This window comes from Clytia hemisphaerica, unplaced genomic scaffold, assembly GCF_902728285.1.
Source record: "Clytia hemisphaerica strain Z4C2 unplaced genomic scaffold, Clytia hemisphaerica genome assembly, whole genome shotgun sequence".
Lineage (NCBI taxonomy): Eukaryota > Metazoa > Cnidaria > Hydrozoa > Leptothecata > Clytiidae > Clytia > Clytia hemisphaerica.
In genome coordinates, this window is record NW_027103855.1 from 1,489,810 (window position 1) to 1,778,167 (window position 288,358).

Below are 288,358 nucleotides of genomic sequence, written 5' to 3' on the forward strand. Positions count from 1 at the left end.
TTTGTTTATACCGCACTAAAGGCCTTTCTAGATTACAGCGCAAAAAACCCCGGGGGTCAGCATGAACTTTAAAGCCTGCTGCGGGAAAGGGAAATGGTTTTGAAGAACCAAATATATGCAAAAAGGTTTTAATATCATCCAAATAACGACCCTGGACACCGCCGTACATTGCGCGGTGGAGTCCAGTGGGCCACCGTACACCCACCGGACGCTCACCGGACTCCACCGCGCAATGTACGGCGGTGTCCAGGGTCGTTCCAAATATTACCAGACGATCTCAATCGAACGGAATCGACGATCGAACCAGTCGAACCAAATCGAACGCAATCGACCAATTGAAATTCGATTGTCGAACGCAATCGAATCTCAATCGAACGTCAAAATTCTGGGTAATATTCGATTGGTTCGATTGTTGTTCGACTGGTTCGATTGTTGTTCGACTGGTTTGGAATCTAAAGTCTGAAGTCGAAACTCCTTGCCACTGACCCCGCAGAGAAATTTTTTGGGTTGTCTAAAAAGCAGGGTAGCCAATTGGGGTAGCCAATTGGGCTAGGTTATGGGGTACCTAAATATTTTACAGACCAGAATAGAAATACCGAAATGAATGCATAGAACCACATTTTACTGACCAGGGAGCATGAATCTGATTGATACTTAGATTGATCATGTATGATTCCAAAGATAAACAAAGATATAAATTACCAGTGTAATGCACGAGGAGTAAGAATAGAGCTCATTATAATAGAGCTATTTCAAAGACTTTCTGTACCTATATAAAGCTGCCCATATTAAATTTTAAAAGGAAATATTGTTTAAACATCTAAACATGATTTAAACAAACAATAGATTCAATACAAAGGATTGTTAAGATATGACAAGATTAGAGATCATATGGCCAAAGGCGATTCCAAAGCTATTATCATCAAATTATAGCTTCACAGAAATAACAATTAAAAATAATAAAATCTAAATGTAAATATTAAAAACTGTTTTGTATATATTTCTTATTCGGGTCTGTAAATTTTCAAACAAAGCCAAGAAGGAAGACAAAATGGCGCCAGGTCTCTTGAGAAGTAACAAAGTTCAGTACCTTCGGAAAAAAGGCTATTGTGGCTGAAGTTCGAAAGGAATCTTAAATTTTATTACATGGAATCATTAACAAGATGTTGTAATGGTAGTTCCACATGAAAACAGGTTTCAGATTTCAAAAGTTTAGGCAAAAAGAGGTACCCCATAACCTAGCCCAATTGGCTACCCCATTGGCTACCCTGCTTTTTAGACCAACCCGAAATTTTTAGTTGGCAGACACTGACTTTAGGTTGGTTTGGAAATGGTTTTATTTTGAAAAGTATTCTTCACTTTAGATGAATACTTTTATTTTATTGGATTCATGAAAGGTTCAAGGTTTGTTTACTTTTTATTTCAAATTATTTCATTGCTTTATTGAGCTGCAATAGCTGATTGAAAAACAAATATTTTTATAGTTATCAGCGTGGGCTTGGCAGCCATTTTGAATTTCGATTTTTTTTCTCCTGTACTCGGCAATTTAGAGGTTGTTCGTAATACACAATTTGGCTTACGCGTAACACTTGTGAAAAGAGTCTGATTTTTCTATTTTGATGTTTTTGCAGCCCAATGTTGGACTGGTACTGGAACTGATTTGTTGTAAAAAAAGTTGACCCCCGTGTTGGTTTTATAGCCTATCTTTTTGGATTTGTGAGAAGACAAATGTTATTGTAAAGAAAATTCATTTGGAAGTGTAATCATACCCTTTCCAGGGAACTGGACCAACATTTTTTAAGTCAGAATTCATTGCCAGTAATAATGCCGCAGCGTGGTTTGAAACCTTGCTGGTGGTTGTTGTAGGTCTGGTGGAAAATGGATATATTTCTGAATATAAACATTACTGCAGCTAGAATATTTTCTTTATTTTGAAAAACAGAAGGTTCAAGGTTTGTTTACTTTTTATTTTACTGCATTTCTCTGTCTTATTCTGCTGTATTTTGATTTTTTGGTTTTGTCAGTGCACACTCGGCAGCCATTTTGAATTTTTTTTTTCGATGTCTGTACTTGGCAATTTCGTGACCTCTACAGAATCAATAGGCTACGTCATATCTTCCTTCGTTTCGAGCGTAAAACTCCTACTCTTCGGGCTATGAGCACTCCTCTTGTTTTGAATATTGAAATTCTCCAGATAAATTGCATGCTCACTGAGGTTTTAATGAAATAATAGAGAGTTTCGAAACCTAAGCCAATCAGCTGTGTTTTAAACATTCTTTTATTTAAAATCTCAATTGATAAACATCTTTTGTGAATGTTGTCTATTATGTTTAAACCTATTAATAAGCAATTCCTGGTGGGGGTCACTAGTGGCCGCCTATAGCAGTGCCTATAGACCAAGAGTAAGGCCTAAAAGCCTGGAATTGTCTATTGTGTAGACTACAGAATCGACGATTTTGCCTGAGGGGAACAGCAGTGCGGCGCACCGGACTGTCCGGTGGCAAAAAGTATCCTTTCGCTACACCGGACGCAATAAGTCCGGTGTTGCATACAGGGAATTTTGGACACTAGACATTTATGAAACAAAAAATTAAGAAACACAGGACACACCGGACTGGTCATATCCAGTGTTTTGATTGTCCCACAAGTGTTACGCGTAAGCCAAATTGCGTATTACGAACAACCTCTAATAAATTGTTGAGTACAGGAGAAAAAAATCGAAATTCAAAATGGCGGCCAAGCCCATGCTGATAACTATAAAAAATCTTTGTTTTTCAATAATTTGCAGCTCAATAAATCAATGAAATAATTTGAAATAAAAAGAAAACAAACCTGGAACCTTTCATGAATCCAAATAAATAAAAGTATTCATCTAAAGTGAAGATTCCATTTCGAAATAAAACGATTTCCAAACCAACCTAAAGTCAGTGTCTGCCAACTAAAAATTTCTCTCCGGGTCACTGGCAAGGAGTAACGACTTCAGACTTTAGATTCCAATTCTTGTATAGGCTGCAACTACACTGCCAAATGATCTGTATTATACAAAGACATCAAAATGGGTCCATAAGTTAAGAAAATGAGATTATCATCTAGCACGTGGGTTTTGTTTTTAAAAACAAACTTAAATATAAAATTGTTAATGAACTTCTTACTTAAAATATCACTTACTTACATAATTTATTTATGATATAACACCCCTTTCTTAAATAAATGGCCTCTTAAGGCGGCAATCACAAATATCTTTGTTTCGCGTCACCCGACCGACTCTCGAAAATTGAGTAGAATTGAGTCGTTGAGTCGGTTAATTTGTCGGACTTTTTCTTTCCTTCGTTCAAAAATGTTATTATTGCCAATTTTTTGCAAGTGATTTCTAGCGCATTCACAGCATTTTGACTTTGTTTATCATTACATGCGCTATTTTGGTTGGAGGTCACAGTGTTCAAAGGTCATAATTTGAGACCACCCATAACACACGCGGTTGTTTTGGCTGCTGGCTGGCTGGTAGTTTCCTTCAAGAATACACTCCAAAAATGGATGATGGAGGTAAGAAAACCCGAAATTTTTTACAACCGACCGACCGACTCACTTTTTAGACCCATTGAGGACGTGAAATGAAGATATTTGTGATTGCCGCCTAAAGTCTTTTATGTTTGCCGCAAGAAGGGAGAACAATTTAATTTGACCCCCGGTTTTTTCTCTCTTTTTCTAGCCATTTCCCGCGTGTTTGTGTAGACACAACTTTAATCCGGGGAAATGAAGCGTTTTCATTGGTCTAAAATCACGGATGGTCCGACACCGGACATCCGACTTCCTTAAGTCCGGTGTAGAGATTGTCCGGTGGTAAAAAAAATTCTCAATTTACACCGGACTTTTGTGTGTCCCGTGTTCGTTAAGTTCGGTGCGAGGACCCTGCCGACGCACCGGACTGTCAGGTGGCAAAAAGTATCCTTTTGCTACACCGGACACAATAAGTCCGGTGTTGCATACAGGGAATTTTGGACGCCGGACATTTATTAAACAAAAAATTAAGAAACACCGGACTGGTCATGTCCGGTGTTTTGATTGTCCGGTGGGAAAAAATATCCTTCTTCGACACCGGACATCCATATTCCTTAAGTCCGGTGTAGAGATTGTCCGGTGGTAAAAAAAATTCTTAATTTACACCGGACTTTTGTGTGTCCGGTGTTCGTTAAGTCCGGTGCGAGGACCCTGCCGACGCACCGGACTGTCAGGTGGCAAAAAGTATCCTTTTGCTACACCGGACGCAATAAGTCCGGTTTTGCATACAGGGAATTTTGGACGCCGGACATTTATTAAACAAAAAATTAAGAAACACCGGACTGGTCATGTCCGGTGTTTTGATTGTCCGGTGGGAAAAAATATCCTTCTTCGACGCCGGACATCCATATTCCTTAAGTCCGGTGTAGAGATTGTCCGGCGGTAAAAAAAATTCTTAATTTACACCGGACTTTTGTGTGTCCGGTGTTCGTTAAGTCGGGTGCGAGGACCCTGCCGACGCACCGGACTGTCAGGTGGCAAAAAGTATCCTTTACACCGGACGCAATAAGTCCGGTTTTGCATACAGGGAATTTTGGACGCTGGACATTTATTAAACAAAAAATTAAGAAACACCGGACTGGTCATGTCCGGTGTTTTGATTGTACGGTGGAAAAAAATATCCTTCTTCGACACCGGACATTCAACTTCCTTAAGTCCGGTGTAGAGATTGTCCGGTGGTAAAAAAAATTCTCATTTTACACCAGACTTTTGCGTGTCCGGTGTTCGTTAAGTCTGGTGCGTCGGCAGGGTCCTCCGGTGCGTTGGCAGGGTCCTTTGTCTCTTTAAACTACTTTTTGCTGTGAAAACAACTAGCCGTATTGTATACCGTGATGCCGGGGTAATTTGCATCAGTACAGTGAAGGGAAACTTGCATAGCTGTCTAAGTTTAAGCTTAAACTCATATATCAGGATTAGAAACTAGGCTAGTCTTACCTCTTTTATATTTCCCTTTAAAACAATACAATGCTCACAAGTTGACACAACACATGCAGTATACGGGAAACGCATGTTTGGACTTTGTACCCCATGCTGCACTCAAGCACTTAAGCCAAAGCCCCGCAAAGGCGGGACAAAAATCAGTTTTTTGAAGTTTTGAAGAACTACGCAGCTCCGCTCGCAGCTCTTCTCTACCATTTTTGTTTTGATTTAACTTTATATTTGCCGCCAGGTCATTGTCAAAATGTTCAAACGTTCAACGAATATCGTTCGATTTTTTAAGGCACCATTTACATTTGAAGAACTAGAAGGAAAGAAAGAGCGTTGCGATGATGCGCGGGACGGCAGGTGTTGCACCGCCGTGGTTTGGGTGGTGTGTTTGGGGTATTAAAAGGCTTACAACCCTGTCTCTTTATTTTGCTAGCAACTTCGAATTGAGGTGGAGTCTGGATCGCTTTGCAACACTTAACGTGAGATCGGGTAACTTGCATCAGTGGAGGCTAATATCCATACCGTAACTTTGTCTAATGTCAACATCCCTCCTCTAATTTCGAAACCCTTTTTATCAGCTGAAAGGTCAAAAGCAAAACTGTTTTTCTTTGCTTAGTGGTCAGAGAGGAACGATCCTTTTTCAGTATCAGTATTGAAAAATATTTCTTTAAATAAAAATTTTCATGTTATTTTATTCCTGTGTCTAAAGAAGGGTGTCGGAATTAGACGAAGGATGTCAATATTAGACGAACTTACAGTTGAAACGTTGTCTTTTTACTTAGTCTTTTAGCAGGCTAGAAAGTGCCATGAAAGTTACATTTTATTAAAGTTCTGAAAGTTTGAAGTTTTACAGGTTTTCTATTTTGTCAAGAATTTTTTGCTCCCGAACATAAACTTTCGCGGATAGCCCTTCTTAGAATTTTTAAAGAAATTTACTTTCGTGAAACAGGCAAAAATTTGGGAAAATTGCGAAAGTTTCTGCTCGCAAAAGTTTGTACGCCAAAAGTATTGTTAATCACTGAAAAAAGGAACTTATGTACCGTGAGTGGTCCTAAATCAGACAGCCCTGCTTAAATCCGGCGGGGTCTTTCAAAGATACAAACTAAAATAAAAACAAACCTTTCGCTGTGACGCAATGAAGATACCAAAGTGTCAACTAAACTGAGAGATTTGATATACTGAACCAATTGAACCAAATAACAATAATTGCTTCTTATACAAAATATAATTTTTTATTACAAAATTGTTAACGTTTTATAACAAAATTGTTAACGTTTTAAACACAAGCAACGGATTCAGAATAATAGAGGTAATTTTTTTACAACTCAAACGTTTTTGATTACATTAATTGACATCTTGACATTTTAGTCATCTTGTTAGATGTTTTGTTTCGAGTGTTCTTGCAATAGTTTATTGTTCAACTTGGAGAGGGATTGTTTGTAAACATAGAATTTTTTTTAATAGCAGTTATTTGGGGGTCGGATTTAGGCAGGGCTGTCAGATTTAGGACCACTCGCGGTATCATGCAATCAAAAAACAATTTCTGAAAGAAAGTAACATTTTCAATTATTAACCCTTTCCGGATGCATGATTTCACGGCTATATGACGCATGATTTCACGGCTATATGACGCAAACAAAATTGCAATAGAAAGTGATTGATAAAAGAATTCACGATAAGTAATACCTCATTTTTTTAGGGGTTTTGAAATACCAAAAAAAATTTTGAAATATGGCTGACACCTGGTCACGTGACCGAAAAATCGGCATATTTTTTTCGGGACAGCAAAATCTGAGTAAAGTGATTTTTTTTGTCCAAATTTTTAAGCAATTTTTCCCTTACAGATTAAGCCTGAGTAAATTTACAACAAACATTGAAAATTTATAATTCAAGTTGTAAACAAGATATCGAAAAGCGGTTTTTCGCAGGTTACGGGAAATTTATCTCAAAATCATTATTCAAAACCATGTTATTGTATTTTGGTGCGAAAACGGTTAAAATCTTTTACAAAGCTATGGGCCACCCGGTTGCCCGTCCGTCATATAGGAACACAATTCATGGGCCACCCGGTGGCCCGTGCGTCCGGAAAGGGTTAAAAGCAAAACTTTTGATCCAATGAACCAATTTTATTAAATGGGAAACTTTTTTTGGTGCACCTGTTATAATTTTCATAGTTTCAATACTTTGAATATTTTAACTTTAACTTTAAAAACTGTGAATTTGGTGAGCTTCAATTATTTTTAAGAGCCTTTTGTTTGAAATAAAGTTATCTTTGAATTGTACAGCAAACTGCTCAATAAGGATAACTTTTTATTGTAAATATAGTCACTTTTCCTCACTTCAGAAATATTTTACAAACCTTTATGAATCATTTTTTCTAGATGAACTGAAAAATGAACGTGTTAGCTGATACTGAAATAGCGATTCAAACATTTTATCATTCACAAGTCGAAGAACAACGCAATGAAGCACACAGATGGCTGCTTGAGCTTCAAAAGTCACCACAGGCATGGCAAGTCTCATTATTATTGTTAGATGCAACAAAACCAACAGAATGTCAATATTATGGTGCAGTTATATTACACTACAAGATTTGTCATATGATGACAGAAGTTGGTGAAAAAGAAGTACAAGATTTAAAAAACAAGCTGGTTTTATTGATATCTTCAGCTTGCTCAGGTGCAAAGTTTGTTAGGACTAAATTATGCTCAATATTTGCAGTCTTGGTTTTACAAACCATGCAAGAGTCTGAGACATTGCTGACTTGTATCACCCATGTCAGCTCTCATTTTCAGAATGTTAGTCCTCAACAATCAAAAGAAGTTATTTTACAAATATTGATTGAATTCCCATCACAATTTAAAAACCTGAACATGGATTCAAGTAAAAGATTGAAAGCAAGAGATTTTATGGTTCAATTTGCAGAACCACTGTTATCAATGTGGAATGAAATTTTAGCTGGTAAAGATGTTGAAATGAAAAATGAAGCCTTGTCTTGTATGTTAGGTTGGATAGGTTTTGGTATATCTGCACTTGATATTGTGCCTTTAATACCAATTTTATTGAATCATATTGAAACTGAAGAACTCACTTCAAAAGTGTGTGAAGTCATAAGTGATGCTTTGACCGACCCTAGTAGTTACTCTCTAGTCTCAAGTGTATTTGAATCTATAGAGAAATTATTATTGTTGGAACCTCTCATAGAAAAAGCATTACAGGATGAAAATGATGATTTTGCATATAATGTTTGTATGATGATGGCCAATATTGGCGAGACGCATTCCAACATCTTAGTCGCTACCAATAACCCAAACCAACAAATGCTTGCCCTTCGATTGACCAAATTAATATTAAAATTTTCATCCATGCCAGGACATTACCCATCTGACGAAACATGTAGTAGATTGACGTTAACTTTTTGGTATCATCTACAAGATGATTTAGTGGATGTCACAGTGACTGATTTTCAAAAACAGTTCCAAGATGCTTTTCTAATGTTGGTTGATGTGTATTTTGTTAAAGGACAGTACCCACCTGATGAGGTATACAATAGATACACTAGCGAAGAGAAAGAACTTTTTCGTTGTTATCGTATTGACATTCAAGACACTATCATGTATTTACATCACACGTTGAGAGATCGCTGTTTATCTTATTTCATTGAAAAATTATCCAGCCTGTTATCATGTAAGTGACCTTTCTTTTTTGCCAAATTTTTTTTATTCTTTAAAATAAAAAAGCAAGACCAAAGCAAAAGGGATTTTCGAATCTTGCTACTAGCCTTTGGAAGGGTTCATTTTTTCTGCAAACCCCTGGTTGGCGGGTCCTCAAAATAAACAGTAATATCTGGTAACATCATTATATCTAAGCAGATAAAAACTGGCCAGTTTTTTGAAGAGTTTGGTAATTATGATTACTACCGGGTATTTCAAAAAAAAAAGCGTACAAGTTTGAATTGAGGTTGTGAGAAAGCTAAAAATGTTATAAATCTTAACTTTTTGCCATTAAATGGAGGAATGACTAACTTAAAATTTGAGCTTTTGAGCTATCATACTTAATATTTGTTTTGCGCATTCAAAAGGTATTAAGAAAATTCGAAAAAGTTCTCTTTCGAAAAAGTCTCATTTAATTGAGAAAATATGGGATCAAATTCAAGCTTACAAAACACTGAAAACAGCTTTTTTTGCTACTTTTTTTAACACCGAAAGTTTTGAGGGCCTTTTGAATGTTTGATGATTATCAAAAGAAATAAAAAATATTAATTACAGCCATCAAAACTTTAAACTGACTGTGTTTTCTTGCACAAAAGGGAAAGAGAAAAAAAAATTGATCCACTCTTTTTTCTCAAAAATGACGCTTTTTCAAAAGAGAATTTTTTCGAATTATCTTCATAACTTTTGAACACGTGAAGCAAATTTAAAGTATGATAGCTCAAAATTTAAGTTATTTTACCTCTTTTTAATGGTGAAAAGTTTAGATTTATAGCATTGTTAGTTTTCTCACAATAATAATTCAAAGTTGTACACTTTTGAAACACCAGGTATATTCGTCTGGACACAGAAAAAATGCCCCTTTTTCCAGTTCTTTTGTCAGTGAAGGAGAAAGATTCTCAACCAAAAGCTTGGGAAAAGTATTTAGAAAACTTCTGGGAACCTTTCAAGAGTTTGACCAAAAGCTAAAGATACCTCAAGTTGATCTTTTCATAGTTCAGATCCTTTTTATTTTTCAGCTGGGCAATCAACGTGGCAACAATATGAATCGGTGCTCTATCTTCTATCTGGTACAACGGGCACTATAGACAGCGAGGATAAAGTCTACATGCCGAACATCATACAACTTCTTAAAAAAGTACCAAACCATCCGAAGATTCATGATACCCTGTACACTTTCCTGGGCGGTCTTGGAGAATGGTTAATTTACAATCAAAACCACATCGAAGATTTGCTACCGTTTCTGTTGTCTGGTATGAACGAATCTAACAACCAAATCATGAGCTCTTGCAGTTTGTCTTTGCAAGATATTTGTCAAGAATGTGCTCAATTACTTAGCCGACAATCTGTTATGAAAGTATTACAAGTCTGCCGTGATACATTACAACGTCCGAATTGCCCAGCTAAAGTTTGTGTACGTTTATTTCAAGTGGCCGGATATGTGATATCAGTTCTACCAGCCTCTGAAATACGAAACGAACTTGAGATCATGGTTGCACCCTTGCTACATAATTTTAAAAGCTTGTTGGGAAGTAAAGCTCAAGGACCTGAGGTCGTAGAGCAGATCTGCCATTGCTTAAACTGTTTGACAGCTATGTTTAGGTCTTTGGATCCTTTCGAAGAACAAGCTGTCCATCCCATCTCTATTGTTTATGAGCAATTATTACAAATTCTACCTTTAATTAAAGGATACTGTACTGAAGAAATCATCATGCTTGCTGCTACGGGCTGCGTCTCAAAAGCTGTTGAAATTGTACGAGAAAAGTTGGCACCTTTTGTCAATGCGACTTGCCAACTACTTTTTGATTGTTTCAGTGCATGCCCAATGTGGTGTATAATGAATACAGCTTCCCTAGTTATTGGTATGTTTGGTTCGGAAGAAATCACTTCGCAAGCTATCAAAGAGTTCTTCGTTGCTATTACTACCTCATGTTTGAATTTGAACAGTGCTGACAACACCGACTCTATGCAAGGTTTGATGGAGATGATGACCAAAGTTATCAGAACTGTACCTGAATTTTTCTTTGAGGGAACTGAATTTCAAGAAGTGTTGGTTAAACGTGCTTTAGAGTTAATGACTTTACAAGAGACTCCTACTATTAAGAGTACATGTCACTTTGTTGTTACGTACCTGGGTGTGGTTTCCGTATATGATACTGGCAAAGAAGTGTTTTTGCGGTGTGGAAAAGATATTATTGGTCGGGTGTTACTTTGCATTGGTGTTACTGCTCCTAGATCACTATTAGATAACTACTCAGATGTCTTGTTAGCTATTAATAAAAACTTTTCAACCGAAAGCTCTGTATGGTTAAATGAGTTGTTACTCACAGAGAATTTCCCCACTTCTGTACCTACTCAACAACAAAAAGAGTTGTTCCGTAAAATGGTGATTAAAGAACGGTCAAGTAAGAACCGACTTCGAGAAACTGTTAGAAATTTTGCTTTATTATGTCGTGGTTTGATGGGACTGACCTATGTTCAATGAAATATTATAGGAACGTTTAACAAGAAGAAATCCCTCTTTGAAGGGAAATTGAATAAAATTGCGATGGTTTCTATGCAGTCAGCAGATCTTTTTGGAAAAGTTCAATTTTTTGCATCGCATTCTTCGTTTGAAATGCCGAAAATGTCATATTTCTTGGTACTAATTTTTGCTTAACTGCATAGGCATTTTATCAAGAACTGAAGCCTGTATTTTTCTATGGCTCCTCTGCAAGATAATTTCATTTCTCTCCAATTTTATGAATTTTAACCCGATTACTCTCCACCTCTATAATTAAGCAAAAAATAGTATTTAGATTTTTGATAAATTTTGAGCCTAACTTTTCATTGTTTATACATACCATGCATTGGTAAGTTTTTTCTTTGGATTTTGGTATTTATCTTCATGTTTTAGCTAGAATTAGGGTTTATTTTTTTTCAATTTTTTTTTCTATTGAATATTTTTATATTTTTTGTTGTTTTTAATAATCTATTTTAATCAAAAAGATTTTAGAACTTAGAACAATCTATATTATAATACGCTAAAATCGGAACTCTCCAATTCTCGCATGACGCTTTTTCGCTAGCGATTTTTAAGCAGACGGCAATTCTTTTTCGCGCCTTTTCTGTGTTGGTTTTTACATTAGTAAAATTTCAGCTTTAAAATGAAAGCCGTGAAAAACATTTAATCTTTTCTCTCTTTTTCTTATCTTCTTTTTTGAATATTTTCAGGAGCACTTTGAAAATGAGGACTCTTCTTTTTCTTTTTCATTTTGAAATATTTAAGTTTCAAATTTTCAAAGCTTCCATCTGGGGGGTCGAACCACTGATCGCTTGCATGTTAACCAAACGCCTTAACCAACTGAGTTAACTCGACGATGCAATTACTGTGCATTCAAGCTATAAATTGAATTCAATGCTCTTTAGAACTTTCACTTTTGTCTTCTCATTTCTTCAACCTCTATATCTATATTATAATACGCTAAAATCGGAACTCTCCAATTCTCGCATGACGCTTTTTCGCTAGCGATTTTTAAGCAGACGGCAATTCTTTTTCGCGCCTTTTCTGTGTTGGTTTTTACATTAGTAAAATTTCAGCTTTAAAATGAAAGCCGTGAAAAACATTTAATCTTTTCTCTCTTTTTCTTATCTTCTTTTTTGAATATTTTCAGGAGCACTTTGAAAATGAGGACTCTTCTTTTTCTTTTTCATTTTGAAATATTTAAGTTTCAAATTTTCAAAGCTTCCATCTGGGGGGTCGAACCACTGATCGCTTGCATGTTAACCAAACGCCTTAACCAACTGAGTTAACTCGACGATGCAATTACTGTGCATTCAAGCTATAAATTGAATTCAATGCTCTTTAGAACTTTCACTTTTGTCTCTCATTTCTTCAACCTCTATATCTATATTATAATACGCTAAAATCGGAACTCTCCAATTCTCGCATGACGCTTTTTCGCTAGCGATTTTTAAGCAGACGGCAATTCTTTTTCGCGCCTTTTCTGTGTTGGTTTTTACATTAGTAAAATTTCAGCTTAAAATGAAAGCCGTGAAAACATTTAATCTTTTCTCTCTTTTTCTTATCTTCTTTTTTGAATATTTTCAGGAGCACTTTGAAAATGAGGACTCTTCTTTTTCTTTTTCATTTTGAAATATTTAAGTTTCAAATTTTCAAAGCTTCCATCTGGGGGGTCGAACCACTGATCGCTTGCATGTTAACCAAACGCCTTAACCAACTGAGTTAACTCGACGATGCAATTACTGTGCATTCAAGCTATAAATTGAATTCAATGCTCTTTAGAACTTTCACTTTTGTCTTCTCATTTCTTCAACCTCTATATCTATATTATAATACGCTAAAATCGGAACTCTCCAATTCTCGCATGACGCTTTTTCGCTAGCGATTTTTAAGCAGACGGCAATTCTTTTTCGCGCCTTTTCTGTGTTGGTTTTTACATTAGTAAAATTTCAGCTTAAAATGAAAGCCGTGAAAAACATTTAATCTTTTTCTCTTTTTCTTATCTTCTTTTTTGAATATTTTCAGGAGCACTTTGAAATTGAAGACTCTTCTTTTTCTTTTTCATTTTGAAATATTTAAGTTTCAAATTTTCAAAGCTATTCAAAGTCTTTCAAAGTCACCCTCGAATGTCTACCCACGATGGCTAGCCACGATGGCTAAAGGACTTAAACGAAAGAATATATTTACAAGATATTTTTCATTGTGGTAATTTCTAGCAATGCAAGATCTTCATTTCTTCCCAGGCAGTTTTCATTTAATTTGCATTCAATTTACTCTATCATTTTAAAGTTTTCTTTTCAAAAACCAACTTGATGAAAGTAGTATCAAAATAGTTTTAATTTTCTTTGAACATAAAAAAAAATGTCTGATGTAATTCTCCTCCGAAAATACAAGAAATTATATTAAGTGATTTGACAAAAGATGTTTTCCTTTTCCTTGCAAAGTACAAGAAATTACTTCAATTAGTTTTCCTTGGAAAATTCAACATATTTTTTTAGGTAATTTTCCTTGAAAAATACAAGAAACTGTACATAAGATGATTTTCCTTGGGAAATACAAGAAATCGTAACAGGGTATTTTCCTTGGGAAATACAAAAAACTGTATATAAGATGTATTTTCCTTGGAAAATACAATAAATCGTACTCGGTGATTTTCCTTGGAAAATACAAGAAATATGTCTTAACTATGTTTCCTTGGAAAACATAACTAACTGTTCGTAGAAATTTTCCTTTTACATTACTAAAACATATTTCGCATAAGTAAACAAAATATGTGTAATTTCTAAAGTGAAAGCGAGCGAAGCGAGCGTAATAATCATGTTAAAGAGTCGTCTCGGACGACGCCGGGACGGCTAGTATAATCAAAAACGGTTCTGATCTATTTTAAGAGTATTCTTGATGTTTTTTATCAAAAACCTATTTTTGAATCAAAGTTATAAGTTACTTTTTTATAACTTTCGATGTCTTTTTTATGAAAATCAATGTGGGAGAGATTTCTCTTATAATTAACTGGTCTCTTTGATCAGAAGTTTTTAAATAGGCTGTAAATGGCTAAAAATGGGCAAGATGGACCACTTTCCCCACTTTGCAGGGCTTTAACTTTTGATCCAGGAAAGAAATAAGAAATCTGAAAACATATTTGAAATCAGTGAAGTTCAAATTTTAGACATATTGAAAATTCAAAATTTTCGATCGAGTAAAAAAACAAATCTTTATTTTTCAACTTCATTTCTAATCTTTATTTTCGAAATATTTGAAAAAGCCTTAAAATCATCCACTTAGGAATATCTTTTCAACGCGATATAACTTTTGATTATATCTTTTCTCTTTCAAGAGCTATGTATCAAAACGTATGGACTGACAATTTCTTGAAATAAACTTTATGGTATGTCCTTTTGGAATTTTGGAATTTTTTTCGTTTCATATTGTCTGGTTTTGTTTTCCTAGCAAAAAAATGTGCTAGCTAGTGCTAGCTAACTAAGCCAACAAAACAACAAACAAGAGATAGATCAATCAATCAATCAATCAATCAATCAATCAATCAATCAATCAATCAATCAATCAATCAATCAATCAATCAATTAATCAATTAATCAATCAATCAATCAATCAATCAATCAATCAATTAATCAATCAATCAATTAATCATCTAATCTATCAATCAAATAACCAAGGTATGAAATTTTACTCGAGCATTTTCTTGTCTTTTATTACGTTCATTTCACCAGTAAAAATCTACGTGATAATTGCATATGGCTATGTTAGAGAGCAGAACGCAATGGCTGGCAGAACCCGTGATATGTTTTGATTTCAGACAAAAACAGTTGGCTAATAGGGGTGTAGATAATATTTATCAACCAATACTTTTTAACAGGTTTTAGAACATGCTTAAAGAACTTTGGAAGCTTGCTTTAACGGATGGTATTTCACATGAAATTAAGGTATGAACTAAGTTATGTTACAATTTAACGTATATTTTTATAGATCCAATCCAAGAGCATCTAATCTTAAGCTTAATCAAAAGTGACTACTAATTCAAACTTACAAAAAGATTCCCTAGTTGACAGGGGGTTCGGTACTAAAATCTCAGACATAAAAAAATCCTCTTAGTATCATAGGGTACTAAAATACCAAAAAAGTGATATCCAGACAAAAAAAAATCAGAATTTTTTGTCATTTTTAAGAACTTTTTAGAATTTCTCAATTTTTTGCATTTTAAGAATACTTCCCAAGTTCAATTATTTTGCATTCAGTCAAATGTCTTTAATGATTGTTTGATGTTCGATTTTATAAAGCAGCATTGCTTAAAAGTATCAAGTTTTTGCAAAAAGGAGCACTTTTGAGGAAAATGATCCCGGGAATACCAAAACTGGGTGGTCTCTGTGTCTCTGTATAGGTACTAAAATATACCACTTCCGAAAAATTTTCCATAGCCCTTTTAGTACTCATTTAAGTGTGAGATTTTAGTACCGGCGACCTCCTCTCCCTACAGTGGGTTGTGTTTTATTTTTGAGTCTGAGATTTGAAACGTCACAGAAGTTCTAACGAGGGAGTATTTCACGAAGAAAGAATTATTATATATATATAAGCAGTCTACAAGCGAGATAATTAGAAAATAACTCCTAAATATTTAAAGAGTTAATTCGCCTCTCTTGTTCTGAAAAATGATAAAGAGCAAAATCTGAGATTACGGAAGGGTAAACGTTTCTCTTTTTAAGAATTGAGCTCAATTCTAATGTTTTCTTGCAGGTTTCGAACAATATAACTTGAAGCAGGGAACGTTTCTGAATGCTCGGTGGTCGTAAGGTATTTCATTGGAACACTATTAACAGGTAAGCTACCAACTGCATTCACGCTTCGTCCGAAAAAGCGTGTTTTCTGTTTCAAAGTGTTCCTTATTCTTTCTTTATTTGATCGATTATGTCTTTCTTTGCGTGCCACTACAAGTGCGTATACTGTTCTCGGGTTTGAAAACATATGTAAAAAAGCTTTCCGGAATGTTTTACTAACGGTTACGAAAAGGAAAAATTTAGTTGAAGAGTATATAATAACGCCAAGTTTAGCAAAGGCGAATACTGAGTCCACGCGTTCCCATTGGTCAGATGTTTGATGCGTTCTTAAAAAGAAACACTGCACCAAACATTGACAAAAGATGATAGTTATAAAATAAATCGACATGGCGCGTAATAATTGGCCCATTTCGACAGCTTTTTGTTTTGACTTTGGAATGTAGTCTGGGACGGTAGATTGGTATATATTCATCGAAATGTTGACTAGAAGTATTACAAACCATGGTACTACAGTTAAGAAAACACACTGGAATCCGAAAATATAATTCTTGAAAGATTCTGTGAGAGAAAGAGCGGTAAGCCATCGGCACGGTATACCATTCGCCGTGTATGAGGCGCCGTATGCGAAGAAATTCGGTATATTAACGGCAAACATGACGGTTATGATGAGCGATATTGCGATATTGGTGATTCTAGTTTCGGATTGTCGAAGTTTGATCGGATACAAGACCATAGTTAAGCGACAAGCATCAACGCCAGCTATTAACCAGAAATTGAGAAACATGAAGAAAGTGTATGACGGGTAGCCAATGATGGCGTAGTACTGGTTATAAGTGTGATTCTGAAGGATGTTTGGGTTAGCATACACGAGGATGTCACATGTTAGAAATCCGAGTAGTGTCCCGATATCTATGATAGCAATGGTGTTTAGATAGATTCCGCATGTGATATTTCTATTCCGTGCACGGTTCATTAACCGCTTCCACAACGTGGTACATACAATGTCGGTGATGATACCAATGATGAATAAAGGAATACCAATGAAAATGCTTGAGATGCGGTGTAGGTTGTATGAAGGCCGGTGATGTGTATCATCTGTCCATTGTATTGGTGTGAAACATTGCCCTGTGTATCTTGCATGTGCAGAATGACTGTTTTGGAAAAGAAAATGTAGAACATTGTAGAATGGAATTTGTTCTGGGTAGGGATCAGATTTTGGCCTGGTGTGTGGCACAAGACACGAAACTACTGTTGACACAATCTAGTTCAATTTTCAAGGAGACTTGGATTTTCATCAAATGTGGTGGAAGTGTATAGACGATATGTTATCGTCCGTTGAAGTGATAGTAAAGGCGGGAAAATATACATGCGGAGTTTACAGCCGTTATGGCGTTATGGCGTTATACGGGAAAAAAATTGGCGGATAATGATGATAATAGAGCGTCTTTTATAGTTTCTTGCTGACGGTGACTTTCAATGTTCTCGATTACCTCATCGGCCCTTTTTACGCCGGCCCTTATTGGCGTTATTTTTAGGCTCTTGGCGTAATAGGGGTCCGCGTTAAAAGGGCCGGTGTAAAAAGGGCCAAGATTTTGCAAATTTTACTTAAAAGTGGCGTTAACTTTTGATCATTTTTCTCTATTTAAAGGATTTTAGGTAATGACTCGAAGATAAAAAATTATCCATTGTTTTACTCCATACTTAAAACTTTGCAAAGATCAGTGGTTTTCAATGGAATTTTCAACAGTTTACTACTGAAAAATTATATTTTAATGTAAATTGAAGCATAAATAGCAACTCTAACATTTTGGGGCTATTTACGGCCCTAATTGGCGTAAGCCCAAAATCGGGCTGTGGCGTAATAAGGGCCGGCGTAAAAGTGACCGGCGTTAAATTATGGCGGGTGTAAAAAGGGCCGATAAGGTAGTAGAACATCGAATTAGAGAGTGTCAACTGTATTCACCGGTCCCTAGGACATCAATAAACTAAATTTGCAATGATTTGACCGGAGTTAATTTTACAATCATCGGCACAACATAAGCATAGAAAAAACATAAACTGTGAAAGGGCTTAGAGTTTTTTATTTACCTGATGTTTTGATAGATGTTATAGGTATCCGTACTTTTTGAGTTTTCATCCATCGTTTGCTTCTACTGTTCTTTCTACAGTAGTTCAAATGCTTCTCGTTCGCGTGTCCTGTCTAAAAACAGCTTTCAATTTTATTCTTTTTTTATCCTCCCTCTCTTCAATCCTTTCTTATATTCCTTGACTAAAATGGAAGAAAATTGCTTTTGATGTTTCACACAAAAAAGATACTCATAACTTTTGATGTGGTTTTTATTGTGAATCTTCTTTCCTTTTAATATGTAACCTAGCAGAAAAGTTCAGTATTTTTACTCCTTTATGCCACATCTATTGTGGCATAAAGGAGTAAGATATCACGTTTCCTTTGAAGTTAGCCTAGATAGAGTGCTTTTTATTTTAAACTCCCCCGGAAAACTGTGTAGGTGAAAAACCTTTTTTGCAGTTTTGGATTGATTTCTAAATCAGGCTCTCTTGATAAAAACCGTTTTGCCTTTTTTGATAAAAATATTGATTGGCAAAGTTTCAACCTTTCCATTAGCATGTGAATTCAGGCCTTCCTAAAGGTCCTAAAGCAACTTGTATTGCAAAATTAAAAAGGCAACGCACATGTCATTTTATCCATCAATGATTGCACACAACTAATATTTTTTAAACGCTAGCTTTGTAAACAAATAGGTATACCAGGCGCTTAACAGCAGAAACATCAAAGTCAAAAAAAAATTACAGCTTAGATATTCAGACTATCTTTTCTAGTGCAAAGAGTTAGAAATTCTCTTTTCCCGACACTCAATCAAAAAAGGCGTCACATAAGTAAATTCGATTCTGTAATTATCCCGGAGAGGGGACGTGGAATGAGCCGCAGCCATGTGCGAGCCACAAGGGTCCCATTTTTGAAATTCAGTCTCTCATCGAGGGTCGATTTCAAACTTTAACTTGAACATACCCGTCAACTCGCAAACCTGGTACTCCAACCCCCTACCTGTTTTAAATCATTATTTTATAAAAACACATTAGATATACCTAGATACAACTTTAGACAATCCTTTTCTTTGTGTGATACGAGTTAAAAACACTTAACATTGTCAATTTTTTAATGTGTTACCATATAAAAATGTATTGACGTAAGGACTTATTTTTAATCCAATATCACAGCACCACTTCCATTTCATTTATAAGAACCAGTAAATATTCAGGGCTTGGCTGTTCTTATTTTTTTGGCACTTGAACCCTCCAATTGTTCTTATCCTGTTCTTATTTCTAGGACAAAACTAATGTATTTTTTCACTAAAAGAAAATTCAGTCATTCCAGGCTCAGCATTGTTCTTAAATCATTCTTGCTTTTGGCCATTTGTGAGTCTCATTGTTCTTATAGAATCGTTCATATGAAAAACGAGTGTAATTAGATGTCGGTTTTCTGTAATCACCAACATGATGAAAATTGACTTGGCATTTATTTATTTTTTAAGGATATTTATTGATGCTTCAATTTCAAAGTTGCATAACTAAATTATAATTTTAGAATTTACTCAATACAAAAAATGATTTTCAACTCCAAAGTTTATACAAAGAGGGTTAAAGATAAATGAAAGGAAGAATATCCCAGATGTCGCGATTTGACGAGAGATAAAATCGTGATTTGACACATTCTCATGGCGAAGCAGTCCTCATTAATGCTAAAAGATTGAATTGTACAAATTGTCCAAGAAAAATTCTCACAAACGTTCTCAGTCAACTCTCATAATAATATATTTGTCACTGGCTATCACAGTCGGGATTCTCATCATCTATACATGATTTTTTATAAGAAAATGGTTTTTTTTTTATTTCATCGTCAGTAGCGTAGACAGGGGTGAAGGAACATTTGCTAGGAGAGCAGATTGAAACACACACAGTAATTATGTTTTTAAACTAAGTGCTTTGTCGTAAAAATCTGCTCTCCTACCAGATCGTCTACGTTACTGATGATGAAATAAAAAAACAACATTTTCTTATAAAAAATTTTTTTATTTTTATTTTATTTTATTAATTGTCTTTCAGGCTCTTCCATATTTTACAATGGCTATTCGTCCTATGTAAAAATAATCATATTTAAATAAAAAGATAATTATATTCTATGAAAAAAATATGCTGTAGAAACAAAACACACAAAAAAACAACTCAAGAATACTGACAGAGCTCACAAAATTGCAGATTGTAAAACCGTAAAACTGTAGAAACAAAACACAAAACAAAACTCAAGGATACTGACAGAGCTCGCAAAATTGCAGAAAAAAAAAACAGAAAGTATAACTTGTTGGTGTTGTAGTGGTTAATCAGTGTTGATCAGACCACCAGACTAAAATATCAAGTAAATATTGTAAGGTAAATATTAATAATATAACCACTAGACCTCATGATCATAGAATCTACAATATAATGGCTTGAAATAGGAAAAATTTTGAAAGTGAGTGAGGTGCCAAGATTTAAAAAAAAAAAAAAAAAAAACTGGCACGACCCGAAAAACGTTGTTGAGACTTGAACATGATGAGAAATTGTAGAGATGATGAGAATCCCGACTGTCATAGCCAGTGACACATATATTATTATGAGAGGTGGAGGGGGACCCCCTTTAGGATATTCTTAACCTTTTGGGGAAGACCATCCTAAAATACTTCTTAAGGTATTCTTAGGTTAGGATCCAAATTCAACCTAAATTTTGCGTATAATACATACCTGGAGCATAAATGGCATTTTTGTGAAAGTTTTGATCTTTACGGAGAATAATTGGCAATTTACAGTTAAAGATGCTCTAAAAATGGCATTCTTAGGTTCTGTAGCCCAAATTCCATGATTTTGATATTCTTATAGCATTGTTCTTAATTCTTTGGGCAATTTCATCATGAATATCTTATAAAGTATATTCTTGTAAAAAAGCGACCCCTGGAGAGACAAATCGGTGAAAAGTGAAACATGTCCGAGAGATTTTTTCGTGTTCTTAGGCCCTTAGGCACCAAAGCGCAAGTTCCCTCCACCGATCTTATTTATTCTCTATGAATTCAGTTTGATCCAGACGCACTGTAGCAAATCCAAACAAATATATCCATCTTCATTCATTTTACCAGATTTACTTTTTTTTACGTGTGTGATCAAAACTGAATCGTGTGTTTTGGAAGTGAAGGTATTTCAGTAAACGACGAACGAACAATAGATCTACTACCGTAAATAATCAATTATTTTAATGACTTTTCTAATTTAGTTTCCTACTAATGATTGTTGGTAATTGCTCCAATACTATCGGAGGAGGAAAATAGGAATACTTCGCCGATATTTTTTGGCAGGGTTAATCAATTCATACATCACCGTTAGGAATGTAATGTTTTTTCTACAAAGCCGTTAATAGATATTGAATTTGCGGGAGCGTCAAAGCATCCAAAAATTAAAGAATACTTATTTTGAAAACTCAGAGGTAAAGCTAAAGGAGCGACAAGGTGTTTAAACAAATCCAGGACAATAGAATACCAAATATACCTGTTTTGAATTTACCACCCTTTTTATGCATTATGAGTAAAATAAGGATGATGAAATAAAACGTTGTGGTGGTACGCAGCGTCAAAAAATTTATTAGTTCCATTTATACTGAGACGGAAAAATCGTCCGAGACGAGAAGTTTGTAAAATGTGATCTGTGGAGGAAATCCTATTTATTGAAACATGAATGAAAAGTACACTCCTCCATAATGCTCATTTTATAAATTGCTCGTCTCAGACAAATTAATCGTCTCAGTATAAATACAACTATTTTCTTTGTTTTTATTTGAGGTCTTAAAGGAATAGTGTATTGCTACGCAAATCAAAATATTATGGTCACGTGTCTGGAATTTGATTGGTCGAGCGCGATAAAAGTTTACAATTTGATTGGTCGAACGGGATTTTCACTTTCGTTTTCGTAATCTAAACAAACCGAAAAATACTTTGCGACATAATAAAGTTGGGAGGGGAATGAAAAATCTTTCGTGTAATTTCTTCTGTCTTGTATCATACTTATATGAAGGAAATTTTCTGTTTTGCTATGCCAAAATTGATTCACAAATGTAAATACTACACAAGAGTTTTTCTATACACAAAGAGATTGTGAGATGAGAAGAATATTCAGTTCTTTTTTGTTTTCCTGTGTTCTTTGTGTTTCATCAAGAGCAGATGAACAAAATAACAAATAGTAAATAAAGCATAAAACATTTTTTGAAAAAATAACATCACATTACAAAATTCCTGTATATACATTTGGATTTTGAAAACTATATAAAGTATTTACAAATTCTTTATGGCTTCACTTTTATCAAGAGTGATGCAAAAGTATTTGAATAATAATAGGACCTCCTCTTTGAAATTGCCTTCCAAAATATTTCTTTCCATTCAAAAAAAAGCACCCTCAGAATTTTTCACACAGTAGCACTTCATAGGGAAAACTGTTGGTGAAAAAATACTTCCTTTTTTTAGCAGAAAATGTTTTTAATATCTTAAAATTTTATCATTGAGTATATGTATTTATCGTCACTTCATACAACATCAGTCACAATATTCCACATTCACTCAAGTTAACAACGTAAATAAAATGTAAACAGTTCTTCTTACAGCAGCATATCCATACCACTGTAAAAAATGCAGCTATGTCCATCCATCACGAAACAAACTGGTACATGAAAAATACGTTCAACTGTTCCCAAATCATAGCATGTACGAGGACTTTCAAAAAGAGTGCAGAGATATGTAGCTTCAGAGTCAAACCATGCCAGAAGCACAAGAAGACAAAGTCCCTTGATCGATGGTTTGATCTTAATTTTCAATGATAGTCACAGGATTTTAAATTTAATGAAATCAATGTGTCCTACTGCTACTTCCTCAACATTATTTCATAAAATTCCAAATCAGTACAATATGATATGCTCAGAACCAGAGTCTTTCGTTCATCGTAGAGTTACTTTTCACTTCATTTTATTTGGTTCGTGCAAAATCTAATGATACAGTGCTTTTATCGAGAAAATAATATCCACGTTCCATGATTATATCGAAGTATTCTGAAGTTATGTAGACTACAGTCTCGAGAGTTGATTTTTCAAGTCATTGGATGAACAAAAATGTCCCATATTTTGAAGTACGAACCATGAAAATCTTCTTTGAACAAGGCTTTCTTGTCTTGATGAGTTTCATTCACTTCTCAGATCCATATATGCACACTTTCGAGAGATGAACAAGTCTTTCTTGTCTTGTTGATGAGTTTCATTTCACTTCTCAGATCCATATGCACACTTTCGAGAGAAAATAGAAATCTCTTTCTCCTCTTGAGTGTTCAAAATTGACTACATTGTTATTTAACTGAAAGAAGCAAGAGAAGAGATAGTTCTGTATAAATTGGTTAGCAAAAGAATTCAACCTTGATATTAAATATCTTCTTGTATCTTCAGCATCATAGAAAAATAAACATTGAAACTTTCCATAATGATAGTTCAATAATAATATGACCTATTTCAGTTAATATTAACACTGCTCAGCCACAAAATGATCAATGAAGATCTCGTAAAGATTGCAGTTTTTCTCAATAAAAATTTTCCAGTCGCCATTTTCTTCTAGCTCGTTTTTTGAGCAAGACTAGAATCTCGTTCGGTTTTCTCGCGCCCTTGACGGGAAATACTCACTCGGGTAGTTTTACTTTTTGCGGGAAAAACATGAGCGAGTTTCTTTGCTGTCGAGTTCAACTGTAGCAATACACTATTCCTTTAAGGCCGCTACCCACTCAACATTTTATGGTCGGCGAACAAGGCGCGTCTTAATTATTGCATAAATTACATAAATCAAGCCTTCAAAGGCTGTCGCCTTGAGCACAACAAGAGTTGAAACTTTTTTTTCGCTAGGCTGTGCGGCTTCCCTATTGTTCTTTTTTAAATGGCCAATCAGAAGAGACATATAACTCTCTTGTACCGTGTGCAAAAAGATATCAACAATAGAAAAAAGAGAAAATGTGCAGCATATCTCCCCTTTATTTTGGATCAGTGGAATGGGAAAAGCGTTCAGCGACCAAAGCGCCCGAGCTGTGCACCTTGTTCGACGACCATAAAATGCTGAGTGGGTAGTGACCTTTACATGTTGGAATCACAGATATCTTATATGGTCATGTTTTCCGGGCGAGGGGTCTGGGTTCTACATGTTGGAATATCAATGACAAAACACACAACAGCTAATAAAAGAGATAATAAACCAGCTGCGCTGGAAGGTCAGCCTAAATTGCTTAATATGATTAGAAGGATATGTTGTTAAAAATTGATATGATTTACTAAAACGAGAGTAAAAAATTCATCAAATTTACGTTTGTATACAATATGGATTAACGAAAATATAACATGTTACAATCTGTATGACAGAATAATTATTCGTCTCTTAATTAGGATAGATATTTAGATAATAAAAATTAGATATACAGATGAACAGCAACAAAAGGCTACATCAACAACAGATTCAAGAAAATAAAAATCCTTGCAAGGAAGTTAAATGCAAGGCATACTGTACTTATCAAAAATCACAAAAAATTTACTACACTTTTCATTTTTTATCAAGCTTAGACTTATAATTATATTCAAGCTTAAGCTGGACAAAAAATCAAAAAAGTTTCAAAAACAAAGATGCTGTAAATCAGTAAAAGTTAAAATGATGTCATTCTTATTCATCTTAACTCCAGTTTATTATTTATCATTATTAGTCCAGAATGTATAAGTGTCCGCCATCAAATCACAGTGAAAAAATGCAAGTCTAGAAAAACATAATTTTTGTCAATAATTTGATGAAGAATACTTCAACCTTTCTGAAATTTACATAGGAGCTGCACTTTAAATATATATACTTGATTAATTTCCATTTACGCTTGATCATAATTATCTCCAAGTAAAAAAGAACAAATGCAAGTGTCTGCTTTCAAATCGCAGTGAAAACTTAAGTCTAGAAAAAAATCATTTTTGCGTCAATAATTTGATGAAGAACTTCGGCCTTTCTCAAATCCACATAGGAGCAATACTTTAATATATATACTTGATCAATTTCCATTTACGCTTTATCAAAATTATCTCCAAGTCGGTCCAAAAAAACAAATGTATATAACTGCCAGTGAAAAACGCAAGTCTAGAAAAAAATCATTTTTGCGTCAACAATTTGATGAAGAACTTCGTTCTTTCTCAAATTTACATAGGAGCTGTACTTTAATATACTTGATCAATTTCCATTTACGCTTTATCATAATTATCTCCAGTCGGTCCAAAAAACAAACGTAACTGCCAGTGAAAAACGCACAAGTCTAGAAAAAAATCATTTTTGCGTCAATAATTTGATGAAGAACTTCGGTCTTTCTCAAATTCACATAGGAGCGGTACTTTAATATACTTGATCAATTTCCATTTACGCTTTATCAATATTATCTCCAAGTCCAGAAGAACAAGCATATAAAATGTCTATCAAATCAAAAGAAAATACCAAGTTCGAGAAAACATTATTTTTGTGAATAATCAGATAATTAAGCTGTGAACTGTAATATATATATACTCCATCAAATTCCAGTAATTGTTGATGGTTATTCTACATTCAAGTCCAAAATGAAAAAATATGTTTTCATGCTACAAAATAATGAGGTGGTAAAAAAAAAACTCACAATTCAGGAAAAAACTTGAGCAAATAAGTTAAAATCTTCATACTTTAAAGAAAAGAACATCCTTATAATCTAATTCCAGTGTTGTATCTTCCTTAGTTATAAGTTTAAAAGCCACTTCAACAAGATATAATGATTGTATAAATAAAAGCTGGCAAGAGATAAACACCAAACGAACGAAAAAGCACCGCCTTGGCAGCCATATTGAATTGTTTTTTGACACATATCGGGAAACCAAACTTAGCCCGATTGGATGAATTGAAAGCGTATCCCAACCGGAACGCTGCCCTAAAAAAGCTGGAGAGCAAATACACAGATCGGGAAGCCAAACATAACCCGATCGGATAAAAACTTTAGAAATCGGGGAAACACGTTTTTTTTTTCTGACCCTGCTTCTGCTGCGGAATAATAGCGAAATGAATGCTCAGCTGGGGCTGACCAATTATACCTCCCATTCGTTATAAAACATTGACTTCTTTATATTGATTGCATAGGCAGTGCAGTGAGACAGGGGTGTGTGCGGTTTTTCAATGGCAATTTTGTGCTTCGTTTTATGGGTCGGACTTTCAGATATTTTGATATTTTGAATGTTGATTCTGTCCTAATAAGTTGAATCGGTGTTGAATTTTTTTCAATAATTCATGCAGGGATTCATGGTATGTTTCAGTTGAATAAAGTTTAGGTTTTCAAATAGAAATTCTTCAAATATTTATTAGAAAAAGATTTTAGATTTACTTTTACTTGAAAGAGAGTACAGTCTACAGAGTCAGTTTTAAAAATGGCGACTTTGTTTTCTAAACTTCTTCTTTTGCAATTTTTATTAGTCGCAAGGTAAGAACGTAATTCGATAATAAGTTTTATACGCTATAAGCAGTACGAGGATTCAAACCTTCCAAAGGGCTAAGCTGCAGCAAGAAATTTCCCTTAAAGTTCACAGACACCTCTACTCTGCATTTACGGTCTAACAGTAGTATGACTTGTCGTAATTTGAAAGAAATAATTGTTTGGTTAAAAGTTAAAAGTTCGGTCATTCGGGTAATCATATCATTTGCTATAGTTTACAAAGGACTACGTTTTTTGGTTGATGGGTATATAATGGACGAACTCTTTAAATTTGTTGTTAGAGACTAGATGATGATAAGTAAGATATGAAAGACCGCTGGTTTCTATATTCAAGATGTCGAAAATTTATTTGTACGCGTGTAATAAAATACCACTTCTCAAATTGTGTGGGGGTTGGTCTTTTAATCTTTTTAGTACTATCCCCTGGAAAGGTCAAGAACCTCTTTCGAAAACCTTTAAAACTCACTTAAAGAGACATTGTTAAAAATTTCAACCGAAAGTCGAAATATTTTCCTGAGAAGATTTGAAAAGTCGTAAAAACTTTCGTTTGGACCTAAGAAATGTTGACATTTGAGAGTAACTGTCTAGTTAGAGGAAACATCATGCTTCATTGTTGTATGCAGTTATTACTAGTTCGGTTTATGTGAAGGTGGAGTAGAGGCTGATAATAAAGTTAGAGAAGGTTAAAGATTGTCATCAACTTATCTTAATTTTATATCCATAAATCCTAGAATAATTAAATTGTAAAATAATGATTCTAAACGATAAAGAAATACAAGTGTAGAGCATTATAGTGATAAGAAACAACACGCCTCTAGAAATCTTGCTGTATATATAAAATGATTTTTTACCCTTCCAAAATCTCTATTTCAATATGTATTTGGATAAAAAGGATGAATCATAATTCTCGTAAAAGTAAAAATTAAGAAATTCAAAAGAACATGAGGCTAGAATTCGGCGAAAATCTAAAAACAAAAACATGTTCCTTGTGTCTCCCAGACTTTATTTACGTTACTGATCGACGTCCACTGAACTTTATATAATCCTTACAGGCAGTTTCTTAATCCCTGCCAATCAAAATCTTTTTCCCAGAATTTTTTGAAAATTATACCCTAATGATACCACTACTCGATGTAGGCGTAATTGCAACTTAAAAGCTTACTCCATGCAAACCCTGGAGGCTGAAAAGTCATGTTACCATATTTTAACAAGAAGTAACTACCTATACATTCAAAATACTAAAAAAGAAGCCTAAAATATATTATATATAATCATAAAGAAAAATTCAATCTTATTTGCTCCTAAGTAAGAAAAATAAAGTCTAAAGAACTCGTTAAATGTTATACTGAAAACTACATATAATTAATAAAGTGCAACAGAGCCTGATCTAAAAGTTACTGGTTCTTATAAAAAAGAGTTTATTTTGAATCAAACTGATCTGTTTGAACATCGATGGTTTGAAATTTAGGATTTTGCCTCCGAATATATGTCAATAAAATTTTAGCCTTTTCCTTTTAAGATGCTACATAAGAAGCCTAAAATAAACCTAACAAAATATACAATTACTATAAAAGTCAATCTGTAACAACGTGAGGCTGCTAAGACTTAGTGAAAACCAAGAACAAATTGAGGAGAAGCTTGCCGAGTACTATAATTTAAATATTTTTCAGGAAACTTCAGTTATGCATTAAAATACCTTAAAGGAAGAAATTTTGGCGGGAATTTAATTTTGCGGATGGCCAAAAAGGTTTTTTCAGAGGGAATTAAATTTTGCGGATGGCTAGAAAAATTAAATTTGAAGGGAATTTAATTTGGCGGTTGCAGGATAGTTTTGGCCAAAATCGTTATCAAGTAAGCAAAAAAACCTGTTTTAAGGCCTGCAATGGCACCAATTTGGGAAATGCGTTAAATAAAATAAATTTGGCGGGAATTTAATTTGGCGGATGGAGGAAAAAATAAATTTTGGCGGGAACTTAATCTGGTGGATTTTGGCTAAATCCGCCAAATCATCCGCCAAAATTTCTTCCTTTAAGGTAGCAACTTTTAGAACATTTGAGCCCGAAAATTTCAAATAATTAAGAGCTGTCTTAGCAAAAATTTACAAGTTCTTATAACAAATGTGTATTTTAAGCATAACTTAGGTAAAACTAAAATTATGTTACGAAAATATCCCTTTACATTCAAAATACTAATATAAGAAAAACTACGCAGTTTGTTGTAAGAAAAAATTTGTTAAATCGTAAGACTGAGATTTGGTGAAGTCTTATGAACAAAACACAACGAAAATTATGAATCCAATCCATTTTATACTCCTTAAAGTAGGAGTTAGATTAGATCCCGAAAATTTCGATTAATTAAGATCAGCCGGACCTCGGCAAAAAATTCTAGTTTTTGTAATATTTTAAACTTAACCATGATAAAATTTCAGGGTTTTACTCCAAAGGAATACTAGCTTTTAAGCAAGACAATCAATTCATTTAATATACTAAATAAGAAGCCTAAAATAAAATAAACCTAAAAAAATATTATTAAAGAAACTTACTATCACGACTCCAGTCTATTTATGTGAGAAAGCCGAAAACGCTATTGTGGGCTGGATGAGATCGAACGATAGGTGAAGACATGAAGTTATAAAAAGACTAGATATATATTTGGCAATGAAGACATACACGTTTTTTTTTTTATTAGAACACCTAAAATTTGGCTCAGCCTGGATGTGCTTATTTTTTTTAGCAATTTTCAGCCTAAAATGTTCTTAAATGCGTTCTTAATTTTTCAGACTACTATAAATCGACAATATGATACAAAATAAAGAGCACTTAAATTTGGCAAAATTTGGACAATATTTGACTCTCGACTTTTGAAGATCCATCCCTAAATTCGGTTAAAACTGCTTAAAAAGAGGAAAAAATTGTAGTTTCTTGTCATTTTTTTCCAAAGTGAGGCTGGGCATGTTCTTAAGATGTTCTTAATTTTTCGATGAATTTCAGCCTATATGTTCTTATAAACTAGGTTCTAATAAAAAAAAAAACGTGTACTGAAATAATCCCAAACTTTATCTTAGCTGATGTGGATTATCATGCCAATATACTAGTTAAATGAATATGAAGATTTATTGTTGTCTTGTCGATGGTCAGGCTTCAACTGTCCTTGCTGGAGAGAATGGACTCTCAAAACCACATGGCACAAGGAGGAGGCCCAATCTCCCAGCAAGGAACTCAAAGGAGAAGTGCACTGGGGGTCAGAAGAGATCTAGACTAGTCACATGCTCAAACAATGATCTCTACTGTCAGGGAAAGATGGTAGACCTACTATATTATATATTATACAAACATATTATCCATGTAACATATAATATATATTATCCTATGACATATAACAATCATAATATCGCCTTAGCTCTGCTTCCTTACATTTATCTCGGACAAAACCTTTCAATTTTTAATCTATTAAAAAGTACTTTTCGAGTTTACTTGATTCCAAGTTTTTCTTTCTGTTTTAGCAGCAAATGTGAAAACATCCCGAAAGACAAAATCTTGGAGAATTTGATGAAGAAGTATGACAATTTCCTGCTTCCACAAAAAGATAGTAAGCAAAATCATTGATAAATCTAAAATCTAAAACCTCTTCTAGTTAACTCAGCTTAATAATCAAGTGCTAAAAGATTTATGGTTCGCGTAAATCAATCAACAGTGGGCCATATTTTCATTTCAGCCAATCGCAAATTAAACCTACGGCAAATTTAAAAATACACTTAGGGTTGTTACCGATTTGAATTCTTTCTGACTTGATCATTCAGTTCGTTCGGCTCACTATCCAGTATCTTTCTTAATTTTCATTGCAGCCATCTTTACACTTAGATTTTATTTTGCGTTTGTGCTGTCAGTCTCAGGAGTCTTAGGAGTAGAAGACTTTTTCTTTGGAGTAGTAGACCTTTTCTTCGGAGTAGTAGAAGTCCTTTTCTTTGGAGTAGCAACGAGCTTTTTGGTCTTCCCCACTTCAAGAATGCGTAATTTAATGGGGTCCTGGCTGCCATGAACATGACAAATTTTGGTGAAATGGCTGTATAATTCAACAAACTCGTTCTTCGTTACGAACGACCCCGTTGACAGAAGAGAACCTTTTATATTCAACTTTCTCTTTATTGTATCGCGCACATCACCAAGACTTTTGTTTAATTGGTCTTTCTCTTCGGTGCTAAGATTCTTTTTGACTCGAGCGGTAAAGTCTTGAGGGTTAGTGATGTTGAACAACTGAGGCATGACGCGTCCGTTATCGTTTAGTATTCCAGCCTTGATTATATATTTAAACGGGTTTTCCCTGCTGCTTTTGAAATCATCCTTTGTAAAGCGATAACTCAGATTACATTCCCTCATGGCTTCAAAACTGCAATCAGATCCTATACTTGGAGACAAACAAACATAATGCTTTGTATTATTCCCCAGTAGAGTCTGCAAAAAATGCTCTTTTGATGAACCGATGTATTTGAGTTCCAAGGAAGATAATTTTTTATGTTCAGAATTTTTTGAATGATCCTCTGAATCCAAATTTACGCCTGAAACAGCATCGTAAAATTTCTCGACCATATTTTCCTTTGATATGCCTACTAACGAATCCCACAAGATTTTGACGCTGGCACGTACTTGACTGCACAGAGCCCTCGCTGCATTTCCATCAAACTTGTGTTTAACATGAAGGTAATAGAATGTGTTTCCCTTGCTAGCAAGGACATCACAAAACTCTATTCCATGGATTGAGGGAGGGGTAATTCGATCTCCCACAAGATATTTCCAACCTTCTGTGCGACAAGAACAATTAGAGAGGTGGTAAAGTTCATTATAGTCTCCCTCTTCTAAGATGCTATTCATTCTCAAGAACTGGACAAGACGAACTGGACATATTTCTGGATAAATGGTGGAGATCTTGCGCCAAATATCTTTGGTCAAATGTGGTGTTTCCACCGTATACATACTATCATCCCCTTCTGCTTTCTGTATGATTTTTCTCGGTTTGGTTAGCTCTTCTGGTATCGTTGTAACCTCAGTGCAAGAATGCAGCCAAAGTTTTGTGTCATGTTTAGAAGAATTTGTCTCCGTTGAAAGGTTCCCTTTACTGTCGCCATCCCCTTCGACAGGTTTCGATTTAATTTCTTTTTCGTTTTCTTTGGCAGTTTCGGCTTTCTTTTCCGATTTTGGTTTCGTCTCTTTTAGGTCTGCATCAAGGTCGCCATCCCCTTCGACAGGTTTCGATTTAGTTTCTTTTTCGGCTTTCTTTTCCGATTTTGGTTTCGTCTTTTTTAGGTTTGCATCAAGTTCAGATTTATCAATCAGTGACCTGTTTAAAACGAGCAGCTCGAACGAGTGGGGATTTACTGTTGTTACACTGTCAGGTTTGATTGCAGACTGATCACTGCCTTCAATTTTTATTCCAGTGTGCATACTCTGATTAGTAGAGGCTAGATTCTCTTCAGTTTTGATTTTAGTGGAGTTTTCATCGCTGTCTCCTCGTCCATCAAGTGTGTTATTAATTCCATTCGCATCAAACAGTACAGTGTCCGTACACAGAAATTCACTCAACTTGGTCAAATCTGGTTTAGTATCATGTACTCGACAGAAGTCATAAAGTTCTCGAATGGTAAAGCAAGGTGTTTTCTCTTTATTGTTGTTCCAGGGTAAGATTTCAGGTTTGTCCTCGTCCTCATTCGGTAAGCTTCGCTGGACAGCATGGATAAACCGATAAAAAACCTCGTAAAAAGATTCAACATTGAGTCGAAATGTTCGGTTTCCGATCTTTATGATGGTAAATTTTTCATCGCCGTATAAAACACGATCAACACACCTCATCATGTTTATGATAGGGTTCCGTACTTCCTTCTCGTCTATCGGGTCATAAAAAGTCAACGAAATTTTGTCAACATCAGCTGCATTTGATATCTTCACGTCAGCTCCCTTTAGTGCCTCGCGTAAACCTCCGACCGTAATAGCTTCGCCTTGCCTTTTACCTTCGACAGGTCCCCATTTGATGACTTTTTCATCGTAGGATAAACCAACGTTAGCGGAATTAAAAAATTCCTGGAATTTATAATAAAGTCTAGAGGAAGGGTCGATTAAAGAATGAACTTTCGCTGAATCTTCATAAAATTCGAAAAAAGCCTGTTTAAGTTTTTTGTCAGTTTGTTTTTTGACACTTTGAACTTGTTGACAAACGTCCATAAATCGCCATTTCACGTCATCTTTGATTGTTGGTAAATTCTTCTTGATAGAGTCCTCGATGAACTTAAGCATTTCACAATAGGGTGATGGGTCAAATGATTTATTTTGATGCTTTAGTTGGAGTTTGATCTGCCCTCGTTGCATAGTAGCTATTTTTTCTTTTGCATTGATAAATTTGATGAGTTTGGTCAATGTGTTAGAATGTTCAGTGTCTGCAAAATATGACTTTAGCATTTCTACCTCCGCGCAGCGCTCAATTACGAGTGACGGTTGGAAAATATCCTCTTCGTCTTTAGTAAAGATTTTGGTTTGACTGCCAGTATCAGCTCCAATAAAACTGAACAATTTAATAGTAGACACTCTTGAAGGGTCTAAAAAGTGTTTCGTAAATAATGACGGAAATGAGTAGTCTTTTTCTTTCAGCATAGTCCACGCCCCGGTCAAAGCTGATCGAACAAAACAAAAAATTGTTATGTCTTTCGAATTCGTTCCCCAGTAAACAAAAATGATTTCACCATTGGTTTCGTCTTCGTGATTCGAAACCAAGAATTTACGCTTCTTTATATCGCATTTGACGTGATAAAATTTTGTAGATTCTTTTGTTGTTGTTTGTACTTTGTCAAATACCGCCCAAGTTTGGACATCATCGTCTTCTTTCGGTTCTCTCCCATATCTCTTTCTTAAGTAATTATAAATGATTATTTCAACATTATCAGGTGAATTATTTGAATCTTTAAATATATCGTCGAGTATTGTTTGATGTATTTTCAGCTTAGTGATAGCAATGTCTTTCTCCTTGACTTTATCCATACAGTCGATGTTTGCCGATTCTCGGCTTGGTCGTAAAATTAGCGTTGCTTTTTCTCCTAAAAAGTAAAAAAAGTGTAATTAAAATATAGTAAATGCGAATTTATGAGAAGAAAGAGTAAATTAGCGTGCCATAGTTTATTTTAATTATACGTCTACTAGTTTAGAATTATGAAAATCAAACTTTATTATATTTGCATTACAGTAAGTAGTGGTCTGGCTGAGTTTTACTGGTACCAAACAAAATTTGGTACCCCCATCATTCGCCTACTGCTTATACCCCCTCCCCCTTATAGGTTAGCATAATGAGAGATCTTGATTTCGATATTATATCAATTTTCTTTACGCGTGTCAAGGTTTTGCAAAGCTTTGACCAAATTTTTGTGTTTTTTTATTAAACAATAGACTCGATTTTTCGCCACCTGATATCGTGTATACATACCGGTACAAGATTGCCTTGCCTAAGCTAGCCACAGTCGCCCCTAAAGGTCCCGAAATTTCAAACTCAATTTACACGTTTTTTTATAAGAACAAACTATATAAGAACATAAGTCTTCGATGGGCAGAATATTAAGAACAAATTAAGCACATTTTTATATGCTTAAAACTCAAAAATTTAAGAATATCAGGATGCTCCAAAGATTTTGAATTTTCCAATAAAAAAGTCGTGTAGAGCTAAACCAGCTACACCACCAGAAAGCGGTCGAAAAATCTATATATAACACTTAGGATAAACGGTTGTTCTTGTTTTTATTATCGCCATTTTTTGAGTATTTTTTGTCCATTTTCCTACGAAATTCGGTGTTTTAAAACACCCCTGTCTCACAGCCCCGGTGAAAATTTTCTCCACAGCGGATGAAAGGTTCTTTCGAAACCTCAAGGGGATAGAAATTCTATTGTTCCAAGCTTTAAAAAACCATTGGGGATGGTTTTGGAGTACAATTTTTAAACATTGAATTTCGAATGGGGATAAAATCAAAGTCGATTTCTAACTTGGGCTGCAATTGTAGGGTAGTTTTCCCACCGGGGACAAAATTTTGAACACATTTTCCAGTGGGGCTGGGGTCCCAGCGGGTGTTTTAGAGTCCGCAAAGCTTTAAAACCTTAACTCGTGTAATATTTTGGCCATCGAAGCCTTATGTTCTTACCACCAAAAAAAATTATACAGGTTTGTCGAGATATTGTGAGCTTCAGGATTTAAATTTTTTGTTCATTCTTTTTTTATCGTATAGAGAATGCTCTAACTTGAATCATGGAATTATTATAGACACTGGAAAAACAACGAGCTGATTTTTGCCAATTTCTCATGTACAAGCCTTGTCTGCAGTAATGACATTATTGTTCACCCTCCTTCCACCATTAAATGATTTTTCGTAGCATTTTAATTGCATTTCTCATCAAAATACATTTATCCAATTCTCAAATGAGACTTTAAGTTCTCCTCCGAGATTCAAACTCATCTAATTACACTAATTATACGTCGCGTTATGACGTTTTAAATTTCGAGAAAGATGCAAAAACATGCTACAGTATATGGCCCCCAAAACGGAGACGGCCCCCAAAACGGAGGTTTTCATTAAAATGAAGATTCTGACTTGTAGATTTATCAGAATTAAACGATTTTTGTTTATTTTGAAAAAATGATGGTTATACTTAAAAATGAGCATGTTTTTGCTGGTTTGAGACAAATTCAAAATAACATATTTGCGTCTAAAGGAAATATTTTAACACCAAAATTAGATAAAAATTGCATATAACTCACTCTAGCTCTTTGGATATTGAAAATAAGTTATGAAAACGGGGTATAGGAAACTTTCTACACCTAATGCCGTTCAGAAAATGCAAATACATCTGTGACTGTGGCTGGGTAAAAGATATAGCATCTTGAAGGTCAACCAGTATTTTGGAGCCCTAGAATCAGCATTGACAAAACCGAAAATTCTAAATATGAGAAAATACAAAAAATCTTGGAATTCTATTCCTATCACCTTGAAGTGATAGTTTATAACAAAAAATTAACATTATATATAAATTTTTCGCTGAATCAGCAAAAACAGCAAATTCTGTCATTTTTTTGCAAAATATTTGAGAAAAATATCTTTAAAGCTTAATATTTTCAGTTTCAGTTAAGCTTTTTTTCTAAAATTTTCACAGCTTATTCCATAAATGAATGGAACTATTTTCAAAAGAGATTAGTTTTCAAAAACTTGATTAAGACGTTGTTAAATCAAAATTGTCATTTTGAAAATTTCTAAATTTTAAGTTTGGACTTTGCAATATCGAAAATCTTGAAATATTTCATAAAAATCATAAATTTTACATCCATCGGCTCGTAAATTTAAGGGAAAACACAAATATGTTCATAGTTTTTCCTTCTATTACCACTGGGCTTAATAATTTGATTTTAACTGCACCTCCGTTTTGGGGGCCCAAAACCTGCATTTTGACAACCAGGGGTATACTGTAAAAATTTTATCAAATAAATCTATGCCCAAAACCCTCTAAATCATATTTCAAAACTATGGTCAAAATTTTGTATTCATATCTTAAAGATATCTCGAGAAATCGCTAAAATTTCAAACCTCCGTTTTGGGGGCCACTAGAAAAAAGCTACCTATCTTTAAGCGATTGAAAAATATTGTTGAAATTGAAAATTTTGAAAAAGAACTTCCAGGAAATAAAGAAGAGATGTTAAAGGTTTTCATGCAGTAAAAATTTTTGTAAAATCTCTTTTCCTCTAGATTTGAGAGAAATTTCAAATTTGATCGCCTTTTTGGGGGCCACATACTGTATGTATAAGAAATTGATTATTGACACCAGAAATACTTAAACTTCAACCTCAAAAAATCCACCGTGCCACCACGTGCCACCAAAAAAATTTTCATACCAAAGTGGAGCTATGAGACTCACGTTTAATATATGTCAATCTCAGCTCTTCTCGGATAAATATTGGAAAGATATCCCCAATTCAAAATTTCGTGTCATTATAAGCATTTTGTTTGATTTTACTCGTATGATGATGTTTTTCTCACACCAGATTTCATATATGTATTCGCTTGGTATTCTAGCATTTATTTTCAAACTTTTAGCCAGTAAAAGTACGATCAGATAAAAGTTAGAGAACTTTTTAGAAATAAGAGTATTAATCATTTTTCAAAATCAGAGTCTTTCGAGCCGCCATGACAGTTGTCCTCTGCGGACAAAGCCTGTACATTGATTGTTTTTTGAAACAATAGAAAGACAATACTTCGCTCTTCACCGTTTCATTCGATGTTTATCCAGAGTCTCTATAATAAATCCATGCTTGAATTTTGAGCTATCATATATTAGGTTCGAAAAAGTAGTTCGAAAGTTATTTATTTTTCCATGTCGAAATTTCAAAAAAAAAACAGCAATCAAGCTATAAATAGGAAAACCTTTATTGGTAGAAAGAAGAATGTGGTGTAGACACGAGAAAAATCAGCGTGTCTTTTGGGTAGTTCCCTCACTTTTTGTCCCATGAAACAAACAAAAAAAGAAACCATGGCATGAGACACGCATTGGTGGGATGGAGCATGTTGAATCGCACCAACACACAACGCGAAAAAAACTTCTCGTGTCCCAACCCTTAAAAGAGGGATTTACAAATTTTATTTCGATTTTTCAGATTCTAGAGTTGGTCGGACCTGTAAAAAAACTAATTAGATTGGTCTCACCTTATCAGAAAATGAAAACGACGATAAAACCACAGCCAACAACTGACACGTCAAAAAGAAATGATAACTAGAAAATGGTCTTTGATACGGTAGAAAATCAAAATAGATTTATCTTGTTTATAGACGTTGTCATGCAACCAAGCAGCTTATGTAAATAACAGGTCAATGAAACATTATTGTTTGGTTTTAATAAAAAAGTTTGTTACGAAATCGTCTCTTTCTGGGAAAAAAGAGGAAAATATTGCGTACCTCGACTATTTTTTATAAGGACAATTAAAAATCAAAGCTTTTTTGTTGGAGCAGTGACCAGGTTGCATTCCAGGCACCTAAATTTTCCTTTTAAAGGGGGCGGTTTGAAAGAGAAAGACTACTAAAAGATTACTCAGCTTTGAAATACTTTAATAACCTGTGATCGTTAAAGCAATGAGTTTTTGACACCGACTATCAACTTGTCTTACAAAGTCCAACTGCAATTAGGACATCTCGGGTAAATTATTCAGAAGGAAATGTAGATTCCACAAAAAATAGATATGTAATGTAAAATTTTGCACTTATTTCAGCGTCGGAATCGGTACCTGTCGGTGTATCATTGTACGTTCTCGATATGAATCCTTTGAAAAACGATAAACTTTATGATGTAAGTATAATTACAGAATATTAACTCTGTTGGCTTGTTTTTTTCGGTCTTCCACGATATGCTGATATACGTTTTTTCTATAAGAACGTAAGGCTTCAAAAACAGAAATTTGAGAACATTTTGAGAAAATATTTCAAGATATTTTGGGCTCTAGAAAAATTACTGTACTCAAAAATTTATAAAAATAAGAACTTTAAAAAAACCCAAAACATCAAGGCATCGAAAAACCCAGACGTTCTTATAAAAGAATGTATGCTCCTTTATTACAAAATCGGAGAAGCTCTTATAATTTATGAGGTCGCACGTCATTATTATGGAGAAATACAAAACCGATATTGTGAAATGAGGCAAAAAAATGTCTACGATACCTGATATTACTATGAATATTGATAAATCAGAACCTAATTTTTTACATTTTCTAGCATTATTTTGCGGATATCATTATCCAGCAAATATGGTACGATTTTCGATTGCAATACCAAGAATTCTCCAATGAAACCATCACAGTTGATGGAGCTTTTGAAAACAATATCTGGCAACCTGATACTCGTATATTGACTGAGAAACGTTCATACCCTGTCGAAATCACCAAGAAAAATGTACAATTAACATTGCACCCGAACGGAACAGTTTTCACTTCGAGAAGGTATGTCAATTGAGTTACCTCATGTCAATACCAGCAAAAAAGTGGATACCCCTTAAAACCACATACATAGCTTTTACAACATGCTACATTTGTAGTGAATCCTTGGGGGGATACTTGGACAAAAAGGGATATGGGGATGTGCTACTGGTCAGAGTACCTTTTTCACCTTCATGAGTCCCAGTAAGGGTCTCAAAAAACACCAAAATAGAAAATTCAGTCCCTCGTAGGGTACCTTTTTGGGAGAATTTGGAAAAAAGATGGCAAATTTTGAGAAATACTTGGAATTTCAGTCCCATTCAGGGTCACCTTTTTCAACAAAAAAAACCGAGTCCCACGTAGGGTCCATTTTTCGAGCTTCAGCGGCACACCCCCGTGTTGGTCGGCAAGGGTAGTACCCCTCCCCCAGGTAGTGAATCTTGTACTTTGTGAAAATTCTTGATACAATTTTTCAGCAAAATTATGATTACTGTCCCACATTCAATCATTTTACAGCCAGAATCCTCATTGCTTGGTACTACAATCATGGTCGAAATATATTGAGATTTTAGTGTATTTTAACGTTTTTCAGAATTTAAAGTTTCGGCAAGAATTGCTATTTTAGCACTTCCACTTTCTTTCATTGAATATTTCGATTTTGGAGGGGTTCGGTGGCTTCTAGGCTATATTCCAAGCCTTATTTGAGCAAATTTGAGCTTTTAAATCCTGAAATCCTAAGGTCCTTAAGTCTTAAGTCTCATGTTAAAACTCAGAGTTAAAACTCTACTTTCCAACTGTAGTTTAAGGCGCTTAAAAATCATTTGTGGTGTTCAAAATTTCGCCGGGAAATCCCCTTTGTCTCAAATATTTTGTCCATGATTGTAGCATAAAAATATTATCTTCCACCAATTCCTTGATATTTTATTCCTATAGTCGTTTTAATTTTCATGCCGCGAGTATGTCAGATTTGTAGGATTATTCTGCCTTATAGAACTCGCTCCATGAATTTTTGTTCGATGAACTACTCAACATTTCCATTCGATTCTCAAATATGTGAATTTCGTCTGGAAGCATGTAAGATGTGTATTTTATTTTATTTTTCGTATGTGAGCTGAGCTACCAAACTTGCCCATCTAGGTATTTGGTTTATGCAAAGCTCAGGGATCTGACTGCTTTGATACCACACTCTCCTAAACATTTCCTGTTAGTACCTAGTAGTAGCCACATAACCGTACCCAGAGCCTCTTGCACCACTCTTTGGTTTTACTTATGGACGTAAGTTAGTACAATCGTGAACGCTATCAAAATCATATAAAAAGCGAACTAAGGGACTGGTTTGGACATTATTTTGTTCTTTTTCTTGTTTAGTTTCATATTCGAACGATTACGTGGATTTGCATTGGTTGAACCGTGATGAACCGGAGAAGAATTTAGTGTTCGCACGGGACCTTCAAATCGAACAGTTACAACTGGAACATTTTCAAGTATACGGGGAAAGTTTTCATTATGCTGGCAATGGTTCAGGTAAAAAAAAAAAACTTTTATCCATTTCAAAATGTTTTTCGTGCTACTGAGTTGATCGAAATGGTTAGTGTACAGGGGACTTTTGAGTATGGACTTTTAGATTTTGATAGATAGACGAGAATCAAGGGAAAAGGAAAAACACGATTTTTTTATAATAATATCAGGGTTATCGATTAAATGATAAGAATATCTTAAGAATTCATTTTCCGTGAGATTTTTCAAATTGACAAGAAAATAGGGAGGGAATCTTGCCGTTTTACCCAGACTCATTCAAGTTCAATCTTTCAAAAAAGATTTTTTTGTTAAAGAAACCATGCGTCTTGTGAAGACTAAGAAAAGGTTGATCTTTTCAGGAACCCATGAGCAACTGGTTGTGAATTTCCATTTCAAACGGCCCATCTCGTTCTACTTGATTCGTCTTTATCTACCCAATTTGATCACAGTGGTGTTATCTTGGACCGCATTTTGGGTTGATTATCGTTCTCTTTCCGCACGTGTTACTATCGGTAAGCTGGAAATATACAAATTGGTCTGTTAATTAATCATGTCCTAGGGCGGGAATCAAAGAGTGGTTTGGTGAGTGGGCGTTAGTTTGTAAAAAGGAGCTGCATGAGTAGAGCAAGAAAATATTGGTGACAGACTGCTGATTAACTAGGAGTTTTTAAGATTGAGCTAGAAATATAAGACTCTTCGGTGGGAATGAACCCTGGGGGCACTCAAGGGTACGGTGTTAAGACTTCGTAAACTGCACTGTAAAGCGTTGAAATGCGAGAAGATGCAAGAAAGTGTATTGTAAGAGTGTAAAAGGCGAGAAAAATGAAGCTATAATTCGGGCAAAATTTTGGAAAATCTAACATTTTCGCCCAAATTTACTACACCGGATTGAACATAAAATCCATCGCTAGATAATACTCTAAACTGTTTTGCAGTGGGAGTCTGTAGTAAGAAAAATGCGATTACTAGGTCAAAGTTCAAATATTCTGCAGTCCACCTTAATGTTAATGACCTTAATAGCCTTAATGGCAAGATTCGTTTGTTGTGAGTAATCACAAAACTTCTCAATATTTATTCGATAGGAATTACAACGGTGTTGACGATCAATGAACTCCGCTTGAACATTTACAAAGATGATGCATCGGCTGGTCGTTATTTGAATTTGTATGACACCTATTCTTTCGTTTGTTTTCTTTTCGTTTTCGCTGCTCTCATTGAATACTCTATTGCTCAATCGATCGATATCAAATACCGACTCCGAGATTTCTACAAAGCTCAGCAGGTACGTTGCAAAATTTTCACCATGAATTTGTTTTCAACCAGCTGAAATATTTCTATTCCTGCTCTATTATATCTTTATGGGTTTTTCTCCATCTTGTAATTTCCAGGCAAAACAGCTTCTGAACTCATATACATTACTTTCATATAGGAAAAACTGCAATCATCGAATTTCATTGAGAAATCGATTGATGGATTGACAGACATTCGCCTTTTTATTAAATGTTCTTAACATGCTTACTGTATTCACTTAATGACTTAAAAAAGCTTAAAATCAACCGGTTCTTAGCTATTTCTCAAATCCTAGTCTGGGATTGTTTTTAATTTGTTCTTAGATTTTTGGCAGTTGAGCCTCGTGAAATTATTCTTATCAAAGTAGTTATCGCCCTTTTGTCCTTTTATTTTTAATCCCTGTCTATTTTCGACTTACAGAGTATGAATCCTGGGCAGGATGGACTAGACTATGAAGACACTGTTGAGCAGAACATCACTGGTGCTTCTTCAAACGACCAAGAACAAGTCCCAAAACGCCATTTCAAAAGATTGGAGAAATTCTCCTTTGATTATATCGATTATCAACATTCAATCGTGCGAGATAAATACCATGCTTTGGATAAGATCAGTCAATATGTTTTCCCATTAACTTTCTTGATCATTAATGTGGTTTATGCTGGAGTAGTTGTGTACACGAGGAGGCTTGATTCAGAACGCGTGGCTGGGTTCGTCAAAGTTGTAATGTGAGGTAGATCATACCGACAAAGAGATGGATGTATTCATGATAGTCATGAAGTAATGTTTTCTACGGAAATACCCCGGTTTTAGCCAGTAGTGGCAAATTTAAACTAGACAAAAGTTGTATAAAGTTTGCCGCTACTGGCAAAAACCGGCTTTCCGTGGAAAACATTACGTCATGAATATCATGAATTCCCACATTGCCAAGTGTCAGGGTCGGATGACAGGGCGGTTTGTTTCCATATATTCTTTAAATTAGATAGGTTGTTCAAGTTCGAAATCAGTCCCGTAGTCTCTTAATTCTTAATTAGCGCTCACGATTTATCACGTTCATTCGATTTTTTTTTTGTGTTGAGTGACTTTTATTCTTGATATTTCTTTCCACTTTTGGTTAAGATAGACTATTTTCAAACGACGAATTCTTGTGAAAGGTTGATGGTTTTCTCAGCTGTACAAATGAAATAAATATATACAAAACAATAATTCCAAATCAAGTATTGAAAAATATAACGGCATATGATGAATATCGCCGCCTACCCAACAGTGGAGTGAAACCCGGGAATTCTATTTGTGAAGGCTTACTGCTGAGAATTCTAATGTCACATTTTTTTACTCATACATTTTTCATGAAAACATGGATTTTCTAAATACTGTTTACGGATTTTTTCACGTTTTTCTTTCAAGTTATAATTCACCGAATTTGTAAATATGTATTTTGTAGATTTTGCTTTTTCACTTTCCCTTGATTATTTAAAAAAGCAAAAATTGTAAAAAAATGATAGTGCTAAAAATACAAGCATGACTTTGTTTAGATAGATTTCATTTTTGTGTGTTCTAACGTATAATACGGCTGGCAATATTGGATCTTTTTACTCTTTCAAAATGGATCAGATTTTATTTCTATTGGGTGACAGTGAAATGAAATCTTTGTTATCAACGCGTAGAAACAGTCCAACGCCTTCACGTAAAGTTTCAACGCCAGGGCGTGGGTATCAATCACCTACTACCTCCAATCATAAACGACATAAAAGCGTTCCCAACACTGCTGGCGTGACGACTGTGTGGTATGCGTCAGTTGTTGACGAGTTAAAAAGAAGGGAAGAAGAAAATAAGATACATACGATAGATGAACAAAAAGCGGGTTGTGAGAAGGTACTTGTTGTAGTTTCACTTTATTTTCTTATAAGAATTCTTTTTAAAAGAATCACAAAGGTTCAAATTTGCAACATGCTAAGAATCGTTCAAGAACAACGCTGAGCCTTATTTTTATCCACAATCTTCTTCAGATTACAGTTTTTCTGCTTTTTTATCCACAGTCCAAATCAGGCGAATAGCCTAACGCTTCAGTAGTCATAGCTGCCATAAGTGCTCTTTTTATGCGCTCTTTTTTTCATTGTGATGCGCTCTTTTTCTTTTCTCGGTTCACTCTTTTCGTTCGCTCTTTCTTTCGGTTCAATCATTTGCTCTTTCGGTTCACTCGTTCGCTCTTTCGATTCGCTCTTTTCGTTCGCTAATTTGCTCTTTTAATTTGCTCTTTTCCTTCGCTGAACGCATTAAGTTCGCTCTTTTATTCGCTCTTTTTGTTTGCTCTTTCAGTTCGCTCTTTTTGTTCGCTCTCTATATTCGCTCTTTCAGTTCGCTCTTTGTTTGTCAAATTATCAGTTTGGGATTTTATTCATCCTGCAATATCACTCCCGCAAAGTAAAGTTCTGCAAAGTAACCTTTTCCATCTTACAAGTTTATGGTTTGTATCCAAATGCCACAAATGATTTGGTCCCTGTACATTGTAAACTCTGAAGTGTAAACTCTTTTTTTCCTCGCTTTTAGACTACCATTTTCGACAACCCGTTTCAAGCTCAGAAGCTGTCTCGCAAGTTTGTCTGGTAATTTTGATGCTTCTTTCCTTTAATTTAACAATTCTCTCAGCATTACCTCTCCACAGTGAGGGAATTCTTCAACAAGCCTTATCAACAAGACACCTAAATCCTCCTCAGAATAGCATGCAACTTTTGGTTAGCCTGATAATTTGCCGAACAGAGAGCGCAAGAGGGAATAAAAGAACGAATGAAAAGAACGAATGAGCGAATAAAAGAAAAGCGAATTAAAAGACCACACCTAAAGAGCTCATAAAAAAGCACATAAGCGAACGAAAAGAAAATGAGCGAACGAAAAGAGCGAAAGAGCGAAACGAAAGAAAGTCCGCCTAGTTCTTATGCATAGGTATGCTTGGATGGGGCAATTTATAATACTTTCTTGGTATGACAAGCCTTTGGTTTCTACGCGAATAGAGAATACAAATGCAATTTTCGACGCATGATTTAGGCATACGATATTTTTGTGCGATATTGCGACGAGAGCAAAAGATTAGGTTGATGAGCGAGGGGTTCCGCTTATTAATAGAAGGTAACTCATCAGAGAAGAGGGTGACCAAATCCAAGTTTTAAGCGAAGTTTTAAGTTAATTTATTAAGGATAAAACCATTGTAAATTGAATGGGGGAAGGACTGGAAGGAAGGAGACACAATGAAGTGGTTATCTTACCATTTGTAACTCATACAGTTAAACTGTGATGTGAACGAAAAAGTTGAAAAGAAACTTCTACAGGTGTTGGTAGTTCGACGTTTTATTATTTGACACGCTCCTATTCGTATTCGATAATATTGAATCTCACCGTCAACGAGAAACTCTCATAAATGACACTCTATATTATAGCTACCCCCAAGCAAACCTTATTTATTTGATTATATGCACCAATACAATGTCTTTTCCGGCATTACTACGGACGGGCTACGGACCCAATAGCTGATTGGTTGTAAGTAACGTATTGACTGATTTACGTCACACACTTTCAACCAATCAGCTGTTGGGTCCGTGGAAGACATAATTGCAATGGTGCATATGGGGGCGCATAGTGCATATCATGAATTGAGATCTGGGAATCCTGGATGATCAGACTACAATGTTACGATGGCCCAGAAGGCTCAAAACACGCACTTCTAGTTTTCACGCACTTCCAGTTCTTATAAAATTAATGAACTAGAACTGTCTAGGGTCAATGGCCCAGAAGGCTCAAGTGACACTGCGCACTTCTGACTTTTTGTCACGGCGGAAAATTTCCAAGCGAGCGGCCCGCGCAATGAATTTTTTTTTGAAAAAATTTCTTGCTGGGCCAGATAAATTTGATAAAAAAAGTGAAAACTAAAAATTTAATTTTATTCATTGTTTGACGTTTCGGTGTCTTCTTTGCACCATGATCACAAGTATAGTAAAAAAAAAAAAAAAATGAATTTCAATTTACAACATTCAAAAAAATCACAAAATTAAAAAATTACTACCAGGTAATTACAAGTTGTTAAATTTCACAAAGGAACGCATACATCCTAAAAGAGCTCAAGGGGGAATGAAGAGACATGCTCATTCAAGTCCGGTTTGAGGTCCCTTATGATCAGCGTTTCTTTTATATAAAGCTCTTCATCGATCCGATAATTACTATTATGTAAAACTTTCATATTATCTATGGAAAAATCATGATTTTCAGTCATTATGTGAGTTGTAACCACAGGAAAAAATTTTCGATTTCCAAGGTTGGAAATTTCAAGTTTTCTTAGTTGGAAAAAAGATAAAATCCAATGTAAAATCCAACCTGAAAATGTGGGACATTGTCCAAGGTTGGAAATGTTGCATTTTCCATGTCTTGGAATTTTTGAAAATTCAGTTGGAAAAAAGCCAAAATCCAAGCTTAAACAAGGTTGGAATTTTTAAAAAATTCAGTTGGAAAAAAGCCAAAATCCAAGCTTAAACAAGGTTGGAACTTTCCAAAATCGAGGTTGAAAAAAGCCAAAATTCAAACTTAAACAAGGTTGGAATTTTCGAAAATCGCGGTTGAAAAAAGCGAAAATCCAAACTTTAACAAGGTTGGAATTTTTTAAAATTCAGTTGGAAAACAAGGTTGGAATTTTCGAAAATCTAGGTTGAAAAAAGCCAAAATCCAAATTTAACAAGGTTGGAATTTTTTAAAATTCAGTTGGAAAAAAGCCAAAATCCAAATTTAACAAGGTTGGAATTTTCGAAAATCTAGGTTGAAAAATACGGTGGCCCACAACTGTCACTCTAAATTTTTTATTCTCACGCTATTTTGAATTTCGTCGCTCCATTTTGAATTTCGTCACTCCATTTTGAATTTCGTCGCTCCATTTTGAATTTCGTCGCTCCATTTTGAATTTCGTCACTCGATTTTAAAATTTTTATCCCGCCAATTTCAAAATCGTAAACAAAATGAAACCATGGAGATTGTAAGGTAAAGCATGGTATGGGGAATATGGTTGTGTTGTATGCAGATTGAATATTGAAAGGTGAAAAGTCACCAAAGTCGTTGATGTTGTACTGTGTTGCTGTTTTCTAGAAAGGTTCGATACGAAGCTGCTAATCAGAGCGATATGCATGAGGGGTATTTTTTTGCCAATCACTGACAACCGACAACTGTAACTGACTCTGTCTGCTTTTCAAATTTCCAGTCAGTCAGTCTCAGTCTTTCAGCTTCTCAAATCAGCTATTCAGATTTCTATTTATTCCAGATAGCCTTAAATCAGGCATCAGACCAGAGGTAATTAGAAATTAGGGTTGTGTCATCCCTAGCCAAACGCACTTAGTAAACTTTTGAGCCATATATGCAGTAGAGGGGTGGCGGGTGTACTGCTGCTATTTTGCGGTTTGTCATCATCATCATGATGTCTGATATGATACCAACTGCATGTTTTCTCCAACTTTTGACAAAGGAAGAACACGTATAAACCATTTTTCACTTGTTTTTGGTTTGCTTTTGTGAGCTCACTTTCTCACTTTTGAAAGATTTTCAGCTTGAAATCAAAGGTAAAAGCCAGACGGGCCAGACGATCTCAATCAACGAATCAACGATCGAACCAGTCAAACCAAATCGAACGCAATCGACCGATTGAAATTCGATTGTCGAACGCAATCGAATATCACCGCAATTTTCAGATTCGATTGATATTCAATTGCATTCGATTGATGTTCAATTGCATTCGATTGCGTTCGATCGTCGATTCATTAACCCCCGGATTGTTCATCGCATAATTTCTACGGGATGGAAATCGAAAGTAATTTCATTCGGCTTGTGATGTTTCAGAGCTTGGATGTTGGGAAGCTGCAAGAATAAAGCCAGACGACCTCAATCGAACGGAATCAACGATCATACCAGTCAAACAACAATCGAACCAATGGAATATTACCCAGAATTTTGACGTTCGATTGAGATTCGATTGCGTTTGACAATCGAATTTCAATTGGTCGATTGCGTTCGATTTGGTTTGACTGGTTCGATCGTCGATTCCGTTCGATTGAGATCGTCTGGTAAAAGACACAAAAATTAAGGGGCATTTGTCTCCGTATTTATTTAAATGCAGTTTGCTAGATTCAACACCTGAACATAGTCATGCCCTGGCAATTCAAATTCCCATTTGCTGTTTGTGCCTCAGAAGAATCATCCCCGCACCAATAAATGACTCTTACACAGCAATACAGCAGTACGTCTAAAGTAATTCTTGCAGTGATTGAATTTCGCAGTTGAGAAAATCTGCTAAATTTTAAGGTCACTCATGGGACTTACCGTAACGTGTAAGTTGGTCTAATATCGACATCGGTCTCCTAATTTCGACACCCTTCTACACACAGACAGATAGGGATAATAAAAAGGTCGGAATCGTTGATAGACTAAGATTCTTTCCTCTCTGGTGGATTAGTTTTAATCAGCGATTCCAAACTTGACTTGCTGTTGTTCATTCTCTAAAGAAGGGTGTTGAAATTAGAAAAGGGATGTCGACATGAGACCAACTTTCGGTAATTTTCTGGATGATTTTTTTTGTGAGAGAATTTTTTACCAAGTCATTTTGCTGTTTTACTGCCGACAGCATGTTAGTTGTGAGATATGCATTATTACTACTACAGTAGCACTTCTGGGTGATTTGCATGAAATTGATTCAAAAATTTTAAACTTCTTTTGGCGTTTTTGACCTCTAGGGGTCAGGTTTCAAGAAAAGAATAGTTTCATCACACTTTACTAGCTATTTTCCTGTTTTTAATTTTTTCCACAGGTTTTACAGCTAAAAATTTGTCCTATATGCGACAAAATTGTAGCAATGTTAACAGCCAATGTGAAGGGAAAATTTTAATTCAGAACCAAACAACTTTTGGGAAATCTTCACTAACCTTTTGACTTTCAAGCAGTTTAAAAAAATAATAATACAATGGTTTTTTGCTTCAACTGTGGCATTGATTGTGGCGAGAAGGCAAATTTTTGTGGTGGATGTGGAACAAGTAAGTAGTTTGATTTGTAGAGTCCCCACCAGGTCTGTCTTTTTGACAACAGATTGAATCTAGCAATTCCTTTGTTTGCGATTGATATTTTTTTCAAAATTTAGCGGTAAATTTTAGTTTCAATCTGTCATTTGTGTAAAAAACAGTCGAGCCGCTCAAGGCCGTGCAACTTTGGTAGGATTTGTTGGCTTCAAATCCTACCAAAGAGATTGACTTCTAGCCCTTCGGGCTTATACTTCATTGGTCAGGAGTCCCTGCATTGAATTTCTAAAAGCAACTCGTCAGTCCTGAAAACCAAATTTGTATTACAATCTGGTTTTCCAAAATCATTTTCAAATGCTTTTTGTTCGAAAAGTTTTAAAATTTAAAAAGACAAAAGAATACAGAAGCAACGGGGCAATGAAAACAAAACAAAAAATGGATAGAACTAAAAATATTTTTTTGGGTTGACAAGAAATAAGTCATCAAATGAAAAAGACATGCGATAACTAGGATATACTGGGTGTGCTTTAAAAGACGCCCCTATTTTTCCAAGTTTAAGGTACAAATTTAGTTAACAATAATATTACAATAATAGTTAACGGGCCTTTTTCAAATTTAGTACAGGCTCAGAAGAGGCTGTTTCCAATCATTTCTCAAAATTTCAGGTAGATTGACCAAATACAATTTCAATGATAGATTTTTTTGTAGATGATGTTCATTTTTCTCTTGTTCACAGACCAAAAAACTGATGTCAAAAAAGTCAGATTTTTTCTTTCCTATTTGACAATCATAAACAAACTAGAAATGAAATCAAAACGTCGAAAAAGCAATAAAATATTTGAAGATTAGCTAAAATGTTTTTTAATGAAGATCCATTGCACTGCTGGACAGTTTGAAGGCAGCTCGTGAACTGTTTCATAGCCTTGCGAATCAGAGTAAGATCAGACGCACACTTATTCCATACTGACTTTACTTTCCGAATCATCTCTTCTTCTGATATGAATGGGTTGTTTAAACGACCTTTGTAGACTTCTGCCTTAACTCGATCCCAAAAGAAATAGTCCAGTGAGTTTGAATCAGGAGACTTGGGTGGCCATTCGTTTTTATTTACAAAGCACCTGGGGATGGTTTCTTTTAAGAATCCTTGGATTAGATTGCTAGTTTGGGAGGATGCGCCATCCTGAATGAAGATCCAATTTTGCCGTGGATACACTATGGAAAAAGCCTCATTTTGAGATGGTCTCGATAATTCTTTGCATTCACCTTCAACCCTTTCTTATTGACATAGTTTGAAAGGGGGTCACTACCCCTACCCTAGGTTCTCCCCTATTTTAAAATTTGATGCTACCCCTTTCAAATTTTTCAAATCCTACCATGATTATACCGGTGAAAAAGCAAGAAAAAATAAAACTTTAAAATAAAAAATCATTTTGAATCGAATGTTTCGAACATACTAAACAATAAAGAAAGAAGACATTGGATTGCATTTTAAATCAAAAATCAAACTTCTATTTTTGGGAAAACACAAAAAATCATAATTGACATCCCAACCCCCCCTTTCTAGATGAACCTTCCCCTTTCTGAAAATTTCCCCCTTTCTACAAAAAATTCTCTTACCCCCCCCCCTTTCAGAGATTTGTAAGAACATTGTTACCCCCCTTATAAAGGGGGGTGCGAACTATGATCAGTATGATTGACAAAAATCGGTTTCGTAACCATGTCATTGCAGCCGAAATCATGACTGATGTTTTATGAACCCTAACTTTCGATTTTACAATCATATAAAATAATTCAAAAAATAGGGAATGCCTTAAAATCATACACACAAAGACCAAAAAATATGGACTGAAGTTTTTACTTCACTGATTGGTTATCTGAGGTAATAGAGATGGCGCGTTCTTTAGAAAAAGTAACAAAATTGTTTTTACTGCATCTTTATGACCCACCGAATCAAATAAGAGCTTGTAAAAACTGCAGCTTACCCAAAATATACAACCCACAAAACTGGCATAGTGACTTTCCATTTGTTTTCACATGTTTTACTAAATAAGCTTTGAGAATTCTTTGCATACCACCAACCCATTTCAGAAAAGTGCTCAGGAGTGGTATTTTCAGGACATTTTGACACCCTACCATATTTTGATCTTCTTAGATCCATTTTTTTCAAAAGTACTTATCTTTGCAACATAAAATCCATCTTCAAGGGACCCTTGATTGTGTATGTTGAACTATTATCAGTCTTTGTCCTGCATAGCTTATGCTGATTTTTTCTTTTCGTAGGTCTAAAGTTGGAAGATGACAGTTCAGAAGTTCAAGACAGAAGAAGTTCAGAAGTTCAAAACAAAAAAGGTGAATTTAAAAAATGCCAGAAATATACCGGTTTGTTTAGTTCATTTTGGAAAACTTATGTCCATGGCAAAATAATTTTTCAAATTTTTTTTTATTTAAGATCTTTGAGCTAATTTTTTTGTTAATTAAATGTTTCTGAGTGAAATCGGTATCGAATGGGGGTTTTTTACCCGTGCGTGAGTTACATAAATATTTTTTGGATTTAAATACTATTGTTTATTTTGTAATCACTCTATTAAATTGTTGTCTGATTTTTTGATTTCCATAGGACCTACAACATATCCAAGGGTGCAGGAGAAAGAGCATGCCAAAGTTCATGATAAAAAAGGTATCGAGTTTTTAAAAGTGTAGAAACATAAACATAATCTTAAAATTCAAGATAACATAGGATAACATGTTCCTGCCAGCCGACTGACCTTGATTGCTACTAAAAGCTGGAAAGCATTTTCCTAATTTGATAATTTTGTGCTTTGACAAAAAATGCTTCTGTCATTAAGAATAGAAATTTAAAGTAAGCTTAACCCTCTCCCCCGCCTAAAACCCAAAATTAGGTTCTCTTTGATGTTTTCCTGAAATATTAGTCTGGCTGAAATTAGACAGGAACCCGTCTGCTTATTTCTTTTAAATCTGATGAATACTTGACGGGTCAGAGCTGTGAGTCCGATTTTGGCCTAAAAAAAATTACAGTGGGAAATTCGAATTTAACGCTGTCCTCACTTACTAAAATAAAAACCAAATTTCGGAAGTTGCGCTTTCTTTAAAAAAGTGTGACCAGTGAAACAATAACAGGATTTGATTGGCTGTGTTTTCAACCGTTATTAGGATATGGGAAATTCAAACTGTCAGCCCGTACCATGCTATTATTTCGCCATCAGTATATAGAATAAGAAATCATAGCATGGATCTCCAGGCTAGGCTGAAATGTGATAAAACATGGGTGAACCTTGAAAAAATTCCGCACTATCTTTCTTGGTACCGTTAGAAGCAGAATTTTATGCATATTAAACATACTCAGAGCCTCACAGTGAGGCCCTTGGGAAAAGCTTTTGGTAAAATCAAGCCTTAAGTGTACTTTTTTGCCCTAAAATTGATAACTTTCTGAGCACTCTACTGGTTATCAGCAACGCTACAAACCTATCAAAGCTATTCAAAGTATTTCAAAGTCAGCGCAATCTCCACGTGCTTTCGCCCAAGGGCTTTCGATGGCACTGTTTAATCATTGTGGTTTTTAGAAATAAAATTGGGAAATCCCCTCCCCACATTTTAGAGACAGGGGCGTTTATTGATTGTTTTAAAAAAAGGCAACTACCATTGCTAGCGAAGCGCTTTTAAAGGGTTTTATAGCGAAAATGGGCCTTAAAAGTTGTTTTTCACCAAATATTTTCCCCATGGGCCTCACTGTGAGGCTCTAAGTATGTTAAAGTTAGTGCGGAAATTTTTTCAAGGTCGAATCTTAATTCTGCCAGACTATATAGTAAGTTTTAAGTAACTTAAATCTTATTTATTCGTACAATAGGTTATTTAGTGCAAAAAGCTGGGGAAAACAAGGGAAGGCAGAAACACATAAAAATTAAAATTTGCTTAAAACACTACGCCTGACCCTGACAATTTTTTTGTTGTAAAGGGGACTCCTTCCAATATTTTACTAAAAATAAAGGCAGGCAAAATACAAAATCATATACACACCATATTCAATTCTGCATACAATCATATGGACAAAAGGTTTGTAGACTTCTGCAATATTTGCAAAATACTTCAATATCGATCAAAAACATGTTCCCAAGAGGTTCTGTGTGCTTTCCAAACCCATCCAAAGCTATTCAAAGTCTTTGAAAGTCACCCACCGCAGTCTAACCACAAGGGCTTGATTAACTGGCTTACACCAGTATCGAAACGCTGATTTTTGCTCAAAAGCAATTCAAAAGCAATGCAACGACTTCCAAAGTGTTTTTCTTAACTTCCCTCCTTTTTCTTAACTTCCCTCCTTTTTCTTAACTTCCCTCCTTTTTCAGACACATTGAAGAGTCATTCTGCTCTATTTCTCATCATTTTCACTGAAATTTCATTTGTCCACAACCTTTTGTCCATGATTGTAATATTGGTAGTGAAAACTGATGTAAACCCTTGGAGAGGGTAAACCCTTGGAGAGGGTCTATGTTTCAGAAACTATTTCTTACTCTTTATTTAATTTTTGCCATTTTTGACTTTCTAATGTTAAAAAACCCTCCCCTTTGGAGACTGTTTTTGATTTTGACTTTTTGTTGTCTTGATAATTTCTAGAGACTTCTAGGCTAAGAAAAATCACAAAAGTAAAAGCAACCAAAAGACGAACCATGAGCACGAAGCCTAGGAAGGAACCACCCCGTGTGGTTCAACAGGAATGTGCCGTTGAGATTAGAAAAACGGGTCCTAAGGATGACTCAGTTTTGATTGTTTTTTTGCTAAAATTTGAAAAAAGTTCCAAATTAAGACATTTACTATGGTATTTGAGTGAAATTGTGTGTGAAGGGCTTTACGGACGCAGTTCGACTCACAATCCTGTCCAGATGTGACGTGAAGATAAAAAAAAGTGATGCAGATTTTTCATAATGGGGATTCTGTATATTATTTAAATTGTCGCACTCTTGCGCTGGAGAAAATATCTTTTGGCGCAGGGGGGGGGGGGCACGCAGTTACTACAAGACATGATGTGTAGTAAGTGCTTTTTCAACACTTTTTTTCAGGACCACCACCCTTTGCAGTTACTACACCTTGGTAGTAACTGTTTTCTGAAAAGATTTCCAGGTACCACCCCTGTTTTTGAGTGATATCATCAAAAACATGCTCGAAATTACCCTAAATTGCGATTATTTTTCAACCTAAAGCCATTTTGTGCTAGATTTTCTTTTGATTTACTTGGTTAACAGCTGTTGAGAACATTTTAATGATAATTACGGAAAGCATAATTTCAAAGTTGGGTCTGAGAAAAATTTCAAATTTTTTTTCGTCCATTTATAACAAAAATATTTTTTTTAACAAAGAATTGAAAGTTCTTTAAAAAGAATTAAAATATAAGCACTTACTACACCAAAAGTGCTAGTTTTAGTGTTTGGCACCACCCCTAAACAGCAGTTACTACACTGTGTAGTAACTGTTTTCATAACTTCTAAATACAGTACCACCACGGTAGTAAGTGTCATACTGTCTTGTAGTAACTGCGTGCCCCCCCCCCCTGTTTGGCGGCAAACCTATTCTTTAAGGAAGATAGAGTGAATCAACTTTTGTCCTGGAGGGAAGTGAATATTTTCACCTTGAAAAAATGGGGGATTTCAGAAAACTTTATGGAAAGTGGGGGTAGAAAGAGCAAAAATTAGGTATAATAAATAGATGATTGAAAATGTGTCTATTTTTCTAGCATTCGTGTGGTCATTGCAGGAAATTGTTATTTTTGTTAGGTTATTATGGTCCTAATGGGGAACCCCGGGAAATGGGTAGGTGGGGGAGAAGACCAAATAGGTAGTTTTAGTCCTCAGATGGGGGAACCTGAAAACCTGAGGGACACCATGATCCAAAATACTCTGCGTTGAAGGTTTTATCAAATGCAGATGAATGACTGTGTTTTTTATTTTACTTTATTGTTTTCTTTTTCTTTTAGGAAACGTGCTCACTTATAAGGAATTCGCCAAATCGAAATCTTCAGCTTGGTTTCAGCGAGTTACAAAATCAGGGAAAGGAAAGAAAAAAACGGATGATGTTGGAATCTTTGTTGGTGTCTTAGCATGGCATAAAGGTGGTATTTTGAAAAAAATACACAAAAAAAGAATTAGTCTTAAGCTATCTCCAGAATCGACTTATGATCAAACATTGAAACTTGCGAAAAAGAGAATAGAGGATTATTTTCCTGGAACCTTGGACTCCGAGGAACTGTATCACCTAGCTTACGAAACCGGAGTCATTGCCTATTTTATACCAGGAACGACTACAGATTTTATATTGTCAAAGTACAGGGAGGACAGTGGAATAGAATACAAAGATATGAATCTTTGCCTTTTATCTGATACAGATAAATTAACACTCGAACACATTGAAAAAAGTTTGATGTCAAAGAACCATGAAAAAGACGAAACGAATGACGAAGACAAAAATGACCAGTGTCCGCCAAGTAAGAGAACAAAATCTGACTTTCCTTACTATGATGAAGAACCAGATTTTTCAAATCTAGATGGTTATCTGTTTACACCCATACAGACTGTCCATCCGTTTTCTAATGATGCCGTCGACCAACAAGCTGGGTCATCCTCATTTCAATCCTCTTTGCACTCAACAGACTCACAACATACCTCTTTGCCATCGACAGATTCACACCCAGACAGTACTTCTGTACAACAAGCGAGAACACCCTCAGACCATACCGCTTTGCCATTGCCAGATTCACACCCAGACAGTACTTCTGCACAACAATCCAGATCAACCTCAGGCCATACTTCGTTGCAATCGGCAAGTTCACACCCAGACAGTACCCCTGTGCCGCAAGGAGAACCAATCTTAAATGTCCCCCCTGTCCAAGTAGAAGAGGACAATCAAGCCAATATTTTGAACAATTTATCCAAAAATGTTAATTATGATGAGCAATTTTTTTTGACCTTGCAGAGAAATTTTTCTCTGAATCGCGCGATTTCAGTGTGGTCACGACAAAAAAAGCAGAGCCCTACAAACCGTTTGATGGTGACATATATTGGGGAAAATGGTATTGATGCAGGGGCTGTCACAAGAGAATTCTTAACTACGTTGATGGCCAAAATTGGTACAGATTTCTTTCCTGATGGAGCACCGAAAGAAAGTATGTTGGACGTTCAAAATTGTAATTTTCTTTTTATTGGTCAAATGATTGCTGTTTCTTTGTTGGAAGGTGGCCCCCCTCCTACATTTTTTCATGAGAGTGTTTATGATTTGCTTGTTGATGATACGATAAACATAAACAAATTGAATTCAAATCACTTCACTGAAGGTGACAAATTAATTTTTCAAACAATCAGAAATGATCCTACAGTTGCTTCCGACATAATTATAGAAAATGGATACACAGGATTGATTAATATGGAGAACATTGATGCTATTTTACAAACGATCATGATAAGTATAATTTCACGCCGAAAAACCTACTTGTCAGAAATCTCAAAAGGTCTTGAATTGTTTGGCCTTATGAATGAACTCAAACTTCATAAATCCTGTATGAAATCACTATTCGTGCCGTCAGAACACCAAGAAATGGACTTCAACTATTTATTGTCAATTATTCGTCCCCAATTTGATTCTATTGGTACCAACAGAAGGAAGTTTCAACAGGATGTCTTAGATTTCTTTCAAGATTTCTTTTGTGAAATAGAAGACCAAAAAATTTCTTTACCAGATAATCTTGAGGTAGCAGCTTCAGCTGAGCTCGACGACGAAACACCAATGAATCATCAAACCATAATGTTATTGTACCTGATCTATCAATCAAAGGAATCTTAGGGTGGTTAACGGGCCAAAAACATAGGCCACTCTTCGGTGAACCGTTATCAATACCCTTAAAATTCGACTATGACTGCTACTCAAGATATCCAGAACATACAATTTGCTACCCCTACGTACACGCATGTTCAAGAGAATTTTCATTGCCAGTTAGTCACATTGAAACATATGCAGATTTTAAGAACATCTTTTTGACCGCCCTCTGTAAGGGACAGTCCTTTGGAAGGCCTTAAAGCTTGATTTTATATTTTTCATTTTATGATTAAACGTTTTTTATTTTTTTTATTTTTTTGTTTTACTAATTAGTAATGTGACTAATTAGTACAATAACAAGAGTCTTTTTTTTTGTATTGGCTGTGAATTTTTACCCCATTCGTACGAAGTTGAAACTTAAAGTATTTAAATAAATGACTGTTTCGGCCGCCCCCGATAATCTTTTCTGAAAAATTTAAATGCTATGATTTGTGCCAATGTTATCTAAGGTTTTTATTTTCAAGATACAGCCAGAATTTGAACATCATAATTTTTAAATAATTTAAAGAAAAAATCAAGATTTTTTGAAAATGTTTATCTGCAAACTGTTATTATTTTATTTTTAGATTGTTTTTATTTTGGTACGATTTGTGTGCACGCGTTTCGTAATCAGACTTGAAGGGACTGGAAGGGAGATTAATTAGATAGTTTTTTTTATATTTGCCCTACAGTTACCTATAATGGTTCCGAGGACTTCTCCAAATTTTTGGATCCCATTATTTTCCTAGGCAGAGTTATTCGTAAACCAAAATCAAAAGCTATCAGATTATGTACTTTTTATTTGCGTCATTTTCTCAATTGGCATGAAAAAATGCTTTCTGACGACATTTGAAGCGACATACAGGGTGGACAAATTATTGTCCATATTGTCAACAATATTGTCAATCAAAGAATTTGTTCCTTCTTGAGCAATTAATACTATAAGAATTGTATTTATTTTTTCTGAATTTCGCCGAGACACTTCTCTTATACCAAGTCCCTGAACCTTGAAAAAAAAGTATGTGATTGAAATTCGGAACAGAGGTTCAAGCATCAGTATGCCAATGTTTACCAAATTCTTCTGGTACTTGATTTGATAAGAAACATTTCTTAAGTTCAATCCCCTCCATAGATTATTATAGAAACAATAGCTTCTAAAGATGTCACATTTTTAGAATTCCTAGGGCAGCGATTGCTCTGCAAATAGCAAATCTTTAGATTGACCACATTTTTCTTCTCTACCCTGTACTTTGGAGACATAAACATTTTCATTTTTTTTGACTGGATGCCAGCTGTGCAATTTTTAAATCAATTAAGCAGATTTAAGTCATGTTTTACCTCCCAACTATCATTGTATAAAGTTTAAATGTATGCAACGTATTTGTGCAGAATTGTTATATTTATTCAGCTTTCTTTATAAAAGCGGGTTTGCTTGGTACTTTTAATCGAATACCAAATGAGAAGATTTAGCTTTGATCAACTTTTTATATTCTTTCCCCAATTTTGATACCCGAATCGTTAGATATTCATTAGTTTTGTCAGGTTTCTGTCATGATATTTACCAAATATAATTATTCATACATAATATCTCTTACAATTCACATACCTATATTTTAAAGATATTAATGTTATGTTAAAAATTATTTGGTATTTTTTATCATTTTTTCGTTAGAAATTCATTAGATACCTATATCTTTTAAAGATGTTTATTTTTTCATTAGAAATTCATACCTATTTTTTATCATTTTCCGTTAGAAATTCAATACCGTCATTCTTTTAATTTAATCCTCGTCCTGAAAAATAATTATTTTGAAGGGGTCGTACTAATAATAAGTGGAAATAAAATACCTTTCAAATTGAAGTTGATTGTCGTACTAATACTTAGAGTAAAAGAGGTATCGAATCGTATTAAATTAGGGGTTGAAAAATTGAAAACACCATTTTTGGTACTTTTTATGTATTTTTTTCTTTCTTTTTCAAATTTTATTCAAAATATACCTCCTTTTACTATAATACTATAATTAGAGGAAAATTTGACCTTTATCGTACTAAATTGGAGGAAAATCCGAAATTTATAATTATGGACTCTCACTAATAATTAGAGCTATAAATTATTTCATTTTGCCAATATAATTAATAATTCGCACTAATTAGAGGACGGATTAAATTAGAAGAATGACGGTACCTATATCTTTTAAAGATGTTAATTTATATATAGATATAATATACATACATTATAGTCTATTTTTGACATAACTTTTTCGTTAGAAATTCATATACCTTATAATCCAGTCCATTCGGCCAATTTTTTTGTGCGATTCGGCAGAATTTGTTTTGGCGATTTTATAAAATAAATTTTTTATAAATAAAATTTTGGCGAGAATTAATTTTTACGACCCATTTTTTATTAAATATTTAAGCTTAAGAAGGACGGAAAAGGGGGCTTTTAGGCGAAATAGAGACTACTGTGAAAGAAATTTAAATTTGGCGAGAATTGATTTTGGCGAATGGCCTAGAAATCTTAATTTAGCTGGAAAAAGTTTTGGCGAACTTGGCGAATTTTTTTCCGCCAAATTTTTTTCTCTTTTAAGCTATTGTTTTTGTCACCTGTTTTTTGTAAGCTATTATTTTTGTCACTTTTTCGTTAGACAGTTACGGATCCTTCTTTTTGATTTTCTACAACATTACATGATTTTGTACGATGAGCATCACTTGCTATTAGCCTTGATATCCAGCCAGTAAACTTGTTTTTTGACGAAAAAATTTGACCCAAGTAAATTCTCTACAAGTGGAGTTTATAGGCTTCCAGGCTACATTTTCAGCCTTTCGGACTATTTTTTAATTTTTAAATCCTCCTTCAGTCTAGAGTTTGTACTCAGAGTTACAAATCTACCCTTCTAACCAACTGTACTTAGAGTTTACTGGGTAAAGCAATTACAATTCATTTGTGGTTATAAAACATCCTGGGGAATTTCCGTTTTGTCTCAAATAAAAATTCTCAAATTCTGATGATGAACATAAAAAAATTAAAAACTAAAAATAGATTTCCGGAAAATTTTTGTAAAAGCTTCTATTTCTAAAAATCTTGAAAGCAGTGGTGTTTTACCAAATTTTCATTTCAATTTTTCGTTGAAAACAGTCATGCGTTAAGAGTTTAATTCTTTGCGGACAATTGTATTTTTTGTAAAAGAGGGTAATGGTAACGTCATTTTTATAATCACCAAACAATTTGTGAAACCAAAGTTTTATCTTCAAATTCCTTAACAAATTTTCTGATTATGGTCAGAGGCCTAGAGAACATTTAGAACTTAGAGACATTTTAATTTCATTATAAATTGATACGTAATATATTTTTATCCGTTTTATAGATCATTTTTAGACCTTTGTCGTTGCGTTTACAAACATATGAGGATTGAAAATCAAATTCAGTGTGCTTATGCCTTTTCCTACCCCGGCTTATAATATATTTTTTGAGTGTTTTTGACAATTTTCCTAAGAAATTGGGTGTTTTAGGGCCCTACGAAGCCTAAAATGTTCTTAACTTGTTCTTAGCATTTTGGCCATCGAACCTTTATGTTCTTACATAGTTTGTTCTTATAAAAGAATTTGTATACCGTTTTTCTTCCAGTAAGCACCGCCCTGTAATAAGCGCGGCATCTTCTATGTACTAGAAAATCAGGAGAAAATGAGATTTCAGTACAGAAAACATTACGATACAGTTCTCGTATACGTTACTTATCTACGATAGAACATCAAATTTTATAGCAAGAACTCCTCTCTAAGGATTTCACCCAACTAACCGATCGAATTTGAAGATAAGGCAAAAAACTCAGAAACTTGAAATCTGAAATTTCAAAATAAGTGCTGCCTTCTAATAAGCTAAAATCACGAAAATTAAATTAGCGCCGCGTCACTTATCAGAGGAAATACGGTAAACGAACGTGGGCAACACACTGGCTCAACCTTCCCTTTTGTGCAAAGATCCTGGATTTTCTGGGTCGTTTTGCTCGTGACGTCATAATTTCAGTTTTGTGACGTTTTAGTAACTTCGAGTTATTTGATAAATTTTTCCCGTTTTTTGCGCCTTTATATTCAATAAATTGTATCAATTTTGCTCCATTGTCCCAAGAAAAATCTCTAACCCATCTCCCTTGTGTTATCCATATATCACCTTATTGTAATCTTTAAAGTTTTTTTAATTTTGATCTTGTCTGGAAAAAATTATACCATTGAAATTAGAAATCAAGACTGAACTATCGTCATTTAATTTCTGTTACAGTTTTAAATATTTTTCCTACGGGATGGGGGTTGGTAATCGGAAAAGCATACGTACGCGGAAGGGGGATACTGCCAAAGCGTAGGTGAGCCTTCAAAGGGGAGGGGGTTGGATGAGGTCTAAGAAATTCCTATCAGTTCGCAAGGGAATTTTTAAAAAGTCTCTAAGATCTGTTCTTGTCCTTCTGAATGTGTTTGCCTGAATAGCAGCTGAAAATTTTCCATCTGTTCTACAAAACATTTCCAGTAGTGTCTTTATAGTAATTTAAGACTTTTGAACCCTCCGGGGCCATCCATATAGTACGTACGCAGTGAAGGGGGTTTAGCAAAAGCGTACATCTATTGTTTAAATGACATCATTTCTATTGTTCTCTGCGTACAAGGGGGGAGGGGGTATCAAATTTTTGGAAAATCTTTGCGTACGTACTATATGGACGGCCCCTCCCCTTACTGTCTGAAGCCGTTTAAAAAGTCGTGACCTGGAAATTGTCGATCGGTTTGCATAGATATTTAAACTGTCTGACTCGGTTTTTTTGCTCAATCAAGGGCCCCCCTTTACTACTAGTCGATTTTTCAAAGTGCTCAAATAAACAAACTAATCTGATAGAGCTCGAAGAGCTGAGTAAGAAAATGCTAGAGAAAAAATGGAGTCATGTGCTTAGTTTTGAACATCTGTTGCGGAGCTAGGGCCCGTCGAAGTCTTCAAAATGGCCTCAATTTAGCGCACTCCAAACGATCAAAACTGTATTCTCCCAAGCTAAACTACCTTAATTAACGGGCCACTGGGGGCCCATGAATTGTTCCTATTGACGCACGGGCCACCGGGTGGCCATAGCTTTGTAAAAGATTTTAACAGTTTTCGCGCCAAAATACAATAACATGGTTTTGAATAATGATTTTGCAAAATTTCCCGTAACCTGCAAAAAATTTTCGATAACTTGTTTACAACTAGAATTATAAAATTCAATGTTTGTTGTAAATTTACTCAGGCTAAATCTGAAGGAAAAATTGCTCAAAAATTTGAAAAAATTTACTCAATTTTGGAAAGCTTTTGACATGAAAATTTTTTTACTTGGTCAGTAATTCAATTCTCTAAATCATATTCAATTCAAAGTTCAATGCGCAAAGCAAATGCCTTTTAATTTTTTTAAAAATCAAAGATTTGCCTTTCCGAAAAAAAATTGCCAATGTTTCGGTCACGTGACCAGTTCAGCCAATTTGAATTTTATTTTTGTTTCAAAACCCTTGTGAAAAAAATGAGGTAACTTATCGAATCTTTTATCAAATCACTTCTATTGTAATTTTAGTGAAGCCATTCAAAAATCAAATTTTTGTTTGCGTCAATAGCCGTGAAATCATGCGTCCGGAAAGGGTTAATTAATTTTTTTGATGTCTTGCTTAAAATCCAACAATATTGCTCAAAATAAGGCAAAATAGAACATATTTTTCGATCATTCGCCAAAATTAGTTCCCAATCATCAAAGTTCGTCAATTTTCGTTCTCGCCAAAAAAGTTCCCTTAACACCCAAAAAATATATCCACCACCTAAACTTTCTTTCGAAGACTTATCATCCTTTAGAAAAATTTTTACTGTGCGATTTTTTATTTTATTTATGGTTTTCGAATTCTTTCATGACATAAATGTTTTACATAACATCTAAGAAAAAATTATATAAATCTAATGCAGCACGCCAATCTTCTGGCTTTTCTAATCGATTTGTCTCCATAACATGATCAAAATATTCCGAGTATTCGTTTCGATAGTCTCTCACTACCACGTTCTCTGAAACATCCTGAATTTTTTCGAAAGGAACTGCTTGTTTCCGATCTTCTGACCCGGCCAATTCAGGCAAGTAGTAAAGCGAATCAGGACGCCCAGCAGTCATTCCGAATGCACTTTTTCGAATATAATGAGTGTTCCAGTGGAACCTAACTTCATCCAAATCACGTTGAAGCACGTCTGAAAAAGCGTACCATAAAGCTTCCATCATTAATTCAGATGATGTATCGATTTCACCCCGCCCTTCTAGATCTTTGAAAAAGTTTCGCCACCAACAAGCTCTCAACTTACAATATTGTGACCACCAGCTTTCGATTCTTTGATTTCGGGGCGATGATACGTAGCGATGTGCTCCTAAATCTTCTCGAAAATAAGATTGAACCGCAGCAATAATACTATTTTCTGTTCCCAGGTCTGTTACGAGACGCTCAGGGCAACCTTGATTTTCGGCAATGGCAGATAAATAAAAGCATGCTACGTTATCAGGAGAATTGTTAGAACGGGTCACTCTCAACCATAATACACGACGACTATAGCCATCAATGGCACCATGGATAGACCTTTTTTTAAAGAGGCCACTCTGTTGAATAATTATGTACTCCAGCAGAAAAACAATGATACAGCCATGCATAATTACTGTACATGCATATTGTAATAATTAATGCATATCTGCTGGAGTACATAATTATTCAACAGGGTAGCCTCTTTAAAAAAAGGTCTATTGGAAACCCCCATGGCTTTAATTTATCATACCCATCGGTATGCCATGCATGATTCGGGCCAGGGTTGATATACCTTCTCCTTTTAAGACGGTGTCGTCGGCGATCATTTGTGCCTTCAGGGTCCAGCTCTTTTAAAATTTCACTTACAAGTTTACGTGGTACTCTAATTCCACTAATTTGAAGGGAGTGCCATACCGTTCTGTAACCACCAGCCGATCCTGGACCATTTATCAGACGACGAATTCGATCTCTGATTTGGTCAAGAGTTAGATTGTTATGCCTCACTGTATTTCTCCTCTTCAAACCATAGCCATTTAATTTCCTCAAAAGTGTGCTATAGCTTATTGTGATTCCATGGTACTTAGATAAGAACCCAAGAATTTCTTTATATTCAAAGCCTTGGTTGAAATAAGATCTCAATATCTCTTCCTCATCCATGGGATTCCTGGCTTTCCTCCTCGTTGTGCAGCAGTATCCTATTCTTGCTATTTTGCTACTTTGGTTACTTTACTTCAAAATGGAGTGACAAAATTCAAAATGGAGCGACGAAATTCAAAATGGAGCGGCGAAATTCAAAATGGAGTGACGAAATTCAAAATGGAGCGACGAAATTCAAAATGGAGCGGCGAAATTCAAAATGGAGCGGCGAAATTCAAAATGGAGTGACGAAATTCAAAATGGAGCGACGAAATTCAAAATGGAGTGACGAAATTCAAAATAGCGTGAGAATAAAAAATTTAGAGTGACAGTTGTGGGCCACCGTAGAAAAAAGCCAAAATCCAAAAAGTGATGGCAGAGATGTGGAAAAGAGATCTTAAGCAAGGTTATTGTTTTTGTGAACAGTCACTCGCTAGCCTAGGCTCGATGGCTCCCGGTCAATCTCTCGTTATTGTTCGCACAGATATGTGGTTGATCTTAGATCACTCACACAGCTCAGCAGGGCGCTATTTGAAACTATGACACAAGTACCCTATGTGCTTCACTGTGCGAACTCACTGCGATTGACCGAGGCCGCTCCGAAGCGACGCCTCACCTGACGGAAACTTACAGCTTGACTGCTCACATTATAGTCTAATATCCAGGTTTGCTATACATCAAAACAGTTTTGAGCGAAAAATCGCTTGTGGTTTTCTCAAAGGAGCATGCGCAGAAAATGGTTAGAAAAACGTAATTTCCACATGGATTTTTAACGTTTTCCAAACTGTTTGGAGAAACACAAATTTCCGACCCAAAAAGTCTAGTTTTTCATTTCAACCTGAGGTATCAAATTTACAAAAATATGTATTTTCACATCGATTTTTGACCTTTTTTTTCAATTTCCAAACTGTTTGGAAAATAAAAATTTCCCACCCAAAAAGTCATGTTTTCCAACCAGCCTTGGAAAATTGTCATTTCTACATTGTTTTTTTTCACTTGATTTTTCAAGCGCATTGGTTTATTCTACAAAACCTATGGGTAATTTACGTTTTCCAAATCACTTTAAAGTAATCGCTCAAATTTCCAACCTTCAATTATAAAACCAAAATTTCCAACCCAAAAATATCGAATTTCCAACCTTGGAAATCGAACATTTTTTCCTGTGAACCGCGGAGGGTTTCTCGGGGTTACAATGTTCTTTGTATCTGGTGGCAACATGTCTTTTGGTCTTACCCACGTAGAAAGAATTGCAATTTGTGCAGTGCATTCCATACACAATCCAAGCTCGAAACCTTAAAGGTATTTTATCTTTGAAATTAAACAAATGTGCAATCCGAAGAGTGGTGCAAAATTTGACCTTTAGGTCAATTTGCGGGTATGTAACCCTAAACAGTGCCAATAGACGTTTCTTTAAAACCTCAGACGAGTTCCCAAGAAATGGTAAAGTCAAAGAAACTTCCTTCTTTGGAACAGTCATGACAACGGTCTCATCTTGTACAGAGTTCATCTTCTTAACAAAACTATCTGCTAACGACTTCAAAAGTTTTTCAGGAAACTTGTTCTTTAAAAGGTTCCCTTTTATCACATCCCAATCTTTCTTGAAAAGTTCTTCATTAGAGCAGATTTTCCAGGCTCTATTAAGAAGATTCTTGACTAAATTGAGTTTGTACTTTCTAGGGGTGAAACTGTACCAATGCTAACGACTTCAAAAGTTTTTCAGGAAACTTGTTCTTTAAAAATTTTTTTTTGGTCTTTAAAATGAATGTCGAGTTGCGCAAAACGAGTTAATATTTCCGAGTTGTTCATATCAAGAGTTACAGGTTAAAATTTCCGAGTTAAGTGCTAGTCAGCAAAATTTTCCCTCAGTGGCAAAAATCGGGGAAGAAAAAAGTGACCAAATATCAATTTTGTGAAAACTAGAAGTGCGTGTTTTCGAGCCTTCTGCTGGGAACGCCAAAATAACTCAAGTCGAGAATCTACAGGAAGGAAAATAACTCGAAAATTTAAAAGAACGAACATTGAAGTTATAACCCGAAAATTCAAAGGGAGGAAAAATACTCGAGTTAAAATACTAGAAATAACTCGAAATTTCAAAGTCAAGGAAAAAAACCGAGTTACGAAATTGAGAATGACTTCATAAGGTAGATATAAAATGACGTCAATATTTATTTCCGAAAATAACGTCATAACTCGTTTTTTTCGTAACTCGGTTCTTTAACTCGGGATTTCCGATCCTCTTCGTTATATTATCATCAACTCATTTATTAAAGCTCGGTATCTATTTTGCTGACCATTACGGATATCTTTCGAGAGGGACTTTTGCGTCTCTAAAATATTTTAAAAGTGCGCAGTATCGTCACAAAAAAAGTCGGAAGTGCGCAGTGTCTCGTGAGCCTTCTGGGCCATGACCCTAGACAGTTCTAGTTCACAAATTTTATAAGAACTGGAAGTGCGTGGTGAGCCTTAGGGCGGGCCATCGTACAATGTAACGAACAGATCATTCCGCCCGCCGCATGCGCCCTTAAATTGCATGCTCGGAATGTGTGAAGAAACCAAGACCTGCTTGGACTGGCTTGGAAGTTAAACTCGCTGTTCATGACAGTCGGGTTTTTCTGAAATATATGGTTAGTCTTCCTGGTCGGTAATTATTTCAGATAGGCCCAGCTGTCGACTAAGAGAAAGTGAAGGAAGGACTGCTGACCGAAGGAAGACAGTCAGACAAGAAGATTGATTACGTTACCACATTTTATTTGTATTGTACCTATCTTGTTCCTCTACAGCAGTTTTAAAGCCAAATCTATACATTTATGAAGCTGTGAGCTGATCTTGCCAAAAGCAACAGCAGCACAAAATGTTTCTTTTTTCATCATCCCCCCCCCCCCCACAGCACAGAAGAGGAGTCAGAAGTAACCAGGAGGGTGGATCATTTAGGAGGTGTCAAAGGCCTATTCCAAAAATATTCATACAGGGGTATTGGCAAATTTTTTTCTTTACTCCTCGAAATTTTCAATGAAAATGGTGGGGGGGGGGACATTTCGCTGAACGCGACAAGCTATTTTCCCTTTTTCTATCTATCTTTCACTTTACATTTTTTCTTTTGGCTTTCTGAGACTCAGTCAGTTAGTGGAAGTACTTCGGTCTGTGAAGCGTCTTTACGTCACCACATAGAACAAAAGAAAATAGCAAAAGAACAAACAAAGGAATATTATATACCCATAGCAGCAGCCACAAATGGTTAACCTGAGATCAGATTGTGGTTGTTTTCTGCCCACCACGCTGAAGCTCTAAAGAGATGGGTGAAAACATACAATCTGACGAATATGCAATCTCGAAATCGTAAGGACCGCGTTCGTCTAAAAGGACTGGAGATGGCAACAAAGTTGCGTGATTGTGTTTACGAATAGGGCGCAGTATCAGTTTTTGACTTTCTGGCGCACAACAAGATTCTTGTTGTAAAATTTTCCGCGGGAGGACTATTTTCCTCAGATGTATAATTTTCAAGTGCCTTCAGAGGTTTACCGTGCACGTAAGAAAATTATGAACAGCTGTTATCAGGTTACAAATGGTGGACCATGGGGAATCGTGATTTTACGGAATAGGAATCCTCATATTGAATAAAAGCATCGTCTGAAAATTTCATTCTTCCCCATAAATGCGAAAATGAAAAACGAAGAAGCTTTCGTTTTTTGATCGTCTTTTTTATCTGCCATAAAAAAGTGTTTAATACAAAATTCCTTTTATAAAAAGACACATTCTCCTACGAAGAGGCTTCAAAAAATGACGTTGCAAAAAGTTGTTAAAAAATATGTCATTTTATCTTAACAATCTCGTAAAATACGTCACAACCACGGAGCGCTGACTTTAAGTTTTATGACTTGCTCTCCCTTGTTTGGTCTCCGTAATAAAAAGAAAGTCGTTATTGTGAACTTTGAACATGCTTAAAATCGAGGTACTTCCACTAACTGTCAGTTTCTCATTTCTGACTGAAATTTCATACCTGTCAATCACTTGTCAATCAATTTCATCCAAACTTATTATGGCACCGAGTGGGATTCGAACGAAAGCCAAAGAAAGACCATTGTATTTGGAAACCAGCGCTTTCTCCGCTTTGGGCATTCCAGAATTTGGGGGGTAACAAAATTTTTCTGGGATGGCCCATTAGTTTCAATCAGCAATTATGACCTTCCCATTATTCCTACCACTAAAAAAAAGGATGTTGAAATGGGCCATTTCAGAAAAATCAGAAATAAGAAAAAAAACTTAAAAAAAAAGGAATTATCAGAACATAATTCCATGAATTTTACTTAGTTTTTTCATAAGTTGCCAAGTCTATTGAACTATTGAATGTGGGACAAGGAGCGAGCGCAATATTGAATTTGAGGTTTCTAGGAGGGCAGAACCCCCTAAGAAAATGTTTCAAAGTTGATTTGATGGGAAAATTATTATGTTTATGTTTCTTTTCTTTAAAGTTGATGTAAACTACTGTAAGCAGGTAAGTTGGTCTAATGCTGAAATCCCTCTTCCAATTTGGACACCTTTCTTTAGAGATAGGAATAATAGGAAAGTCGGAATTGCTGATATAGAAACTATTTTCCCTTGCTTAGCTATCAGATTGGAAAAAATCTTTTGTCTATCAGTGATCCTAACCTTCTGATCATTCCTATTTTTAATGAAGGGTGTCGAAATTTTTAAAGAGGGATGTCGACATTAGACCTACTTATGGTAGTACAAATTTTACTTAGCTAAAGGTTAATCAATATCAACCATTAAATTACAATCTATCTATAAAGTTGATATAAGATCAACTGGATTCACAAACTTGCTAAGGCAGGATGATAATGTATACCTTCGTTTCTGGTTGCTGTATCAATACAAGTTGAAGGGCTGTCCTGGGACTTCCCTTCATTCGCCAGATGAAATGTTTGTTTTCTTTGCTCATCTCTTCATTTCGTTTCTTTGTGACTTCATACTTTTCTCTGATCTTGATCCTGATTTGTTCTGACCTTGCATCCCCTAACCTTTAAAAATGCCTATCCCCCAAGGATTTTGGACAAAAATAGCTAACAAATATATGTGAAATATCTTTAGGCGGTCATCGAAAAATTGTTCTATTCGCGTTACCCGCCCGCATCAAATTTTCCGCTGATTTTCCGGTGCGGAGATGCGGAAAAAAATCTGGGAAAAGCAATTTGTTCTTTTAAAGTATAGCTTTTTTCTCAATTGCTCTGACGACCATCAAAAAATTGTTTTGCTCACGTTACCACCCGCCCCTGAGTTACTGGCGTGATTAAAAAAAACCTGGGAATGTTCTTTCTTGACCGCCCGTCCGCCCGGATGCATTTTTAACACCCGTTGCGACGCGAACAGAGCATTTTTTCGATGACCGCCTTAGTGAGAGTAAGTGAAATAATAAACTTCTTTCTTCTTTTTGACTCAGACTACTCCAACAGAAAACTTCCTTTCATGAAGAGCAATTTTCATAACAGTGCTTGGAAATAATCTACAATATATATATGTAAACCCCCCTTCTTAAAACTATCCCCCCTTCCTTGCTATCCCCCCCTTTTTCATAAAAATTTCTGATCCCCTCTTCTTCATCTGTTCGAGGGGGGATCTTAAGAAAGCTGAGGAACGAACTATGGATGTTCACATAAGTCTGTTTAAGCTTCTTCTGATTTTGTTGTAAACTCTTCTTTGATAATTTCTTGTGTTCTGGTTTTCATATATTCCATCTTCTTAGTTAAAAGGACTAAGTCGCAATGATGTTTTTTGCATTTGTTTTAATACTAAGTTCTTGCTGAAGTTTTTGGATTGTTGTCTCTTTTTCCAGCTTTAATATGTTCATTAATCCTCTTGGTCAGAGACTTAGAAACCCCCATGCAGTTGATACATTTGAATGAATTTACATAATGTGCAAGGGGGGTTCCAGGTCCCACCTAAAAATTCAGGACCCACCTAACCCTAAAATTCCCACCCTCAATCCAGACCCCCAGATCCCAGCTAAAAATAGTATCCCCACGAAAAATTATACTAATTCGAGGAACGAAACAAAAATTCTTACAGTATAATGAACTTGTATACTGTATAATAAAATAATAATAAAAAGGAGCAAGGTTTATTTAGTATAGTAAAAGAATTATTTATAGAATATAAAATTTAGAAATTAGATTATAATTAAATTGGAAATAAGAAAACATTAACTGACATTAACTTTTACCAAAACACCAAAAATCCCACATAAAGAAATTAATCCCCATCTTAACCAGCCTTAACTTGTTTCCCCCATCTAAAACCTGAAAATTTCCAAATCCCACTTGGAAATTTTTGACCCAAAACACCAACCCCCTCCCCACTAATCTGCACACTATGAATTTACTGAGCTAGATGTTAAGCAATGTATTTCATAGACAGGAAGATCAGAGCATTCGAAATGGACTTCTTTTACATAAAGCGCATAATAATTGACTCTCGTCGTCACTATTCATCGCACATCTTGATGAAGAGGGTTTTATTACTTGGTGATGTTGTGTCCATTTTGATGATTTTATGGTGATTTTTGAGTTTTTATTTGACATTTTTCTGCCATTTTAATTTTTCCTTGCAAGAGAGATGAATGATCACCAGCTTTGCAATAAACCTTTAGAAGCGATGGTCTATTGAACAAGTAACAAACAAAAACAGGACCATTCAAAAAGTATCTATATGCGCTCTGAAGGGGAAGGGGTCCTTTGAAATGCATATAAGCGTATTGTGAGGAGGAGGGGTTCAATCAAGACCAGTATGTTTGCAAATTTTTCTAATGTTTTTTTCAGTCTTTTTCCAACCTTTATCTTTCCTTAACTTTGATCTTGTCTTGAAAGAATGTCATTAAAATTGAACTGCTTCAGTCAATTTCTGCTAGAATTTTATGATTTTCCATAGAGGCAGGGTTGGGGAGGGGGTTTTCAAGGTCCCGTAGACACCCTGGTTAAGGAATGGCAAAACTTTAGTCTGGTAGGCCACTTACAATATCTTGATGCAATGTTTTCATTTGATTATAATTCATTATCTTTTTATAAAGAAATTTTTGCAAACACACAAATTTCGAAAAATGCACTTAATCAGAATTTAGCATCCAGTTCAGTTCGTAAAAAATTAGGTAACCTCTAGCATAGTCACCTTCAATCACCTATCCCTGGCCAAAGACTACTTATAGGTACCAGATACCCCGAGACCTTTTAGCACCTCCCCTACGGCCAGGGGGTTGAAACTATGTAAGACCTTTTGCTAATCATAATCAAATGATGAAAAATTCAAAATTCCAGCATCAAAACTTCAAACAAAACAATCAAAACAAATCTTTTTTGCTATACTGTTGGGAAGAGAGCCTTCTCATAAGGTGATGAAATTTTGGTTTAAAAATGTCATCTCTGTTGTCTTTTGATATGATACAGAGAATACTGAAAATCATTTTGCTTAAGATAGTTACTTTCTCATGATTTCTGAACCAATCAAAATATCAAAATGAGTTTTGTGCTAGCTCTCTGGGGTAAAAGTTCAGAATTTTAAAATTAAGCATTTTGTTTATAAAGCTGACATTTTTTAGAGAATGCCCAAAAAGGGGAACATACACCTTTCTGCCGCTTTTACATGGTGTTAGCATGATGCCCCCCCCCCCAATAGTGGCTTTTTAAATGTTTTCTATAAAGTCACTGGAAAGTGCATCTAAAGCATAAATCATAATCATAATTCTTTTTGGAATGAAGTAAATGATAATATGATCTGTCAAAGTTACCAATTTTGTTAGAAATAAAACAGAAGATAGGGTTCCTTGGTTAGTATGTATCTTTTAGGGATATCATTATGTTAGACAGTAAAGTTTGAGTTTCCTCCATGCTTTTTCATTTTCATATTCTAAATAATGAAAAAAAGTTTCAATCACCTCTGTTGCGATGAGACTTAGGCCTTTCAAAACTCTAAATATTTAATATTTTTACAGTAATATAGAAAAGTGTCTCTTTTGACTGCAAGGAGAAATATTGCAAGCCTTTCTTTGGAAAGCAAAAAGTATGCAAACAAACTCTTCTGCCAGAAAAGAGCAATTTGCCATTACCATAGAGTCACCAATGACTATCGAAGATCAATATTGACACTATGATTTCATTATCATTTACTTTAATATCAACCACTTTTTGGGAACGACCATTCATTATACTCGATGTCTTTAAAACTTGCACTAAGTTTTTCAAAATTTTGGCTTAATTTTTGTGAATCTTGAAATATTTGAAAATCTTTATCAAAATGGTAGGTTTTGTTAAATTTTTAGTTTTGATCTCCCTTTATATTTTAACCAATTATTTTCCAAAGAGTCTTCAGTTTAATCTCCAAACATTTCGAGTTTCAATTTCTATGCTAGAAAGCCAGAAATCTTTAACCAAACCAAATTACTAAAACCGAAATATACTAAACTTTTGGTACACAAGAATGTCAGTGAAATTCATTTCTGTGCCACTCTATAGAACAAACCACAACACTTACCACTTCCTTGCATTTTATATAAAAACAATATGTATGTTTTACATTCTCTTGTAACATAAAATGTTTTGAATTGGAGCTGATATAGACTTTTTAATGTTAACGTTTTATCAATTATGTTGATGGGATTTTCAACATAAACTATTTAAATTGTTTTTATATGTCACCCCACAGTGATGCTATTTTTGATAATAGCAAGTTTATTACATAGGGATTTTTTTGTTTTGAAAAATCAGTGCATACGTTTAATAAGTGCATGAGTTTAATATACTTAAATGTTTGTTTGTTTCACCCACAACAATTTAAATTGTCCAGAATATTGTTATCGAATCTGAATTTTGTATGGAACAAAGATTTTCTCAGAAGTCATGTTTTCTCGAAGATCTTACAAAAAGAACAGCAAAATGGTATTACAATTATTTCATTATCTCTTTACAAGTCAGTTTAAAAGATACCTATTTTGTTATTATGCATTGAAAATTGACTTTTAAATTGAATTTGGTATAGCTCTGCATAGCCTCTTCATGATAGATAACTAGACATATTTAAATGTATTATCGAGCTGAAATTCAGGTTGAATTGTTTGTTTGAAAGAGTACTTCAGGTACTATATTTCTTGTTCAATTTTCTTTGTTTGTAGTGTCACTTATTAATAAATTGGTAATTTGAAATGCCTTAAACGCTTCTTTAAATACACATTACTACTTTAAAGCTGTTTTACATTCAACCATATTTACATTCAACCATTATTACATAAAACCATATTTAGGAATAATCTTTAGGACAGCAACAAGGAAGTCCTTTTTCTTTTAACATCTGTATTGGAAGCTGTTTAGCTGTTCAAATAGAAAATAACGTACTGAACAATTTTGACACTAGCTGTATATACAATCAATTTTTTTTCCTGGATTGAATGATATTATCTTATCAAACTAATACTTTTTCAACAGTTTAAAAACGTTTTAGGAGAAAAGGTTTTCTAAATTTCATTCTTTATTCCCTTTGAGTTTAAAAAACGCTTTGGAAGTGGAGGTTTTCTAAATTATTCTCTCGATTTACTTTAGGGGTTAGTTTATTTTATAGCTAGGATAAGGGAAGTATATTGAGGAAGTTCTGAACTTGGGATTCATTGTTCCGAGAATCAGTTGAAAGTTTTTGATATCTTATATGGCAAAATGTATTGTTTTGGGGTAAAATTCGAAAAAGAGAAACTTTAAAGGCTACTATATATTATATACAAAGATTTATAGATTTATGAAAGATGAGAATTATCAATGAAATATATATAATTCTTTGTTCAAATTAATTATCAAATCCATGCTTGTTTATTAAAGCTTTTTGAAGATCACTGTTAATTAATTTTCGTGAGTTTTGCTAAAAGAGCAATATTTTTTTTCGTCATTTGCTTTTTTGTTGTTGGCTCTAAAAGAAGTAAAATTTTTTGGTCAGTATATAAATAAGGCTAGGTTGGTTAAGAGTCTAGGCTTAAATCTTTGAAAACTAACTTCTTTTTAAAGTCCGTGATATTATCTAGTCTTGTTTTAAAGAAAGACCAAGCTAGAACGATAAACTCGGTATACATTCACTCACCCTCTGGATAAGGCTATCACTGTGTCTCACTAACATTCTGCCGATTGGTAGTGTGAAGGTTTCGATCACAGACTTGCACCGCGACGGACTGTGTTCGAATCTCAAGCACTTTCAGGCAGGATGTTGTTAGGGAAACATGGTGATGTCTCTACTTTCACTTAAGACCAAGCTTCTTTGCTCGAAGTTTTGGGTAGGGCTTAAACAGACCATATTCTAACCAGACATCCTCCTTTATATGACCTTTTACGATAAATAAAACCCTTTTTTGGATTTGCGATAATACTAACTGATACAAGTGAAAAAAATAAAAGGAAAAGCAAAGTTGCAACAAGAACCTTTCGAAATGAAATTTATACCAAAGATAGATTTATTATCCAAAGCTTCATTTCGAAATTTTCAAGGTTGAGGTCAGTGATGTTTTTCAAGAGAAAATACCCTTTTTTGGCTAAAGAGAATCTTTCACAATGTTTCACAATAGAGATGCTGTAAATCTCATCTTTATAATCTTCGCACGTTTTCAAAAATATATATTATTCGGCTTTAAATGTACTTTAAAAATTTGAAATTACAAATAACATCAAGATATGGGGAGTAATGGATATGGGATAGGTTAGCAGGAGGATTTCATTTATTGAGTTTCGCTTCTTTTTAACACCTCCGATATTTTTGTTGTATCATTTCGTATTTTTCACAATGACTTATTCTGAATTGACGTAAAAGAAACCTTGTTGATTTTAGCAGATATGGAAAAGAGACGAAAATAAAAGTTAAGGTCAAAATTTGTAGTATAGTGTAGTGTAGGTAAATTATTCTTCATGTGCATACAGTGGTAAAGTCGATAGTTGGAATGATAATTGGTAGTAGGTCTCAATAAGAGGAGAATAATTATGGTGCCGTTTTCTGGGTCTGAGGTCACGAGTTATTGCATTGATGTCACTATTTCTTGGGTAGAGCCCTCAAAATTTTGATATAAATTGACATCCTAGTCTCTTACAGTAACAACATCAATCAATTAATTGACTTTGCCTTTAACCTTACACACTTTAGTTTGTTTGTAATCTAATTTGTAATCTTGTAAAAAACAAATAGCTACTAGGCTAATACAAGTCAACCTATTTACAACATTATATGGAGATCTTAAATGCAGTAGTAGAAGGTTAGAGGTTTTCTTACTATGCAACTCAAAAAATACTGATGTTCATCTTGTCTAATTTTTAGATATTCTATTCAAAGAAACGATAAAAAGTTCGACTTTTCACAATGAAACCCGTGTTCGTTTTGATCATAAAAGAAACTAATGAATATAGTTTTGTTTTTATATTTTTAGATGGGTACAGAATGGAAACTAGATAGTCAATTGCGTGCCAGTTTGGAGCGCATCGAAAAAATCGTCTTCAAGCTACAAGACAGTGAAAATGGAGTTCCCGTCACCAACGCTAAAGCTTTGTTTCACACCATACCTAACGTCTGTACTGGCGCTGATATCGTCACTTGGCTTAAGAATGACCTTGAGTTGAAAACACGTGCCGAGGCTTTGAATGTCGCTCGTACTATTGCCAAATATGGTTACATCTTTGTAGCCAGTGACAGTAAACTTACCGTCAAAGATGATTTAACACACCACCGATTTCAACACGAGTTTTTCTGGCCAACTAAAGAAAGAGCTATATCGAATTCTGATTATGCTGTCCATCTATGTAAACGTTTGTTTTCCAATAAAAATCGATCAAACCTGGAAGTTTACGAGATGGATCAATTTACACGCTTGCAACGTCATTTAGGTCATAAATGGGAACACATTTGGGTACAAGCTGAAGCAAGTTATAAAGTTGATAAGAAAAAGTCTAAAGCCGAGCAATACGTCATTGAAAGCCAAGAAAGAGCTTTTTGGAATTTACATAAACCGCCACCCTATTCTGATTATGTTTTAGCTGCTGATCCTTTGAAGTTTAAAAAGAATGCAACAACCGAGGCTATTACTCCGCTTTCTCCCGATCGCGCCGCCTCAACGCCTTCCATTTTGAGGCGCCATTCAGTTGATTCTTTAAGAGATGACGCCATGAAGCTTGGAACCGCCCTTCAAAAAGCAGAAGCACCAAAAGCTGTTGAAAGTTTGATATCTTATTGTATGCAGTACAATAAATTCGACCCTTTACTCCGACAACCGAGTACTACCTCGAGTAACTCGGCTTTTTACACGGAAGAGTCGAACAACTCGAATGATGCTTCCAGACGTGGATCACAACAGGTGGAACGCTGGGCGATATCATTGGAGGAGCTATTACGTGATAAGGAAGGGGTACTCGTCTTTTTAAAACATTTAGAAAAAGAACACAGCTCTGAGAATTTACGTTTTTGGTTAGCTTGTGAAGAATACAAGGCGTGCCCTTTAAAGAAAGTTCCTGAAAAAGCTGAACAAATTTATAAAGAATATCTATCTCGTTCTGCATTTTATCAAGTGAATTTAGACAGTAAACTTATGGTTGATGTCGAAGAGGGTATGAAAAACCCGAACCATTTTACCTTTCGGGCTGCCCAACATGAAATCTTTCGTCTCATGCGATCAGACAGCTATCCACGTTTCTTGAAATCCGAAAATTTTGTCATGTTATCGAAAGAAGCGAATTCACCGAGTCATAAAGGACAAGAGAAGAAAGGAATTTTATCCATTTTGACGAGTCCTCAACATAAAGTATAGATGTGGGTTATTTGTGTGTTGTTTTTTTGTCAAAATCGTTCATTTTTGTTTGTCTATCTTCGTATGGATATCTGCTGGTGATTTTTTTTATAGTGTATGACGTATTTTGTGTTAGATTATTTTTTAGAGATAATATACTTGCTATGATTTTTATTACAATCGGTTGTATCTACCATTTAATTTACTTCTCTTTCAAATTATACCTCAACCTATTTGACAGCCTTTATAACTGGCCATGGCCGCGAGTTTTCCGATATACCTGTTTTGAACCATAATTCGTTTTCTGTGCAGTTCCGTTTTAGGAAAAATAAGTCTTTGTTTAGCATAATTTTCCATCCCCCCTTATTCCTCCTTCAAGCCTTGGTTCCTTTCCCCGGCTAAGTGAATACTTTTTGACTTTTCGACGATCGTGTAATTGAGGATAAAATCAAACCTCATGTTGTATAGATTAGCTTTATCTAGTACATTTATTGCTGACATAATTTTTATCGCGTTCATTTTTTGTACATAATTATTTGTAGCTCTTAGACAATACTTTCCTTTCTTCGCTGCAAAGATTCATGAAACGTCTCTTTCAACCAATAACGAAAATTGGTTATTTGGGAAAACGAACACTTTGGTTTAACTCACTAAAGAATTTTGTTTACTGAGCGCACACAAGATTAATCCTTCATGAGTTGAACCATCATGCTCTGTTGTTTTTACCCAAATTTGACGTCATGCCGTGGCAAAAAATCTTTGATTGAGAGAAACTAGAAGCAAAATTTTTGACATCTTTTCTGTTACAATAATACACCGTTTAGTAGTGTCGACTGCGCACGCGTCCAAACAATTTTCCATTGTTTTGATTTTAGCGACCGCTCTTTCCCGTAAAAAAAATGGTAGGTAAAATTCCGGTTCTCGTAAGGAAACATAGCAGCGAAATGGTAGGTAAAGAACTCCTTTTAATCATAACTTATTTTCCTCTTGATGAATTTTTGTGAAACTTTCAGGAGAGATCCATAAAATTATCATTGATATCATGTTCAAATATCTAAATCATTATCTATAAAGAAAATAAAAAAATTGACAATGTTTACATTCCTCTAACCTTCCACAGTACTAAAGTGCGTATTTTTACCTACCGTTTTTACGGTGGAACATGGTGGAGATAGCGAGACCCCTAAACGGTGTATTGATAAATTTTTAAAAATCGTTGGCCTTTGAATAGATTAAACTTTAAGGTCTTTTTTTTAAGTACGTCATTTTCTTAGCTAAGAAAAGAATTATACCTCAAGTAACTAAATAAAATCATTGTAAAATTTTAGTAAATTTATTACAATATTGTATCAAGTATTTATATTAACATAGATTCCTTTTTTTTTTTTTGATTTTAAATACAGTCAGCCACCAATTATTATTCTCTAGAAACTTATAAAATAGAATGGAACAAATTAATTCCTGTGTTATTTCCATTTTGTCTTACATTGGGCTTTTCCTGAAAAATTTTTTTACCCCAACTGTTGAGAATGTTGATTTTTCGAAGTATCGAACCCCCTGGATATCCTACTTTATTAGTAAAGACACTTTACGGGGGGCACGGACTATTTCTGGAAAAGCCCATTTTTTCGTTGGCAATAGCTAAAACCTGTATTTCTATTGTACTTAAATTACATAGAGAGTTTTTTGTTCAACCAACTACTTTTCAATTGTGACAAGCTCGATCAAGTTGAATTTTGCAAAGTATGCAATACTCCCGTTTATTTTTCTTACAACTCAAGTCTTCCAGTAAAGAAATATTTCGATGCCTTTGGTTTCATTATGTCTATATTTAAATTTTTTCTTTTAGCTCAAATAAGATAAAACTATATGCAAACTAATCCAGCTATGACTTCGGCAATAAGAATGACAAAAGCAAAACTTCACAAGCCACAATACTATACACCAATATCATCTTCCTTGTACGATCACCGCCTGTTCCATCACAGAAAGGAAAGCTCGACATACAGGAATCATGGCTGTAGATGTGCTTTTGACGATAAACGAGCTAATGTCAAATCAAGAAACTTTCTTCCTAGTAACCAAGCGCTTTCTACAAAAATAACTTCATCAGACTTTCTATCAATCAATGGCAATGCACTTTCAAAGACATGTCAACGCCAGAAGATTACAAGCTCTATATATCAGCAGAGTCCTAATATCATAAAACCGTATTTATCTCTCGTGCGTTTTGATAAGCCAGCCGGTACCTGGTTACTTTATCTACCCTGTACTTGGAGTATATGCCTCGCTGCGACACCTGGACATTTCCCAGATCTGAAAATGTTGGCACTGTTTGGTACAGGAGCATTTATAATGCGTGGTGCTGGCTGTGTGATCAATGATATGTGGGATAGTGACTTCGATAAAAAGGTCTTTTTTCTTTAGTTATATAATCTGATTGGACTTTTTGCAGAAAGTTAGGGTGAGACAATTAGTAACTATTTTAGTGCAAAACATCTTTAAAAGCATTAAGACTATGTTACGGCCCCATATCGTTCCAAAACGAAGCGACATCGACGTTCATTCATTGGTTAGTCTCAAAACCAATAGAATAACTTCTTTATTCCATAGTGCGGAAAGGGGTCTGTTCACCCCTTATAAAATGACCCCCCCCCCTTCTTGGCATCCCCCCAACCTTTAGAAATGCCTATCCCCAAGGGGATGAATTTGGGCTAAATTTTCGAAAATATATAGTGTATAGTGCGATCCGATAATCCCCTTCTCGCTGCTACCCCCTTCTAAAAATCAATCCCCTTGTTTTCTCTCTCTATTTGTTTATGGTAAAAAGGAAACAGTAAAGAAAAATTAAGTCTGGCAATTATATGTAAGCCCCCCCCCTTAAACGAATCCACCCCTCCTTGCTATCCCCGTTGCCCCCTCCCCCCCTTTTTAATGAAAATTTCTGATCCCCCCATTCTTCACTTTTTTGGAAGGTGTCAAAAGGGGGGTCCGGACTATGTATTCCGCTTCAGAAAAATAAAGAACCATAACTGGTGAACATGTTTTCAACTTTTTAAACTCATCTCAACAAATTCATTTCTTTAAAAATTTACATTTTTTATCGTGATCCTGATGAATTCCAATCTTAATTAAAATGTGTTTTCATTTTTTACTTCACCTGACAGGTTGATAGGACAGCGATGCGACCGATTGCATCAGGGCAACTAACGCATGCACAAGCAACGGTGTTTCTTGCTGGTCTACTGTCGTGTGGTCTCGGTGTGCTTATGTCTCTTAATTGGTACAGGTATGTGTCTTTACATCTTCATAAGAATTGTAAAAGCAGACAAAAGAGTAGGACTTTGTGATACAGTGGAGACTCAACGATCGGAAGCTTTATTACTCGAATGTTAGCTGCTGGTCCCCTCATTTAACAAACCCTTATAAGTAAGTCTCTATAACTAAATTTCTATAACTCGAACAAATTTGCGTTTCCCGTACCTGTTCGAGTTACGAAGATTCCTTTGTATTACGTTTTTAGTGTCTCTTATCTGTTATGATAATGATATTATTTTGCTTGTGTTTAGTGTTTTCTTAGGTGCTGCATCAATGGGTTTGGTGGTCACTTATCCTTTAATGAAACGCTTCACCTATTGGCCTCAAATATTTCTAGGTAATATGCTTTCTTTCTTTGTTTGTTTTGGACAAGTCTTAATTGTGCGCTGTTTTAACAGTACGGAAATTTTGGGATTAAATATTTTATCCTTATAATACATTGTCAAGAAATCCAAGTGATTCTTGCTGTGACGATCATTAGATATTGTCTCTTAAATCTAAGCGTAGTTTTTTAAATACACACACATGCCTGTAGATAAATCTTTACGGGTATAAACTCCATCAATTATTTGGCCAGTTTGCATGGTTTCATTCACTTTCATATACTCATTCACACAAAACACGCACACGTTTCACACCATTAGCCATTACACTTAACTGGGGTACACTTTTCGGTTGGACTGCTATACGGCGTCTGATTGGTCTATTTGTATACCACTTTACACAGCGGCCGTTGTCTGGACCATTTACTCACACCAAGTAGTAAAGACCATTCCAAATGTACGGACCTTGTATCTAAAATGAATGAAAGGTTGACTTTGACTGTTGCGTCAAGTTACGTCACTGTCTGATGCCATTGGATATTTTGACGTAATCCGTCCTCGTAAACTCGGATTAAAACCCCTTGCATTAGATCAGTTTGTTTAACTTGTGTCTTTCAGTATCATGTCCTTTTGATTCCTTTCCTTTACCCCTCATTTTAGGCTTAACTTTTAACTGGGGAGCATTGTTAGGTTGGACGGCAGTCCAAGGAAGCTGTGATTGGTCAGTGTGTCTGCCACTTTATACTGCTGGAATATTGTGGACCCTACACTACGATACTATATACGCTCACCAGGTAGCTAGAAACTCATTTTTCTTTCATACTCTTTGATAATATAGACCTTGCAACTACTGTATAGAAAAACTTCACAATCTTTCTCAACCATAAAAAAAATTGGCTGCTTTGGACTGCCGTTGCAACTTTTCAATATACTATTCTGGCACTAGTGCAATTTGTTGAATGAACAGTTCGGCACCAATCTATTAGATTTTATCCAAAACTGATAACATTGCACTATCTGATGTATTTTAGGACAAAGTTGATGATATACAAGTGGGCGTAAAATCAACCGCCCTCTTCATGGGCGATCGCACAAAGATGTGGTTGACTGGCTTCTCTACCACTATGGTAGGATGTCTAACAATGGTCGGACTGATGAGCGAGCAATGTTGGCCTTACTATGCATCTTTGGCTGGTATTTCTACTCATCTAGCATGGCAGGTAATTCCCTTCAAGTAATGGGTAATGGAGTAAGCTTTATAAGACATTTTTAACTGAAAGGGTCGAGTTAGAGAGATTCCACTGTATCTAGGTTTGTAGATATTAGTTCCCTCAGCTGTAAAGTGATTCAAATTACTCTCTGTAGTTCGAATCTTCCTCTAATTTGAATACAGCTTTTGGTCCCTTGAAGATCGGATTAGAGAGAGTCAACTGCGCAAGCGGACTGAAAATCTCTGTCTTACTTTTCATCGTTATCTTCTTTTCATCCTTATCAGCCACAGACTTTTACTCTACATTTTAACTTTGCAAATAGCCTGATTTTCGTGGTATAAGCTTCTCTCAAGATCTATTTAGTGAATTTAATTAGTGAACTGCCCTCCCTCCCGAAGGCATATTGAAATCTAAAAATTTGCACTCAAAATTGTAACATACTGTTAGAGGAGATATTTGAAAACAGTGTCATTTGTAAGTGTTTAAGAAAGTTATATGTTTATCAAATTTACTTATTCTTTCAGATCTACACGGTGAATCTTGACAACCCAACAGATTGTTTTTCCAAATTCTCATCGAACAGATATCTGGGTATGGTTTTAACAACTGCTATCATATGTAGTACTTTACTCAAAACGTGATGAATATTTTTCATAATTGTAAGAAATGTTTTCTCAAGATTTTTCATATATTTTTTTAATCTTTGCAATCTTTATTTTTGTACATACATTTTATAGAAAGCTTGTCATGCAAACAAGAGAAACTTTCATTCAAAAAAAACTAGTTTCAATTTTTCAATTCTTGATATGCGTAAGTCATTTTTCTAGCGGAAACACCCGAATAAATCCGGGATTTGACCACTCTCTGTTACTAAAGATAGAAACACGGAGGTCAAATCCGGCTTTTTTCGAGTGCTTCCGTTAAAAAATATGACGTCATCTTGACTTACGCATATCAAGAATTCAACTATCATTTAAAACTTGAAAAAATACAGGGCTAAGTAATTTTTTAATTGTTAAGTTTTTCGATTTTCTTGTTTTGAAAAAGAACTGGCACTGTTCATGCCATCTAAAATAGACCAAAACCTTGAAATTGCTTTAAATTGGTTACGTTTTACTTGTAGTTAGCAGACTTTTTGTACCCTAAGCCTTTTTTTAGTATTTGTTTTCCCGTAGTTACCTTCCAACCTGCTTAGCAACAGGGGGTGAGAACCCGAGAACATATTTTTTCAATCACGAGTTTTTCATTAATTCTGAGACGGGACATTTCTTATTGTCTTAACTTCCCATAAAGTTATTGATAGGGGTCTGTTTTATGAGAGGGAAAATTTACTTATTGCAATTTTCGCACTCTTAGAAATCTATATATCAATTAAGAAAAAACAAAAATTAATAATACTAACATTTCGAAATGAGCTTTTTGGTCCAATTTTATGTGGGGGAAATTTACTGAATTTCTTGTTAGAACGTAGAACCCCTCTCTGAAAAAGTGAGATATTGTTAATTTTCTTTTCTTCAGACGCCAAATGTGTGAGTCAAAGAGAATGAAAAATAATGAAAAATTTTATAGGACAATTCAGAAAATTATTAACAGTCATTGAAAGGAAGTGTTGCACGAAAACCAGAACATTTATTCTTTAAAGTAATACCAAGATTTGATACTAGCTATCGTAAGACTATTATTTTCTTTAAATAGTTTTTTTTTATTCTCTTTAACAATAAAATCGGTTCTTTTCAGATCTCACAGTACAACTGATGACACCTGCAGCGCTTTGTAAGCACCAGTAGAAGTCAAGGGCAGTTACCAAGGATACCTTCCAAACACAAGAGAAATCAGTGTCGTAGAAGTGTAAATGTTTGTAATTTTTATTGGTCATTAGTTTGTATTTCAGTGATTTGATTATAGTTTGGCAAGAAATTATCATTCCTAGGCACTTTTAGACTTTCTAACATATATTCTGAATTCTCGATTTCACTGTGCTGTATTTCGAACTTTTCGGTTTATTATTAACTTTTTAACATAGAATTAACTAATCTTCAATGCTAATGAAACCAAGTTTTAACCGAAGAAGTTGAACAATTCCTGGTGAAACTTGGACTGATTTGTTCCAAGTTGTGAGTACAATGACAACTGCAGTTGATCGCTATCCAGATGTTACTCACAATGACCTGGTTCTAAAAGGTGAGTGAAAAAATAATTCAAGTCAAATAGGGGTATGTCTTCAGTGAAAGAAGAGAGCCTATGACCATGCTTCCCTGACAATAAGACTGGCTATTACCAATAATTTTCTAAAACAAATGATCTACTTCAAAATACTACGCCAATTCAAACTTCTTTCATTCATTCTACATTCCGAAATACGAACTTGAACAGGAAGTTTAACCTGTTCGAATAACAAAGAGATTCGAATTATAGAACTATTTAAAGCTCTCTGTAATTTTTCTGCGTTTGAGTTCGAATTAGGTTGAGTCTATTTTGATTTGGAAATAATAACTTCTTGTTTTATTATCCGTAGAGCCAACAATTTTATATATGACTCTGTATACCTGAAAATTATTTTGACAATGGGCTATTCCATTTTATATCTATACAGGGACTTGGACGAACATTTCCAAAGGGTAATCCGAGAAAAATTTCCATGGGGTCTATAGGATTGGTTTTTAATTTTTCCAGGGGGTAAAAACTTGTTTCAAACTTTCCAATTATTTTTCCATTTTCCAGAATTTTTAAAGAATCTTTTTTTTGACGTGAAAAGGGTCGTCCATACCCCCTGTATGGATTTTAATGGAATAGCCCATTCTACTTTATAAATCGTTCCATCCAATGTCTTAGTTTTAAACTGGTCAAAATTAGAGCGGCAAAAATGTTTTCATTACAAGAGGCAATAATGAACCCTCATTTCTCTTTCACTAAGGAACACCCATCACAATTTCTGAGGTTCCTTTAGCAGCATTGAGAAACAAAGGTAATCAACCTGCAGTTCAAAACAATGGTGTCAATATTGGAGAAGGCACTGCTGACCAACAAAGTCGTGATTTGGAATTAATCGAACGAAGGTTGATGTCTAAGGTATGCTAGTTTTATCGGTTTGCCTTTCATACCCCTGTTTCAAATGGTCTTTGACAAATAAAATTTTTGCTCTCATTCGAGATATAAGACTTCAGCTCATTTAAGATAATATAAAAGACCTAACCCATTCTTTACGTATCGGAAACTATAATCGTATGCTCCTATTGTGACCCTCGGGGTAATATCTTTTTGCATTGCATATTCTTACCTCTAAATGGTTGAATTCGACATAAATACTTCCATTTCCACATTTCCACAAGCATTTTTTATCTTGTCTACCTATATATTTCAGTTGGTGATCTCACCTTGCTGCAGCCCTTCCCGGGTACATCACACTAATCTGTGGTTGATATGGCCTTAGAAATTAAACTGATACAGTGACGTTCCTTGCTTTTTCTCATAGATTGTGCAACGTTTGGACGAGATTAAAAGAGCATGTCATTTTTCGGACGTCCGAGGAAACGGTTGGATACGTATCGAACACTTGCGAAATATCTTATCTGTTTATTGTTTCGATGTTGATCAGTTGCAGTTCCAAAGGATCATGGATAGGTGCTGCATTTTACTTACACTTCACACTCTTTCTCGAAAACGCTATAGGCTTTACACTCTTTTTAAGAACGTCCAAAATTTTTGACGCCTTCGGATGTTTCTTATTAGTTTTTAAGCCCGGGGGGGGGGGGGCAGCTGGGCAAAAGGACCGACAGGTATGTGCGGGTCCTAAGGGTACCTTTTCCAATATGTTTAAAATGCACTGTTAGGGTCGGAAAAACTAGAGATGCACTGTAAGGGTAGAAATTTCAGAAAATTCTTGAAAAATCTAGATATTTTGACCAAAAATGCTAGAATTTTGACCAAAAATGCTAGAATTTTGACCATTTTTTGCACGAAAGGGATCGAAAATTTGGGGGAAAATGCACTCTAAGGGTATGATTTTCACTGATTTTTGCTGCACTGTAAGGGTGCAATTTTAAAAGCCAATTTTTGGCCCGCACATACCGTCAGTCCGCAAACCCAGTGCCCCCCCCGGGGTTTTAAGCCGAGAATGTTCCTTAAATGCTCTTATTTTTCAAATGCTCTTGTTTTTCACCATTTTGTGACTATTTTTGTGCAATTTATTAAGAAATTAGATGTTTTAAAGTCCGCAAACCTTTGACTTCTTATAATACTTTAATCTCATAACCGATCACCATTGCTAAGGCATATATGATGATCTGAAAAGTTTATTCAGCGGAATTTTACAAAACCCGCGTTCGGGGTCTGGGAAAAAAGCTATGACACGTGACCAGATACCGGTATCCGATTAGCCCGCAGTTTTCAAGATTTATTTATCATTTTATAGGAAACAATTTTTTGTAAGTACGAAGTAGCAAAAACCTCTGTATCTTTTGAAGTATTGAATATTTTCCAATAATTTTTTTCAGATGATAACAGGTAACTGTACCTGGAACAATCTGAATCTTCACCTGCAAAAAATACTAACTTTTTTGCTGCTGGAATGCCCTTTGAGTACCTGAAAATATCATGGCTACAAAATCGTAAACAGTATCATTTAAATTGGAGTTTTTAGACCTTTTCAAGCCAAAAAATACTTTCCAGAACTTAGAGTTGGTATTTGTTTATCTTCCAAATCTATTAAAAAAGTTCTCATGAAAGGTTTTTGAAGTCTGATTGCAAAAAGCCAAAAAAGTATGCAACCCAAAAAACTGAGCATCGAAACCGCTTAAAAAAGCTCAACAAATATAAAATTTCACCATGATTTTATCCAAAAAGAACTAAACTAGTCAACTTCTTGGGGTTTGAATCATTTTTTTTGTCAATTGAGCACCTGACACAACATTTCACACACGTCAAGTTACGAAAGCATCCAGCGAGGTCCTTTTTTTAAACATCTGTTTCCCAGGCATAGCCTTCCTGGAAAATTTGATCTGTTGGCCAAAAGTTTCAAAAATCTCATTCCTAGAAATGAAGATCTGTTTCTCCTCAAAACCTAAATTTTTAATCTCAAAGTATCCTCCCTAGAAAATTTGATCTGTTTTCACAATTTTCAGAATTAAAATTTTGATATGTTCTCCCAAGCTAAGGAATAGGATATCTGTTTCCCTCTCCTGAAAATTTTTATCTGTTTCCCTTGCTTTTTGTGATTGATATCTGTTTTCCCCCAGAAAGCTCAATCTGTTTCCAATGCAATATCATCTTTTTTGGAAACAGATATCTGTTTCCCAATTTATCATGTCATCTCCTATAGAAATATTGATCTGTTTCTCTCTGATGACGTCATCAGCTGGAGCAGGGAAACAGATAGCTTTAAGGAAAAGGTCTTTCGCCCGTCTTTCCTAGAAAAGGAAAAGGGAAACAGATATTTCGGGGAAATGGGCTCGTTGGCTGCTTCTGAAGTTATAATTATTCTGATAAAATGCTTGATTCCTCTTAATCATCAAGGATATAGCAGGAGAGAAGTATACACATTGCATAAGAGAACATACCTGTAACAATTTGTTTGGTGTTTGAGCCTTCATCTTGAACAAAAATGAGAAAACATCCAAGCAAAATCTGTGTGAAAAAAATGCAACTTTCAAAACAGTCCTTCGAAGCTTTTAAGTCAATAAGTATGAACAGCCACTTCTGTTGGTGTAAGTCGGAGCTACACTTAACTAATTAAACAACATTTGAAACATTGAACTTTCCTTTAAAAGTCTCAAAATCCATAAAAAAATCTAAACATTGACTAACAGCCAAAACGTGAATTTCAGGTGCCATATTGGATTTTGTTCGGAGCAAGAAAGCCACGGTTGCAGTAGAATCGATTCTCTTTGCCCCACGCATCCAGTGACGGCCCGAGCAAATCGATTTAATTTTATGCGAATGCCCACGATTGAATCGTGAAAAGTACTCTGAAATTTCAGAGTGTCGGCCATCAAAGAAAGCCCGAGAACCTTCACAGGTCCTCTTGCAGAACCATTCCCTTTAGAGCGCATGCGTGGAATGCATGGAGCACGAAGAGCTGCTCGGAGGTTAATAATACTTCGGAATTCGAAGCCTTATGCTCTTATATAGTTTGTTATTATAAAAAAAAAGCTAACAGCTTTTCTCGATTTCCTCTCTTCTCTCATTAAGTGGATTAAACAGATATTCTTTGTAAGATATTATATTAGATATATTATATATAAGAGTGAGAGCTCATCAAGAAATATATAAAAACACCCGGTCCTTGATATTCTTAAAGCCCCCCCCCCTCAATGCTCCCCTGCTCCTCTCGAAAAGAAATGGTTATGTTATAGTACATAAATGTCAATCAAATCTTTCGTAATTTATCTGAGAAATAAACCAATTATGCAAATGACTTTTTTAGTTCCTTGTAGTTACAAGAAACCTTATTTTCCCCTCTTTTTAAAACAAACTATTCTTTTTATAGGTGGGGATTCAAGGCACGAAATCTGATTGGTTATTCACAGTTTTTACAAAAATTCAATAAAATCAAGACCTCAGGAGTATTCGCGTTGCCCTATCAAGACACACATTGGTAAGATTCTTGCTTGAAATTTCTCTTCTGCTTATAACAAAACATAAAACTTAGATATTCCTATAGAGTAGAGCTTTGTGTAACAAGATAGCTGTATAAATATTGTGGGAAATGTGGGGGCTGATATGCCCGGTTAGCTCAGTCGGTAGAGCATCAGACTTTTAATCTGAGGGTCACGGGTTCGAGCCCCTCATCGGGCGCTAGCTTTTTCTATTGGCTTCTCCACCTAACTCTTCTGCTTTTCATACACTTGAGTTTAAAGTATCGACGCATGAGCGAAACGCGACTGAGAATTCGAGGCAGAACTATAATTATCTGGCACCCAGATGGTGAAATTTTTTATCCGACATGCTCAAGTTCTGAAGGTCGGGAAAATTTTCAACATCTGGAAGGTTAACATTACGGAATTTTGCGAGACCGCGTCAAGAATTTTTCAGCGGGAGGTCTGGTCCCAGCCCTCGTTTTCGGGGATTGGCGGGTCCAATCGAAAGATTTATGGGTTTACGCGCGAGGGCTGTTGAACCCGACTGGGAATGCGGCACATCAAAGGCCGACTATCATTCCTCTCCGATGGGAAATTGGCCCGCTCCTTTAGAGCTTTAGCCTGGGCGGCCGCCAATCCGCCATCGGAATATCAGATAAGAACTATAAAAGTTGATCGATATCTGAAAGAGTTTTTGAAGAGCAAGCAGAAGTTTTTGCATCAAAAGTTATAGCCCTTTAAAGTGCTACCGGTATTTTGACCCATCTATTACGAGTAAACTCGTAGTCGGTAGCGAACGTCTTAATAGGGAATCTGTGTTTTTGAAACAACCCTGGCATACAATTTAACCCATGTGTGTTGATGTTTTCTTACACCCCTGTGTCACACAGACCCGCTTTGACCCCAGCCCCACTGGAAAATTTGGCAAAAAATTCGTCCCAGTGGGAAAAAACCCTGGAATTTCAGCCCTACTGGGAAATTTCATGCATCCCCACTCGAAATTTAACGCTTAAAGTTAAAAATTGCACTCCAAAACCATCCCACTGGATTTTTTAACTTTAGAACAATGAATTGCTATCCCCATTGGGATTTCAATGGGAATTTTTATCCCCACTGAGTAAGAAAGTTTCACCGGAGCTGTGAGACAGGGGTGACAAAAAAGCAACTTTTCGTGCCCTCATACATCCTGGTACATCTGATATTATTTCTCTAATTTCTTATCGTTAGAAAAAGTTAAAATTGACAAAAATTTTTCACCGATAAGGCGAGACTAATTTGATTAGTTGTTGGACGGGCCCGACCGACCCTAGAATTTCAAAGTCGAAATAAAAATAAAATTCATTTTGGCAGTACATGTTTTTTTCATTGCTTTGCAGAATTACACATTTTCAAAATTTTGTTATTAGTTTTTCCAAGGTTTTGAGAATTTAATGTTCAATTTTTCATTTTATCCATGAATTCGAGCTTTTTGTGTCTTTTTAATTTCTATTTCGCATTTTTGTCAAGATGTAGGTTTTTTCTGCCTTTTTAGGAGATTTTAAAGGTGAAGTTCTACTTTTATTTTTTTATTTTTTTCGCCGACCGTCCCTCTTTTTTTGGTAGCTTTGCCCGTAAAACAACAAATTAAATTGCCCTCGCCTAAGGTGATGAAAATGAGTGTACTGTATTTTTCAAAAAAGCACTGTCGGACCTCCCATATGTATTAGAAGTATTGTTTAGGTTATGGCTCAAACTAAACATGCTAAGCCTAAGCATACCTCTTTAAGCCTACCCTTCCCTCTGCAATACAGTAATGTGAGAGCTCTTTTAACATCTCGTTAGTCAGACAAGAGTCCTTTCAATTATTCTCAGTTTGCTTTTACAAGGTGTTAGGTTACGAAAAACAAGCAGTGTTCCTAATCTGTTACATTTTATATACACTGAATAAGACAACATTTTAAAATATTGGCACTTTTAAAAACAAAAAGTGAAAGTGTAACATTTCAAAAGTCAAATATTGTCAGACTTTGTTTCCAGAGGGACCAGAAATCGAATAATATCATGTCAACATTTGTATGTACGACCGAAGGACAAGGTCCCAGATCAGAATTCAGCTGAAGTGTGGGTGTTTTGACTTGTGAGATAAATAATTTGGCAAATGTTTGACATAATGTTATTTTTATGATTCGGTGGTTTTGGTTTAGTTTAAAGAAATTGCTCACAGTATTCAAAATCAATTGTTGGGCTTATACGTGACTTTTTAAACTTGCCAAAAAACAGTTGATGGTTTTCTTCCTTTAAATAACAAAGACGGACAAAGAATACAAAATTGCCAATATATAAATCTCAAATATATCTCGACAACAGCAAGAAAAAGGGTTGTTGAGCCATTACAAAGACAAAATATTAATATTTTATTTGGTTGAATTTGCACTACTGAGAAATGAAATCGTTGCGTGTAGTTGGATTTAGGTATCTAATTTTGTCAAAGAAGCAGATTTCGACTTTGAACAGCATTTTTAGTATTTAAAACCTTAGTTAGCTTATTATTCTAAAAGGCTAAATGATGGGGGGCACTGGGTTTGCAGACTGACGGTATGTGCGGGCCAAAAAATTGCTTTTAAAATTGCACCCTTACAGTGCAGTAAAAATCGGTGAAAATCATACCCTTAGAGTGCATTTTCCCCCAAAATTTTCAATCCTTTCCGTGCAAAAAAATGGTCAAAATAGCATTTTTGGGCAAAAAATCTAGATTTTTCATGAATTTTCTGAAATTTCTACCCTTACAGTGCATCTTTACTTTTTCCGACCCTTACAGTGCATTTTAAACATCTTGGAAAAGGTACCCTTAGGGCCCGCACATACCCGTCGGTCATTTTGCCCAGCTGCCCCCCCCCCCCGGGTTAAAAACAAAATATTCATTTTTAGAAGGAAAATTACATTTATGGCATTGATTAAGTCCATTTTTCTTATCCATTCCAATTCTTTTCAGGTACAACCCAGTGCGTGGTGGTGAAATCGGTATTGAAGACACACCAGAGCTGTTCGACAACCTCAAAAAACTCATCCACTCTAACCATGCAACACTCAAAACATCTTTCCTGAAGCTCGACGAGGTTTGATTCAAATTCATCTCCACAAACACCTACCAACCCTAAGCACAACGTCACAAAAGGATTGGGCCGAGCTTACGAGAGAGGAATGACGTCAAAATTATGTGTTTCTTGAAAATTAGTAACTTTGGGACCCTGTCAGATATTTTAAGAGCCTAAGAAAGGGTGACCAGTGACCAATTTTTATAAGTGCCATCTTCCGGGACTTGGATTAGCATCTCTCACTACATCCCTGTGTAACAGACCCGGTGGACCCCCCACCCCGGTGGAAAAATAGGCCAAAAAATCGTCCCCGGTGGAAAAATTATCCTACAACTTCAACCCCACTGCAAAATTGCTCTATGATTTTATCCCCATAATTGCACTCCAAAACCATCCCCACTGGAATTTTCGAGCTGGAAACAATAGATTTTCTATCCCCATTGGCATTTTGATAGAAATTTTCATCTCCACTGAGAGAAAAAGTTCTACCGGGGCACTGAGACAGGGGTGTCTCACTCATCGAATTGTTCTTAAGATTTAAGTCCGGGGATTTTTCCAGTTTTAAATGGAAATGTTCTTCTATCACCTGTTGCCTTATTTGAAATACAACAGACATAAGGCTGGTCAAAAATTTTTGGCAAAAAATTGACCACATTTTACATTGACAAAATTTCTCAGTGTAAATACATCTTTATGACTTCTTTTAATATCTTTGTAGTCACGGATAGGTTACATAGGATGGAAGGAATTTCGTCGAGTGTTGAGCAAACTTTCAATCACTATCACAGAAGATCAGTTCACAAAACTCATGAAGATCATCGATCCCAACAAAACAGGACGGGTTTCATATCATCAATTTCTGAACCTGTTTGAGGAAAGAGAAACATTGGTACATATTTTTTTATAAGCATAAAATTCGAAAACAGGCTCAGAGATTCTTAGGTAGAGGGCTTGAAAAGGCTGAAGCAAAAATTTAGGAAAGTTCCGAAATCCGTAAAATCTAGACCAAAAACAGCTAAAATTGGAAAATGTAGACTCAAGCTAAACCCTTGTCTGTACACAAACCCGATATCTACGGCTAATTTCAAAATTCATTGCCAAACAGACAATGCGAACAGAGTGAACTACGCTACGATAATCGTGAGATACACTCTGGTACAGAGTAGCTAAACCCTAGCCTGTTAGATGAAAACCGCTTTTTTATCGCGATTTAACGTCTGTTACATAACACAAAGAAAAAATTTGGTTTGTGGGAAGGTACTGGCTAGCTAAACCCTAGCTTATACTAAAATTTTTGCCATAACTGAGCCTAGATGCTTTTAAACGCAATGCTTGTAAAACTTTAATTTGTACTGGCAGGAATAAATACTTTGATAGCTATTGTCAGGTGTCATCAGATGACAGCATCTGTATGTAAAATTCATACTTTACCCTAATTCTTTTAATGTACATAAAATATTTCACTTCAAAGTTCAAGTCTATACATTCTTTTGTTTTATTTAAGGACGGTCACCCATGGTTAAAAGGGTCACACATCCCACATTACGCGGTGCCTGCACCTGCGTTAGATCAACCTACCGTAAGTTTTGACATGTTCTCAATTTTGTGTTTGTTGTCAGATAAACCCTGATATATCTTCAAGCTGGAGAATGAAGTAAAATGTTATTTTTAGATTTAAGTTAATACCTCACAGAATGCTCGCCAAATTTGATCTTTAAAGTGAGATTTTGGATCTTTTTGTATGGCTCGAAATTACAGCCGGCCCTCTTTCTCATTTATCTCATTTATCTCTAGAGGCATATAAAGCTTTAACTACCTCAATTACAGACGGAACAAATAAATAGTAAAAAGTGCGATCTTGTAATCAAAGCAATTTACACTAAAATCTTTTATATTTTTTGCTAGTTGATACAGAAATCATTTGTAAAGCGAACTTATACTATGGAGAAGTAACAGTTTGTTAAAAGGGCATTTTTTATGACAAAAAAACTCACCTAATTCTTAATGTCTTACCTAGGTTGAGAAGATCATTCGTGAAAAAATTCAAGATAATTGGACAGGCTTCACCAAAGCCTTTCTACAGATCGATTTAAATCAAGATGGGTTAATATCGAAAAATGAATTGGCAGAATTGTTACAGAGATACGCTATACCAATGAAGAAAGAAAATTTCGACCAGTAAGTTAAAATGTATTCCGTTTCCACCTTAATCGGATTATAGAGCATATTGATGAATATTGCGAAATCGCGTGAGATATTCACTCGCAATATTAAATCCGTGCATGAAATCTTCACACTCAAATTTAAGCGTAAAATACACTTCAAATCGGTTATTTTGGTGTTTTCTTGGCCACTTTTTCAAATTAATCCGATTAAAGTACCTTTTTAAAAAGGCGTTACATTGATCAGCGCTACTCAAAGGATCCCAATTTTTGAAGGTAGCAACCAAAGGTTTAACTCAGGCATTTTCCACGGCGCATTTCAACTGAGAAAGCGCAAATCATGTCATCACAGAAACAAATTTTCTTTTTCGCGCTTTATCATGAGCAAATTTAGTTTCTTTTGTTATATTTAGAATGTGGAGAAAATGTGACGCCAATAGTGACGGTGATGTTGAATTTTACGAATTCATGGAAAGATTGGTAAACGTTTTCAAGATATTTTTCTGTTTGATTTTCCACAATAGACTTAGGCAATGAGAGGGACTGCGTAGACCCATGTCACAGACCCATATGATTTTATCAATCTTGTTACCCCTCCCGTTTGAGAGGCCTAAAATTAGCTACGTTGTTTTTCTCTTTAGATAAGACATCTCTGCTCTTTGATTTTTACCCTATTTCCCTGCTTTCTTTACCCTGCTTTCTTTCTTTCTCTTTGCAAAGGGAGTGAACATCCATGCCAGTGATTTGGATGGCTTTAGCAAACGAATCCATGATGAGATGGAGATGAAAAGCCAAGCACGAAAGAAACACCTCAAACAAATGTAAGAGCATCATGCGTACATGGGGGAAGGGATCAATCAAGAAATGTTCGTACGCTTTGCGCGTATTCTCTTATTTTTCTCTCCTTCTTAGAAGGGGATGTGGTATTCGGAAAAAACGTGCGCGCGCAGGGGGGATACTATATCGTGCTTGCAAGATCATAGAAGGGGGAGGGGGTTGAATTTTGCTTATATTTGAGCGCTCGTACCTTTTGAATGGAATATTTTTCATTTTTATGTTTTCGAGATTCTTGATCTTACTTCAATTCAGCTTTTTCTAAGCCATTTCGGAAATATCATATCAGCCTCAAATTGTCCTTAGATTTTAGCCAAATTGAAACATTTTTTATGTTTTATAACGAGTGGATGACACTGTTTTACGACTTTTTCATGATTTTCAGTGAAAATTTGGAGCACCAGCGACAAGATAATTGTGTTTCTTTCAAATCAGTGGATGAAGTTTTGTCATTCTTGAAGGTAAGATGAGATAGCGATGCGTAGTGCAGTGGTAGAGCATCCGGCTACGGTTCGCAAGGTCGTGGGTTCAACCCCAAGCCGGGTCATACCAAAGATTCCCAAAATGGTACTTGATGCCTCTCTGCTTGATGCTCAACAATTAAGAGAAGGATCAAGGGTAAGTGGAGCAATTCAGGGAGAAAGAGTGGCGCCCTCCCCTACCTTCGAATAGATAGCTATCGAAAGAGGAACCTTAGGGTCGCCCCCGACTGCGGTCGCAGACTTACTTACTAAGATGAGATAATACATTCTTCTGTGTTATTGACCTGGTGTGCTATTTCTCTTGTTTTTGTACAAAATAGGGTAATATATGGGTCGAGGCGCTCCTAGGTTGAGGACCTACTAGTGCGGAACTGGGGATGCTATATAATTCCAGTGACACTCAATAAGTAGCGTTCATTAATCATTGAATATTTCTCAAATAGATTGCTTTTCTTACTCTTCACTAGGACTTTGTGATTCAGAGATCAAGCGATTTCCGTCAAACATTTATGAAATTTGACCATAACGGCGACGGAAAATTATCAATAGCTGAGTTCAGGAGGGTAAGTGAAGCTGAATGCATCTATCAACCTTTAAAACATGAAGAGACTGATTTCGAGTTTACCATGAGGGAATGACGTCAAAATATTGCACTGACATTCTCATAGATAAATGATTTTGGCGTCATTTCCTGACTGTAAATTCATCACCAGACCCCTTTAAAAGCCGATCGCACCGTTAAAGGTGTATTGTAATATCATAGCAATACTAACCATGCATCTACAGCTCACTACCATATTTCAAATCTCCTTAACATAATTTATCCGAGCCAAAATGTGTCGTATTTTGTTATGACTCATCATACATAAATGTTTTATCCGTTCTTGATATGTAGATGTTGAAGCAATTGAAGATCAATTTGAATGTTGAAGATTTGAAAGAGTTGTTATCCAGGTAAATTGTGTCGATTCCAAAAATAAAGGTACCTTTTTCTTACATGAAAGCATGGAATTGTAATCCCAAAATAGTCTCAGCGGTGACATAGGGGCCTGAACACTTTCACAGTCACACAGCGTAATGGGTAATCAGACCACTGCGCGCTAATGACGACTTACTATTGGTACAAAGGTTTGAAAATTTTTGAAGATTATTCCGTGTAGCCAACAGAAAGCCGTTATGGAGGCGCAATCAGTCCTGATTACTCCTGGTCCATTTCGACTGTGAAATGGCCTATGGGAGACTTTTCACTATGATTTACTGTACAATGTTTATTCTTTTTAATTTGCTATTCCTTCTTAAGGTTCAAGTTCTTCAATGGAAAGTTGACGTATACAGACTTTCTGACGGTTTTTCAAGACATCAAGTTATGTGGAAAACAAGATCTTATTCGCATACCGAATCATAGGTGAGGATTCTTTGATGGCGTAGCTCGATATGAAATGGGCTTTTCCAAAAGAATTTTGGGGTGGTGGAGGATATAACATCTTTTTGGAAATTTACCCCCGGACATTGTGAATTATGACTCCCGGAAAAAAGATCTCATCCCCGGACAAGCAGTTGACCCCGGAAATTCAAAATTACCCCCTAAACAGAGCAAGTTTGCCCCCAAAACAAGGCGAATTTTGTCCCCGGACAAAATATCTAATATACCCTCCACCCCTATGTACGAAAGTTTTCTGGAAGATCCCAATATTAATGTACTCTTATTTCATACCTAGCAGTCGGGGGAGGTGGGGTTCCAGGATGTAAGCCACGATTGGTAGTAGAATTTATATTGTATGATATAAATAATTATGTATGAGTATCAAACCCAATGTAACGGGTAAAACTAATTTTTGCCGAACATCCTTTTCCTTTATGTCCAGATAATATTTGTAGCTTCACAATCAAAATGTGTTTTATTTAGGTTCAATCAGCCCATTGTTGGTAGTGAACTTCCTGAAGAAGAAATATTCAAGAAATTCAAACAAAAGATTTGTGAAAACTCAGAGGTATTCTTGACTAGATGCTAACGAACTCTATTCCTTTTAGTAATTTATGATACAGGGATGACTGTAGGGACTATCAAGAAGAGAGGTTCTCCGAATCTTCATTCTATCATCACCCTTCATTTGGTTTGGAACTATAAATGACTGTTGTCTTGAGCATTCAAATTTCAACTCCACTATCTATACCTCCGATTCAAAAAACTGGCTTCAAGTACAAAATTAATACACAATCCTTGATTTTTAGCTCATGTTCAAGACTTTCAAATACGCAGATAAGAGTAATAACAACAGTTTAAGTCGAACACAATTTATGAACCTAGTCAATACATACATTATACCCATCACTCGAGAGCAAATGGAAAAACTCTTCACATATCTTGGATTGCCAGCATTCGGTTCGAGGATTAATTATATGGAATTTTTGAATAAATTCGAAGACGTGGAGGACTTCAAGAAAGGTCACCCATGGCTGTTTACTAAGTACACGTATGTTTCTCTATGTTTCATCCTTATTCTATCAGTAAACTTGGTGCATTTTCTTTATTTGACATGATAATTTAGTTCAAGCTACAATCAATCGGCGGCGAAATATATTGGCAATTTTGGGTTTTTAAACGCTTTTCAGAATTTAAAGCTCGGGCGAGAATTGCAGTTCCAGTACTCCTCCACTTTGTTTCATTGGATTTCTCGAGTGGCTTGCAGGCTATATTCTCAGCCTTATTGGAACATTTTTGAGTTTTTATATCGACTGAGATCCTAAGGTTCTAAGTCTTAAGTCTAATGTTAAAACTCAGAGTTAAAACTCTACTTATAAACTGCACTTCAAAGCACTTAAAATTACTTTAAAGTTTTGAGGGAATTCCCTTTTTGTGCTAAATATTTCGGCGCTGATTGTAGAGTCCAAAGAATAAAATATTTTGTCGAAAATGGCAATAGATTTGTGATAACGACTTTAATTTTACGGTGTTCCGGATATTGGACATTTCTCTCTAGACTTTCTGGCTTTTCCACATTTTTCCCGGATCTCCGCGAGAGAGGGAGAAAAGTTTTCGTCCTCAATTTTATAAAGTCAATTAATATTTGTTTTTTGTCTTTTTTCCCCTGAAGTTTCAACGACAGTCGTCCGATGAACAATGTCACTGCTGAAAAAGCTTTCAAAATGCTAGCAGAAAAAGCTACCGACCAATGGTTGAGCTTGGCTGCAGCTTATCGGAATTTTAATCGGGATTTTAACGGGTTAATCGATGAGGAAGAACTACATGGAATTTTGAAACGGTTTAATATTCCGATTGAGGGAGAAGAGTTTCAAAAGCTATGGAAGATGTAAGTTGTCGTGATTTTTATTGTCAAAGTATGATAATTAGCCGGTTTGAGAGCTTAAGTTCAATTCATTTTCACCGCACCCACTTATTATCCACTTGGAAATCACGATTAGGCCATTCTGGCATTTTTTCACCGAGTTTTATTCACCGATGAAGATCACTGGTCACAGGTCACTGATACAGGGATGTCAAAGAGAATTAACAGCATTGACCGAGTGGATGGGGAAATATCCAAAACTTGGCCCTTATTCTTAACTTGGCCGTGAATTTTATTCACGGTACTACTGGATAAATCAGATACTCTGACCTGAAAATCAAAGAGCTGATTATAAATCTTCTGTTGTATTTGATCAACCTTTTTAAAGTCTTTGATTGTTAGAATATTTCTTGCCTTTCAGCTCTCTGTTACTTGTAACTGAGCTTTACAAATGCAAAAATGTGCAAAACTTTGACCTCTGTTTCACTGCAGGTTCGACACAGATGGTGATGGGAACATAGATAATCAGGAATTCTTAAACAAACTTGGTACTGAACTTGCACCTGGCGATCATGCTGGTCTGAGCACCAAAATTGCCAAAGGAAATACTATTGCTCTTCAAATGCAACAGGCTTATCAAAGGGTAGGTGGATTTTTCTTGACCATTTGAAAAGATTTATATATATGTTATGTTATTTTGGGGGCGTCACTTTCAGTTAGGAAAGTCTTTGCCCATTGTGGATTTAGGTTAAATGACGAAGTTCTGTTTCCAGCCTACTGAACGACTTGAAAAGATTTAGAATATGCAATATATACAGTAGAGTAACTGTGTGACAGTAGAGATATTTTGAGAAAACATCACTCATCCCAAAATAAACAATCTACATTATCCATTCAAGTCCAACGTGCTTACGCAGGAATAGACCATGAAAAGACCTTCTCTAGCTACCAGCATTCAGTCAATGGAAAATCATCATATACCATTCACGTTGAATAGATTTACGCATGAAGATCATCGAGGAAAACGGACTGCAACCCCGTTAGCCCAAGCGTGACTAATATCTTACATACCACTGACACACTGAGATAATCGAGAACAAAACCAAGAGACTGAATCAATCTACGCACAACACTGAAAGATTTATGAGCTGGGATCGAGGAAGCAATCCCAACCACATGAATGGACGCGGACAACTAAACCAACGTGACTATTGATCCCAGGCTCTAAATCCAGTCCTCTAAATACTCATAGAACTAAAAACTATAAATACCGGAATCACAAAATCATTATTGGAGTCGGAGAGCGTGCTGAGAGTCGGAAGCGTGCTGGAGAGTCGAAACATGCTGGAAAGCTAGAGAGTTACGAACCGTACTATTAGTAAAGAGACTTGTTACTGATTTAGATCTGGAACCTTCCATAACATCAATTGGAGATATCGTGTTATCGACTTTTTAGACAACTATATTAAGGAACAGTTATTTGGAGTTATTGAAATATTAAGACGGAAAATTTAATAGAACCAGTATATACGTTAGTGATCACTTTCATGTAAATATAAAATTCATTCGATCGAAGTTACTATCGTCCAGTTACTATCTTCTTAAATTGTACTCTTTCAGGGTACACTGCGCCTCGGGATTTAGTTAAACTGTCTGGTGAAATATCCAGGGAGACCCACACCTAAATCACCGTGTGCGACATTGGAGGCTCTACCTTAGAACTCAAGTTGGATTTCTCAAGAGTGCTACATTACATTCAAAGATTTACACCAAGCGTTGCTTTATTTTACCAGTGTGTAGTGGATTTATTTCGATTTTCATTTTACATTTCATTGAAGTTGTTGGACTATTATTTTATCTCGTTGTACGTTTTGAATTATTAAAAATTGTTACATGGTTAACTTAAAGTGACTTTGCATTTTGAATTTTATTTTGATTTGCATGGTTGATTGTTTCTTCTTTGCTCGTTGAATTATTGATTTTGGAACTTTTTGCATCAACGGTATCTATTTTTATCGCTTGTCAATTATTCAAAGCAAAAAGAAGAGAGAGGATCCAAAACTGTAAGTTAGAACTTTCTTACTTTCGTACCTGAATTATTCATGATGGCATCGAATTTTCAAATCCGGAAACCGAGGAGACGAAGATCCTTCCCAGAAGAAACCCCGGATCCGATTGACACAGCAACCCCTTTGCGCCATCCTCAAATACGATCTAATCATCGAGACATACTTGATTCATCGACGAGCGACGACCATACATATGAGGAACTGAACACTTACAATGGCGAAGGAGGATATCACAGTAATGCCAGCGGAAGAAGAAATCGGAGGGATGACATCAGACAGAGTCGAGTTGACAACAACAGAGGAGAAGCCAGATCAAAGGATGACAGGCACATCAGTACATTCACGGTAGGAAAGAAGGACCTACCTGTCTTCACAGGTGAGGATACTGACAACATCATGTCCTTCTTCGAACATTTTGAAAGGCTTGCTTTATGCAACGATTGGAGTGACGACAGAATCTTGAAGATCTTACCAATTACATTCGAGAGAAGTGCGGGATTCTTCTACATGCAACTCCCTGCCGATACAAAGAAGTCCTATGAAAAGTTGAAAGCAGCAATGATTGCAAGATTCTCATCAATGCAAACGAGATGCTCCAGAAAAGCTCAACTGGCAGCTTTGAAACGATCTGATTTTACTCCTCTCGGTGACTACATCTTCAAGCTAGAGACAATTGCCTTTCAATTGGGCCTGACCTCCGAACAAAAGTTGGAGGCCCTGCTCAGTGGTTTGGATGAACCCCTTCGCACAGATGTCATACTCAAAGAATTCAAAACCTTTGAGGAGGCGGTACCTTACGTTACGTTGAAAGACCCAATAACAACCTCCACGAAAGACTCGAATAAAACGATAAAAGAAATACATGCAAAATTATCAAGTGGACAAGCGTGTTCTGTTCAACCGAACCAGGCTTCGAATGGCAACCAAAATTTCGAAAAGGACTTAGAAATAAAAATGTCAGAGATGTTGGAGGAAAAATTACAACTAACAGCTGCGCAACCCCAACAGTTGAATGCTTTTGGTCAAACAAATTTGGCGTCGACAACAGATTCTTCCCGAGAAATCAACAGGTTACGGAATGAAGTTCGTTTACTTAAACAGGGTAACGGAAGGCCCCCAAGGGACAAAAGTATTGGATTCAATAGTCGATACATGCGCTCTGCCGATGGTCAACCAGTATATTACACTTGCCAACGTGTCGGCCATACCTCGAGAGTTTGTCGCGAAGCTCGAGGTCGTGGCAGGTACAACAACAATCGTCGAGGTAGCTATGGTGGTTACAGTAACAGATACGATGGGAATGCGAATTATTATGGACATTACAACTACCACGGCAACAACTATCTAGAAGATGGCAATCATGGAGGACAACAGAACAATATTGATGGACGTGGAAGGGACCCACGAATTCCATTCAACGATGGTAGGCGTTTTGTGTCAAGACCACAAGGCCCTCCAGCTTCGGCAACAAATCAACAAGAAGCTCAACAGAACCATTCTACGAAAAGAGATAGCAACAACAATGCATATACGATTAAACGGAACACTTTCAACTGTATGATCTATCCATCGTCGAGTGAAAGGGATTTAAAAGCTAATTCCCAACATAATCCTCCAGATCCCTCATCTCCTTGGTATGAAATGAAACATGATGAGCTTGTCAACTATGAAGACATTGAACTTTGTAATGACGACTCTGATGTCGAAATAGAATATACTCCACGCTCTCCCTCTCCCAGTTATTCCTCCCAATCCGACACCCCTTACCTTCGCTCTGGAGACAAAAAGAATGAAGAAGATGATGTTCAAAGCAGAAACTCCGAACCAGACGGACTCAAAGTATCATTTGAAGACAATCAAGATAGAAAAGAGGCCAACTTTGACACAACATACGATGATGAAGAAGAATCTGACTTTGCAGCAAAGAGCAGTGAGACCAACGAAGTTGAAAACTTAATTGACATTAATGCATCTTTACACGACGAAAATGAAGTTCAGTCCACATCGAAGAACTTTCAAGTCCAGACGGTCGAGGGAACATCAACAACAGACAATAATGAAGCATTATATGGCATCGAACTAATCCCCGTTCAAAAGGAACAGTTTTATGAAAAGGACACGACAACAGTCGATGCAAACCACAAAACTTTATTTCAAAATGTCCTTGCACAAAAGATGAAGAAAGTTAAAAGTCGCTTCATCCAGGAAAGTCCTACCTCAGTCCGAATTTGGGGTAAAATATTTGGATTAGACTGTCAATTTCTGATAGACAGTGGAGCTGCCATAACAGCTATCAGTCGAGATTTTTGGGATGAAATCAAGAGCTTAACAACAATCTCACCCTCAACAACTAATCTTCCTAATGTCGTAACCGCCAACAAGGGTCCATATTTATACCCTTGGAAATCGAAAAGGAAAAGTATATGACTAATCTATACATCGTTGAAGGCTTGAGCCACAGCATAGTAGTGGGACATAACTTTCTTACTGAAAACAATGGAACGATCAATTACAAGGAACAAAGTTTAACTCTCGAAATTGATAAACCATCACTTCCGGTACCAAAAGAACACCTTGAGGCGATACCTTTACGTTCAATGTCTAAACGCAAGCCTACGACTGAACTATTTTCAAGAAAGAAGAAGAACATTTTACCACTCTGCGAGACGATTTGGCAATTCGAATATGATTTTCCATCTGGAGACGATCATCTCTTCGAACCATCAGAGGAACTGAAACAACAAACATCCTTGAACATAACTCCGGCAATTTTTCGAGGAAGCAGTGGAAGAGTTACCTTGAAAGTTACAAGTTTCAATGAGAATCCCGTCAAAATTCCTGCTGGTTCTCTTCTGGGCACCCTAACAAAGATAACAACAATTGCACCGATCCAAGAGACAAGTCAAACTGATAGAAGAGTAACTGGCCCAGAAGACAACTTACAAAGAAGATTTGTGAAGGGATTCAGTAACTTGGCATCACCTTTATACAACCTGACGAAATTAGGAGTAAAATTCAATTGGGATGACACCTGTCAACAGCTATTTGAGAAACTGAAACATATTCTCACGTCCGAACCTGTGGTTACTCTACCAGATTTTACAAAGAGATTCTACCTACAAACCGATGCGTCCAATACTGGAATCGGGTGGACCTTAAGCCAAAGGTATGGCAAGCTAGAAAAGGCCGTGATCTATGGAGGACGTCGTTTGGATGAAGCAGAACATAGACTATCTGTTATCGAGCGAGAAGCTTTAGCAATCGTGACTGCCGTAAAGAAACTTCACCCATACCTTCATGGTAGGCAATTCACAATTCTCACAGACCATAAGCCACTGAACTACATCCTGAGCACAAAGGACAGCACTGGTAAATTATGTCGCTGGAGTCTATATCTACAAGCTTATGATTTTATCATCGAGTATAGACCTGGAAAAGCAAACGGGAACGCAGACGGTTTGTCAAGAATTCCATGGGATCAGCTACAAGCAGAAGCCCAAACTAAACCAAAAGTATCCAAAAAGAAAAAACAAACCATTGATTGGGAAAAGAGAAGACCAAACGAACCAATAGATATTCCGGAAAAAATGAACGAAGAAATAAACTCCTTTGATTATACAACCAGAGAGGCTGAAGACGGTCCTTCAAATATCAATGATGAGGAAACATTTCAAAGTCCATCAGAAGCAGCCAACAACCTCTTCTTCGCTGCTATTACGAAAAACACCTTCGACAAAGACGAAATTCAACGACACCAAATTGCAGATCCTGATTTGAAAGCAAAAATGGAATATCTGCAAAAGAAGACTCTACCTGAAGGCAAGCAAAAAGATACTGTTCTGAGAGACATTGACAACTATCTCATGGATGGAGGAGTTCTTTACCACATCTATAGCCCAAAGACCACTACACCCGAAGGTCTATGGAAACAATTGGTAATCCCAAAGAAGTTCCGCGCAACTATCATGAGGTACAATCACGATGAACCTAACACAGCACACTTTGGCTTTGCAAAGACCGCCGACAAAACCAGAAGACGGTATTTTTGGCCAGAGATGTGGACTGATATCCAAACCTGGGTCAACACCTGCATTATATGCCAACAGGATAAAGGAACACCATCAAAGAAAGCACCATTACTACCTATAGCAACTGGAGAACCCTGGAGCGCACTTCACTGTGATGTAGTTGGACCTTTCCCAAGAACAGACGCTGGGAACAGATACGTAGTGGTTTTTATTGAACGACTCACCTCTTGGCCTGAGGCATTCGCGACTGCCTCGACCGAAGCACACGTTATTGCTGAATTGTTACTACATCATATCATATTTCGCTTTGGCGTTCCAAGATACTTTGTCACTGATCAAGGTACCAATTTTTTGTCTCATTTGATGGCAGAAGTTTGTGCGATGTTGAATATCAAACAGATTAGCACCACGCCATACCATCCTCAATCTAATGGCATTGTAGAAAGACTTAATGGAACCATTGTTAAAGGCATTTCCCACTTTGTTGCTTCAAGACAGAATGATTGGGACCAGTATCTTCCCTCAGTACTCTTCGCTTACCGTACAAGTATCAATGCATCCAGACAGGATTCGCCATACTACTTAATGTTTGGAAGAGAGGCTACGCTACCAAGTGACCTACAGTTCAATCCTGGACGAAAATTATCACCGTTAATTGAGGATCATCGTGAAAGGATAGTTGATCAAGTGCGTACCGCTCAGAAGCTAGCACAAGTGAACCTACGAAAAGCCCAACGACGAGACAAGTACTACTACGACAGAGGGGCCACTAACACTCAGTTCAAAGTCGGAGATAAGGTCTGGCTACACAATAAAAAACGTTATAAGGGCCTGAGTCCAAAATTGATGGCAAAGTGGATTGGTCCATATCGAGTCACGAAAAAGATATCCGAAGTAAATTATGAGCTGAATGATCCCCTCAATAAAAGAAAACCAACGACTGTGGTCCACGTCAACCGAATGAAGCCATTTAAAGATCCAAACTTTCGTGTTAATAACGATGATTCCTCTGATGACTTGAGTGACGTATCTGAAGAGAATGAAGAATCAGAGCACGAAGAGACAGACTCATTCACACCTGGAAATCAAAATCAAGAGCAGACTAGACCAAAAGAGATTAATGACACTGTTGTAGAAGATAAAACCCAACCTGATCCAGACCAAACTTTTGAAACTTCTCAAGAAATGGAAGCAGATGAACCGATCTACATGGTGGAGGAAATCTTGAAAATGAAGCTCAAGAGAAACAAAAGATACTTCTTAATAAAATGGCAAGGATATTCTCACGACGAAAACACCTGGGAACCTGAAGAGAACTTAAACGCGGAGTTGGTCAAGAGATTCCTAGACCCCAATCTATCGATTAACACCATCTCATACAGAAGAAGCCAGCCCACTTCGCTGAAATGGTCACTATTTCTGGTCCTTATGTTCAGGCCAATAATATTTGGATCAAGACTGGGAAATCTCTACGATTGCACCACCACTACTCCACTAGGAATATACGAATTCCCAAAAATACCTACATGTACTCATTCGATGACAAAAAAATCAGAGCTTATAACGAAAGAAATGGAAGTCTTTAAGTATTCGCCGAACATCACTCACTTTAACATCCATTACTGCACGTTATACAAAACCACCACAATTTGCGATTGGAAACCAAGAGTTGCCTGGAGCAGAAAAGTTTCCTCCAAAAAGGAGACGTCTAATTCGGAGGAAATCTTTATCAGTCCATCTGATTGTATCCAAGCATTCAATACGAAAACATACAATGGAAACCCTCTTGAAAGAAAAAGTGGACATCGTTTTGTCAGTACACACCCTGATGGAAAAGTGGCTAAATGCAAGTATTGGAAGAAGACAACGTTAAAAATCAAGGAATTGACCCTTAGAACCTTCGATGCTCAAGTCGTTGGTAAAGAAAAATACATTGAACAACACTTAACCAACAGCAAATGCCCAAGCGAAATTCCAAAAGGACAATCATACGGCTCTTGTACCATGAAAGATGCACCAAAAAGTGCTCTAGTTTGGAATGACCCACATCATCCAGCAATCGATTGGCATTCACTAGGAAAACATGAAGTAAAGCAAATGGAGAGTCATGTTCTAATTCCTTCTCTCAAAGTTGGTGGAAGCATCCAAAATGAATATGGCGAAAGCAAAACTACTCTTTTGCTTGATAACGGTCTATTACTAAAGGACCCAGTGATGAAAGGAAACATGTTCGAAGCCCTTAAAGACTGCATATTCCAAACGAATGGTATCCGACACTCTTGGACCTATCCTACAAGCTCACATTGTGCGTACCCTTATTAACCAGAAATTGGACATTATTCAAGAATGGGAAAGACTTTGTTTCATACAACAGGAAGTGTCGAGAATTCAACGATGGATGATAGCAGTTTTTCCTACAACTGCAGCCCGATGGATTCACCAAGAAAGTGGAGTCACCGTCCACATCGTTGGAGAAGCCCTTCAAGTACATCGCTGTTTGAAAATTTCCAACTACCGTCTGATCACCAATCGAAGAGTAGGAAATTCATGTTACTTCGATATTCCAGTAAAAGCACCCTATCATAACCAAGTTAAATTTTTACGAATTATGGATCGACAGGTAGTAGAAAAATCTCACAAAATCAACTGCTCAGCCAGACCCCCTATTACGTCTTTACAAAACAACGAAGGCTCATATGATGTGATCGACCAAGAAGGGGAAGTAACCAAGACAAAAACAAAGAAGCAATTCCATGGATCCAGTTTTGTGAAGTTGCAAAAGATTAGAGGATTCGATAAAAGAATGATTCAAAAACCACCTCAACACCTGGCACCATACTCCATGCTAAACATCTTCTCCGAAATTCGTGATGCTATGGAGGAAGTAAAACAACTACAGATAGAACGTGGAAATGGCGACCTTCTCACTGGTATTGGAGTTGGACTTGGAGGAGCTTTAGAAGCCGCTGCAGGAGGGACAAGCCAAATCATTGGAGCTTTAGGAAGTGGAATACAAGGTGTCCTAACTGGAGTTGGTAACTTGGATGAAAAGATTGTTACTTCCCTTGGTTCAGCTGCAGGTAATATCATCACTTCTACTGGCGATGCAGTGGAATCTGCTGGGAAAGGAATAGGAAGTATCCTCAACATCTTTGGTGGGATCGGTGGAACTATTAAATGGGTCGTCCTTCTAGCTTTAATTGGAGCTTTTGTATACCTGAACCGAGGCTCCATAATAAAACTTTTCAAGAAAAATACCAAAATGGAATTCTCACCAGCCCAGCAACGGTTAGAAAAAGAGGAAGAACATTCCCATAAAGAAATGCATAGGGAACGACGTCACCACCGTCATCATCAAAGACATCGCTTTAAAACGCCTAATGATGATGGGAAAACATTCGAAACAGTAACAGAAGAACCTGCTACGAGGGATCTCTTCACGTACGTTCATACTGGAAAGAAAAGAAGCCACGTCCATAAGACCAAACGACACCATGGACATGTACTGGCAATACATTGCCGATCAACTGACCAAGAAGAGCAAAAACATGGCATCAAGACAGAAGTCTATTTATCCATAGAAGGAGAAACAAAGACCTTTATTGCTCTGGTGGACACTGGTTCTAGTCATTCCTTATTGAACAAAAGAATTTGGGATAAGGCTGAAATCGCTCCATTCCTGACCCACAATGAAGGGACTATATTAGCATCAGTTACTGGAGGTATCCTTGAGACTGCTGGAAGTGCGATCATACCAGCTAGCATAGCAGACCCACTGTCATTGAAAACCCAGGAATTTATGGTTGTCCCAAACATTGAAGAAGATGTAATCATTGGAATGAATATTTTGAGCTCGGAGAAGGCTATCATCAACTTTTCAGAACAAACCATAACCAGTGCGAGCAGGAGAAAGAGATTCTTTGCGAGTAACAAACGAAAAGAAACACCCAGAATTTGGAGTATCCTAGCAGTTATAGCCACTATTACTGCATTGACGGTTGCGACCCTGTACGTTCTCACTTTGATCAAGAATCCATCAGACGAAGAATATTTACCAAATGGAAATCTCACAAGTAAATTTGTCAAGATACCAACTATTTTGCATGTTCGAGCTGGAAAAGTGTTATCAGAGCGAACAAAACATATCGTGGTTATCGAATTTCCGGTACCAAGGATTCTAAACCAATACATATCTAATTCCGAAAAAATGATCCTTGGTATCATGCATAATACATCAAAATCCAATGGTACAACCGAATACCAGAGATTGAATGCTAAATGTCGAATTCGAACCCTACATGAATAATGAAAGAAAGGAAAAACTTTGTATATATAAACTATGTGGGTAAATTTTTTTTTGAGAAGTTTTGTCTTGTTTTACTACTGGAAGTTACTGTGAAAAAGGAATTATGAGTATTTAATTGTAACTAATGTGAAATTTGATATAAATGTTTGAATTTTTTAAAGAAAAGCTGACATATTGTACGTAAAATTTGATATTTAGATTTGACATTTTAGGAACTCGAGTTTTCGTTATTAGTAATTATTTTTTCGTAAGTTGTGGAATAATTTAAGGATTTTTAATTGTTTTTTTTTTGAATTTTACTGAGAATTGGAAATAATTTTTAAAGAAGCTAAAATTTTGTGAAATTAAAGTTAAAGTTGGAAACTGGTTAGTTAATTTGGTACACAATATCGAAAAGCAAAGTCGATGATAACACAATGATGCACGTGGCGTATTTTTACGAACTAATTCACGATAAACATGGTTTCGATGAACGTGGCGTTTTATTACGAACTAATTCACGATAAACGTCGTTTCGACGAACGTGGCGTATTTTTACGAACTAATTCACGATAAACATCGTTTCAATAAACGTGGCGTTGTATTACGAACTAATTCACGATACGCATCAATTAATACAAATAATAGAAAAGGCCGAAAAATACATGATGAATAGAGACAGACGAAATTGGAAAGGGTACCCAAGCGAATTGTTAAGAATACGAAATGATGTTCATATACCAGGCATTCATTTTGATGTGTATTGGCGAGACACTGGTAAGCCGGCATATAATAGTGACTTTTATATACATATGGGAATGGATGTTGAAAAGGCGCACATGGTATGAGAATCGTTTTTATACTTGAAATAAATACTTTAGTGACGAGGACGTCACTTATCATTATATGGAGGTGTGACAGTAGAGATATTTTGAGAAAACATCACTCATCCCAAAATAAACAATCTACATTATCCATTCAAGTCCAACGTGCTTACGCAGGAATAGACCATGAAAAGACCTTCTCTAGCTACCAGCATTCAGTCAATGGAAAATCATCATATACCATTCACGTTGAATAGATTTACGCATGAAGATCATCGAGGAAAACGGACTGCAACCCCGTTAGCCCAAGCGTGACTAATATCTTACATACCACTGACACACTGAGATAATCGAGAACAAAACCAAGAGACTGAATCAATCTACGCACAACACTGAAAGATTTATGAGCTGGGATCGAGGAAGCAATCCCAACCACATGAATGGACGCGGACAACTAAACCAACGTGACTATTGATCCCAGGCTCTAAATCCAGTCCTCTAAATACTCATAGAACTAAAAACTATAAATACCGGAATCACAAAATCATTATTGGAGTCGGAGAGCGTGCTGAGAGTCGGAAGCGTGCTGGAGAGTCGAAACATGCTGGAAAGCTAGAGAGTTACGAACCGTACTATTAGTAAAGAGACTTGTTACTGATTTAGATCTGGAACCTTCCATAACATCAATTGGAGATATCGTGTTATCGACTTTTTAGACAACTATATTAAGGAACAGTTATTTGGAGTTATTGAAATATTAAGACGGAAAATTTAATAGAACCAGTATATACGTTAGTGATCACTTTCATGTAAATATAAAATTCATTCGATCGAAGTTACTATCGTCCAGTTACTATCTTCTTAAATTGTACTCTTTCAGGGTACACTGCGCCTCGGGATTTAGTTAAACTGTCTGGTGAAATATCCAGGGAGACCCACACCTAAATCTCCGTGTGCGACAACTGTGACTCCGGACCTCTGTAACTCAAATATCTCCTAAAAACCGAGCTCTCGGGGCCCTTTACTCTCAGATGCCTAATAAACTGGGTTGTCGGAATAAACGGAGGGGGTCTAAAAATCTTCAAATTTTAATAAACCGGGGAGGGTCGAGGGACCTAAATACCGGGGGAATTTATACTGGCTATTTAGAGCAAAATATTTTCAGACATTAATCAACGGAAGGGGAGTTCGGGAGGCTGGAAAAAAAAGTAGGTAGCTACTCTTATAAATAAGTCTCTATGACTCCAACCTTCCATAACTTGGAAGTAATTTCAATTCTTTGTGGTTGTTTGAATTTTGGACATTAATGTATTGATATTCGGATATTACTGTAATATAGGTCCATATAGAGGTACGATTTACTTAAAACTACTTTTCCATACGTGTAATATGTAGATGTCAAATCATTCGTCAATGCTTTTTTATGATTTTTTCTATTCTTATATAAGATAATTTTTCTTTCTTCACCGTTCCGTCCAGGAACGAGTTGCCGCCATGCTTCGAAACCAGAAGATGTCTGGAAAATTCATTACCGCTGAACAACTCAAACGACGGTTAAGGTAGTGTAAACTTGTCCCAAATAAATTATCAATTTTGGAAGTCCTTTTTATTCTTACCTTTAATTGTGAGTAGTACTTTAATCGTAGAAATTTTAGCGAGACTAATTTTAGCGTTTTAGCGAGTTTTCCCTATTTTCGCTAAAATAAATCTCGCTAAAACACGCCGAATCGACAGATCGCTAAAGTTTATCCTCGCGAAATTTCTGGTTATATTGCCTTGATACATGTTTATCAATAGGAAGGGTTTCAGTGCAAAGAAATGCTAGAAAACGAATTCAGTCAATAATGTAATACAAGTATTCGCTAAAATTTATCCACGCGAAATTTTTTGAAATCGTGATTCGCTAAAATAAATCCAAAACAAATCTAGATTTTCCTGACTCGCTAATATACGTTAAAATTAGTCTTGCTAAAATTTCTACGATTAAAGTAAGTTTATCCTTTTCATACCTAAAAAATCCAATCTGTAAAAGGATCCTTAAATCAAAAACACCAATATACATTTCAAATGTGTTTCAAAACGACCTAAATTTGGGGGATCACTCTAAGAATTCCAAAAACCTCAAAAGATTCCTATCTACTAGCCCTACCCCTTTCTCAAAACACGTGACTTTCGATCACTCAAGGAGGACCAAAACGCCGTGGTCGTCTGCGGTAAGACAACCACAAAAAAACAACAAAAAAAATCAAAATTCAAAAATTACCATTCTCTTTCATAGAGATAAATTTCGAGATGGATTTGAAAGTTTCAAGAAAGCATTTCGGAATATCGATAAAAATATGGATGGATCAGTGTCAAAAGATGAATTTGTTCAAGTGTTGAATTATTTTCATTATTACATTGACGAAGAAGAACTACAAAAGTTGATGGAAAGGTGAGTCTACAGAGCGTGGTCACATTATTATCCATGAAGCCCGAATGTTACTCAATAATTAAACAAACTGAAACAAAGAACACTATATGACAAAGGTGTTGCAATTTGTGTACTTAAAATATTTCAGTGCCAGACCACTTCTATAGTTAGAAAAATAATTATTGTCAAATTCAGAACCCCCATTCAGTTTTTACCAAGTTTTAAAAATGATTAAATCCTCGTACAGTTCTTTTACCATATATTTTACCACAAAATGTTATTTTACTTTCATGTCATTACTACAGCGTTGGCTTAAATCTAACAAATAGTATCTCTTATACGGAATTCTTCGAAGTTTTTGGTAGTGGAGGGAAGAGATCGGAATTACTTTCAGCTCTTACTTCATCCACAAGTGCTCATGGAGGGGATTCAGAAAATGAAGAACTGTGTAATGTTTTGCGGAAAATGGTCTCGGGAAGTCCTGAACTTTTTGAAAAGGTAAAAACATCTTCTTAATCATCAAAATTGGATGCTATTGAGTGATCACTTTCACAATACACTTCAGTTATTTTGACATTTTTGCATTAACTGATGAAAGATCACCATAAAAAAGAATTACAATTTAGGAAAGTCTTTTTCAGGCTCGACGGAAGCGGGGAGACTGGGGAGACTTCAGCTTCCTCACTTTTGAGCAAATGAGATTCTTTTCTCAAATTCCTAGCTAATTTTTTCTCACTTTGAGGCTTTAGTCTCCCCCCACTTTTACGGATTTTCCGCCGGGCCTGTTTCTAATAAACAATACAATAATGACCGGTTAGTAATAGTGAGGGTTGTACTACCTGATATAGCATTTTCTTGAAACCCTTTACGTAGGGTTATTAAAAGACCCCTTGATTTACCTTAAAATATCGATGACATTTCAATTTCAAACCTTTGTTTTAGGCGTTTGAAACTTACGACGATGAAAATCTTGGGTATATCACAACAGAAAAATTACATATTCTTATCAAACGAACCTTCATGAACCTCTCTAAGAAACAATTTCAAGTGAGTTTGTTTGTTAAGTTTGAGCGCTCTATGTAAATCGGAATAAATTATCATTCCAGCATTAAATTGGAATGAAGAAAATCATTATCAATTTAAGTCACACAATATTATGGTAAAACTCAGTAAATCTCTCAGCTCAGTCACGCAGTTACTTAAAAAGTTTATTGAACTTTATTTATTAGGCTTTCCTAACGAAGATTGGACTTGATGGTCAAGAAAATATAACTTGTGCGTTGCTCCTTGAAGCAGTCATGGTAAATGTTTTTTCTATGTTTTATTCAATAAACACTCTCCTGCTTAGTGGTCAGTTGCATTTAGCCTTTCAAATTATAATCCCAAGAAGATCTTGCTGTAGTGGTCATTTTTTTATTTATCATTGAAAGCAACGTTCTTCGTCGAAGATTTCAATCTCAAATTACCACATGTAGTATAAAAGCACGACTGGTTGAGTAAACTGGTAGTCGTTTAGCCTTTGGTTACTCCTCTATGCTCACCTGAAACCCCAACTTTACAACCAGACTTCAGTATGATCATTGATTTTATTTTTTTTACAAACAAGAATGACAAAGGAACGATTCCAAAACCTTCACATCGATCTCCAATCAGGCGAAACTTAACCAGTCGTTCATCGCTCGATCGTATCAGTTTACAATCGCCTTCACAACCTCATCAACAAAACATAGATCGACCGAAAAGCTCACCTTTGCAACAAAGACAAAACAAAGCTCCATCATCTTTGAGGAGAATCTCATTGCAGGGGAATGGTGATTCCAACGGTGGTAGCTTACCGACTAGAAAAATATCTTTCCAACAAAAAAGTAATGGATTTGAAAATGCTGAATGTGCTAGCACCAGCCCTCTCAGAAGAGATTCTTTGAATCTGAACGAAGAAGTAAATTCAGACAACACGCTTACTAAAAGAATATCTTTTCAAGGATTAAATGGAGATGTAAACAATACATCAGGTTTGCCAGAAACTTCGAAAGAAAACCTCAAGTTGCCAGCTTTATCTTCGCCTGATATGATGCCCAGTTCTCCAGAAGACAACTCTCATAATATTGAAATACTGGTAAGTTTGCAAGGCTAGGTCTGGTACGGGGATTGAGATTCCAGGAAAGGGCTTCAAAACTAACAAGAAAAATGGAGAATCAAAACTTCAAAGAAAGTAGAATTTGATGATTTTGCGGAACACCAGTCCTCACAAATCTTATGAATATACAATGATTTAAATTTTGGTGGCTTTCAAAACCTTGCTTATTTTGCGAAATATCTCGTAATAGCGTACACCATTTTAAATTGTGTTAAATTGCTAGACGTTTGATGATGGGTTATTTTTAATTCAAAAGCTCTACAATTCTGTTATTTTAGATTCGACGAAATTGGCAAAAAATATTCAAACTATGTCGAAAACAACCTCCTGGAAGTGATCGAATGAAAATTAAGACTTTTTGTGGTAAGTATTTGAATTTTTGAAATATGGACACCTTGATCATTGGTTTACATAGTTATTGTTTTGATGGCGGCTAGTTCGAAACGCAGGTCACAGGTCATACAAACTACAGACCGGAAAACTGTAACGCACTATAAACATATAATTATAATTCATAGCATGTTTCTTAAAATATTATATGAAATGGAATGTTGTATACAAAATATGCTATTTATAAGATTTCAAGGACAAATCATCAACTCCTCCAGCCATTAGCCGAAAATTAAGGATGCAAATAAAAACATACTTATAACACCTGTAAATTGAACCTTCGGTCAAGATTAGTTAAATTTGTAGTAGCATGGTGTTAAAGGGCAAAGGGGATACTGCCAATAGAGAATAACGCTAAAAAAATTTCTTCTTCGCAACTTTGTTTTGCGAATTTCAAAAAAATATCAAATTCAGAATAGTCAGCCTGAAAGAAGATCGATAATAATTCTTGAAGAAAAACGAATAGCGCTTCTGATTGAAATAGAAGCGAGGAATATATTTTCCACTTCAAGGTGTTGGCCCTAATTGGCTTCCGTACTTTTTTCATCTTTTTATTTATTACTTTAGATGTGTTGAGAGAACATGGTATTTACGTCACCATTCATGACATTCGTTTGTTGATGAAAGCTAATTGCATGGAACCACAGCAAATGTAAGTGTGACCAAATTTAACCGAAAAATACTCATCCCAAAGCTACCATTATACTCTCCTATCAGTCCAAAACCAAACCTCGTTTCAATTAAAAGCTATCATTTGAAAAAAAAAATATTTTGGTGCTTGTTGCGTTAAAAGGGTGAAAAAATGTCTGATCGGATTCCTTAAACCTTGTGCTCATTTTGTTTTATTTTTTTTGATTTTAGGATTCCCTATGTCGAGTTGTTAAAACGTATCGTTAAAAAGCAACTGAAATAAAATGTTTTCAAATGTTTTCAAACGAGAACATGGTAAAACTAAGTTTATGGGGACCATTCTGTTAATGAAGCCATTTCATATTCGTTATGACAAAACAATATAGTAGTGGTAAAATAGTGAAAGCATTCATATTTATTCCCACTGAGAATTTAGCTGATAACGATGGCCGTGCTAAACCTGCAAGATATTGGTTTTTATTTTGTCATTTACAAGCTGGACAAGAAAGAAAAGACACGCCTACTGCGATTTACCAATAATAAGATGTATCTTTGATCATGCTTTGATGGAATACGGGAATACGAATTTACTAGAACATAATCTTGATTTTCATCCTTGTATAATGAAAGTAAACCAGCTGCACTGGAAGGTTGATCGCGACCCAATACATGAAACGATATAAGTAAAGGCAAACTGAAGTACTTTGATCATACATACTTTGATCAACCCAACCCAACCCAACTTACATTGAAAAACTTTATCAACAAATATTTTGAATTTAAAAATATTTTTTATTTATTTTTTACTCTTCGTTTATATTTCCATTCGATTTAGATGTTACTGTTGAAGAATTTGATGACGTAATCGTTAAGCACTGAAAGTCTATTGTAATGTCACGTGATGATCTAGGTAGAATTTCCTACCTAACCACGGCACACTAGCACGACATCTAGCCCTTCGGGCTTTATAAATCTACGAGGTAAATGTAAGAATTGCCCGGGGGGGGGGGGTACTAGGGCAAGATGGGTTACGGGGATGCTCCGCTGGTCAGGGTACCCTTTTTAACCTCCACGAGTCCCAGGTAGGGTCGCAAAAACACCAAAATAGAAAAATCAGTCCCTCGTAGGGTGCCTATTTTTGGAAATTTTGGGGAAAAAGTAGAAAATTTGAGAAAATTTTGGAATTTCAGTCCCATTCAGGGTCACTTTTTTCGCAAATTTCGAGTCCCACGTAGGGTCCATTTTTCGAACCTCAGCGGAGCACCCCCGTCGGTCGACAAGGGTAGTACCCCCCCCGGGAAGAATTGCTATAACTTTAAACTAAAAAAGAGGAAAAATTGGAAAATTTTGTGAACGAACCTATTAAGGACTAATTCGACCAATTTTCGATGTTTTCCTTCAGGGACAAAAAAATGAAATTTTCCTAATTTTCGGACTCTTAGTCTTAAACGGATTATGGGACTGAGATTTGATTTCTGATTTTTCCAAATCTTAGTTAAACAGATCATACTAAAGCCTAAACATAAACTAAATCCTGTGGCCACAGCCACAATTTCCTGAGCTTATCACACTACCTAAGGATGCTCAATTTCCCTAATACCTTATCGGGGAAAAAATGTCGAGGAAAAGTGACGAAAATTTTGAGGGGGTGACGAAAAGCCCAATGTGAGACTAAATGCTGAATGGACCTACTTTAATGGGATAAAATTTCGCGGTTGGGCCTATCCGGGAAATTCAAAAATTTCTCGGGTGACACTATTTTCACGATTTGTATCTTTATACTGTCAAATCATGTTATTTTTTAAATCTATCGATGGCTTTATGGGCAGCTTCCCCCATAAGTTTGGAGTATTGTGCTTATTATGTGAAGTTTTTTTTAATTTTCATGACAATGTTATGAGTGTGATCATTTACGTGGGTCCAAAAAAAAAACCCGTGGGTCCAAAAGAGAAACCCGTGGGTCCGAAAAAAAAACCCGTGGGTCCAAAAAAGAAATCCAGTGAGTCCAAAAAAAAAAATCCAACTATGTGGATTTCATTGGTTGCTTTGATTCCGGAAAAGTAAATGTCTAGAAACATCCTATTGTTTGCTTGTGTGTTTTAAACTGCGGGTCGGTTTTAGATATGGTCTGCGGCAAATTAAGGCCTGTCCAGATTTCCACTTGTCATAGCATATCACTTCACACATCGAAAGAAGCGTATTTGAGTGTAGATCACTGGAATTGCTGTGCCATAATTAATTTTAATCAAACGCCAAGGTTATATATTATATTTCAATACACGTATTTTTTTTTATAAGAAACTAGTTTAACCAAGCAGCCTCAATGTTTCTTAAGAGATCGGCCTCTTTAGCCTTAAATGTTTCTTACATGTTTCTAAACTTTTTGACATAATTAGCCTTGATTGGAAGGTTCTTATAAAAAGCCGAATTAAAAAATGTTATTTTCTCATTCTCAGCATTTAGTTTTTAGGCATTCTGAGCCTAATGTTTCTTAAAAAAAAAACGTTTTACTTGATAAAAATGTAATGTCTTTTCATTCATCTTAAATATTTCCACGAATATACCCAAAATAATCATCTTATTCCCAAAGCAACCAAACAGTTGTTTGCTTCCGATGATAAATCAGAATAGAACAAAAGGCATTGACTCTCCATCTATATTTTTATTACCTTCATGATGCAAGTAACCATTCAAAAAGTATTTATTTGACATATATTGAGTTTTGATTAGAAATTTTGAGGCCCTTCCAAATTTCAATTGGAATTTAATTTCGCGGGTTTTGGCGGATGACACCCAAATCCGCGAAAGTTTATCCCATTAAAGTACCTGATGATGAAAGTTAGTGGGCAGAGAGAAAATGGTGGGCATTGATATCAATAATGTTTTGGTGCGAATTCAAAACGTAGAAATATAAAAGAAAAAGTTCAATAGTAGGGTGAAGTTTGTAAAATAGCTAGATTTTTTTCGTCAAAGCACTATACTTTTGGCTGAACTTTGCTTTTTGATAATTTTTTTATGACGCTGAGTCCAAGACTAGGAGCGTCTGACAGGCCGCCATTTTAAGAAAAAATGTTAAAAATCCAAAAAACAATAAAACTACTTGGAGTTAAAAAGATATAATCAAAATATGAGAAACAAACATCAATAACAGATTTGCAATCCTTAATTCTCAAATAAAAACAATGCTTCATACTGTTTTTACCTTCCAAAAACAATCAAACCTTAGATTTCCAAAAACGTTTGACAAGTGCTTTGACTAAAAAATAGAGCGACCTAAACAGAAAAAAAAGGAACACTAAATCCCCCCTCTCTTACAATGTAAATCTGCAAAAACGGCAATTTCCGGTATTTTCGGCCGGAAAAATGTTTTCCCCCAAAATTTGAATCAGGCACATTTTGGGCATTGGTAATACATAAAAGCAAAAAACCAATGATAAAACCTCGAAGAAAATGCCAAAAAAAGTTTTTCAGGCATATTTCTGGGATTTTCGGGGAGTAATCAAGAACAGAAAACTTTAAATTTGATTTTTTAAATTTATTATACAGCCAATTGATTTAGTACAATCTGTGGGGTTTTCCCATAGTACTCTTGACGTGGAGAGATCGAACGTTTTGCCAGTTTTTCTTCAGAAGAGAAACCAAAAAGTTGACAGCCAAGAAGATGTTTTGAGCCATTTCGTCATCTGACATTTCTACATGGCCGACAGCAACAGCCAAACACAAGACCTAAATAGTTTAAATTATGTAATAATCTTTATAGTGGTACAGTGCGACATTCCAAAAACCACTGCACAATAAAAGATCATTTCAAAACAAATTCAACAGGAAATAATTTTTTTGCTATAGATTAGTGATATGGGTTAAAGCTCGTAGATTAGAAGAAATACAGAAACATCTCAAGTTTTAAGACTCCAGATGAAAGAGTCCGGCAAATGCCTTCCAGTTGCTTGGCCTTACAATCATGCACTGAAGCTAGATATGCCAAGGTCCTGGTAACCTTACCTTCTTCATTTGGAATTTGATGGTGGATTTCATTTCATTGATTTTGTCTGTCAATTTTTCAGTATGGGTGACCATAGTTGGAAATTTACCAGCTTTGTTTAATCCTGGACCCAGAAGCCTTGGGATTTGTTTGATCAGAGTGTCAGATGCAACAAAACCATCATATTTTTTGGCTGTAAAATAGAAACCAATATTCCGGCATTATCATCACAAAACAAGCAGTCCAGCATAGAGAATTGAAAGAGGATTAAGCATAAAATGTTAAGATTGCCTTCTCAGAGATCTTGGTGGTTAATCGTCATCCAAGCTGTCGAGAGTAGCAAATATAAGATAACATCATCGAAGGCAACAAAGATCAATAAAGTGAATATAAAGGTTAGGTCAAAGAGGAAAGAATTTGTTACAAGTCACATTCTCAGAGATCTTGGTGGGTACTCGTCATCCAATCAGTCGAGAGTAGCAAATATAATTACATCAATGAATGCCTTTTATTGTAAACTTATTGAATAGTAAAATAAACATAATGACTTGAATAGTTGTCAGAACTTCAGTGTTATCAAGTAGATCAAAAACACGGACCGAAGTAAGAACTCATCATATATACATTCCAAGTAGCTAGTATAATAGTCAAACGTGCGCAACGCACTAGGCTCAACTTCAGTGGCTTCAAACTATTCATAGGCCCAATTTTAGACCCCCAGATATTCACCCATGGAACAAGTGTGCAAAATTTCAGCCCATTTGAACAATTTTTGAAGTCTCCAGCCTTGTTTGGCGAAAAACTTGTCCCCAGGCCCCAAAAATCAAAATTTTTGAAAAATGAAAAAAACACCCCCAGATATTCACCCAAGGTGCAAAATTTCAGGCTGCCCCAGGGTTTTCAGAAGGACATACAGACATTGTCAGTCAGATTCTAGCTCAATTGAAGTTGAGAATACAACATCCTAATTATACAAACATTATCAATATTTATCAGAACTTCAGTGTTATCATATAGATCAAAAACACGGGAAGTGATAGTCATCATAAATATCAATTTCCATCATACAAATTTTTTGACAAACATTTCAATTGTGTACCGTCAGAACTTCAGTGTTATCATATAGATCAAAAACACGGACCGAAGTGAGAACTCATCATATATACATTCCAAGTAGCTAGTATAATACATCCTAATTATGCAAACATTATCTAATATTTATCAGAACTTCAGTGTTATCATATAGATAAAAAACACGGGAAGTGATAGTCATCATAAATATTAATTTCCATCATACAAATCTTTTGAAAAATAATTCAATCGTGTACCGTCAGAACTTCAGTGTTATCATATAGATCAAAAACACGGACCGAAGTGGTAACTCATCATTGGTACATTAAGTATCTTCAGAGACAACCAAGAACTTACCAAGCTTTTTGACAAGTTTCTTATCCTTGTTCAACTTCTTGAGAGCTTCCACATCCATCCATGGAAGTCCGCTAGCTTTAGCTTGATCACAGTGAGATTCATCTCCCAAAACGCAAATGTTTAATTTTGGTCGAGGAATGTTCTTCAATTTGACAGTTCCAGAGAAACGCTTGTCCTTCTGTGGATCGTAGTTCTTCAATCCAATTTGAAGCTCAACAGTTTCAGTAAACTTGCGTTTCTTATCAGTGGATCCGGTGCGGATTGCAGTTACGCATTCGTATAGGGCTTCACGAGTGATTTTTGACCTAAAATAAAGGTGAAATTGTAAAGTAAGATGTCAGGGCTTGTTAACTAGGACTGTTCTGAAGGGTTGAGGGCTCGATTCAGAAGGATAATGCAAGAATAAAACCAGAAGTTTTTTGTACTCACGTCATCTTGGCTGTTTCTCTGTGTACGTCTTGGCCGAAAGGATTCTTGAAAATTTATTCTACAGATTTGTAGGCTCCGATGAATAATTTGCAGAACGAAAACTGTGGCGGCGACAAGAGACGCAAGAGGGGCGGTCAGACAAATAAAATACTCAATACATAAAAGGCAAGCTCCTTGCATCTTTCAACTAGAAAATTTTGTCCAATTTGTAAATCAAAATTGAATTGTTTCTCATTTCCTTTTTATTGTGAAAACAGTGAACCGACTGGTGAAAATTAATAAAGAAATAGTTTTTGATATTTTCCGCCCATTTTTGTGTTCATATCGCTGTGCTCTTATCAAGAGCGATCGAATACGACTTGTTGTTAGTCTAGCAAAAATTAAAGATGGCGACGGCGGATGGCGGTAAGTTCACGTGAAAAAATTTTTTTTTCGACCAGTCTACGTCCTATTTGCTTTTATCTTTTCTTTGCCTTTCAGTCGTGTTCCAATGTAGTATACTAAGACGTTACCATATATTTTTTAGTATAATGACACATCTTTTTAACGTCCACTTGACGCAAACCAGTCAGGAGGTTAAAAAATTGTTTGTTAGTTTTTTAGAAAAACCGTGTGTTACGACCACTGACCTTTATATACCCTGGACCAAGCAATATCTGCCATCTTTGATTTGAGTTTTTTTGGAATTGGTACCCGAGGAGAAGCCATTGCAGTGTTAAAAATTAACGTCTAACGCCGCTACATCATCAAAAGAATTTGAGGAAAAGTAGTCGACCTAACGCTCTCGATGCATTTACACCACCGCTATCGAGTAGTGCCGCCATTTAGGGTACCAATTTTCAAAAAACTCTGATCAAAGATTTTGCTTGGCTGGGATTGAGAAGCTTGGTCCAGGGTATATAAAGGTCAGTGGTTACAACCCTGCCAGTATGGATTTCGTGTCTAACAGTTAGTCACACTAGGAAATCTAGCTTTCAGAAAAAACAACATCAGTCATCTACAGGATGCATTTGCACAACAAGGGTGAGAGTTACCTGAATCAAGTTCGCAAGACAATTAATTAAAACTTGAAAGTTTAAAACAAAATAAAACGTGCAGCAGCCAAAATCAACCAACCAAAATTTGTCATTCAATTCCCGAGACAGTGCTTTGATTTTTATGGCCTTGTTTATACGCTAAAGTAAAAATACAGCCTATCCGGTGGTGCGCGGATCTAGGTGGGTTCCGCCTCCCCCGTAGATCTTTTTCTTGGGAAGTTGATCTTCAAATTAGTTTTCAAGGTTGGCTTGGCTCAAATTTTTTCATCTATGGCTCAAATTTTAGGCAATTTCTCCAAGTTTTTGAAAATGTTAATCTTATTAAAAAGCGCCGGGTTATTTTTTGATGAATCCCTTTAGAAGTTTTGCGCCGCATTTTTTTGCTTAAGAGTAAGTAAACGATATAGTGCTTTCGCAGCATTAATCTTTGATACACATTTTGGCGGGACGCTAGTGTTTCTAACTGACTAACGCCGAAGTTCTTCGACGTACAACTGAAACGTTTTTGGCGCATTGGCGTAAGGGTACTTACAAAGATTGTTTGATTTTCAGTTGGCGTAAAGTAATAATTCCAGCTCGGCGTGAATGACTCCATAATCCATCGATTTTTAGCTTCCGTTTGGCTAAATTTGCTTTCGCTCGCTTGCGCTCGCGTCAATTTATTAATTATGTTGGCGCATGCGCCTCTTTTCCCATCTTGCACCCTTATTGGAAAATTGAATGTTGGTACAAAAGAAATTTTGCTTGGCGTGAGGCTTGCTGCACGGAGAAATATCTTCGGCGTGAGATTTCGTGGAATCCATACTGGCTGCCGATTCACCGGACATTCTGGTGTTGTTTGTATCTAGCAGTTCTTATGTTTTGGAGGACTACAATTTTTGAAATCTAGTGATAGATTTTAGTTTCAATCAGGCGTCTGTGTAAAGACTACCGTAGAATCGTCTAATATCGACATGCGTCTTCTAAAGTCGACACCGGATCTGTAAAATAATCAAAACAAACCTTGAATGAAATTCTTGGTATCATTCTTATCAAACAAGTTCATCCATCAAACTAGAAGTTCAATAAACATTGCAATCCTTTCAATTAAAAAAACAGCCAAATTATAAGCAGTTTTACACAGCACACGAAACGCATGCAAACTTCATCCTCGTAACTTTCCCGTGTCCATCATTGAAATTTTACAACTTTATTACGCTTCAAGTCACGTGATGAAAATAATTCGCACGCTTAGCCTGGTTTCCCCTTCCTTATTTATCAAAAACACACGCTCTAGGCGCTAAGAGGCCGCACGCCGTGATGGCCAGTATGGCGGTCACATTAAATTCATAAGGAAACCGGGTTCTTTTTATTATTTTCGGTTCACGGTAAAAAGGTCTACTAAAAAATTCCTCGCGTGCAAAATGTTGTTTTGATTTGGATATCTTCGTTCCGTTGAATGAAAGCATGCTATAATTAGTTTTTAGCGACTACATCGTTAAAGTTTTCTTTTCGAAAAAACCCACTTCACGTTTCTTACATTTCAACAATCTGTGACGTGATAGGGAGAATACAATTTAGTGATTGATTGATAACTTTGGTATGTATTTGTTTATGTTTTATTTTTTATTTCGAAGACTAGCCTACAGCTATGTCAAAATAACAAGACGCATGTCGATATTAAACGACTCTACGGTACGCACAGGCGTTACTAAATGTTATATATAGTCTGAATTAGGATCCTAACCTAAGAATGATGTAAGAATATTTTAGGATGATTTTCCCTAAAACTTTAAGAATGTCCATGATGAAAGGGATCTTTCAAAACGTACGTTCCTCCAAATTTCCTTATTTTCAGACCCCTCCCTCCCCCTTGTTCGTCAGCGTTCATTTTAAAGTGCCCCCTCCCATTTGTACGTTCGTTTTTTTTTCTCAAAATTTTTACCCCCTCCCATTTAGACAATGTAAATTCAAAGAAAATTATCTAAATCTAAAGTTACATAATAATCGCTGAACAATTAAAACATACACCTGCATACACAATTATTTAGGGAAGTAACGATTGTGTTTCGGTTTTATCAATGGAAAGAAAAAGAGTGATTGTGAGAATAGATTTTCACAGAGGAGTTAAAAAAAGTCACCCTTGTGTTACAAGTACCCCCCCCCCCCTGAAAAGGGAACGTACCTTAAGGGGATTAATTTTCATGAGGACTTATTTTCGCGAGGCAATTTTTTTTCAAAAAATTATTTAATTTTAAACTTGGTTCTCGCCAAAAAAGTTGCCTTTTAAGGTATTTCCTATACCAATCAGAACAGAGAAAACACGGGGGTGTCATGAGATAAAGGAGACGTTCATAAGACATTTAATGTTTTTTACAAGAAAAGAAAAGAAACAAAATCGCATTCAAAACAAATTTTTCATGGAAATTATCAATATGCAAAATTCTCTCAGAATATGTACCTATACAGTAAATCAAGCAATATCAACCAGTAAAATATAACGAATGTTTATTTATAAAATGCGCAAAGATTTAATCTTCTTTGCAAGTTTTTTCTTGTTTCTTTAATCACGACTTGTTTGCCAAGAACTTTTTGCACCTTGTTGCATTGTGAACAAGTTAGATCCTGTGTTTTCTTCTTTTCGAAAAACTAAGCTTTGGAAAACACAAAGTTTCACCTTTCTCGCCAGAGTTCCTTGGTTGTAATTACTTCAGATTACTTAGCTAAAATATCCAGCTTTTCGAGACTTTAGAAAACAGTGCTCGTGACCACGCATTAGCGATATTCATTTTAAGAAAAGGCTGTGCGCACCAGACAATCCGGTGTAGCCTGGTGCGCACTTTTGAAAATCCATTTCATGAATCCAAATAAATAAAAGTATTCATCTAAAGTGAAGATTACATTTCAAAATAAAACAATTTCCAAACCAACCTAAAGTCAGCGTCTGCCAACTAAAAATTTCTCTGCGGGGTCACTGGCAAGGAGTTACGACTTCAGACTTTAGATTCCAATTCTTGTATAGGCTGCAACTACACTGCCAAATGATCTGTACTACAAATACTTCCAAATGGGTCCATAAGTTAAGAAAATGAAATTATCATCTAGCAAGGGGGTTTTGTTTTTAAAAACAAACTTCAAAATAAAATTGTTAATGAACTTGTTACTTAAAATATCACTTACTTACATAATTTATTTATGATATAACACCCCTTTCTTAAATAAATGGACTCTTAGTCTTTTAAAGTCTTTTATGTTTGCCGCAAGAAGGGAGAAAAATTTAATTTGACCCCCGGTTTTTTCTCTCTTTTTCTAACTATTTCCCGCGTGTTAGTGTAGACACAACTTTAATCCGGGGAAATGAAGCGTTTTCATTGGTCTTGGCAGAAATTAGTAAAAAACGAAAAATCCTAATTTTTGCTGACGTAATCAGAATTTTGAAAAAGTTTTTCTTTTAAAATATCGACTTTAGTAGGATACATCTTTGGTGAAAGTTTGAAGACAATTGGATAAACGATCCTTGAGAAATTCAATTTTTAGTTTTGATGACGTCATCGATTATGACGTAATAATCAGTTTTGCGGTTTTTCGCGAAAATCAGCGAAAAAACAATTAGGTTACACATCAGGTTAGAAACTACATCATAGTACCCTTCATGTTCAGTCATTTGTTTGGTTGTTTTCTGCCGGCTAATGCGATTTAAAAATTATGGTAATTTTAAGACATGCCATAACTTACCCGAGCCATAGCGTCATATTAGCGTCATATCATAAAATATACCGAAAATCAATGAAAACCTTTCCTTTCTTAGCGACTCCAGAAGTCAGGCAACTTTCGTTGACGTCAAACCAAATGTTTCATTTTTCCATGAACCCTTCAAACTTTTTTTCTATGTTTTATAAATATACAGAATTCTCCCTCCAAATTTCAGGTCTCTAGCTACATTAGAAAAAGAGATATGCAAAATTAAAAAGAACCATGACTGGGAAATATCTTTTTTTTCTTTTTTGACACATTTTTCGAATTTTTCCAAGCTATTTTCCTAACCTTTTTTTTACATTTTTAGTCAAATTTTTGACACTAAAATTTGAATATCTTTACAACCACTTATCCTCTAGAGGCCTATGACCCCTCATTTTCTTTCTTTTTCAAAGTTCTACAAGATAGGATAGGTTTTGAAAAAAAAATTAAAATTTGAAAAATCTTCTGGAGTTGCTATTCAAGTATTGATGTTCCACTGCCAGAGAAGTTTCTTCCCTCTTCTGCTTGGTACATTTCGCTTTTTTTTCGAGTAGTGGTTTCGGTATATGACTTTTGCACAGTCTGGTTCCCGGACCCAGGGCTCGAAATAACGGTCGGACATCGGACATTGTCCGACCCAAATAGCTTCATGTCCAATCCAAAAATCATAATTTTCAAGCTAAAGCAACCCTGATTGGACATTTTGTCCGACCCACTTGAAATCGTTATTTCGAGCCTTGCGGACCCGCACAAGTTATGACTCTGGAAAAAAAAGCCCCAAACTTTTAAACATAGCATCTCCAGTATTTTACTATACTGGCTTATTTTCGATGCCGCCTTATTTTCGATGCCGTAAAAAAGAGAAGCGCAAGGATGTTTTGTTGAATCTTGAATATGAACAGGGGAACAGGCTGCTAGTTGAACCAATCAAAGCAGCACAATTTCAAAACAAATGGACTAGGTTATCAACCCTAACCCTAACTGATAATAACCCAATTGGTAGCCAATCTGATACGTAACCCAGCCCTGTGAATTCAGACAAAATCATATTGGCACATAAGTGCCGGCCAAAACCGGCCGATTTTGCCGACCTAGAGGTCATTTTAGGTCGGCAAAGCCGTCCTAAGTAGCTTGTTTAGGTCGGCAAAGACAATAAATTTCCTACAGTTAGTTTAACCATCCTTAATGATTGTGTTAATAAGTTTTATGTTTTATAATGAGAATGGAATGAGGCTCGATTATCATGTGTTATCAAATGATAACACAATTAGATTAACCTAACAAATAATATTTTTCCTCTTTTAGGTCGGCTTTGCCGACCCAAAACATTTCTTTTGTCGGCACGCCGACCTAGAGTGTAAATTACATCGGCAAATAAAAGCCGACTTCAGCTCAAGTTATGTCGGCTTTCAGGTCGGCATTGCCGAATGCCGACTTGGATTCACAGGGCTGCGTAACCACATCCAAAACACACCCATACCCAACCCTACCAGGGTGACTTTTTGTATATCTGATGAAATTTACAAAAAGCTTTCAAGAAACATTTTTTATTCATTTTTGCCTAATAAGTATTTCATTTTATTTTAGGCATGTGGATTCCTTTTAAAGATATCCTTTCAATCATTGAAACTGCTATAGTTCATCGGAAAAGTGAGGTTTATGCTGAATTAGATGAAATTCTTACAAAACACCGAGCAGTCTTTGTGAATTTGCTGAAAAACCCTGTAAGAATATTTACAATTGTATTTCTAATTCTAGAAAACTAAAACGGCTTTCTGTGTTTCTTGTTAATTTACAAAATCTGATTGTTTATTTTGTTTATTTATTTAGGGCAAAAATACAGCACAACGTGAACAAGTCAAAAAGTCGTCCACTGTTGGTTTGAAATTAAATGAAGAAAGCAACTCTATCACATTAAAAGAATCAACAATACACGATGTTCTTTTGCTCAGCAATGCTCTGAATTTAAATGAATTTTCATGCGTGGAGTTAATACTTGCAGCTGAGCTTCAATCTCCAAATTTCCCAGGTATTTCTTTTAGAAATGACAGTGCTGCAAATAGCGGTCGGTGACGTGTTATTACTGTCATTTTGTAGTTTCTACCAATCATTCTGTTCACTTTGTTTGGTTAAAATTCAAAGCTATGAGCTTACAGGCTTCTTTCGTAATTATTAATCACATTAATTACATTTCTTTAGTCCCTTTTTTTGAATTAAACTAAGTGTTCAACCAATCTTAGTATAGGGTCATTTCAGCTTGCTACGCACAGGGGGGGGGGTCAGTACTAAGTTGTGGGGGCCAGTGCCGGGTGGTGGTCTGATAAGGTAAGTAAAAAACAACTTAGTATATGGTATTAAGTGGTGGTCCTAATTGAAAAAAACATTATTGCAACTTTGTATCAAGGGACTAAATGGGTCTCAATACCAAATATGAGGCACCAAGCACTCAAAATCCTGAAAAATCACAAACAAATTATTTTTATAGGCAGTCTATATTTCTTACCATTCTTATTAGGATGTTTATGAAGTTTATTGTTTATTAAACTTTTGTTTTTTGTTTTCTTCTTGGTGTTATCATAGTGCAACACATCCTCACACTTATTTCTACCATATGTGTAGATATGTAAAAATCGTAAATCTACCATATATGTGTAGATATTAGAACCTGTAAATCTACTAATGTGTAGATATTGTAAATCTACCATATACGTGTAGATACGGTAAATGCTCTAACATAAAGACTTATGCGCATGCATAATTTATAAACCACACACAGTTAATTCCCGTGATAAACTATGAGGAATGAATCGCTAGGGGTGGTACAGTCACTTTCGGTCAGGGTTGTGGACAGCAAAATATTTCGTTTCGTTCTTTGATAGTTAGGGTTAGAGTTAGGGTTTGAAATATGCCGTTCTTTGATAGTTCGTTCTTTGATAGTTAGGGTTAAGGTTTTTCGTTCTTTTTGTCGCTTTTTAATAGTTATTTGTCATTCTTTTTAGATTGTCTGGATAGTATTTATACCTTAACTACTAATATGGTAGATTTATGGATTTTTACCTATCTGCACATGGTAGATTTACAATATCTACACATATAGTAGATTTACTGATTCTAATATCTACACATATGGTAGATTTACGATTTTTACATATCTACACATATGGTAGAAATAAGTGCGAGATTGGCCTGCATAGTAGGCCTGATTGTTGTAATTATCGTGCAAATTTGGAACAAAGCACCAAATTTGGACCAGACATGCCTAATACCCTGTGGATTGATATTAGAAGAGCGGCCCAGAAAAATTTTAAGGGTAGCCCTTATTTCTGGACCCCTTTATTGTAAACCTAGGGTAAAGCCCAAGAGCTCATTTTTTATGGAAATTTCAAACTCATTTTAGGCCAAAACCAATTATAGTACAGGGTACTTAACGGTGGTGTGTCATTTCTCAATGGTGATATCAAGATTGTACTGGGTACTAAGGGGTGGTATACCTATTTTAAGGGGTAAATTCAACTTAGTACCAGGGTACTAAGTGGTGGTGGTCTCAGATAAATTTCAAAAAACAAAAGTACAACTTTTCGGCACTGGTCCAGTACCACAACTTGGTACCCCCCCTGCTACGCACGAAAAATTACTGGCCAAATGAGATTTCCTTATTTGCAGCACTGAATGAAGTAAAAATTAAGTTGATTTGAGTAATTTCATATTATAAATCAGACAGTAGAAAAGTTGTGTTTAAAGATAAAGGCAATGATTTCACTATAATGGTCAAAGAAACTTTTCTCATTGACTATATTTTTTATTTGTTTTTCTAATCATTTGATTCTAATTTCAGGAATATCTGATCCTGCCATTTGTGCTTTACTTTATCATGATGGTCGACGTAGTATCTTAGCAGCACTCAAATTATTATTAACTGCTAGACCTGGTGTAACATGGACTTTGGAATTAGATGACAGAATTCTGGAACTTGTCACAAAGTTTACTGAAAATGTTATTTCTAATGGTAATTTTGTTACTTAAGTTGTTATCTCCTCTTACATTACCAGTGACTTAAAAGGTTAGTTTGAAAGATACACACTTTGGACCGACACTAAAGGTATCAAGGTACTCTGTATTTATTAAATTACAACGCGCTTGGTTTATTGCAATTTCTTTTTGTATTTATATTTCTCAACAGGTATTGTCTCAGTGATACTAAACCTCATGAAAGACTTGAGTCTACCAGAAGAATTGAAGAAGCTAGAAGATGCTCATGCACTATCTGACGGAAAACATAAAAATATGATCACAGAACTTATCACCGAACAGCAATTACTACTAGGAGATTGTTTATTTGCAACTGCATGTCAGCATCCTTTAGATAAAAGTGATTGTGAAAAACTGTTCAACCACTTGAAACTTATTGCACCAAACACTGCCGATGGATCATTGGATGCAGTCACAATGAGAGTTTTGTTTTCCTTGTTGGCTAATTTTAATTGTGATATTCTGGATTTGGCTGTGGAGAATATTGAAGATACACAATGTAAGATCCTTCTCAATCTTGTTTATATCAAAGGTTTTGTTTTGAATGAAAGGTCCGATGATATGCTGATATAGTAAAAACAAATGCGAGAAGATTAGAAAAAGGTTTTGAAAAAATGAAAATACATTGAATAAAAAATCGTTCCTCAAACATAGAGATTTTTACTGATACTCTTTCGAATGTTTTTATGTTTATAATAGATAGAACGTTTTCTATCTTATAATCAAAACATTCGTTTAAAAAAATTTGTTCGAAATCATCTTTACTATTTTTTTGTTTACAAGAGCAATAGAATGTGAGCTCACATCTCGAAACAACTTTCGATCTTTCACTTGTTTGCAGGATAACGTTGCGTAAAAAAGTAGCTTTAATTTATCTGACTCAGCATGAAGACACCGCCTAAAATAAGCTTCCCATAGAAAACCTTTAAGGGCTCGATTTTTCTCTTTAGCTAGCTTTTGAAATTTAGCTATTGAGAATATGCGACTACATGAATGAATCAAAAGGGGTATCAGTTATTGAAGCATTATCTGTTATTTTTTCATTTATCAATTATTTTATCCTCACTCATAGATCAACAATTACCATATTTCAAAGACAAAATTTATTTTACCTCAATGCACAAAACTTTACTCAGACCTGACGATAATCTTTGGCAAACTAGTGGCATAAAAGAAACAATCAAATTCTGCTGGTCAATATTTTTACGTACATGCTCCACACACCCGGATTTGTCAGATTTTGAAGAGATTTTTGAAGATGACGAAGAGATCATGAGTTCTGTGGTGGCTAATGGAGTCTTCCATTTTCTACGTAAAAGTGTCCTAGAAAGCAGTAAATTCTATAGTGAGGTGGGCTTTTTTTCTTTCTTAATCAGTTAATAAAGTGCTTCCAGTTCCACGTAATATGTAACCTTGTATTTTAAATGAGAATTTTTTGAATCTTTAGATTTACCAAGAGCTCTTTTTACATATTTTTCAAACAAAAGGTGAACTGTTTTTTGGAGGATAATCTTTGAAAACTACTTTTCATGTATTTTTTTTTGAAATATTTATGTATTTCAAGAAAATGATAGAATTTCTGTCCAGCTTTCTTTTATTAGGAGATTGGATGACAGTGCAGGTCTACTATGCATTTCGTCCTAATTGGGGCTTATCACTGTATAGCTGCACCCTGGTTGTAGTTCGAATTGCACAGTATATTTCATTGCCACCAAACTAATTGTGGTGCAGACAGAAAGAAGAAGTGGACAGAAGGAAAATTTCCAGGAACTCTCCAAGTCTATCTGTCCTTTTCATTTTCAGGAATATTTTGTGAAGATCATGCATTCATTCATCACATCATTGATTGTCAAATTCCCTATGAAGGTATTTTGATTTCTTGCCAATAGAAAAAAAAAATTTAAATGCTGTCTCTTTATCCTTTTACTTATAGGCTTGAACTTCTCGAGGTTTTGAATCATAGACTTTTTGGTATTTTTGTATGATTGTAGTAGTTTTTTTTCATACATACAATATGTCTATGGCTCTATAATAGTTTTAATCATCTTCAACCATTCTTTTTTAAGATCAAAGATTGGAGAAATAGTGGAGACGAGAATGCAAGGATTGTGGAAGCACACCTTTTTGAAGGAATGGAACCACCACGAGGTTTATCACATGACTTCAAAGATTTTATGGACCTTGTAAGTCAAATTAATTGTGAATTCAGCTCTAATGCTCATTGTCTGACCAGTGATATTTGGTTTGCCCTCTTTTTCCTTTCAATTCATGAATTGATTCAAAGAAAATCTTAAATTTTCAAGCTCCGACTTGTTTAATCTTATCTATTTGAAGGGACCTCATATTTCCCTTATCCACACACCTTATAAGAATTGGACTAATTGATTCTTTGACTATGTCCCAAATTTTCTTTTTTAGATAAGTTCTCTTTACAAGAGAGACACTCACGGATTGCATTTGAACTGTGAATATTGGATACCGCCAGAGCCTTTGGGTGGAGCATTTTCACCTCACCCTGTTAGAAAGCAGCAACAAGCACTTGACCAAAAGAAGGTAGGTTGTTTTGATTGTTTTCACTATTATGTTTACTAAACACGTGCAATAGTTAAACCTAAGTGATCTGTTTTCACCCCATTCTGAAGTCATACGGTTGCAAATAATAGCCTTTACCCGAACTCAAATTATTTGATCTTCTGTGGAGGAATGCAGAAAGATTTGACTTTTAGTAGGTGGAACCAACCCAGAAGGATAAAAAGTCATGTTGACGACCATTTGAAATAGCTAACTTTGTAACCGCCATTGTTATTCTAGGGTAATTATTTCGGATTACATGTGTCTCTCTCATTGGATACAGTAGATTATTTTGAAATTTTAAACATTTCGACCGTGGTTTTTTCCTCTTCAGCTTATGTTGAATAAATTCGTCAGATTGGCGGGCGACATTTTGATGCAAACACTGTACGTTTCCTACCTAAACATGTTGGCATCCCTTTCCAACAACGAGCAAGCTGCCACATATTGTTTTCGTTTGTTGTCACGCAACGAGAGGACTGGAAACTTGTCGTTGTCATGGGATCACTTTTTCAATTCTCTCAAACAATATTACATGAGTTTACGGAGTACACCAGATGCCCCAGGTTTGTACTACACCTTCTCATTTTGGAAATATTATTACAAGAACTTGTTCCTACCTGCAGTTCTTTCTCTCCCTTTTTGACTTGCATGGCAAATAGAGAATGGTTCGAGTTACGGAGAATATTTTACACGACTTAGTTTAAATTACAGAAAAAATAGAATAAGAGAGGTTCGAATCAGAGTATATGAACTTATGAAGTTATTTGAAAAGCCTGATTAGAAATTTTTTTCAGTTGAAAATTTTAAACGACACATCTTCTAGGATTTCCTTGATCGAGGGTTTATGGTTACAAAATCGGCTAAAAAACGTTTTTTTGGACTTCGGATCATTAATATTTTCTGATTTTTTGCATGAAAGTAGGGTACCATCATAGGTAAAAGATGGCTCAAGCAGATTTTTGCAAAAAAAATTTGTTGGCTCAAAAAACGCATGTTTATCTATAAGAATCACTATTAATAAGCATACATCAATGTTCTTAGTCAAATTACTCAATTTTTTTTTGCTTATGAGGGCTTACTTTTGAAGAATATGTGTGTTTAGACATGAAATTTTGGTTGCTTGGCGTGTTTTCATAGAAAAACTGGCCAAATTCGATATTTATTTATAAGCACGTTATCAATAATTAGGTATTAGCTTTTCTCGAGATTGGTTTTTTCATTCTTTATGATTTTTTGCACAAAGATACATAATTATAAGCCCTCGAATGTGACGGAGCTCGATTTTTGAAAAAAAAAATTTTGGGTAAATTTCAGCTAAAAACGGCTAAAAAAAGGTTTTTTTGGACTTTGTGAAATATTGGATCATTTTTTTTTTGCATGAAAGTAGGTAAAAGATGGCTCAAGCAGATTTTTGTTAAAAAAGAATTTTTCAGCTAAAAAAAACGCATCTTTATCTATAAGAATCACTATTAATAAGCATACATCAATGTTATTAGCCAAATTACTCAATTTTTTGATTAGATAGATGTTTTTTTGCTCACGAAGTCTTGAATATGAAAGCATATTTCAAGAGCATGAAATTTTGGTTTCTAAACGTTTTTATAAGAAACAAACGACTAATTTTAATAGATCGTCACTATTTGTGTTCTGAATGATGCAAAACCAGGTAGGTCCATAAAAGTATCACTTGTTCCATTTCAGATCATCGTTTACACATGCACAGACACCAGGAAATTTCACCAGAAGAGTTGGAAGGACTCGAAAGTGTGTTAAGCTTGATCAAATGTGTTGCTGAAAATGTAAGATACTACTACCATTTTCAAAGTCAATTTATGAGTAAACGATTTACTTGTCTAGTAAAGTGATTATAGTCATAAAGACTAAACTAAAAAAATATTATACAAGGTGTTTAACCCTTCAGACCCGAATGACGTCCATGAACGTCCAAAATGTGCTCATATACCGAGTCTCAGACTTAAGGCCATAGCTCCTGACCACTTGATTCGAAATGGCATAAACCGAATGCTTTTAGAAAGAGTATAGAAATACCTTTCCAATTCTACCAAAACCATTGTCTAACTCTCAAGATACAAGCTTTGACGCTACTTTAAAGTTTTGGGTTTCAAAAAAAAGTTTTAAATTTTGAGATTTTTCCAAAAAATGTCGCGCGCTGGAAAGGTTAAGTTGAGGTATAAACTTTATAAACACTTTTTATTTTCCAAGAAGTGTTTAAATGTTTAGTGGTATTTCACTTAACATATAGCCTGGTAAGGCATTGTTTCTTAATCACTTTTGGTTTGAAATTGTTTTTGTGTGTTACCGTTCCCTTCTTACTTACAGAATGAAAGTGTACGAATTGCATTTTGTGAGAATCAATCATGGCTTCCTGTTGCTTCTTTACTTGGGTTGGTGTGTTGTTCTGTACCACCCAGTCTTAAAGGACTTCTGTTGGAAACGCTTGCTGCATTTGCCAAATCACCGGAAGTTGCTGTTTCCCTATGGCATTCCCTAGAAGCTGCTCAGGTATTAGCCAATTTCTTTCTTTTTAAGAAATACAATATTTTTACGTTTGCTATTCTTCAAGATCAAATGCAAAACTGTCAGTACAAAATGTCTGGGATTTGTAAAAACATTTTCTTGGTGATTCTTGACTATTCTGTTTATAGGTTTTACAAACTATCGAAACAAACGGTCCAAAATCTGGAATAGCTGTCGAACTCCTCGAAATCGAATCACGTAACGAAGCATACCCACAAACTCTTGGTTTCACAAAACTTGTTGATATTTTGACCGATATTGCAGTACCAGCAACCCTTGGAGCGGGCTCCCGAATCCCTGGCTTTCATCCGTATCTGACGTTCTTAACGGAGAATGTCTTCTTGACTTTCAAAACGAGAGCTTATCAAGACACACGTGAAAAGGTAATTCGATTTTTTTGTGTAAAAACTAACTAACTGTTACAACACGTGAAAAATGGCTGAAAATATTTATTCTTAGAATTTTTAAAACTGATTTTGTTCATTGCGTTCGGCTTTTCCCAAAGGCCGTCACAAGCCTGAGATTTTTCTCGTTTGAACATCATTACTATTTACGCAAACACTTTGGATAGGGTTGTGTTCATTTCTTGAACAGCCTATATAAAAATCATCGTTTTCGAATTTGATAGATATTTCAAGCGGTATTTCACATTTAATGTAAAAGTCTGAAGAAGCCCTCAATGACCTGCATTTTAAAAATTGTTAAATGGTACCTGGCAGCCAACCTCGTCATTCTTTTAGGAATTTCGAAGAAAAATAATTGAAAAAGAAATGCTTTTTTTCGTTATAGTGGCGTGTAGGTTCGCAAGTTTTGAAAATTTTGTTGAAGATCTTGAAAGAATACAACCCACAACCTGATCATTTTACTGAACGATTCGTAGAAGTTCAAGGTAGGATCCGTTTTACATTTTTCACACTTATCGGCCAAAACGTTTTGAGATGGGTCAATGCTCGAGTGTTAAGGGGCATTAAAAGTAACCGTCACTAAGAAATTAGGCGATTTAACTTGAACCCAACCTTCTTTTAATCTGTTGCGGTGACAGATGAATTTCCATTTTATGTTTGTATCGCAGACAACAGTTTTTCTTAAAATTACAAGCTTCAATAGAAATAATTATTGGAAATGTCTATTATCGGAAATAATATTTCCGACCGAAAATAGACATTTCTTGTATAATTCAATTCCATTCCTTTATTTCTCAAGGTATCAATTTGGGAAAAGCGTCGAAACCATCTGGATTCCAGTTAATGTTGTGTCTATTGAACGATACCCCTGTCTTCAGGATGCTACTGTCAGTCATCGATGATGTGGCTCAACAACTCGAACGTTTTGTCATCAATGAAGGTCAGTTAAGTTGCATAATGTTTAAGACTCACTGTACTTGACACGCGGCGCTCTTAAGATCCGGGCCCACCCAGTACACAGAACTGTATAAAGATTCGGGCGATTTTATACGATCTCATACTTAATATGTTGTTAATGACTTTTATATTTCTTCCTCATTTCAAAATCAACACGTTTTCTCGATATCTCCATCATCTGAAAATTATAATATCCTTGAGTATTCTTATGTGATCGAAATAGAATCAATCGAATCTTCCAACCATAGAACACCAACAAAAACAAAACCTGGCTCGTTGGTACAATTAAGAAATGTATTGCTGTGTGAATTTCTTTGTTTTGATTAGTGTAATAAATCGGATAAATAATCATACAAGTGGTCACGCATATGAATGAGGAATAAGCGATTGCCATAGAATCGTTGAAAAATGCTGGCAAATTCCGTCCCCTGTATGCTTGTATTGATGTGAACAGGTACTGGATAATCAGTAGTGCTATTTGAATGTTTGTGTGGTAGCCTGTATCACACCATATTCGCTTTCGGTATGCAGTATGATCGAATTGTGCTGAGATTTGGATAGGATGTGTCATGAAAGTGTGTATTAAGATTGCTGAGTCGACAAAAATAATCACAAGAGATATAGAATATTGAACGAGAAGTGATTTCCTTTTCTCTTGCGAAGTAATAATGGTCTTTGCTTTGAACGCTGTCAGCATTTTGTGTGATTTACTTAGAATGATCGTCGATGGACAAACACAAAATAGAAGTATAGTTAATGGTTGGAAAAAGCAATTCCATTTTGTTGGTTTAACCATAAGCACAGCAGGGCTAACGATGAATAATAACAATACTAAAACTAAATGAAGTATGCTTATTTGGTAATCAGATGCTTTGACGGCTGGCGTCTGTCTATACCCAACGAATACGCAAATTATGATTATGGTTAGAATCGCTCCGATGATGCAGATAGATAATACAATCTTAGCTGCTTTATCTTTTAAGGCTATGTGAGTTACTATGTAAGGATCGTAACATTTAGTTCTGTCATCTGTGGCTAGCATCAAAGTGGAGCATTTTTCACAAGTAATATTATTCCCTTCATATGGTTTGTAGTAGGTTTGTTTGCACTGTCTACAAGACCATCCATAAGATTCATTCCACAGTTTGTTGTCATCCATTTTCTTTCCAAAATAAATTTCTCTCCCCTTGCTACATATTGGAGAGATACATTTCCTGCATAGGTAATCCGTTCCTATCTCTGGAATTCTTACTAGTTTCCAAGTTCCTCCCGGCAACATGGAAACGTAATAAAATTTCTTTCGAATGGAATTTTTCCTCCTAAACTGTCTCATCAACAAATTTTTAAATTTGTGAAAAGTCTGATATTTCAATACGCCAAACATGTTTCTTAAATAGACATCTAAAGCCATCCGAATTTGTAGATTGGTGAATTCTTCGGTGCAAATGAATGAGGTCCTGAAAACAGATGGGTTATTCGAAGTCGTATTAAATGTTTTGGCTAACGAATTAAGTATCTGTGAGAACTCCCAAGACGTGAATCCCAAGTTAAAATCTGTATTCAGTATATAGATCTCTCCCATGAATCGAACAGGAAGATATGTTAAATATACTTCGTAAAAATCAAAGAGTATAAATGTTTTCTTGTCATTATTTCTGCCATCTTGGCTATAGTTCGAAACTTTGAAGATCTGGACGCCTCTGCCGACCATATTCCTAACGACTTTGTCAGTCCATCAGTTGCTCTGCTGAACCAGCACCGTAAACATCTATCCGTAGCCCATCTCAACACCCAATCTATGGCATCTACCTTTACCGAATTCGAATCATACGTCTCAGAGCACCAATTCGACATCATCACAATGTCCGAGACCTGGTTGAAAGACAACAAGAACCTTTTATCGCACCTTGAAATAGATGGCTACGAAAAAGACTTTCGAAACCGAGATGCTAAACGTGGCGGTGGTGTCGGATACTACATCAAAACAGACATCAAACACAAAGCCCGTAAAGATATTGAATCCTTTGACACAACTATCGAACACCAGTGGATTGAATTGACTGGCAAGAACCGTCTCTCGAATGTCTTGATTGGCATTGTGTATCAGCCAAGCAGTAAACAAAATGAAAAACTTGAGTGGCTCAACAAATTCGAATCACTTGTTTCCCAAGCCGCAATTGTTCATCATGGTCCAATAATAATTACAGGTGACTTTAACATCGATTTACTTGTACCGTCACCAGCAAACGAAGCTTACCAGAACATACTGGGAACGCTCAATCTCAAACAACTTATAGCCCAACCAACACGAAATTCCAAAACTCTAATCGACCATGTTATCACAAACATTGACACCAAACTTATAGCGAGCGATGTTGTTTTATGTGACGAAATCTCAGACCACGATTCACCTTTTTGTATCCTCAAAATCAACAAACCTCGATATGAACCGCGGCACAAATACATTAGAGACGAACGAACTTTAGTACTCGCAGACTATATCAATGATTTTCAACAACTACCATTAAACATTGTGTATGCTTTCGATAACACCTCAGACAAAGTCAATGCACTTAATAAACTTATCACGGAGTGCATCGATCGTCACGCACCTGTACGTAAGATCAAACTCACCCGTCCTTCGTCCCCATGGATGAAAGATCTTGATGTCCGAGATTTACAACGGCAGAAAAATGAACTACGGCTAAATTTGAAAAATAACCGCAACAATGAACAACTTGACCAACTAAGAAACGTGAGGAACAACCTCAAATCGACCATCCGAGGAGCGAAAAAGAAATTTCTTAAGAACCTCCTAGCTAACAAATCCTCAGCCGAAACATGGAAAGTCATCAACAAATTACTACATCCCAGACAAAAACGCATGGACGTTGATCCAGACGAAATTAACAAGTTTTTCAACTCAACTGCCATGAGGACAACAGGAAGAAATGCAGGAGACCTCTCAAAATCGTTCATTGAAGAACTACCCGAACATCCAGACAGCTTCCATCTCCGTCCTGCTACGTACGATGAAGTTTCGAGAGCTATCCAGAAACTTAGATCAGATTGTTCCACCGGACCCGACAACATCCCTTCAAAATTCATCAAGCCAGTATCCCAATATCTCACATCACCTCTAACCGATATCATCAATAACTGTATCCAATCATCGACCTTCCCAGAAGAATGGAAAACTAGTCGAATTTGCCCAGTTCCCAAAGTCACCGACCCCCAATCCTTGACAGACTACAGACCAATCAGCATCTTGCCAATCTTGTCAAAAGTCTTTGAAAGAATTATCCTCCAACAATTAACCGAGCACATCGAAGAAAAATCGATTTACCTCGAGAGTCAATCTGGTTTCAGAAAATCGCATTCAACTATAACCGTCCTACTCAAGCTGAAAAACGATATTAAAGTTGCAATGAGCAGAAGCGAAGTAACGCTATCTGTATTTGCCGATTTCTCAAAGGCTTTTGACACCGTTGACTATCGAACTTTAATAAAACAACTTAGTAACCTTGGCTTCTCTCGAAAAGTACTTTATTTGATTAGAGATTATCTATCAGAACGCAAACAATACGCCCAAATCGACGATAAATCATCGAGCAAATTAGACGTACAGTTTGGCGTTCCACAGGGGAGTATACTTGGCCCGATCTTGTTCAACTTGTATGTGACCACTATAAACACCAACGGTCCGAGCACATACCTGCTATATGCCGATGATACTACGCTACTCCGACACACAAAGATCCAAGAACTGCAGAGCGCCATCGAATCGGTCCAAAATGAAATAGACAACATCAACCTTTGGTCTGAGCAAAACAATCTTTGTCTTAACACAAAAAAGACAAAAATGACAATCTTTTCGACCAGACAACTTGCACAACGCCATTCCCTCGCGGAACTCGTCACGGTTATCAAAAGCGCTGGACAGGATATTGAACAGGTCAAAAATTTCAAAATTCTCGGTGTTAGATTTAATGAGCATCTAGACTGGACTGAACATGTCAACCATACCATGAGATCTTGTTTTGCCACGTTACGCAGCTTAAAACGATTCAAGAACACCGCATCATGGCAGCAGCGCAAGATGCTTATGGAGTCACTGGTTCTCAGTAAACTGACATATGGCATCGCTTTACTATCCGATGCTACAAAAGCCCAGATTGAGCGTCTTCAGAAAGTCCAGAACGCCGCCGCTGGCTTCGTGCTCAAACGTTATGCCAGAACCAGCGACGTAATCGATCTCGAATGGTTACCAGTTTCTGAGATGGTTGATCTAACAATCGCCAAGATTGCCCATAGCGCTCTCCACAACCCCAGCTGGCCGTCATACCTCAAACTCAATAGACAACCGGATCCAGACAGAGAGCTCCGAAATGGTAATTTGGTCGCACATGACATTGAGGACACATCTCGTCTAACTGGCACCTTTGCACATGAGGCCGCAAAATGCTTCAACAACTTGCCTGTTGATATCAAACGAATTGACAAAAAGGAAAGCTTTGCTGATAAATGCTGGAATTTTTATTATGATAGGGCGCTAGCCAAATCTCTAAGCTAATTCAATTCAACCTTGAGTCACAAACTTAATCAACACAGTCGATCTAGTATCTGATACTTACGTGTAGTCTTTAGCATTTGCAGCCTAGTCTATTTTCTAAGGTCATTTATTTTCAATCACTTGCTATATATTTGGACTCACTCTTCTTGTGTTTTCTAGCCCACCAGCGATTCTAGCGTTCCCTTTTGATATATTTATTTTATGTTAATATTTATTTTATTTTATCTAAAACATTGTTCTAGCATTTTATATTCCTAATTGAGACCGAACCTATATTCTATTTTACCGCAGCCATTCCACAATTTTGCCATCACAATATCTACAAATTTAACCGAATGATTTTAGTTTTGATGTTAATTCGATGTTGCGCTATTACGTCTAGTCTATTCCACATTCGAATTTTCTTCTCAGTTTGATCTCCTATGAATATATTAAAATATTATCATATAAGTAGTTTTTCTCCCTAATATTTAATATTTACTATTTCATTGCATAACTAGGACTTTGACAACCTACACAATTCGACCTATGTGATTTTTTATCTATATCATCTTATCCGACGAACCTATTTTTCAGCGTCTTCTATATTAGGTTGCCCATTGATTTACTATTTCTATACTATGTAGCCGACCAGCCCACTAAGCTTCCATTTAATGATTTAGCTGTCCACTTCGTATCAGTTTGAATCGTAGAGTTTTATAAACATTTATATACATAACATATACATAAAATATTTCAACTTCTTGTAAGAAGAACCAATATACTTTTGGAGATCAAGAAATTAATGATGAAAAAAAAAAAAAAAAAAAAAAAAAAAAATAGTTTAACATAAGACTTAACATGTTTTCTTGGTTTCCGAAAACCAGGAACTGCTTCAAGTCAGGATTCCTTTTCATCAGGGATAGCAGATTGCTCATGCTTTTTTTCTTGGACATTGTTAAATTGTACACGACAAAGCATAATTTCAACTCTTTGTACGTTTTCTTAAGATATCTGTTGAAATATTCGAGGTCGATCTTCCTGTTGATTTCCAGGGAATCTCCAATAATGATCATGGCAAATTTCTGTATCCCTCTCCGACGACGAAATAATTGAGTTATCGTATTTTTCACTGCTGTTTTCCAGATATTGGAAGTGGTTTGTAAGTTTGAGCTGCGTAGAAACAAAGGGAGTTCTGACATTTCGTTTAAGAATGTTACTGGTATACTTTCACCATAAAACAAGCTTGCCAGTGCTTTTGAGCTCTCCTTTGGTGCGTTGATCAGAATGTGTAATATCTTTGACGTGTACCTCCAATGATGGATCTTTTTCCTATTCCACAACGGAGGATTCTTTGTCACATTTTGGACAAAGTAAGATCCATTCAACTTGATTTCAATACCAATACCAATTGCTTCGGCTGTATCACAAAACTGAAATTCCAGATATTGAAAATCATCTTCTGTCATTAAATGATCAATATTTATATCCTTTTTTTTCGTCAATAGTTCCCAAATCTTCTTTTTGTTGAAATTGACATAATTGATTGTTTCCCTGCATACATCAGCCTCGATGATTCTAGAAATGTTACTAGGGCAACGATGGAAAATGCCAACAAATAACATAGGCTCATTCCCAGGTCTCAAAGATTGACCAATGACAAATGCCAATTCTAACAAAGCAATCAAAGCTTTCAGCAACATTTTTATACTTTCTGGTTTCTGAAATTTTAAAATGTAACATTTTGAAGGCATTATAGAATATCAATAGAAATACGAATTTTGGGCCTACAGATTCAAATATTTTTCAATTTTTAATATCTTTCCATGGCTAAAGAAGAAAGGCCTTTTAATTTAAGTCATCAATTATCTAGATCTGATTTCCATCCATTCACAAAAAATAAGAAACAATTACCATGTCAAAATTATGCAAGAAAGTATTTGACCCTTGTTGTTTTACTGAGATTGATAAATTTCCGGAGTTCTTGTCGTTTCCCTCTTTCAACCTTAATTTATTTCCAAAACCTTTTAGAACTCAAATCTTCACTGGAGGAGATTGCTGGATACTGCATGGCAATCCTGGAACAAGTTTTGGAGAAACAACCCGTTTTCTTGGAGCTCTCTAAACATCATATGAGCTCAATGATTGTGTCACCACTCGATGAATTGTTGTTATCCGTCAACCCGAGGACTGGAAGACCAGATTATTTGTGTATGATTGCAAGGTATGAACTACACTATTATTTTCCAGACGTATTCTCTCTCTACTTTAAGGTTTAATTTTTAAATAAGAGTGTGTCGTTTGCTTACTCATCAATTTTAATTCACATGCTTTTTGGACCTACCTGGAGGTCCTATAAATTAACCTTTGTTCGTCCGTCCGTCCGTCCGTCTGTTACCAGCTTTTCTCGAGATTGGCTCATTAGTTTTTTCTGATTTTTGGCACAAAGATGCAAAATGGCAATGCCCAAAATGTGATGGAGCCCGATTTTCAAAAAAAAAATTTTTCCGGCCGAAAATGCCGGAAATATGCCGGAAAAACCAGTTTTTTGACATTTTCTCGAGATTTCATCATTAGTTTTTTCTGATTTTTTGCTTAAAGATGCGTATTAACAATGCCCAAAACATGACCGGGTCCGATTTTTGAGAAAAATTTTTTTCCGGCCGAAAATGCTGGAAATCGCCGTTTTTGTTTTCTAGAAACCTTCTTTATTAAGCTGTGCGTTTTTCTGATAGTGTATTGTTTTTAGGATCAGGTGACGTTAGCGTGGTCGGTTTCGTTTAAGTGAACTAGTATATTTTACAAGTTCACTTAAGCGACACCACCAAAAATGATAGTACCGAACTGACGATGGCACATTTCAGAAAGTGGGCCACCGTCTAAGATATAATTTACTGACCAGCCAGAATTCACTAGTTCACTTAAGCGACACCTACTAGTTCACTTAAGCGACACCCACTAGTTCACTTAAGCGACACCCACTAGTTCACTTAAGCGACACCAACTAGTTCACTTAAGCGACACCTACTAGTTCACTTAAGCGACACCTACTAGTTCACTTAAGCGACACCCACTAGTTTACTTAAGCGACACCCGCTAGTTCACTTAAGCGACACCCGCTAGTTCACTTAAGCGACACCTACTAGTTCACTTAAGCGACACCCACAAGTTCACTTAAGCGACACCTACTAGTTCACTTAAGCGACACCTACTAGTTCACTTAAGCGACACCTACTAGTTCACTTAAGCGACACCTACTAGTTCACTTAAGCGACACCTACTAGTTCACTTAAGCGACACCTACTAGTTCACTTAAGCGACACCTACTAGTTCACTTAAGCGACACCTACTAGTTCACTTAAGCGACGCCAAACTTTACAAGTTCACTTTGCTGGCTTGGATGATCTGCTGGCTTACCCAAGCCTCGCAGCAAGTTTAGCTAGTTCCGGACCATCGCGCCGTATTCATAGCGGCTATATCGTCCAGGATAGATTGATTTCTCTGGCGGCCTTGCAGTTACACAGTTGCACCCAAATCTCATATCACTGAGATGCTGTTTGAGATGTTGTTACAAGGGAGTTTTGTACAAACATAACGTCAATAAAATCAAATGTAATGCAATGCTTCGCCGCCAGGAAAAAGTAGGTAAATCGTAATTATTATCCATATAACGGTCATTAAGTAAGCCATGAAAGATTCTATCGGTGGGCAGTATTGAAATCATTCTGACTCATAGTCATACCTGTGGTGAGGAAAATGAGGCGCCAGGCTTCAGATGGCTGAAATATCATCAACCGTTCGGGTTATAGGGCAATAACGTCATTTGCAGCCCGCTCGGAATTAGATTGAAGTCGTTGTATTGAAGCGAAGAGAGACTTACGAAGAGACTAAACTAAGGTGGCCGTCTTTTGCGGCTGTAACTTTTGTTATATTACCATTAACACCTATCAACTCTAAAGCTTGAAATTAAAAATGACGTCATTACGAAAATAAAAATGAGTACCTTAGAGGTGGATTCTTAACTTGAGTTCAAGATTTTGTTGATTAGCATTTTTGACGTCAATTTTAGCTGTTCAAAAGAAGCCATTATCAAGTCAATTCTTTCTATTGTTAACCGGTTTGTATTTTGACGCGGTCTTACATGACTTTTGCATGAATTTCGCTTGACTACAGGCCTATACACTGCACGAGGTTGCCCGTCAGTGACGTCAGTTTTTTCAAAGGAAAATGAACACTGCGTTGAAATCGTTCGTTCATTTTTAATTTTTGACGTCAAAAATCAAAACTATTTTCAATTTTTTTGTTTTCTTGCTTTTGTTATTTTCCCCTGCAGTAAAAGAGTGCGAAAAATCAACCGAAGCTGAAAGAAAAGGCTAACAAATACAAAAATGACTGGTTTTTTTTTTGGGGCTATACTGAGAAATATTGTCTTCGGTCAACGCAACGACCTCAGACAACATTTCTCAGTATAACCCTCAGTAACCGGTCATTATTGTATATTATTAACCATATAGCCGGTCATTAAGTAAGCCATTAAAGGTTCAATCGGCGGGCGGTATTAAGAGGTTTTGTGACTCAAATTGTCATACCCGCGCTGAGGAAACTAAAGTGCCAGGCTTCAGAGGGCTAAAGTATCATTAACGGCCCGGGTATATGCATTGAAGCGAAAAGAGTTGGTTGATGCTAGAAAAAAACATTGTTTGAATGTCCGATATGGATAATAGTAATAATAATAGCGTTTAGTTTTCGTTCGTTTGTTGTCATTAATTCTGCCCTTGCAATTTGATTATTAGCCCTCTAATGCCATTTGCGCCCTCCGCTTCGCGTCGGGCCCAAATGACACTATCGGGCGAATAATCAAACTACGCGGGCAGAAAATAATAACAACGACCTCAAACTGAACGCTATTGTTATAATAGTAACTATTTCTACTAATCCTATACTAACTATTTATGAGGGCAATACCGTAAAATATTGACCGCGCTTGCGTGGGCAATACGTTTGATAGAGGTAAATATTAGTAATAACATGATTTGGAAGGTTATTCGGTATTAATAGCCCCGAGGCTCATTGAAAACATTCAAAATATTACTGTATATAAATACTAATTTGAAATGTTCATGAAACGAAGATTACCCGAGAATACCATGTTATTCCAGAAGCAGCCAATGAGCCCATTTCCCCAAATATCTGTTTCCCTCTTCCAGGAGAAAGCCTTTTTTCGAAAAATTTGGAAACAGATCCGGTTATCTAGGAAAGACCTTCTCCTTAAAACTGTTTAAATCTTAAATCTGTTTCCCCGCTCCGGCTGAGACGTCATTAAAGAGAAACAGATCAATATTTCTAGGGGGATGACATGATAAATTGGGAAACAGACATCTGTTTCCAAAAAGATGACATTGCATTGGACTCGGTATTGAAAACAGATTGGACTTTCTTATCTTAGGGAAAATTATTATATGGTCACGTATGGTCTCCTCTATTTTCTTCTGTAGTTTGATTTTTTTCCTTTTCTGTTCCTTATTTTTTTCGGAAATTATTAAAACATTCCAAATTATAAAAAACATTCCATTCACTCTTATTTTGATTAGCTTAAAAATTTCGTGCGATATTTTACCAATAAAAATGCTCCAAAGATATCGTACGATACTTTTCAACTACCTTATTGGCTCTTTTTACGCCGGCCCTAATTTAATGCTAGCCCCTTTTACGCCACAATTTGGGCTTACGCCAATTAGGGCCGTTAATAACGCCAAAATTTGTAAAAACGGCTACTCATGCTTCAAATTAGTAAATACTGGTATATACCGTAACGTGCTAAGACACTGGGCTCAGCTTCAGTATACATGTGAAAGTGAAAGGCCCAATTGTAAACACTTTTTTTAAAAGGGCAATGGGTACTAGGGATAAGGGAAGGCCGATTATAAACCCGTGGTGAATGGTGATTGGAATAAGAGAAAGCTAAGTCGTAAACCCATAGGGTGATGAGTAATCAGGACTAGGTAAGACTTAAAATTGTAATCCAAAAGTGATGGTTACTCGGAATAAGGCAGAGCTAAATTGTAAACTTTTGTTGATAAGCCTACGTGGCGATCGTTCACAGAAAAGGGAAGGCTCGATTATAAACCCAGATAGTTGAATACTTAACAGAATTAGAGAAGGCTCAGTCGTAGGCAATTTCAGGAATAAACAAAAATAGGAATGAAATATCTAAATTGCAAAAATTCAAGTAGAAAATTTTAAGGCATTGACACTTGAAAAGTTAAAAAATGGTATTTGACGTCAATAAATTCATTTACGTCAATGTATCTAAAAAAAATAAAAAAAATATTTGACTTTTATGACGTTAAGCGCAAAATCCCGGTAAAATGGGGATAACTCCCGAAAAAAACGAAATTAAAAAAATTGAAAAAACTACCCCTAAATTTTAACATAAGGAGGGCGTGTGCCAAATTTCAGCTCCTTAAGCCAATTATTCCGCTCTCTACGCTGCCACAAAGTCTGTGGACAAACAAACTCACAAACTCACAAACATTCTGAGATTCTAGCTTAACTGAAGTTGAGAAAAATTCCATTGGGATATCCTTCCATTGAAAATCACTGATTTTTGTGAAGTTTTAGATACCGTGGATATCCGATACCGCATTACTTCGAATAAACGCCCCCTTCTTTTTAACGTCCCTCCAAAAAGCGCCCCTCTTTAAGGGAAAAGTTTTTAATATACGCGCCCTCAAATAAACGCCCCCTTTGAATAAACGCCTTCCCTCTCTGGGAGGGGCGTTTGAAACAATCACCTGTAATTAAGTCTCGTATGGAGAAAAACTTAGATACGGTGTTAAAGATTGTATTCTTTTAGTGTTTAAAGTAATTTTGACACCAGTTCTACATCTCTGAAAATCTTAACTTTTCCTCCTTATCAGTACACAATATCCAAAACAATAAACAAATACAATTTTATCGGAGACAATTGGATTATCTTTGTAACGCGAGACGTATCGATTTTCTCGGTTCTGCTTCTGTGTCTTCTCAGTCGGTCAGCTGTTGTCCGTCATTTTACGTTGTAAGAACGCGTAAATGAAAAAAGAAATACGTCAAATAATTAAATACGGTTTAAGTACACGACCTTTGCGTTGCAATGAGATGACACGTCTACTAATCTCTCCCTTTTATAGCGCATGCTCAAGAATTCGCATGCCGGTACTTTCGTCCGGAACCGTATAAGATATTCGATTTCCGGATTATTTTTTCAAAATATATCGGAAATCACACGAACATAATTGTACTAAGAGAAGATAAAAAAAGGCTAAAAGCTCCCAATTTACTTTAACAAAATGGCCTTGGATACAAATTATTTAATAAACGCCCCATTCTTTTAAACACCCCCTGGAATAAACGCCCCTCCTAAAAGCCAAAAAATTTGATAAACGCCCTGGGCGTTTATTCGAAGTGATACGGTATGGAGTAAAACAATGGATAATTTTCGTCTTTAAATCACACCTAAAACCCTTCAAATTGAGAAATAATAATCAAACGTTAACGCCGATTTTAGGTAAAAATTGCAAAATATCTTGGCCCTTCTTATGCCGGTCCAAAAATAACGCCAAAGGGCCGGCGTAAAAAAGGCCGATTAGGTAATTGAAATCCTCGTTCATATCAGGGCGATTACAAAAAAAGTGGGGCTAGTACGGACTTATCGCCCCGCTTTCCTTTTCAAATCTAAGCTGAATGTTTTTTATTATAGACACTGGATAAATAACGAGCAAGATTTTCATTGATTTCTCATGTTCTAGCTTTGTCCGCAGTAATGACATTATTGTTCACTCTCCTTCCTCCATTAAACCATTTTTCGTAACATTTTAATCATTTTTTCATCTGAGTACAGTCATTTCAATTCCCAAATAAAAAATTAAGTTTTCCTTAGAGAGGCGAACGCATCAAAATAATTGCTAATTATATGTCGTTATGACGTTTCAAGTTGCGAGAAAGATACTAAAAACATGCTATGTATGAAAAATTGAATGTTGACACCAGAAATTTTCAAACTTTAACCTCAATAAAACCACCGATCCACCACGAGCCTCTTTAAAGGGACATTAAAGTAGTAAAATGTAAACATTGCGCGAACCACGTGTCATTAAAGAGAACAATTAAAATCACGTGTCCAAAACAAACTTGTAAAACAATTGAACAATCAAAATTAGCCATATTTGGTTAGATTTTTTATTTTGACATGTGACATTTGTTTTGATTTTATATCTGCTGCATACAGTTTGTTTACAAATTTCGCAAGTACTGTTATGTCCCTTTAAAGATTTTAATACCCCACAGTGAAGCCAAGACACTCAAGTCTAATTTATGTCAATCTTAGCTCTTTTCAGAATAATGTTAGAAAGATATCGAAAGATATCAACTTAAAATTATGTGTCATTTTAGGCTTTTTGTTTGATTTTTCTTGTCTGATGATGTTTTTGGCACAAAAAATTTAATACATCATCCGTTAAGTATTTTAGCATTTATTTCAAAATTTTTGGCGATTAAAAGTACAAAAAGATAAAGATGGAGGCCTTTTTACTAATTTTGGTGCCCTTTTTTACCTCACAAAATTTTTAGCCTAAAAAGAGGAGAATTGTTCAAAATTTTGACAAAGTTTCGACACAAACTTTTTGTAGTAAGGGGCGATAAATTACTAATTTAACTTCTAATTTGCATAATATTTTGAAGGGGGTTTTAGCCAAGAAAATCGGAGACATAGTGCTTAGGTTTTGGCCTTGATTATTGGCTAGCCTCTTATAAAGTATAAGTTCTGGGGTAAGATTGTCTATTTAAAAGGGCTGCCTGCAACCACACATGTAAGGTTGGGGTTGGCGGTAACCAAAATTTTGATTCAGCTTCTCCTTCACCGTACCCATCAAAAGGGAAAGACAACGAAACGACAACGAAACGATGACGAAGCTTATCCTCTATACGATTTCTTTACATGAAACTAAGAGGCCCCCCAACATTTTTGCTGAATACCGAATGCGTGGTTGTTGAATACGGTTTCAGTACCAAATTGATTTTGGTATTTGAACATAGAAGTTATATTTCAGGTTTCTTAACACTTTTAACAAAGGATTGCCTTTATAAATTGCTTTTTAATCGTATCCCTTAAGAGTAATTAAGAATTTAAATGACGTTATGAACTTTAAAAAGATGTTAATAATATGTTGCATCACCCTCTTTTACAAAAAGTGCTTAGTTTTAATGGGTAATTAACTTTTTTGTTTCAACATTTCTTTACACTGTCCGCAAAGAGTTGAACTATTTTATATTTTGCGGAAAGTTTTTCTAAAACGATGTATCAAAAGTTATGACTGTTTTTTTAAGCAAAATCCAGATGAAAAATTGATGAAAAACCACTATTTTGAAAATTTGGAGACAAAGAAGCATTTACAAAGATTTTCCACAAAAAATTTTATTGTTCGGTAAAAGATACACCATCTACTGCGAAAATTTTTTCAAAATGTTTTTTCTTCGCCGAAACTAAGCTCTTCAAAATTGAAATACTCTTCCTCGCAAAAGTCTTCCTTTTCTTCTTCTTCAAATTTTTTCAATGCAATTTTTGAATTTTCAGATTCAGGATAAGTTTGTTTAACAGAAAATGTATAACATGTCATAGTTTTGTTGATTACATCAGTCAGAAAACACATTTTAAACACAGCAATTATGAAAAATTCACTATGGTCAGAGCCCTTAAGACAAAAAAATACCCGGCAGGAGCCGAGGGAAACATTTATGACCGCAATGATGATTTAATTTATTTATTGGCGTTTTACCGTTTTCCATTCCTCTGGAAACCTAACGTTACTCAATACCTTATCGGTAAAAAATTCACCGGGAAAAATATTCTTCGGCAAAAAGAGGAATTTTTTTGCAGACTTATTTTCTACCGATAAGGTATCTGGCACCCGATGTAGAATTCCTTTCCCACTAGCTAAAGCTTTGACTGTTAGAAAGAGTTAAAAAACCTGAAAGGTTTGGATTGACCGACTATCATTTCCGCTCCGGTGGGATACCGACCTCTATCTTTAGAGTTTCAGCGTAAATTGGAGTGGATGTAAGCTACTTTAATGTAGTTAATCGCGTCCAAATATTTCGCGAATCAGGCCATTCGCAAAAATTTGAGTGTTTTGATGGAATTTAATTTGCAAATCATTAAAATTGACTTATTTCATAGGAATTAGTTTTCGCGAAATTGGATTTTCTTAGACGAAAACAGTGGCAAATAAGCTTAAATACGTTTTCTCATTTTGTCCTAATAAGCAGAAGTGTCCTTTTTTGCTGAGCCAGCAAAATTATGCTATAGCAAAAAGCCAAAATATAATGCTATATCAACGAAATCTCGAGCTCAAGATAAGGATCCACCTCTAAGGTACTAATTTTTATTTTCGTAATGCCGTCATTTTCAATTTCATTTATATTTGATAGGTGTGAATGGTAATTACGATTTACCTACTTTTCTTGGCGGCGAAGCATTGCATTGCATTTGATTTTATTGACTTTATGCTTGTACAAAACTCCCTTGTAAAAGCATCTCAGTGACGAGAAATTCGCAAAGAATTCGACCTACCCTGGACGATATAGCCGCTATGAATACAGCGCGATGGTCCGGAACTACTTAAACTTGCTGCGAGGCTTGGGTAAGCCAGCAGATCATCCAAGCCAGCAAAGTGAATTTGTAAGGATTGGTGTCGCTTAAGTGAACTAGTGGGTGTCGCTTAAGTGAACTAGCAGGTGTCGCTTAAGTGAACTAGCAGGTGTCGCTTAAATGAACTTGTAAGGTTTGGCGTCGCTTAAGTGAACTAGAAGGTGTCGCTTAAGTGAACCAGTAGGTGTCGCTTAAGTGAACCAGTAGGTGTCGCTTAAGTGAACTAGCGGGTGTCGCTTAAGTGAACTAGTAGGTGTCGCTTAGTGAACTAGTAGGTGTCCCTTAAGTGAACTAGTGGGTGTCGCTTAAGTGAACTTTTAGGTGTCGCTTAAGTGAACTAGTAGGTGTCGCTTAAGTGAACTAGCGGGTGTCGCTTAAGTGAACTAGTTGGTGTCGCTTAAGTGAACTAGTGAATTCTGGCTGGTCAGTAAATTATATCTTAGACGGTGGCCCACTTTCTGAAATGTGCCATCGTCAGTTCGGTACTATCATTTTGGGTGGTGTCGCTTAAGTGAACTTGTAAAATATACTAGTTCACTTAAACGACACCGACCACGCTAATGTCACCTGATCCTGTTTTTATAAAGAAAAGCTTTTAATAACTTTTTTACTTTTTTTTCATAAGTCTTTTTCAATAGTATTGATAATTTCTACCAATAGATATGCTTTCATTTTATATATTTTTGTATTTTGACCAGTTATGTCTTATGTGTTTCATTGTTTCAATGTTCATTGGTTAGTTTTGGTAACCAGGTAGGTCCATAAAAGTATCACTTGTTTACATTGGATTGACACGGATATGGAGCAATATCAGTATGATATAACAATAGGTAGACACTGTCCTGATATGAAATATGTGTCTGATATGAAATGGGAATACTTATGTAAAAATAAAACCTTTAAAACACCTACTGTGCAGTTGACTTCCAATAAGCGGACGCTATTAGAGTAAAGTTACTGTTACCCCTGGTTACCCCTCCGCCAATTGAATGTCTATTTTTATAAGAATTTGTTGAGAAATAGCTTTTGGGAAAATAAACTCGGCTCTAAATACAAATTAATGGCTTACAAGGAGAACCATTTACAATGAGTATAACTCTGAGCACTAAACGAAGTCTGTAAAGAGAACTACAGTGATCTGTCAACATGTTTCTTCTACTCTAGATACATGACATATGCAAACATCCAAGCATCCATCTCATTGAGTGTTGTTAAAATCATCAAGCTGGCCTGCGAAGGATTGAGAGTGCAAAAAGAAATCGTCGAATTATTGGCTCAAAACGCGGTAGGCTTAAATTTGTACACAAGTTTGGTTAAAAAAACAACTGCAGCTGGTAGCTTTTATTAAGACTTTTTTAGCCTGCCTTTGATATTATCTGCAACAAGAGGCAGAAACAGCAGCTTCAGAAATAGATTGCAGTTTATTGCTCGTCGAACAACAATATATTCATTAAAGTAGAAAAATATTGAAAATATTCCACTCATGAATACCTTTTTATCGAGCAGTAGATAACTATCCAATTCGAATTCTAGCAAAAGTGTCCTTTTTTTGTCTCCGCCTTTAACCAATAATCAATAAAATAAAATCTGTTTCTTTTCTCTTTAGGTTCAATCAAAAGAATTGTTAGTAGGTTTTGCTGAACACCTTGAAGTACCTGATCCTGAACTCCATGAAAATGTCGAGGAATTCACCATGGATGGTAAGAAATAGTCCATTAGATTTGAATTAAATCTCTCCTCTACGAACTAGACGACTTCGGTTTTTAAGATCTCTTCTTTGTCGTTACCTAATGTTATTATTGCTGAAGTATGGAAAAAAATGGTGGGTTTGGTCGGTGGTAGGTACGTTTTTTGACAAATGATATAAAGAATATTCACACGTCAGGTCTTAATAGCAACGAAAACTGAACAAGCTCTCTATGAAAAAGGAAATTCTGGATTTGGATAAGTTGGATAAAAAAATGGGCTTTTACACTTTTTGGACCTACCCCGGTGGAGGTCCTATAAATTAACCTGTGTTTGTTCGTCCGTCCGCCCGTCCGTTCGTTCGTTCGTCCGTCCGTTCGTTCGTTCGTTCGTTCGTTCGTTCGTTCGTTTGTCTGTTACCAACTTTTCTCAGGGTTGAATCATAGGAATCTTTTGATTTTTGGTACAAAGGTGCAAAATGGTGGTGGCCACAATGTGACGGAGCCCGATTTTCGGGTTTTTTAGACTTTGTGCAAAATTGGATCATTAATTTTTTCTGATTTTTTGTACGAAAGTAGGGTACCATCATAGGTAAAAGATGGCTCAAGTAGATTTTTGCAAAAAAATTTTGTTGGTTCAAAAAATGCATGTTTATCTATAAGAATCACTATTAATAAGCATACATCAATGTTCTTAGTTAAATTACTCAATTTTTTTATGAGATACATGTTTTTTTTGCTCATGAGGGCTTACTTTTAGAGAGTATGTGTGTTTAGACATGAAATTTTGGTTGCTTGGCGTGTTTTTATAGAAAAACTGCCCAAATTCGATATTTTTTTATAAGCACATTATCAATTACTTAGGTATTAGCTTTTCTCGAGATTGGCTCTTTCATTCTTTATGATTTTTTGCACAAAGATGCATAACTTTAAACCCTCAAATGTGACGGAGCCCGATTTTTGAAAAAAAATGTTTTTGGGCAAATTTGGGCCAAAAAACGGCTAAAAAAGGTTTTTTGGACTTTCTGAAATATTGGATCATTGTTTTTTTCTGATTTTTTACATGAAAGTAGGTAAAAGATGGCTCAAGAGATTTTTGTGAAAAAAGAATTTTTCAGCTCAAAAAACGCATCTTTATTTATAAGAATCACTATTAATAAGCATACATCAATGTTATTAGCCAAATTACTCAATTTTTTAATGAGATATATGTTTTTTTGCTCACGAAGTCTTGAATATGAAAGATTACTTCAAGAGCATGAAATTTTGGTTTCTAAACGTTTTTTATAAGAAACAAACGACTAATTTTGATAGATCGTCACTATTTGTGTTCTGAATGATTGTTTAACGGTCATACTGACTCACGTAGATATCAATTATATTTGTTAAATGCATAACCAGGTAGGTCCAGAAAAGTATCACTTGTTTCTTTTATAACAACAATGTAGTGAGGCTCAAAATCGCCAAAAAATACGAACAATTTACTGAGCCTGAAATTACTCAACTTCAAGCAACTTAGGGAACAAGTAGTAAATATTAGGTATAAAGCCTAAAATACCTTTGGATTACACTCTATAAATAAGAACAGGATAAGAACAAGTTGAGGCTCAAAGTGCCAAAAAAATAAGAACAGCCGAGCCTCAGCAAATGTTTACTGATTCTTATAAAGAAAAGTGTATATGCGAAGATTCAAAACGAAGTTTCAAGAGTATGAATTTGTTCTTCATTTCAGAAAACGAAGAGCAAAGTAACGAAAAACAAGACTTGGTTCGCCAAAACATTGTCCAGTTACTGACCAACACTCTCAATCAACCTTCTGTAAACATCGCTCAATTCCTACTTGGTTTTGATACAAGACAGTCGCTCGCTCGCACCAACCTCCAAGACCCAGGTTTAGATAATTATTGTTTTTTTAGCTTTTTCTACTTTTTCTGAACATTTGTTTAATTTGTTCATTTCTGGTCTGGAAAGTTGTTTATTCTCTCACTTACTGGTGACTTGCAACTAAAATGAGTACTTCTCTTCTTAATTACTTTTTAACTGAAATATCACAAATGCGCTCTTTCCCTTTTACTTTTTATTTGGAATTATCGAATGCTATATCGACGATGGTCTAAAAATCAGTCAGCTATTCCCATTAAGAATTATAGAACGCTTCTACCTGCAATATACAAGTATAAACAAAACCCATGCAGCGTCTTCCCATCCCTTCGAAAAAGCATTTTATGACCCATTTAACATACTCATTTTATTGGCGACTTGGAAATACTCTTCTGACATGTAGACTAGTATGCTAGGCACTAATTCAGAGATAGTAGAAAATAAGCAAAAAATAGGAAGGGGGAATTGTAGTTTATTTTAGCCTTTACAAACTGGTGTTATCCCGTAATAATTATTCTATTATCGTATAGCACCAACATTACTGTATTGCACGGGTTATAAACGACTCCAGTCTATCTGAAATGATTCTTCTGTTTTTTTTTGAAACAGGTGTTCGAGGCTTCCCGAAGACGTGTTTACATTCCATCATCACCATATTGAATCGTGGTGTATCTGCTACTTGTGGACCAGATGCACGCCTGCTGACACCGAAGCTGTCAGAATCATTGTATCGTTTGATGTATCAATTATGTGCTCACCAAGAAATAGGTACGTTCAAACTCCCTTTCTTTACTTTGTAGCTTAAATTACTTTTTTTCCCTGTTTGGGTTTTCCTTTATCTCGGATTCTTTTTCTCCAAATTATTAAAGATCATTATTTATACTAACCATATCGAACTAATTTTGGATGAGAAATATAGGAGTAGTAGCGATTACCTCATAAAAAACAAGATTATTAACACCTTTTCTTCTGTGCAGAAAAAATGTGACCTCTAGTATAATAAAACTCTTAGAGATGGTTCAATAAGCCATAGGCTTAATTTTAGTTGACGTTTACGGAAACTGTCTGTCGAGATGAGGTCGCCATCGCGTTTTTGCTGACCTATCAATATCCGCTATTTTTCTATTTTATTTTTATAGGTGGGGCGGTACGAAGATATTTGAGAACAAATACCGATTTCTATATGAAACACATCCAAGCCTTACCATTCTTACCGACCGATGGTACAGAGCTCGACCTTGACGAGATCCAATACTTTCGACTCGCAAATCAACAATCGTGGTTTTTAAAAACAGTCGCGATTGATCTTCGAGTTGTAGCCACAAGTCGTATGCGATCGGCTCTTCAACAGTTATTAGGTGCTTTATACAGCGAACAAGCCGCCCCGGATCTGCTTCAAGGAGGCGGTGACGTAACACAGCGCACTTTAGAAGCTACCCAAATGACAGTCGGAGACTCGCTATCGCGAACCATGTTAGGATCGGCTTTCCGATTTGGTAGTGACGAGAAAAGTCTCATCCTCTCCCTCCTATCATCTGTCTCCTTCACGCAAAGATATCCACCAAATATCGAGCTACAGTTCTTCGATTACGGAGCCGTGGAACAAATTATAACTTCTTGTGAAGAGCTTGATGAGATGGGCACACCTCTCTGCGATGTTCGAAAGTTGTATAAAGTGTTGATGGGTGAAATCAACAACTCGCAACTGGTTGTCGGTGCAAGCCAGAAACAAGAAATACTTAAGGTATAAACTATCATTTCCCTCCAACGTATTTGCATTAAAACTGATTAAAAGGTGAAGCAAAAGTACAAAAAGAAAATATTAAAGAGAGATTAATAAATGAGCAATATCAGTTGTCCTTTGTGGACATAGATAGATTTTTGATTGTTTTCTGAAACAATTGAAAGGCAATACTTTACTCTTCATTGATTCATACACTTTTTATCCGGTGTTTATAATAATTTCAAGGTCTAACCAGCTCTAACCCATATTTTTCATAGGAAATCTAACATCGTTTTCAACAATCTCGATATGGCTCAAATATAAACAGAATATAGAGGAGTTTGGCGTCAAAATACCTTTTAATAGGTCTAGAAGTCTCATATTGAAGTAATACAGTCTCCATCACTCAAACACGCACGGGGAACCCAAATTTGTTCCAATCAAATAGACTCAACTGAAAAAATCACCCAACGGCAAATTACTTATTTCTTTTTTCATAAACAGGAAGTCAAAGGCGTCTTGAAACACGCAGTTGATCGAAATTTAGTCCGCGAGTCGTTCCATTCGAAGAGAAACGCGTTCGATGCATGGCGACAGGTTGTGGAGATAACGTTTGCTGTCTGCCCAGCTGACATGATCCCAGTGGACAAGAAACAGGCTATCTTAATGGAAATCTTAAATCAACTTATGCCTAGGGTATGTTTTTATTATTTCCCGATACAACAGGCTCTAATACACGGTTTACTGCTTTACAATCTTTTATCAGTATAAAGCCACAGTATATAATATCCAACTTTCCTTCAAATATCTTCTTTTCGAGAATTTATGCATTTTATAATTCACTAACGACCTTTATAGTAAAAGAACATCCCTTAAGACACGTGACAACATTTCCGCAAGTAAAACTTTTTTAAAACATCTGAAAGAAGAATTTATTTACAGACTTTTAGAAGGGTTATGCGAATTAGGCCTGCTGGCTATATCTTTTATGGCCTGGATAATGACGTTACAACCATAAACTATAAAAAGAAACATTGGAAATTGGGTTAGAACCGTGCAGTTAAGACGAAATTTGACATTAATCGTATTTAAACCAACGAGACTTTTAGCTTTTAGAGGGTCGTATTTCAGCTCTCCTTTCATCCTCACAATTTATTTTCCTTCGTTTCTAGATTACGGACGAAGATGCTTTACCGGAGCTAGCATCAGCAGTTGCTGGCACTGTTCTAAGTTTGATGGCCAACTTCTGGTTCACATGCACTCAAATCGACTCTATGAAGTAAGAGATTTTTTTACATCATTTGCTATTAGAGCATATTTTTTTGTAGTATCAGCTTTATGGCCGGACTCCACTTTCGCGCGAAATGGGCGACAGTTTTTTTCTTAACCTTTTTTGCCTGAAGAAAAGATTTCGCCCGAACAAAAAAGAAGTTGAAGGAAGTTTTTTCATCCGTTACGTCAATTTCGACCAATGGAATTGCTTCATTTTTCAACCGACCAATGAGCTTACAAAAACGTCAAAAAGCTTTCGCTCATGTCGCGCGGGAGTGGAGACCGGCCTTTATATACAGTATACATACTCCTTGTCACACAAAATTCTGGGAAATCGTCAGAGGGGAGATTGCGGTGCAGGTTGGTGAAAAACGTTTCTTGGGATAAAAAAATACATCATGAATATCAACTTTTACCATTATAACCCTCTTCAAGCCTGTTATTGACATCTTTTCTTATTTTGTTGGTGTTATATAGTAATAATAAAACTCAACCGCGAAATTTAATGCCCGCAAAAATTTATCCTATTAAAGTATACCAACGATAACCAACTAATAAGCCATTGCTCAATTCTTTCCCCTAGGAATCCAAATGAGATATCAGTTATCTCCATGGAAACGGTATGCGCCATTTTCCCTGGTTTAGTGGAAGGCATAATTGCAGTTGGAAGCGGACAAGCTCGAACAAGAGCTAATTTATATGGAGCTTTCCTCTACTATATACAGATCGGACAAATGTATAACTCGATAACCAAAGAAGGTATGATACCGTTAAACTTAAATAAAATAACCCCCCCCTCCCAACAATTCACGACTAAAGAGGACTGGGTTCCAAGATTTCTTATTACTGAAAACATAATCTATAATTTTCTTCAACTTGTTACAAAAAAATAAGGAAACTACCTGCTAGTCGAGAGGAAATTTTAATTTTTTTGGTGGTTTCCACACAACTAACAAATTTGACCCCGAAAATGAGTCAAATAGGAAACCTTGTTTTGGGGTAGCCCGGAACCGTAACATACAAACTTATGGGATATCCAAGTTACAAGTTTTTAACTTCGAGTAAGAAAACAATAGAATTTCAACGTTAGAACCGTGTATGAACCAATTTTTGGAAATTTCAAATTGTTATATCTTTGGAAAATAGTTACATATAAAAATTACGTGGAGGTTTCAGGATCACAGAAGGTTTCTACAGGCAAAATATCTCAAAACACCTGATTATCTTTTGAAACAAATTTCACGCATTTCAGGCGAAGAGGAAGGTGGGATATTCGGTAAGCAGAATAAAGAAACTTGGGAAACCAAAACTATGCAAACTCTATACAAATACGGCGATTCTTTCCTCGATATTGTTGCCAAGGACATGTGCCAAGGAACTTGTATCGCACGGGTAAGTTTAAAAGCCGATTCACATCCTTTATAACAAAACCGATCAGAAAATGCTGGCAGTCTATCTTACTGTGGAGGCTGGAAAGATCACAAGTCGTTTTTAGAGAAATTCAGGCGCGCCATTTTTTAGGCTGAAGATTCCGGAATCTCATGGAATTCCGGTGAATTCTGACAGATTTTTGTATAGTATAACCTTATAAAATTCTGTCTCATTTCAAACCCTTTTCCCTTGCCCCTCGCATTAAACATGGACCTTTTTTATATGATTTGACGTTTTTTTTCTGGAAATGAATTTCTGACTGACAGATTTTTGTATAGTATAACCCTATAAAATTCTGCCTCATTTCAAACCCTTTTCCCTTACCCCTCGCATTAAACATGGACCTTTTTTATATGATTTGACGTTTTTTTTCTTGAAATGAATTTCTGACTTAATAGTTAAGAATAAAATTTAACGAAACCTTTCAGATGATGGCAATGAGCACCATGGATGCAATTGCTTCACTAGACTGGAAACACAAGTATTTGATGTTGATGACGTCCAGAGGCTATTTGCGTGTTTTGGTAGACCAACTGTTAGAAGAAGATGCAGAACTACAAAGCGTGTTATCGCTACAACCACAAAGTATGAAACCGCTCTATCTCTTCGAATCCAAAATGGTAGGTGTAGAATTGTTGTTTGTAGATTTTAGTGAAAATGTTTAAATCCTTCGCAAACTTGATCATATAACAACAAACGAAATGGACAATGAAAGAAGTTTGGCGTGTGGAATTTCTTCAGAAAAATATTATGCATATTATGTTATAAAACGTGACCCGGTAGAGCCTTTCAAAATTAAAATTTAACTATTTTTGAAAATTCTATTTTTACAAACCGACTGGTCGGTCCTTTTGCAATTATTTAAAAAATTTCTTCAATGAATGTATCTCTTTCTTCTTTCAGTCCTTCCTTGCCAAAGTGGCGTCTACAGATTACGGAGCGCAAACACTCTTACAATTCGGATTGATCTCGCGTTTAACGGAATGTCAATTCTTGGATTTCCATGTCGAGAAACCAACACTGTTGACTAACACCAACACCATGGCGTACACTCACTCTGAAGATCCCTTCTTACCCAGCTTGTTGGAAAGATATTCAAAAATTTTCTCGTCTTTTGCACGATTGATTTTAGCGTTTTTATCCTCTGTTGGTATCCAACATCAAGTTGCTATTTCACAGGTGTGTCTTAATTAATTCTTTGTACTTTAAACTCTAGTATTAGTTTTATCATACTCTACACAATTTTCTATAAGAATTACATAAATCGATGTAAGACTCGTGATTCTTAAAATTTTTAAGATTTTGAGCCTGAAGATATTCTAAATGATTTTTTTTGGTCAAAAAATACTTTACCTTCAAGTGAAGTCTCAAGCGTGCGAAAAGAGGAAGGAAACAATGTCAAATTTCAAGCTTGAAACGGTTAAGCTTATTTTATATTACAAATAAATAACGAAACACTACAAAATTCTTACTAAAAGATAAAAACTGAGCAAATAAAAGACTTTTCTTTTTTCGACCTTGGACCTGATATTTGCTGGATTGCACAAACTTATATTGTTATTAATTATCAAGTTCACCGTATCATTATAGCTTAAAATTATAGATTAAAATAAAACAAATTATACATATTAAAACTACTATAAAACAGCTTATTAAAAATCTGATGTCTGAAAGTATCTAATTTTATAATTCTTTTTCTTAGATACAAAACCTGGTGATGAACCATGAAGATCTTTTCAACACCATATTAAACGACAGTGGAGAATCACACTCCATGACGTCATTGAAACAATTATCGTTAGCCATCGCTATCGTGTCGTTGTTGCCGATTACCGATAAACGCGACGACGCATGGGAAATGTTGACGGAAGAACAACGAGCGTGGAGATCGTTCATGAATCGTATACACAGATTGATGTTGAGTCTGCTTAACAAATATTCCATCACTGCTTGCAAAAAGGTAAATAATGGTAAATGCTTTATCTTGATTAAAATCTTCCTAACACCTCCTTAATTAAAATTTAAGTGGTGTTCTTGTTTCTTGCCTCACTTCAAGTTCTTTAAGGGTAATGCCAAAAATTGTCAAGAAATTAATTTCCAAATTAGATTTTTTGGACCTACCCCGGTGGGGTGGAGGTCCTATAAATTAACCTTTTTCCGTTCGTTCGTCCGTTCGTTCGTTCGTTATTAGCTTTCCTCGTGATTGGCTCATTATTTTTTTCTGATTTTTTGCACAAAGATGTGTAACTATAAACCCTCGAATGTGACGGAGCCCGATTTTCGAAAAAAAAAATTGGGGGCAAATTTGGGCTAAAAAACGGCTAAAAAACGGGGTTTTTGGACTTTGTGAAAATTTGGATCATTAACTTTTTCTGATTTTTTGCATGAAAGTAGGGTACCATCATAGGTAAAAGATGGTTCAAGCAGATTTTTTCAAAAAAATTTTGTTGGCTCAAAAAACACATGTTTATCTATAAGAATCACTATTAATAAGCATACATCAATGTTCTTAGTTAAATTACTCAATTTTTTTATGAGATAGATGCTTTATTTGCTCATGAGGGCTTACTTTTGAAGAATGTGTGTGTTTAGACATAAAATTTTGGTTGCTTGGCGTGTTTTTACAGAAAAACTGGCCAAATTCGATATTTATTTATAAGCACATTATCAATTACTTAGGTATTAGCTTTTCTCGAGATTGGCTCTTTCATTCTATATGATTTTTTGCACAAAGATGCATAACTATAAACCCTCGAATGTGACGGAGCCCGATTTTCGAAAAAAAAATTGGGGGCAAATTTGGGCCAAAAAACGCTAAAAAACGGGTTTTTTGGACTTTGTGAAAAATTGGATCATTAACTTCTTCTGATTTTTTGCATGAAAGTAGGGTACCATTATAGGTAAAAGATGGCTCAAGCAGATTTTTTCAAAAAAAATTTGTTGGCTCAAAAAACGCATGTTTATCTATAAGAATCACTATTAGCATACATCAATGTTATTAGCCAAATTGCTCAATTTTTTGATGATATAGATGTTTTTTTGCTAACAAAGTCTTGAATATGAAAGAATATTTCAAGAGCATGAAATTTTGGTTTCTAAACGTTTTTTTATAAGAAACAAACGACTAATTTTAATAGATCATCACCATTTGTGTTCTGAATGATTGTTTAATGGTCACGCTCACGTAGATATCAATTATAAATGTGTTAAATGCATAACCAGGTCGGTCCATAAAAGTATCACTTGTTTTCTATCAGGATCGTGACCTTTTGAGTAAATACGTACTATACGTGGGGTAATCAGTATCTGTTCGGATATCACCTTCCAGGCGGACGTCTTTGTTACTTTGAGATATCGATTCGTTTTGCTTTAAACTACTTTTTTATTGCAATTTCCCTTTCCTTTCATCTTCTTTTTCTATTGAACTTGTAAATTTAGACAATGACCTCTTTGAGTAAATACGTGCTATGCGTGGAGTAATCAGTATATGTTAGGAGATCACCTTCCGGGCGGACGTCTTTATCATTTTGAGATATCGATTCGTTTTGCTTTAAACTTCTTTTTTATTGACAAATAGAATAACCAAAAGTAGGGACCGCGAAAGACGGGGGTAAAATGGTTGGAATCGACCAAAATGTTGTTTTTAGGTTTTAGACCACCTATAACCATGGGATAAGTTTTAGAAGCATTCTTATCATTAAATAAATGTCCTGTAAAAGTTTGGTGGCCATAACTTTATTTTTTATGAAAATATGAGCAATTTTGTAAAATTTTGAATGGCAGACGACCTACCAACAGAAAATTTGATTTAGACAGGTGAGCGCGTCCTCAAATCCCCATGATGTTATACATTTTTGGAACTGGAAGAGATCAGCGCTGTTTGTTTTTTTTGTCTCATTGACCCAATCAAATCCTACAAAAAATTATTCAGTTTTTTCTGGGAAAAAGCCACTTTTGAGGGCTTTAGCTGTCCTCCCCGGCATTAAGACAAAGATAATATGAAATTTCAACCTTTTTTACATATTGTTTGTTAATAAAAATTAACATTTTCCAACGCGCTCTGCTGTCTTTTTTGGCTCAAAGTTTATTGGTATTCGAGAAATTCTACAGAATTGTCGAGCGCGTGTTTGTTTACAATTCGAAAGTTCAAAGTCCACGGAGAGTGACAATCTGCCAACTCTCCGGCATACAGGATATTTTCGATTCATTCGTACGGCAAACGAAAAATTTGAAAAAAAAAATTGATAAAAAATTAAAACTTTGTCTTGAGAACCTTTGTGCCAAGTTTCAATGCTATAGCATTAATAGAAGTAAAGTTACTGCAAAAAATGTATTTTTTGACATAACCCCCGGATTTTCACTTTTAAACCTATTTAACCATGATTTTTACAAAAATCCTCGAAAATCGTTCCAAAAAAAGGGTCATTTTCAGGAGATAGAAAATTTCATATCTCGAGAACGGCTTGGCCGATTTTGATGAATGACCCCTCATTTTTTTTCTTTTTTGTTGCTCTTTCCAATGAGCATGGTTTCAATGCGCTAAAAACAATTTGAAAAAATCATTGCGGTCCCTACCAAAAGCATTTTTGTTTTTTATTAAAAACTATATATTCGACCTTACTCACAAGAGGTCATCATCAGAGTAAAAATCTAATACAGAATGAGGATTCTAAAATCAAAATTTACAGAAACAAGCTAATTAAAATGTTATAAAAAATTCATTTAAAAAAACAGTGTGTAAAAATCTAAAATGATACCCATGGGACGCTTAACTGAGAAAACGATGAGACTAAATCGATAGCACAATAAAAAAGAGTAATTAACAAAGGAACTATGGTCGTGTTCAGACCAAGGTTTAAAGTAATTAAGTCTACATGTTTCTTTTGTATTCCTTTTGTATTTAGCTGCACGCTCCTCATAAGTTAAACCAAAGTTTAAAAAGGAATCACCCTCTGGTTTAAAAAAAAAGTTTTTACGATAATATCACAGTTTTCTGAATAGACGAAATCAGAGTTCGCAAGTGAAAAGCATGCTCCTTTTATGAATTATGAAAGGAGAACGTGAAATTTATGACTTAGAGACGCTCGGAGCGTCTCTAGCAGTTAAAGGCAGTTAATAGGTTTATAATGAGAATATCATGGATCGAAGTATGGAGATTCCCATACTCCTCAACAAAATAATCGATTTGTTAAATCCATTTTTGATGAATAGTGATAGAGAGAGAAGAAAGTTGTTTTGTGTGGAAAGAGTATCATGTCTAATGCAGAGTGGAGGCAGATGTATAAAGATACGGTGGATACATATAAAAGTATGTATGGACTCGCCTTTCAACCACCGACATTCGAAGAGTGGTTGGTTAGTTTTAACCAGCCGCCTGTCAGACATCAAAGTCCAACACAAATCTTCACTACATCACAAGATCAAATTCAATTTCCATCCTCCAGCCGAAATCCCTCATTTCAAAGCCAGGATTATCAATCTGATCAGCTGAACCAACATTTTCGACCATCTTTGTCAAGTCCGTATTTGCAATCTTTACTTCCAAACCAACAAGCTCAATCTTCACTGGTGACCCCCCAGCCTTCTCGACATTCTTCTCAACCACGCCAACATTTACGACCATCAAAAACAAAAGAAAATGTATATCCTAGACCAATCTATCAACCACGCTCTACGTCTATTCATCAAGCGCAAGATTTTTGTTGGCAAGGCCAAGAACTTGAAACTCTGAAATGTACACAAAAACAGCAAACGTCCTCTGTTGATACCACATCAAATGAAAGCCCAAGAGAGCCTAATTGGAACTTAGATGAAACTAAAGCCTTGGTACATGCATGGCGGGACAAATTTGAAATTTTAAATAGCCCAAATTGCGAACTCGCATGGACTGTCATTAGCGCAGCTGTAAATAAAGGAAAAACACCCGGTAATCAACATCGAGATGTTAGAAGTTGCAAAGCTAAAATCCATCGAATGAAAGTAGATTACAACCGTGCCAAAGACAATAATGGCCCAAAGAAAACAGGTACTGGAGCTGTTTTCCCTCTATTTTACGATATATTCGATGAACTGCTGGGAACGAGAGATACTACAAAACGCCCTTACCAGGAGGAAACCGGGAAAAAACAAGATTCGAAAAAGGACGGCAGCAAAATGGACGACTTAAAGCGAAAATCAGAGTCAAAGTTTGATAAATTTCTTGAAAAATCTATGAAAATGATGACTGACAGTGAAATCCGTCAAGAACAATTCTTAGAAAAACTTTTTAATAAACAGTCTCAAACCGAACGCGAAGAAAGAGAAAGAGAAAGGAAGCACACTCTTGAGCTTGCAAAATTATTTGGACCTTCGCAAAATAAGTAAAGGCTGTTAAAACTTTTTCAAATACATTGTGTTTATTGGAGAACCTGTGTAGCTTACGTTTTTCGTTTATATTGCTAGTTTTATATTTTAACATGTTTGTTTATATTAATTTTAAGTTGTTGTTGATTTTTTAATTTGCACAAGCAAAAAATATTATGTTGTGTTTCTGTATAAAATTGGTTGCATTGCTTGCAAGAATAAGGTACTTTTCCCATTTTCCTAAAGTCTCATCTCATGTTGCACTATCATTTGGATATAAAATATCAAAATTTGAGAGTTGAGACCATCCGTTGCCATGGGAACTGATGTCATTAGTTACTATGGCAACCAAAATAAAAAGTCGCTAAAATTGAAAAAAGAAATTATGATCCATTCGAAAGAACATGAAAAACTGCTAAGGAAACATACGGGAAAATCGGCTCGAGGCTCAATATGCTTAGCAAAATCTCATTTTCAGCCTTCACTTATGTTTATTTATATGCTTAGACTTCGATTTGTTGATTTTCTTTGACTTAATAAAAATTTCGAATTTTTAAGTTGGAACATTGATTCGTCTGAAAAAAAGTTTTTTTTTGTAATTTGGCGTCGCAGGCTAAAATCTGTGGTCTAAGAAAGCTCAAATAGCTTTAAAGTAAACCTAAAAAGGTCAACGTTTTAAAAGCTACAAGAATTTTTTTGAATTTCAGCTCTGAGGTATGCTTAGCATTATGCTTATTTTTTGGCGAATTTGAGCTTATGTATGCTTATAAACGTTATGCTTATAAAAAAAGAGTGAATATCTGAAAATGAATATGTCACGTGTTATGGAAATAAGGCAAAATTACGTCATAAGCGAATATTAACAAAACTTGTAAATATTCATAACTTTCAGACAGGCTTTGTAACGAAGTACTTGTAGATCTCTTGTTACTATAGCAAAAGGATGGTCCGGTAAGAGGATTTAGTATTTAGAGTGAAGCAAATGGAGTGAAGAAATCTAAATTATTCTATTTTATGAACATATAATCTATTACATTTATAAAAACACAAGTATAATATAAAGACAACGTGGTTGCGGATACGGAGCGTTTCAGTTTGAGACGGGACCGTTGTCACGGTCATTAGCCTTTTAAACTTCTTGACTCCTCCAAATATCCGTATTAAAACAAATATAAAATTGGTATGAACTACAAAACAAATTACACAATTTCAATCAATCAAAGACAAAAATCAGATGCGAGTGTTCATGTCGCGCATTAAGGGGTCATTAACCAATCTAGCAAACCGTACGCACTATCACCAATTATTACAGGGCGAACATTTACCCCACTAATATTCACGATTGGATCATTCAGTAGCTCTTTTCGATTGCAACTTCTATAGATTTTTGAATTTTTGAATGCCCTAGAATCGTGCATGCAACCTGGGAAACCAGTCGACACCGAAAAAAATTCTAAATTACCACCTACAATTGCTTGGGTGTTGAATGAGAATCTTTGTTTTCGACTGAAATAATCTTTCTTGTTGAACTTTGGAGCTAGTATTGGAATATGCGTACCATCAACTGTACCAACAATCATAGCGATTTTACTGTCATTACAGACGTTAAATTTGTGGATCGAATCGGTGACATCTTGAGGACCTGCAGGGAATTTAATAAATTGGTTTTGGAATGAATAAAGAACATCACAGAAATGCATTGAAATTTCGCACACGGTTGATGCTCCTACAGACAAAACTTCTCCAATTAATCTTGTTGATGCGCCTGATGCCAGGCGAAAAACAGCAATAGCAACACGATGTTGAATTGGAATAGCTTTTCTAAAACGGGTGTCACTTTTTTCCATGGGTAATCTAACCAAGTCAACAAGCTCATCAAAGGTTGTTGGCGACATCCGAAAAAGTGACTTCCATCGATCATGGTATTCATGATTATGTCTATTAGTATACAGAACGAAAAACCAATGATCCTTTCGATCATGGCACCAAAATCTTCTGTCAGACGGTAACATCAGCATCAGCATACAATGGTTGAACCAACGTAATTTTTGTTGGTGTTTCTTCATTAAGTACAAAAACATGAAATTCCTTTTCTGAATAGCGTATTTCTTTCTGAGCAATTTTTTCTTCCGATCAGTCTCTAGAAGCAATGCTAATGTTTCAATTCTAGCAACCATTCTGAAGTTTGAAGATGTGTATACTATCAACTGTTTGCGATCTCCTCTTTCAAAAATGAACCCTCACTCAAACATTCAAAAGGGGATTCCTTTTTCCACTCTTATGTAAATCTATCTAAAAGATGAAATAGCAATTAAGTCGTTGCACTTCTTAATTCCCATATCAACTTAGCACTACTTAAGCCTTAAACTTAAACTTTCATGTCTGAACACGACCTATATGTCTATGTCGTAAAAAGTTGTAAAGTTTTGAATAAATTTTGAACGTTCAATGAAGGTTTTTGTTCAGTGATTAACAAAGCTTCTGTCAATTCTCTAGTGTCATTACGTTTGAAACCTTTCGCAATTACTTTAACGTTGTCCATACAGGGTGTCCCTAATTAAAGTATCGAGTCGAAACACAACTATGAGTAGAAAGTTTGTGTGCGTGTTCACAAAATTGTATTTTAAGCTCTCCCTCTTTTTTCTTTGTCATTACGATTAATTTGTACGTTGTAACTACCTTTTGTAATAAGCCTGTGTGATGGAGAACGTTATTATATTTTAGCGATAACACACACAAACTTTTCTACTCAATCGCATGTTCAAACTCGATACTTTAATTAGGGACACCCTGTAGTGATCGGTTCGTGTCCGCTGAGTGCTGAATGTCTGAAAACGGTCGAATTTGTGTCTCTGCCACTATGATCTAAGACCCTTTCATAAATTCGTCTTTCAGTTTCCCCAATGTAGGTTTCTCTACAATCCTCTTGGGGGCATAGTACTTTATGCACTACATTGTTTTCGTGTAAAGCCGACGTTTTATCTTTAATATTAAACATTGATGATAACCTTGTACTTTTGTATGCAATTTGTGTTTTGACTTGTTGCGTACCGACAACGTTTTTTAAAGTCTAATTTAAGGATTTTACCAGAGTCTCACCCATTGAGTTTCAAGCCCGAAGGGCTAGAGGTCAATCTCTAACCTTTCTCAGGCAAGAAAAATTGAAGCCTTAAATATGCGCCGTATTTTTGATGACGGATTGAATCTAGCAATTCCTTTGTTTTCGAGTGATATATTTTCCAAAATTAAGCGGTAAATTTTAGTTTCAATCTGTCATTTGTGTAAAAACCAGGCGGGTCGCTCAAGGCCGCGCAACTTTGGTAGGATTTGTTGGCTTCAAATCCTACCAAAGAGATTGACTTCTAGCCCTTCGGGCTTATACTTCATTGGTCTCACCTCGTTTTCCTCTCACCTCTTTTTTATTGCAATTTCCCTTTCCTTTCATCTTCTTTTAAGAATTTCAGAATAGCTTCTTCTTAAATTTTTGGGATGAGATGGAGTTTTTGCAAGCTCTCATTTGACTTGGTTGGTCGTTAACCAGTAATAAAACAATTTTGTTACTTTTTCTATAGAAGGTGTCATTTTTATTACTTCAAATGACCAATTATCAAAGTATCTTATAAAAACTCTATCTCATCTGAAATTGTTACCATTTTTTCTTTTCCAATTCAAAATTTAATATTCAAAAAGTCAAAGAGAATAGGTGATGAGAATAGAAGATTTCTTCATCTGTTAGCATCTGCTACCGTGTGTTTCTTTCGAAAAAAACGGCAGTCCTGTGATTTATGGTTGGTGTATAGTTTAGATCTGTCGAAAAATGGATAAAACGATAGATATTTGCAAATCATACGTTATTAATCATTCTTAATAGACTAGAAAAATGTCATGCGACGCAATCTTAAGCACGTCAAACTATGGTTTTGATGTGGCAGCTACCATCCTATTTGGTTTGTCAGCAATTATTACAACCTTGGGAAACACTTTTTCTTTGATGGTTCTTTGGCAGCCGTCCCAACGATCAAAATCAAACAAAATTCTAACATCGTTAGTAAGTAGTGATTGTTTGGTTGGTTTGTTATCAAATCCCATGGCCATATTGATGATGTGGACTGGTCTGGAAATTACACCTTCAATTTGTAGAACAAACACTATTGCACTTTTCTTTGTTACCTGGTTTAGTTCTTCATCAGGCTTTACAATACCTTTTATAACCTACGATCGGTATACAAGCATCACAAAACCTTTCAAATACCATGACATTATCACTCATCTTAAAATCAATCTAGTTCTTGTGACGATTTGGGTTGGTAACTCAGTAACGGCACTTTTAAATGCATTCAACAAAACATTTTTACTGTATTTTATTAACATTGGTTCTGTCATCGCATCTACCATCTTAATCACTGGATATTATCAGATCTGGAAAGCCGTCAAGCAACGGCAAACAAACATCCTATCGCTTAGTAGGAACGACCAAGAACATCTACGGACCCATATCCGACTCTCTAAGAAAATCTTATTACTTATGATCGCGTATTTTGGTGCTGCCCTCCCAGTAGTTGTTTATGCAATCGTTGTGTTGTTTTTTGATCATTTTACACGCCCTTATCAACCGTACTTGTACGTCGTTGGGATTTTCTTTTTTCTTTTTAACTCTTGTGTGAACCCTTGCATTTACATTTGGAAAGATCTTGAATTCAAACGAGCGTATAAAAGATTTCTTCGTAGGAACACAATCTTTGCTTGGCTTTTCAACGGTGATACGGTCAATCCAATAGCAGTAATTTCTTGATAAATCAACTTTACTCAAATGATTTGACATGATTCAAACTGCATTCTTCGCTACAGTATTCACGTGGAAAGCCTACTAAGGGATGACTTTCGCATTTCCTTAGATGGATTTCACGGACTCTATGGTCCGTATATTTAAGCGTATATTTAAACTGTGAATTTCGTTTTATCTAACGAAAACATAGAAAGACACTAGGTTATGGTATACTTGTAAACTATGCTAGCTCTGATCATGATTATTCATGTAATTCGAGGAAAAAAGCAAGTTTCTCCCATTTTTGGGAATTCTTGTTACCCGCTTATTGCTCAGTAGACGATGGAAACTCTTGTAATAACGAATCTTACTGAGCTAACCTTTAAAGGAATTTACACTAAAACTCGGTATATAAAATCATATAGCTAGTGGCTGTAAACAGTAAACAGTGTAAACATTGTTATTCAAAGCATACTATTTCCACACTTTTGAAACTAAAGAAAAATAGTTCAGGAACTGCAAGTTCGGGCGAGAATTGCTATTTTAGTTTAGATAGAGGTTTCCGTCCTAGACTAAGAATATCTTTTCCTAACTAAGATCCCCACAAGAACAAGTAAGTCCAATTAATCTGCCTACATTAGTTTTTTGCGATCTTTTGCACATAGATACACATTAGTACTGCCGAAAAGCAGTCGAAAACCGTTTACCGAAAAAAAAATTTTTACCGGTCTATTATAGAACCGGAAATGTGCCGGAAATCGTCGTTTTTTTCATAATTCCATCTCATTTTTTCAACATATGCAATCGTTCTTTAAAGAAAAAGGTCTGTTATCATGATGCCCAAAACTTAGCATTATTTGTTATCCAAAAAAAATCATCCTTTGAATCCGGAACTGAACACGCCGAAAACCGGCGTGAACAGCTTGAAAATCGCCTGAGCAGCTGAAAACCGGCGTAAAAGAGGTTTCCCTCGTTTTTCAAGTTACACTCGACAGATGTTCATGGTTTATTGCACAATGATGTAAAATAGCAATGCCCAAAATGTGACGGGGCCCAATTTTCGAAAAAGAAATTTTTCTGGCCGGTAGAACCGAAAATGTCCCAAAAAGCGGTTTTTTGAGATTTTCTCGAGATTTTATCATTAGATTTTTGTGATTTTTTTGTTCACAGATGCACATTAGTACTGCCAAAAAGGTGCCGAAAACCGTTTACCGAAAATTAAAATTTTCCGGTCTATAGAACCAGAGATGGTCCGGAAATCGTCGTTTTTTCATATTTCCGACACATTTTTTCAACTTAATTTTTAACAGGATTTCGGGATTTTGCTTAAGATTTAAGCATGTAGTTCATTTATGAATTATAACCCTAATTAACATAAAAATGAAATCAATTTTGTTCTTACTTCAGTTTTAATTTATTTCTGAATGATTAAACAGTGTCAGTATTTTTTTGCTTTTAATTTAAACACTGTTTGTCTCTTTCAAGATTTAATCACTTTATGCTCTGTGCATTTACACCTTTCATGTTTTAAAGAATTTATTGCCGCCTTAAATTTTCATTCTTTCATCATAATGTTCTTACTTAGATGCAGATGTATTACCAGGTAGGTCCATAAAAGTATCGCTTGTTTCTTTTTAATTTAGCTATCGCAATTCAAACACTTATATATAAATCTGACTGAAGACTGCTTGAAACGGCACGAAACTCCGAGTATTGGAAAATAAATTTGTCTCTATTCTTGACTGATAAACTTTTTGTACCATAGTTCAGTGAATAAATAGATTTCGCACAGCCTCCGTAAATCTAACTGTAAATCTAACTCATAATTTTCCATCTATGGAATGTAATTATGGTTAGAAACGACTGATGATATTGCCTCTACCAGAAAATGTAAAGAAGCTATTCAGATTTGGTTAAGTTACACAACTTCCACAATCTTAAAAGAAAACGTTGCATAATTAATAATCATTTTTTTGAAATCGAATGTTTTTCCATAATGGCGGAAATGAACTTAATCTAAAGAAAAAACCAAAACTTGGTGTAGCCTAGAAATCTAAGCCAGATTGATTCAGTCACTAGGTAAAATCTGATGTTAAGTTGTGACTGAATATCTGGCTTAGTACAAGTAAACTCGGTAGCTTATCAACTGACAACAACGAAAATTCAAACTTTCCCGGGCCTTTTATAGTGAATGCACATAATTTGAATAATTCTCTAAACGAATATTTTTCAACAAAAGATTTTTCATAACGAATCCATTTTATAAAAATACGAAAAGAAAAAATCTCCTCCTTATTGATTTAAAATTTCTTTTACATGTTGTAAGATAAAAGGCTATTATTAAAAAAGAAGGAGGGTGAGCAAAGGAAAAAAATATGTTCAAAAAAAGTCAAGAGTAAGAAGATGTTTTCAAAACAGACGACAGTTTAACGTTTTTGTGTTTTGACCAATCAGAATGAACCCAGAGTGAACCGAAACTCTCGTTCATTTTTTGAACGCGCGCTTCGCCCAAGCCAGTTTTTCAAGGCAAACTTAAAATTCCGTACATCTTAAAATATCATTAAAGCGCCGATAATGCTATATTGCCGTAAGCCGTATCTTAGCCTTGTAAAAGCTGGCTTGGTTAACCAGGCTAAACTTGGTGGTCAGTTTTTTCTTCTGAACATCAATTGAAAATTATCGGTACAGATTGTCTTCGATATACCCATGCATATACCGCCCACGGTCGAATGAAACCGCCCATGGGGATTGAATGCGCCACAATTTGTCCACCACCAACTCCCCTGTCTCGTATTGGCGCAGTCTCTCTGATTATTTGGATCGTTGTCCTGGTCACTGGATGAGAATGGCTTTCCTCTGTGTGATCTCAATCCATTCATATTCCCATCGTATTTGCCTTGTAGTCTCAGAGGGTATAAATTCGATTCATCGTCGATGAAAAACGTTTCGTGCCAACCTTCATACGTGGTGTCGCCTTTTTCAGAAATATAATAAAATTCATAAGCGCCAGATGAAGTGATTTTATGAATCAATTCGTTACCCATGTAAAAATCACCTGGGTGCTGACCAAATCCGTTTTTATAAGTTTCCCAATCGGCAAACCAGTTATGCTCCCCATCCATTCGGTAAGTGAAAACCATCCAGCCTCCACCCCGAACGTCCATATTACATCGGACGTCCCGTACACCGATTCCTCCCGGTAGACTTATCGGGTATATACCAGTCGCCTTATAACCAAGATTGTACAAATCACTACAATCCTTGATATCGGTGTAGACTTTCGATCCTTCTAAAGCTTCGTAATGAGTGAGATTTGTTGTTGTAGAGCTATAAAAATGGCATTTAAATGGAATTGTTTTGGGTACTGTCTCCACTAGAAAAGATGCACATCTCTCATCATGATGGCACTTTGAGAAGCAGTGTTGTTCAAACTTAACACTGGCTGTACTATACTCTTCTTTGGTAGGCTTCTTGTTGTGTCCAATTAGTTCGTATCTTTTTGAAGTAGCAGTGAAGCCGAACATGCTGTACAAATACAAATAGACGTAAAATGTTTGAGCTTTGTTTACCATCTTGTTGAAAGTATACTTGATTTTCCGATCTCAAACAAAAAACGCAAAAATTCGCTGCTCGTGTTTTCTTTATGGTCACTTCAACACTTCTGGAAGTTTTTTTCTTCGATTTTTCTTCATTTCTACACTGTTTTTTTTAATGTCACGAACAAAGATAGTTGAATATGAAAACTCAAAATGAATAATGGTTTGAATGGGAATACTCAATTCGTTTCTATGGTGTGTTTCATCTTTGATAATCTTAGGCGGTCCCCTTTTTGCTCTCAATCCATTAACCATTCGTAACATTCGATTATTGCAAATTAAAAATGGATATAAAAGAGTTATTTTTCAATTTATTGATTCAATCGAAAAATGGAAAACTAAGGTTAACTATGCCGGCCATTCTGTAGCAATATTCTTTCTTTTGAATATTTAGCTTAATTCAAAATCTTTGATTCTCATATTTAGTCCAATCCAATGCCTCATATTTGGTTCAATCCCGATATTTTGTTCAATTCAATATTTTTCATTTAAATTCAATCTTTTTCATTTAAATTCAATATTTTTCATTTAAATTCAATCTTTTTCATTTAAATTCAATCTTTTTCACTCAAATTCAATCTTTTTCATTCAAATTCAATCTTTTTCCTTCAAATTCAATCTTTTTCCTTCAAATTCAATCTTTTTCCTTCAAATTCAATCTTTTTCATTTAAATTCATCTTTTTCATTTAAATTCAATCTTTTTCATTCAAATTCAATCTTTTTCCTTCAAATTCAATCTTTTTCCTTCAAATTCAATCTTTTTCATTTAAATTCATCTTTTTCATTTAAATTCATCTTTTTCATTTAAATTCAATCTTTTTCATTCAAATTCAATCTTTTTCCTTCAAATTCAATCATTTTTCCTTCAAATTCAATCTTTTTCATTTAAATTCAATCTTTTTCATTTAAATTCAATCTTTTTCATTCAAATTCAATCTTTTTCCTTCAAATTCAATCTTTTTCCTTCAAATTCAGTCTTTTTCATTTAAATTCATCTTTTTCATTTAAATTCAATCTTTTTCATTCAAATTCAATCTTTTTCCTTCAAATTCAATCTTTTTCCTTCAAATTCAATCTTTTTCATTTAAATTCATCTTTTTCATTTAAATTCATCTTTTTCATTTAAATTCAATCTTTTTCATTCAAATTCAATCTTTTTTTTCACTTAATTATTTTTTGTTTAATCTTTAATCTTTTCTTATTCAATCTTTATTTTTTCATTCAATCTTTGAACTTTTTTTCATTCAAATCTTTGATTTTTCTGGTAACCCTTCTCCGTTGATAGTTTCCCTCCTCTATTGATCTTTTCCCACTTTCGGACATCAAAAAATGGTAGATTCATAATGGTGACTTGCAAAGATGGATGGATTAGGGACATCTTTACAAACGAGTCTTCAAAGTGTCTTTAACATCTCTGACACGAACTCCGAGTCTTAAACTATTAAATCTTAAGGAGATAATAAGATTAGTGGCAAATTCACGCTGAAGATAAAATTTATCAGTTATTATTATCTCCGAAAAAAAACAAAAACATAAAGTACGCGGCTGGGCGGAAGTCTGGAGACGAACTCTTTTAGAATCCACTCGTACCCAGGAAGATTGAATGAAATTTCGAAAAGTTTGAATGGAAAAAAATTGAATTTGAAAGATTGAATTTGAAAGATTGAATTTGAAAGATTGAAGGATAGAATTTGAATGGAGAAGATTGAATTTGAATGGAAAAGATTGAATTTGAATAAAGAAGGATTGAATTTGAATAGGAAGGATTGAATTTGAATATGAAGGATTGAATTTGAATTTAAAAGATTGAATTTGAACATGAAGGATTGGATTGAACCAAATATCGGGATTGAACCAAATATGAGTCATCGGATTGGACTAAATATTCAAAAGATTGAATATTGCTACAGAATGGCCGGCATAGTTAACCTTTTAAAAATAAAAACATTAAATAAATTAAAAAATTGTAATTTCAACTATCTTTCGTGATATTTGAGATTAGATAAACAGTGTAGAACCCTCACGCATGTTCTTGGTTAAAGAACAATTCTTCAATATACCCTTTTTTATAAGAACTAGCATATATTTGCTGAGGCTTGACCGCTCTTATTTTTTTGGCGCTTTGAGCAAAAAATTCTTTTTATCCTATTTAAAAGTCAAAATTGAGCAATTTTTGGACCTACCTCCGGGTGCCCCGGTGGAGGTCCTATAAATTAGCCCATGTCCGTTCGTTCGTCCGTTCGTTCGTCCGTCCGTCCGTCTGTTACCAGCTTTTCTCAGTATTGGCTCATTAGTTTTTTCTGATTTTTTGCACAATGAAGTAAAATGGCAATGCCCAGAACGTGACGGAGCCCGATTTTTGAGAAAAAATTTATTTGGGCAAATTTGGGCCAAAAACTACCTAAAAATAGGGTTTTTTGGACTTTGTGCAAAATCCTGTCATTACTTTTTTCTGATTTTTTGTACAAAGATGGAGGGCAAGATTCTCTAAAGAATGGCTGAAGTGGTTTTTCCCGGAAAATTCTTATTCGCCTTAAAAAACGGATTTTCGTATTTTGGGGAAATTCCCTTTAACCAAATAAGAAAATATAGCTTTTCTCAAAGTTGACTCATTATTTTTTTCTGATTTTTTGCACAATGATGCAAAATGGTAATGCCTAAAATGTGGCGGAGCCAGATTTTCGAAAAAAAATATATTTGGGCAAATTTGGGCCAAAAACTGCCTAAAAAAAAGGTTTTTTGGACTTTGTGCAAAATCCTGTTATTACTTTTTTCTGATTTTTTGTACAAAGATGGAGGGCAAGATTTTCTAAAGAATGACTGAAGTGGTTTTTCCCGGGAAATTCTTATTCGCCTTGAAAGACGGATTTTCGTATTTTGGGGAAATTCCCTTTAACCAAATAAGAAAATATAGCTTTTCTCAATGTTTTTTCTGATTTTTTGCACAATGATGCAAAATGGCAATGCCCAAAATGTGACGAAGCCAGATTTTTAAGGAAAATTATTTTGGGCAAATTTGGGCAAAAAACAGCTTAAAAGTTTTTTTGGGCCTGAATGGTTCAAGTGATTTTCGTATTTGGGGAAATTCCTTTTTACCATTTTACACTATTCAACACACAAGCTTTATTTCTCCATTCTGAATTTTTGTACAAATATTGTCACTTTTTTCTTATTTTCATCTGATGTTAATCATTAGGTAGGTCCATTCGGCATGTTACTTGTTAACTCTTAAGATATTCGGAATTCAGTAATTGTTGGCTCAAGTTTTACTGCAGCATCAGTAAGTTAAGTCTTGCTTCTATACTAGAATTACAACAAAGTCATTTCATTTATCGTCCCTTCATACAGTCGAATTTTGAGTTTTTTTAAACCAAAAATATCGCCATACAGTATTATGATGAAAAATATCTTCACCACTCGGGCACTACACGCTCTTTTATTGATAAGAACAATTTTATGAAAGAACCAGCCGCAGATTTAGGCCCTAAGAACAATAGCTCTATTGTTTGGAACAATAGAAATTCAAGAACAATCTTGGGCTCAGGGAAAATTTACTGGTTCTTTTTAAAAACAAGCGTGTAGTTTTGTTTAACTTGCCATTTTTCATCTTCATTTTCTAAAAATTGTTGAATTATTGTACTCTGAAATATCTTTTCAACGATGTAAAAAAGCCGAAAATTAAGCTATTCGGATTCTATAACAGTCTTATACTGGTTGGTTTCTGATTGAAACAAAAATTTACTTCCAGATATCCAAAGTGCAACTCTAAAGCCGTCACAAAAAATGCTTTCGTTAATGATAAAAGTTCTGGCTTCAAATTCGACAAATTCCAAAAATTGTTCAATAGTGGAGATGACGCTCTCTAATTCTATTTTCAAGGGGAATCGGATTTTCTTCGAAAATGCGAGCTCATTGAATAATCAAATGTCGATATAGAGCGTCGTTTATGAGAGTTCCAAAAGGAAATTTACGGTGACTTTCAATTTCTTCGAAACGGGAGCTTATCGAATAAAAGAACGTCAAATTAAATAGCGTCAACTGTTTTAATCTTTGTTTTTTCCTCTTTTTCAGATAATGAATCAAACATTACAAGCAGAGAATTTGGACAGTTCAATGATTACGTCACCGTCAGCCAATCAAATGAGTGTAACGGCTTTGGAAACACAAAATGCTCTATTGCAAATCAGATCAAGGGTGTTAACTTTCTGTAAAAACGTCATTTCAAGCCAAGGTATGATTTTGCTAGGGATCAAACCCGCAACCTCTCAAAGTATAAGCGAGTTTATGTATTTTTGCAATTACGAAGACGGAGTGACTGAAGCGATTAAGAATAACCCGCAGTTTTGACCCACAATATGGAGGAAGGTAAAAGCTAGGGTTAGGCTCAGCCATTCAGGATCAAGACAAATCAAGAGCTAACCGTTTCAGTGCGCAGAAAAACACACACATAAACCCACCATACTCTGCATTCATGATACGGCCACCAAAATTTCAAAAAAATTCTTTGTTTGTTTTGACAGGGTTGAGTGGACCATACGCACGTGTTATGTTTGCGCCATCTTTCACCGATAACGTTGGACAAGAAACACGACTCATCACCGGCAAACCAGGTTTGAATCCTGTTTTGACTTTCTTCTTATTGCATGCTCTAAATTTTTAGCGAAGCTTTGGAAAACCATAATTTTAGATTGAACTGGCACGAGTGCGGTTTATTATTTTCTAATTATTGGGCGGGAGGGCGATAACAAAAGATTTTCATTTCAAGGGATGACATTCAGACAAAAAGGTTGGATAGTGGACCACTTATTCGGGCGGCCTTGGCACTGAAGGTTATTACACTTACAACTACAGTTTAACTGGTCAGATAAACACAATGTGTAACTTTCTTCAGTATCGAAGAAACAACTGCCAAACTTATCATTGATCGTGGGTGATTTGAAGTCGTGCCCGTCTCAGTTATCGAAATGTTTGGACCATTTAAAGGTCCTCGACCGAAAGATTGATTCACTACAAGATCTACCAAGTGAAGAACTCAGAGAGGTAAAATTTTAAAAAGATTTTCATTAAGCATAGCAATATCATCTAGCATCTTGGGCAAATCTGGGTAATATTTATGACAAATTGACAACATTCATGTTTTTGATACGTTTTCAACCGTTTTTTACCAGACTGTTTTCTCTGTCTTTTCACGTTTTTTAACAGTTCCCTCAGATGCTTAAAAATGGTGGAGGGGTGGAAATTATAAGCTAATGATAAACTGATGATAAACTGAGAGGACCTCGTTGCCAAGTTGCTTTTAAGAGCCATTTTCTGAGAGAATATACAAAGCAAAACCTTAGCAACCGTAAATATTTGCATAGCAACAACCTTTGTCAGCTTCAGAGTGAGATAATGCCTCTTGAAATTGCTTCCATTCAATTTATCAAAAAAAATTGGTCCAGACCAAAAATCCCCAATTTCGGGACCCCGTAGTCCCGAACTTGCCATCCGGTGGGAATTTTCGAAAAAAATTTCACAGGCTGCAAAGATCATGGTTTTGACCCAAATATTTGAAAATGAAGGAATTCTGATGATATAACTTCCTGACCCTACCAAATTTAATCTATTTTTCTCAGAAAATGGCTCTTTTCTTGTGACAACTTAAACGGGGGATCCTTATAAGGTCCATTGCGGCACTAAAAGAAACTCCAAATTGATAAATGCTCACCAGTTTATAAGGAAAGTGAGAGTAAGGAAAATAGAGCATTGGCTACTTGTACTGATGACTTAGAATCAGCTAAACAAAGAAGATATCTTCATTCTAGGCTACAGATTTCTGTCAAGCCCGAAGCGCTAGATGGCTTTACAAATCTGTACAAATATATGTTCTAGGCTAATGTTTAATCACTGTATATCCATCTTCTCATCTTGAACAGATCATATCGCAAGAATCGGAATCAGAACGTTTACCATTCCACCAACGTCAAGTTGTAGCATTACGTATTCTACGCAAGCTGAGAGAGCTGCGTCAAAACGAGGCTAACCTCCTTTCTTGTATCCTTTTTAACAATCAAATGAGCGGTCATTCGATAGGTTTTCTTCTTCTAATACAGTTTAGTCAGCAATTCCAGGAGTAATTTACTTTTGGTATTTTTTTCTTTCAAGGAACCTGATATTTTGCACATGTTTAGTGAGCCGACTCTCGACTGTTATGTATTCTTTGTTTACAAATTTTAAGGTTGTACTTCACAATTGATCAGATAGGAACCCCGTGACTCAGTTCTTCACATTTTATGTGTGGGCTTTGAAATTAAGGTTTGCCTTTCCATATATGTCTCTTGAAGACGCTCTTAAAATCTGCTCCAGTATACACCTTGTACATCGTCATTCCTTACTTACTAGAGGTTTCTACTCGTACATGTCGAACACTTCTCAGTAAACTTGCTTCCTTAACTTTTCATGCACACATCACTAGACATCATAGAACACAGCGTATATATTTTATGGCGACATATCGACTACTACTATCTGCACTGTGTACCGACAGATGGTAGTTTCATGGTATCGGATACCTCACGATCCAACCATTCGAGAGCTCGACATCTAAACGGTAAGACTCGATTGGAATCGTTTTTCGAGTTCTTTCGAACATTTCCTTTCTGAATGTTAAGAATGGAAAATTTTGATGCGGGTAGATTTTCTTCTGTAAAGTCTCCGTTTATCTAATGTTTATCCTCTTTATCTCGAATGTTTCCTAATTAAACGAGTTTTCTTGACCCTTCAGTCAACGATCCCTTATATATAAAGTAGTCTTTTTAACTCGAATTTCAAAAGTCTCGAACATATTTTACTTGCCCGTGAGTGTTCGAGTTATGGAGCCTTTACCAGGGCCCACGCCATAAAATTGAAAGTGGGGGGGGGGGTCAATGAATATAGAGTTTAAGGAGGCACAATCAAAAATATATACTTTGCAATAAAGTGCCGGTGGCGTGGGCCCTGTTTACTTTATGTCTGAAAATTGAAACCATTTGTTATCATTTTCACACAGCGACAGATTCAAGTTTCTCATCACCCTTACGATCGACAACATCAGCGGTGACCGCCACATTATCAGCCAATCAGAGCCGTCTCGATCAAACGTTACCGACTGCTGTCGACAAAGACGAAATTAATGATGTAAGATAGCTTGTACTTTTATTTAGATCAAAACGCCTTTTAAAATCATTTCCTTTTGTTTATTATACGTTGGTTCGTGCCTCAAACTGTAAAAATAAAAGCTGTATAAACCTATTATTTTTGAATTTTAGTTGGAAAATTTTAGGCTCTATACCAAATTTTCAACATCTTCAACCTGGATTTGCTTAAAATTGTTTAAATGCCAGTCCCAGCTCACCGGTGTTATAAAATTGCTCTAATAAAAAGAGAGTATTTACTTTAACCGTGCTTTGTTTTAATATTCTCTTCAATTTCTTTTTTTTTCAGTTGAAAGCTGAAACACCGAAAATATTGACCGATAAGCTTTGGCAATCAATTCTAGAAGCTGATAAAGTAAGTTATTGCACTGCTTCATTTTTACGTGGACTTGCCTTGTTGATGGTTTTAGGTTAAAAGTTAAAAAAAAAAGGCTTCGATAGCCAAAATACTAAGAACAAGTTAAGAACATTTTAAGGACATCCGAAGGCTTCAAAAATTTTGGATGTTCTTGTAAAAAATGTGTATATAGGAAAAAAAGACCAACAACAGCAGCGTTTACTCTGCACCTGTATTTATACTAGTTTAACATGTCCCACATTTAGCCCCCCCCCCATTTCTAGTGGTCTGTAAGCATTTCCAAATGTTGCTCATTTTTACAGTTCATTAACAGATTCACAGACATTTTATATTAATGTATTTTGTTTCCTCTTTCCAATGTTTAGGTACACGTTAGCTCAAGATCACGGCTGTCATTTTTATCATCATTAGTGCGCAGACTTCAAAGTATCGTAAAACTGAATTCGTAAAAGAGAAAAACACCCAAAAGCTTCCCTACGTGACTGACTTAACGAGGTGATAACCATTTTTAACAACAACGTATTTTTTTTGAAATTTAAAGGCTTTTTTTTGTAAAAAATTTTTTTTTTGGTTTTTATTGTCCTTTACTCTTTGTAATAAGAATTAGCTGTCAGGTTTTAAAGCGTAATAAATCTTACTTTTATATGGCTTAACTATAGACCCTGGAATTTTAATCGAAATAAGGTATTACAGACTAGGCTTAAAAACCAAGTCTATGCTTGTACCATCTCTGTACATCTCTGATATTTACCAATTAGGCTCTGTACACTTTCTCAAATTTAGTATTTCGGACAAAAAAAGGAAGGAAATCGAAGGTCCTAAACAATTTCAGATCATTTTGAAATTTCAAATCATTTAAAATATTTCCAGTCAAATTTTCATGATTCGCCGCTTAACATTTAATTTTGTTTTTTACAACAAACAAAACGTCTTTTCATCATACCAATATCATATCTATGTTCCCTTTTCATCTTAGATGGCTAAATAGACATTTGATTTGAAAGAGGGGAGATTCTCATTATCTGAAAAATAGAATATCAATTTTTTGATTGATGCTTCTAATTGCTCTGATTTCCCCAAAAGATTAACTGTAAATTAATTTATCATTGATACTTACAATTTCAATCAAACCAAAAATCTAATATGTATTTTTCAACTAGTCGTCTATGTTTAGTATAGTGATGTGAACAACATTTTTTTGATGAACAAAAAAGTGTTCAAAGAATGGTGAAGAAAGATAGATTTTATAATTTTTGGTACACTGCGAAAATTCTTTGAAACATTTTTAACCGAGCTTTATGATGGAAACGAGACTCGAAAATTTATGATGTTTTTGATAAGACGTTTATACGTTTGATTCGTATGTTGAATGAACTCGATGTCGTATTGATATTTCCAATCCTTACTTGAAAGCGATTTGGAAAAGACTAAAGAAAAAAGGCTGTAAAACTGAATTTTATTAACAGTAGACTGTAATTTGAAATAATGGTGAATTGGCGTGACGAGTTTGAAAGTAAGCGGCGTTTCGAGGCCGCCAGACGTCTTATTTACTCGCACCCATCAGTGGCCGGTCGGTGCCGAACCCTTCAAAGGCAGCTCGGTGGAAAGAAGGCAAGATCAAATGAAGCAAGAGCTCAAGAAACGAATCTCCCTTCAATAAACAAAACAAACATAGATGAGATGGCAGTAACACCACCTTTGATTTGTAAATCCTATTCAGCTCCTTCTCTCATGAGAGGCTTACATAAAACACAAAAACCAGATCTTGAAATGTTGGATTTAATTGCGTTGGGAAATTTTGGCCACGAACGGACTCAATCATCATCAGCTGTTCGTAAATTTGTTGTTTCGCCTTCGATGTTGACCGCGCGTAATATTTTCCCTAGTATCGATAACGTACCAAAGCCGCCGAAAATCGATAACTTTTTATCATCTCGTGACCAAAATTCAACGAACAACGAAAACGCATCGACTATTTTTGAAGGGTGGGGTCAGAGAAAAAGGCATATACTGAAAGAGAAATACCGCCCATCTCCGCCTCAAGACGTAGAGCTCCATATTAAAGCTATTGATCCAGTCTTAAAACATATGACTCTGTTATCTTTAAATAAAGATAACGAAATAACTTCACCTCCATTGAATGAACAGGGACAAGTTTGGAAACAAAACGAGTCAGTGGTTTCAAAGCATGTCCAAAAGACACACCCGATCGAAGAGGATAAAACTAAAAAACCATTAGGGGCATTGAAAGTGAAATTTCCAGTACCAAATTCTTGATGTTGAACTTTTATTTATATATGTTTGCTATGATTCATTTCTAATACTTTTTATTTATACTTTAATTTAGTTTGGCATTTTTAGTCCTTATCTAATTATTGATTTTGGTGTAAAAAAATGGAGTTGAGTCAAAACTTATTTACTACTACCATGAATTCTAAGTTTTCACTTTTTATTAATAATTTTTCATTTTTACAATAAAACTATAGAATATCATCCTTGTCAGCTTTTTTGAAAATTTGTCCATAGTTTAAAAAAAGTTTTTTTGATACAGCACATAATTCTGATGACGATTTAAGTCTTTCATCTGTTTCAATAAAAGTACGAAAGAATGTAAGAAAAATTAATGATTCTGACAGTTGCAGGTCATAAATCATCTGTACAGTACTTAAGTTTTTTACAAGAAATCAAGAATATTAGACCAGCTAGAAATTATCCAACTTAAAAATTCAGGCACTACGAGGTTTCATACCATTTACAGTCTTTGAGTGAAAGACTTGAGTTCTTTTATAAAAGGCGATTCCCAATGGCAACCTTTTTTCAATGGCAGCCGTTTTCTGATATTTTTACCACGATGATAAATACCTTTCTACTTTTTCTTAGAAAATGATTTTTGTAGGAAAGTGAAACAAAATACGAATTTTCATCAGAGATTCATGGTTAAAGTTTAGACATCAGAGTATGAAAGAAAGTTGACAGAGCTTTTACGAGGTGAGAGTCTGTGTATGGTTTAGTTTTCACTATTTTAAGTAATATTGTTACTTGCTTTTGTACACATATCTCATAGTCACTTCTCACGCGATGCATGTACACGTGACTCTATAATTCGATCCTCAAGAAATTTTGAATTTTCTTCGAATAAGAGAAATATTCGAATTATTTTATATAGCTAGTCAAGCCGAGAATAATAAGCTTTGAGTTCTAATCATATGAATATTCGATGATGGTTCGAATTGAAAAAGTTGAATGTATCATTTTGGTTGGCATTTCATCGAGAAAATTTCAGTGCTTAATCAGTGGAACTAAGCTGTAGTATGAATTTGTTTTCGGAATTTTTGGTTTGTTTTGGATCTGGAAATGATTCTTGCTTTTCATTTTAGTTTTTACACAGGCGTAAAAAGTGTAAAGTAGCACTGCAAATTTTACGTATGTGTACCTGTCGACGATTGTACTTCTTACATATTTGTCTTTAGGTTTCAAAATTCATTGCTGTAGAGGCCCGTACTACGGTACGTTATACGTGAAATACACTCTGGTACAGTAGACGTATCTAGGAACCCGCTGGTGGTGACGTAGATTTATGTTTCTAGCCATATAGATACATTTCAGTCTGACCTGTTAATCAAATCTTGCTCTAATGAAATTCTCAGGCTTGATCGAATTCACAATAATAATAATCGATGATCGATAATCTCATTATCTTGAGACTCGTTTTTAGACGGTTTCCAAGGTTATGGGACCATAATAAACAAATCCAATCTCTCAAAATCCTTTTATAATGCCGAAGATGTTTCTTGGTATTTTCATTTTGATTGGTAATGGTCATTACAGTATGTCTATATACTCTAGATATATGTGTGAGGTTTTAGATGGAAACTTGAAAATTTTTAAGGTTGTGAAGATCTACCTCGCCTTCCCACCTACTACTTTTAAAACTATTGAATTTTTTAGATTTGTGATCGTACCATGCATGTGCAAATTCCGTTTTAGGGCGTTACAGTCCTGTCAACTGTCTTTGAACTGATAATTTTGTGATCGTGCCAATAACCGTACCAATAGCGGACTTGGACTTGCAATTCAACGTAAGGTCCCATTCACATTGTGGCGAGTACAGTGATTGAATCCTTGACCAGAGAAATACCGACGTCATCGTTAAATACTGGCTTATATTTTTTTCTATGGTTTTTCTAAAGTCTAGTTGATGATTTTAATTCCAGTTTAATCGGTTTTGATATGGTAGAGATTATCTGAGGAAAGAACCCTTCTCATCTCTGGCTGATATCAATCTTTTTATGTTCGACTTACCCACGGAAATTATCTTATCAAAATCTTTTGTTTTAAGAAAATTCGATCAAAGGAAAAGTATTGAATTTCTGTGAAATCTTCGTCCAGATTGAACTGTTGAGTCGATGAATGAATAAATGAAAATTAGGTGGATGAATGGAAGATTCACAGACTGTGCTGGTTATTTGCTTGCTTGTTTATTGAATAAATTTGTGTAATACAGTATGTCAGAATTATTCGTCCGGTTGTTTTGGCTACTGATTTTGAGAGACTGCTTTTATGACTGTATTCCAACTGGCTTTACACGCTTTTTTTTATAAGAATACACTCTATAAGAATGTCCATGATAAAAATGGCCAAAAAATTAAGAATATGGTAAGAATATCACCATCATAGAATTTAGTAACTGAACCTAAAAATGCCATTTTTAATGCATTTTAACCTGTAGATTGCCAATTTCGATCTTAACCTAAGAATACCGTAAGAATATTTTTGGATGATTTTCGCCAAAAAGTTAAGAATATCCATGATGGAATGAAAATACACCATTCTTGTAAAAAAAAAAAGCGTGAAGTCTGTCTGGCAATGCACTGCTACTTCAGATTCAACCAATAGATTTGATTCAGCGATATTACTTAGATCTCTCATTACCAAATATTTATGTAACTTATTTAGAGAATTGCAATTTTCGATGATTGATAAATTAAGTAAAACAGCGGTGTGAGCCATTCTCAAAGCAAGAATGTTTTCAAAAAAAATAAATCACTTTCTGATGCCAATATTTACCATTTTCTTGAGATATGTTAATTGTTTAGCGGATGGTGGCTTGTTTTGGAAAAGGCTCGTATATCTTTTGAAGTAATTGTCGTTTTGAACTAATGATGCACTTTTTAATTGATGTCACAAATAAATACCTATTTTATTCTTGATTGCCCCTCTCTTTGTGTTGTGATTGCCTATTTTTTGATTTTGGAAAGCTCTGTGGTTTCCTTATGATTTGGCAAAATGTCTAAAAATAAGAATGATGTCAAGACTCTTTCTCGTGTGTTAAGATTTTCAAGCTGACTTCTGTTATGGAGGACAATTAGCTAAAACCCTTCCTTTTAGGATGAAATTTGTAGACAAAAATGAAATCCTCTTTTCACATTAAAATATCGTTCAAAGTTTTGTCCTCAAAAATCCTGAATTTCATCTTCTCATTTGAAAGCTTCACTGAATGCTAATTTCCAGCACAACATAAAAATACCGAAATTAAGGAATCTTCAATTTACTGTAAAAATTGGGAAGGTGTGAAAAATACAGTTCAAAATCGCCATTCATCAAAGGCAATACAAAATTTACATCCCAATTTTGAAAATAATGATTTTCCGTTGGTTTTAGATAGACTTTCATCAAGGAAAAAAAAAAATTTTTGTAAGCACCCAGGTTGCAAATTTTTAAAAGCTTTTCAGATAATCTAAGCATGGCAAACGATAGATCTTGACCCAATAAGCATAAATATGGTATGATATCAGGGGTTATCAAAGCAATTTTCCAGAAAATGAGCTAGAATGGCCCTGACCGAAAATTTGAGTTGCTTATAAAAACATGTGTATTACACCGGGTTACTTATCAGAGCCATCCAGCCAGTGGAAAAGCTAAAAGTAGCCCCCGGGCAACTCAGACAGGGTTAAAATGTACTTTATTTTCTGCTTATTAGCGCAGGTAATCATTAAAGGTTCTACACTAGTGCCCATTCTTCAAAATAACAATAATCAATAGTGTTGAAAACAGATCGAAAATAAATTAGGTTAGAATATTTCGATTGCATCACAGTGTTGATTGGTCGGTAGCTCTCACAAACTGATTGTTGCTTAGTTTTGGTGTGTGTGGTCATTGGAGGTCTGAAACTTTGTAAAACTTTGGTTGATGGTGGTTTTCTCAGGTTATTTGGAAATTGAGCTTCGTGGAAACAACTAGTTAGAGGATAAAGCCCAAAAGCTCGAAGTCATGTTTATCTAGAATATAAAGGGAGCCTAATGGAGTTTTGATGATTTTGTTATGAACTAGTATTTTTGGTATGTTATAAAGACACATCAATATTTAAACTTTGATGTCAGTTGAAATTGTACAGCCATGTAATGACAGGGAAAATAAAGCAAAAAGCAATCGAACTAAACTGTTAACATCTCTGTCATCGTTTACTCCGCCGCGGGCTTCACTCCCTTTTTTCAAAATCACCCGCTTCCCAAATTATATCCTTTTTTAGTGAGCTTTTGTAAACGATAAGATTGCCTATAAAAGAGATATATCCCAGTAGCTGCAATTATTTAACATTTTAAATGTAAAACTAATTCGAACTGAACGAAGAAAATCTCACAAATCGACTTCTTTGCCAATCAGTTCCTTTTTTGTGGTTAACTTGACTCAAAAGAAAGAAAATTTCCGCCTTAAGTCGGTATTCGAGTGAGGTGTAAACCTATTCTAAAAGAAGAGTTATTTCTGTACTTTGAACCTTATCTTCACTAATTGCATTTCAAATTAAGTCATTTCCTTATACTGCTTGGAATGGAAGGTTGAATCCTTCTGTGTATTTTGTGAACGGATTTTGTGGCTAGCCGCATCAAATGAAGTTTGAGAGAAATTAGTTTTCCTTTATTCCCTGTGTATGTGTATGTGTATGTGAACAGTTTCAAATCTTGTTTCTCGGTTTTTTTATCTGTTTTTAGTGTTGATGGTTTTCAGTTGATGGTCTGCTTGCGATATTGTAATTTTAAAAATCCCTTTTGCTTATGGTAGATTTCTGAGTTAAGTTTAGATTTAAAACTTTCTTAAATCAAAAAATATCGATTAAGATTTTTTTTCACCTGGTGTTAGTTGTGATGCCGAGTTAGTACTATTTTAGAACATGACGTCATCAAAGGCTTGGGTTGTATTTCTAGAATCTGATAAAAGTCAGTCCTTATCAGTGTTGGCAATTTTCATGCTATTCAAGAAGCATCATCCATAAATTACAACTGATTTATCTTTAATTATTGAGATTGTCAACTCCCCTTTGTTAACGTAGGATTTTGTTGAACAGAAAAATAAACATTTGAGTCTAATGCTTCATTTCCGATTGAATTTTGATGTATGAGGGGTATTTAAAGCTAATTCTGCTTCATTAAAAGATTTTTGACTTTGAAAGGTGTATATGATTCATTGAGACTGCCCATCAGTTGGAGTTGGAGTTTACTTACCTGTCAGTTTTCGTGGGAGATATTTACGGTATGCATAGATATCAACCATTTTGCCAAAAGCTGTATGGATGGAGTCTGGGTACGTTTTTACAGGCACGACTGAAGCTTTTTATATCTGGTACGGCGAATGAGAAAATTTAAGCAACTTTTTAGCGATTTTACCGACGAAGAAGAAAATTTCGGGTTTTTTGTGAAAATCTGGTACGGCAGTCGCTGTACCTACCGTACCCGTTGCGCCGTTCCTGTTTTACGAGGGTGAAATGTCATCACATTCGACGTATATCAAAGATGTATTAAATCACACTCAAACCATTAACTTTCTTCAACTCGGTCCACTTTGGTATTACTGCACTTTTTGTTCAGGCATTAGAGTTCATAGGTGTATACTCTTAGGTTCTAAATAAACGCCCCCCCCCCCGCTTGAAAATTTCCACCCCCCCCCCCCCCCCGGACCTTATTAGGACCCCCCCGTTTATTAATCTCTAAGAATATTTTCAGCTGTCAAAGAGAAGGCCCCTTACTTTGCTCTAAATAGCCTGATTTTAGCCTATTTTTACCTTATTTTTGGGTTTCAGAAGTACAATTTCCAACCCCCCCCCGGCAATTAGGTCCCCCCCCGTTTATTAAAATCTAGAACATTTTCCTACCTGTAATTTCCCGCGAACTTCTCATTTCCCTCCTAGCTTTTGTAATTCCCGCAAAAGTGAAATTTTCTTCGTTTGGAATATCATCACGATTTTTGACTTTCTTACTAACTTCAAAGGCTTAAGTAAATGGAATACTATCCAATTAAATCTCGATTCGCGTTTCTATGACTATTTTGAGACCTCTTTTTAAATTTTCAGATTGATTTCCAGTGTTAAATTGACGTCTTTCAGAATTGTTAGAATTTCAATCCAAACCATGAGATTAACCAGGAATCCCATGCTTGTTTTCGTGAAATTCTGGATAAATTACCCTTGGTCAAATTTTGAAATGTTTTAAATTTCAAAATTGACCTCGGGAAATTTATCCCGAATTTCCCTCATAACCATGAGATTACTAGTACTAATTTCAGCAGGTTTGCGGAGAAGTATCGGCAGAGCAGAAGGCACTAGACATCGAAACCTTGCCGCAACGAAATCTTTTGCATTTTGACTTTAAAGGGACATTGCGGGAGTTGTGATGTAAACATTGTCGCGCTTTCAAGTCAAAACAAAACATACAAAATCAAAACAAAAGTCACGTGGGAAAACAGAAAAACCATAACAAACATGGTAGACTTTCCTTTGGGCGAAAAGTCGCAGGAAGCCTTTTGCATATGAATCGTTCCAATATCTTTCTTGTAATATTAGCTAACGAAGTAATATTTTCATTCACAGAGAAACATTTCCAACAAAATAAAAAATCTTTCATTCATTTCTTGTCATTTTGTTTTTGTTTTACTTTTTTATTTCTCTGGACGGGGGTGCTGGTGTGTTTCTCTATCGCTCTTGTAAAGGGTAATGCCCTTGCCAAAAAAATTTTGCTTCGAAAATGGGATACTTGACCATTAAAATGCACTTCCTGAACTCCCAAAAAATGTCCCCAAAAAGTTTCCCTATATCGTCAAACGTCCGGTGGGTCGCTTTACGTTTTAGATGCCCCCGGGTTTATTGCAAATTTTCGAACGTCGAGGTAATCGATTTCATTGCTCTCTCCTCCGCAGCTAAAAATTGAAATTATAAAAAAGAACTCTATTATAAAAATGAAAAAAGACACAACGGTAAGTGCGCTACGATTACGTAATACTTACTGAAATCTGATGATATTTTTGACCATTTTTTAGCAAATACGTCTTTGTTATTATGACAGAAAGCAGACAGAAGAAGAAGGAAAAGAAAAATGGATGATTTATTTTGCAATTGTAAAAATACCTGTTGTAGAAAAGATTCCAATCTCAGAAAAGGATGTCCCTGCAAAACAAGGGTTGTCAAATGCTCAGAAAAGTGTTCTTGTGGGAAAAGAAAAAGAAGAGCCTATCCTGCATGAGATTATAAAGCTAAGTTATAGTTACAATTTCCAATTTAAAAAGCATAATAATACACATTTTAAAGAGTACAAAGTTCTTAGTAGTGGAAGCCAAGGGAAGATCAAACACCTATTTTATATTTCTATGAAATCCAAAAAATATGCATTGCATTACAGAAATCTTTATGATTGCTAACGAAATACTTAAAATCATGGATCGAAACTTCGCAGACATCAACTTTGATAAGTCTCCTTTCAACTCCATACATTCCCAAAGAAATTGGTAAAATAAAAGACAACTACTAGACCATTAAATTAAAGTGAAAGAAACCACAGAGAAATACACATGTTCTTGCCGACATCTTGAAAAATATTATAAAAATAATCCGCAGGTTGTATCTCAGTGGCTGGAAAATGAATAATATAATCTGCAGACCTAGGCTTTAGTATAAAGCGCGCTGGTCTGTAAAATACACAAAACAAAATCTACCGATTCTTAAAAACGAAAGGCTTCTATTGTTAAAACTCCCGCAATGTCCCTTTAACCTGTTTGTATTCTTCATAACATATTTGAGATTGTATAAGTATGTATTTGACACGGGGAGGATACAATTTTGCTAGTAATTGCTTTTATCTTTCCCATACGATAGCCCAGTTATAGTTTCTATTTTCTTTATCGTGCTAAATGGGCGGAGAGCATTTAACAGTAGCAGTTTCAAAATGATATTTCCCAGGAATATATCTTATCCCAGTTATACGACTTCAACGCAAGTAGAGACAGACTTTGAAGAGTTAAAATGTGCTTGTGTTGGTCTCATCTTGTCGATATTCTGCGACTGGTAAAATTTGTATTATTGTATAGGTACGATCAGTATTATATTGAATTTATCCACATATAACCCCGCTTTTTGTAGGCATGCTTGAGCCCAATTTTCCTGTTTGAGCTTCATAGTATAAATACTTAGTTAATGAAGGACGTAGTCAATGTTTCTAATGATCTGAAATTAGCTTGTTCGGTTTAACGTTTCTTAAGCTTTTTTTAAGTACGATTTAGCGGTTTCCTTCAGATTTTCGCCAGCTAATTTTCCCTTCTATTTTTACTACAGATAAACGACTGTTTACCTTAAAGCAGGAAGGAATGATTATGTTTTGAATAGTTAGCTCCTTTTTTGGATGCGTGATTTATTAGGGCGTTCGGATTTGTGTCTTAGCTTTTGGCATTTTGTGTTTTGCATTTAACTTGCTTAAAACGTGCACTTTGTGTGGATATGACAAAATGATAGACTATAATGTCCGTCGGGTTTTCATATTAACAGTTCAGTTCTTGGTTGAAACAGTTATTAAAACCGTACTGATTTTATCAAAACCACATTAAGTTCCATGTTTGTCACCTCAAAAGACCTCATAGATTGATCAGATTAGATATGCAGGTCTTGTATTAAGAAATCCAAATAAGATTTTCAGTTCTTTAAAATGAATTGTCTTACAGATGTGGTATAAGTCTTACATTCATATTTTCCAGGATAGGGCTGAGTTATCGGAAATGAAACTTCTTTTAGTAAGAAATCGATTTTCTATCTGTCTTTCCTCTAGTTGAGCAAGTTAGTTGTGTTAAGTTTTATCAGTTATTAGAGATCTTTCATAAAAGTCAAAGGAATTAAATGTATCGATAGCTTTCCTTATCAAAGTGAACCATCTGTAAATTGAATTAACGCTCTCTGAGACGATTACTGTGCTTTTAATGACAACGTATCAACAAGTCTTTTTTAAGTAAAACCTTTTTTACAAGGTGATTTGTCATTGGTGGGTATGTGTTGCCAGGTTCGCAAACAGCCAATTCATTCTTGTCTTCCAAATAATTTTTCTTTTGTTTTTGATGATGCGGAGAAAGAAAAAGTCGGGTTTGTCTTGAGCGGTGGATTGTCTGGCGAACATTAGAGGCTTGCTCCACTTATAAAATTGGATGGATAGATTTAACTTGAGGCAGTATACCATTTATAATTTTTATGCTGCTTAAGTTGTCTCAAATGTTTTAATAAGACAGGAGCTGTTTAATGTGTGTTTGGCTAGGCTGGTGAATATGTAACTGTCTGCTCCATATGGTAACAGATCTTTTGGTCATATGTTCATATCCGGTAATCGTTTTTTGTACAAATAGAAAACATTACAATGGGGGTACAATAATTAGGTTCAGCCACCAAAACTAAGTTTCTCGTGTACCTTCTCTTCTCGATAGTATTTCGATGCAAGCCAATACTTCTCGTTTTTCGCTTTAATAAAAGCTAAATATCTTGGTATGTTGTTCCCGTTTAGTGTAGACATCTTCCCACCAGGCCTTACTGCGTACGTCTCTAAAAGCTCACGGCCTTTTGAATAGCTTCTCTGTACTACACACAGAATAACTGACAAATTGAATAAATTGAATACTTAATAAAATAGACAAAACAGTTACAATCGTATAAGTGAGGCGCCAGAGTCGAAATATTGCAATTATGGTTTTTGCGGACGTGAATTCAACATTTTTTGTTGTCATTATGTTTTCTTGTTCAATAGGGTATTAAGAATACTTGTATATATGGTATGTCTTTTAAACTATGTGGATATGTATTGTCAAGCGTTTAACTGCTCACACACGCTATGGTCTGCATACCGTACATCTACCTAGTTGATTTTGTATAGTGACATATACCCATTCATTTCTGCTGTTTGAATGGATGAATTTCTTTGAGTGGTCTTATTTTTGATTATTGCGGAGTATAAGAAAATAGCTTTTGTTGTTATTTACTTTGTTTCGTAATGGTTGGGTAATGTTGGTGCAAACGTATTTTTGAGTGTGGATTTGTGTTGTTCCCCTATTGAAAGACGCTTTTAGTTTATTACATTTTTCTTTAGCTGAGAAGATCTACAAACGCTTGATGTTCCATTGTTTTAAACTTGAATTTGTTATTATAGTCGGGTCCATATCTCGAACACCGTAGAAATGTTTAAGTTATGAATGAGAAGTTAAAGTTCGGTCTAAAAAATGAGTACTTACCTTAGATACTCTTAAGTAAATATCTGATGTTAGAGAGGGTTCAAACTCACGCAAAGTCCCGACAAATAAATGTAATGATTCATTTGCAACAATTTATCAAGGTTTTAAAGTTTAACCAAAAGGGATTTACATTTTGAAATTCAATAGTACGGTTACCATAGGATACGTTAATCTTTTGGGCTGATGACTAAACGTTGATGGTTTGAAATAAGCGCCACGCTATTAGAATGATCGATTAACTTCTGTCTTGGTAATAAATCAAATGGAATAGATCTCTGACTGACGAATGAAATATCTTTTGAAGCGATTTGGAGTTTTGCTTCATGTAAAGTCACGTATAACATGTTTCAAAAGTTCTGTGAATTTACTAAAAGATAGGTTGGTTTGTAGCAGACTTCTGGTAACAACTAGCATATGGCAGGAGCATGTTGAACTTGATGTAAATAAAAAGCATGATTAACTTGGGTAAGAGTGGCATTCTTTTAGGTTGCAGATTCAATAGGGCTTAAAATTCTCGACTTTTGAAAAATGCTGATAAGTCGGTGTTTTTTACACTTTTGGCAAAAACGTGACATTAAATTTTCTAAAAAACGGTTTTTCTTGAATAAAATGAATTTGAACGAACATTTTGGGATGAAATCTTCCAAAAAGGTGTAACACACGAGCTTAGAACTTTTGGTTTTGGTCCCAGGAGCAAAGAAGGATCCAATATTCCAAAATATTAGATTTTAAGAATTTTGGAATTATGAGAGTTAAGTGGCTCTTGAATTGATTCTGATGGTCTGAACTTGTTACATGATCTCTATATTTTATGAAACAATGATGAAGAGCACTTTTGGATCCGAAATTCCATCCGAAAAACATCTCTGAACTTGAACAATTATAAAAGATTCATTTCATCGTTAAAATGGACTGATCACAATCTAAAATTAATCAAAAGTCACTTTCACTTAACTTTAAAACATTCTTAGATACCAAAAGGTGCGGTTTCGCGAGCGTTTTGGGATTAAAAATTTCATTTTAAAGTGGTGAACCAACCCCAACCCACCCTAACCCTAACTTGTCGCAAAATGGAATTATTAATCCTTCGGGGCTCTATCTGAGCTTATTCTAGGTCATTAACGTAACGACATATCATGCATAACGTAAAAAATCAGTTTAGAGCCTTGTAGGATATTTCATTCCAGACTAAGACGCTCATTTCGGATAAGGAAAAGTATGTTACTTTCAATGAAGGATTTGATAATCCTTAAATGCTCTATTCTAGTGGAAAATCTTATTTTCGTGTTCTTAAGAGCCTAAACCTTCCAAATAGTTTAATTTGAACTACTTAATATCAAATAAACATACTACAATCCTCAGTCTAAAAAGGCTTGAACTCAAAGAAAAATTAGGAATAAGTGATCCCAAACTGCTCCCAGCTGGAAGATTTTTTATTTAGGAATAGAAAATACATAAATGCTCCATCCTGCCAAATTTCAGTTCTAAAGCCCCATTAGATCAAAAGTTATTGCTCATGGAATCCATAATCCATTTTCATTATGGAATCGTTTAATCCTAACGTGCTCCTAACTTTAAGAGGTTATAAGTACTGGTTTAATTTCTCTAGAAGGCTCGGGAAAAATGGAATGGAATATTCAATCCTTTGCCGATCCCCCTGATATCATATTAAGAAAAGGTGCATTTTGTATTTATTTTAAAAATTGTTTAAAAAAACTTCACGTTTTTGCCAAAAGTGTAAAAAACACCGACATAAATTTCTCGAAACACTAGATAATTTTGGGGGTATTATTGTTGCTATATACATAGATAAAACGTAAACAATATTACATAATTTCACTGTGGTGTGGCCTCTTTTGGCCAAAGTCGTGACGTCAGCAAGACAAATTGGTAATTTTCAAATTTTTTGTTATTGTTGGTTTATGAGTGGTATTGAGAGTCATAAAACAATAGGAGGTAGCAGTTATTCAGACCCTTTATCTTGGGGTATTATTAATGGATACAGATTACAAAGAGACATACTGTAGTTACCTTGAAATCTTGCTAATTTGAACTTCTATTATTCGAATCTCCTTATATTTCGAACTTATGCCCAGTCCCCGTCAAGAAGAAACACTCCTAAAATGCCTTCTTTAATTTGAATCTGTTATTCGAACGAATCAGATTTCCCGTTCGAATTCGATTAAGCAAGAGTCAACTGTATAAGGATAATTGAAACATTTCTAGGTTGCAAAAGCATGTTTTAAAATGAAGACCCTCTAAACAAGTTTGATGGCTGTAAATTGTTTGTTTCTTTTGTGCGTGATGCAAAACCTAATGTTTACCTATGCCTCACTGGCGTAAAAATCGAAATATTCCACTCTAAAGCAAGCCAAAACAGTAGTGGTTAGGCATATTTCCTTACTTATATTTTGATTAAGTGTATTTATAGTCGTTAGTACGGTTGATGATGATCTTTTGGTGGGTGGAAATACTTGTCAGAGAGATACAAGATGTCCTTATTGACGTTATCATGTTGGCAATCAAATGGCGAGGTAATACGATGAGCCAGTACCTAACTTGTGGTTATTCTTTTTTTGACGCTTATCGAGGGATACCTTTAAATACATATGCCTCAGAATTTGAGTTGCAATTCACTTTTACACCCGGAATAATTCTCCCCAGTCTCTCTTCAGGTTTTAGAGGGATGATGAATTGAGGAACATTTAACACACGATTTCAGTTACAGTCAAAGGGCTTTATAGTCAGATACTGGCTAGACAGCTTGATGAAATTTGCCAAAACAATTTGACAGAATAAGGGATGCGATTTGAAAGGAAACGAGATTTTTATTATAATGACAAAATATGCGACTATCATTTCCAGTTGATTGATGTCGTCAATGGTACAGTAGTGCGAGATTTATTCAAGGTCGTGAAGATATGGAAAACATTCCTAGAGGGAATTCTATTGTAATACACTCGAAATAATCCCACAATGCATCGCTTTTTTAGAAAAATCAAAAACTCCGATAAGGTCTATTGGTCTTTTTACTTTAAGTTCAGCCTGTGAATTTAAGATTTGAATATGAAAAAGGGAATCAAATTTTGTTTGTTGATATTTGTGGTTGCAATATGCCATTGAAAATTGTATTCTTTCGTCACGTTAAGACAACATATGAGGTTCTAACCAAAATATTGTTGCAGGAAAAGTCTTGTCATTTAGTTTGTTAAGCATCCACTGTGTGCTCTGTTGGGTTTCGAGACTTCTTTCAGTCAAGTGGAAAAAAGGTGAAAGAGACCGCAAGAAAAACGATTGACCTGTGGTTGGTTTGTTAAAGGTTCTATGATTTAGTTCATGATCCACCCTTACGGAGGATTTTTAGGGGTCATTGTGTTAGTTTGTAATTTCAGTCAAAAACACATACAAAGTTTATGTAACGAAATATGACCTTTTTGTTTGAAATATTAAAATTGTTCAGAAAGTGACAAGTATTTTATTTGGTGTCACTTCTTACGAACATGTGAACTTGTTGTAGATAAATTTTTGGTCAAATTTAGGATATGTTATCTTTTTGTGGGAAGAGCCGCAACGAAATATGAAGAATATGCTATTTTAACCTCCAGTCCAATTTCCCTCTCCGTCCAATTAATCATGGAAAACTCAATTTGTTTTGGCAGAGAAAGGTAGCTGTGAAAAGCAGGAGATTGGCTCTATTCTCTGATTTTCTTTCTTTGGATAGTAAGAAGGCTCGCCTAGGAATTTCAACTGCCATATTTGGCAGCGACAATGAAACAATATCGAGTAGTAATCATTATTGGCTGCATGTCTTACCTATCAGATTTGTTTTAGTCACCACCCGAAAGATCTACACCCCCGCCCGACTTTCAAGTTAGAAGAGATTTTCTCCTTTTCCCACACGTAAAATATCCTTGTTTTATAAATAGCAATTTTTAAACCAAATCCAATTATAAGAGATTTTTCTCAAAATAATACTCGGATAATCTGCAAAGAGACCGAACTGTCTAATTTCATGATACAACATTCTGCAGTGTCGTCACAGCAGGTGTATAATGCTAATTGGGTATAGATTTTACGTTTGAGTTTATTTATGTGAATTTTTTAATCTTGTAATGAGGGAAAGAATTTTCCTTCTTCCTATAAAGTTTTGATGTTATCAAAGGTGATACTAACTCTACATTGATTTCATTGGAACTGGGGAAGGAACTGAGAAGGTTGGCAAATCGAAAATTGACTGGTTTTTTTAAAAAACTTGTGCTAGTTTTCTGTATGCTTGTAATAGGTATTACCATAGTATAAGAAAGCCGCGGCTGGAATGATAACATCTGAATTTCTGTTGTTCTATCTCTGTCGTATTTGATGACTATTTGTTGATCAAGAAATCAGTAATGTAGCATCTTCAATGGTAAGTTTTATTGGTTTGTCGTTAATACTTACTTCTCAGTGCGTTTTGAACATTAATGATATGCCCTTGATAATACACTTGTATTATAAAATCATTGTAAAGGAAAAATCAACACTAAGAAATTTAAACAATCACAAAATGGCTGGGCTGAAAGAACTCAAAAATTAATGAGGTGCCTCGAAATGCCTTCATAATATTTCAGTGAAATCTTTTTAGAAATCAATGAAAAAGTACGTCAAGATAATACTGTGAAAATTTCAAGCCAGCACCTTCAAAATTTATCATTTAAACTGACAGGAAAGTTGTCATCTTGAATATAGTTCTTATAATTTCAATTTTGGCGAAAAACTATTGTTTCCACAAATACCCCTAAAATATGTCCAAAATTAGTTCAAGTGTTCTATTGGGTACACCCTCGAAGATATCTAGCAACAAAAAAACTTTTTGTGAAGGAAAATAAGAGAAAAATTTCAAAAACTATCTACCAATAAAATCTTGATGTTCTTATAAAGCTCGGAGACAGAGATGGAACAGCAATTAACTGAAAAGACAATGCTGTACATATTCCAGCCGCGGCTTTCTTATACTATGGTATTACGAGTCTCTTATGACTCGAACACAAGAAAGAGTCGTTGATTGTTTGAATCAAAGAGAGTTTCTGGAGTTTGAGAGTGATATCTCAGGTTTAATCATTAAAATCCTAAAACGTTTAGATAACCACAGTACAATTATCGTTTAACAAGAGTTGTTTTTCATAAACATTTCGCATTATTTGTTCCTGTCAAAATGGTGACCACATGAAAGGAAATGCAGTTTCAAGGTGTACATTTGTTTCTCTCCTTATTCAACTGACTCGTATAATTTCATCTGCGGTCAAATCGACTAACAGGTAAAACAGTTATTTCAGAAAAGAAAATTTAAAGGCGACTTGGCTGATTAGATAAAAATGATCTTAGAAATCAAATTAACGATTTGTTAAAAAGTTGAGGTGGCCTCCATTATGACGTCATTTAACATATGATTTAATGAAATTGACGTCATAAATCTGTAGGTAGCGCATCAACAACTTGTTGGTATTTTTATATTCGATGCTGATTTTCGATGAGCTGCTTTGGCGCCCACACTAAATGATTTCTTTGCGTGTGTCACTTTTTATTTCGCTCCTTATTTAAACGCATCCATGGTAGGTAGACTTTGGTTTGATTCAAAAAATTGTTGTTGATTAAAAATTCCAGATTAAGGAAATTTTTTGCAACGGTGCATATCACGTATATGGCTGCTTAAACGTGGATTTTGATCATCGAATTATGAATAAAGGATGTATAATTCTGAGTTGATGTCTAGTTATTGAGACAGGGATGTGGAAGGTCATTGTAGCCTTTAGTTCCCTCTATAATTTCCAATAACGTGAAATATTTTTGCTGGATGTCTTTCTCAAGCTCAAGTCTCTTTGTTTTGGGTAATATAGGACCCAGGCTAGATGCTGAGCGGAAAGATTTTACACACACCATTTATGGAAGTTTCGAAGTATTCAGGGTCAGTTCGTCAGTTTGTTACAGCAATGTGTTACAATTTAAATAAAATTATGAGATATAATAAAGGGGAAAATATTGTTTCATCAAGATTTTATCTTTTGCCTGTTTAGATTAGCATATAGTGACATCACAATACAAACCTATCGCATGCAAAAATGTTGATTTGATTACTGAAGGATTCAGACTATTTGATGGAAAGAAAAAGTGAGATTTTTGGGGTCTCTTAATTACATATCCCCTCTCCTAAAAAATCCTTAAATTCACAGATTTGTTTAACATAGGTTTCTTCTGCATTTTCCTTTTCTCCCTTTATTTTATACCTTAATTGCATTCAGTTAAAGATGACACAACAATTCAAAGTATTGACTTTGTAATTTAGTCCATCATACCGCGCTTCCTTTAATGTCACTTTTTTTAATGAAAAAATCATTTATTTTTTGTCGGCCGACCGGTGAATTTTCTCGTCTAAGCTTTTATTGTTGGGGTTTGTCATGATAAAACGGGTTTTTTTGGTATGGAGGTTAAGTTTAGTTATTGTTTTGACTGGACTCGAAAGATGCTTGACCTATAGTTAGGTATAAGAGTTATAAAGGTTTAATTTATTTGGTAGGATCCCTAGATCGGATCACTAGGCTGGTCGAGTGGTTATTCATTTCTGGGTGTTGTGTTGAAACGCTGTAAGGAGATATTTGTGGGTATACATTTAGACGAATCTGAGCGGTCAGATAAATGAATGACAGGTCATAGATAGAAAGGTTAGATATAATCTGAAACTTAAGTCGAAACAAATCAGATTTGAGTCTAGATATTGAGAATTGATTTGGTATCAAAGTTTTTATCTCAAAGATTGTCTTCTTAGTCTCACTAAAATTCATTAAATTTGACATGGCTTTAACACCCTGGTCAAGTTACAAATTGAGATTTAGCAATAACCAGGGCAATAACTTATCGAGAATTTTGAAATAATTTTTTATGGTATTTTTTATAGAGATAACGACTTGATCTTAATTGATTGTTGATTAGTCTAAATTATTGATTAAAAACGAAAGAAAACCCCAGACTTGTTGCCTACACTTTAACTCTCGTCAGCAAACAAACACTTCAAAGATATTAACCATGGCTACAATCATCAAAATCGCAATGTTCAGGTACGAACCCCTTTTTTGCATATTATTACAGCCTCTCCTTAACTGGAACCTCAATAACTGGAATACGTTTTAAAGCTTTCCTTTCAGCAAGCTCTTACAAAAGGAACTTCAAAGCTCAATTACTCGAATTTTTTTCCTATTTCGAACAATTTCTAATTCTGTCTATCCGTTCGAATTATGGAGAGCCTTTTACTGTATCTAGGTTTTAGATGATTTTACAACCCTATCTGTGGAACAATTTTTTCATGGAGGTAGAGTTACTCACAACCTAAATGTGGAATTAGAAATTAAATTGTTGGCGGAGACCTGAACACATTTAAAATCACGAAATTAAAAGAAGTGTGCTAGATACCTCGTAATCCACATTACGAAATTTTGATAACAGTTTATTCGTGCTTTGATCATGCCGTGATAAAGATTTTGAGGTAGTTCTTTTGACGAAATACTCGTCGTTTTTCACTTTTTTTGGTTCGTCTACCATATCTCAAAACCCAGTCGAGCGAGTGTCTACCCATTTCAACCTTAAAAGGCTAGTTTTAAACTATTAAACTGGTCCAAACCTCTTATACAATTTCTATTTTTAGGCATTTTCTGTATCGCTTTACTTTCTCTATTTTCAGTTTATTCATCACCATCATCTACGGTTTGTTATTACCGATCCCTTTATGTGACACTCGACGCAACCTCACACCTCAACAAGTCAAATTATGCAAGAAATATCAACAAAAACATTTAGAGCTGTTACTCGATGCGAAATTCATCTCAGAGTTTGAATGTGAACAACAATTCTCCCAGAGAAGATGGAATTGCACTCTCCCTCCACCTTCATCTGTTTCACCACTACTATTACCTAAAATGCCACTCGGTAAGATTTTAAACTTATGCGTGGTACAGTCTCTTGTCTCGATTGCTGCTTTACGACAAACTTTTGAATCTATATTTTTAGTGAAGTGACTGTAAATTGAATCCAACCATCCATTACAGGCATTACAAGAACAAATTTGCTTTCCTTCTACAGCGTTTGCGAATTATGAATTTCTTTGGATTCTTAATTTCTACTGTAAGCACAGTTTAATTTCCCGTAGTTAGTACTAGGAAGTTTTTAGGTTTCTCTAAATTATATCTAAATTTCAAAGAACAATCATCCTAACCTCGTTACTTATAAAAAACTTTCCTCAATTTTTTCTCAAACATAGCTACCAGAGAGACAGCATATATCTATGCATCAACATCAGCTGCCATTATGCATACTATCAGTCGTGGTTGCATGGAAGGAAAATTAGCCAATCACTGCTCGTGTTCTAAAGAAGAACGCCCTGGATCATTGAAACAAAGTGATGTATGGGGAGGGTGTGGTGATAATTTACCATACGGATATCAATTCAGTAAGAAATTCACGGATGCTGGTGAACAACTTTCTGAAGAAACACTTTCCAAGTTTTCAAGAGTTTTGATGAATCTTCATAATAATGAAGCTGGAAGATGGGTAAGTGGAATCGAAATTTTTTGTTAAAAATGTAATAGAGTCACCGTATTTTTTTTGGTGAGTTCCTGGTGAAGAGCTGAAATTTAGTTTGTAAATAAACATCTAAAAGTCACGTCAAGTTTTCATTGTAAATCTATCCAAAAATGACGGTGATTTTTTTGATATCTTTCAATGGTATACTTATTGGAAATTCGCAATGGGTATTCAAATATGTTTTGATTTGACCCGTTGTAGATAAATTAGATACTTGGATACATACTTTGATTGAAAACATGTAAACAATTTTACATCTCCTTTGTTCAATTTGGTGGCTGTGATCCTTATAAGGCCATGGAAGTTTTCAAATGTTTTCATAGTCCGTCGAGTTAAAGAAGGGAAATGCTTTAAAATCCTGAAAAACAAATGAAACGCTGGAATTTTCATGCCTCCATTTCTGACATCCAATAACAATTTTTTAGAGAAAGCCCCGCCTCTGCTAAAAGCGAGCAGGAACCAAAACAGGAAATGCATGCTTTCGATATTCAGATATTTTGAAATGATTTTTAAAGATACCTTTATATTCTTAACAAAAACAAACAAATTCTTTACTTCTCCTAAATGTCCTTTGCTGTATCCTGTTGATGAGCACGTGTTCGCAATAAAATTCAAAATGCTGATACTTGGGTGTAGGAGCTCTCTGAATAACTAATAAACTTAGTCATAGTCAACGTACCAGTTCTGTTTCTTATATTACACCCCTTTATTGATTGAAGTACATGTTTGTTTTTTTTATAATCAAGTGTATGCCCCTTGGTCAGGCTCGTGTATGCTTAAGATCTCAAAGCATCCAGTTATAGTTTATGCTTATTATACTTAAGAATCATGCTTATGATTCACCCCGAGCCAAGTTTTTAATGAAATTTCAGAAATTTTGTAAAAGTTTGTTCAGATTTTGGGAGCAATGGAATGTTAGCTAGCCGTGGAATGTCTTATTTTTTACTTGACCTCTACCAAACCTTTTTAAACAGATAAAAATTACCACTTGAAAAATATTTTAGGCTGACATACCTATATGCTCATGTTATGCTTAGGAATTCTGCAAATCTGAGCCTTCATATGCTTATAACCAACCAAAATGGCGGTACAAACTTTGTAAAATCTACATTCAGCTCAAAATAAAAACAGTAGACAATTAACCTTGAATCATTATCTGGTTTAATGGAGTTTATCAGAAATTGGATAAAGTTATGAGAATACAAATTGTATCGTGGTCCTCCTTTTCCTTCGTACACTTTATAATTATATACCTAAGTCTACTTTCTTTCTTCTATTCTACAGGCTGTTTACGAGAAATCCTTTGTTCAATGCCGATGTATCGGAGTGTCCACAAACTGTGCTATCAATACTTGCTACCGACAACTCGGTCGCTTCAATAAGGTGGCTAAACATCTCGAAAACCTCTACAGGTCATCTGTACAAGTCGAACTAAAGCAGGGAAACGACGATGGAAATTCCAAAAATACTGAAATCAGGCTCGTAGAAACCAACCCTAATTATAATAAGTATTCAGCTAAAGACATGGTTTATATTAAAGATTCACCAAGTTACTGTGAAAAGAAATTATCTATTGGGTCGTATGGTGTAGCAGGACGATCTTGCACCAAAACAGGGAATTCAATAAACGATTGTAACATGTTATGCTGTGACAGAGGTTATTATTCGAGACGTGAGATTGTAAAAGCCAAATGTGGTTGTAAGTTGATTTGGTGTTGTGAGGTGAAGTGTAAAACGTGTGAGAAAGAACAGAATAACCATTACTGTAAATGAAGAGATTACTCATTCAATAGTAATGGTTTTGAGAACACTGAAAGTTGCGGCACGTAACACAGTGAGATGGGCTACAATCGGTTCAATTGAAATTGCTCTGGAGAACATTTAAGCATTTCGATCGGAGGCCTTTGAAATATACAGTTAGAGTGTCACACAAGCAAAGACATGCGATTGTAGAAAAGTGTCTTTGCAACGCAGATCCAACGCAAATTTACCAAAGCTACAGGAACCATATTGCTTTACTTTATCCTATGGGTATTATGTGAACTAATGGAGCCGGATTCTCTATAAAGCTGGAGCTTAAATATTGGGCAGAGAGTGAGAAATGACATTAAAATTGAAAGGTAAAAGACATTTTCTATTTTTAAAAATAGCAACAACAATTTAAAATTTATTTTTGCTGAAAAAATAAACTATTATTATACCGAATAATGTACATAGTAGCTATTTATTAATATCGAAAAGAAATGTATCTGAAAACAATACTTATTTTCTCTTCAATGATCGCCTTTCCATTATTAAAACTTAACATGTTTCTTGCCTGTGACCCATCCAAATATACTTATTTTCGATGCCGTCCGATTGTCAAGGAACTTTAATCTAATTTACGATATTTGTCGGCAAAAAACGGAATATAATTTGATATAATATCGTAATATGTATAACGGAATAAAATTTGATATAATGTGTATAAAAATGAATTTGAGTACCTTATCCGCCTTTTTTACGCCGGCCCTTATTGGCGTCACTTTTAGGCTCCTGGCGTAATAAGGACCGGCGTTAAAAGGGCCGGTGTAAAAAGAGCCAAAATTTTGCAAATTTTACTTAAAAGTGGCGTTAATTTTTCACCATTTTTCTCTATTTAAAGGATTTTAGATCTGATTCGAAGATAAAAAATTATCCACTGTTTTACTCCATATTTAAAACTTAACAAAAATCAGTGATTTTCAACGGTTTACTACTGAAAAATGATATTTTAATGTAAATTGAAGCATAAATAGCCATTCTAACAAACTTTGGCGTTATCTACGGCCCTAATTGGCGTAAGCCCAAAATCAGGCTGCGGCGTAAAAGGGGTCGGCGTAAAAAGGGCCATTACGGACATAAAAATTTCACACAGTAGAAAATTAATGAGGATTTCAAAATTTTGAAAATTTTAATAATGTGCGTATGTAACGTGAAAAAAAGAAAATGTTGAAATGAAAATGTACAAATTTAATATTTACAGGTAAAAAAATTAAGGAAATGAAAAAAAAGAAAAAGACAAAAAATTTAGAACAAGAAACAAAACAAAATGAAAGTCCTTGAAGTCGAGTATGTTGTCGTAACGCTTACAACTCAAACAACAATTATGTGATACCAAAATATACTTGCACGAAATCGAAATTGTCCTCGAAAACGGGAGATCGCTTTTCAAATAATATGACAACCGTATTGATATTATTCCACCTTGAATACTATATCTTTCGGAGCAATATCACCACAGTGGCACCCGCTCGAACATTCCCTGCCAGTGAGTTGAATCAGCATCCTAAGAGTAATGGAAAAATCATTATTTGAGTTATTATAAAAACATTAAACTGCACATTAATGAAAATAAAGACTGCGAAACCTCCTTCATCAGTAGTTGGGCACAGTTCTACCCATTAAAGATTGTGTAACATAATCAAAGCTCTGTAAAGTGGCGAGAGATAATTGCCTCTGTAAAACTTAGAACATATTTTAAGTGGTTTAACTAAAAGACCTTAGCACTTATTATCTCGGGATCAAAAAGCTCAAAAATGTTCCAATAAGGCTGGTAGGATGGAAGCCACTAAAGCGGGAGGAGTGAAATCGTCATTCTCGCCCAAACACAATTCTGGTTTTCCTGAGAGTAGAGTGCTACTAAACGTAGAATTCTCTATGAGCCGTGGGGGAGTCATTTTGGATTTTTGAGATGGGGGTTTCAAAGTTACGTGACCGATTTTTTGGTTGGTTGGATGGATGGGTGGTTGAAAACGAAAGCGAAAGTGGTCAGGGGAAGAGTGTGAAAATTAGCGTTTTTAAGGAGAAGTCGTTGCAGTGCAAATCTTTCGCAAATTTAAAAACCCACTTTCCCGTGGAAATAATTGACGTTTTTTGTTTTTTTGGGACCCTTGGGGCATAAGCTACCCGTTGACCGCAAAAATTCCAAAATTCGCGAATTGACCGTTGACAAAATTAGGGGTAAAGGGACCGAATGACGTCACAGATTTGGGAAAAGCTTCATAATGCGATATCTCGAGTTTGAAAAGAAGTTGGAAGGTCGGTGACCCCTCATTGGATCGAGAATTTTATGGAGAATAAGATTGTAGGGTTTATTTGGCTTGAGTGCGACTTTGAAATTTGGCTGAATTTTTGGGCGTTTTCAGTTGATGACGTCATCAAAACCGGAAAAATGCGATATCTGGAGATTGGAAAGGAGTTAGGAGATGGTTGACCCCTCATTGGATCTGAAATTTAATGGAGAATAAGTTGGGAGGGGTAAGAGTGGGTATAAAGAAACTTTCGAAAGTAAATATATTCGAATTGAGGCATTTTGGGTCCGATGACGTCATCAAATCCTGAAATATACAATATCTCGAGTTTGAGAAGGATTTAAGCAATGGATGACCCCTCATTGGATCGGAATTCATCTAGAGAATCTTTTGGGTAAATAATTAATTCATTTCAGTGATGTGAACAATTCATCACTTTTCGATGACGTCATTTAGGGCCCAAATGACGTCACCAAACATTAAATATGCGATTTCTCGAGCTTCAATCAGTGATAAGTGGTAATATTTCGTTCTTTGGACTTAGAATTCAAGCTTATTACCCTCCCTCACCATCCAAAGGGCTTTTGATGTGCTCAACAACACTCTACTCGGCGGGTGCGACGCCGGGTGACGGTTTAATACATCTAATGCATTTTAAGAAAAGGGTAACTCACATTTAATTTTCGCTCCAATATATTCATTTTGTCATTTAAGTCTTTAATTTCTTCGTTGATTTTGATTTCTTGTTTCTTTGGAAGGTCTGGAATAAAGTCTTCAAGTTTTGCCAACTAATATAAAAATAATCAGAAATGATTATTATTCAGAATCTTAATCTTCAATGTACATTATTAAAATATACGAAATTATTTATGGTTTTCATTAGCGACCCCGAGGGGGGGGACACTTAGGCAAAAATGAGTGATGGGTATGTGCAGATGGTAAGGGTCGGTTTTTTCACCATTCAAAGTCTCTCTAAGGGTCGAAAAAATCAGAAAGTTTTAAATTAGTCTCTCTAAGGGTAGGGTTTCTTTCTAAAATGGAAGAAAGTTTTTCAAAAAAAGTCTCTCTAAGGGTACCTTTTCGGCAAAAATTAGTCTCTCTAAGGGTCAGTTTTCGGAGGTCCCGTCCGGACATACCCCTGATTTTCATCCGCCAACCCTAGTACCCCCCCCCCCGGGTTAGCGAATTTGCAATGTTCAATTATGGAGAAAAATACAAATGCAAAGAAAGCTAAAGTGAGCTACTTATAAATAAAATATGCTTTTTTACTCTACATGTTTTTTTTTTATAAGCATACAAAAATCCGAAAACAGGCTCAGAGATGCTTAGGTTCAAAGCTTAATAAGGCTGAAAAATGCTTGAGGGGATGCTTAAATCTAAAACATAAATTTAGGGAAATACTGAAAATCCGTAAAATTCCAGCCAAAATCAGGAAAAAAACATTTTTCGTAGGCTCAAGTAATGTTTGCCATATGCTTAATTTTTCCCCATATCTGAGCCTAGATATGCTTATAAGTGCAATGCTTATAAAAAAACATGTACAAGTATCGAGCACTTTTTTTATGAAATAACAAAAGTATAGACGTACTCTATTTGAAGTGCTATTCATTTTTCTTTTTAAAAGCTGTTCATAAGTTGCTACGCTGACTGTTCTTGGTAAAGGCGTCACTGAAACAACGAAATGTTAAAAATATCAGATTTTTTATTGTCAACGAAAAAAGAATATAAAAACAGTTTACCCACTTTTATATAGTGATTGTAATATTTACATCCCTATGACCTTCCCATCCCACCCCTTTAATAATCCCTATGAGTTTTATAAAATGTCCTTATAAAAAATTGTCCCATTTTAGATCCAGCAAAATGCAACTGAAATGGTTATCAGACAGAAAGCATGTTTTTCTAGATCTTCCTACAAATCTTAGCTTTTTATGGCTAAGAGCATAATTAGGGCTTTACATCATTTGAGAAGTTTAAATCAAAAGTTGATGTGGGCTCTTTACTTTTTAATACTGGCTGTTCACTTAATACTAGCTTTTTCTTAACCATTTACCTGTTTGATATTGGTAAAATACTTCAAGTATGTATGGACTGAAAAAAAAGTGGAATCGAAAATTATTTTTCAACTAAAACTACATACAGTACAGTAGTAGCTAAAAATGAGAAAGTCCTGAGCAGCACTTAAAAAAAAAAAAACCACTCACTTGTCTGCTGTGTTAGGCTTGATAGTATTACTGAATGGAACCAGGGATTTGTTGCTGTTACGTAACTAAAAAAGAAGGACACTTGTCAGGGTTTGGATTTTGAAAGGATTAGATCTGATACTTGTAGCACAATTTTGAGGGAACTTGATTTTTCTGGATGACAAGAGGGGATATAGTAATCAAAGTTTGCAATAATAAGCAACCCTAATTTATATTTAAATTTTCTCACCTTTATCACAAATTCTCTTTTGATATTGAACAACAAATAAATGTTCTTAAAAGAAAAAGTAATATTATAATTTCATAAGATTTTGCAGGATTTTGACAATAAATTTTTATGGCCAAGATTGAATGCCAAAAAGACTTGGATTAAATTTGTTTTCCTGGTTTGAAAATTGATATTATTACCTCTCTTGAAAATCTATGGAGTTTGCTTACTCTCGGGTACTTAATAGCCGTCCCCCCCCCGCTAATTAATTTTTCGAAAATTTTCCATCCAGGACATTCTTATTCCAACCCCCCCGCTTATTAATTTTTGGGAAAATGTTTTTGAAAGTTCCCTTTTTTGTCCTAATTCAGCTGTATTAGCCTGCTTTTCAAAAATTTTCCACCCAGGACATTTTTATTCCAACCCCCCCGCTTATTAAGTTTTGAGATTTTTTCCAACCCCCCCGCTTATTCCAACCCCCCCGGCTATTAGGTACCCGAGAGTAATGTAGTGGATTTTCTGACGAAAAAGCCAAAAACTTGGGAATTTTGTGAACTCTTATGTTTGAACACTTTTCGAAAAATTATTTTTTTTAATTCAGAAAGAAAGTTTTTTTACATACCGTAACTTGGTCTAATGTCGACATCCCTCCTCTAATTCCGACACCCTTTTTATCAGCTGAAATTGATAGAAAGGTTGAAACTGTTTTTTTTTTCTTAGTGGTCAGAGAGGAATAATCCTTTTTCAATCAATGATTCAAGCTTTAATATTATTCCTGTCTCTAAAGAAGGGTGTGTCGGAATTAGACTAGGGATGTCAATATTAGACTAACTTACGGTTGACGGTAGCATGTATAACTCACCTTTTTGATTTGCTTTCCTGTTAGTTTTTTTTCAATCTTAACTTCTTTTATCTCTGAAAATAAATCAATGAAAAATATCAAATAAAACACATGTTCTATTTTATACCGTAAATTGGTCTAATGTCGACATCCCTCTTCTAATTTCGACACCTTTTAAAGATAGGAATAAAATAGGAAGGTCAGAATCGCTGATTGAAAATAATTTTGGTTGTTTAGCAATCAGAGAGTGAAAAATATTTTCTCTATCAGTAATTCCGACCTTCATATTATTCCTATCTCTAAAGAAGGGTGTCGGTATTAGTGCTAGTAGAGGGATGTTGACGTTAGTGAGACCAACTTTAAAGGTATCCATCTGTAAATTTTCACAGTTTCATAGCTTCAGTTAGGTTTCTAGCTCCCCCCAACAAAGTAAGGTCCCCCCAACAATTTAGCTCCCCCCAAAAAATTGCCTTGTGCTAGGTCCCCTAACACTTCAGGTCCTAAGATAAACAAAAACAAAAACATTGTTCTCCCAATAAAGTACAGTACTGATAAATGAAAACTAAATTTTACTTGTTTTAATATTTATGTTTACAAGTCTTTTGCTTTTTATATTTGATTTAATAGTAAGATACTTATCTATATCTTTTGAATTTAGCTGAACAGCCCCCAGAGTCTCAGTCAGATCATCTAGGCTCCCCCCAACAAAGTAGGTCCCCCCAAATATTTTGGTAATTTTAGCCCCCAGGCTCTTTAAAGGCCAAAATATTTCTTAGCCCCCCCCCCCCAAACAAATAAGGGGGGGCTGAACCTATGAGTTTTCTTTGTTTCTTCAAATCTCCCACCATTTTATGAAATTGAGAACCCCCCCCCCCCCTACGTAAGAAAGCAAAGATAATGCCTTTATTATTATGTTCTTTTTTATGTTTATTTATTTATATGTTTTCATTCCCAAGTAATCATAACCAGTTGGGTGTTTAAGATAAAAATGGCAATTATTGCCAAAAATGGCAATTTTTTCAACGATGAAATGCTGAATCAGCAAAATGTGTCGTCCTTTTTAAGGGCAAAGATGTCAGAGGTATTTGAAAATAGTAAAATTGCATGGAGAGAAAGGTTTTTCGGATTTTTAAAAGTATATAATTTTTTCAATTTTTCGTTGCTCAATAACATGAAAAGTTCTAAAATAATATGTTAAAAGATCCTGCATCAATGCCAAAACACAGCCAGAATGAGATAACAAAACCCCTGTTGTAAATTTGTTTACATATGACTCGATTTTGCTATCTGCATTTCCAACAAAAACCAGTTGAAAACAAAACTAAACGAGGCACAGTGGGCCTACTGATCACGAGGGTGCCAAATACCACGTGTTCAATAATAAAACCAGCTTTTATTTCTAAAAACGGCAATAATTGCCGAAAACAACAATTTTCATTTATTTACTTTTTTATTTTTCTGCTGATAACAAAGTTTATAAAAACTAGTGCTTTTTTTAAATTGTATTTTTAATAGTTTAGACTATCTTAAGGCAATGCCTACATATCCATCTACGACCCTCGGCATAGCCCGAGAATTCTCAGGCCAAAACTTTTATTGGAATTCGCGTAAAGCCCGAGTATGGCCCGAGCTGGCCCGAGAATTCGGGCCGTGTTCGGGCCACACGCGGGCCAATTTTTGAAAACATGATTTAAACAGGCGTGTAATTTCAGGACTGAATTTTTTTAACATTTTCTTTGAGAAAAACTTGGTTTCTCTTAATTATATTAAATATATGAATGTTGTAAATTCATATAAATATTAAATGTCTTATTTGGTATGAAAACATAGTTATAAATATACTTAGGGTGGAAATATTTGCTAGTAAACTGGTCCTGGTTTTAAACTGAAGCGTGTCCACGGGAAGCTCGTAAAGTTTTTTTGAGCGATATAAACAAAACAGACAAATGTTATTTTGTACTATTTTGTTTGATTGGACATGCTGAATCAATTTAAATATGGAATCTTCTGACGCAGACACAAAGGTATAGTTTGATCCACGTGCATTTGCGTAGGGTAAAATGGCGAAATGCGAAAATCGAATTTGGCAAAATTTTTTTGAAAAATGACCCTACAAGATTTGACTATATCTTTTTATTCCATGAAGAGATTACTTTCAAATAAAAAATGTATTGACAATGAATGGGTAAGCTTTCTAGAAATCAAAACATAAATTGCATAGCTTTTACCAAAAAATAGCACTTTAGGATCAGAAACAGTCAAAAACCAGCTTTTTCCAATTTTCTTCGAGTTACAGGAATTAATTCCTTGTTTGTTTTGATCTGAAATTTTCAGTAGGGGTGGCCAACATGGTTCCCTTGCTCATATCAGGGGGGGCGGAGACGGGGGTAAGAGAATTAAAGTTTCTAAGTAAAATCTTAATTATCACCCAAAAAAGTGCCTTTTTTTGTCCATATCTTTTAAATAGATAGTCCCAGCCTTATCCCTCTTTCAGTAAAGCTTCCTATACCTTGTGTCCTTCAAAAAAAACAAGAATATTGGCCTTAATTGCTTGCTTCCAGTTCCTGTAGCCAGTAGTGTGACCCCCTAATTTCTATTTTAATTTGTGCGGGTTTTTTAATAGAGATGTCACATGACTCAAATCCCGCAGTCTTATTGGACTAGAGAAAGCGAAAGTGAAATTGCGCGATCTGATTGGATGAAAAAAAGACCGCAGGAGCTGAAACCGAATGGAATTCTCTAGAATTCTCATTCTAAAACAAGATCAGTCAGGCACATCCTGGCAAATGAACGGGGTATTTTTCACTTGCGACCATTGGCAAATGAACGGGGTCGAAAACAAAAGTGACGTAATAGCGCAGAATACCCAGTTTAATTGAACCGGGTTGGAAATATTTTGCTTCATTTCAAAGAACTGCATAGATGAAATTTTTTTTCCATGGGTCAATTTTGTCTTCGAAGATTGAAGAAACTTTTAATGAAAAAATAAAGTTCCCAGTTTTCTTCCTTTTTTCCCTTTTTCAGTTTGAAGTTCATTTTTATTCATTTTCACGCTTTTAGCCTGAGACGTCCTATCTCATTTACACTGGGTGACGAATACCACATGCAAATGCTCACCCCCGTTCATTTGCCAGGATGTGCCTGACTGAAGCGGCGAGAAAAGCACGTCTTTTGCTTTGGACGAAAGGTTGTAAATTCTGGTTGATTTTAAGGTTTATCTTATCTTATCTCATTTACTTTAATTAGTAGAGGCTTCTTCATGTTTGGGGAAGGTAAGTCTGTAAAAGTTATTTGTTTTTCGGTGGAAAAAAGTGTTTAAAAAAGCATTTTTTGTGCTCAAGGTTTATTTTTCTTCGCAAACTTTTGTCTTCAATCTTACTTAAATAGATGAATGAGTATTTGACTGATGGTTATGATTTTTTCACAGAACATAGTAAAACTATTCAGGAACTTAGACCTTTTTACAGAATTTCAAAAAATCTGTTAGTTCTGGAGATATATTAAAAAGTTTAGACATGGGTAGTTCGCGTTCGTGATTCGCGTTCCCAAACCAAACGCACATGGATCAGTTTACATTTTAAGTCTCCGTACTTAGATTAGACTCAATGGACCCAGCCAGACAGGCTTAAAAGCGTTTGAGCGTTATAAAATAAATAACTACTGAATAAAAACAAATAATGCAATGGTTGGATACCTTTTCGCAAATCCTTAGTGTCTTTATCAGATAAAAATGATTTTAACAGGACATGGATAATTTCATCATTTGATGTGGTGGAAACCATTATCTCAATCAGCTCTGGCTCCTCCTCATCGACCTCCAAAAGGACTTCATTGATCTGGATCTCAGGCATTTCAGTCCCCATTATTATCTTTTTGTGATCAGGTCCCCTGCTGAGTCTTTTCTTTTTAAATATTTTTTGAAAGTTTGTTTGTTTTGAAAAAATGGCCTCACTCACCTTGTTACGATAATTTAGCCTGAGAACTCAATTGTCTAAATATAGCTTTTATGGGTAGAAATCGAAGGCTATTTCACATAGAGAGTGTGACCGCAACTTTCGTTTTTACCAAAGTCCGAGAACCAAGCAAGCAGCATCATAGAGACTGGCCAGGAATTTCTTAACCAGCATGAGGGAGGGGGGTTCGGCTCCATAATGCCGGTCCGGACGAGGGTCGGGACGGCGCCCTTCGAAAGTCGTCGTCCGACCAGGAAGTCGTTGGGAGGGACATCGCGGGAGCCTCTCTTTTCATTTTATTCGTCCTCAATTTAATCTAATTTTTAATTAATCTGGTCTTTAATTTAAAATATGGGTCCGCCGTCCTTTGAGAGTCGTTGTTTGTTTGTCCGCCGTCCTCGAGAGTCGTCGCCGGTCGCGATCCGCCGTCCTTTGAGAGTCGTCGTTGGTCCGCCGTCCCTCCAGAGTCGTCGTCGGTCCGCCGGAAAATTTGGGGATAAAGTAGAAAATTTGGAATAATTTCAGTCCCATTCAGGGTCACTTTTTTCGCAAATTTCGAACCTCAGCGGAGCACCCCCGTCGGTCGACAAGGGTAGTACCCCCCCCCGGGTTATCTTTAATCATGGTCGTAATATACAAAAAAGGGAAATCCACCGGGAAGTTTTGAGACCACAATCGATTTGTAAGTGCTATAAAGTAGGTTGGAACATGAGACTTAAGATCCAAAAGTTCAAAAATGGTCCAATAAGACTCATAATACTTTTTGATAAATAACGAGATTGCTCACGGAAATTTTTTTGACCCGCATTCCGCGCAATCGTGTTTAATCGCCCGCGCGTGTACGCTCTGTGAATCCGCATGCAAGAAAAAGCTCCTCTCCTCAGTCTTTTGAGACTTTAAGGAGATTGGAGAGTGTCCCAACCTAACCCCCCAGATGGAAATTCTAATTTTACAGGCACTAGCAAGGTTTACAGCCCGTTTGCAGCAGTCCCACTAAAGAGTCCTGTAAATCCCTGAGAATCGGCGATCGGCTCCCGCATGTTGGAAATATGATCTAAAATCATTTGTTTAAGAAGTTAATACCTTGACAGGGTAAATAAAATTATACAGGTCATGGCAAATAAAGATATGACATCTTTTATCAATAGCCGCCCTCGGTTCATCTTGAGTGGCCGAGGTGATATGAGGGATGCGCTAGTAAATAAGTGTAGCCATTTTCGAGAGTTCGAATCCTATACGGTGCGTTGAAGTTTGTGTTATTTTGTCAGCATTGACCAAACTTTTTCTGGTTTTATGAGCTCTTATTGATATTTTTGAAAATTTCTTTTAGGAAACAAAAATTTTCTAAGTGGTGTCACCTCAAGTACAGTATTTCAAAATAGATCAGGTTGGTTTAACGGGTGGAGAGTCAAGAGTCAAGAGTCAAGAGTCGTGACTTCCCCTTCTCTTGAAAATCCAGTATTCCAGAACTTTCAACTGAAAAAAATGCATAAAAATCGACTTTCGTCTTTTTTTATTATTATCACTTTTTTTCAGAACTACAAGTGAAAAGAAAAGCAGCTAAAAAATGATTGACAGGTCTAAAAAAATGATTGACAGGTGCGAGTTTACTCGCGCGGGTTAAAAATTCTCGTGAGCAATCTCGTTATTTATCAGAATGTCTCATAATATAACCTGGAGGTCTATATAAACCCGAGCCAAATTGAAATATCCGATTAAATTTGAGAGATGGCCCAAAATCGACTTTCTTGCCCGAACTCAAAATTTCGAAAAACGAGGAAATAAGCTTATTTAATTCTAAATAGATTTCGACCATGATTGTAGTGTTTATTTTCCAGAAAGCCACTTACTTTTTCAAATTAGTGAGATCATCCATTCTTATTTGTCAATTGCTTATCAGAAACTTTTTACTTATTATTAATCTGCATACCTGAAATTAAGAAAAAGGGTCTTTACCCTAAAAATATATTTCTTTTGGGAAGCTGTTAAGGCCCTCCCTCACTCAATACAGAAAGTATTGTGTATGTAATAAAAGGATTCTGTACCTATTATTACCTACTCTCGGGCACCTAATAGCCGGGGGTTTGGAATAAGTGGGGGGGGGGTTGGAAAAAATCTCAAAACTTAATAAGCGGGGGGGGGTTGGAATAAAAATGTCCTGAGTGGAAAATTTTTGAAAAGGAGGCTAATATACAGCAGAATTAGGACAAAAGAGGGAATTTTCAAAAACATTTTCCCAAAAATTAATAAGCGGGGGGGGGGGGTTGGAACAAGAATGTCCTGGGTGGCAAATTTTCGAAAAATTAATTAGCGGGGGGGGGGCAGCTATTAGGTACCCGAGAGTAGTACCCCCCTAGTACTAGGTATGACTAGGTATAGTCATTATGTCTTGGAAATAAAGTATGGTAATACATATGAGATAGACAACATGGGTAGTCGTTTTTACAAGGGGCAGCTTGTTGTATAGCTTTTAAGGAACACAACCAAAAGCTACAGATGTGCCGTTGAAAAGGCTGATTCCCTCTCAACCTCGTTCATTCCCTGCGCATTACCAATACTCAGAAGCAGCCACCGACCTAAAATTTGCAAATATCTGTTCTGATTTGCCAGCTGGAAGGATTTCCCCGAAATTAAGAACAGTTCCTCGTTTTCCAGGGGAGAAATTTTTACTTCAGAACAGTTATATTTTTCCAGCTAGGAGGTAAAAAAACTTTCAGAACAGGTTCGAAATTACCAGGCGATTGATTTTAAGCGAGTTTAACTGCTTTTATCTACCAGGGCTGACGGTTGACAAAATCTTAAGAACAGATCGCTAAATTCCAGCTCGACATTGAAGGACTGTCCGAAACGAAATAAGTGGAGGACTGTATATTTCTATTAGATGTTTCTTCTTCTCTATCTAGTTTCGTACTAATCATAAATTACAAATGTCGCGCTATTTATATATCCACGTGACCGTACTGGTCACGTGGTCAAACTGTCAATCATAATTTCTATTCCACGACATTCCCCCGAAAATATAAATCACAACACTCACCCTGCCAAAATAATCTAAGTTCCTATAAAAAGTGTAACAAAATGTTCTAATAAATCGAGTAAAATCCTAGTTCATAAAACGTTCATAAAGCAGGTGAGGTTTGCGTAAACAAGTCTCCTTTAGCAGAATCTCTCAATAATTTCCAAAGTAAACTTCTTTCAAAGTTCCAGCAAAAAAGATTCTAAAGTTCGACGTTTTCCCAAACAAATCTCCAGTTCCAGTAAAGTTTCCCAATTTTGACGATTCAAAATGTCTTGCTTTCTAAATACGTACAATTCTCAACGTTCAAGTAACCAATTTTCGATCTATTCTTTAGTCGTAGGGGCCAAATTTCCAATGGGGCCGAGAAAATATCAAACTTTGTTCCCGTTCGTTAAAAGTCGTAAATCTCAAATTCTCAATCAAGTCTGAAGTATCCAAATCATGTGTAACAATGTACTCCAAAGTTCTCAAATCCTAAATCAAATGTGTAAAGATCAAATTCTCAAATCAAATGTGTGACGATATGTTCCCCAATGACGGATAGGAATTATTCGTAAATTTGTATCCAAACTTCTCCAATTTTCGATACAATCTAAATGTCAAAAGTTTTCAAATTGAAATCTCAAATCAATGTGTGACGATATATTCCCCCAATGACGGATAGGAATTATTCGTAAATTTGTATCCTCAAATCTAAAATCAATGTGTGACGATATATTCCCCCAATGACGGATAGGAATTATTCGTAAATGTGTATCCTCAAATCTCAAATCAAATTATATGACGATATATCCCCCCAATGACTGATAGGAATTATTCGTAAATTTGTATCCAAAGTTTTCCAATTTTCGATAAATTCTTTCTAAATCTCAAAAGTTTCCAAATCAAATGTAAATCCATAAATCGTATCCGTGTGAGTTCCAAGTTCAACAGCATAAGTTCAATCAATAAATGTTTCATTAAATTTCCAATCAAATCCATAAATCAGTGTCCAATAAGTTCAGGTTCAGCAGCACAAGTTCAATAATTATTTATTCAAATCAATTCCAAAATCATTGCAAGTCGGTCAAGTTCAACAACGATAATTCAATAAAAGTTCTTTAAAAAAACTTTTATACCAGATTCATATCCGGTTCGTTTGGACCAAATGTCCGAAACGAAATAAGTGGAGGACTGTATATTTCTTTTAGATCTATGTTACTTCTTCTCTTTCTAGTTTCGTACTAATCATAAATTACAAATGTCGCGCTATTTATATATCCACGTGACCCTACTGGTCACGTGGTCAAACTGTCAATCATAATTTCTAGTCCACGACAAGGACTTTTGAAAACAGAAACTTAATTTCCAGCTAAAAGTTTAAATATCTGTGAGAACAGATCGAAAATTTCCAGATGTTCTACACAGATAGAGAATTTTTCAGCTCCCACTCCTAGCAACCACATTCAGAAGGAGAAGAGCAGACTTTTGACTTTTTTGAAATTTCTTTAGAACAGATAGGGAATTCTTAGACACCTCATTTTTTGGATACAAAACTATTTTTTCATAAGAAAAGATATCATATTTTTCCAGCTAGCCCCAATCTTAACAAATCATATTTTTCCAGCTGGTCCCAATCTTCAGTAAAACAGACCATATTTTTCCAGGTGGTCCCAATCTTCAGTAAAACAGACCATATTTTTCCAGGTGGTCCCAATCTTCAGTAAAACAGATCATATTTTTCCAGCAGACTTTTTTCTTTAGTTCGCTTAGAACAGACCGCCATATCCAGCTGGAATGTGCCTTCAGAACAGATGCTTTCGGTGGATGCTTTCGAATACACGTTTTTTTTTATTAGAACGTCTTAATTTTAGCTGAGGCTGGATGTGCCTATTTTCTCATCAATTTTCAGCCTGAAATGTTCTTATTGACGTTCTTGAAATCGATTCGCTTAAAATCTAATAAAACCTTTAAATGTCGATATTGGGTTAAAATCGAGTAAATTGGCTATTATTTTTAGATGAGAGGAATAATTACAGTAATAATTGCACAAAATTCCTTAAGAACTCTAAAGATTTCGTCAAACTATTCGATTCTCAGGCTGGACATGTTCTTATAATGTTCTTAAATTTTTTCAAAATTTCAGCCTAAATGTTCTTACAAACTGGGTTCTAATAAAAAAAAAACGTGCACTAGCTTTTCTATGCTTTACTATATGGTGCTAGATATATGATGACAGGGGGGGACTCGATCAGCCAACACTAGGGTTCTCTGGCGTCCACAAGAAGTAACGTAAATAAATTCTGGGATGGGATACACAGGCACGAGGTTAATCCCCTCTTACTCTCGAGAGAGGAGAAAATCACTAAAACACAATTTTATAAATCATAAATAAATCATAAATCAAAAGTAAATCAGAAATCTCATACACCATTTTTCGAGTGATTTGTATACCCCTCTCGAGGGACGGCGGACCAACGTGCAACGACGACCCTTGAAGGACGGCAAACCAACGACGGCTCTCGAGGGACGGCGGACCAATGACGACTCTCGAAGGACAGCGGACCAACGACGACTCTCGAAGGAAGGTTGACCTATTGAGTTTAAAGCCCGAAGGGCTAGAGGTCAATCTCTAACCTCAGGCAAGAAAAAGTGAAGCCTTAAAAGAGGCCCCCCCAGCGGACCCTAAATTCACGCATTCACGCAAAAATTTTTCGCAATTCACGCATTCACGTAAGTTTTTCTCGAAATTCACGCAAACCCGATTTTTTGGGAAATCGGGGAAATTTTTGGAAAAATCGGGGAAATTGTCAAACATTTCTACACATTTGGGTGAAAAGCCAGTTTGCAGAGTCTGAATTATCAGAGAAGTCGTTTGTTTTTGTTAAGTAGTCGAGAGTGGGGCAGACGTTAGACATTGCAATCTACTATAAATGGTAGAATGCCCTCGTATACGAGGCGCCCCAGCGGAACCAAAATGGCAAGGCTGCTACACTCGAGATTTTTCGATCGGATCTGGTCATGCACTTGAGAAAAACTTAACTCAGTAGTGATTTTTTCCTGTACACTTGACTATAGGCACATTAGCTTAAAGCGCTACGTAAGTTTTTAACTTTAATCACATGCCATCACGCAAAATATTTTATTCTTCTAACATGTCACTGTCGTTTAGAAGAGGTGAAACTTCTCCAGTTTAGGTAACGCGATAGTAAGTGAAAAGATATGCGCCGCAGGCGAGTTTTTGTACAAAAAATATCTTAATCATTATCAAAAATAGGTCAAACAAACTCCAGGGTGACACCATAATGCTTAGCTAAGGGGTAAGGAGGCACAACCATGGTTTGCGCAGAGAGGAAATTTTTTGCATTTCTGTCACCTCGCGGTTGGCTAAAAATGCTATCTTTAACACCATTGAAAAAGAATGTAGTCTAAATTCGTTAAGAGGCGATGTACGGTCGCTTGATAGTTTGCAAAATGAGGTAAAAGGATGAACATTTGTTGCGAGCGAAGCGAGCAAACAAAAATTTAAAAAAGAATAGTTTTAATCAGGGCTCGCGTCTTGATTTCCTAACGTGGAGGGGCCGAAAACATAGTGACTAAGGGAGGCGCAACCATGGTTTGCACCGACAGGGGAAAATTTATATTTTCACACTCTGATGTGCTTAAATACGACTCCATTTCAGACTGATTTTGCCAAGAAATGAGGTTCTCAAAAGTCTGCATCATGGGTATTAAATATTTCTTTGAATTAAAAATTTGTGGTGAGGCCTGACTAAACTATACATGTTTTTTTCTTATAAGCAAATGTCTGTCCCTACATCAGGCTCGCATTATGCTTAGCATTCTATTGTTCTCAAACAATAGAGCCATTGTTTAGTGACCAAAAACTGAGCCTGCATATGCTTATAAAAGAAAAAATATGTACTTGCACTCGACTTTTGGCGAGTGCTGCACTCAAAATCTCGAACAAACGTGCCACGTTCTGCAAACTGGGTGAAAAGGGAAATTCCCCGAGTTCACGTAAAAAACAGGGCAGATTCACGCATTCACGCAATAGAAAATGGATTTTCACGTTCACGCAAGTTTTTTTAATTCACGCATTCACGCAATTTTTGTTCAATTTTCACGCATTCACGCAACCAAAAAAGCCCATTCACGCATTCACGCAAACCGCTGGGGGGGGGGGCCTTAAAAAATGCGCTGCATTTTTGACGACAGATTGAATCTAGCAATTCCTTTGTTTACGATTGATATTTTTTTCGAAATTTAGCAGTAAATTTTAGTTTCAATCTGTCATTTGTGTAAGAACCAGGCGAGCCGCTCAAGGCCGCGCAACTTTGGTAGGATTTGTTGGCTTCAAATCCTACCAAGGAGATTGACTTCTAGCCCTTCGGGCTTATACTTCATTGGGTTGACCCATATTTTAACGACCAGATTAATTAATTACCTGGTCGGACGACGACTCTCGAAGGGCGCTGCCCCGACCCACGACAACCCTCGAGTGTCGGCAACCCGACCCACGACAACCTTCGAAAAGCGGCGATCCGACCCACGACGGCTAGTCTGGACCGGCATCATGAACCGAACCCCCCCCATGTAGTCCCCCCATATTATCAGGGGGGGGGGGTCGGGGTCAAAAATCTGAAGCACGGAGGCCGTTGTTCAATTCATAGAGGTCACCGTAGAAATCATCGATGTCGTCGTCTATTACATAGAGGTCGTGAGCGGACTATAGAGGTCGTAGTGGTTCGTAGTGTAAAATTCAACATTTTAAGATCTGGTCTTTGATTTATAACATTAAGGTCTAGAAAATAAACGAAGGTATGGAAGATGACAAAATTTCCGTCTAGCATAACATAGAGGACGCCGTCCAATCATAGAGCAGAGGTCGTCGTCCAACCGTAGATGCCGTCGTTCAATCATAGAGGTCGTCGTTCAACCGTAGAGGTCGTAATCAGTAAAATCGATTATAGAGATTGTAGGAGAGGCCTGGAATCATCGAGTTAGGAGGAATTTTCGAGTTAGCAATTTTCGAGTTAGCTATATTATGACGTCATAAAAGTACAAATTATGACGTCACTTGTCTCTAACTCGATTTTTTATTTTGAAAAAATCTTTTTCGAGTTAGAATTAACTTGATTTTTTGTTTTCTCAAAAAGTTTTTCAAGTTAGCTATCTCGGTTTTCTTTTTCACAAAATCCTTTTTTCGAGTTACCATTATCAATGGAAGAAAGTCGTCCAGGGTAATTTTAAGCTAATTACTAAATAAAATTTAAAAAAGAAATGCAACACGGCATAGAGAATCTTTTTATGGAGAAATCCAAGATTAATTTGTTACTGAATAATACTGAGAGTTTAAGACCATTAAGAGTAATGGACAAAAAACAACAAATCGGGAACGTCTATATGCCCTTACGAATTGTTTTGCAATTCAAATACATTCCAAGGACAATCCATTTGCAATTCAAAATCTGAATGTATTTGAAATATTTTGGAAATAAAAGAAGAACAATCCAAATGTGATTCACAATCTGAAATGCTTTTGAATTGTATTTTTGATTTTCAAAAGAGTTTTCGAATGTATTTCAAATACAATCCAGAATGGATGGTATTTGAAATGTCCAGGAAAACAAAAATAGCAACATTCGATAATTCAAATGTAATCCAGTACTGAGCATGCCCAGGCTCAGAAAATCGAACTCCAAAATCAAAACAAACCACTTCAACATTTTTCAGAGTCAAGGAAGGTTTACTTGAAAGACGGAAAGCTTTACAAATTATATTTTTAATGTGAAATACTCTAGAATGCATTATGAGGTTGTTGATTGTGGATTTTTTGAAAAATGGTTGTTACATTATATTTTTTCATATAGTTCCCGCCCTGGCAATAATGTATGTAAGTTGCTGATTTTTTATGACTTTTTTATGACAGGATTTTCATTCTAAATTTGAATCAATATATTTGGTTTTAAAGGAAAAGATAGCAAAGAGGGGTCCGAGTTTTTAGCCATTTATTTTGCGATCTTTAAACAGAGATCAGAGAAGCTGCTTGTATACTTTTTAAATAAAATCTTACGTTTTGTAGGAGTCCATGTTCTGGAAGTCTTGATTGAATTTCCACTAAACAACCTCATTCTTTTTCTTGAATGCTTGAATGTTTTGAATTAAAAGGAGGTAACAGGTTTGTTAAATTTCATATGAGTATAAAATAATCTTTCTTGATAATGAAATTTATTTTCGTAATAAACTTTGCAAATTTTCTGAATCTTCTGGTGTTTTCAAATTCTGCCATCTTGTCCAATTTTAATTGCATTACCCACAATGCATGATTTAGATTGCATTTGAAATGTGAAATGTGCAATGGAATGACTTCTATGTTTCAAATACAATTCAAATTAGATATTTCAAAAACATTTCACAGATTGCTTTTGAAATGTGCTTTCGAAATGCTTTTGAATTGCTAACTATTTTCTTGTAAATTCACAATTCAAATACAATTCAAATTATACAATTCAAAAGCAGTTCATGGATTGCTTTTGAAATGTCATTATGAAGTGCATTTGAAGTGCTAACTATATTCTTAGAAATTCATAATTCAAATACAATCCAAATTATACAATCCAAAAGCAGTTCATGAACTGCTTTTGAATTAACTGCGAAATGTATATGAATTATTATTTTAATCGTCAGCCGTACAAAATTACTCGAATCTGATTGGTTTAGAGGAGTGCAATTAATCGTTAATTGCACTATTACCACTTTTTGCACTCTTCGGCGGGGGACACTTTTGTCCCCTTATTCTTTTCTCTCCCAAGTCCTGTGTCAGAGACTTTTTTTTACTATATAATAAAAAACAAAGACATTTTTTTTCTTCAATATAAAAAAGAACAAAGAAATTTTACGTTACAATAGCTTCTTTTAATTGAAAACAAAGAAAAATTACACTGCAATGTTTTCTTTTTAAACAAAAGAAAAAAAGGAGGTTTTCGAATGTATTTACTGACGATTACCTCGGAATCGTATGTTTTGTCGTGCAATTAACGATAGGACGAGTGCAAATTACGGTATTTTCTCCTTTGTTACGAGTGATTAATCGTTAATTGCACTCCAAACCATACGATTACTAGTACGAATTGTAACTGAACCTTCTTTGAAATACATTTGAATTGTACAATTCAAATACAATTCACATTCGTAGGGGTGGTTGGACGACGACATCTATGGTTGAACGACGACCTCTACGGTTGTACGACTACCTCTACGGTTGAACGACGGCCTCTACGGTTGGACGACGACCTCTACGGTTGGACGACGACCTCTATGATTGGATAATGAGGTGTATTTTTCAGACCTTAATGTTATAAATCAAAGAGCAGATCTTAAAATGTTGAATTTTACACTACGACCTCTATAGTCCGCTCACGACCTCTATGTAATAGACGACGACATCGATGATTTCTACGGCGACCTCTATGAATTGAACGACGGCCTCCGTGCTTCGGATTTTTGACCCGGATCCCCCCTGTATATGGTGGTTAGATGTTAGAGACAAAACCATGTTGAACAAAATTTGGAGTTGGAAAAATGTTCCACTACTTCGGTACCATTTTGGGTTATTTGCGGCAAGTTTTCGAATCTTTTGTTTACATCAAGATAGGTTCAACTTTGAGCAAGTCCGTGAATAATAGAAACTCGATCCAGTCTTTGCAAGTTTTCCTCGCTAGTTTTTTTCGAACTACCGCTGGTGGCGTGAAGGGACGAGCGAAAACCCTTCAAAAACTAGAAAGAATGGACAAATTACAAGGAAAAAGGTATATTATTCTTCAGATATGACATCCTCAGAGAGGTTTTTAACATTATTGAAACATTTTATAACTGTTTTAATGTATTTTTGATGAATTTGGGACAACATTTCGCACTCGACGGAATTTCGCCTACCCGGATCAAATCGCGAGTTCATTTTTCTTGTTCTTCATACTTTAGAAAGAATCTGTTGGAATTGGTTGATCGTTTACACGTAGAAAAGACTGTTGCATCAAACTTGGAAGAAAAATCAGAAGAGGTAAGGTATTTTTTAGCGAGGAACAATATTTTGAAAGTGCCGCTCGGGTGCTTCCGCAGCTTTACGCGGATTTGCGTTCCCGCGTGTGATAAAGGAGCGATCAGAAAAGATTCGTTTTCCTCAGCTCTAACAGTTTCAATCTTCTTCGAAAATGATGTTTCAAGCTATTTAGGGGGATCTGAGAACTTTTCTTCATTTTTCAAAACGTTTTTTAATATTTTTCTTATGAAATTTTTCCTGCTAGTCCGGACATGAATTTCGTGTCCGCATTTGTTGTTAGCCACGAACGAAAGAAAGCGCGGGGCCGTCTTTTGTTTACATTTTTCTACTTTCACTTTCTCAGAACTTTCCATACTTTCACTTTCTCAGAACTTGCTGGAGGAATTTATGAACCCTTTTCTTTTGTCAAACAAGAAGAATGAAGTCTATGAGGTTGATCCAAACATAAACTTGAAAGTTAGAAAGCAAGGTATAGTATTGTTTATTTGAATATAATTCCAAATTCCACCACTGACTCCAGCATCAAAACAATGATTAGAAATATACATGTGTTTACCTTTTTTACTTGCTTTATTTTTTGTGTGTTCTCGGTTTAAAATTATAAAGTTCACTCACAAACATCAATTTGTTAAATGTAGCAAAATAAATAAATCCACTGTTATCAAATGACAATCACGCAAAAGATTTTTTCTCAGGAAACCTTATAAACTAGCAGTTTTAGCGTCAACTGCTTTGAGACTATCTGACAAAACATGGGACGGCAATTCGGCCACCATTTCACTGTACCTCCAAAGTCATTTGATTTGACTTAATGAACGGCGTATTAAAAAATACACGAGAACAAATTTGTTGTCAAAGAGATTTAACAGTAAGTGAAAATACATCCTAAATCCGACAGCGCTGCCTAAATCTGATGGGGTCTTTCAAAGATACAAACTAAAATAAAAACAAACCTTTTGCTGTGACGCAACGAAGATACCAAAGTGTCAACTAAACTGAGAGATTTGATACATTGAACCAATTAAACCAAATAGCAATGATTGCTTCTTATACATACAAAACATAATTTTTTATTGCAATTATCTGATTATGTACAATGTCATAAATGACAACAATAGTAACAGCATCATAAAAAGTAATTATTTTTACAATACACACTTTTTAAAATTACATTAATTGACATCTTCACTATAGCAATCTTGTTAGATGTTTTGTTTCGAGAGTTCCTGCAATAGTTTATTGTTCAACTTGGAGAGGAAATGTTTGTAAACATAGAATTTTTTTCATAACAGTTATTTGGGGGTTCGGAATTAGGCAGGGCTGTCAGATTTAGGACCACTCACGGTATCAACCAGTCCCATGTTTTGACCAATCTTCCCAAGTTAGAGCAGTTGACGGTTGGAGGTACTCCGATTTGTGAAGCGTCTTTATGTCACATAGAACAAAAGAGAATAGCAAAAGAACAAAGGAATTACCCATAGCCACCATTTCGCAACCATCATGGGGAATCACAATTTTACGGAAATGAGAATCCTCATATAGAATAAAGCATCTTCTAAAAACTTCATTCTTCCCCATAAATGCAAAAATGAAGGAAAAACAAAGAAGTTTTTGTTTTCTGATTGTTTTTTTAATCTGCCATGAAGTGTTATGAAATTTCTTATAGAAAGACACATTCTCCTAGGAAGAGGCTTCAAAAGAATGACGTAGAAAAAAGTTGTTAAAAAGTACAGTATGTCATTTTATCTTAACCATTTCGTAAAGTACGTCACAACCACGAAGCGCTGACTTTTAGTTTGATGACTTCTTCTCACTTGTTTGGTTTCCATAATTAAAAGAAAGTCGTTATTGTGAACTTTGAACATGCTTAAAATCGAGGTACTTCCACTAACTGACTAGACTCCTCCAATCGATACAATCAGTATTGAATTAAACTCGTATATCAAGATCAGGTATTTCAAGTACGGGTCGATTTTACTTTCGTTTTGAGTGGTTTCAATTTTTTATTTCAAGCCAATATCTTAGCAACGGGTCGCTCACCCATAGTTATAGGGGTTTGTGCAAAAAACTAAACATAGAAAATTTTCCAAATCCCCCATTTAAATGATGCAATGAAAAATGAAACTTTTCTATGTTTCACACTCTTTTGCACCTTTTCTTCAAAATGAAAATATTTAAGATTTTTTAAGTTCTTCTTTTATTGAATGATTTTTATGGCACTTTATTGACAATCTAACTCTCACATTAAATTCCTGCTTTCTTCAGTAAATTGAAGATGAGAAAAAACCTAAGCCACGGATCACGGATTGAAACAAATATATGAAGGGTGGGATTTTACAGCCGCCCATTGTGCAAGGCACTGAAAGGCCACGGGTGCCAAAAAGAAGGGCCGTTTGAAATGCGGCAACCTCATTGGTGGAAATTTGATAAACAGTTGCGAAGGAGCGCTGGGAAGCAATCAGTAGAAGAGACCACTTTCGTTTTTGTTGCAAATTTCTATAAAAACTTCTCTCAGGGATTACTGTCAATGTACATGTATACACATGTGTTGTGTCAACTTGTCAGCATTGTATTGTTGTAAAGGAAAGGATAAAAGAGGTAAGACTAGCCTAGTTTCTAATCCTGATATAGAAGTATAAGTTTAAACTGACAAAAATTTTTTTTTTGATTCTGGCAGTCAGTTAGTCACACTAGGAAATCTAGTTTTCAGAAAAAACAACACCAGTCATCTACAGGATGTAATTGCAACAACAACGATGAGAGTAACCTGAACCAAGTTCAATATCCCAAGCCAATTAATCAAAATAACATATGAAAACTTGAAAGGAAACAAAATGACCGATTACCAAAACGTGCAACAGCCAGAATAAACCAACCAAATTGTAATTCAGTTCAGTTCGCATGGATTTGTTAAGGCCTTGATTATACACAAAAATAATTTGGGCATGTAAATGGGCCATTGTTTGATATCCAGCAAACTTTCCGGGAAATATCCTATCCGGTGGTGCGCGGATCTAGGTGGGTGTCTTCTCCCCCGTAGACTTTTTTCTTAGGAAGTTGTTCTTCAAATTAGTTTTCAAGGTTGGCTTGCCTCAAATTTTTTCATCTATGGCTCAAAATCTGGGTAATTTCTCATAGTCCAGGCGGTGTCAACCGAACCCTATCGAACCGATTTTCGTTATCGCACCATCGAACAAAATCGAACGATAGCTGTTCGATTACCGAACCCGATCGAACAGCTATCGAACTTTACGAAAATTTCTTGATAAGTTCGATTTAGTTCGATGAGTTTTCTTTGTTCGATTGATGTTCGATGAGTTCGATTTAAGTTCGATGTGGTTCGATGGTTGTGTCGGATTGATTCTACTTTTCTTTACCTTTCAGAAAATAAATTACGAGGTTGTTTAATCAAAACATAGGCACCGAATGCTTCTATGACCCGCCAATACGCCCTCGGAATATAAATAAAAAATTGGGCGGCAAGGTATAAATCGATTTAATCGAACCAATCGAACTTCATCGATCTTAATCGAACTGATTGAAGCTCAATCATATTCATCGACCTGCGATCAAACTATAATCGTATAATCGAACAGTCATCGAACTTTACGAAAGTTTTCCCGGTTCGATAGGTGTTCGATTGGGTTCGGTAATCGAACAGCTATCGTTCGATAGGGTTCGATTAAGTTCGATTAGTTCGATAATCGAACAGTTGGATTGACACCGCCTGGCATAGTTTATGAAACTGTTAATTTCATTAAAAAGTGCTGGCTTATTTTTTCATGGATCCTACTAGAAGTTTTGTGGCACATTTTTTTGCTTGCGAGTCAAGTAAACGATATAGCGCTTTCGCTGCATTAATCTTTCATACACATTTCGGCAGGATGCTAGTGTGACTAACTGGCAGCATAGCCCTATCTCTTCATAGATTTACAGGAAACGCTTATTTGAAATTTGTACCAAATGCTGCACACAAGCACTTAAAAGCTAAAACACTGCAAAAAAAAGGACAAAAATCAGTTTTTTGAAGTTTGCAAAAAAAAATGCCACACAAATCTTTCAAATTCAGTATATATTTCAATAGGGCAGTAAAAAAATACAACTTTTCTATTTTTCCTTTTTTTGCAAAAGTTCCAGAAAATAAAATAAAGGGATAATGATAATTGAATACTATCCACTGATGATCCGCAGCACTATTGTAAAGCTAGAACTGCTTCACTTACTCTTTGCTTGGCTCGGCTCAATCCTCAAACCATGTAAAATGGCAGAACTTAGCTGCAGCAGATCATTTCGATGGAATTTGTAGGAATGTTTACAAGATTTTTGACAGAAAATCATTTGTTTGATTGTAAAATAATGGCAGTGCCATTGTTAATTTTGTTAGATCTGACAAATTGATGTTTGTGAATGTACTTTATAGTTTTGATTTCCAATGAAGAATCGTATTCAGGTTTTCATGTTAGTAGATGCTGTTTTAGAGCTTTAGAGCAAACCTGTCTGGTGTGGTAATCTTATAAACAATCATTAATCAGGATTCCAAGGGGGGCTCCATTGCCTATAGACCTTTTGCTAGATGTGGTCTGGAAGCCCTTTGTTTCTTTCTATTGTTGAGAACTTGAACTTGCGTTGAAAATTATTTTGTTTTGCTCACTTTTTGCCGTCAACTGCTCTAACTTGGGACGGTTGGTCAAAAAATGGGATTGTTGATATTTGGACTGTATTTTTACCTACTGTTAAATCACTTTGACAACAAATTTGTTTTGATACTTCCACCAAGTTTATCAACCGCACTTCTTTTGTCATTCATTTATCACAAAAATAGATATGTCTAGAAAAGCTGCATCTGACAAAAGTAATTAACCATTTACTCTTAGGTGCCAAATAAACGCCCCCCCCCCCGCTTGTTAATTTTTCGAAATTTTTCCAACCCCCTGGACCTTATTAGGACCCAACCCCGTTTATTAATATTTAAGAATATTTTCAGCTGTCAAAGAGAAGGCCCCCTATTTTGCTCTAAATAGCCTTATTTTAGCCTATATTTACCTTATTTTGGGTTTAAAGAAGTACAATTTCCGCTATGAGCGCACTTGAATCGCATTGAGCGCATAGAAACCACCCCTGCGTAAAGTTAACAGATCTGAAAATACAACGCTAGATCTTATGGATTTTTGTAGATATCTCTACACTTGCACGTGTTTCACTATGGAATTTGTTTCATATTTCGATTTAAAAGCCTACTCGGTGCAAATGAGAAATTGTGTATTTTTTATACTCCGTTCATTAACTCAAATCAAATGACTTTGGAGGTTCGGTGAAATTATGGCCGAATTGCCGTCCCATGTTTTGTCAGATAGTCATGTGATTAATTTTTGAACCAATCCCAAGAGGAGTATTTGGTAACATGATCAAAAACTGAGCAAATCAATTTTATAATAGTTATTTTTAACAAAGGAAAAAGTTAAAAGAAAGCTACATCAATTGGCTTCCTGACCAGAGTTTTTTATACGGACTATGATGTTATGTTAAATAATTAAAGACTCCAGCATCAAACAAAACTAAGAAAAATTTTTTTATACACTTATAGTAATTACACATTAATGTGTCATTGTTTTCAAACTGGAGTTTTTTATTAAGCAACATGACGTCACTTCTAGCAAAAGGTCTATCAATTGATTGATTATTCATCGATTGGCTCTAAGATTATCGATTGATCGCAAAACCTGGAATTGCTTCGCATGCCAAAAAGCAATATAATTCAAACCTATTGTTATATTAGGCAAATCTTTAAAAGGTTTGTTTTTCTGAGCAAACATCACAAATGTAAAATGAAAACTATTGGACATTTGGAAATTGATATATTTTACCTTTAGCAAACAGAAAAAATATTAGTTTACAGCTATATAAAGATGTTTTAAGTATTTTTACGAGGGGCTATAAAAAAATATCCGGGTAGCGGCTGGGTGATGTTTAAAAAAAACCTTACCTGGCTGATTTCATGAAAAAAGACTACTTTTTTTTGTAGTCAAGATAAAGAGAAACAAATCAAGTTTTTATCAACTTTACAAAATTAAAAATGGTGCTTGCTGACACTTTTATCACTCTAATTAGAATCATAATTTATTTCATAAACAAAATTCCACGGTAACTCGCTCCAAACACAGATGGGTAGATATAACATTGATATTTAAAGGGGAAGAGTTATCCTCCCAAGGCCTACTAAGGAAAACCTCTTTATTTCAATCAAAGCCATATCTTTAGTCAATTTGTGTTTTGAGTTTTGTATGACAAAATCAGCAGCAAACGATATCATATTTGGTGGCAATGGAAAGCTTATGGAATCGCCAATCCTGCACTGATCTGAACTTTAGTATAATAAGTCTTTTCAAGGTGTACACCAGCAGGGAATACGAAACTTTGTCTTTTTCATTTTTTCATAGTCATGAAAGTTATAGATGCATTATTATCAGGCTTTCCATGGATTATATAATTGATGTAACTATATCTGTGTCCCCATCATGCTAAAGTAAAAAAAAACAACTATCCCTTGGTAAGAATCTTTTCATATAGTACTTGAAAAAGACAAATAAGCCTAAAAAATTGTTGCTCTGACAAAAACGTGTCTTATTTTCATTTTGTTACACATCTTGTAGCATTTTATGTTTCCACCTTTTTATTTTAGTGTATATGCTAAGACGTACTCGAGCAACTGAAGGTGGATCATTGATTTGTGAATTGTGTGGCCGTTCTTCATATAAACAATATTCAATTGAGGTAGAAGTTTCTGCTGATTCAACCACTGGTGGTAAACGATCAAACCAATGGAAAAGAGCAAGCACTGAGATAGCTAAGGTAAGCCTTTATTTTTATAAGAGTCAGATATTCTTTAGTAGAACTGTTTATCTAAGTGTTTTCACCATTTTATTTTGCAGTTTTTCTCGTATATTTGTCTCGAATTTTCTTGAACACTTTGTGTTTTTATTTATTTCATTGTATCTTGCATGCATTTAGTAAATATGCTTCATTTCTATGTCACTAGAACTGGAAAAACATGAGTATTTTGGATAAAAATTAGGGTTGATATTAAATTGTGGAAAACGAGGAACGAGAATATTTCTATGAATCTCTTTTGTGAAACAATGTATTAAAGATCTGCAAATATCAAGTAGAATTAAAAAGGGTACTGTTTAGATTTAGCCATACACACAATTTCTTTTGGCCCAGAATCGGGCCTTTCATTAGCATGTCTCTGTCAGTGGTGTTGTATGTCTGCCGTAGAAAAAGCAGTGCTTTGTCAATTCAAGTTTATTTTGGAAGAATCAGCGCCTTGTAACGACTATTGCTATGTGGCTGGGCCTTCATGCCCCATCAGCTTCTTGTTTCTTCTTTCGGCTTCTTGTTTCTTCTTATATAAGTGGTCTGACACGTACTTTTCTCGCAACACGATGTAATATATAGGTTAATCTCTTCTCGAGCATCTTAACTTTTGTGTTTTGTTGAATGTATTGTTTTGAGCGTTATTGTTTTTTTACAGATCTGTCGAAGTTGTTTTTTCGAGCAGAACAAAGATCAATCATCTAGTAAGACTGGATCCAAAACTCGGACGCGTCCACAATTTCACCGTTCTGAATGTGGGATCACTACCGGTCGTGCTTCCAAAGCATGGCATTTTGTACGCCGTGACCTAATCGTAAACAAAACTAAAGCTTTACTCAATAAACGATGCTTTGAAAATGAATTTTCAGACCGCTTCTTGAATGAAGAAACTGAAGTTGAGGAATCTTGCGACTCGGACACAAGTTATGAGAGTGATTCAGGAAGCATTGACGTTCTTCCTTTTCAATTAGCCAACACAGGTTGGGTGACACCGGGGTCGTTAGTTCAAGTGAAACGCACTGATGCTCGGCAAGTCGTAGCGTCTCCCTCACCTTTGCTAACAGAAGAGATTTCAGATGCTTTGTTGCAGACTGAGCTTGCAATGACTCGAGATATTTCTCCTCGACCAATCAAATCTCCTGAATCAATCAAATCGTCCAGTGATACTTCGGCAGATGACACGATCCTGAATGCACTCATGGAATCTTTCGAAACACCATTGAGCATCGTAACCGTAGCGGAAGACACTGCAGACCCAGTGAAAACTCAACTAACAAACACTATAATCGAAGATGGACTATTAGATTACTTTACGGATCGACCTGCTCGTGTGCGACACATCAAACGGAAGCGAAGGCGGACCATATCAAGAAGCAGTGTTATTAAGAAGAAAGTGAAGAAAGATACCTCGAAGCAATCAACTTATAACGGACTCTGCAAATTAGTTACCGTTTTGAATCACACGAAAGGAAAGTATGTTGATAATTCAAAAACATCAACTTTATTTGATACTCATGGTCTTGACTGGCGCAACAAGGATCTACCGTCTTATCTGAACATCAACACAAACCAATATGTAGATTCAAAAGGAGGTTACCGACAGAAAAAGAAAAATGTTGATGCTTTTATGACTGATCAAAAATCAAAACCAGTCTTAAAGATCAAACGGAAAGTTAAAGCATTTTCTCCGACACCATCTCCCATCCCAGAAAATACTGATCAAAATAGCGTCATTGAGATTGAATCAGATTCTTCAGATAGTGTCCCGTTAGCAACTACTTTGAAAGAAGGTGTATCTGATGTTCTACCGAAAATGATAGACCTGGACGATTCTATGTCATCAACTTCTTTTCAATTAAAACATTTGTTAGACGAGAAACCTTCCGTACAAGTTAAATTAGACGATATCTCAACTCAACTCGCTAGCTCTTTAAAAGAAAAAGAAGCTAAGAAAGCAGGTAAGGTTTAGGCTGAATTTACCTCAATATTCTTTCTAGTCAAAAGTAAAATCCCAAGGTCGCTCGCAAGAGTTATTGCTCGCCAAATTTTATCTATTTTCTTTCAAATCGCAAAGCATAGAAGCACAATCAAAACTTTCAATAATATAAAGGGAACGTACTCTCGGGTACTTAATAGCCGTCCCCCCCGCTAATTAATTTTTCGAAAATTTTCCACCCAGGACATTCTTATTCCAACCCCCCCGCTTATTAATTTTTGGGAAAATGTTTTTGAAAGTTCCCTTTTTTGTCCTAATTCAGCTGTATTAGCCTCCTTTTAAAAAATTTTCCACCCAGGACATTTTTATTCCAACCCCCCCCCCCCGCTTATTAAGTTTTGAGATTTTTTCACCCCCCCCCCCCGCTTATTCCAACCCCCGGCTATTAGGTACCCTAGAGTAAGTCACACACTTGAATATTTGAACTGAATAATTTCTTTTTAAATCTCTCGAGCAGTTGCAGCAACACAGAAGAAATTTGCATCTGTAGCGTACGATTGTGAGATTTGTCAACAAAACTTAGCAAGAAAATCATACAAAAGTTATTCCAAAGAAACTGCACCACTTATTTATCTCAAGGTAAGATACTTTCTCAACCCTCATCATTTTATGAGAATCATTTTGCATATTGATATAGTAAGTTCTCCAGTTAATGGATAATCTACAGGCAGAGCAAACAAATCCTCTTAAATACTCTTTTGAAGGTGAAGACACTTTATTCTAAATCATTAAGTCGAACCTTAATTCCGATGTCCCTTTTGAGACTTACGGTATCTTTATTTGTATTTCAGTTGTTCAAAGGTAACAAAGACAAGCTTCGTATCTGTTCCAACTGCAACCTGAGAAAAATGAACGAGAAATACAACGTACAATCGCGCAAACGACCTGCTGGACAGAACGAAAAAGAGGTGAGATGCAATCCAATCCTTAAAAATGACATGATAATACCTCAAAGTCATAATATAATTTCCAATCTCCTGCAAATAGTGAACGTTCGACTTCAACTGTAGCAATATTTTTTTTGTATCTTTTCAGTCACCCGCCCCAAAAGTTTCTAAACAAACACCAATATCGGGAAAATCAAGTTCAAGCTCGTCGTCTATGAAAGGGCAAACGAAACAAGCCTCATCACAAGTATTCAAACTCAGTGACGCTGGTGCACAAGACATGAATGTTACCATCGTTAAAAGTCCAGATGCAGAACAGATGAAAATGATTCAAAACAGTAATGCTAAATACGTCATACTGAAATCAACACCGACTGCTAATGGCAACATCGTTACAGGTGATTTAGACCAAATATTAAGTGAAATCCGTATCCAAGGAAAGAACTATAAGATTGATAAGGATTTCAAATTAAACGAACTTGTAAAAGAGAATGAAAACGCTGGCACTGTGACTGCAAACTCTAAAGATATTTTAGTGAAACAACTCCCAAACATTCTCAAACGAACCATAGGCCAACGCAACGGTGGTCCAACAACCTTTAAAATTGTTAACGTCATGCCTCCTGCTATGGTTGCTAACAACACGAACGTGCCCAAAGTACTTCCAAAAAGAAGAACACAGCAACACGTCACATCCTCTCTGCCATCTATTTCTCTACAAGTTCAAGAACAGATCCGAACCTCTCTGGCTAATAGTAAAAAGCCGGGAACAAATTTAACCGGGTTGACCAACTCGCTTCCAACAAACGGACCGGTCAAACCAATTCAAATGGTTAACCCACCCAAAGTAACACTACCTGCTTTATCCGGTAAGAAACGGCCAATGCCTAATACTAACCAATCTGTTACACAGATTCAAAGACAAAAGATTGTTTCCTCAACAAAAACTTCAAGCAAAGGAGATTCTAAAAAATGAAAAATGTATTTTGTAAAGTATTTAATTATGATTTTAAAGAATATTTTAATGGTCTTTTATTAAAAAAAAGTTTAATATACAGTGTGCCCGGAAAAAAATATCATACTGTATTACTTCTTTCAAACGCCCCCCTCGAATAAACGCCCCTCCCTTAAGGAAAATTTTATATAGAAGCCCCCCGCAAATAAATTCCTCCCCCTAGGAGGAGCGTTTATTTGTAACAGGCAACTGTAAGGAAGAATCATTTGAAGGTAAACTTCGATATCTGTTGGTGATTGTATTCTTTCTGTATTCAAACTTGTTTGACCCATTTTAACATGTCTAAAATGACATATTTGAACTGAAAAAAATTAATGAAAAGGCAAAAAAAGGTTCCCATTCACTTTATTGAAGAAGCCTTGGTTAAAAATTACTTAATAAACGCCCCCTACTTTTAAACGCTCCCCTCGAATAAACGCCCTCCTCAAATCCAAAAAAAATGATATTTGAAGTAATACGGTATTTTAAATAATTTTTATGACCTAATTACTCTATTTCCTATTCAAAATCCAAATTTAATCAATCTTGGACGAGTTCTGCTTTTTTCAGAAATATTGTACATAAATCAAAACTTGATAATTCCACCCAAACTTAAACAATGCCATTTTCCTTCAGTGTTAGAAAATTTTGACAACCTCTTGTTGATTTTATGTTTTTATGTTAATTTTGTTTTCGTTTTTATATTAACTAGAGAGATCACACACTTGTAAATAACTTTGTCCCTTGTCCCTAAAATTATTTTTTTTTTGTTTGGCTGTTTTTTATATGTCACGAAGGATAATTTTTGGAGATCTATTTTGCCTATCGTAACGAGTCTTACTTTCAATATTCTGTAACCTGTTTTGCTTTGTAAAAAATGAAATCAGCTTTTAGAGGTCATCTTGATCTCGACAAATAACACACCCTTCTCACAGGGATCCCTTCCACAGGAAAAATTGGTTAAAATATCGTCCCCAGTGGAAAATTATACTCTTCGTCTTCTTTTGTCCCCGCTGAAAATAATCTTAATCGTAATATTTTCAAATTTCAAAACTAGTTTTTTTTTGGAATTTGATTTAAAAAGTCGATTTAACATTTTTATTTTGGTTCAAACAGAAAGAGAAAAAAATTCTACGTCAGAAATGGGGTCACTTTTTATTATACGCTAATCTGTTCAAAAGATAAAGCAATTTTAAGATTTTAGGAGACTGGGACGAGACTGCTAAATTTCTAACCAAAAATATTCTAGGGGTAACGTCAGAAAATCCTCAAAAATAGTTTTATTGGCCTGAACAACTGCAAATTGTCTGCATTTTATAAAAATCAACTTACTACTTGCCTGAAAGGGCTCACTTTTTCTTAATTCTCTTTATGAATTTTTTAAATTCCGGTTTCCTGATTTTTTTATTAAGGAAAAACCACACCCCGTCTTTTTGAAAAATGCTGCCTAGCAACAACAAAAATACTTAAATTTAAAAAGTCTATAAAGTCCAAAAAAATGTTTTTCACTAAGGCTTGCTAAATGCCAAATTTCAGCTCTCTACGATGTCGGGAACCTACCGTTTGAATCAAGCTTAAATGCCTAGGCAATCGTTGATTTTTACCATAAATGGCCATAATAAAAAACTGTCCTTCTTAAGATCTAAAAGGATTTAGATTAAAAGTGACCCAATTTTTGAACACTACTCATCAAGAGCTATTATAACTTGTCATACTTTAAAGACCATTCTAACTTTAATTTTTCTTTGAAATTCGATGACGTCGTAGGCTGTCACGTGATAATTTTTTTATAAAGAAAAATAACAACTTTTTTTGGAAAATCATATGCAGGTTGTTGATGAACACAAAAATTGTCTTATTATAATCAATATGCTTGTCAAAAAAAACAAGAAAACTCACTCAATTCCCTGAGCGAGTGGGAGAAAAAAAGAGTATTATTTTTTACCGCCGTGTTAGAAAACTCTTTTTAGGCACTTTTTGGGCCAAATTTGCCCGAAAAAGATCAACAATGACAGGCAAAACAAAAATAAATGCTAACTTAATACAAATGGATTGGGTGGGTGATAGCGGCTGACGTTTGAAAAATTGAGAAAGTGACCTTTATTGGACCGACATCCAATATCTCAACCAAACTTCTACCACCAAAAGACCCTACAAGAGAGTTTTCAATATTTGGGACTTACGGTGGTGAAAAAAGGTCTCCTGTAAAGCGGCATACCCCTTACCTCTTTTCGCCTGAGTACCCCACCCTGACCAATAAGAGGGAGTAGCCCTCACACATTGTTATCTAAACTTCCTATCAACGAACACTTGACCGTTCCGCCTATAGAGCATTATTCAAAGAATCAAAAGTATTGAAGAGATCAGTTCTAGAAAAGCTAGAAAGCGTAATGATTTCTTTCAAGTCAATTAAATTGATAAATACCTAATTTGTTATCTCTCTAATAATAATGTTTTATAAACTTTAAAGTAATATTATATATATTTTAAATACTATATAAATAAAATGAATGCACTTGTGGGTTTTTTATACAAAAAATCTAACAACTTAAAAAAAATGTATTGATATTAAAGAATCTAGCGAGCGAAACGTAAAAATCTACGTAAGGGCCGTCCACATAGTACGTACGCACTAAAATGTCGAAAATCGAGTACCCCTCCCCCTTGTACGCAAGCGTACGCAAATGCCTGTACCCCCTTTGGTAAGTACGTACTTTTTCATTCACCACCCCTCCCCCTCAGTTGAAGAAAATTTCGAATTCAAATCGTCTGGTTCGGACATTTATTTTATTTGATGCGTATAACAAGCGTAAAAGTCGACAAAAAAAAACAAGCGAAAAAGGGCTTTGAAATTTTTTTTCTGCGTACGTACATTTTCCTTTGACCCTTCCCCTCCCCCTGTACGCAATCATACGCTTTTGACTCCCCCTCTCCCCCTTAGTGCGTACGTACTATGTGGACGGCCCCTAACCTTAATAAATGAATTTTTAAGTCGAATAAGCATCGGCAAATAATAACGTAGCTCAGAATAGACTAAAATAGTTTTGATTTTTATTTGCAAACTACCTATGGCCTAACATGTTTGTACTTAAATAATTTGGTTGTGGTGTGTAAAGCTTCAAGAATTTAGAGGAAAGATGCAAATGACATAACATTTATGCTAACTGGCTAGTTTTTGAGCAGTTTTGCTTTAGATCAATTAATGTCCCAGGCTGCGGACACACGTTTAGTGTCACAAACATTCCTTAATCTCGCTACTATGTAATTCGATCATCCCAAAAGTTCAGAAATTCGATACAGCAATGGCGTAAGTATCCAAGTGATGGCACCAAATTGCCATGCTTTGGCGTAGTAATACCGCCCTGTTTCAGTAGCTAAAGTGACGCCCAGTAAAGCAAAATAGAAAAAGGCATACGGATATACTTGGTGTTGCTTCAAAGGAACTTCTCGCTGTTCGCCGGGGAACGTCCCACCAGATTGAAGGTTGTAAAAATGGTCCAGCAGCCTAAGGTATAGAAAGATATCAATACAAAGTCTTTTTTTATTGTAAGAGTTCCAGTTACAGATTTTTAGTAAACTTACGCATGATTTTCAATGCAAAAAATGTAGAACTTACGAGAAAAGATTTGCATTTGGGAACTTTCTAAAATAACAGTTTATACCTGTCTTTTTCCTTGAAGGTATCATAGAGCCATTTTTTCCTTTGTTCCGCACTCTGAAAGAAAAACGAGAAAAATGATTTACATTTTTTTTGGGATATAATCTCAAGTCAATTTTACTTTCGAATTTGATAACGTTGATGAAAGACAGAACGGCAGATCGAACAAATTGATTTTGACTAGAGGTATAATTAGAATTTAAAAAAATTCCAAGATTTTAAGATTTTCAAAGCATACTTACTCCATCTATTTGTTTTGCTGGTATTCTTCGAAAATGCATGTGAACTTCCCTTCCAAAAATTGACACGAACTCTAAGAAATTAAGCCGATGAACAGTGATATACAGAATAATAATATTACAAAGCGCGAGATTTTATGCCCGTAACCTCGAAATTTAATCGTTTAATATTTCGTTCTTGAAACGCTAATTTCACTGAAACTTAATTTGACTCACTCACACTTAAAGTGAGTCAAGTTTGAGCCTTCAAACTGTTTCGAAAACATGTAATATTCTGATTTCAAAAAACTCAAACATAAAATGTTTTTAACGACAAAAATTGCCAGAAAGAACAGAATCCTTAGTCGCCTCAGCTTAGTCTTTTTGCAAGAAACAGATCCATTTAAAAAAATTTTCAGCAAAAGCCCCACATAAGGGAAAGATAGAGCCTTTAAAAATATGCGAAGTCTATCTTCCTACGAATAAAAATGCCGAATCATATCTATTTACCATTTAGAACAGAAAAAAATGAAGCGACTGCTTAAGTAGAAATTTTCGTCATCTTTCGTGACTTCATCAGCATACTGTATAGCTCAACAAAAAATGATATCCTTTTTATAATGGAAGCTATTTACCATTTTAATAGGGAGTTTTATGAGATTTTCAAAATAAATGTAGGGTCGTGTAGCAAAGAGGATTGCTGAGTCGAGCATTAATGATATATTACCTAGCAAACTAGGTCCAAGTTGTTTCGACTTCAAAGGTAACCATGGGATTTTAAAAGCGATTGTTAAATCGTACACTGCGTCCAAGTCCCCCAAGTACTCGAGTGATAACTTAAACAGAAAAAAATGAATCATAAAACAGTTTTTCTGCATTAATAAGAATTGTTAAAAAGATATACATCTGCATTAAAAGTTTTGAGAAATCTCGAAATACTAAAGACAAGTACAATTTCAAACTTTCGCAGTGGGAGAAACTTCTGCAGTTTATATACTTTAAAAGGAAACCCTATTTGTACAGTGATACAATTTCAACTTACCTCAAAGGCTTTAGTTCTAGGAAATAGTACATTTTGAAATGGTTCATAACCTGAAAGAAATGTTGTAACAAATTACTTTGTATAAATTTCTATAGAAGGATCAAGATGTCCTGAAGATATTTTGAAATATTGGTTTCTTTTCTAATCAATAAAACCTTTACCTGCAGCTAGTGCAGCTTGCTCGCTCTTTTCAATCAAAGCTTTCTTCTTTGAAGTATATCGAGTACCCTCAGGAAATATCACAATCCAATACTAAAAGACAAAGGACCAAAGATTACGATCGTAAAGTTTGAGATGCCAAAAGTCCAACAAATCTCATGTTTAATTCAAACCATCAATAGTTATTTTTCCAAGCCCTTGGACCTCATTATAATTATTTTTATTAAATTTTCAGCATATTTACCCCTCTTACTCTGTCATCATGGAATCGTATCCATCTCCTTCAATGAGAAAAATAAAGAAAAGTTAATGATTCCATGCAGTTCCAAATTCTTTTGCTAAAGATCTTACTTGGAATTGACTAAAATTTGACAAACCTTCTTAGCTCTGTGTCTTGTTTTCCATCACGTCGAACAAATATGCAACCGTGCTAAAGGAAATAGACGTAACTCAATAACATAAAAGAATTTTTTTCTAGAAGAATGAATATGTGGCCTGGAGAGGTATAGATAGATATTGCTTAGAAAACTAGAATATGCCATTAAAAAGAAAGAATATCAAAATTGGCAACTAAAAGTTATAAGAATAATTTTACTGTAGGGAACAAATTCTTAAGATAAAAACATACCTGCATGAAATAAGGACCAAAGAAAGGTAAATATTTCAGCAGTTCTTTCATTACATATCTGATTTGACCAATTGAGTTCTGACGAATACCAACAAAATTTGCCAAAGACCAATCAACTAAAATTCAAAAGAAAAATAGAAAAGACTTATTAAGCCTTGAACTAATCTATATAAACCTTCTTTTTATACAAAAAATTGATTTAAAAAAAATAGTACTTATTTTTGTTAAACTGTATTCCCTTATAGAGTAAAGTGAAAATATTAAGCAAATTTTCAAAATTCTGAATCAAATTACTTGCAGATTGATGGTTGCAGATATATAAAACATTCTCAGTAGTGTCTGTAGGAAGATCTTCGCCATAAAAGTATACCTGCAAAAGAAATTGAATGTGTTGAACGGTGAAAAAGAATGCGGCTATTATATTTTGATTTTTCCCGACAATATTAAAAAAGAAATTGAATTATTACTTACATTAAACACTTACTTAAGCTGTTATGATATACCTTATTACACGAATATTACTAGTCATTTTATTAACACGAATTGAAAAATTTTGTGTTAATAAAAACCCCCTTAATTAAAACAAGCCGCTGTCTCCTTAAAAAAGCAGAAAAATTTGTGTTAATTTCAGATTGTGCCATATTCAAGGCCGTTAAATACTTTCCTAGTAATATTTGTGTAATAAGGTAAATAATTTCTATCTAAAAATTCATTCTTCATTTTGACATCAAAGATATAGGGTTAATAATAATATAATGTATTCTCTAATTAAAATTAAATAAAAACAATAATAGTTTGAACTTATTCAACAATCATCTTCAATTCAAATTTCTCTTTTCATTCAGGATTTTGAAACTCTTTCACCAATATTGAATCTCTTGGTTTTATTTAGTTTTGAAAACTTGAAAATTTAGTCTTGTTTTGAATCTTTGGAATCTACTTACCTTTGTTCCAGTGTAGGTCTCAAAAAAGTAAGTTACTAATGATTGATAACTGTGATACATCCTGTGATCAATCTTCTCATAAGTGTCTTGTGGTAAAGCAAATTTCATCAGTCGTAGACATGTGCTACTGATGTAATAGTGGGGTGTGACACCAAATATGACAAAAGGTGGTAGAAGAGATCTTGCAGATGCAAGTGGCATTAGAAGTGTAGTCATTTTTCCTTTCTTATAATTTTTAGACAATTATATTGTTCAATCTGAAATTATAAATGAAATTGCACTCTATGAATGAAGGTAGAGAGTCTAGATATATCTTTTTTTGAAAAAAGAAGACATCGAATTGGGCTCTGTTGGGCTTTTCCAGAAAAAATTTGAATATTGTGGGGGGGGGGGGGGTGGAGGATACAACGATTTTCAGCAATTTAACCCCGGACACTGCCGGACAAAGTGACTTTTGGCCCCCCGGACAACGGGTTTACCCCCCCCCCCCGGACAACCCAAATTACCCCTGGACAGAGCAAATTTACCCCCCAGACAAGGCAAATTTTGATGATTTTTCGCTACCCCCGGACAATATATCCTCCATCCCCCATGTACGGACATTTTCTGGAAGAGCCCTTTGTTTTTTTTTGTAAATAGCTTGGAAAAAATTGAAAAAGGTGGTAGGATCCATTTTCAAAGAGTCTCTGGAAATGGAGAAACAAAAAGTTACAAGTAAAGGAAAAACTACTAGTAGAGGCCACTACTGTATGTCTTCCAGTGTGCAGCAGCTTATGCGAAGGGATTTTATGATTTAATATTACTCCTTAACTGTAGAAGATCTAAATTTGAGAGGTGAGGCCGGGTGTGACCACCCATTGCCATGGAAACTGACGTCATTGGTTACCATGGTAACCAAAGTAAAATGTCATCAAAATTGAAAATTTTTATTCCATTTGAAAGAGCATGAAAAACTGATAAAGAAAAAGGTCACAACCTATATCTAAAAATGAATATATCAGGAAATATCAAGGAAATGAGGCAACAACTTTTGAAAATTCGTTAAAAAAAGTATATTGGCCAAAATTGGTATTTTGAATTTTTGCCTGTCGAAGTTTGGAGCTTGGGGTATGCCCAGCCAGCACATTACAGGCAAAATTTAAAGATATCAATTTTGGCTATAATAGACTTCTTAAAAAAGATTTTCAGACTTTTTCGTAATAAAATTTTATGTTTACTGGAAGGTTTTCTTTCCAAAAAACCAAAAAATGTTTGAATTTATTTTTCGATGACGTCATCGTTTATAGTCGATGTTTGTTTATCTTTGTCGACCAGCACTATATGTAGCCGTTATAAGCCTTTGTAGGCTAACCATGAATGAAAACTACTGCAATTGCAGTATACCGCAATTGAGGGATTTCCCTGGCTGGAAGTGACTTGTCGCGTGCATATGGTTTGGGAACGAAAGGCAAACGCGAACTACCGATGTCTAAACTTTTTCTTTTCTTTTTTTTCTGAAGGACAAAAGGTATAGGAAGCTTTACTGAAGGAGGGATAAGGCTGGGACTATCTATTTAAAAGATATGGACAAAAATAGGCACTTTTTTGGGTGATAATTAAGAATTTACTTAGAAACTTTAATTCTCTTACCCCCGTCTCGGCCCCCCTGATATGAGCAAGGTAACCATGTTGGCCACCCTTACAGATCAAAACAAACAAGAAATTAATTCCTGTAACTCGATGAAATTGGAAAAAGCTGGTTTTTGACTGTTTCTGATCCTAAAGTGCTATTTTTTGGTAAAAGCTATGCAATTTATGTTTGGATTTCTAGAAAGCTTACCCATTCATTGTCAATATATTTTTTTTTTGAAAGTAATTGCTTCATGGAATAAAAAGATATAGTCAAATCTTGTAGGGTCATTTTTCAAAAATTTTTTACCAAAATCGATTTTTCCCATTTCGCCACTTTACCCTACGCAAACGCACGTGGCGACACCATCGAAACAAAAAATATTATGAAAAAGCGAAGGAGCTGGTTTTTGCCTACGCAGGTAGGAAAAGTTGTCAACCAGCTATAAAAAAATTAGATTTCCCAAGGAGCAGTTGATGATATGAAAAAAATAATTTTTTAGCAAGTAAGAAGAAGCTTTCAGCTTTCTTTTGATTACTGGCTGAGTTGAAGATTTTCAATGATTCCCTGAGAAAATCTGGATTTAAATCTTTAATTCGTTGATGTTAGCTTCATGATGTAAAAAACAGTTGTCATACTAGGAAATCGAGCTTTCAGAAAAACAACATCCAGTTACTAGTCTGGGGTTGAGACAAATAGTGAAAGATTTACTGTTGTTAATTTTGTACACAATTGTTAACTTTTGTTAATCCCTTTGCTTAAAAAGGTTTAAAAAGAAATAAAACAAATTTGTAAGGGAAAACTTTGTATTTGTTGGGGAAAACTCTGTATTTGTAAGGGAAAACTCTGTATTATTTTGTAAGGGAAAACTCTGTATTATTTTGTAAGGGAAAACTCTTTATCCCGCATCAGTTAGATTCTAGCAATTTCATTGGTCAAGAGACGTCACGTGGAGGTGGGATATATACCGTATCTGTCTTCCTCGCATTCGATTGAGAAAAAAAAGAAGACATTGCATATTGACGAATTCGCTTTCGAATGTTTTGCTCAAAATTCGAATGTTTTGTTTTGAAAAGACAGAATGAATTGTAGTGATTGAGGAAGTTTGCGAAAGTCTTTATTTGTAAAAAGATTCTTATTTTTCTTGAGTTTATATGTAATGAGCAAGACTTTCAATTGCAATGCAATAAAATGTCACTTTCACTGATTCCACTTTTACAGTTTACTCGGTTTACTCTTTGTAAGGATCTACTTGGAGAGTTCTGAAAGTTTTCCGTGCTTTTGGAAAACATACAAAGGGACTTCAACGAGATAAATTCGTGCACTCGGCAAGCCTCGCCACCAATACGGTTTTTACTGACCCTGTATATCCCGTATCCCACCTCGAGAAGACCGTGTAACTAATAGTATTTGTAAGGGAAAACTCTGTATTTGTTGGGGAAAACTCTGTATTTGTAAGGGAAAACTCTGTATTTGTAAGGGAAAACTCTGTATATTTTGTAAGGGAAAACTCTGTATTTGCGAGGGAAAACTCTGTATTTGTGAGGGAAAACTCTGTATATTTTGTAAGGGGAAACTCTGTATTTGTAAGGGGAAACTCTGTATATTTTGTAAGGGAAAACTCTGTATTTGTAAGGGAAAACTCTGTATTTGTAAGGGAAAACTCTGTATATTTTGTAAGGGAAAACTCTGTATTTGTAAGGGAAAACTCTGCATTTGTAAGGGGAAACTCTGTATATTTTGTAAGGGAAAACTCTGTATATTTTGTAAGGGAAAACTCTGTATTTGTAAAAGGGAAAACTCTGTATATTTTGTAAGGGAAAACTCTGCATTTGTAAGGGAAAACTCTGTATTTGTAAGGGAAAACTCTGTATTTTAAAACGTCCCTGTTTAGAAAACCAACTTTTCTTTTTTAGAATATACCTTACAATCTAGTTTTCATATTTATAGAAACTAGATTGCTGACGTGTGGAAAGGAATTTCGGCATGACTGATCCTTTTGTTTTGATAATAACATCAAAGCGGGAATTAATTTTCTTCTCCTCGTTTCTTTCCTTCCTTTTTCTTTCATATCAGTTCACGCTTTCAATCACTACTTCCAAAGCGTGATTAGCTAAAGCGGTTAGATCGACTGTCTCATATGCATGGGGCTCCGAGTTTGATTCCAATGGATGTTCAATTTTTCAATTCTTCAATTTTCTTTTTTTAATTCTCCTTCTTTTATAATGAAGGTCAATCAAACAAGTAGCTAGTGTAGATGCCGTTCGGGTCGAGATAGGGGAAAAATAGGTAGCGAACGACATAAAAGTTAACACAAAGCCAAAGGTTTTCTTGAACGCATCTTCACGATAGAAAATGGCTAAAAACGAATAAAATAACACATTTAGCTAACGAAATATAAATACAGTACAAGTTAAAATATAAAGATACATTAGTTAGATTACAAAGACAAGGCAAAGATATAACATATAAAAGAAGAAATAGAAACTTACTAAAAACACTGTGGCTGAACATACAAGTACACGTCAACAGATACTTTCAACAGACACTCCCAATTCCAACACGCAGATTTATAACACATCACAACAACTCATACAACAAGTAGACGATCCTCAAGGGACGAACACGTAACTATACACACAATACAACACTATATAATACAATACACAACTCCCTAGACACATAATATAAGCAATACACATGGGACTAATACAAATTATATAGTAATCGTTTACAGTTTCACTACGAAAGTCCTATCAAATAATAAATCTAAATACAAAGGAAACGATGAAAACAAACGTAAAACTAAAAGACATATTAGCTGCATTTTGGCAGTTACAGCTAGCATATATATTACCTTTTTTATTCTTCTTGTGTTTCTCTGCACAATTAAGAGTGCTCAATACATAAATAGCTTGATACATAAAGATTAAGAAACATTGTATTTCTTCTCAATACTTAAAGTTTCTTGCTTACGCATTCATCAGTTGATTAGAAATATCTATCAAAACAAAATTCTACGTTTATTTAAAAAATTCAATACAGCGTCTTCATATAAAAAATTGATGTCAATCATTAGAATCAAAGTTTTCAAGTAAGTCTTTGTTTATGTGCCGGCATTTTGAGATAAGTTCAGATCTAGAGTTCAGTAAATTGTCTTTACACAAAGAGATTTCATATTTTTTTGTTCAAACAAAGATCACATTTCAGGCTACTTCTGTTGAACGGTTTGGTAAATTTACGTCGTCTGTTGTCAGTGTGGCTTCGTAAACAGTGTTTTTAGCTAAGCAGTTACCGTTCATGGGGCATTGATTTTTGACAATGCAGTTGCATGTTTTGGCTGGTTGTACGATGTCTTGCTTTTTGAAAGGGTATTACACTCCTCACAAGAAGGGAACAGATCATAGTTCAAATTTAACGCGTAATTACTATAAATAGTAATTAACATTACATAACGCGTCAATATCTCTTCACTCTAATGAACATGTGATACAAAATTAAAGTGATGAGAGAATCACAAAAACAAAATCAAGAATTGAAAAAATTGTACAACGATTGGTAGGGTCAGTGTAGCTGGAACCTCGATATTCCAGGATTAGAAAAAGCTATACCTGTTATCTTTTTTCTTCAAAGAATCAACAAGCCATCAACATCCATAAATTACACACATTTCCTCAGAAACTTTTAAAATCATCTGCCATTATGACTTTCTTGAAGCCGTTCCGAAATGAACCAATCGGGTTATGTATCAGAATTCCTATGGGCGTTCTTTTCCGAAATTTGTAAAATAGCTAAGTCGGCAAAAAAACTTTTCCCGGGGGTTTGAGGAAAATCAGAATTGCTATCATTTGTTTTTTATTTAACCAGATATTTAAATTTGGGCTCAAAAATAAATAAGTTAAGGTATGTGTACACCTTTTTTCCGATTTTTTGTCAAAAAAATCTTTTTCAGTCAAAGTGGAAGAAAAGTTACTGGATTTCATTTTGGTAAAATCGCGATCTTAAAATCTTTTTTTGATCCAGAGTTATAACCATTTAAATTTCAAAACAAAGTTCGTCTTATGATGGATTTTTACTCAAATAATTGTCTCTTTCGGAAACAACAAAGACAAAAGAGAGAATTCAGCTGATGTTTATTCTCACCTCTATTGAATAGTAATATTTTTGACACATTTCACTGATTACTCAAATAAACAGCAATTATCTCGTTAAAAATTTCAAATTGATGTAGAAAAAAACGAAATTTTACCACACCATACTACTTTTAACGAAGTTAAAGTCACCCATAGCATTTAGATATCGACTTCATTCTTTTTTTATGAGATTCACAAAAGATCAAACTTAAAAATTGTCTTAGGATTTTACTAGACGGTTCCCGTCGTCGCAAACGCCGGTTAACAGTTTTGCTTGCACATCAAAAGCCTTTAAAATACTATAATGTGGGTTAATGCCTGACATCGTTTTGGCTTAAAATGCCGAATACAATAATAAAAATTGTACTTTCTACATAGTCAAAATTTTGTGTCTGTAAGCCTCGATGATATGTCTTTTTAAGATAACGGAAGTTTGTGTTCAATGAAATGCCATAGTGACCCTGTTAAAATTATCAAGGGTACCCGTCGTTGCAGACGCCCAAAGGTGTCTGAGGTGGTGAGAGGGTTGCTTCTAGGAAAGAAAAAGCCTTAGTTGTGAAGGAGAGGCTCGCGCTTTGCGATTGAGCACTGAAGGTTTTCCCGTTTGTTGGCTTCACATGCGGACAGCTTAAGACCGGCGCATATGCAATGCAACCAACATTGAAACCTTTTTAAATAATGTTAGACGAAGTTTAATCATCAAACAACAATGTTGGATTTTGTTGCGAGTGTTGATATAAAATAATTCGAAATCGTGCAACAAAAATGCCACACCTTTTTATTTGAAACTTTGTGACGTCGCAGTACTTTTTCATGAAATTGACGTCAGAACTTTTTTCGTTTACAAATAGCAGTGTAGAGTCTTCTCTAATCCGAGTTTTCAACGCTTGTCAAACTTAGCGCGAGACTTTTTGTATCGAAGGTGGATAGGTTTTCCAGCCGCGGCGTTCAAATTTTAGAAACCTTAACATATGTTACTGGGCTAGCGTTACAGACATTTTTCATAAACTCATTTAGTATAGTAAGATTTCTAACCGAGTTGTTTTTCCTCAATTTACAGATAACTGGAAAAATCACATTTAAATTTACTTTTTTATCGATATTTTTACAGAATTTAGGATCTAAAGAGTTAAAGTCAATCCCAAAGAAAATCCCAAGACACTTTTTTAGTTCAATCTATTGGGAACATAGTATCGAAATTATTTTTTCAAAATTCAAAAGCTATGGGTGACTTTAACTTCTTTGAAGTAGGTAAAGTTAAAATTCTTAAGATTTTATTTATATCCTGCCCAGTTTTTTAAATTCAGCTGAAACTTTTACCATTAGAAAGAGAATATTATTGGCTTTCAGAAAATATATACTTTTGATATATAAAAATTTGTTGTTCTAAAGATATGATCAATTAAAGAGAATGTGTCAAGAAAGGTGAACTCATACCTTAATAATATTCAATATACTATTTGTATCTTTTAGAAAATACTTACAGAACGACATCGTTTATCATTTGGAATACCCCCGTATTTGGACCATTATATTATGGACGCAAAATAGGGCGGAAACTAAGTAGCACCCTCAGTGCAACATTGTCGCCTCATCTTTATTTGTCCGCGCGAGAATGCGAGCTAATCATTTTTTTCTCGCGCGCTCGAGGGGAAAAGGAAAGTGATCGATATTCTTTGAAGGAAAAACGTCAGAAACAAAACCAAAGACCAAAAGATGTATTTTGTTGTTGAGAATCGATCTTGTGAAGATGAAAAAATTTTTGCTACAAATTGCGTTTTTTTCGGAACGCTGAAAAACTCTAATTTCGATCTTCCTTTAAGGTAAAGAGGTTGCGAGATTTGGGTTAGCGAGGCAAAAATCGCTAAAAGGGGCCCCCCCAGCGGTTTGCGTGATTGCGTGAATGGGCATTTTTGGTTGCGTGAATGCGTGAAAATTGAGAAAAAAAAGCGTGAATGCGTGAATTAAAAAAACTTGCGTGAACGTGAAAATGTACTTTTCGATTGCGTGAATGCGTGAATCTGGGCTATTTTGTGCGTGAATACGTGAATTTTCCCTTTTTTCCAACAATTATGTGCAGTTTTCCCGATTTTCCAATGTTTCCCCGATTTTTCACAAAATACTTTCCGATTTCTGAAAAATCGGGTTATTGCGTGAAACTCGAGGAAAATTTGCGTGAATGCGTGAATTTCGAAAAAAATTTGCGTGATTGCGTGAATTGAGGGTCCGCTGGGGGGGCCTCCTAAAAAGCTGGCAAAATCGTAATCCTCTAAAATTGAAGTTCCAGCCTCACTGAGGGTGGACAGGCCAAAATTTTCCCTCAATTTTTAGAAACAAAACTAATTTTATTTGAAAGTCCTCAACTTTGTGAGAAAAATGAGGGGTCATTTATTAGAATTGGTTAAGTATTCCCAAAGTTATTCCATTTTCAAAACACAAAAAAATCACCTTTTCAAAGAATCGCCTCATTACACCACGCCAGCAAGAAATAATTTTCGGAAGCACCAAAATCGCGCCAAAAATGGCGGATGAAATCTAGTCTTCCGTGTGGCGGGATGTGGGGAGTTTTGCCGGTGCTGTCTGAAAATCGGTCAGATGACTGTTAAAAACTTTAGCTTATCGCTAATGAGCTGGAAATGATAGCTAAAAACAAATTTCACCACTAGAAAGCTGAAATCCTCAGCTTTCAGATGGTGTATATATGGCGCTTAAATGAAAAAATCTGCAATCTTGTTAAAAAATTGCAATTTCTTCTATTTTTCGAAATTCCAGACGGCCTGTAGGTTTTCAAATAAAGCATATTGTGATAGATTGTAGCCTAATTTTCCCCTGGGTTTATTAAAAAAACCGCGATTGAAAAGATGAACCAGCTCAATAGCGACAGCCATTTGTTTCCATGTGGGTCGAGAATTTTCCGGTGCTGTGGTCAGCGCTAAGTCGTGTTTTCACCTTGACGTCGAAAAACATCAATATCTTTGGAAAGAAAATAGATACCTGGATGCAGTTTTTTTTTACTTGTTTCCCTGATAATTCCTGATTGATTTAAAAAAAAGAATGAACAGATTTGGATGATTTAAAGGTAAGTACTAATGCATTGAAGTTCATTTTTGTAAATTATTCTTCCTCATTCCGCGCAAAAAATCCCGACGAGTGCGCACCCTACCATTGGAATCGAACTCGGAGCCCCATGCATATGAGACAGGACGATCTAACCGCTTGAGCTAACCACGCTTTAAAAGTAATGAGAGAAAGGGTGAACTGATAAGAAAGAAAAAGGAGAGAAAGAAACGAGAAGAAAATTAATTCCCGCTTTGATGTTATTATCGAAACAAAAGGATCAGTCATGCGGAAATACTTTCCACACTTCAGCAATCTAGTTTCTAAAATATGAAAACTAGATTGTAAGGTATATTCTAAAAAAGAAAAGTTGGTTTTCTAAACAGGGACGTTAAAATAAGTAAAGTAAATGAAACAAATCAAAAAAGCTCATTCCTTGTCTATTCTATGGCTACATGAAAAAGAAAAATTGTAATATACTTCCAAATAGAAAGGTTCTCTTGTGCTTTAAAGTTTAATCTGTCATTGATGGTGTTTTTTAAAGTACTGTCATATCCATGATTCCACATTCCATCAAACATTGGCCATTCCCCACTGCAGGTCAAAATCGGGAGAGGATAATTACAAGGTCTCAAAAGAAGGTTGTCTACTGCTCATTCCGACATTTAAAATTTTCCGGGGGTTTTGTTGTTTGGAATTGATTAACTAACAGTTAGGTAGGGTCAGGGTTGCTAGTAACGGCTTGTCACTGTGCCGGGTGCATACTCGGCACCTTGGGCCCCGCAGGGTTGCTAGTAACGGCTCGAATTTCAGTTAGGTTACAAGTCGATGTCGGAATGAGCAGTAGACAACCTTCTTTTGAGACCTTGTAATTATCCTTTTCCGTCAAAAATCACACTCTTGCAGCATGGTTTGTTTATTTTTCCGTGGTCATTTTGTCTAGTAATATCTACAAGCCGTATATGTATAAAAGTTGCGAAGCGTTCCAGAGCCTCCTCGATTCGCAAGTTGCAAGCAAAACATTTAATGACATACAAACACTGTATATATTCAACGACGCAGCATTTGTGCAGTTTTCCTTTACATTTGCTGCAGTCTTTCCGAATATCCTATCATTTGCAAATTTTTTATAGTCCCTCTCTGTAAAAATGACATCTGTAGATTATCTCTCATTAAGAAAAATGAAGCTTCAACCGTTCTATTTTTCATTTTCTAGAATAAATAGCAAAAAAGTTTAAAGAAACAGCAATATACAGAATATAAGAAGATGAAAACACTAAACACACTCAGGGCATTTTGAACTTAGAAAATAAAAACAAACTGTACCCTTATAATCATCATAAAGGTTGGTGAGTCCAGTCAAAACACAGATTTGATCTGTAGCATCACGCTTCACCTTTACAAAAAGGAGGATATAATGAACCAAGGAAAATTTCATAATTTCAAAAAAGTCATTTTGCATTATCATCATACAGTAATATAACTAATAATGTTAAAGAAAAAGAAAAAACTTTCAAAACAGGACAAAGCAATTCCATATTCATAATTTCCAACAGATTGCAAGGGAGGAAAAATATCTTATGGGAAACATTTTTGTAATCTAAAAGAATGCCCAAAGTGGAAGAAAACTTCAAGTTGCCAACATAAGTTTTCCATATTAGACGTCAAACGTGGAAGAAAATTTCCAAATTGACAAAAAAAGCTTTCCACGTTTAAAACACAAATACCAAGTTCAAGACAGAAGTTTCCACATTTGAAAAAGAATGCAAACAAAAATGAGAAAAGAGACTTTTTAATCTAATGTTTCCAGACCATCTAAGAAAGAAAAATAACTATTAAAAAGCAACAAAATGAAGAACGACAAACCCTAACTACCGTAAGTTGGTCTAATGTCGACATCCGTCTTCTAATTTCGACATCCTTCTTTATAGATAGGAATAATAAAAGGTCGAAATCACTAATAGACTAAAGATTATCCTCTCAACGCGCTAATTAAAGTCAATCAGCGATTCCGACCTTCCTCAGTTTCTATTGTTCCTATCTCTAAAGAAGGGTGTCAAAATTAGAAGACGGATGTCGACATTAGACCAACTTACTGTATCAAAGAACAACATATCACACATCGCCATCCACAACCCCGACAGAAAGTGACTGTACCATCCACAGATTCATTCATCATTGTATGTCACGGGACACAGCTGTCCAGGGGGTTTTTCCAAGCACTAAGCAATGCCTCCGTTTGTACTTGCAAATTGAGTTTTCATCAAAGGCGTAAGCCGTGATATCCAGCCAAAGGCTGGATAATAGAGGCTGGGGGTCTGGGGGGCGCCTTGAGCCCCCCAGTGGGTCCAGGGCTAGCCCTGGTGGGGGTTCAGGGGGCAAAGCCCCCCTAAAGCTGAGCGTAATTTGGCCTTAACTGGAACTTTAAAACGGTTAAAAGTGAATGAATTTCTAGAATTTAGCGACGAACAAAATGAATGAATTACTGAAAAGTCCTCTCAACTCTTTTAACAAATTTAATAAAACTGTATAAAATGGTGTAACAAATGGTACAGAACTGCCCAAATGATAAAAAAACTCTACTAGAATTACAAAAATAAAGAAGAAGAAGTGGATGTATTTTTTATGTATTTTGCACTTTTAGCATTATAGAACTAAGTTATTTACCTTCCAAAAAGTTTTTCAAAAGAAACTCAAAAGGTCTCACTATCCAGCTCTTAAGTGAGGAGGATGATGAACTAATTTCATCTTTTAAAAAAATAAAAAATAAAACAACAAATGATATATATCTAGAGCTAATTTTAGCAAAATGGGGGATAAAAGAAATGCCAAAAAAGGAAGTGGTGCCTGGTGGTGCCTCTAAACCAGAACACTACTTTACTTGAACGTACTAATGAAAAATATAGATATCTACAAATGAAAAACGATAAGAAACTTTCAGATTAGAAAATAACTCAATTAAAAATCTTCTCCTTTATTGTAGATAAAGATGGAGGGTAGTATATAATAACTCAATTAAAAATATTCTTCTTTATCGTAGATATAGAAGGAGGGTAGTATATAAAACTCAATTAAAATTGAATCAACTGCAGCTGTGATAACTGAATAACTTTTACTACAAGTTTTATTCATTTTATTCCTTTTAATGGGAAGAAGAGTGAGAAAGTATTTTATTATGGTGAAATTTGATCTTTTACTTCTTTTCTGAAAATTTTCTTTCAAATTGAGTTTCTGAAACTCAATTTGAATTGAGTTTAATGCCTCCGTCTAACGGAGGCATTTGAGTGCTTGGAAAAACCACTGCTGTCCCACCATCGATCCCACACAAACCATATTTTAGCTCTGAACAGAAATCCGCGCAAGAAAAATCTAAACATTGATAAGTGGTCAAACTTTCTAAATTTTGCTAAATCAAAACACGGGAAAACGAAAACATCATGCGACGTATGACCACAATCCCGACAACAAAAAATTTTCCATGTTTTAAAGGCTTGTCAAAAGTGTGTTGACAACAAAGGTTTTCCACGTTCAAAATGCACAAAGAAAATTTCAAAGTATATACTGTAAGTTGGTGCAGAATCTGGCGGGTTTTGGGTTCACCTCGATTCAGCCGGTTTACCAGATGAGTTCACCTCCGTTCTCCTTGGTTCCCCCTGGTTCACCTTTTTCTAATTCAGTTAAGTCAATATTGCAGAAGAAGAAGATTTTGATCTAAGGTTGAGTGAAAACTAACCTAAGTCAGTGAAAATTACAAAATTGTCCTTTTTTTGCAAGAAATTGGCATCTCTCATTCCAACCATCAAAATGGAAACAAAACATTCGATTCAGGAAAGAATGATAAGTACACTACAACATAAGCCATTTCTTGTGACAATCATACAAAAATCTTGATCCAGTTCAACTCATTAATAGCATGAACACCAAAGACAACAAAGTAAAAGAAAGAGAATAGCAACAACCTAATTTTGCCGTCATGTTTGTTTTGATTTTTGAAAAAGCATAATGGCATCACTTTCGCTTTATAACAGATTCAAATAATAAAAATTTACTATAACGGAGGTAATTGCGAAGCGAATGTACATGAGCGAAGCAGTTTTGCTATCGTGTGTGCGTACCTTTAACTTTCCATTCTTTCAACCATCTATAAGGCAGGAGATGGGAAAAACGTTTCGAATCTCCGAGTTAGGCGATACCAAAATATAAAGGAGATAAAATAAAAAGGATATTCACCGAAATGGTAACTCAAATTACCTCCGTCACATCAAATTTGACGTATACGTCAGAATGATACGAAGAACGGGTCAACCCTCCGTGACCCATGATGTCAATATTTAGGAGATAACAAACGTGAAGAACATCGAGGGAAATGATAAATTAAATTACCTCCGTTATAGTAAATTTTTATTATTTGAATCTGTTATAAAGCGAAAGTGATGCCATTATGCTTTTTCAAAAATCAAAACAAACATGACGGCAAAATTAGGTTGTTGCTATTCTCTTTCTTTTACTTTGTTGTCTTTGGTGTTCATGCTATTAATGAGTTGAACTGGATCAAGATTTTTGTATGATTGTCACAAGAAATGGCTTATGTTGTAGTGTACTTATCATTCTTTCCTGAATCGAATGTTTTGTTTCCATTTTGATGGTTGGAATGAGAGATGCCAATTTCTTGCAAAAAAAGGACAATTTTGTAATTTTCACTGACTTAGGTTAGTTTTCACTCAACCTTAGATCAAAATCTTCTTCTTCTGCAATATTGACTTAACTGAATTAGAAAAAGGTGAACCAGGGGGAACCAAGGAGAACGGAGGTGAACTCATCTGGTAAACCGGCTGAATCGAGGTGAACCCAAAACCCGCCAGATTCTGCACCAACTTACAGTATATACTTTGAAATTTTCTTTGTGCATTTTGAACGTGGAAAACCTTTGTTGTCAACACACTTTTGACAAGCCTTTAAAACATGGAAAATTTTTTGTTGTCGGGATTGTGGTCATACGTCGCATGATGTTTTCGTTTTCCCGTGTTTTGATTTAGCAAAATTTAGAAAGTTTGACCACTTATCAATGTTTAGATTTTTCTTGCGCGGATTTCTGTTCAGAGCTAAAATATGGTTTGTGTGGGATCGATGGTGGGACAGCAGTGGTTTTTCCAAGCACTCAAATGCCTCCGTTAGACGGAGGCATTAAACTCAATTCAAATTGAGTTTCAGAAACTCAATTTGAAAGAAAATTTTCAGAAAAGAAGTAAAAGATCAAATTTCACCATAATAAAATACTTTCTCACTCTTTCTTCCCATTAAAAGGAATAAAATGAATAAAACTTGTAGTAAAAGTTATTCAGTTATCACAGCTGCAGTTGATTCAATTTTAATTGAGTTTTATATACTACCCTCCTTCTATATCTACGATAAAGAAGAATATTTTTAATTGAGTTATTATATACTACCCTCCATCTTTATCTACAATAAAGGAGAAGATTTTTAATTGAGTTATTTTCTAATCTGAAAGTTTCTTATCGTTTTTCATTTGTAGATATCTATATTTTTCATTAGTACGTTCAAGTAAAGTAGTGTTCTGGTTTAGAGGCACCACCAGGCACCACTTCCTTTTTTGGCATTTCTTTTATCCCCCATTTTGCTAAAATTAGCTCTAGATATATATCATTTGTTGTTTTATTTTTTATTTTTTTAAAAGATGAAATTAGTTCATCATCCTCCTCACTTAAGAGCTGGATAGTGAGACCTTTTGAGTTTCTTTTGAAAAACTTTTTGGAAGGTAAATAACTTAGTTCTATAATGCTAAAAGTGCAAAATACATAAAAAATACATCCACTTCTTCTTCTTTATTTTTGTAATTCTAGTAGAGTTTTTTTATCATTTGGGCAGTTCTGTACCATTTGTTACACCATTTTATACAGTTTTATTAAATTTGTTAAAAGAGTTGAGAGGACTTTTCAGTAATTCATTCATTTTGTTCGTCGCTAAATTCTAGAAATTCATTCACTTTTAACCGTTTTAAAGTTCCAGTTAAGGCCAAATTACGCTCAGCTTTAGGGGGCTTTGCCCCCTGAACCCCCACCAGGGCTAGCCCTGGACCCACTGGGGGGCTCAAGGCGCCCCCCAGACCCCCAGCCTCTATTATCCAGCCTTTGGCTGGATATCACGGCTTACGCCTTTGATGAAAACTCAATTTGCAAGTACAAACGGAGGCATTGCTTAGTGCTTGGAAAAACCCCTGGACAGCTGTGTCCCGTGACATACAATGATGAATGAATCTGTGGATGGTACAGTCACTTTCTGTCGGGGTTGTGGATGGCGATGTGTGATATGTTGTTCTTTGATACAGTAAGTTGGTCTAATGTCGACATCCGTCTTCTAATTTTGACACCCTTCTTTAGAGATAGGAACAATAGAAACTGAGGAAGGTCGGAATCGCTGATTGACTTTAATTAGCGCGTTGAGAGGAATAATCTTTAGTCTATTAGTGATTTCGACCTTTTTATTATTCCTATCTATAAAGAAGGATGTCGAAATTAGAAGACGGATGTCGACATTAGACCAACTTACGGTAGTTAGGGTTTGTCGTTCTTCATTTTGTTGCTTTTTAATAGTTATTTTTCTTTCTTAGATGGTCTGGAAACATTAGATTAAAAAGTCTCTTTTCTCATTTTTGTTTGCATTCTTTTTCAAATGTGGAAACTTCTGTCTTGAACTTGGTATTTGTGTTTTAAACGTGGAAAGCTTTTTTTGTCAATTTGGAAATTTTCTTCCACGTTTGACGTCTAATATGGAAAACTTATGTTGGCAACTTGAAGTTTTCTTCCACTTTGGGCATTCTTTTAGATTACAAAAATGTTTCCCATAAGATATTTTTCCTCCCTTGCAATCTGTTGGAAATTATGAATATGGAATTGCTTTGTCCTGTTTTGAAAGTTTTTTCTTTTTCTTTAACATTATTAGTTATATTACTGTATGATGATATGCAAAATGACTTTTTTTGAAATTATGAAATTTTCCTTGGTTCATTATATCCTCCTTTTTGTAAAGGTGAAGCGTGATGCTACAGATCAAATCTGTGTTTTGACTGGACTCACCAACCTTTATGATGATTATAAGGGTACAGTTTGTTTTTATTTTCTAAGTTCAAAATGCCCTGAGTGTGTTTAGTGTTTTCATCTTCTTATATTCTGTATATTGCTGTTTCTTTAAACTTTTTTGCTATTTATTCTAGAAAATGAAAAATAGAACGGTTGAAGCTTCATTTTTCTTAATGAGAGATAATCTACAGATGTCATTTTTACAGAGAGGGACTATAAAAAATTTGCAAATGATAGGATATTCGGAAAGACTGCAGCAAATGTAAAGGAAAACTGCACAAATGCTGCGTCGTTGAATATATACAGTGTTTGTATGTCATTAAATGTTTTGCTTGCAACTTGCGAATCGAGGAGGCTCTGGAACGCTTCGCAACTTTTATACATATACGGCTTGTTTAATTTATCATTTCCCTCGATGTTCTTCACGTTTGTTATCTCCTAAATATTGACATCATGGGTCACGGAGGGTTGACCCGTTCTTCGTATCATTCTGACGTATACGTCAAATTTGATGTGACGGAGGTAATTTGAGTTACCATTTCGGTGAATATCCTTTTTATTTTATCTCCTTTATATTTTGGTATCGCCTAACTCGGAGATTCGAAACGTTTTTCCCATCTCCTGCCTTATAGATGGTTGAAAGAATGGAAAGTTAAAGGTACGCACACACGATAGCAAAACTGCTTCGCTCATGTACATTCGCTTCGCAATAAGAAATTTATTCGAAAATATGTCTAAGTAAAAGTGACCACTTACTTAATGTTCCACAAACGATTTGATTTTCTTAAACCCAAAATAAAACACTATGGAGCTAATATTTGTATTTTTTTTCTCTGTATATTACCTCCGTAGTATTATTATTAATATTTCCATGGTTCCCTCTTAATATTTACGTGGTATGAACAAAGTACGGTCTCATTAAGCTACGTCTAAAGTTCACGTATCGAACCTTGGCTAGATCAAGAAACGTTACTCGATTAAAAGACGTTGTCCATTTGAAGCGCCGAATCAAAACACTTGGAACTCCCAAGACCACCAACTGACCAACCAACAAGAGAACACAGACTAAAGAAGAGAAAACAGACTAAAATGTTTCTTCCCAGAGTTTATTAGCTAGTCCATCCATGATTCTCCTTCTCATTTCAGGTAGTATACATTTGACTGCTGGTATACCAGGCGTAGTTAATCAATATAATCGATAATCTTGAGTAATCGATAAATGATCGATAAGTAATCGATGGATTAGATATCGATTAACCGATAGAATCGATAAGTAATCGATACTCAAGATTTTTTCAAAGCTCGATTATTTATCGATCAATTTTGTCATCGATTGTTTATCGATTATAGATTGATTATACTTCGATTAAATTAAGTATCGATTAAAAATCGATCAGCTATCGATCACAGCTTTTGATCGATTACATATCGATCAAAAATTGATTAATCATCGATCAAATAGTTAATCGATTCGTGATCGATTACTTGTCAGATTTTAGGGAGTGGTACTTTATTTTTAATTGGATTAACTTTCGGCTTCGCGAGATTAAATTTCTCGATTTCTCGAATTTTCGCCATTTTCGCGAAATTAAAAGCAACATTTTTCGCTGATCTCGATTGGGATGTACTTTTGAATTGAATCTAATCCCCTGGTAGCATCATAGGGCCTAGAAAAGCTACTACACTCATTTTTTTATAAGCATACGGTAAATTTCGGCTGAGGCATTCTCAAACCCTCTGAAAGGCTGAACAAAAAAAAGTTAAAGAAAAACAAAGTTACCATTTTTTTATTTAGAGAAGGGGCGTTATTGAATGGTTTGCCTTTTTGGAGGAGCATTATTAATTCATAAGCGGGCGTTTATTCAAAGAAATACGATCGGTATGAGATTTGGCGAATTCCAGAAATTTTCTTTACTTCATTAAATACCTTATCTTGGCCCTTTTTATGCCGGACCTTATTAGCGTTATTTTTGGGCTCGTTGGTGGAATAAGGGCCGGCGTAAAAAGGGTCGGTAAGTCACGATCGATATATAATCGATAACGATACGTCAGTATAGACTTAAACTCGCATATCAAGATTACGGGATTTCGAGTGCGGGCCGATTTTCAGAGGTTTCAGTTTCGATTTCAAGCAAACGTCTTAGCAACGAAGTGCTCGCCCATAGTTACGGTGGTTTGTGCAAAATTCCAAACATAGAAACAAATTTTAAACCACTTTATCGAAAAGGAAATAAAAAAACACAACTTTTGTATGTTTCATTTTTTTGCACTTTTATTTATAATTCAAGATATTCTGCTTTGTTTATTTCTACAGCAGCGACAGAAATACTCAGAAAGACTTGAGCGCTCAGCTGACACATGCTAGAAGGGGATGTGGATGAGTGATTTTTCGATTGGAATGTGTAATTATATACGCGTGCCGCATGCATGTAGTAATTAATAAAAACTAATTTAGCCAAAATCAAACTGTCGGCATAAACATAACGACAAATGTAACGTCAACAAGTTACTGATGCAGTAGGTATAGTGTGGATAGGCCTATCTTTTCACAATGTTTATGTTTTTTTTCTCCAGACATTTAGGTGTTGAATAATTACAAATCTGGTACAAATTTTTAACTCTTTTTTGTATGGTGGCCCAAAATGGCCTAATGTATCATAGGTCTCGGATAAAATTTGTGATAATGGTACAACATATTTAAGAATTTTAAGCCGTTTAGATGTATTTTAATACCCCTGTCTCGCAGCCGCGGTGGAACTTTTTACCACAGCGAAGACAAATATTTCTATGGAAATTATATTGTTTCAAGCGTAAAAAACGCACTTGGATTGGGATGAATTTCGAGTGGGGATGAGATAAAATTTGATTTCCCAGTGGGACTGAATTGAGGGTATTTTTTCCACTGGGAACGAAATTTTGGACGAATTTTCCAGTGGGGCTGAGGTCCAACCGGGTCTGTGGCACAGGAGTGTATAATATTTCGCCTTTTCTCTAACCTCTGAAGTTATTGGCATATCCTCTCTCTCATATACATAATTTACATCGAGTGTAAAAAAACTTCTCAAAGGTGGCTGAACAAAATTGCCCTGGACCGGTAAAGAGATTGAATCTAGCAATTCCTTTTACGCCGACCCTTATTACACCACAGCCTAATTTTGGGCGTATGCTAATTAGGGCCGTTAATAACGCCAAAATTTGTAAAAATGGCTATTTGTGCTCAAATTAGCCAATAATGACTGCAAAATTTACATTAGGGAACCTGTTGAAAATTCCAACGAAAATCACTGATTTTCAAATATATATTAAATATTTCACTGAAGGTTTAAATATGGGTTAAAACAATGGATAATTTTCGTCTTCGAATCATACCTAAAATCCTTTAAATTGAGAAATAATGATTCAAATTAACGCCGCTTTTAGGTTGAAATTGCAAACGGAATTTAGCAAAATGTTTTGTGGAATTTCGGTTGATTTTTAGACAATTTGACGGAAATTGGTAAAAAAGATGGCGGAATTGCGAAAAAGGGTACCCCTGAAACCCCTCCACCCACTACATAAGGCTCTGATGACCGAAATGTTAAGCTAAATAACATTTTAAGGATTTGTGGACGGTAAAAAACATCCAATTTCATTGGAAAGTGGACAAAAATGCGAAAAGGCTATATCCCTGACAAGAAAAAATCATTTCCGAACAAATGATTTAAATATCAAGTCAACCTTCAAGATCCGTAATTCGTAACCTTCAGCGTCTGCTTTCTTTCTCGTGTTTAAAAATGATACGGTGAAAAACCAAAGAATTATCAATCAGATAAAAAAGAAAGAACATACCCCTAATACTATAGCATGGGTTACTCTCGTGTGCCCGATTACCTTAAGTGGATAAATTTTGGCAGGGATTAAATTTAGCGAATTTGGTGAATATTGTCAAAAATCGTCAAATTTAATCTATGCCAAAGATTAATCCACTTAAGGTAATAGCTGGTGGTATGTGATAAAAAATCCCAAAACTTACCTAGTAGGAATTAGATTTCACCTGTGTGTAAATTTGTTAAAATCAGCGCTGGACGCGTAGCCTACTAGTATAAGAATTATGAAATTGTCAATATATTTTCTTTTTCAGTTAGAAAAATACTAAAATATCTCACACGGGACCACGGGACGCAACGATGTAAACAATTGAAAGAATACTCAAAGCGAAGAAAAAACACGAACAACCTCGCGCCATCCAGGAATATTATGCTAATGGCAGCTTAAAAATAAGAAAGTAAGTGATTATAGATTCTCTGTGCTATAATTTCATTACTTTTACTCCAGGACTGGTAGCTTTTATGTGGCACTGAGGCAGGGGTATATTTAGAATAGAGCCTTTTTAGACTAATTACCCAGGGTACTCATTTTTAACGGACGGGGCAGGCCCAGTGAGAACCCTATCCTAGGGACCGCGAAAGACGGGGGTAAAATGGTTGGAATCGACCAAAATGTTGTTTTTAGGTTTTAGACCACCTATAACCATGGGATAAGTTTTAGAAGCATTCTTATCATTAAATAAATGTCCTGTAAAAGTTTGGTGGCCATAACTTTATTTTTTATGAAAATATGAGCAATTTTGTAAAATTTTGAATGGCAGACGACCTACCAACAGAAAATTGGATTTAGACAGGTGAGCGCGTCCTCAAACCCCCATGATGTTATACATTTTTGGAACTGGAAGAGATCAGCGCTGTTTGTTTTTTTTGTCTCATTGACCCAATCAAATCCTACAAAGAATTATTCAGTTTTTTCTGGGAAAAAGCCACTTTTGAGGGCTTTAGCTGTCCCCCCGGCATTAAGACAAAGATAATATGAAATTTCAACCTTTTTTACATATTGTTTGTTAATAAAAATTAACATTTTCAACCGCGCTCTGCTGTCTTTTTTGGCTCAAAGTTTATTGGTATTCGAGAAATTCTACAGAATTGTCGAGCGCGTGTTTGTTTACAATTCGAAAGTTCAAAGTCCACGGAGAGTGACAATCTGCCAGCTCTCCGGCATACAGGATATTTTCGATTCATTCGTACGGCAAACGAAAAATTTGAAAAAAAAAATTGATAAAAAATTAAAACTTTGTCTTGAGAACCTTCGTGCCAAGTTTCAATGCTATAGCATTAATAGAAGTAAAGTTATTGCAAAAAATGTATTTTTTGACATAACCCCCGGATTTTCACTTTTAAACCTATTTAACCATGATTTTTACAAAAATCCTCGAAAATCGTTCCAAAAAAAGGGTCATTTTCAGGAGATAGAAAATTTCATATCTCGAGAACGGCTTGGCCGATTTTGATGAATGACCCCTCATTTTTTTCTTTTTTGATGCTCTTTCCAATGAGCATGGTTTCAATGCGCTAAAAACAATTTGAAAAAATCATTGCGGTCCCTACCTATCCATTTGAAAAAAAATCGTCATCCTCTATGGAAACTTCACTTATATGTATAAGATGAGTAATGAATCTAGTAATTCAGACTGGATCTCTGTACTATTATCGTAAAATCTAAATCCACTAAAAACAGACCTTTGTTCCATTTGTTTTTATGTTCTTTTATGTCCTTTTCCTAGCGGGCTAATAAACGACTCGGACTTTTTGAGACAGGGAGACAGTTCCCCTCGCACAAATGAAACATGTATAACAACGCTTCCATTTTTTTCTTCAGAATATTGCTTGACTTAAAGACGAAGGGCCCAATGAACCGTCCGTGACAGACAAATATCATCATCAAGCTGTGAAGTAAAAATTTATGCTAGTGTTACCTAATTGTAATTTATCGAAAGTGTACGTAAGGTAAAAGAGCTAAAAGAATAAAAGTTTATCTGGCTAAAAAATATAAAAGCCATGGATCATTTTACAATTAGAAATATCTTTGCCTTCTTTTCGTTTTTCTTCTAGCGCCGGACCAGATTTCTAGATAGAGATAATTACAATATATAGAGTCCCTCTAAAAGCACCCCGTGCTCATCACAGTACAGCCTTACTGGAAAATTTAACCAAATTTCATTTCATGGAAAATTAACTTTGATTTAATCTTCATTTGAAATTCAATAGATTTATATCCCCCATTGGGATTTCGATAAAAATTTGTCCCGAGTCCCCACTTCCACCGGGACCTGTGAGACAGGGTGCTCAAGAGTACATATAGCGTAGAAAAAAACTATGACGTATAGCGAATAGGCCACAGGGTGAGGTATAACATTGAATGGGGATTAAACATATTTCTCGTTTTGATGGCAGTATAACTTTGACAGTCTCAAAGTATAGTGGAATTTCGTCCGGATCTCGCATTCATGTAATTTCCTCTTCATCACGAAACTAATTGAATTCACCCCCGGTGAAGAAGACGTGCTCATGTCCAATCAATCTGAAACGAATGCATTAAAGGAAAAAAAAAATAGAAAAAGATTGTGGTATCCCAAAATCCCAAAGTCGGCTAAATTTTAGGCCAAAATTTATTCTCGCTAAAATTAATCAACATCTTTGAAATCAACTCATCTGAACCCGGCTTTATTTCCTCACAATATATCGCAACTAAGAAGTAACGCTTTTACACCGTATATCTTAGTTTAAACTTTACAATCGAACGTTACATGAACATTGTGGACGTTTATGTTTATGTCAGCTGAGGTGCTGCAGGGGTGATACAACGGGGTGGTGCCTGTCCTTAAAAAACGCCTTTTTGCTACTTATTCATTTAAGATTGCACTCAAATACATTTAGTCGATTTAGTATTCTCAAAGGTATTTCAATATGACACTTTTTACGAGGAAGATGATAAAAATGCTTTTTTGACAAAGTCGTTAAACGCACTTAATATTACAGATTATGGTTTTTAATAAAGACAAACTACGGTATTAAGCATCTATCTACATCTTGATTGATGTGTCGATGTGTCGACAAGGACGACTTCTCAATAACCGGCGAACATTTGTCGTTCACAGAGATTACGTCATACACTCGATGGTCTCTTGAGACGAAACATTGATTGACTTCAATCATCTCATTTTCCGTAGCGTTTTCAATCAACGCGTGAAGCGATTTTGTTGTTCGTTCGAGGTTGGTATAGCTTTGTCTCTAATCCCGATATATGAGTTTAAGCTTAGACTGTACGTGATCGAAGATAAGTAAATAATTGATAAGTAATCAATGCATGAACGATAAGTAATCGATGATTGTTAACAATCGATACATGATTGATAAGTAATCGATAGGTTGTATGTAGTCGATATGTGATCGATAAGTAATCGATAGCTTGGAAATAATCGATCGCTGATCGATACTCAAGATTTTTTGAAGGTCTGATTACCTATCGATTCTATCGGTTAATCGATATCTAATCCATCGATTACTTATCGATTATTTATCGATTACTCAAGATTATCGATTATATCGATTAACTACGCCTGGGGTATATCATGCATAATTTTGAGACAGTCCAGGCACATCATCCTGGCAAATGACCGTGGTGAGCATTTGCATGGGGTATTCGTCACCCAGTGTAAATGAGATAGGATACTCAGGCTAAAAGCGTGAAAATGAATAAAAATGAACTTCAAACTGAAAAAGAGAAAAAAGGAAGAAAACTGGGAACTTTATTTTTTCGTTAAAAGTTTCTTAAATCTTCGAAGACAAAATTGACTCATGGAAAAAAAATTTCATCTATATGCAGTTCTTTGAAATGAAGCAAAATATTTCCAACCCGGTTCAATTAAACTGGGTATTCGGCGCTATTACGTCACTTTCGTTTTCGACCCCGTTCCGTTCATTTGTACCAATGGTCGCAAGTGAAAAATACCCTTTTCATTTGCCAGGATGTGCCTGAGTGTGAGATTCAAGTTACTTTTTTTATTTATGGCTAGCGCTACAGTTGCTACCATTGGCTACCGTGACGACGACCCTGCTGGTGCACCCGACAGTCGGGTGCTGTCGGGTGTTTTGTCGGGTGCTGAAATTTCTAAATTTGCGAAAATACCCGACAAATAGTGCACCCGACAGTCGGGTGCTTAAATTCCTAACTTAGTAAAAACACCCGACGATCAACACCCGACATCGCCTAATGGGCATTTTGCGGGTTTACGCCCTATGAAATGTGGTCTGTTGTCTTCGTCGTTTTGTCGTTTCGTCGTTTTACCGTCGTTCCATCACCCCATGAATAAAAAGAAACGGAAAAGGTTAATCTTTGAACTACTCTACCATTTTTGTTTTGACTTAGCCCTCATTCATTTAAGGGCTATGTATGTTAGCCTCCACTGATGCAAGTTACCCAATCTCACGGTAGCTAGCTAGTCAGCGAATGCAAAGAAAGGTTTACTGTCTGGTCTGAATTTACAAAAGCTTCCAGTGAGGAGTTTTTTTTAAACATCTGTTTCCCAGGTTTAGTTTTTCTGGAATATTCAATCGGAGTTGGCCAAAGCAAAAGTTCAACAAATCTTATTCCTAGCGAAGTGAAGGTCTGTTTCTCCCCAAAAACCATAGTATAGTATAGTTTTTCTCAAAAACAGTCTTTTCTAGAAAATTTGATCTGTCTCTAACAATTTCAAGAGTTAAAATTTTGATCCGTCCTCTGAAGATTTTAAGAAATTGGATATTTGTTTCCCTCTCCTAGAATTATCTTTATCTTTTTTCCTGCACTTGTTTTTGTGATATTGACAAATTGATGATATCTGCTTCCCCCCTAGTTTAGTAATTTATCTTTTTGGAAACAGGTCCTGTTTCCCAATTTATTATGTTATATGTCTCTTAAAAATACAGATCTGTATCCCATTGATGATGACTTGATCAGTCTGAAACAGATGGTTGTTAGGAAATTGTACTTCCTAAAAATTCTAGGACCCTTCCGGCGCTCCGGAAACGTCCGGAACACCGTTCTCCGGAACACCGGAAGATTTCAGAGCACTTCCATTGTTCCGGAGCACGATTTTCAGCAATTGTGAATTGGTCTGCTCCGGAACGTTCTGCTGCATTTTTGGAGCAAGATATCCGCGATATATAACAAACCTTATAACAGTGTGCAAGAATTCTGCCGTTTTACAATATCAATGTAATAATATTTGACACACAAGGTAATTCCCTCAAAATTTATTAACCCCTCCCAAATCGCAAAATCCAACAAAAGAAAGTGGAAATACTGAAATCATAACTCTCACCCAAGCTTTAAAATTCTTAAAAACATTAAAATACCCACCAAAAATCTGTTTAAGATCACTGTGGAATAGCTCTTATGATTGTTTTGACTTAAATTTTAGATTGAAGAATGAATATTACTAGTCATTTACTGACCCTTAAAAGACCGTCCAAAGACCGGTATTTAAAATCACTTGGGGAGTCACATTTTTAAAAATGTACGTCTTTTTGTTGCCGAATTTTGGACCCTTCAACTAAAATGATAAGCACCTCCTAAATGAATACCAAGAATAAATTTTTGCACTTTAGGGAGTTTTATGTTTTCTAATTCAGATGTCCTTTTTAAGAGCCAACTAAGTTAAAAACAAGCTTAGAATTGGACCTAAATAAGGTTTTTGAAATTAAAATCAGTCCTAGAACTCACCATTTCAAAAAATTTTGGAACAATTAAAACACATTAGGCTAATAGCTTTTATATTAAAATTTTTAATACCTTTGAAATGCATTACACAGTACATTTTTTTCAGAATTCAGAAAATTGAAAAAATTATTCAAAAATAGAATGGCATACAGATTTAAAGTCTCCAAATACAAGAATGCTAATGCCCAAATGCCAAAGAAAGAGGTCAGTATCATTTTTTACTTTTCTTTTTGTTTGAGCATTTATTGATACTAAACAAATGAAATTGTTATCTATATCCTTACACATAGACTATTTTCTTGATTTCTATTCTGTGCTTGTTTTAATACACTGTTTTATTTTGTTTTTGTTTTTCAATTTAGCAATGCATTTCAGAAATTCCAATTGGGCGAATCATGTCTTCTTGTGGCAACTTTGTGACATGTAGTGCAAAGCATATCGCTTTCAATATTGAGTCAGGGGGTATTTTAAAATTTTGTAAAAATTGTAAATTTTCAAACTTGCAATGCCAGAAGTTCTCAAGTGGATTTGACTGTTAAAAATCTAAAGTATTAAATGACACAGCTCCTTCTCAATAGCAGCCTTTCTGATTCAAGATTTATTTTTAGTACTCAAGCAATGTGATTAGAATTAATCTTTCCTTCTGCAATAATTACAATACTATTTGAAATCAGTCAGTGTAATTAATTCGACAAAAGCAAAAACACTAAAAAAAGTTCTTTATTGTTTTACAGGCGGTGGATGTGCTGGTGTGCTTCCATTGAATTATGCGGGTCGCAGAAACACTAAAGTTCCTACTATATTTGCACATGGAGGTACACTATTATTAATGATTGTGGAAATGATATGGAATAAGACTAAACTTTGAGCTCTCTCAAGTTTCCTCTGTGGTATTTATCTTGCAAGTTTTCATTATGTACTTCTCCGTGAAATTGAATCCTCCCAGTTGAAATAATTGTTGCAATCGGTGGCCTATTTTATGAAAAGCTGTTGCCTTGAATGGAAGAAATTGCCTGAATTTTTCATCAACTTTTTGTTGATTTTACCCACTTTTCACCTGCTAACCCTAAATACCTAAATACTGAAAAAACTACCAAAATATTGAAAAAAATATATATATAATAAAGTATCGATAAAATAAAGGCCTTCCTTGATCTGTTGTCATACCTTGATCTCCTCCCTCCAGGCTTTCATAAAGACTTTCAAATCTTGTGATACTCTCTGTGATTTGATATTGGAGGCAGTAGAAAAGAGATTTTTCAAAAATTGTTTTAGAATCTTTTGATCAAAATAAAGTAAAAATTAAAGTAATTCACAACATTTTAGGTTTAGCTTTCCACTGAACTATTCTGGAGCAATCTCTTTTACTGTCTACAATATCAAATCAAAGAGAGTAACTTATTTTTTGGCACATCTGGTATCTTCATCAAAAAAACTACATATTTTAGCTTTACTATGTTGGCCATAGATAATAAACAAGAAAATAAAAAGTATCAAATTTATACAATAGATGATCTAAGGGACGGCCTGGAAGTCTATAAATATGCTTTGCTTTGCAAGAAATAACTTTAAGAAGTAGGCTATGCCAACCCTTTTAAATGAATAAATTATGAAATACTCATGTTTCACTAGGTATATTACAGTTTCTCAATTGCTTTGTTTTTATAGAATTCCTGAACGATATGTGTTTTAGTCCTTATGATGATGACCTTTTGGTGACTTGCTCATATGATGGGAATGTTAGTAAAATGTTATTATCATAAAGATTTACTGTATGTTGTACTATGATCATAAAACTATTCTTCAATTAGCTCCTTTTGAATTGTAGGATGTATTTAAAAGCATACAAAATACCATACAAAAGTGGGCAATGTTGACAAAATTTCAAAAATAATCTACCAATGCAAGATAAAAAAACCGTTAGTAATGGCTGTACTGGGTATGTTGCCTGAGGGTCAGCTCGTAACTGGCACAAGGATTCATTTTTAGTACCACTTTGAAACAATCACACATAATTGTATCCATCATTGATTTTTTTTAGCCTCAGTTGATTTATTTAAGCTTAATTGTGAGAAAGATATTAAAATTATTGACATTAGAAAAGAAAGTATTTCTTATTATGAAATTATCCTTGTTTTACTTGCAGGTCAAACTATGGGATATACCAGATGATTTGGAAGATATTCATGACCAACCTTTATCCGTGATTACTCCTGATGAAACTACCGTAAGAAATAGCCTTTGTTTTGTCAGTACACTAACATGTTAACTTTTATAAGGCGTTCAAAATATAGCCGGGAGATAAAAATGTCCTTGGTGAAGAAGAACTGGAGAAAAGAAGAAGAATTAACATAGACTAAAATTATCTTGGATAGAAAATCTTTGAAAGGTTAAAAGGTTAATTAGCAAAGGGGTTGTATCGGATACCTGTGTACTTACCCAATAGTTTTTGATTATTTTTTACCCAACCAAATCTAATGGTTTATTTTTAATTTCAGAAAAAATTGGAGATGATCAATTTTCATCCTCTTGCAGATGAGGTTAGTTGTATTCAATTTCATTTTCAAATTTCATTTAGTATTTTAAGTACTTCCTTATTTAACTACAACTGTGTGCTTACAAAAAATTACATCTACATACACATAACTGAAGTAATCGATATGATATATAACAACAGTATGTGGTAATAATTTTTGATTTTCTAATTGCACCTTTCTTTTTGTCTAGGTTTTGGCATGTTCAGCCTTTGATGCAATACATTTTCTTGATTTAAACAGTGGAGAAACTCAAACCTGTAAGCCTTGATATTTCCTTTTCTCTTAGTGTTAAAAACTTTTTATGCCCTAAATAAAAGGAAAATGAAATTGTTGTTGATTATTTTGGCTTTTCTATTTTCTATAGCAATCAAAAGCAACCTCATCTACAGTAAGGCATACCTTTTGGATGATCTTTCCAAAAAAGCACATCTTTTGAAATTGTAAAAAGCTGAAAAACATCACATCAGAATTGCTTTTCAAAATGTTTGAATTTTAACCTACAGGTGTTGAAAATGGAACACAGTCACTCTTTCAAAGTATGAGTTGGAGGTGGGATGGAAAAGTTATGGTTGCAAGCTCAAAGGTAAAATACGTTTGAATAGAATACTTTAAAGGAGAAGTTTCTTGTCTTTTTATTTACAATAGAATAGTATTTCTTTGATTTCGCTATCAAACATTATTTTATACATTTTTAGGATTGCATAAATCGAATTATAGATCCCAGAGCTGGTAATGTCACAAGTGTGAGTTTATTATTGTATTATGTACCTTTTTACAAGTAACAAATTTATGATACAACAATAAAGAAATTAAACAAATTTTACCAAAATGCATTTGTCTCTTTATTGTCAAACATACTGCTGATTAAACTGTAAAAACTCGTTGGAAACAGTTGAATGGAACTATTTAATTAAAATGAACCTTGTGTTTTAGTCATTTCCTGGTACACAAGGAAACAAAGACTCAAGATTGGTTTGGCTTGGCAATACTGACTACATACTCGGTAGTGGATTTGATAAGGTGTGTTGTATTTATTGATTTGTTAACTTTAAGCCAGAGTCTAAACATACCTGTCAATTCTACTATCATGTAAGTTGACTTAACTGAGTTTAAGTTTACTTCAGCAATTTTGATATCAACTTTCATAACACGAAACAGTTTATGTTGTAAGTGTTTGTGTCAAGGGGTGACTTTTTTATCATCATTTTATGGTTTCTTCATTTTAGATGCGAAATCGAATGGTTGTTATATATGATATTAGAAATCCATCTTCATTCGTTGACGACCATGAAGCAACCAGTGGGTCTGGGTAAGCATCTACCCGTTTCATTAATGATAGCCTTTGCTCGTTAACCAAATGATACCAAAATTTCTGGTACCAAACAATAAGTCATCAAATGGGAACAAAACTATAATTTAAACTAAAATGTTTGTTTCTGTTTTTGTTTTACAGTGTGTTGATGCCCTTTCATGATATTGATACGAACATGGTATTCTTAGCTGGAAAGGTAAAGCTTTTATTATATTTTCCCTGTATCAGTATTTTCTGTGCTTTCGAGCTATAAGGTATTTGCTTCCTGACTCAAGGCTAATACAATTATTATGATGTTGTCTTATGTATGATTTTAAGTTAATCTCGATAATACCTTCCCATCATTTTTCAGGGTGACCAAAACATACAATTGTACGAATTTGACAATGCAAAGTTACAATTTTGTAAGTTTGCATGATTAGATTATTTTTTTCCAATATTTAAAATGTTCTTAAAATCGCATAAATTAATAAATTACCTTTGAGAAAAGATACAAATAAAAAGTTACCTCGTGGGAAAGAAAATTTAACTTAATAATGTAAATTCAAAAATGAAGGTTCAAAATTAAGAATGGACCTGGTTTCAGTATTTAACTTTTATTTACTATTATTTTTAATTGTTTTTTAAGTCTCAACTGCATCTCTTCAACAACAAACATTTGGAATGGGTTTGGCACCAAAGAGGAGTCTCAATGTTATGCAAGGAGAAGTCAATAAAGTTTACCAACTTTCTAAGAACACAATAACACCAATCCCTTATATTGTACCCAGAAAGGTTAGTATATGGTGAAGATCAGAGATCTGACCTCTCAAGGAAAAGAAGCGTTGAAAGTACTAAAAAAATAAAAATGAAACATAAAAAGAGACCAATGTTTTTATGATATTTTTTTTATTTATACAGAACTTTTTAGGTCTCTATAGGTTTTATTTTGGCACATTTTAAGTTAGTTTAGTAAATTTTGAACCATTCTTATACATTTTTTGAAAAAAAATGGATTTATTTTTATTTTCAAGTCATATCGAGATTTCCACGCAGACCTGTTTCCAGATACTGTTTATTCTGGTCGAGCATCGATGGATGCAGTAGAATGGTTCGGCGGACAGAGCAAAGAGGTAAACATTTTCAGCATGAAAATAATGTAATCTGTGTTTTACCTTCTCTAATAATCAAGAATCAATATTTCTAATTAGACTTGATAAATGATAAGCAAGGTCTACAAGTAGTTTTCAGAAGATCTATCTACTTTAGAACTTCATTATTCTAATTAATCTAATCATATTGATCATTACTGCTTTTCGTGTACACTCGTTGCCGATTCAAGAAAATACCCATCCTAACAAATTTTGCTTGTGTTTTTTTTCAGGGAATTACAATGAGTTTGAACCCACAAAGTTCGTCAAAAAAAGTAATATCAAGTGGATTGAAGACCAGAAAATTGTCAGTCAGAACAGACGGCCAGGTCAAAAGCACAACACAAGCACCACAAGTAGAAGCATCACCAAAGCCATCACCAGCAAAGATTGAAGAAACTGAAACAAAAGAGATTGCTCAACAACCTAGCGAAGCACCATCAGAAACGACAAAAGATGCACCTAAGAAGAAGTTCAAAGGGTTGAAAGGTTTAAAGAAAGCAAAGGCAAAAGGTAAATAATTATGTTTCTCAATCAATTCTTCATATAATATATCTTCACTTTTATCAGAATCAAATTTAATTTATACATTCTCAATCTATCAAATTATAAATTGATTTAAGTATAACGTTTAGGAAGAATTTAGTTTGTTGAATTTTACTGGAATTTGCTTTCTTTTTATCCCGTTTTTAGGGCCACATGTCTTCTAAATTAGTTTGTATAAGGCATGTTTTTAAACAATCCCTTGATTTTGCTCATAGAAAAGACTGTTGAAGAAAAAACAGAGGTCATTGAGAAGCCAGAACCTAGTACCGGTGGCTTCAAAGCAGCTTATCAATCAAAATATAAACATCTTCTCGGCAAACTGATGCATAAAGACAACAATATCGAGAACATTACAAAATTAGCAGAGAATTTACCTTCTGAAAGTGATGCTTTTCAAGGGAGCAATGATTATTTGGTTTATCCTATAAGTGGTGTTGGTGGAAGGTTAAATGTTGTACAGGTATTGCTGAAAATGATATAGATTTCTTTAAATCATCCTCGAAATACACCCATCAATAGTTTTTATTTCTACAGCAGAGACGGTTAGTGAGCCCCCCCCTCACTTTTCAAGTCTCGCAATCACGCAAAAAAAATTCCAAATCACATTATTACACGAGTTAAATTTTCTTTCTATCACGATGGCGTTGATCACGTTGGTTCCTCCGATCCCGCACTTTAAAATCTTAAATCACGAAATCACGAACTTGAAAAAACACCAATCACGCCATCACAAAAACCGCTGGGGTGGGGGGCTCGTTAGTTGTTCAATTAGATAGATCCTAGAAACCACTCTTTATAACGTCCTTAATTTTTTCGGGTCAGAATTTTAAATCTTTCCAAATTGTTTAATTAATCATCCACCCTTACACATTATTAATTACAGGTCATCCTTATAAAGCTGACTGGCAACATAACTAGCGAGAAGAAGGGCCGGATTCCTTTCTTTGTTTATTGTATCACCTTAAAGGAAGAAATTTGGCGGGAATTTAATTTGAGGGATGGCCGAAAAAGTTTTTTGTGAGGGAATTTAATTTGGCGGGTGGCTGCAAAAGTTTAAATTTGGCGGTTAAAGGATATTTCTGGCCAAATATCGTTATTGAATGACCAAAAACCGTTTTTAAGGCCTGAAATAGCACGAATTTGGGGAATGCGTGAAATAAATTAAATTTGGCGGATGGCGCAAAAAATAAATTTTGGCGGGAACTTAATTTGGCGGATTTTAGCTAAACCAGCCAAATCCGCCAATTTTTCTTTCTGCCAAAATTACTTCCTTTAAAGGTATTTGCTATACATTTTCGAGTTAAGAAAGAAATATTTTATAAGATCTATATTCTTGTTTCGTAGCTTTCGAAACCTGGTCGTCTACCTGAGTCCGATTATCCGGTTATTCAAAACGGATGTGGTATTGCTGATTTTGCTATGGATCCTTTCGATAACCAAAATATCGCTGTCGGTGGGTAAAAAAAACATTCAAGGGAAGATTATAAAATCTCAATTTGAGATAATAGTTTTGGATAGCTAGTTCAAATATAGAGCTTTCTTCTGCCATTGATTTTCAAGTCTCGTTAGAATATTTTGCATAAAATGCATTAATGTTTTAAAAAGTGATCCGGGCCATTGCCTAATTTACTTTGACATCAGCAGTTACGCAGCAGCAGTTTTCCATATCTGGTCGATTCCTTGGTCTCTTCATTTGATAGAAAAATCCCGCCGAAACTTTCCTTTAGACAGGTACGAGCCGGGAAGTATCTTATCCATTTGGTGGACTAACTTTCTTGGGGTTTTTCTTGTTTCTTATGGTAGTAAGAATATTGTAAGCTTCTGGGCCACCTGGATTTGTCACCTGGGTATCCATAATGGCGGATTTTTGGTCATGTGATCCCCGTAGGCAAAACTGAAAAATTTCTCAAGCCAAATATAAGCTTATTATATATCAATCGATCGGAAATTTGATACTGATTAATTTTGAGATAGAAAGTTGGGTCTTAAAACTTTTCTATCCCGGGATATAAATCACTTTCGTTTTCTCAGTTTTGGCTGCTGTTGTAGGCGGGTTTTCATGAAGTGAGGTAATTCTTTTAGTCATATCACAAGAAATATGCTTTTAGACATATCAAAACTTTATGTGCTCCTAGAAAAGGCATTAAAAATTCATTGTGCAGATTTTCAATTAGTTTGCAGTAAGAATGTGTATTTTACAGACCAGAGTACGATTTCCTTACCGGCAAAGAAAGAACTTTTTCTCTCAAAATTGGCTTTTTTGTCTGAAATGAATGAGTGAAATGTTTCTCAATAGGGTTTAGAGCCACTCACTTCTTCGTATTCTCACTCATAGGGGTACTTAGCATCAAAATGAGGGCTAAGTGTGTCCTTTAGATTGACTGATGCAAAGAATTATGAATAATGTAAATTGTTGCAGTGTATATTTTACAGACCAGATTACAGAAATACCCGAACTTGAGAATTTACTGAGTTTAATCCGTCAAAATGCGGCAATTCCTTTATCTTTATCATTCATGCATGTAACGAGATTTAGAGGGCTTAGAATCTGTGTTGTCTGTAGGGTCACAAAACGTTAAAATAATATGGCTTCGAGAGGCAATAAGCCTAGGCCATAGATGCGAAATCATCGGCATTTGTCAAAACTCCGACTAATATTTCCAAATTTTGACTCAAAAGTATGTAATCATTTTAAAGAGTATAGAATTCAAATTATGATATTCGTTGGCATACTTTTTTTCAAGTCAATATAAAAACTAATTGGACAAAAGTGATTCAAAGTATACACGCAGTTGAAATTCTCCATTTCAGCGTATAAAAAAATTTGAGAATAATTATTTTGTGACTTAAATGTAATTTTCAAGCTATCAAACTATCTATCAATCATTTTACCTAAGTAATTCAATGAAATAGCATTGTGACGGAATATTGTCGGATTTTTTATACCAATTTTAAAATATAGGCGGCAACGAAGCTCGCTTCAAAGACATAATGGAAAATAGACGTCCAGTTATGATTTATCCCATGAGAAGGCGCAGTAGTGTACCAATTATTGGCTATCGTCTAGGAGATCAGGACTAACTCCAACTCGGTGCTGTGTTTCACTTAATGAAAAGTAAATGTTACTTTGCTAGGACCAACCCATACCATGTGAGAGTCTTTGGGTGGACAGAAACTTTACAGGCCGTTCAGCGACTGTGCGACAAACCTGTGCTAGGGTCTAGCAAGCTTGCAAGAAATAAAAACTTTAGGGCTTTTTTAGAAAAATAATTTAAAGTCTGACGTCTCGCGCATCCAGGCTTAGTGGGCTCAAAACCAGACTATTTTCATCAAAATTTTATGCTTTTTATTATGATATAGATAAAACACTTGAGAAGAGTAGAACCACAGAGATATTTGTCGAATTTTTGACGTTGCTAGCAAGGTATTCCAAAGTGGTATATCATCAAAATTTTAGTTTCATTTTATTCTTTTAAAGTTTCAATTTATTCTTTTAACGAGGCGGTAATGAAGCTAGCAGCCCTTTCTACAAAAAAAAAAAAAAAAAAGGAGATGGATGTCGAGTCGTTTATATGTTCATGGTATTTTACAGAGCAGAATATAGGAATTAAAGGATTTTGACGGATTACACTCAGTAAAATTCTCCAGTTCGGGTTTTTTCGTGGTAAGTCTAAACATTTTAGGGCAAGAAGAAGAAGCACTTAATTCTGGTCTGTAAAATACACACAACGATTTACATGTATTCTTAATTCTTTGCATTTGTCAAACTAAAGAATAGAAGGTTCAACTTTGTTTAATGTCTAGATACAATGAGAGACTTTGTCAAATCTTTGAGTAATAGCTTGGAAATTTCATCGTTTTTGGGATCAAATCTTACCAAAAAAACATGCTTATGAAGTGCTGACCAGATACATTTAGCCCCTATATGTTCCCCAAGTACCTCTCTGAGTATAATATGAAGAATCGAGTGGCTCTAAACCTTATTAAGAATCATTTCACTCATTCATTTCAGACAAAAAGGTCAATTTTGAAAGAAAAAGATATTTTTTTCTATGGTAAGGAAATCGTGCTCTGGTCTGTAAAATACACATTTTTACTGCAAACTTATTGAAAATTTGCACAAAGAATTGTTAATATCTTTTCTAGGAGCACATAAAGGTTTGATATGTTCACACATTCACGCAAATTTTCCCGATCTTTCAGAAAATCGGAAAATGTTCGGGAAAAATCGGGGAAACATTGGAAAATCGGGAAAACTGCACAAAATCGGTGGGAAAAAAGGCAAATTCACGTATTCACGCACAAAATAGGCCAGATTCACGCATTCACGCAATGAAAAAGTGAATTTTCACGTTCACGCAAGTTTTTTCAATTCATGCATTCACGCTTTTTTTTTCTATTTTCACGCATTCACGCAACCCAAAATGCCCATTCACGCATTCACGCAAACCACTGGGGGGGGGGGCTTGAGATATGACTAAAAGAATTGTCTCAATCCATGAAAGCCCGCCTACAACTGCAGCCAAACCTGAGAAAATAAAAGTGATTTATATCCCGGGATAGGAAAGTTTTAAGACCCAACTTTCTATCTCAAAATTAATCAGTATCAAATTTCCGATCGATTGATATATAATAAGCCTATATTTGGTTTGAAATTTTTTTCAGTTTTGCCTACGGGGGTCACATGACCAAAAATCCGCCATTATGAATACTCAGGTGAAAAATCCAGGTGGCCCAGAAGCTTAAAATATTCTTATTACTATAAGGAACAAGAAAAACCCCAAGAAAGTTAGTCCACCAAATGGATAAGATACTTCCCGGCTCGTACCTGTCTACTTCTAGGATTTGTCTTACAGTTTCGGTAATTCTTCATTCTCTATTACCCTCACCAAATAAGAAAAAAAGTCAGGTTCATTAGTAGCGGTTTTCTTGGAAGAATTCCATTCTTATAATTATTTTTTCTTTAAAAAATTATTTTTTCTTTAAAAAAAAGTGTTCTCTATACGTTATTTTATTTAGGTTGTGATGATTGGAAAATCCGGCTGTGGAGAATTCCAAAAAACGGCTTATCAGAAACACTAACTGAGCCAACACAAACGTTAGTTGGTATGTGAAAATAATGTTTTATTTCTTGTCTAAATTACAGCTTTCTATAAATCGATTGCTCACGCGGGACACAAATTTGTTCACGTTATAGAGATACTCTATAGACTTCATAGGGATTGATACACAAAAAGTTCAATTCATAGGCGGTTTTAGACCCTGTCGAACTTATCAAATGAAGAGATTTATAATTGTAATTTCATTGTTTTTTAACGAGTGTTGCACTCCTTCGCATGTTTCCGAAGTACTTCCTCTATTGTCTTGAATCAGCCAGATACTATGGTATCATTTTCAATGTAACAGATAAGCTCAAGTCGTTGCAATCCTTAGGCGCTTTGTTGAATTTAAACTTTTTGTGTATCAATCCCTTATACAGTAGTGGTCATCATAGATGATTTTCAACTAAACTGGTCCCACTTCTAATTTTCTTGCTCTTCACAACATCTTGATTTCTTTGCAATTCTTTCCATTGTAAAGAATCGTTCTCAATTTCTTTCAAGGACATAAACAAAGAGTGACAATCGTTCGCTACCATCCGACAGCATCAAACATTTTAGTTTCTGCTTCAATGGATAACACAGTTCGTGTATGGGACCTCAGTGATTTCTCAGAGATTGGAGCACTAGAAGGACATACCAATCAGGTCTATTTTCCTTTCACTTCATATTTTTCTTTCGAGTCTCTGAAGCTCTTAAACTTTTTTTAGATTATCGATTTTGCGTTTGGTATCATTAATTATCAGCCTATGAGTTGTTTTGAGTATTCGAGGTAAGTATGTAAGTATGCCATTGGTAGTCTAGCAAGCTAGACGACTAATTCAAACATAGTAGAAATAAAGCAAAAAGTAATGGAGGGAACAATTTTATACAAACTAAATCTCGTAACAATAATCGTATATAACACCTATACTACTGTATTACACGCATTATAAACGGCTCCAGTCTAGCTTTTAGGTGTTATTGCTATGAAAAGGGGGAAATGTGCCTTCTTGTTCTCATCTTTATAAATTTTATATAACTGTTTTCTCTTTAGATTTTATGTTTAGCGTGGCATCCTGATGGAAAGTACATGGCGACATTTTGTAAAGATAAGAAGATTCGAGTTTACAATCCGGTTGACGATGTTGAAGTTTTAAGGGTAATTAGAAATGTATAGTCGTTCACTCAAGGTGTCTACAGGACCTTGAAAATGAACTCTCCAACCTTGGAAACCGTGAATTATAGAAATTTTCTGCAAACGAGACCCTGAAAGCTTTGAAATCTTTTTGAAAACCATGAAAAAGCATTATCAATGGGTTCTTGTTTTGATTGTATTTTTTGTATTTGTTGTGTTTGTTCTTGTTATGGCTGTGTTTGATTTTACTTTAAGTATTGAAAAACCATTTTTTTGCATTTTTATGAGGTGATTTTATAAAAATCCTAAACCTTTCATATACAGTACAGGCTTTCTTAGTGCTTGGTTAAGCGTATAATCGGTATAATGTTATATTTGGGTCTTTTTGAGTTAAAACTTAAATGGTGACGAGGGGGGTGGGAGTGACTAAAGCTTGGTATTCACGTATTAAAAAAAATGTCGTTTAATAGTAGTCGCGTGCGTTTAACCTTAAACGCGTGCGTCTATTGTTAAACGTCACTTTTTTAAATACCTTATCGGGGAAAACTTCGTCGGGGAAAAGTGACGAAATTTTGGCCAAGTGACGAATATTTTTCCCCGACGAAAATTTTCCCCGACGAAGTTTTCCCCGATAAGGTACATGAGTACCAAGCTTAAAGGTTTATTTTTTAGGAAGGGGAAGGACCAGACGTGCTTCGTGGTGGAAGAATTTGTTGGTGTGGACCAAACAACAACTGGCTTGCTATTTCTACATCTACTGGGTAAGTATAGTGATGGTCTTCTTACTAAGGCGTGACCAATTCTTTGTCCTGATCCACTCGATCTATGACGTACTAATCCAACCATTGGGTAAATTATTTAAGCATGAATTGTTCTTGTTAGCACTTCTATAGCTACCAGGTTTCATTGTTCAAAAATTGCGAATGAATTTTCTGAAATAGATTTTATCATAAAATGGAAACGAAATTTACTGCATTTCTATTCAGGTCAAATCGGTTCTTACATCTATACGACAGTCACACTATGGAACAATTAGGTGAAATCGAAGTAGACGAGTCTCCCTCAGTTCTTTCACTTTATTATGATGAATCTTCCTCAGTGTTGTTTGCGACTGGAAAGGTATGTATAAAAACTCCTAAACATTCGCTCTCCTCTCACCAAAACCTCACTATTATCCGACCGGCGTACAGTAAACTCCCTGACTGCTCAAAGCATTAAGCTTGTTTGACTTTTATCTTTAACTCATCTCTATTAACTCGAACCTATCTACGGATTGAAAGCAAGTTCCGTATATACCCTGCAAGTAGCTTATTTCCATGTGGAATAAAATTATAGGGAATCGTATCAGTTGATAACTGCCAAAAACGTCTTGGCTCTATCTTTCATTAGTTTTTGAAAGGTTTAAAAATATTGTACTTTCTGTACTGCATGCCAAAGTAGAATACGTTTCCAAAAATATACTATAAATCGAAAGTCAAAGTTTGCCAACTTATATTCCCGTTATATCCTGTCCCTGTCTACTTTCCTAAAGTACATCTGTCTAAGATAATTAATTACTTTCCGCTAATGAGATCATCATAATTATTTATTTTGACATCGTGAAAAAGAACTTGGAAGGCTTTTTGGAATGTTGATTGCTTCATACTGAATCCAAAGTAACACGTACATGACATACATTTTCACCCCACTTATCTCATTACGTCAGAGTCTAAACTAAATTATACTTAAATGGGACAAGGGGTTGATTACTTTATACTTTATTAGTCAAGAAATCAGGTCTTTCATATAGTAATAATATTCTGGATACAATCAACATAACGCTGGTTCTAGAAGTAAAGTCATTATTTTTTGAAGGATAAATCTTTTTTGATTTCGGGTTATCGCCTAGACAGGTGTCTTATTGCAAATAAAGATGGTAAAAACTCCCTTTGTTCCCCGCGATTTTTGTATACCAATACTTGTTAATAGTGACATTATATTCCCGATGGTTAAATCAGCTCTTGAGCAAAATACATTAATAATATCCTATAATATATCCACACCCTGACCATCGCGCGGCGACGTTTTTATTGTTTAATGGTTTTGAATAGGATGATTTCTCTGGCAGGCTTGCATCCGAAATTGTCACGTCACTAATGCCCTTTCAAAGGAGTCATATTTCGAACCCCCTCCCTTTCTTAAGGGGGATGACACCTTCCGAAAAAATGAAGAAGGGGATCTGAAATTTTCATGAAAAAGTGGGGGGGGGGTAGCAAGGAAGGGGGGATAGTTTGGGAAGGGGGGCTTACATATATATTGTAGAATTTTTTCAGCACTGTTATGAAATTTGGTCTTCGTGAAAGGTTTCTGTTAGTGTAGTCTGAGTCAAAAAGAAAAAAGAAATTTATTATTTCGCTTTCTCTCTCTCTCTATAAAAATAGCCATTTTGGTCCAAAATTCTTGGGGGATAGGCATTTTTTAAGGTTGGGGATGCCGAGAAGGGGGGGAGGCTCAGACCCCTTTCCGCACTATGGGAGTTTTGTACGAAAATAGGAAAGTGACGTCGAATGGAATGCAATGCTCCGCCGCTGAGGAAGGTCCCGAATCGTAAATTTGAGACTTGGGGTTTATATGAAAATCCCAATTAGACAAGAATTGGCTCTCCAAGCTTTTTAGGGTTGGGTAGATACAATTTCGTGATTTGCACATATCGATACAGTGACTTACAAAATAATTTGACCAAGCCTCTTTCAAGTCTCACACCACCATTCGATGAGGTCATTTTTTGTGTTAAATCTAGTTATGGTTTTAGCTATACTTACAGTTAAATCTCGCTAATTGAAACTCGAACGGGGGAAGTCCAATTTGTTCGAATTACAGAGGGATTCGAATTATAGAAAATATTTTAGGACGGTTTTACCCTATATGAGAACTTAGCATTACTTCAAATAATAAAAATTTACCAATAATAGAAGTTCGAGTTAGCGAGACTTCGCTGTATTTCAACACGATTTACTTGAACTTTCGTTCAAAGTAATTGCCAAAAGACTCATCGTTACCTTTAACTTTTTATAATCACTCAACCAATTATCGTTACCGCAACGCATGGAAGAAAGTAGTCTTGCGTTGATCTTTTGCTCTGTACTCGTGATTGTGAAATCTCCAAGTACTTTTGAAGTCTTTTGTTCCTTTGTTGTTGTTTGTGTGTGTGGGTAGCCAAATTACTTTGCTTATGTTTATTATACTCGGATATTCTTTCCTGTAAGATTAATTGACTTGTGTTATCACTGAGGCAAGGAGTGCTCTGATTGCTAATGCTCCACACAAGAAGTCAACAGTCAACACTTTAACTCCTTACGATCTTTATCCAGATTAAGCTTTGCTCGTTTATTTTGAAAGCTTGTTTTTTTGGTTGGTGTATATTGTAGGAAAGAAGAACGCTCGATGATTAACTCGTTTCAAAACTCGATACGATAACAACCATGAAGAACGCTTTTTTGAACAGTCAACGATTGGAGTTTGCTTTATCCATCTTCGGTTTTTTATGCAACTCCTTACAAATCACACATCTGATATCCAAACGGAAGAGAACTTTATTCCAAACGTACCTGTTAAGTTTATCCATGGCAGATATACTGACTTGTGTATTTTCATTCATTTCGACTTGGTTCTCCTTCCAGAGGGACAGAAGAAATCGTGAACTCTTAAAGTATCTTATGTGTGGATATAACATCTCTGTGTTCCTTTCCACCGCTCACATCTGCTTGATTGCTTTTGACAGATTTTTAACAGTATCTCATCCGTTAAGACATAAACTTTTACTAAAGAAACGGTCAGTTGTGCGTTGTATACATATTATATTATGGTTTAGTGTACCCGTTCTGGTTACAGGTGTGACGCTTTGTCAAGAACATTTGTCGGAAGTAGAATCCAGAACAACAATGACTGCTTTAGAATATTGTTTTATCTCCGCCAGTGTTATTACCTCCTTAATATGCGTATACGTGTATGGTTCTATCTCCATTAAAATGAACAGTCAAAACCGTGCTAACTCTTGGAGAGATAATCGACGAATACACCAAGTTAAGAGAATATACACTCTGTGTTTTTTAACAACAATCGTTTTCATTGGCTGCACGTTACCGCCATGTTTTGGGCGGATTTTACATTGTGTGAAAAGTAGACGATTTAATTTCTTCTTGACTTTGAATGCTGGTTTGAACTCTTTCATTTATTTCTTTTATACTAAAGTCACTAATATATTTTGCTGCTGTAATGCAAGAATATTGTTTGAACCTAAGGTTAAACGAGAAAAAGATACAATAAGAAAATAATTCGTAAACTTTTGTAGCTTACTTTCTTCAATTTAAAACCTCCGATATCTGGATACACGACTTAGAGGCTCCGTATTGTCCTAAAATTGTTCTTATAAAAATGCAGTGAAAATAGGAAAGTCACTTCGCCAGACCTTGAAATGTTTTGTAATATTAAATTTAAAGATGATATACCCAACAGGCCAACGTCAACGTCTGGCAATCGTCACCTGATTCTTAACTTCGAAGCTAACATCGCCTACTTTTCTTCACTATTTAAAGTGTAGTTTTCAACGTGTACGAAGCCTCTTTTTCTAATTTTTCAAACAGAAGAAAGATCCAGTAGCACTAGGAATGTCTTCCCAAGAAGACAGTTTTTTTGACAATATTCATCTCTTTACCCAGATGTATAACGCCAAAAGAAACTCATCTGGTCTATTATGGTTCTTCAACCTTTCACTTAAAACATTAAAATACCAAATGAATAACATTTTTGACTTTCAGAGCCTTTAACCCTACCTTTTTCTCTTTAATTATTAGAAGCTGCTAATTTGCCTTATAAACAAGATTGCCGCTAAATGTAAATCCTACATGCTATAGTAGACGGGGACGTTTTATATTTTGAATATGTAACCATTGATTTGGCCTTTGACCCTCCCCGATTTGTCTCTCAATCTATAGTGACTTTTTATATTCTTTACATTCCACTTGAACTGGGGAAGATTTTTCTAAAAAAGCGATGCATTGTTGGATTGTTTCGGGGTTATTACAATAGAATTCCCTCGAGGAATTCCTAAGAGATTTCTATTGTAATACCCCCGAAACAATCCCACATATGCATCGCTTTTTTAGAAAAATCAAAAACTGCGATAAGATCTATTGGCTTGTGGAATTTCAAATTCTATTCTTTGACATGGTGACAATCAGCTTGAAAATATTGATATTGATATTTCCTAATAAGGATAAGAACTAAGTGTGCTTTTAAAATTTCAGAGTATTTGTCTCGGCTGATAGCTTTGTCGGCTGCTTTTACGAATGAACTCCTTTTCAGGATCAGAGACTTACATTCTAAAAAGGCCCATACCATTAAGCGCGTGGTTCAGAAGAAAGAAAAAAAAGCATTTCGCGGGAATTAATTTGGATTTGCCCTATTTTCAATTTTTGTGATGAAAAAAGGCCAAGTTTGTAATTCGCGGGTTCTAATTTTCGCGGTTTTACCGAAAATTAGAAATTAGTTCCCGCGAAAATTAGTCCCCTTAATGTATAATTTTGAAATATATTTCTGAAATCTTCTCTGCAGGGAGACCGTACAATTCATTCATTTGAGATCAGTGAAGTCGAACCTAAAATACATCATCTATCGATCATCAAAGCTTCAGGTCTTCTGCAGGTAAGTATAAAGCTCTTTACGTTTTTATTGGTCTCTAAACTCAATGCTTTTAACTTTCCTAAATGAAGCGTTCTTTTGTTTTGTTGTTGTTTTGGGCTGGGTTTGGAATCAATTTGCCAAGAGAGATTTCAGTTCATTTTCCTGAATACTTTTTTGTAGATGCATTTTAAAGATTTTTTGCTTCATCGACCAGGTTGTTTTTCGATACTTTTATAATGTATATTTATTATAGGGGATTTCTTTGTATCAGAAGAACCTGCTCGGCATAAAAAACATTGAAATGGCAAGGATTGTTTGTTTGAAGAAAACTAACATTGAATTGGTGTCCGTCACTATACCGAGAGTTAAGGTTTGATTTGCCAAAAATTCTCCCTGTTATTCATTATACAGAGTCCAGTTCCAGTTTGGCACTGTAACTGTTAGGCATGTTCGGTACTGTTCATCTGAAATTAGTTCCCAATTATTTCTGGAAAGATTTTTCCAGCTTTTTTTATTTGATTGTAGAATTACAGTTAACCTCTCGCTAACTAAAGAGTATTACATGGGTCTCCCGTGATGGGAACTGGTGATTTGTTAGCATTGTATAGAATGATAGAAGTTCGAATTAGAAAGAGTTTACTGTGTAACTCGAAAAACAGCTGGAAAGAAAGTACGTGAAAAAAGCTCTTCAAAATACAACGAAGTCAAGCATGTCCTATTTTGCTTCAGCTGAACTTGTACAAATACTCTAATTTCTACGAAAAAATGTTTAGCCTGAGTTCTTTCAAGATGATTTGTTCCCTGATGCACAAGTGACCTGGGAACCAGCAATGACTGGCGAACAATGGTTAGATGGGAATACAACACAACCAAAGAAAATCTCACTCCAACCTAAAGGGATGAAAAAATGTAAGATGATCTTTTGTGATTCGTCAGTGATCCATTCATTCTATTTTAAATTCGGTTCATTTTGAAAACTTTCTTTTGACTAACAGAAATCATCTTCAGGTTGAGAGATTGTACGTAGAGACGAATCTAAAAAGCGAGAATGATTAATGTTTCCAACAGAGCGATTAAAACCTATGGTTTCTATTCTGCTAATGGGAACATTTAATTCTTGCATTTCATCACACTCCATTGTTATTTTATCATGATTTAGTAAGTGAGGCACCAAAAGAAGCACCCAAAGCAGCCAAGTATTCTAGTCAACAGATTCTGTCAGCCAAGAGTGACGAAGAAAAGAAAGCAGAGGTACAATTTTACTTTGGTCATTCTTTAATATTTAAAACAACTTTTCTTGGTCAATCTTTGACAGTTTGTGTCTAAGCTTTTCCAAAATGACCTATGTGTTATATTAAAAAGTTTTATTTTTACATAAGTGTTCCCGTTTCATATCAGACACATATTTCATATCAGAACAGTGTCTACCTTTTGTTACATTATGTTTTTCTTTTCCTCTTTCTGACCAAACTTGCTCCACATACGTGTCAACCCAATGTGAAAAAGCTTGTGAATTAAAAATTGATGAGTAAGCAAACGATACCACTCTTATTTAAAAACAAAACCTTTAAAACCACGAGCCGATTTTGTATTCATTAGTATTATGTTTCTAAAATGTTTTTGAACATTTGATATTTAGACCACTTTGGTGTCTTGGGACAAGTTTTCTCTTCCCGGGACCATTTAAAAATGGTTTTATACTTTTAAACGGTATGGTATTGCTACTAAGGTATTAAGGCTCAAATTGATGGATAGTTATTTCTAATCCAAAAGATTGGGTTGATCAATGAGATATTATCGGATGGTCTTAAGAGTTAATCGAGTCGACGATAGCTATCAATCTGATCTGATGATCCATCTGACTTAAAATATCATCGATCAAAATGTTATTCTTCCATTCATCGGATTTGTATGGTATTTTCGAGTTTTTAATCCTAAGCTAAGAAGCAAATAACCTAGCAAGTAGATATGGTAACCAATCCTGAATTAATTGCCTCTCGATTAACTCATCTGAAAAATGTCAAAACTGCACTGAGCATACCAAGGCCGAATTCTGATCTAAGTAATTTACAAGGAGTTTCCACATCAAATGGTCTTGTATGGCTATTCAGAATTTGCTTTTGCTTCAACACTTAAAAATGAACTTTTAGTTTATCTAAAAATACTTAGAACTGCTTTGCTTTTGTTTTAAAATTTATACGTTTTTTTCCTTGCGATTCCTTTGCTTTAGATAATCACCCAGCTCAAAAGCTCATTTAGTATTCACTCGAGATTATATTACTGAACCATGGCCTTTAGATTAGAGTGAATACGTGTCATGCGTGGAGTAGTCAGAATCAACTCGGAAATTGACTATTACTAAGCCCATCATGTTTCTTTGGTTACGACATAGTTTTCAGTTATCCTTCCTATAGTAAAGTATCGTCATTCTCTGTAATAAAAAAGTCTCTGTGCAAACCAATTCCATGCATATATGATGTGCTGTGCTTAAGTGTAAACAACTCTTGATCAATAGAATTTTTTAAGTGTTGATTCTACGTCTGAAGGTATCTTGCATTATAAGCCTGTTATGTTTTTCAAATGAAAAGATTGATTAGAGTCAATTAAGTATGATGTGGGAAAGATTTCACGCATATATTACCTATTACCCTTTCTTAAAAAAACTTATTCTGGTATCTAATGCGTAAGATAAATCAAAGATCTATTTTCTATTATCCGTCACTTGACAAAAGGAAATCAGTTTTTTTTTTAATTTCTACCCAGCGTGACCTATTTATTGATTAATCCTACCAAAACTAGTATGTCGATTCTAGACGAACATTTTATCATAGACATGTCTAGGAATGGAGTGGAAAGACATTTTATGTATTGCCAACGTGTAATTTTTCACGGATTGATTTGAACTGCGTGCTGCTTTTATAAGCTGTTTGACGTTCACTTCTTGATACATGGTCCTTTTTTTTCTGGTCAATTTTGTAATGCTAAGGAATTCGCTAGTCCATCTCACTTTGGTGTCAAACTTTTTTTAAGATATGAGGATTTTCTACTGTTCAAACAGAAAAATGGTCGAACCAAACCTGTTAAGCCTGAGTGGTTCAGATTTTATGTTTTATGTTTTATGTTCTTTGAATTAAAGCTTATTTTAAAGCTATTTGAAATTTGTGATTGGAGAACCGTTAGAATTAAAATCCTATTGGATATTCTTTTCCAGTAAGACTAATCAGATTAAATAGCGGTTCGTTTGATTTCATTTTTTAAGCGATTCATTCTCCTACTAGGAGTTTCATAATTTTTACATAAATAAGGTAAAAATTATAAGCATATGAAGGCTCAGATTTGCAGAATTCCTAAGCATAACATGAGGATATATGTCAGCCTAAAATACTTTCAAGTGATCATTTTTATCTGTTTAAAAAGGTTTGGTAGAGGTCAAGTAAAAAATAAGACATTCCACGGCTAGCTACATTCCACTGCTACCAAAATCTGAGCAATTTTTTACAAAATTTCATTAAAATTTCAATTTCATTAAAAACTTGGCTCGGGGTGAATCATAAGCATGATTCTTAAGCATATAATAAGCATAAAGTATGCCTGGATGCTTTGAAAACTTAAGCATACATGAGCCTGACCAAGGGGCATACACTTGCTTATAAAAAAAAACGTGTAGTAATGTTTGGGCATAACATCCAGTTCTAATTTTCTAAACTTATGTTTGGAATAGTTTTCTATTCTTTCTCTACACAGTAATATTTGGCAGATGTCTTGAGTTAAATTTTCCTGCCATGTTCCTGTTACATTATTATAGATTGGAAATGG

General features: G+C 35.3%; 16 protein-coding genes, 6 non-coding genes and 1 pseudogene across 30 annotated transcripts in view; 13 read left to right on the forward strand and 10 right to left on the reverse strand.

The window, feature by feature from the left end:
* Positions 1–7,353: 7,353 nt before the first annotated feature.
* Positions 7,354–11,707, forward strand: LOC136808230 (importin-13-like). Its single transcript, XM_067064765.1, has 2 exons — positions 7,354–8,673; positions 9,716–11,707. Exons 1-2 carry the CDS (start codon positions 7,380–7,382, stop codon positions 11,179–11,181), a joined length of 2,760 nt encoding a protein of 919 aa, XP_066920866.1. The 5' UTR covers positions 7,354–7,379; the 3' UTR covers positions 11,182–11,707.
* Positions 11,708–15,151: 3,444 nt separating this feature from the next.
* On the reverse strand, positions 15,152–19,007 carry LOC136808233 (uncharacterized). Its single transcript, XM_067064768.1, has 2 exons — positions 18,078–19,007; positions 15,152–17,140 (listed from the first exon to the last, which is right to left on the reverse strand). The coding sequence occupies exons 1-2, from the start codon at positions 18,128–18,130 to the stop codon at positions 15,913–15,915; spliced, it is 1,281 nt and encodes a 426-aa protein (XP_066920869.1). The 5' UTR covers positions 18,131–19,007; the 3' UTR covers positions 15,152–15,912.
* On the forward strand, positions 15,954–42,116 carry LOC136808231 (gamma-aminobutyric acid receptor subunit rho-3-like). 2 transcript variants are annotated; one of them, XM_067064767.1, is made up of 9 exons: positions 15,954–16,031; positions 30,085–30,170; positions 37,857–37,933; positions 38,356–38,579; positions 39,547–39,629; positions 39,924–40,079; positions 40,433–40,585; positions 41,156–41,355; positions 41,784–42,116. In XM_067064767.1, the coding sequence occupies exons 1-9, from the start codon at positions 15,988–15,990 to the stop codon at positions 42,090–42,092; spliced, it is 1,332 nt and encodes a 443-aa protein (XP_066920868.1). In that variant the 5' UTR covers positions 15,954–15,987; the 3' UTR covers positions 42,093–42,116. The 2 variants fall into 2 exon arrangements, with proteins under 2 accessions (XP_066920868.1, XP_066920867.1); XM_067064766.1 differs by lacking the exon at positions 15,954–16,031 and adding an exon at positions 26,475–26,570.
* Positions 42,117–42,429: 313 nt separating this feature from the next.
* Positions 42,430–77,684, forward strand: LOC136808235 (regulator of G-protein signaling 7-like). 4 transcript variants are annotated; one of them, XM_067064769.1, is made up of 2 exons: positions 42,430–43,235; positions 74,877–77,684. In XM_067064769.1, the coding sequence occupies exons 1-2, from the start codon at positions 42,966–42,968 to the stop codon at positions 76,245–76,247; spliced, it is 1,641 nt and encodes a 546-aa protein (XP_066920870.1). In that variant the 5' UTR covers positions 42,430–42,965; the 3' UTR covers positions 76,248–77,684. The 4 variants fall into 4 exon arrangements, with proteins under 4 accessions (XP_066920870.1, XP_066920872.1, XP_066920871.1 ...); XM_067064771.1 differs by lacking the exon at positions 42,430–43,235 and adding an exon at positions 70,595–71,728; XM_067064770.1 differs by lacking the exon at positions 42,430–43,235 and adding an exon at positions 71,810–72,366.
* LOC136808234 (uncharacterized) lies at positions 48,190–57,394 on the forward strand (annotated as a pseudogene).
* LOC136808141 (uncharacterized) lies at positions 62,146–62,937 on the reverse strand. Its single transcript, XM_067064683.1, has one exon. The coding sequence runs from the start codon at positions 62,935–62,937 to the stop codon at positions 62,173–62,175; it is 765 nt and encodes a 254-aa protein (XP_066920784.1). The 3' UTR covers positions 62,146–62,172.
* A 391-nt stretch (positions 77,685–78,075) lies between the features above and the next one.
* On the forward strand, positions 78,076–82,147 carry LOC136808236 (4-hydroxybenzoate polyprenyltransferase, mitochondrial-like). The gene is made up of 6 exons (XM_067064773.1): positions 78,076–78,638; positions 79,394–79,515; positions 79,796–79,881; positions 80,528–80,661; positions 80,899–81,087; positions 81,603–82,147. The coding sequence occupies exons 1-6, from the start codon at positions 78,096–78,098 to the stop codon at positions 81,717–81,719; spliced, it is 1,191 nt and encodes a 396-aa protein (XP_066920874.1). The 5' UTR covers positions 78,076–78,095; the 3' UTR covers positions 81,720–82,147.
* Positions 82,148–82,867: 720 nt separating this feature from the next.
* Positions 82,868–87,734, forward strand: LOC136808243 (uncharacterized). Its single transcript, XM_067064782.1, has 5 exons — positions 82,868–82,932; positions 83,147–83,259; positions 83,993–84,147; positions 84,551–84,699; positions 87,563–87,734. Exons 2-5 carry the CDS (start codon positions 83,202–83,204, stop codon positions 87,672–87,674), a joined length of 474 nt encoding a protein of 157 aa, XP_066920883.1. The 5' UTR covers positions 82,868–82,932; positions 83,147–83,201; the 3' UTR covers positions 87,675–87,734.
* A 63-nt stretch (positions 87,735–87,797) lies between these two features.
* On the forward strand, positions 87,798–87,870 carry Trnak-uuu (transfer RNA lysine (anticodon UUU)). Its single transcript has one exon. It is a non-coding gene; the product is annotated as a tRNA-Lys (tRNA).
* Positions 87,871–89,571: 1,701 nt separating this feature from the next.
* Positions 89,572–115,140, forward strand: LOC136808239 (EF-hand calcium-binding domain-containing protein 6-like). Its single transcript, XM_067064776.1, has 24 exons — positions 89,572–90,104; positions 90,625–90,748; positions 91,446–91,616; positions 92,232–92,306; positions 92,745–92,905; positions 93,303–93,369; positions 93,610–93,710; positions 94,109–94,184; positions 94,673–94,768; positions 95,101–95,159; positions 95,506–95,610; positions 96,112–96,196; positions 96,438–96,679; positions 97,301–97,516; positions 97,985–98,135; positions 110,178–110,257; positions 110,977–111,132; positions 111,417–111,609; positions 112,054–112,158; positions 112,341–112,412; positions 112,718–113,227; positions 113,527–113,611; positions 114,206–114,290; positions 114,500–115,140. The coding sequence occupies exons 1-24, from the start codon at positions 90,076–90,078 to the stop codon at positions 114,549–114,551; spliced, it is 3,096 nt and encodes a 1,031-aa protein (XP_066920877.1). The 5' UTR covers positions 89,572–90,075; the 3' UTR covers positions 114,552–115,140.
* A 2,642-nt stretch (positions 115,141–117,782) lies between these two features.
* LOC136808256 (large ribosomal subunit protein uL1-like) lies at positions 117,783–120,191 on the reverse strand. The gene is made up of 4 exons (XM_067064798.1): positions 120,108–120,191; positions 119,679–119,983; positions 118,271–118,443; positions 117,783–117,994 (listed from the first exon to the last, which is right to left on the reverse strand). Exons 1-4 carry the CDS (start codon positions 120,110–120,112, stop codon positions 117,824–117,826), a joined length of 654 nt encoding a protein of 217 aa, XP_066920899.1. The 5' UTR covers positions 120,113–120,191; the 3' UTR covers positions 117,783–117,823.
* On the reverse strand, positions 118,542–118,615 carry LOC136808276 (small nucleolar RNA SNORD24). The gene has a single exon (XR_010846853.1). It is a non-coding gene; the product is annotated as a small nucleolar RNA SNORD24 (small nucleolar RNA).
* On the reverse strand, positions 118,682–118,753 carry LOC136808277 (small nucleolar RNA SNORD24). The gene has a single exon (XR_010846854.1). It is a non-coding gene; the product is annotated as a small nucleolar RNA SNORD24 (small nucleolar RNA).
* LOC136808278 (small nucleolar RNA SNORD18) lies at positions 118,806–118,873 on the reverse strand. The gene has a single exon (XR_010846855.1). It is a non-coding gene; the product is annotated as a small nucleolar RNA SNORD18 (small nucleolar RNA).
* On the reverse strand, positions 119,348–119,415 carry LOC136808280 (small nucleolar RNA SNORD18). The gene has a single exon (XR_010846857.1). It is a non-coding gene; the product is annotated as a small nucleolar RNA SNORD18 (small nucleolar RNA).
* LOC136808279 (small nucleolar RNA SNORD18) lies at positions 119,577–119,644 on the reverse strand. The gene has a single exon (XR_010846856.1). It is a non-coding gene; the product is annotated as a small nucleolar RNA SNORD18 (small nucleolar RNA).
* A 238-nt stretch (positions 120,192–120,429) lies between the features above and the next one.
* Positions 120,430–181,481, forward strand: LOC136808250 (nuclear pore complex protein Nup205-like). Its single transcript, XM_067064790.1, has 36 exons — positions 120,430–120,512; positions 126,449–126,585; positions 126,692–126,890; positions 128,697–128,867; positions 129,042–129,389; positions 129,963–130,240; positions 130,694–130,756; positions 130,957–131,073; positions 131,309–131,443; positions 131,796–132,027; positions 133,166–133,263; positions 133,805–133,987; positions 134,131–134,385; positions 134,792–134,891; positions 135,206–135,346; positions 141,947–142,139; positions 151,767–151,887; positions 152,209–152,302; positions 154,020–154,178; positions 154,778–154,936; positions 155,308–155,912; positions 156,396–156,587; positions 157,064–157,170; positions 157,747–157,922; positions 158,416–158,555; positions 159,023–159,214; positions 159,498–159,773; positions 160,297–160,554; positions 177,370–177,529; positions 177,819–177,908; positions 178,190–178,338; positions 179,214–179,331; positions 179,753–179,887; positions 180,326–180,453; positions 180,760–180,825; positions 181,194–181,481. Exons 1-36 carry the CDS (start codon positions 120,494–120,496, stop codon positions 181,275–181,277), a joined length of 6,078 nt encoding a protein of 2,025 aa, XP_066920891.1. The 5' UTR covers positions 120,430–120,493; the 3' UTR covers positions 181,278–181,481.
* On the forward strand, positions 168,740–169,798 carry LOC136808254 (adenosine receptor A2b-like). Its single transcript, XM_067064797.1, has one exon. It carries the CDS (start codon positions 168,817–168,819, stop codon positions 169,726–169,728), a length of 912 nt encoding a protein of 303 aa, XP_066920898.1. The 5' UTR covers positions 168,740–168,816; the 3' UTR covers positions 169,729–169,798.
* An 18,795-nt stretch (positions 181,482–200,276) lies between the features above and the next one.
* LOC136808244 (protein Wnt-5a-like) lies at positions 200,277–204,218 on the forward strand. Its single transcript, XM_067064783.1, has 4 exons — positions 200,277–200,438; positions 201,059–201,303; positions 201,635–201,924; positions 203,242–204,218. The coding sequence occupies exons 1-4, from the start codon at positions 200,407–200,409 to the stop codon at positions 203,728–203,730; spliced, it is 1,056 nt and encodes a 351-aa protein (XP_066920884.1). The 5' UTR covers positions 200,277–200,406; the 3' UTR covers positions 203,731–204,218.
* A 642-nt stretch (positions 204,219–204,860) lies between these two features.
* Positions 204,861–213,200, reverse strand: LOC136808245 (uncharacterized). Of its 2 annotated transcripts, XM_067064785.1 has the most exons (8): positions 212,957–213,200; positions 209,284–209,336; positions 208,443–208,487; positions 208,214–208,278; positions 208,063–208,100; positions 207,598–207,677; positions 206,684–206,797; positions 204,861–205,264 (listed from the first exon to the last, which is right to left on the reverse strand). In XM_067064785.1, exons 1-8 carry the CDS (start codon positions 213,123–213,125, stop codon positions 205,211–205,213), a joined length of 618 nt encoding a protein of 205 aa, XP_066920886.1. In that variant the 5' UTR covers positions 213,126–213,200; the 3' UTR covers positions 204,861–205,210. The 2 variants fall into 2 exon arrangements, with proteins under 2 accessions (XP_066920886.1, XP_066920885.1); XM_067064784.1 differs by lacking the exon at positions 208,443–208,487 and having other exon boundaries at positions 205,035–205,264; positions 212,957–213,197.
* A 10,636-nt stretch (positions 213,201–223,836) lies between these two features.
* Positions 223,837–288,358, forward strand: part of LOC136808251 (uncharacterized) — an 80,403-nt gene continuing 15,881 nt past the window's right edge. Inside the window, exons 1-8 of one of the 4 annotated variants that reach the window (XM_067064791.1) lie at positions 223,837–224,024; positions 224,197–224,275; positions 224,645–224,744; positions 230,955–231,124; positions 231,807–233,106; positions 233,599–233,723; positions 233,936–234,052; positions 234,180–235,103. In XM_067064791.1, the coding sequence (XP_066920892.1) occupies positions 224,002–224,024; positions 224,197–224,275; positions 224,645–224,744; positions 230,955–231,124; positions 231,807–233,106; positions 233,599–233,723; positions 233,936–234,052; positions 234,180–235,007 (2,742 nt within the window). In that variant the 5' untranslated portion in view covers positions 223,837–224,001 and the 3' untranslated portion in view covers positions 235,008–235,103. Of the gene's footprint in view, positions 224,025–224,196; positions 224,276–224,644; positions 224,745–230,954; positions 231,125–231,806; positions 233,107–233,598; positions 233,724–233,935; positions 234,053–234,179; positions 235,104–288,358 lie in introns of those variants that run through there. The other 3 variants (XM_067064793.1, XM_067064792.1, XM_067064794.1) reach the window with 3 other exon arrangements.
* On the reverse strand, positions 237,393–241,952 carry LOC136808247 (1-acyl-sn-glycerol-3-phosphate acyltransferase epsilon-like). The gene is made up of 11 exons (XM_067064786.1): positions 241,675–241,952; positions 241,025–241,100; positions 240,731–240,846; positions 240,480–240,532; positions 240,347–240,383; positions 240,105–240,195; positions 239,944–239,993; positions 239,629–239,737; positions 238,926–238,996; positions 238,688–238,740; positions 237,393–238,530 (listed from the first exon to the last, which is right to left on the reverse strand). Exons 1-11 carry the CDS (start codon positions 241,888–241,890, stop codon positions 238,296–238,298), a joined length of 1,107 nt encoding a protein of 368 aa, XP_066920887.1. The 5' UTR covers positions 241,891–241,952; the 3' UTR covers positions 237,393–238,295.
* LOC136808249 (coronin-7-like) overlaps positions 267,237–288,358 on the forward strand; it is a 31,994-nt gene continuing 10,872 nt past the window's right edge. The window contains exons 1-27 of the mRNA XM_067064788.1: positions 267,237–267,344; positions 267,503–267,602; positions 267,875–267,955; positions 268,809–268,879; positions 269,287–269,367; positions 269,639–269,680; positions 269,868–269,934; positions 270,181–270,260; positions 270,373–270,420; positions 270,611–270,697; positions 270,904–270,986; positions 271,131–271,185; positions 271,342–271,393; positions 271,618–271,763; positions 272,003–272,101; positions 272,353–272,632; positions 272,881–273,125; positions 274,010–274,118; positions 277,685–277,771; positions 278,269–278,411; positions 278,801–278,905; positions 279,554–279,642; positions 279,868–280,000; positions 284,474–284,563; positions 284,796–284,912; positions 285,316–285,451; positions 285,702–285,793. Coding sequence (XP_066920889.1) covers positions 267,282–267,344; positions 267,503–267,602; positions 267,875–267,955; positions 268,809–268,879; positions 269,287–269,367; positions 269,639–269,680; positions 269,868–269,934; positions 270,181–270,260; positions 270,373–270,420; positions 270,611–270,697; positions 270,904–270,986; positions 271,131–271,185; positions 271,342–271,393; positions 271,618–271,763; positions 272,003–272,101; positions 272,353–272,632; positions 272,881–273,125; positions 274,010–274,118; positions 277,685–277,771; positions 278,269–278,411; positions 278,801–278,905; positions 279,554–279,642; positions 279,868–280,000; positions 284,474–284,563; positions 284,796–284,912; positions 285,316–285,451; positions 285,702–285,793 — 2,781 coding nt within the window. The 5' untranslated portion in view covers positions 267,237–267,281. The remainder of the gene's footprint in view (positions 267,345–267,502; positions 267,603–267,874; positions 267,956–268,808; positions 268,880–269,286; positions 269,368–269,638; positions 269,681–269,867; positions 269,935–270,180; positions 270,261–270,372; positions 270,421–270,610; positions 270,698–270,903; positions 270,987–271,130; positions 271,186–271,341; positions 271,394–271,617; positions 271,764–272,002; positions 272,102–272,352; positions 272,633–272,880; positions 273,126–274,009; positions 274,119–277,684; positions 277,772–278,268; positions 278,412–278,800; positions 278,906–279,553; positions 279,643–279,867; positions 280,001–284,473; positions 284,564–284,795; positions 284,913–285,315; positions 285,452–285,701; positions 285,794–288,358) is intronic.

Excerpts from the sequence above, each read along its gene's own strand:
- LOC136808236 (XM_067064773.1), top strand. The coding sequence starts at position 78,096 with ATGCAAACTAATCCAGCTATGACTTCGGCAATAAGAATGACAAAAGCA. Across the intron at positions 80,662-80,898 it reads ATACTATATACGCTCACCAG|GACAAAGTTGATGATATACA; the intron begins GTAGCTAGAAAC and ends GATGTATTTTAG. Across the intron at positions 81,088-81,602 it reads CTACTCATCTAGCATGGCAG|ATCTACACGGTGAATCTTGA; the intron begins GTAATTCCCTTC and ends TTATTCTTTCAG.
- LOC136808247 (XM_067064786.1), bottom strand. The coding sequence starts at position 241,890 with ATGACTACACTTCTAATGCCACTTGCATCTGCAAGATCTCTTCTACCA. Across the intron at positions 238,997-239,628 it reads ACTTGGACCTAGTTTGCTAG|AGTTCGTGTCAATTTTTGGA; the intron begins GTAATATATCAT and ends TTAATTTCTTAG. Across the intron at positions 238,531-238,687 it reads ACCTTCAAGGAAAAAGACAG|GCTGCTGGACCATTTTTACA; the intron begins GTATAAACTGTT and ends TCTATACCTTAG.
- LOC136808230 (XM_067064765.1), top strand. The coding sequence starts at position 7,380 with ATGAACGTGTTAGCTGATACTGAAATAGCGATTCAAACATTTTATCAT. Across the intron at positions 8,674-9,715 it reads ATTATCCAGCCTGTTATCAT|CTGGGCAATCAACGTGGCAA; the intron begins GTAAGTGACCTT and ends TTTATTTTTCAG.
- LOC136808141 (XM_067064683.1), bottom strand. The coding sequence starts at position 62,937 with ATGCATGGCTGTATCATTGTTTTTCTGCTGGAGTACATAATTATTCAA.
- LOC136808245 (XM_067064785.1), bottom strand. The coding sequence starts at position 213,125 with ATGGGGACTGAAATGCCTGAGATCCAGATCAATGAAGTCCTTTTGGAG. Across the intron at positions 208,488-209,283 it reads CAGGAAAGCAAATCAAAAAG|AACATTTATTTGTTGTTCAA; the intron begins GTGAGTTATACA and ends TTTTCTTTTAAG. Across the intron at positions 208,279-208,442 it reads AAAGAGAATTTGTGATAAAG|TTACGTAACAGCAACAAATC; the intron begins GTGAGAAAATTT and ends CTTCTTTTTTAG.
- LOC136808243 (XM_067064782.1), top strand. The coding sequence starts at position 83,202 with ATGACAACTGCAGTTGATCGCTATCCAGATGTTACTCACAATGACCTG. Across the intron at positions 83,260-83,992 it reads CAATGACCTGGTTCTAAAAG|GAACACCCATCACAATTTCT; the intron begins GTGAGTGAAAAA and ends TCTTTCACTAAG. Across the intron at positions 84,700-87,562 it reads TTCCAAAGGATCATGGATAG|GTGGGGATTCAAGGCACGAA; the intron begins GTGCTGCATTTT and ends TTCTTTTTATAG.
- LOC136808256 (XM_067064798.1), bottom strand. Across the intron at positions 118,444-119,678 it reads GAAACTTGTCAAAAAGCTTG|CCAAAAAATATGATGGTTTT; the intron begins GTAAGTTCTTGG and ends TCTATTTTACAG. Across the intron at positions 117,995-118,270 it reads TCAAATTCCAAATGAAGAAG|GTCTTGTGTTTGGCTGTTGC; the intron begins GTAAGGTTACCA and ends TAAACTATTTAG.
- LOC136808250 (XM_067064790.1), top strand. Across the intron at positions 155,913-156,395 it reads AGAAACAAGAAATACTTAAG|GAAGTCAAAGGCGTCTTGAA; the intron begins GTATAAACTATC and ends TTTCATAAACAG. Across the intron at positions 179,888-180,325 it reads GAGAGCTCGACATCTAAACG|CGACAGATTCAAGTTTCTCA; the intron begins GTAAGACTCGAT and ends ATTTTCACACAG.
- LOC136808233 (XM_067064768.1), bottom strand. The coding sequence starts at position 18,130 with ATGGATGAAAACTCAAAAAGTACGGATACCTATAACATCTATCAAAAC. Across the intron at positions 17,141-18,077 it reads AACATCTATCAAAACATCAG|TCATTCTGCACATGCAAGAT; the intron begins GTAAATAAAAAA and ends TTTCCAAAACAG.
- LOC136808254 (XM_067064797.1), top strand. The coding sequence starts at position 168,817 with ATGTCATGCGACGCAATCTTAAGCACGTCAAACTATGGTTTTGATGTG.
- LOC136808244 (XM_067064783.1), top strand. The coding sequence starts at position 200,407 with ATGGCTACAATCATCAAAATCGCAATGTTCAG. Across the intron at positions 200,439-201,058 it reads ATCAAAATCGCAATGTTCAG|TTTATTCATCACCATCATCT; the intron begins GTACGAACCCCT and ends CTCTATTTTCAG. Across the intron at positions 201,925-203,241 it reads ATAATGAAGCTGGAAGATGG|GCTGTTTACGAGAAATCCTT; the intron begins GTAAGTGGAATC and ends TCTATTCTACAG.
- LOC136808231 (XM_067064766.1), top strand. The coding sequence starts at position 26,518 with ATGGCGACTTTGTTTTCTAAACTTCTTCTTTTGCAATTTTTATTAGTC. Across the intron at positions 26,571-30,084 it reads CAATTTTTATTAGTCGCAAG|CAGCAAATGTGAAAACATCC; the intron begins GTAAGAACGTAA and ends TTTCTGTTTTAG. Across the intron at positions 38,580-39,546 it reads ACAGTTTTCACTTCGAGAAG|AACTCGCTCCATGAATTTTT; the intron begins GTATGTCAATTG and ends TCTGCCTTATAG.
- LOC136808239 (XM_067064776.1), top strand. The coding sequence starts at position 90,076 with ATGAAATCGTTGCGTGTAGTTGGATTTAG. Across the intron at positions 90,105-90,624 it reads TTGCGTGTAGTTGGATTTAG|GTACAACCCAGTGCGTGGTG; the intron begins GTATCTAATTTT and ends AATTCTTTTCAG. Across the intron at positions 112,413-112,717 it reads TGCTCCTTGAAGCAGTCATG|AATGACAAAGGAACGATTCC; the intron begins GTAAATGTTTTT and ends TTTACAAACAAG.
- LOC136808235 (XM_067064769.1), top strand. The coding sequence starts at position 42,966 with ATGGATCAGATTTTATTTCTATTGGGTGACAGTGAAATGAAATCTTTG. Across the intron at positions 43,236-74,876 it reads AAAAAGCGGGTTGTGAGAAG|ATGGGTACAGAATGGAAACT; the intron begins GTACTTGTTGTA and ends TTATATTTTTAG.